The 247,050-nt window shown below is 38.2% G+C and overlaps 9 protein-coding genes and 5 long non-coding RNA genes across 44 annotated transcripts in view; 8 read left to right on the top strand and 6 right to left on the bottom strand.

The window, feature by feature from the left end:
• Positions 1–26,418, top strand: part of mdga2a (MAM domain containing glycosylphosphatidylinositol anchor 2a) — a 126,232-nt gene extending 99,814 nt beyond the window's left edge. Inside the window, exons 11-18 of one of the 2 annotated variants that reach the window (XR_008599940.1) lie at positions 4,903–5,080; positions 7,690–7,710; positions 8,154–8,309; positions 18,645–18,797; positions 18,926–19,056; positions 20,479–20,578; positions 20,989–21,197; positions 22,734–26,418. Coding sequence is in view for 1 of the 2 variants with exons in the window: in XM_055005649.1 (XP_054861624.1) it covers positions 4,903–5,080; positions 7,690–7,710; positions 8,154–8,309; positions 18,645–18,797; positions 18,926–19,056; positions 20,479–20,578; positions 20,989–21,077 (828 nt within the window). In the remaining variant the exon portion in view is untranslated. Of the gene's footprint in view, positions 1–4,902; positions 5,081–7,689; positions 7,711–8,153; positions 8,310–18,644; positions 18,798–18,925; positions 19,057–20,478; positions 20,579–20,988 lie in introns of both variants that reach the window. The other variant, XM_055005649.1, reaches the window with a different exon arrangement.
• LOC129347720 (uncharacterized) lies at positions 13,004–17,044 on the top strand. The gene is made up of 2 exons (XR_008599956.1): positions 13,004–15,176; positions 15,809–17,044. It is a non-coding gene; the product is annotated as an uncharacterized LOC129347720 (long non-coding RNA).
• A 5,930-nt stretch (positions 26,419–32,348) lies between the features above and the next one.
• Positions 32,349–36,300, bottom strand: LOC129347770 (dehydrogenase/reductase SDR family member 13-like). The gene is made up of 3 exons (XM_055005981.1): positions 36,235–36,300; positions 33,935–34,121; positions 32,349–32,719 (listed from the first exon to the last, which is right to left on the bottom strand). The coding sequence occupies exons 1-3, from the start codon at positions 36,298–36,300 to the stop codon at positions 32,457–32,459; spliced, it is 516 nt and encodes a 171-aa protein (XP_054861956.1). The 3' UTR covers positions 32,349–32,456.
• Positions 36,301–36,691: 391 nt separating this feature from the next.
• LOC111579617 (dehydrogenase/reductase SDR family member 13-like) lies at positions 36,692–47,691 on the bottom strand. Its single transcript, XM_055005660.1, has 6 exons — positions 47,558–47,691; positions 45,247–45,365; positions 42,625–42,748; positions 41,401–41,573; positions 38,278–38,431; positions 36,692–37,062 (listed from the first exon to the last, which is right to left on the bottom strand). The coding sequence occupies exons 1-6, from the start codon at positions 47,679–47,681 to the stop codon at positions 36,800–36,802; spliced, it is 957 nt and encodes a 318-aa protein (XP_054861635.1). The 5' UTR covers positions 47,682–47,691; the 3' UTR covers positions 36,692–36,799.
• Positions 47,692–49,086: 1,395 nt separating this feature from the next.
• On the bottom strand, positions 49,087–60,779 carry LOC111579615 (dehydrogenase/reductase SDR family member 13-like). Of its 4 annotated transcripts, none has more exons than XM_055005659.1 (5): positions 60,621–60,779; positions 59,136–59,254; positions 58,804–58,927; positions 58,372–58,698; positions 49,087–49,358 (listed from the first exon to the last, which is right to left on the bottom strand). In XM_055005659.1, the coding sequence occupies exons 1-5, from the start codon at positions 60,742–60,744 to the stop codon at positions 49,174–49,176; spliced, it is 879 nt and encodes a 292-aa protein (XP_054861634.1). In that variant the 5' UTR covers positions 60,745–60,779; the 3' UTR covers positions 49,087–49,173. The 4 variants fall into 4 exon arrangements, with proteins under 4 accessions (XP_054861634.1, XP_054861632.1, XP_054861633.1 ...); XM_055005657.1 differs by having other exon boundaries at positions 49,087–49,436; XM_055005658.1 differs by lacking the exons at positions 58,372–58,698; positions 58,804–58,927; positions 59,136–59,254; positions 60,621–60,779 and adding exons at positions 51,384–51,710; positions 51,816–51,939; positions 52,908–53,026; positions 54,498–54,631.
• On the top strand, positions 49,326–58,377 carry LOC129347718 (uncharacterized). Its single transcript, XR_008599954.1, has 3 exons — positions 49,326–49,462; positions 51,337–54,833; positions 55,304–58,377. It is a non-coding gene; the product is annotated as an uncharacterized LOC129347718 (long non-coding RNA).
• Positions 60,780–63,840: 3,061 nt separating the features above from the next.
• hikeshi (heat shock protein nuclear import factor hikeshi) lies at positions 63,841–65,656 on the bottom strand. The gene has a single exon (XM_023295318.3). It carries the CDS (start codon positions 64,956–64,958, stop codon positions 64,365–64,367), a length of 594 nt encoding a protein of 197 aa, XP_023151086.1. The 5' UTR covers positions 64,959–65,656; the 3' UTR covers positions 63,841–64,364.
• A 5,002-nt stretch (positions 65,657–70,658) lies between these two features.
• Positions 70,659–73,358, top strand: LOC129347714 (uncharacterized). Its single transcript, XR_008599949.1, has 3 exons — positions 70,659–71,138; positions 71,768–71,926; positions 72,859–73,358. It is a non-coding gene; the product is annotated as an uncharacterized LOC129347714 (long non-coding RNA).
• Positions 73,359–79,619: 6,261 nt separating this feature from the next.
• Positions 79,620–138,063, top strand: heatr5a (HEAT repeat containing 5a). 12 transcript variants are annotated; one of them, XM_055005629.1, is made up of 43 exons: positions 79,620–79,786; positions 85,003–85,178; positions 85,255–85,466; positions 85,911–86,019; positions 87,819–87,968; positions 88,074–88,245; positions 89,770–89,933; positions 91,322–91,571; positions 92,040–92,195; positions 92,725–92,975; positions 93,083–93,194; positions 94,225–94,377; positions 94,482–94,581; positions 95,329–95,438; positions 96,315–96,484; positions 96,565–96,728; positions 97,525–97,630; positions 98,570–98,760; positions 101,093–101,252; positions 102,170–102,359; positions 102,430–102,593; positions 106,421–106,447; positions 107,532–107,676; positions 108,904–109,077; positions 111,789–112,067; positions 112,471–112,649; positions 114,528–114,596; positions 114,673–114,852; positions 116,295–116,529; positions 118,226–118,330; positions 118,406–118,540; positions 118,622–118,749; positions 119,607–119,754; positions 119,833–120,006; positions 121,272–121,373; positions 121,465–121,548; positions 121,632–121,805; positions 123,827–123,978; positions 126,112–126,219; positions 126,681–126,783; positions 127,549–127,702; positions 129,510–129,694; positions 136,810–138,063. In XM_055005629.1, the coding sequence occupies exons 2-42, from the start codon at positions 85,053–85,055 to the stop codon at positions 129,658–129,660; spliced, it is 6,216 nt and encodes a 2,071-aa protein (XP_054861604.1). In that variant the 5' UTR covers positions 79,620–79,786; positions 85,003–85,052; the 3' UTR covers positions 129,661–129,694; positions 136,810–138,063. The 12 variants fall into 12 exon arrangements, with proteins under 12 accessions (XP_054861604.1, XP_054861603.1, XP_054861602.1 ...); XM_055005628.1 differs by lacking the exon at positions 136,810–138,063 and adding an exon at positions 132,477–134,322; XM_055005627.1 differs by lacking the exon at positions 136,810–138,063 and having other exon boundaries at positions 129,510–134,322.
• LOC129347716 (uncharacterized) lies at positions 109,084–111,423 on the top strand. Its single transcript, XR_008599952.1, has 2 exons — positions 109,084–110,835; positions 111,100–111,423. It is a non-coding gene; the product is annotated as an uncharacterized LOC129347716 (long non-coding RNA).
• A 407-nt stretch (positions 138,064–138,470) lies between the features above and the next one.
• hectd1 (HECT domain containing 1) lies at positions 138,471–198,062 on the top strand. 4 transcript variants are annotated; one of them, XM_055005623.1, is made up of 44 exons: positions 138,471–138,663; positions 146,948–147,109; positions 149,182–149,331; positions 149,410–149,644; positions 155,610–155,837; positions 156,996–157,277; positions 157,364–157,634; positions 158,576–158,652; positions 159,448–159,546; positions 159,633–159,747; positions 162,005–162,179; positions 162,285–162,423; positions 163,585–163,755; positions 164,650–164,872; positions 164,952–165,215; positions 165,306–165,517; positions 166,558–166,704; positions 166,819–166,913; positions 167,222–167,327; positions 167,405–167,557; positions 167,802–167,941; positions 168,097–168,309; positions 168,641–168,751; positions 168,829–168,995; positions 170,975–171,151; positions 174,334–175,335; positions 176,903–177,124; positions 178,115–178,248; positions 179,324–179,480; positions 180,527–180,597; positions 181,427–181,578; positions 181,671–181,725; positions 181,990–182,218; positions 182,360–182,442; positions 182,812–182,939; positions 183,021–183,222; positions 184,192–184,329; positions 189,808–190,280; positions 191,750–191,908; positions 193,129–193,207; positions 193,284–193,377; positions 194,401–194,551; positions 194,626–194,770; positions 197,302–198,062. In XM_055005623.1, the coding sequence occupies exons 3-44, from the start codon at positions 149,192–149,194 to the stop codon at positions 197,437–197,439; spliced, it is 7,752 nt and encodes a 2,583-aa protein (XP_054861598.1). In that variant the 5' UTR covers positions 138,471–138,663; positions 146,948–147,109; positions 149,182–149,191; the 3' UTR covers positions 197,440–198,062. The 4 variants fall into 4 exon arrangements, with proteins under 4 accessions (XP_054861598.1, XP_054861600.1, XP_054861599.1 ...); XM_055005625.1 differs by having other exon boundaries at positions 174,484–175,335; XM_055005624.1 differs by having other exon boundaries at positions 167,423–167,557.
• Positions 198,063–199,046: 984 nt separating this feature from the next.
• ap4s1 (adaptor related protein complex 4 subunit sigma 1) lies at positions 199,047–202,739 on the bottom strand. 4 transcript variants are annotated; one of them, XM_023274406.3, is made up of 6 exons: positions 202,473–202,738; positions 201,041–201,180; positions 200,811–200,897; positions 200,662–200,730; positions 199,708–199,719; positions 199,047–199,429 (listed from the first exon to the last, which is right to left on the bottom strand). In XM_023274406.3, exons 2-6 carry the CDS (start codon positions 201,176–201,178, stop codon positions 199,301–199,303), a joined length of 435 nt encoding a protein of 144 aa, XP_023130174.1. In that variant the 5' UTR covers positions 201,179–201,180; positions 202,473–202,738; the 3' UTR covers positions 199,047–199,300. The 4 variants fall into 4 exon arrangements, with proteins under 4 accessions (XP_023130174.1, XP_023130176.1, XP_023130175.1 ...); XM_023274408.3 differs by lacking the exon at positions 199,708–199,719 and having other exon boundaries at positions 200,665–200,730; XM_023274407.3 differs by lacking the exon at positions 199,708–199,719.
• Positions 202,740–203,542: 803 nt separating this feature from the next.
• Positions 203,543–243,572, top strand: strn3 (striatin, calmodulin binding protein 3). Of its 10 annotated transcripts, none has more exons than XR_008599948.1 (20): positions 203,543–204,075; positions 219,340–219,443; positions 221,003–221,076; positions 222,090–222,168; positions 222,829–222,990; positions 223,338–223,476; positions 223,560–223,695; positions 224,664–224,803; positions 224,888–225,066; positions 226,364–226,411; positions 227,718–227,839; positions 227,986–228,153; positions 229,272–229,412; positions 229,497–229,604; positions 229,721–229,807; positions 230,255–230,503; positions 236,653–237,074; positions 242,269–242,518; positions 242,600–242,644; positions 242,787–243,572. XR_008599948.1 is itself a non-coding variant. In XM_023274403.3 (16 exons), exons 1-16 carry the CDS (start codon positions 203,806–203,808, stop codon positions 230,422–230,424), a joined length of 2,127 nt encoding a protein of 708 aa, XP_023130171.2. In that variant the 5' UTR covers positions 203,543–203,805; the 3' UTR covers positions 230,425–235,470. The 10 variants fall into 10 exon arrangements, 1 of the variants encoding a protein (XP_023130171.2); XR_008599946.1 differs by having other exon boundaries at positions 242,418–242,518; positions 242,597–242,644; XR_008599947.1 differs by having other exon boundaries at positions 242,269–242,644.
• LOC129347717 (uncharacterized) lies at positions 208,115–209,821 on the bottom strand. Its single transcript, XR_008599953.1, has 2 exons — positions 208,703–209,821; positions 208,115–208,438 (listed from the first exon to the last, which is right to left on the bottom strand). It is a non-coding gene; the product is annotated as an uncharacterized LOC129347717 (long non-coding RNA).
• Positions 243,573–247,050: the final 3,478 nt, after the last annotated feature.

Raw genomic sequence — 247,050 nt, forward strand, 5'->3', positions numbered from 1 at the left:
CTGCGAGGATGTCACATGACACGCGTCACGTGACTCACAGCTGGCCTGACCGTGCTCAGTACTGCTGTCGCTGTGAGGACGTTTGGTTTGTTCTGCTGCTGGTCGGATTCCAGAGGTGAAGAGACCTCAGGAGTGGAGAAGAACTGTGTGTGTGTGTGTGTGTGTGTGTGTGTGTGTGTGTGTGTGTGTGTGTGTGTGTGTGTGTGTGTGTGTGTGTGTGTGTGTGTGTGTGTCTCTGAGTGTGTGTGTGTGTGTGTATGTGTGTGTATGTGTGTGTGTATATATAAATATATATATGTATTTATATATTTTTATCTATATATTTCTTTAAATTTATGCATATATATGTGTGTGTATATATATGCATTTTTTATATATGTGTGTGTGTTTTCATATATGTATATATGTGTATATATAGATCTCCGTGGTCCTGACGTTGATAGAAACTTTCAGAGGTCAGTTTTATGGTTCATGTTTGGAAAAACAGACAACAAACGTTCCTTTGGCTGCTTATTTCAGACCGTTTTATCCTTCACATGTGGCGTGACCTCACAAGAACAGAGGAACAGTCTGTGTGTGCATGTTTGTGTGTGTGTGTGTGTGTGTGTGTGTGTGTGTGTGTGTGTGTGTGTGTGTGTGTGTGTGTGTGTGTGTGTGTGTGTGTGTGTGTGTTGTCCAGATTGCAGTAGCTGGAGGTAATCCTCGCTCTCTCTGACAGATATAGGACACATCCTCGCTCGGCCTTTCTGTGCTTCATGTCGAGGTTCTCGGTTCGGTCTGAGTGAAGCTCTGCTGGAAGCCGTCAGCTGCTGAATCATCGAGCTTTTACACATTAAACTGCAGCCGTTGCAAAGTCGCACAAATGCTTTCCTTAAAAAGTCTTTAATTGAATTTCTAAAAGTATGAAAATTGTCTCTCTGCTGCAGTTTTTCAGCCGTGAAGTCAAATATTTGTCATTTTTAGGAGGAAAGGCTGCTGATATATATATTTTATTCAGCAGATACCATTCGTTGTTACTATGTCCAGCTGTCACTTAAGATAAAATCAACCAAATCTGAAAAAGTTTTACCCCCTAAACTCCTCAGAACATCTGGTTCTTCATCTCCAGTAACTTTATTAATGATCAGAGTTCTACCTTCATACTGGGAATATTTCCAGAGTTCCAGGTCCTTGAAGTCCGTAGAAGTGGGTCCAGATTTATCACTTTTGAGCCTCATAACTTCATCAGTCCAGCAGATAAACACCTCAATTTAGAGATTCAGGGAGACGAGGACAAAACCGCAAATACAGATGGAAATTCAAGGGTTCGAGTGAAGTTCAATTTGTCAAAAATGACTTGAAAATTGTCCAAAATTATGGAAAATCTGTTCAAAATGATTGAAATTTGACCAAAACAACTCAAAAATGTTTCAAAATGACTCATAGTTTGTTCAGAATTATTAATAAAATAGTCCACAACTGAAAATTGTCCAGTTACTCAAAAATGGTCCACAATGATCTAACTTTAGACCAGAATGACTGAAATTTAACCAAAATGACTCAAAATGTTGTGAAATTACTCATAGTTTGTCCAAAATGACCCGAAATTTGTTAAAAATTACTTTAAATTTCTCTGAATTTCTTGAAAACTGTCCAGTTGCTCTTTATGGGTCCAGATTTATCACTTTTTCATGGATTTTTTCCATCATTTCTGAGCCTCAGAACTTCATCAGTCCAGCAGATAGAACCATGACATTTAGAAGGAAAAACGCATCTGAGTTCTGCTAAAAACCGACCCCAGATCAGTTTAAATCCATCCAGGAGTCACAGTCTGAACACTGAACCTGGTTTCTGTTCATTTGGTTGTGTGTCCAAAATGACTCAAAACGCTAAATAATTCATCCAAAAGACACAAAAATTGTCCAAAATGCCTGGAAACGTTTCCAAAATGACTAAAACTTGACCAGAATAACAACAACATGTTCAAAATTATTCAAAACCTTCAATGAGTTAAAAAATGACACAAAATTACTAGAAATTGGTTCAAAATCACTTGAGACTTGTATAAAATATTTATAAATCATCCAATCTACTTCAAGCCCGTCTAGAATTCCTCAGAACCTTTCCAGTCAACATTCTAACCAACATTGAGCATCAATATTATGGGATGTATCCTGGTGTGAACAGTTTAGAGTCACATCAACAATCACTGGTACGGTGGATGTGCTTCTGTTTTCTGATAATTCACCAGAGGAAAGTGTAAAAAATGCATTCTGGGTAAACTTTAAGGTTAGTTTTGTGTATTTCTTATTGGTGACTTTGTGTTTTTTGTAGTATTTTTATGTGTAATTGTGACCAGTAGTACCACAGTGAAGGCATTATCCTGACAGTGAAGCACAGAGATGGGACTGTGATGATATCCAGCTGGAGAAAACTTTAAAAAAATGCATTCTGGGTAAACTTTCAAGGCTCATATCAGCTTGTGTGATAGGTGGTTGGTCAGAACGAGTCCTAGATAATAAAATGAACATTTTAACCAACATTTGATACCAGAATCATCCTCTGGTCTGTGACAGAATATTTTAATTGTGGTTTTTAATGGAGCTCAAATGTGTTTGAACAGAAACCAAACTCAGCTCCAAACTAAGAGGAGAAATAAGTTCTGCCTTTAGATGATGTCAAAAGAAACCGTTTTATTGTCTAAATGTAGCTCCAGCTGCACCTGCTGATTAACGGTGACTCCGACTGACCTCGGCTTTGCTAAATCTTCTTACTGAGTGACGGTGGAGACGTCACTGAGAACAGCAGGCAGGATATTCACTCTGCTGCTGTACCGCTGGCAGCGTTCTGCAGAGTCCTGATGTCTACCTGAGGCTCCTGCAGCATCCTGCTTCATCAGGAGGAGGACCAGGCTTGTTGCCACGGCAACCGGCCCGTCTTTTCATTCATCCACACCGGTGTGCTGCAGAGAAAAAGTGGAAGAAGAAGTGCTGATGTGATGGAAAACGATGAGAAGGAGAGAAAAAAGAGGCAGAGCAGGTGGAGGAAAGAAGTCGGGTTCATATCAGGATAAATGTTCCGAACACTCAGAGTGGTGAAAATCAGCGCTGATGTGGGATTGTTTTTAAACAGAGTCCCTGACAGTGGAAAATAACATCAATATTTGACATTTTATGGAGTTACATTTTCATCGTGTCCTGAGTGTGACTTAATAATAATAATAATAATGCATCAGAATCAGTGTTGATGTGTCATTTTTACACATATCATACAGACTGTAAAAATTTCCACTTATTGCATGAAAAATATTAGTTTTTTGTGGTTTTTTTTTTCACAAAACACAGTAATTTTATGGAAACAAACTGGCATTTGAAGGGTCAAAGTCCTGCCAGTTAATCCTCCTGTTGTCTTCATTTACGGGCACCAAAAAATATTGTTTCCTCGTCTGAAAAAAATCCAAAAATTCAGCAAAAAATTCCCCAAATTTCTGAAAATTTGCAAAACCTTCAGGAAGAAAATTCCAATAATTCCTTCAAAGTTTCCCTTAAAAGTTTTACTTTTAACCCCCCCCCCAAATTTGACAACAAAATTCTTGTAAATGTTTTCAAAAAATGAGTAAAAATCTTCCAAAAAAAATCCTAAAAATATCTAAAGTGATTACATATATATCAGTAAAACTTCTAATATTTTCTTAAGAACATTCACATAAAAATCAACCAAAATCCAGCGAAATTCACTGGATTTTGGTTGATTTTTATGTGAATGTTCTTAAGAAAAATTCTTAACATTTTTTTTTTTAACCAAAAAAATTTTCAAAAATTTCCCCAAAATGTTGAAAATGTGGACATTAGAAGTTTCACTGTGAAAATACATTTTTTCCACACTTTAAAACGGGTCAGTTTTGACCTGCAGGACGAGACGAGGGTTAATGATTACATGCCAGTTATAATCAGGACTGATAGTGGTAAAAATATTGTCATTAGAAGTAAAAAGTAATATCAGTGTACAACATTATAAGTTATTATTTTTTGTTTCTTTTTTACAAATGGGCATTTTTGTCTTTAAGGTCCTGAAAGAGATTTGTTATTGGATTTATTTTTTTGAACCAAAAATAGCAATACATTACAATTCATGCTGACATATGCTAGATAATGATAATAAAATGAAGAAATTTCCTTTTACTACTGAATAAATGGAAAATAATTTGGATTTTTTTGTTTTTGTTTTTTTAATAAGAAAAACAACAGAGACATCATGAAAACAAACCTGAAAAAAATGAATATTTGGTCATTAATAACCATTGAATGTGGAATATAGTGTTTAAAATTATATATTATTTTAACATTGTTTTTTTAACTCTGATATTTTTGTTTTACTGTCCTGAGTGTGAGCTTTTTTGGTTTGTTTTATTTAACCTAAATCTGGACAAAAAATAATAGTTCCGAATCAATGCTGGTGCTAATCACTGACATTCACCAGACTGTGATAATCACAGACAGATTGTTCCTTTAACTTCTTATTATATGGAAAATAATTAATTTTGTGTTTTTTTCAGAGAAAAATAACAGTGACACCATGTAAACAAACTGAGTTAAAATCCTGGAAATGTATATTTGGTATTTATGATCATAATTAATGGTTGTTGAAATATATTGTCATTGAAAGTGGAAAATAATATTAGTATAAAACATTTTTCTGACCTTTTTTTATATGGACATGTTTGTCTTTGAGGATCGTTGTGTAACTTTATTAGATTGACACCACAGAGTTAAAGAGGCTCTCTTCATATTTAGAATCAGTCATAAATACTGTGTGAAGCTTTACATGTATTTACTGATGGAATAAATTCAACTTGAAGTCAGTATGAGGAGTAAAAATGCTGTTTTTGTTTTGGGTTTTTTTTTTGTTTTTTTTGATCTTCAGATGAGTCAATCTCGCTGGTGGGAGCAGGAGATTCCAATGGAAGGAACCATCCAGAAGGGGGAGTTGTTGACCTACAACCTGACCGAGCTGGTCAAACCTGAGTCCTACCTGGTCCGCCTCACGCCCATCACCCGCTACGGCGAGGGCGACGCCACTGAACGCATCATCACCTACAGCGGTGCGTGAACTCACCGTGTTGGTTCAGCTAACTGTTAGCTGCTAACTGTTAGCTGCTAACGGGTTAAAGCCACACACTGAAGACAAAAACAGCTCTTATTGTACAGGTCGGTTCTGGAAAACATCCAAAATACACGTTTAGGTGTTTACTGTTTCAAACCAGGGAGCTGCCTTTGTTGATTCTTAACCCGACCTACTTCACGTTGGACCTGCGCTTTAACTCCCACTGGGATATGCAACAACAACAACAACAACAACAACAACAACAACAAAAAGCATTTCACAAAGTTGTAATGTATTGTGGCAAATAATTCCAGCTTCTGCTCTTCTTCAACCCACAATATGTTGTTGTGAATTAGGACTATAAATAAAAATGAACAAAATATTTATCAAATTAGTGCACCTTCAATGACATAAAACCTCATTTGCATATTTTAACAGTAACATTACAGAAAACATATATAAAATAAAATGATTAAAATAACCACGTTAACAACCAATAATAGATCACTGCTTGAAATTAATGAAATAATTTGATGTAGCATCTGCACCTCGGAATTCCAGATTAGGTTGTTGGAGATCCATCCAGCATGGAGAAACATCTACTACTGACGATGAACAGAGGAGAGAGGAAACGTTTATAGAAGCAGGAAACATGGGAATAGTTAAATCTCTAGAATATGTGGAGCCTCCTTCTTTTCCTTTACTTGTGAAAGTCGAATTTGGCTTCAAAATTGTTCAAAAAACTTGTCCAAAATCATTAAAAAAAAATTGTCATTTTGAAAAAGAATTTAGTCGTTTCAAACATCTTTCTACAGATGATGAGCAGAGTAGAGAGAAAAAATGTGTTCCATATGAAGTTAAATTAAAATCAAAAACTTAACTTTTCTCTGTGCAATGTTAACAAATGATAAAACACAAACAAGGTAAAAACTTAATTTAGGAGTTTTCACCACGTTTGAAGTTGTTTTGAGTTCATTTCTAGAGGTGCTGTTTAATCTGTTCCTTATATTTGAATTTTTAATTTAAAAACTGATCGCAGGTAAATATGTCAGACTTTACAGTACATTAACGGAAAATTCATATCTCTGCTCTGAGATTTAGTCTCTAAAAATAACATTTCATCCTGGTTTTGTCGTGTTGACGTGTGTTTCATGCAGCGTTGTGTTGTCTGCTTGTTTGAACACCAGCTGCTGCTCTGCTTCTCTTTATTTGTCTGAAAAGAAACAGATAAAAAGCAAAAGTGTGAAAGAAAAGCAAACTGTTGAGCTGTCAGACAGAAAACCCTGACGGAGCCTGAAAACATCTGAGAGAGAGACGATAAAAGAACACAACAGAAATCAGACAAACAAACGCTCACAGCGGGAGGCGACCTGACAGACTGTCAGCGAACGCATCGCCAGGTGAACGCCTCCACCTGACGCCGCTCAGCTGGTCACATGACCTTCTGACACGCTGTTAGCTGGTCCTCACAGAGATACAACACACACACACACACGTCTGCACTATGTGTGTGTTTGTGTGAAAATATTCAAAAATGCCATTTAAAAACATTTAAACTGTATTTTTTTTAAACAATTGAAATATAGATACAAATGTTCCTGGTGCTACAGTTATTGATAAGTGGATGACATCAGTGTAAGCAGGTGCCCAAGGCAAAGATTTGTAAGGAAAACTAATTAAGTGAATCCAGTGACTTCCAGAGTATTTATGTTGGGTGACATGTTTAAATGTTTAAAACTTTAGAGTTACACTTTTTAAAAACAATCCACTTTGAACCAAAAATAACGATACATCAGAATCAGTGGTGACATATGATAGACAATGATAATCAAGTAAAGAAAATTCACTGTACTACTTTATAAATGGAAAACTATTTATATTTTTGTTTGGTTTTTCATATGAAAAATATCAGTGACATCATGAAAACAAATTGGCATTTTAAGGGTAAAAATCCTGAAAAATAGTGTGAATATTTGTGTGAGGGTGACAAATGTAAATGTTCTGAACATTAGAATTACACTTTTTAAAGCCTTACCACCAATCCACTCTGCAGTCAAATCAACCAAAATCCAGCGAATTTTGCTGGATTTTGGTTGATTTTTATTTGAATGTTCTTAAAGAAAATATTAGAAGTTTTACTGATATATATGGAATCACTTTAGATATTTTTAGGATTTTTTTTGCAAGATTTTTACTCATTTTTTGAAAATATTTACAAGAGTTTTCTTGCCAAATTTGGGGGATTTTTTAAAAATAAAACTTTGTAGGGAAACTTTTAAGGAATTATTGGAATTTTCTTCCTGAAGGTTTTGCAAATTTTCAGAAATTTGGGGAATTTTTTTGCTAAATTTGTGGATTTTTTTCAGACAAGGAAACAGTATTTTTTTGGTGCCTGTAAATGAGGACAACAGGAGGATTAACAGTGACTACACCTGTTATATTTTAATAAATTTAATGAATTTGTTAAAACCCTTCCTGAAATGAAACTGTTCGTGTTTTTTTGTTCACGTCAGATGAGAATCTTCTTCTTCTGCTGAACGTTTGTGTGCAGATCTTCTTGTTTTCACGCTACACTTGATCTGACTCAGTTGTTTTGTTCCTCCACAGCTCCTGTTAACCCACATCTCAGTGAGTATCCGTCGACACTGTAACACACATCTCTGCTCCGTTTGACACAGCCAGGTTCAAACAACACGTTTCCACATGAGCTTTTCTGATCACAGCTGGATTTCCACACTTGTTCACACCAACAGCTGTCCGTTACGTGTTCACTGAGACTGAGGCAGCAGAAAGTGAACTAACGAACCTCTAACTGCTGACCTGGAAACAGATTCACATCAGTCGTGTTACACTCTGTTGGTCATTTCTGCTGTTTGAGCCCTGACTGTGGTCTGGAAGGCAACACGAATATCCTGATAAAACTGCACCAAGTAATTTGAAACATCACATTTATTGATATATTTGAACCACAAAGCAGCAGATTAGTCCCAGAATTTACCAGCTGAGGTTTGATAGTGAAGGTAATCTGTGTTGTGTTTTATTTAATGTGTGTTTTGTGTGTTTGTGCTCAGGGGAGTTCCAGTGTGGCTTCGAGGACGAGGCGTTGTGTTTGTTCTCTCAGGACAAAACCGACGAGTTCGACTGGACTCGTCACAGCGCCGTCACACGGGACACGAAATACACCCCGAACACCGGACCAAGCTCGGACCACACCGGCTCCAAGCAGGGTACACAATAACACACCATAGTACACAATAACACAACATAGTACACAATAACACACCATAGTACACAATAACACACCATAGTACACAATAACACACCATAGTACACAATAACACACCATAGTACACAATAACACACCATAGTACACAATAACACACCATAGTACACAATAACACACCATAGTACACAATAACACACCATAGTACACAATAACACAGCATAGTACACAATAACACAGCATAGTACACAATAACACACCATAGTACACAATAACACAACATAGTACACAATAACACACCATAGTACACAATAACACACCATAGTACACAATAACACACCATAGTACACAATAACACACCATAGTACACAATAACACACCATAGTACACAATAACACACCATAGTACACAATAACACAGCATAGTACACAATAACACAGCATAGTACACAATAACACACCATAGTACACAATAACACAACATAGTACACAATAACACACCATAGTACACAATAACACACCATAGTACACAATAACACAGCATAGTACACAATAACACAGCATAGTACACAATAACACACCATAGTACACAATAACACAACATAGTACACAATAACACACCATAGTACACAATAACACACCATAGTACACAATAACACAGCATAGTACACAATAACACACCATAGTACACAATAACACAACATAGTACACAATAACACACCATAGTACACAATAACACACCATAGTACACAATAACACAGCATAGTACACAATAACACAACATAGTACACAATAACACACCATAGTACACAATAACACACCATAGTACACAATAACACAACATAGTACACAATAACACACCATAGTACACAATAACACAGCATAGTACACAATAACACACCATAGTACACAATAACACAGCATAGTACACAATAACACAACATAGTACACAATAACACACCATAGTACACAATAACACACCATAGTACACAATAACACAACATAGTACACAATAACACACCATAGTACACAATAACACAACATAGTACACAATAACACACCATAGTACACAATAACACACCATAGTACACAATAACACAGCATAGTACACAATAACACAGCATAGTACACAATAACACAGCATAGTACACAATAACACACCATAGTACACAATAACACACCATAGTACACAATAACACACCATAATACACAATAACACAACATAGTACACAATAACACACCATAGTACACAATAACACAGCATAGTACACAATAACACACCATAGTACACAATAACACAGCATAGTACACAATAACACAACATAGTACACAATAACACAACATAGTACACAATAACACAGCATAGTACACAATAACACACCATAGTACACAATAACACAACATAGTACACAATAACACAGCATAGTACACAATAACACACCATAGTACACAATAACACAACATAGTACACAATAACACACCATAGTACACAATAACACAGCATAGTACACAATAACACAGCATAGTACACAATAACAGCATAGTACACAATAACACACCATAGTACACAATAACACAACATAGTACACAATAACACAACATAGTACACAATAACACACCATAGTACACAATAACACACCATAGTACACAATAACACAGCATAGTACACAATAACACACCATAGTACACAATAACACAGCATAGTACACAATAACACAACATAGTACACAATAACACAACATAGTACACAATAACACAGCATAGTACACAATAACACACCATAGTACACAATAACACAACATAGTACACAATAACACAGCATAGTACACAATAACACACCATAGTACACAATAACACAGCATAGTACACAATAACACACCATAGTACACAATAACACAGCATAGTACACAATAACACACCATAATACACAATAAGACACCATAATACACAATAAGACAGCATAATACACAATAACACACCATAGTACACAATAACACACCATAGTACACAATAACACAGCATAGTACACAATAACACACCATAGTACACAATAACACAACATAGTACACAATAACACAGCATAGTACACAATAACACACCATAGTACACAATAACACACCATAGTACACAATAACACAGCATAGTACACAATAACACACCATAGTACACAATAACACACCATAGTACACAATAACACACCATAATACACAATAAGACACCATAATACACAATAAGACACCATAATACACAATAAGACAGCATAGTACACAATAACACAGCATAGTACACAATAACACACCATAGTACACAATAACACAACATAGTACACAATAACACACCATAGTACACAATAACACACCATAGTACACAATAACACAACATAGTACACAATAACACAGCATAGTACACAATAACACACCATAGTACACAATAACACACCATAGTACACAATAACACAGCATAGTACACAATAACACAGCATAGTACACAATAACACAGCATAGTACACAATAACACACCATAGTACACAATAACACACCATAGTACACAATAAGACAGCATAATACACAATAAGACACCATAATACACAATAAGACACCATAATACACAATAAGACAGCATAGTACACACTAAAACCATTGGCTTATGGCTGGAAACTTACCCTGACTATAAAACCAAGTGTTGACCTGAAAACAAAGTAAAGTCCTCACATGACGACTACATGAACAGTTTTATCTCTACAACGTCAGTGATGGAAGCATCCAACCACCAATCAGGCATCACATTCTGACCGACAGACCAGCTACTGTCGCTGAAACTGCTGAAGAACTTAATGCTGGCTCTGATAGAAAGGTGTCAGAATACATAGAATACATGGAGCTGCATAGCTGCAGAGCAGTCAGGTTGTCCATGATCACCCTGTTCTCCATCATCACGTGGATGGCTGGGCCAGGTGTGTGGCTTACCTGAGGAACACATGGCACCAGGATGGGAAGAAGGCCAGCCGGCCGACGCAGCGTGATGCTTTGGGCAACGTTCTGCTGGGAAACCTTGGGTCCTGCTATCTATGTGGATGTTAGTTTCACATTTAGCACCTACCCAAGCGTTGTTGCAGATCATACACACACGTTCATGGAAAAGGTTTTCCCTGATGACTGTGGCCTCTTTCAGCAGGATAAGGAGACTTACCAGACTTAAATTTGGTTCAAATGACTCAAGCGAACTTGTGCAGACCTTTTAAAATTCCTGCAAAGCAGCTATATAACAAACTGAAGGAACGGAGGAACCATGCTAACTGCTAACTGCACACCTCTGACAGAAAAACGTCCAAAATGATTTTAAAAATTTCCCAAAATGCCAAAAAATCCAAAATGACTTGAAATGAATCCAAAGCACAAATAAAAAATGTATGTAGAATACAATAGGCATCCATAAGCATGGCAAAACATGTCTGAACTGACTCAACAAATGGTCCAAAAATGATTTACATTTTGTCAAAAATCACATAAAAACACAAAAAACTTACAAAAAGACTGAGATTTAGTTTTTCAAACCTTCTGTGTGAACTAAAAAGCAGCTACAGAACACTATGAAAAAATAACCCTGCTAGCTGTACATCTCTGACAAAAAAATGTCCAAAATGATCTTTAAAAATCCCCAAAATAACTTGAAATGAATCCAAAGGACAAAGCACAGATGCAAAACGTGTCCAAAAATATTGCATAAAATGATGCAAAAATGGTCCAAAATGTTTAACATTTGTCAAAAACTGTCGAAAATGACAAAAATGAGACTTAAATGTGATCAAAATGACTCAAAGTCAGTTGTACACACCTTTTAAATTCCCACAAAGCAGCTATAGAACAAACTGAAGGAATGGAGGAACCATGCTAACGTTGCACTGCTCACCTCTGACTAAAACCAATCCAGAAACACTTGGAAAATTATAGAAAATTAATATAAAAAAGATTTAAATGTGGTCAAAATGATTAAAGCTCAGTTTTGCAGACCTTTTCCATTCCCTAAAAGTATCTATAGAACACGCTATTGGAACGGAGGAACCAAAAAGCAGAAAAGAAAAAGGTGTTCTTCCTGCCTGTAAAGTCGGTTAAATGTTCTGTTTCTGGCTGTAAACACGCATCAGCAGTTTCTTGCCGTTTTCATGCACATTATTAATTTATGTGTACGAAGCCTGAGCCGATCATTTATTCACTGACTCTGGTTCCTTTTTTGCTTTTATCACCTCGCCCAGGAGGAAAACTCAGCTCAACTTTTTCTCTAATTTCCAAGATCTGCACTTGCAGGGGCGGATCTAGAGAAAAATTAATGGGTGGCAAAGGGGTGGCAGATACATTTTAGGGGGTGGCATATATATATATATATATATATATATATATATATATATATATATATATATATATATATATATATATATATATATATATATATATATATATATATATATATATATAGTTTGTTTTATTTGTTTTTTTATATATATATATATATATATATATATATATATATATATAGATAGATAGATAGATAGATAGATAGATAGATAGATAGATAGATATATACATATATATAGATATATATATAGATATATATACTCTGCCAAGGAGGCGAAGTCTTGGTAGAGTCATGTGATGACTGGCATTGGTTTGTCTGTCTGTCTGTTTGCAACATTACTCAAAAATGGAATGAGGGATTTGGATGAAACCAACCAGCAGGCGTTATCAAATTGATGCAAATACTGCTGAAATAAGTATGTTAAATAAGTAAATATCATTTGTAATTGTCAGCCAATCCTAAACATGAGTTGTTCTTATTAGCTGTCAATCACAATATGTGATTTGATATGTCTAGTAGAAAGAGGAAAAGATTTAAACTGAAATAAAGTCAACCTTATACACTTTGAAGAAACCAAATGCTAGATATGTTAAAAATGTTTCTTAAATTTAGCAACAAATTAGAGTAAGTCTAGACAATGTCTCTCTTATGCACTGTTTAGGGAAATCTGCATTTGTGTGATCTATGCTTATGTTCTTCCTGCCACAATGATTACATTATTAATTCATCTAGAACAGAGTCAGAGTCCAGATCATTTTATTTATTGTCTTAGATTTGTGGTTTTATATTTTGATGCTCTATATTTGAGACATTTCTTACAATAATTCTAGAATTCCAATATTTGGATATTCTTCAGAATTAAGGATCTACTTATCATCTTAAAATTAAAAGACTATCTACATCAGATAATAATTTGTCCAAAAAGGTAATTATTGTGACAGGTGTACCTCTTACTCAGATATATTATACTAAAGCAATATTCATAGTATGTGGACCAGAGATAGTCTCTGATTTACCTTTCTCTGTCTGAGCTCTGCATGCCTTCATTTCTTTCTCTCTCTGAACTCTTCCTCCTCCATCTCCTCTCTGGGATGTTCTTCCTCCTCTCTTCTTTTAGGCTGGGAAAAGCTGCTGCTGGTTCCCCTCCTCTTCATTCTTTACCGTCTCCTACAAGAATCACACTGACTGAACTATGTTTTTCCTTTGATAATTTTCATTATTAACTATGATACAATCTGATGTGTACAATTTAAACCTTTAAAGAGATACTTAACATGTAAACGTTTTTTCAGCTGTAAACTAAATGATATGACTGTACTATGATGAAACACATCAATGTTGGTGTTATTATGACCTTGACACCAAAATGATAAAAACCAGCATTAAATAAGCAGGATGTAGTTTTAAACAGTGCATGAAAACCTGGTGTGACTGGGGGTTTAGTTACACTTTAATGTCATGTAAAGTCTTAGTGAATGTGTGATTTATTTTGACTTACAGTCTGTTGTCAGAACCACAGGCTGTAATTATCCAAAAAAAAAAAATAGAAAAACTTCCACAGACGATCCCCCACCATCCTTCTGTGGCTGTTCTCTAACATTAGCTAGCTACAGAAGTAAAAATTAGCAAGGCCCAGGCTCACTGGAAACTGTGGCTTGTCTCGCAAGCAAACACTTTATGTGAATTTAGACACTATTAGCATTTAATACATTGTGAACAGTTATATTAGCATGTAGTCTAACCCAGTCTAACTAGTGTCTTACTGCCACACCGAAGTCCAGCTGTCATCCACATGAGTGAGGTCTAAGAGCAGCCCCCTCAGGGGGGCGTGTCACCTCTGTAGCAGCGTAGACTGTACAGGACGTGACGTCACATGGTGCATTCGAAAGCACTCGGACATCGGAGTTTCACTCGTTATTCGTCTTTCCTGGACTTTCACTCTTTACGGCTGGCCACAAACTTTCATATACGTATTTTTGAATTAGATCGTTCAGAACTGGGGAGGCAGCCGGGGTGGCAAGACATCTTCTAGGGGTGGCAGTTGCCACCCTATGCCACCCCAGTAGATCCGCCCCTGTGCACTTGAGATTTTCAAAGCGTGATTTGCATAAAGAGCAGCTGGAAACCGGAGGAGTTTAGTTTGTGTCCTTCAGAAGCCAAAAGGAGAAAACGTCTGAACTCTGAGCTTTATTTGTAGATGTGAGGAAACAGTTTGTGTTTTCCTGCTGTCGCCTGCAGCTCCGACGAGTGGAGGATTAAAAGTGACTGTTAATCACGTCGTTCGACAGGAATCGAAGCGTCGCTGATTGGAGGGAATAAAAGCAGCGGCAGCAGCCTGAGGAGTGCTGCTGACTGAATGAGAGCAGCGTGATGGACACTCTGCAGCTTCGGATTAAACCGTCTGCAGCGTTCAGGGAACAGAAGGGTGGTAAAAATAAATAAATGAAGGAAAGCAGGCGGAAGAAACCTGCATCCAGCCGAGCTTAGAGCAGGAAGACGTCGTCTGTTTTATGTCGCAGGTCAGAATCACAAGCGCTTCAAACAGAAACTGAAAAATACGCAGAAAAACAGATCCTCCACATCGTCATTCTTCATCCAGATAACGTCCCTTTTTGAGAAATCTACAGTTTATTATTCCAGCTCAAGATCTCCTGTTAGCTTCCTTCATCAGGAACAGCACTGATGTTTAATTATTAGAATTGTCATGTTTATATTTCATTATTAACTCCATTATGAACCATTTCAATCAATATCTAGTCCTGGCTTGTCTTAAATATATCAGCGATGGATGGAGGTCATTAACTGCCACAGAAGTCTTTATCATGCTAATGCTACATTTACCCCTAATACTACATTTACCCTCTAATTCTACATTTACCCTCTAACGCTACATTTACCCTCTAATGCTACATTTACCCTCTAATACTACATTTACCCTCTAATGCTACATTTACCCTCTAATTCTACATTTACCCTCTAACACTACATTTACCCTCTAATACTACATTTACCCTCTAACACTACATTTACCCTCTAACACTACATTTACCCTCTAATTCTACATTTACCCTCTAACACTACATTTACCCTCTAATTCTACATTTACGTTACCTTACAGCTGTAGCACTGTATTAATGTGATTATTTTTAAGGTGTGTTGACCACGGTGGGCCAACAGAGCAGAGCACAGGGTTCCTGGAGAATTTAGATCTTTTCACTGTGTTTGGGCTCCGTCGATGGAAAACAGGTAGTAATTAAAGTCCTGCAACGACTTCAATATATAATAAATCGACTTCAATATATAATAAATCTGTTAATGATGAAGGTGTTATAGGCCAAGAATCTCCAGCCATGATGGTCTGTAGGTGTTCAGGAACCTTGTTGTGAAGTTTCACTACATAATGTTTCCATTGATTTTCATAACTTTTTAATTCTGGTGATGTTGTGTTGGTGTCAGATTGGGACTTGGTATCAGCAGGTAGTAAACATCGGATGGTTCAGATCAGATCAGGTCAATAAAACTTGATCAAAACATTCCTAACTCCCACCCTCTCAGATCTGTGAGGAGTTAAACTGCTCTCCAGACAGCGCTGAAGGGAGGCTGTTGGATGTGATTGAGATGGACAGAACAAACTTCAACTACCTCCTCCAATGAGGACGTTTCATCACGACAACACGCTGCTAAACTTCCACATCTCCCAACGAGGTTTGGCATGTCTGGGTGGCTCTCCGACGGAGCAACGTTATCAGGAAACAGCAGCATGTCAGTGTCAGGACCACTTTCACAGCCCCATTACACCCCAGCTGTCGGACAGAATTATCTCTACGCTGGATGTGTTAGGGGGCGTGGACGAACCGTCAAACTGTCCACGGCGCCTTTAGTTAGATTAAGATAACTTCAGCATCCGTCCCACAGCTGAAACGGTTTATAGATAACGATGACAGTCCACAGTTCTGTTCGTTAATTTCACTTTAAGACAAGCCGACTGTCACAAGACGTTTTTACAGAAGCTTTAGTCTGACGGCTGAAAGTGTTTCAATGTTTTGGTGACGTTCAGAGACGAAACAAAGAGTCTGGAGACGGCATTCTGAAACAAGAGTCCAACTATCACCAGTCAGAGGAAAAGCAGCAAAAGGAAACTTTAATAGAAGTAGTAAGAGATTCATGGTTAATTCAAATGTGTCAGAGACACTATGACCACAAAGTGATCACAAAGAAACACAAAATGATTTGTAGAGACAGAAAGTGACCATAAAATGACTACAAAGAGACACAAACAGCCACAAAATGACCACTAAGCATATGAAACAGCCAGAAAATGACTATGAAGAGACAAAAAAAATGACATAAAAAGCCACGAAGTTACACAAAAGAGTCACAAAATGACCACTAAGAGACACAAAATGACCACAAAATGAATACAAAGAGACACAAAATAACACAAAAAAATATAAAATGACCCCAAAATGACACAAAATGACTAAAAAGAGACAAAATAACCACTAAGGGACACAAATTAGCCATAAAATGACTAGAAAGAATAAGAAAAATGACCAGTAGTCACACAAAATGACAGAAGAGTCCCAAAACACACACAAAATGACCAAGGACCTCATTCACATCTTCCAGTTTTCTCATAAAGGGTTTGTTAAAGAAAAAGCAAATTTCTTCATTTTACCTTAGAATTATAGATAAATAGATGGTGTTTAAATATCGGACTGTTTTTTTGTGTTTCTCATTTAATAGATTAAATGAGTGTTTGTTGTTCATTCAGTCACATTTATTTTTAAAGAAAGAAAAAAGCAAACAGACAAACTAAAATATGAAGTAAATATGAGATTTATATATCTGTAATATGGATGGATGGATGGATGGATGGATGGATGGATGGATGGAAGCTCCTACAAAGCAGTTGTTGAAACTGATGTTTGGAGTTCAGAAAATTTACCAAAATTACCACTTTCCCTCAAACTTTAGTGCTTTCTCGGCCCTCCATCCACCCCGACCTCCTCCTGTAGACTTTACTGCAGTTCTCACACTCAGAGCTTCAGTCATTAGTAAAGTGTATCTGGTTGGAGTTTCTTGTTGCAGTATAAATATGTGAGTACTGCAGCGGTACTGTGTTGGAGCTGGAGGTGTTGATGATGAAGCCTCGCTGTCGGCTTCACCTGTGAAACTCCGTAAACGTGTTGAAAGCTGAACATTGGCGACATTCTGCAGAGGAACAACCGCAGCACAATTCAGACTGAGTCACCGCCGCCACCAGGCAGGAAGAGGCCAAATAATGGAATGTGATTGGCTGTCAACACCTGGCCGTCAGAGCCGGCCTCCAGGTGAAGGGACAGAACGTCCAACCAGAGCCGAGCAGGGAAACCCCGCCGCCACCACTGGCTGCTGGAAACACTTTTTAATTTCCATTCCCTCTAACTGCTGCTCGCTGCTGTCACAGAGGATTACAGAGAAACCAAACAGGAAGTGAAACACCAGTTTAATGTGATGCTCAGGAAGGAAAGAAAAGAGACGGCATTTTGAAACAGACTCACCAGTCAGAGGAAAAGCAGCAAAAGGATTCTTTAATAGGAGCTTCAGAAACTAACGATGAAAATATTTAAAAAATGGATATTAACGCATAAAATTACCAATAATCTGAATATTAGTACACAAAATTGTCAATAACTTGGATATTAATGCACAAAAGTGTAAAAAAACTGGATATTAACACACAAAAATGTAAAACAAAATCAATATGAACACACTAAAGCATCAATAACTTAAATATGAACCCCCAAAGTATCAGTTACATGGATATTAATGCTCAAAAGTGTAAAAAAATTGATATTAATGTACAACATTGTTAATAGACTGAATATTAATGCACAAGTGTGTTAGAAACCTGTTTATTATTGAACAAAATGTGATGTTGTTGTTGACCCTATGGTGTTGTTGTTATTGTTGTTATTGACCCTGTGTTGTTGTCATTGTCTCAGGGTTCTACATGTACATCGAGACGTCCAGGCCTCGGCTGGACGGAGACAAAGCTCGTCTTTTGTCTCCGACCTTCAACATGAACGCTAAGAGCTCCAGCAGCGGCCCGTCCTACTGCTTCTCCTTCTACTACCACATGTACGGGAAGCACATAGGTGAGAGCAGCACCTGGAGCTGACCAATCACAGCCCACCAGTCGTCAACACACCTGTTGATCACCTGTCTGTCTGTGTCCTTCTGTCCCTCTGTCTGTCCCTCTGTCTGTCCATCCGTCTGTCTGCAGGAGCGCTCAACGTTTTCCTGCGACAGAAAGGTCAGACGGTGACGGACACCTCGGTCTGGAGTCTGATTGGTAACCAAGGAGACCGCTGGAGGCAGGCCAAGGTCAACATCCAGCCAACCGCAGCCTTTCAGGTACAGGACACGCCCATTTCACTCTGGACCAGTGGTTCCCAACCTGTTTGGCTTGGAGCCCCCCCCATAAGTACACTACAAAACATAAGAGGGAAGTTATTGAATTGTATTACTAATAGAAAATTCCCTAAAATTATGATTTTTTTTTTTAAAATATCAAACCAAGAGTTGTAGTATGATCAGCAGGAGTCAGTTGCTGGCTGCAGTAAATTAGTTGAATATTTGTGTCTCTTCACTGTTTGCAGCAGTTTTGCATTTTGCAGATGGTCCCTGTTCACTCGTCACACAGCCAGCTGCTCATAGACACCAATGTTATTTCTGCAGCTATTTTTGATTAAACTGGGCTTGTAGCACATTGTCTACCTTACAACGATGGAAAAGAGGCATCGTTTATGTTTAGACAACGTATATTTAATGAGTTATTGATGCCGGAAGTCCGAATTTATGAATGTCTTTCCGACTTTACCAAACTGTGTTTTACTTCCTGACGTCTCCATAACTCGCTGGTTTCATGCTGTCATTTGCGAGCATTTCACTACAAATAACATAATTCTGTCTCGTCCTTTAATAAAACCAAATTTAAGGTAACTCTCGAAGTATAGCCGGAGTTTTTAGATACTGATGAATCTTCACCCGTTTTGCGTTTTTCAGACACCGTTTCCGTCAGTAATTTTCTAACTGTAACACAAACTAATGAATCGGGATGAACTAGAGCCAACCTGAAGAAAGACCAAATAAATGTGTTTTAAAATGTTTTATAAGTACACTTGTGATGACACAGCGAGTCTGTTACTCTGATTTTATCCAGAATGTAAAAATCTATTTTTTATAACATCACAGCCTCAGAGCAGACAAAGCTCCGCCCCCCCTCAGATCTCTGGTGCCCCCCTGGGGGGGCGCGGACCTCAGGTTGGCAAGCACTGCATTGGACCACGGCCATTAGACCCAATTACAACAGACAACACGGATTACTACAAACTACACCCACTGTACTACAAACTATACTACACACTAAACTACCAACCACACCCATTATACTACAAACTTTACTACAAACCACACCCATTTTACTGCCAACAATAACACAAATATACTATAAACCACATTCAATGTACAATCAACTCTACTACAAACCACAGCTACTGTACTACAAACTATACTACAAACAACACACATTATACTTCACACTATACTACAAACTATACCACCAACCACATCTACCGTACTACAAATTATACAGCAAATATATAATAAACCACATTCAATGTACAATTAACTCAACTACAAACTGCACCCACTTTGACACACCCCCTGTTATCTAGGCCACACCCACTTGTCCTTTAGGCCACTCCCACTGCACCTTAACCAAAGCTTTATTCTAGTCAGTTTCCCACCAAACCTCTTCCTGTGTTCGGTCTGTAGATGGTGATGGAAGGCGTCCGAGGCGCCGGAATCGAAGGAGACATCGCCATCGATGATGTTACCATTGAGGAGGGGAAATGTAAAGACCCGCCCCCCAACAGTAAGTAGAAACACATGGTCCCGCCCACAGTGGGGACAAATGAGTAAAAACACAGAAAACGTTTGGAAGTAGTTTCTAGTTTTAAATCAAAGACTTTAGTTGAAACATTAATGTGGTTCTGTGATGTTCTCAGGAGAAGTTAAAATATTGTTTGGAATTTGTGGCAGAAATGGGCTTCCATACATTTACTTGTCAACATGCTGTCACAGAAGAAATCGGTAGCCACCATTTCAAGTCACATGGTTCAACATAAAGTGCTCTGATTGATTGGTTGGTTGGTTGGTTGACTGATTGATTGATTGACTGACTGATTGATTGGTCGGTTGATTGATTGATTGATTGATTGGTCGGTTGATTGATTGATTGATTGATCGATCATCTCCTCTCTCTCTCTCTCTCTCTCCATACAGATCTACGGTCGCTCGCCCCGCCCTCGTCGCCCCATATATGGCAGCTCTGCATCACTTTGAGTCTGGCTCTGATTGGCCGGCAGAGGTGACCCCGCCCCCCTCTAAAGGACGCCACGATCTCTGACTCTCCTCCCCCTCCCCCACCCTCTTCATCATCACCATCATCACCTTTAACCCCTCGACTACCAAAGATCCGGCTTGAGCTGAAGGTTTGTTGTTACTCTGAAGGATTCTGGGAGATCAGCGATGATGTAATGAGCAGATTGAGTGCTGATTGGCTCACAGGTCGAAGCAGGAAGTGTAAAGGTTAATTTGAGTAACATTTGAAGCTCCGGGACTCAAACCTTCAGCGTTTTCTTGAGTAAAAATAAAAATAAAAGCAGCAGCTACAAGCAACGACTCAGATTACAACCTACAGTAATCAGATTACTTTTAACAGTAGAGTATTTACTCTGATGTCAAATAACAAACTAGCAGTTTAAAGTCACTATATTTAAAATACACTGTAAAAAAATCATGTTTTAAACACATAATTACCAATAACCTAAATAAAGAGAAATTATTTAACCTGGAATGGAACAAACAGTAATTTATTTTTTTTCTGTAAAATTACACCATTTTTACTTATAATAAATTAGGAAAATGAAAAATTTTAACATATATTTCCCGTAATTTTAAAGAGAAATTTTACATTAAGGGTGGAAAAATGTTAAATAGTTTTTTAAACTGTTATTTGACATATTTTCCCTGTTGTTTTTTTTATTACAGAAGATATTTATTAAAATCACAGAAAAAAAATGGATAAATTTACACGTTGACCCCTAAAAAACTGGTTGAATGAAATCAATGTCAACAATCTGCATTATTATAAAAAACACAACAGTTGACTATAAAATTGCTCAGTTTTACTGCACTTAACTGTTTTACTGTTTTTCAGATTTAAATAAATAAAATGGTGTAATTTTACTCTCAAGCACTATGAAAGAAATAATTATTTTAAAATTAATCCAATTATCTCTATTTGACTTTTTATTTATGCACTTGAGTGCATTTTTTACACTTTCTTCTAAAACTCTGATGTCCCGCAGCTCTGGCTGTCCCTGAACGCATCACCAGGAAAAAAAATCTCTCTATTGACAATCTCAAAATTTTAACTAATTTCTTTTCATTTACTCTCAAAATTTTGTCTTAAAAATTGTGATTTTCATTTAAGGAGTCTCAGTTTCTTCCTCAGATTTTTGTGATTTCAAATTTTGGCTTAAATGTATTGTTTTTACATAAATATTTAGTCATAATTTCCACTTACTATCCCATAATGTTGACTCAATTTGTAATAATTATCAGTTTAAGGAACAAATTTGGACGTTATATTTTTTTAAAAATTTTTTTAATAATATGATTTAAATTATCATAACCTGGCTTGAGTTTATCATTATTTTGTCTTGTGTCATAATTACGACATTTTCTCATGTTTCTGGTTAATTTTTCTCATTGTTTTGATGAAAAACCGGCAGTTTCTTTCTTGTTTCTGTAGTTTTGACTGCAGCTCCGACTGTCCCTGAACGCATCATCAGGACATTAATTTAGATTTTCCATTTTCAGCTTCAGTTTCCACTAAAACTCTTTGACTTTTCAGACTCGGAGTGTTTAAATAAAACAGGAGAAAACAGTTTGAATGTCGACCTCCATCCTCCTCCATCATCTTCCATCCTTCATCCTCCTCCTCCTCCTCACTGCCTCCACAGATCAGCTGTACTGTACCGGGACGTGGACGGATTTTAAACGTACTCTTAGATCACATTCTGACGTCTGTCTGTCCGTCTGAGGAGGAGAGATCGGCCTCTGCCACGACATCAAGTGCCTTCAGACTCGGAGGGAAACAAAACTTTTGGGCCGAGGAACCGAGAAGAACCAACGGGAGCATCGAGCAGTTTGAATATGCAGAGAAACGTTTTCCTACTTTTACTTTTTTCTTTTTGTTTTGAGATGAAAACATCGTTGGACAGCGTTTAAATGAAAAAACAACGAAGAAGAAGATGAAGCCATGGACTCAGACTGAAGCTCTCAGATTCATTTAAAGACTAAGAATCTGGATGTTGGATGTGGACTGAAGCGTTTGGTCTGTCAGAACTATTTTAGTATTTAAACTCCGAGACCATCAGTTACCTTAAAACAGCTTCTGGAGCACCGATGACGAGGAGAAACGAAATGTAAAATCAAATCTTCTGTTGTTCCTATGATATTCTAAAGACCGAGGGGGGGACGTCCTTTAAACTCCATCCTTTATTCTCTTAGTTCAGTTCGAGTCGGTTTCGGTTTCAGGATTTGTGGGAAAAAAAAGAAGTCTTTTAACAGAGTTTGATAAACGTCACGCTGGGAAAATATTTCTATTAACGGATCCATTTAAAGAACAAAAAGCACAAAAACACCATTTAGTTCCTCACATGGTACGGAAACACCTGTAGGACAAATTTACTGATTCATCACCGTCACGTCATACAGGTATGGAAGCCCATTTGTGCCAAGAAGAGAAAAAAAATGTTGAAAATGTTAGGATGACAAATTATTAAAATACTCCCTTTCAGTTACAAATGAAACCTACTTCTGATGTAAAAATCTGAATATTTGTTTATAAAAATATTTGTAAAAATGTGTGATTTTTTTAAAATCTTGACTTTTGTCCTTATTCTGTCTTAAAAAATAATTCATTTTAGTTTTGTACTTTAATAATATTATTTAAAAAGTACTAACTTGTCACTTTGAATTTGCATCATAGTTGGGTTGATAATTTTCTTTTTCTTTGTTTTTGTTTTAGCTCAGTTATTAAGTTATAATTTTCACAGTCATACAGCCAAGGAATAAATATCTACTGACAATCTCAAAATGTTTACTGATTTAATTTGTCATAGATTTGAATTACTCTCAAAATTGTGTCTTAAAAATATTTTTTCTTTTAAGAAGTCACATTTTTTCATAATTTTTGACTTATTATCCATTATGCTAATTTATAATCATTATGAGTTTAAAGAACAAATTTCAATTGGATTTGAATTATTTTCTGAATCACTTCTGGCTTTTTAAAAAAAACAATTTTGGCTTAATTTTATCATTATTTTTGTCTTTTTTAATAATAAGATTTAAAAACTAATAACTTTCTGCTTTATACATAATAGCTGGCTTACATTTATCATTATGTTGTCTTAAAATGTCATAATTGACATTTTCTCATGTTGTTGGCTTATTTTTCCCATTATTTTGATCAAAAAGCTGCCAATTTATTATTTGTTTTTAGTTTTTATTTACTTTAATCACTATTTTTTGACATGAGAGTTACTTATTTTTTTTTCTACTACCATAATTTAATTTTTAAAAATATTAATTTCTAACCTGTTTTCATAAAAACTGATTTGATACTCTGATTATTCTGTCTTGAAAATAATTATAAATTAAACTGATAGTCTTGACATATTTCCTCCTACCGTTGGCTTAATTCTTTATTTTTAGGATTCACTTCAATGACTTTATTCAGAAAGTAACTTACTTCTGTAATTTTTAGACTAAATTCTCGTTATTATTATTATTGCTGCTGAGGAAGTCTAAAACTTTACCTCTCCAAACTTCAACGTCCTTGAGGTGCTTTACTTTGTAATGTCTTTTTAGGCATGAATGGGTTTCCATACATCAGCTGGCCACATGCTGTCACGGTAAAACCACGTAAACTGCCATTTTAAATCTCATGGTTTCACATCTGAAAATGAAACAGAATTATCCCGCAGCTCCTGCTACACGACGAGTTTCTGAGTGAATCGATCGACTCGCCGACGACATCTGGAGCCGCAGCGACGTGATTTTATGTGATTCACGGTTTCTTTCCCTGGAAAACTGTTTCTTCCCGGAGACGCATGTTTTCTTTCCTGATGCAGTAAAACGGCCTGACTTTCATCTCAGCCTCTGTCTCTGATGAACCCAGGGGCCATTCCTCTGATATCTGTAGTTTCTCTTTGGTGTTTTGTTGATTCCTTCTCTCCTCCTGTGGAGTTTTTCTGCTGCAGATGAAGATCCGATTGTTCTGCAGCTCCTCTGGGTGTCACTTTATCCTCGGCTGCATCGTTATCACATTAACTCCACGCGATAAGCACCGTTTGGCTTTACGGGTTTATTTATTTTTTTTGTAAATGTTTTGAAAAGTGTCCAGATTCCGGCTTGTGTGCTGATTAAAATCCTGCAGCAGAAATAAGCCTCATTTCATTACGTTCTGCTGATTCAAACGTATTCTGAATGTGTGCCGAAGCCCGGAGAAGAAAGTAAAAACAGATGAACACTTTTACTTCTTATGAGAATAAAAAAAATCTCAGGTTCAATCCAACTAAAATTTCATGAAGCCACAATTCACTGAACACTGAAAGATCTGCCAAGAACATTAAGCTTAGAAACATTTAGCAAAAATGTATAAGAATGACTTTAAAGACAAAGAATTCTTGAAAAATAGACACTAAATCCAGTTCTTACTGTATTTATGCTCTTCTTTGTTTAAAAATCAAAGGTTCAAAGTTAGGTCTTCCACTGAATCTTGGCTGCTGTGTGGAATTAAATTCTAAATAGAGAGTTTGCTAACAGGTTACCCCGATATGCAGACGATGTGGCTTTATTTCCATTAAATCTATACAAGCATTTCCCTGTCTTAATAAAAAAATATGAGCCATTTTCTGGATGTAAAGGGAACAAAATGAAATTTATCTGAAAGAATCTGAGAGATTTAAGCCTCCTGTTGACACATTATTTAGTAATTCACTTAAATATACAAATAATGTCTGAAATTAGATGATTTTGGAAGAATACAACTATTGTAAACAGCATTTATATTTCGAACATTTTAAGAGAATTTTGCAAAAAGGTATAATTCAAACAAATGAACCTACAATTGCAAATACAGTTCAGCAAATATAAGCACAGAGAATAAAATTACACTAGAATAAGACAAAAAAATATTGAATATAATGAACCAGGAACAAAACAATCATCGGACAAGTGTTATTTAAAATAGATCCGTTTAAGCACCAACTTTATGAGTACTGATGCACCTTTTAAAGCAGACTTTGGTACCATTTTGTTTTAGAAAACCACTTTTTAAATTTTTTTTCAAATAATGTGACATCTGCAGTGGAGAAACTCGTCGTGGTTTATTTCCTGAGCCCTGATCTCTGTGCATCTGTTTTAGGATTATCTTGGGGGGAATAAATAAATAAATGTAAAGTTTTAAAGAAGAAGCCACCAACACGACTCTGTGGAAGAAGATATTTTTATAACTGTGATTATTCTCTGCAATACGTTCTCAGATCAGTGGGACTGACTGACGGCTACACTGCATTCTGGTTATTATTATTAATAATGATTATTATATTAATAAATACACTTCAAATGTAACTTTTAGTCATGTTTCTGTTGTGTTTTCTTATAAAATGTACAGGTAAGTTTTGACACTTGCCATGTCGGTATTGATCAGACCAGACTAATCGCTAGTGGATGGTTTAAGAGTCATAACTGTCATTTTAAAACTATTTAGACACTAGAAAAGAACTGTTGAACTTCTAGCACACTTTAAAAAGTAATTCAAGTACCCTGTTCCCAACATTTAACTAAATTAATGGTTGCAAGATTATTAAAAAATCTTATTTACCGATTGAGAAAAACTATTTGGAATTTGCATCAACTTCATATTATGTGTTGATTTAAACTCAAATTTCTGGATTTGTTAATTTAAAACTATAGTCAAAATGAGGTAACTTTTATGTCATTAAAAGCAGAAAAAGCAGCACTTTCAATGCAAAAACCTGAATTATGCTGGTTTTCAGTATTTATTAATATTAATTACAACACTTTTCATGTCACTTTTTATGATGTACGAATTTGAAGAAGAAACACTTTCTACATCTTTCTAATGATTGAAATGCTTTTTATGCCGTCAGAAACTAAAAAAAGTGGAATTATTTTTACAGGTTTGAATATCAACATTATCGACATGGTCAAAAGTAAAAAATGTGCCACTTTTTACATCATCAAAAGCCAATTTGATGTTATTTATTATGATTGAAATCCTTTTTTAAATGGTTCTAGTTTTTAGACATTTTGGTTTGAAAGTTGTTCAAATTTATTCAAAAGTCAACTCAGTAGTCTAAGATAACTTTAAAACTGTCCCAAACTGACACAAAATGTTTTTAAAATGTCTTGAAACCTGTCCAAAATTACTAAAAAGTATCCAAAAGGACAAAAATGAATAATTATTGGTCCTTGAAGATGAGAAAAAGTGTAAAATCTCCAATCTTGGCTGGTATAGTACTTCCCTAAAGTTCCTGTAAATGTAAAATAATCCAAAATTTGTCAAAAAAATAATTCCAAATAGACTTGAGACTTGTCTAAAATGACTTAAAATGGGTCTAAATGTCGGGGCTGCACAGTGGTGTAGTGGTTAGCACTTTCACCTTGCAGCTAGAAGATCCCTGGTTCACGTCCCGGCTTTCCCAGGATCTTTCTGCATGGAGTTTGCATGTTCTCCCTGTGCATGCGTGGGTTTTCTCCGGGTACTCCGGCTTCCTCCCACAGTCCAAAAATATGCTGAGGTTAATTGATCATTCTAAATTGCCCGTAGGTGTGAATGTGAGAGTGATTGTTTGTCTCTGTATGTAGCCCTGTGACAGACTGGTGACCTGTCTAGGGTGTCCCCTGCCTTCACCTGAGTCAGCTGGGATAGACTCCAGCCCCCCCATGACCCTAGTGAGGATTAAGTGGTGTATAGATAATGGATGGATGGATGGATGGATGGATGGATGGGTCTAAATATCCATAATGGATGATTATTTTCCCCTGAAATGGAAATGGAAAAAAGTCCATAATTTTCCACCAATGATGATATTGTGTCTCCACAAAAGTGTATATAAATAGATAGATCCATATTTCCTATTAAAAAATAGGGTCACTGAGGAGTCATGAGAAAAATTTGTTGTAAAATCTGTTCAAAATGACTTGAAAATAGTCCGGAATTACTTGAAACCAATAAAAATGTGTAAAAGTTGTCCAAAATGACTTGAAATCTGTCCAAAATTAGTAATAAAAGTACTTAAAATTACTAAAATTACTATAATTAACAATTATCTTTTGTTTTTAAGATCGTTTCATGTTTTCTGTATCTTCATGACATGAGATTCTCCCTCCATCTAATCTGCAGACGACAGACATCAGAAAAATAAATCGATCTTCAAACCAAAGCTCGTTGGGATCAGAACCTGAAGATTCCTCCTCCTCAGACTGAAATATAAAACCATAAGAGTCTGTCTGCTTCCTGCTGGAGAGAAAACCGACTCTGTTGGTGTGAACAGCAGAAAATGAGAGTTTCCAGATGAGAAGCTGAAAGAGACGATTTCTCCATCTGGATAAAAACCTCTGATTCACAGCAGACCAGAGTTTTCCTGAATCAGGAGGAAAACCAGGATTAGTTTTCCCAGAATACATCCAGACATGTTGGGGTGATCTTTGTTGTTTCTCAGGTGAAGTTAACATTTTTACTCTGGTTTCCATCTTCAGGTATTTTTAAGCCTGAAACCAGCAGAAGGTCCTCAGACTCTATTTTATGAATCATCTTTCCTACGCTGGTTTTCAGTTGCAGCTTTGTGTTAATAAACCGATGACAGTCGGGCCGGTCTATTTCCTGGAGTCAGTCTGAAGTCCTGAGGAGGAATGTGTTGGTTCTGGTTCTGGTAGTTTAAAATATTTCTAACTGGTCTCCTGATAAATGATCCCAGCTGATGTTTGGTTTGTGTTCATGAAAGACTGAAGAAAAACCATAAAGAAGCACAGAACTTCCACAAAGAGACACAAAACAACCACAAAGAGACACAAAAACACCACAGAGACACAAAACAAACACAAAGATACACAAAACAACCACAAAGATACACAAAACAACCACAAAGAGACACAAAACAGCCACAAAGAAACACAAAACAATCACAAAGACAGCCAATGTTTATGTGTTGTTGGTGTGTGTTTGTGAGTCTGTGTGTGTCTGAGAACCATCAGCCTCCGTCTTTGTGTAACTTCAGTCTCCGTGGAGACGACGTGTTGTTGTGATCTGAGGAGCTTTTAGAAAAACAAACTTCACTGTGACACGAACACAAAGCTGCTCTCTGATGTCACAACAAACACACAACAACAGGCTGCAGGGGTCCGTTTCACGAAGCAGCTTCAACAAACTCTGAGTTTAACCCTGAACTCTGAGTTGATCTACTCTGAGATAGAAAACTCTGAGTTTCTGGTTCCAGAACAGCTGATCTGAGTTGGTTTAATCAACTCGGAGTAGTTTCACCCGGAGTTAAGCGCGTGCACCACAACTCTGAAAAGCCAGTATCAATGGAGCGCCGATTCCACGAGTCACCATGGCAACGGGGAAGCGGAGGACTACACCGTTTGAATTGGAAATCTTAATGCGCTTATATAGCGAGTTTGAACACGTTTTTAGAAAGAAGTGCAACACCTGCAGCTGTAAAAGAGAGGGAGACGGTGTGGGAGAACATTGCTGCCTGGGTCAATGTGTAAGTTTAAATCACAATAATATTACAGGGGAAAACTGTTTGAATAGTAGATTATTAAGTTATTTCATTTAGGTGCAATCCTGCAGGGGAGAAGCTTAAGATGAAATATAAAAACATTTTTAAAACAGGTAAGAAGTCGGCATAATCTCATGGAGCTTCCTCATTCTGATCATGTTTTACATTGTAAAGTAGCCTAAATATTAAGTGGCTGTTTGACTGTGCAGAGGTTTTATCCCACACATAGCCTAAATGTCTACATCCATATCATGTTCTGTTAAACAATTAAGCCTATTTAAACTAACACAGACTTCTACTCAGCCAACTATATATATATATATATATATATATATATATATATATATATATATATATATATATATATATATACATACATATATATATATATGTGTGTATATATATATATATATATATATATATATATATATATATATATATCATGTTGTAAATGTAAGGATGGATGAGGTTGGATGTAGATTATGGACTGTGATGTGAAACAGTACCGCTGTAAAAGATAACTGTCCAGAAATGTGAGAACATCTATGCACGGTCTGATAACAATCTCCTGACGAATATTTAATTCTCTGTGCAGTAATTCTGCTCCTTCATCCACTGGATCGTTCATAAAAGGACGTCATTTTGACACACGGCAGAACTAGACTTCGCCAAAACTCACCTGATGACTGAATGAATGAGGAAATGAAATAGTGTGTGACTGAAAGAAGGCGGAGACTGAGAGACTCGAGGTTTACTGAGAAAAACCTGGTCCTGACCAGGTTAGATTCATAGAGTCTGTTACTATGGTAACTGACTGAGAGCTTCAGTTACCTCTCTTTGTGAAACAGGCTAGAGTTACCCCTCTGTCTCTGGTTTCAGTTACCTCCCTTTGTGAAACGGAAAACTCTGAGTTTCCCTCATTTCAGGGTTAACAAACTCAGAGTTTTCACTAAACCTGCTTCGTGAAACGGACCCCAGGTGTGTGTCTGTTACACAACAACACAACGACAGGCACAACATGCAATACTCTGACACAACAAACTTCAGCTTAGGAGGCATCTGTGGTCGCACAACACAACGACAGACACACAAAACATCTACAGACACAACACAACCACAGACACACAAAACACATCTACAGACACACAATGACAGACACAAAACACAATGAAAGACACAAAATACAATGACAGACACACAACAGAATGACAGACACGCAAAACATCTATCCACACAACACTACATGCAACACAAGGACAGACTCACAACATCTGCACACACCCCCTGATTGTTGTGTGCATATTTGTGGTAGCTTTGTGTGTCTTTGTTGTCATTTTGTGTCTTTGTGAGTCTTGCTGTGGTCAGTTTGTGTGTGTTTGTGTTCTTTTTGTGTCTCTGGTTGTTCTGTGTCAGTTTATCATCATTTTGTTTCATGTTGTGGTAGTTTTGTGTGTCTTCTGGTTTTATTTACTTTCTCAAGTAAAATATTAAAAACTTGCAGCCTCTTAAAACTGAGAATTTTCCATTTTTTGTCGGTCAGATTTCATCTTTTTTCTTCTTTCACATCAGTGGGTTTAGAATGAAGCTCTGCTCCCATCTGCTGGTCAAATCTGGAACCAGCTTTAGTCAATTCACTGTAAAAAGTGTTTAACTACAAAGAATATTACAGACCAGAGAACGAATCACTTCTAGAATTGTTTCGAAATAATCTCAGTATGATGTTTTTCCATATTGTTCAGCTCTAATGTCTAAACTGAGCTCTGAAATACTTTGTGGAAGTTTGTAGAAGCTGAAGACGTAAAACACAGAACTGAAGAACAAATATTCTGGTTTGTATTTTTTATTAAGTGTTGCAGCGTAAATGGAGTCTGCACAAATATATACATACAATATAAAATAAGAATAAACAAATGAAATAGTAAACAGATATTTCATAATAATCTGCAGAAGAAGCAAAACATAAGTAGCAATTATCCAAAAATAAATTATATACAAAAAACACAAACTGCAAACTACAAAGTACATTTACTCGAATACTGCACTTTAGTTCAAATGTTTGTAAATGTTAAACCAGTTAAATTTTCTAGGTTTACATGAAGCTCAGAGATGTATTTGGAATACAGAAAAAAACATTAATTAAAAGACACAGAAAAACCACGAAGACACAGAAAGTTACTACAAAGAGATGCAAAACAACTACGAAGATACATAAAACTGCTTGAAAGAGACAAAAACTACCAGAAAGAGATGCAAAATTACTGCAAAGACACACAAAAGTACTTCAAATAGATGCAAAACAACTACAAAGATATGTAAAAGTACTTTGAAGAAATGAAAACTACCATAAAGAAACACAAAACAAAAACAAACATAAACACAAAATTACCAAAAAGTTACGTTGAATATTTCTTAATCTTCCAACTTTGTGTTATTCCCATTTTACAGAAAAGTATGACACATTTTTCACTGAGTTCCAAGAGATATTTCATCTGAAATAATAAAAAATAACACAAATTGAAGCTCAAAGTTGAGAAAATCAGTGAGTTTAAAGGACATTGATGAAGTTTGAATATTATTGTTGTTTCAGATTTCAGCCACTAGATGGCAGCAGAGCAACATTTGAAAACTCCTGATATATATATATATATATATATATACATATATATATATATATATATATATATATATATATATATATATATATATATATATATTATATATATATATATATATATATATATATATATATATATATATATATATATATATATGGGTCTGTGGGTGTCTATCATAGTGGCTATATGAGGACATCCCATACAGTCACTGTGGGTTTAGAGCACCCCACAGTGACTGTATTCCACGGTGACCTTATGAAGACAGTCCACACAGACTCTCGCTGACCTCCCACAGTTTCCGGGCCACGGCGTCGTCTTTGGCTCGGTCCGACACTTCCTGCACCTCGCAGCAGGAGAAGTATCGTCCGCTCAGAGGTTCGATTCCCTCCTGCAGGGCGCAGTGCAGCGTGGTCTGAGCTCCGGCCTCCGGGTCCAGGAACAGCAGCCGGGCCAACGGCTCGATGAAAACCTTCTGCCACAGGCTGACGTGACGGGACAACTCGGTCCGAACGATACCTGCAGGAGATACTGGTTAGCACGATATGATACCATTATATATTACACTGTATGATATCATACTATATGATACTATATTATACTCTATGATACCATATTACACTTGATGTTACCTGTCCAGGTGTGCTGTATGTTACCTGTCCAGTTGTGCTGTATGTTACCTGTCCAGATGTGTTGTATGTTACCTGTCCAGTTGTGCTGTATTACCTGTCCAGGTGTGCTGTTACCTGTCCAGGTGTGTTGTATGTTACCTGTCCAGGTGTGCTGTATGTTACCTGTCCAGTTGTGCTGTATGTTACCTGTCCAGTTGTGCTGTATTACCTGTCCAGGTGTGCTGTTACCTGTCCAGGTGTGTTGTATGTTACCTGTCCAGGTGTGTTGTATGTTACCTGTCCAGTTGTGCTGTATTACCTGTCCAGGTGTGCTGTATTACCTGTCCAGGTGTGCTGTTACCTGTCCAGATGTGTTGTATGTTACTTGTCCAGGTGTGCTGTTATCTGTCCAGATGTGTTGTATGTTACCTGTCCAGATGTGTTGTATGTTACCTGTCCAGGTGTGTTGTATGTTACCTGTGCAGGTGTGTTGTATGTTACCTGTCCAGGTGTGTTGTATGTTACCTGTCCAGGTGTGTTGTATGTTACCTGTCCAGTTGTGCTGTATTACCTGTCCAGGTGTGTTGTATGTTACCTGTCCAGGTGTGTTGTATGTTACCTGTCCAGTTGTGCTGTATTACCTGTCCAGGTGTGCTGTATTACCTGTCCAGGTGTGCTGTTACCTGTCCAGGTGTGTTGTATGTTACCTGTCCAGGTGTGTTGTATGTTACCTGTCCAGTTGTGCTGTATTACCTGTCCAGGTGTGCTGTATTACCTGTCCAGGTGTGCTGTTACCTGTCCAGATGTGTTGTATGTTACTTGTCCAGGTGTGCTGTTATCTGTCCAGATGTGTTGTATGTTACCTGTCCAGATGTGTTGTATGTTACCTGTCCAGGTGTGTTGTATGTTACCTGTCCAGGTGTGTTGTATGTTACCTTTCCAGGTGTGCTGTATGTTACCTGTCCAGGTGTGTTGTATGTTACCTGTCCAGGTGTGCTGTATGTTACCTGTCCAGATGTGTTGTATGTTACCTGTCCAGGTGTGCTGTATGTTACCTATCCAGGTGTGTTGTATGTTACCTGTCCAGGTGTGTTGTATGTTACCTGTCCAGGTGTGCTGTTACCTGGGTGGACGCTGTAGCAGGTGACGCTGCTCCCCTGCAGCCTCTTGGCTAGTTCGTGGGTGAAGAGGACGTTGCAGAGTTTGCTGTTGCAGTAGGCCTGGAAGAACTGCCAGCTGTAGCTGCCGGTGCCCAGATGTCGGCTCACCGCCAGAGTCTGAACACAAACAACAGCAGCAGCCAGGTGAGTTCACCTACACAGGTGAGTCTGCAGACGACGTGCAGCAGCAGGAATGTTTCTGAGTTTTACCTGATGTCACCTGTAACCAGAGGACTCTAACAGCATCTGAATGGGACTGAAGAGGCTTCAGGCGAATTAGAGACATGCAGAAATGTCACCTGTACAGGTGAGTCTGCAGTCAGGTGAAGGATTTATTTATGTTACTGAATCACCTGTTCACTCTAACGGGATCTGAATGTGACAGAAAGAGGCCTCAGGTGATTTTAACTGAAAAGAACAGAACACAACAAACTATTGTCTCCAGAAATAACAGCTGGACAGAATTTCTGTTGGTTCAATAAAAACATCTGGAATTTAACTAAACAAAAAAAAACAAAAAAAAAAAAAAATATATATATATATATATATATATATATATATTTTGATTATATTTTTGACCTTTTAAAATGTAGCTATATATCCTTCTGATACGGTAGTTATTGATTATGAAGACATTTTATTCTTTATCAGGGGTTTAATCAAATGTTTTGATTTTTTTTTATGATTTCTGTTTTTTTCCCTTGCATTTTTGTTAATTTTCTTGATATTTTGGGATTCTCCTGACCAGCAGCCATCCGGTGACACTGAGACGTCACCTGTACAGGTGAGTGTGCAGTCAGGTGAAGGAATGCTTGTGTAAATGAGTCACCTGTTCACAGAGGATGTGAATGTGACTGAAGGCCTCACGTGATGTTCAATGAAACTTTGATGACATCATAGAACAGGACACCTGAAACACAACAAGCTATTGTCTCCAGAAATAAGGTTAGGCTTAACCCTATTATGTGTCTTCTTATTTATTCATTTATTTTTAAAGTATTTTATTCTTTTTATTTTATCATTTTAATACTTTTGAACATTTTGATGATATTTTTGATATTTTTAATATTTTTATGTGTCTTTTTGATATGGTAGTTACTGATTGTGAAGACATGTTATTCTTTATCAGGAGTTTAATCAAATCTTTCGATTTTTTGTTTATTTTATTATGATTTCTGTTTATTTTTTGGATGTATTTTAACATTTCAATGATTTATTTTTTTTTTTTTGGCCTTTTTTCGGCTTTATTAGATAGGCGCAGTGAGAGAGAGACAGGAAACAGGGAAGAAGAGTCGGGGGAAGACATGCAGCAAAGGGCCGTGGGCAGGAATTGAACCCGGTCTGCTGCGTCGGGGACCAGCTCTGTACATGCGTCACCCCCTTAACCCCGTTGACCTCAATGATATTTTTTTAACACTTTGTCAAAACTTTTATAACATTTTGTTCATTTTCTGGGTTTTTTTCTGATATTTTGTTCATATTTTGGGATTTTCTTCTGAGATTTTATTCATTTTCTTGTGTTTTTGTTCGTTTTCTTGCTATGTTGAGATGCACCTGACCAGCAGACGTCACCTGTCACCAGGTGAGTCTAGTGGCAGGTGACGATGAAGGAATGTTTGTGAATGAGCACAGAGGATTCCTCAGAAGAACCGGTTCTGCTCAACACGTGTGAATAAAAGTCCTCAGGAACAGAACATGTGAGTCTTTCAGCTGCTTTTCTTCTGTTCAAACAGTTCAGCTTCAGCTTCAATAAATAAAGAGGAAAAGAAAAAACAAAAGCTGTCATTTTATCTTCACATGTTGTCAAAGAAGAAATTACTGTTTATGAAAATCTAGATTTTTGATGTGAACACAGTTTAGTTCAGTTTTCTGTGGTTAACATGTAAAATATAGTTTTTTCTGTTACTTTTGTAGATGTCTTCTGTAATTTACTTTTTTTTGCTATTTTTAATCTTTCATTTACTTTTTAATTGATGGTATATCTATAAAATACTGTGTTTTACATACAGGGGGATCTGATCCTGATTAAAGTTATATTTCTCCGTTTATTTACATTTTAGTTCAGTATTTAAACTTTTTATGTCTCAGCTGTATTCTCTCATGAATTTTAGTCACATATCTGTAAAATAATGCTGTTGTTTTTTTCTTTGTGACAGCCCTCCACCTGGGCCCCAGGTGTTCTCTCTTGTCTTTTCAGAGCTGCAGGAGGGTGATCAGCTGATCGAGCCACACCTGGGATCAAGTGGCTCAAACTGCCTCAAACCTCCGTCACTTCCAGCGTCTGGTTTCTGACAGGATCTGTTTCGTCCTGGAGCTCCAGCAGCATCATTCTGAGCTCCAGTGTGTGATCTGCAGTGCACTTGTTGGGTTGTTTTGCGTTACAAGAAATCATTTTTAGTCACCACACGGTCGCTGTCTCCCCGTTTTTGTTCCAGCTTTGGATATATATATATATATATATATATATATATATATATATATATATATATATATATATCAGGAGTTTTCAAATGTTGCTCTGCTGCCATCTAGTGGCTGAAATCTGAAACAACAATAATATTCAAACTTCATCAATGTCCTTTAAACTCACTGATTTTCTCAACTTTGAGCTTCAATTTGTGTTATATATATATATATATATATATATATATATATATATATATATATATATATATATATATATATATATATATATATATATATATATATATATATATATATATATATATATGGGTCTGTGGGTGTCTATCATAGTGGCTATATGAGGACATCCCATACAGTCACTGTGGGTTTAGAGCACCCCACAGTGACTGTATTCCACGGTGACCTTATGAAGACAGTCCACACAGACTCTCGCTGACCTCCCACAGTTTCCGGGCCACGGCGTCGTCTTTGGCTCGGTCCGACACTTCCTGCACCTCGCAGCAGGAGAAGTATCGTCCGCTCAGAGGTTCGATTCCCTCCTGCAGGGCGCAGTGCAGCGTGGTCTGAGCTCCGGCCTCCGGGTCCAGGAACAGCAGCCGGGCCAACGGCTCGATGAAAACCTTCTGCCACAGGCTGACGTGACGGGACAACTCGGTCCGAACGATACCTGCAGGAGATACTGGTTAGCACGATATGATACCATTATATATTACACTGTATGATATCATACTATATGATACTATATTATACTCTATGATACCATATTACACTTGATGTTACCTGTCCAGGTGTGCTGTATGTTACCTGTCCAGTTGTGCTGTATGTTACCTGTCCAGATGTGTTGTATGTTACCTGTCCAGTTGTGCTGTATTACCTGTCCAGGTGTGCTGTTACCTGTCCAGGTGTGTTGTATGTTACCTGTCCAGGTGTGCTGTATGTTACCTGTCCAGTTGTGCTGTATGTTACCTGTCCAGTTGTGCTGTATTACCTGTCCAGGTGTGCTGTTACCTGTCCAGGTGTGTTGTATGTTACCTGTCCAGGTGTGTTGTATGTTACCTGTCCAGTTGTGCTGTATTACCTGTCCAGGTGTGCTGTATTACCTGTCCAGGTGTGCTGTTACCTGTCCAGATGTGTTGTATGTTACTTGTCCAGGTGTGCTGTTATCTGTCCAGATGTGTTGTATGTTACCTGTCCAGATGTGTTGTATGTTACCTGTCCAGGTGTGTTGTATGTTACCTGTGCAGGTGTGTTGTATGTTACCTGTCCAGGTGTGTTGTATGTTACCTGTCCAGGTGTGTTGTATGTTACCTGTCCAGTTGTGCTGTATTACCTGTCCAGGTGTGTTGTATGTTACCTGTCCAGGTGTGTTGTATGTTACCTGTCCAGTTGTGCTGTATTACCTGTCCAGGTGTGCTGTATTACCTGTCCAGGTGTGCTGTTACCTGTCCAGGTGTGTTGTATGTTACCTGTCCAGGTGTGTTGTATGTTACCTGTCCAGTTGTGCTGTATTACCTGTCCAGGTGTGCTGTATTACCTGTCCAGGTGTGCTGTTACCTGTCCAGATGTGTTGTATGTTACTTGTCCAGGTGTGCTGTTATCTGTCCAGATGTGTTGTATGTTACCTGTCCAGATGTGTTGTATGTTACCTGTCCAGGTGTGTTGTATGTTACCTGTCCAGGTGTGTTGTATGTTACCTTTCCAGGTGTGCTGTATGTTACCTGTCCAGGTGTGTTGTATGTTACCTGTCCAGGTGTGCTGTATGTTACCTGTCCAGATGTGTTGTATGTTACCTGTCCAGGTGTGCTGTATGTTACCTATCCAGGTGTGTTGTATGTTACCTGTCCAGGTGTGTTGTATGTTACCTGTCCAGGTGTGCTGTTACCTGGGTGGACGCTGTAGCAGGTGACGCTGCTCCCCTGCAGCCTCTTGGCTAGTTCGTGGGTGAAGAGGACGTTGCAGAGTTTGCTGTTGCAGTAGGCCTGGAAGAACTGCCAGCTGTAGCTGCCGGTGCCCAGATGTCGGCTCACCGCCAGAGTCTGAACACAAACAACAGCAGCAGCCAGGTGAGTTCACCTACACAGGTGAGTCTGCAGACGACGTGCAGCAGCAGGAATGTTTCTGAGTTTTACCTGATGTCACCTGTAACCAGAGGACTCTAACAGCATCTGAATGGGACTGAAGAGGCTTCAGGCGAATTAGAGACATGCAGAAATGTCACCTGTACAGGTGAGTCTGCAGTCAGGTGAAGGATTTATTTATGTTACTGAATCACCTGTTCACTCTAACGGGATCTGAATGTGACAGAAAGAGGCCTCAGGTGATTTTAACTGAAAAGAACAGAACACAACAAACTATTGTCTCCAGAAATAACAGCTGGACAGAATTTCTGTTGGTTCAATAAAAACATCTGGAATTTAACTAAACAAAAAAAAAAAAACAACAAAAAAAAAAAAAAAATATATATATATATATATATATATATATATTTTGATTATATTTTTGACCTTTTAAAATGTAGCTATATATCCTTCTGATACGGTAGTTATTGATTATGAAGACATTTTATTCTTTATCAGGGGTTTAATCAAATGTTTTGATTTTTTTTATGATTTCTGTTTTTTTCCCTTGCATTTTTGTTAATTTTCTTGATATTTTGGGATTCTCCTGACCAGCAGCCATCCGGTGACACTGAGACGTCACCTGTACAGGTGAGTGTGCAGTCAGGTGAAGGAATGCTTGTGTAAATGAGTCACCTGTTCACAGAGGATGTGAATGTGACTGAAGGCCTCACGTGATGTTCAATGAAACTTTGATGACATCATAGAACAGGACACCTGAAACACAACAAGCTATTGTCTCCAGAAATAAGGTTAGGCTTAACCCTATTATGTGTCTTCTTATTTATTCATTTATTTTTAAAGTATTTTATTCTTTTTATTTTATCATTTTAATACTTTTGAACATTTTGATGATATTTTTGATATTTTTAATATTTTTATGTGTCTTTTTGATATGGTAGTTACTGATTGTGAAGACATGTTATTCTTTATCAGGAGTTTAATCAAATCTTTCGATTTTTTGTTTATTTTATTATGATTTCTGTTTATTTTTTGGATGTATTTTAACATTTCAATGATTTTTTTTTTTTTTTTGGCCTTTTTTCGGCTTTATTAGATAGGCGCAGTGAGAGAGAGACAGGAAACAGGGAAGAAGAGTCGGGGGAAGACATGCAGCAAAGGGCCGTGAGCAGGAATTGAACCCGGTCTGCTGCGTCGGGGACCAGCTCTGTACATGCGTCACCCCCTTAACCCGTTGACCTCAATGATATTTTTTTAACACTTTGTCAAAACTTTTATAACATTTTGTTCATTTTCTGGGTTTTTTCTGATATTTTGTTCATATTTTGGGATTTTCTTCTGAGATTTTATTCATTTTCTTGTGTTTTTGTTCGTTTTCTTGCTATGTTGAGATGCACCTGACCAGCAGACGTCACCTGTCACCAGGTGAGTCTAGTGGCAGGTGACGATGAAGGAATGTTTGTGAATGAGCACAGAGGATTCCTCAGAAGAACCGGTTCTGCTCAACACGTGTGAATAAAAGTCCTCAGGAACAGAACATGTGAGTCTTTCAGCTGCTTTTCTTCTGTTCAAACAGTTCAGCTTCAGCTTCAATAAATAAAGAGGAAAAGAAAAAACAAAAGCTGTCATTTTATCTTCACATGTTGTCAAAGAAGAAATTACTGTTTATGAAAATCTAGATTTTTGATGTGAACACAGTTTAGTTCAGTTTTCTGTGGTTAACATGTAAAATAATAGTTTTTCTGTTACTTTTGTAGATGTCTTCTGTAATTTACTTTTTTTGCTATTTTTAATCTTTCATTTACTTTTTAATTGATGGTATATCTATAAAATACTGTGTTTTACATACAGGGGGATCTGATCCTGATTAAAGTTATATTTCTCCGTTTATTTACATTTTAGTTCAGTATTTAAACTTTTTATGTCTCAGCTGTATTCTCTCATGAATTTTAGTCACATATCTGTAAAATAATGCTGTTGTTTTTTTCTTTGTGACAGCCCTCCACCTGGGCCCCAGGTGTTCTCTCTTGTCTTTTCAGAGCTGCAGGAGGGTGATCAGCTGATCGAGCCACACCTGGGATCAAGTGGCTCAAACTGCCTCAAACCTCCGTCACTTCCAGCGTCTGGTTCTGACAGGATCTGTTTCGTCCTGGAGCTCCAGCAGCATCATTCTGAGCTCCAGTGTGTGATCTGCAGTGCACTTGTTGGGTTGTTTTGCGTTACAAGAAATCATTTTTAGTCACCACACGGTCGCTGTCTCCCCGTTTTTGTTCCAGCTTTGGAGCCGAGTTGTAACATATTAGAAAAGGTAAAAATTTGTAATTTTGCAGCCAAATGTATTTTTAAAAATTATTGAACATCATCTAGTGTCAGATTTTTTTCTTTTTTTTTTTACAGTTTCTGTGATTTTATTAAATATTTCCTACAACTTAAAACAGTGAAAATCCGTTTTTAATTCTTAATTTATTTTCTGTCTGTCTGTCTGTATTGTATTATTTAAATACAGTAAAATCTGGAAACAATGGTACTAATTTTTAATGTGGATTTATTTAGTTTCGGACTTTCTTTTTTAGTTGTTTAATCAAGCAAAACAGTGAAAATCTGATAAAATTTGCTAAAATTTTTCACAGATTTTTAATCCTAATTATCGGCATATCTGCAGAATAATTTTTTTTTTTTTTAAATTTAAATACTGCAAAATGTAGTAGCTTTTTGGGGTCAGATGTTGTAAAAGTTTGTAAAAAATACAGATTTTTAATGTGGATGTTATTTAGTGTCAGATTTTTGTTGTTTTTTTTACAGCTAACATATTAATTGATAGTAATTCTGTGACTTTATTAGATTTGATCTGTAATTTCATTCATGTTTTCCGACATTTCCTGACGTTCCTCTGCTTCCTCTGATCCTAAATCTTTTTATTTCCTCACCTCAAAGTCGACGTGGCCCCAGCGGTGAGCCATGGAGCTGAGAGTCACCACCCGGCCTCCTCCAGCCTCCTTCATCCTGGGCAGCAGCAGCACCGTCAGCAGGAAGTGGCCCAGATGGTTCACGCCAAACTCCACCCCGAAGCCGTCCTCGGTCCGACCGTCGGCCACCAGACCTGAGGACGGAGGTCAGAGACGAGGTGAGAACTTTAAGATTATGAAATATAAATCACCCTTTAAAACAATGGTACTTTATTCAGGGAAAAGTGATCAAATACATTAAATAAATGTTGTGGCATTCTGGGAAACAGAATTTATTTCTAAAATACAAAAGTAATAAATGAAAAATAATGTTTAAAAATGAGTGTTTAAGTTTTTATTCCTCACAGAAAATCTAATTTTAACAACATTTATGACAGAAAATACAATGAAAAATGAAGATAAAATGCATGAAGTTAAATATAAATAAAGCAGCTCAGATGTCTCAGTTTATTTTTCTTCTTTTCCACAAAACATTTTAATTTTAGTAAATAATCATTGATGAAGTTCATCATGTTAGTGTTTGTGTGTGTTAGTGGTCTATCCGTTGTGTATTAGTTGTGCGTCTGTTGTGTGTTATTGTGTATTAATTGTGTTTGTTGTGTATTAGTTGTGAATCTGTTGTGTATTATTGTGTACTAGTTGTATTTTAGTTGTGTATTAGTTGTGTATTAGTTGTGTATTAGTTGTGTACTAGTTGTGTACTAGTTGTGTACCAGCGTTGTTGATCAGTTGTGTAGTAGTTGTGTACTAGTTGTGTAGTTGTTGTGTATTAATAGTGTAGTAGTTGTGTACTAGTTGTGTAGTAGTTATGTATCAGTTGTGTAGTAGTTGTGTATTAGTTGTGCACTAGTTGTGTATTATTGTGTATCAGTTGTGTAGTAGTTGTGTACTAGCTGTGTAGTAGCTGTGTATCAGTTGTGTAGTAGTTGTGTATTATTGTGTATCAGTTGTGTAGTAGCTGTGTACTAGTTGTGTATCAATTGTGTAGTAGTTGTGTAATAGTTGTGTACTAGTTGTGTATCAGTTGTGTAGTAGTTGTGTACTAGTTGTGTATCAATTGTGTAGTAGTCGTGTAATAGTTGTGTACTAGTTGTGTATCAGTTGTGTACTAGTTGTATAGTAGTTGTGTAATATTGTGTACCAGTTGTGTAGTAGTTGTGTACTAGTTGTGTAGTAGTTGTGTACCAGCGTTGTTGATCAGCAGGTCCAGTCTGGTCTCTGTTTTGAGGAAAGTTTCCGTGAAGCTTCTGACTGACTTTAAACTGGATAAATCCAGATGCATGAAGAGAACTTCAGAGTTTCCTGTTTCCTGGAACCAAAACACAAGAGTTCAGATCAATGATGGGAATCAGAGTTCTAGTTCTACATTTATTACTCCACTAAGGAACTCGGTGACAGTCGGCATTAGTCTGTCCGTCTGTCCGTCCGTCCGTCCGTCCGTCCGTCCGTCCGTCCGTCCGTCCGTCCGTCCGTCCGTCCGTCCGTCCGTCCGTCCGTCCGTCCGTCCGTCCGTCCGTCTGTCCGTCCGTCTGTCCGTCTGTCCGTCTGTCTGTCTGTCCGTCTGTCTGTCAGTCTGTCAGCAACATCACTCAAAAACAGACCAACAGATTTGGATGAAATTTCCAGGGAAGGTCAGAAATGACACAAGGACCAAGTGGTTAGATTCTGGCAGTGATGCAGCTTCTAGTCTGGATCCACGGATTGGTTAAAGATTTCTGTATCATTGCCAGATAGTGACACGGCGTCACTGTAACCATGACAACAAGTGAACGCTACATGATCACATGATTGTCATCCTACTACAAATCCACCTCTGAGGACTTATCAGGACTTATCCATCAGAAATGATCCAGGGAACAACTGATTAAATTGTGGGGGTGTTTCTGAGTCCCATCAATTCCCGCCACCCGCTACATATTTAGGTCACATGATTCGGTATCCGTACATAACGTACACATGCAGAACACACGCCTGTACTCAGCGCAAGGTCATTTTTATTAAAGGTTTCATCTATTACAGTTACAGTTAGTTCAGTATTTAAATTTTTATTTTTCTCCAGCTTTTCTGCAGACAGAAACAAGACGATGCTGAAGAGTTTAAATTTGGACTTGTCCATCCAGAAAACTTTCCTCCATCTATCGATCTATCCATCCATCCCTTCATCCATCCATTAAAAATCAGCCGTTTCCAGTTCGAATAGTCGTTTACCACATTAACAATGCCTACACTGGATTTATCATTCATTGAAAAACTGCTTTTCTTTCAAAAGGACATTTCTAAGTGACCCCAAACTTTTGAATGGTAGTGTAATAAAATAGAGTAAAAGTATATTTTAAAAATATAATAAAAATACAGCAAAAATACAAAAAAAAATTGAAAAAATATATTAAAAATACATAAAAATAGAGAAAAAAATATAGTAAAAATATAGAAAAAATAGAATAAAAATACAGTAAAAATGTATTTAAAATATAATAAAGATACAGTAAAAATACAGTAAAATAGAGAAAAAAATGGTAAAAATATAATAAAAAGACTATAATAATATTGAAAAATATAGTAAAACTACATAAAAATAGAGAAAACAGGTAAAGAGTCTGGGTGTCATCCTCGACAGCTCCCTTTCTTTTCACTCCCACATTAATAACATTACTCGGTCTGCTTATTTCCATTTACGCAACATTAATCGTCTCCTCCCCTCCCTCACCCCTCATACCACGGCCATTCTAGTTCATAGCCTCGTCACCTCCCGTATTGATTATTGTAACTCCCTCCTCTATGGTGTCCCCCACAAATCCCTCCATAAACTCCAACTGGGTCAGAATTCTGCAGCCCGCATCATCACCCGTACTCCCTCCTTTCACCACATCACCCCCGTCCTCCAGCAGCTTCACTGGCTCCCGGTCCAATTCCGCATCATATTCAAAATCCTGTTGTATACATTTAAATCCATCCACAACCTCGCTCCCCCCTATCTGTCTGATCTCCTCCACATTGCCACTCCGTCTCGTTCCCTCAGGTCTTCCTCCTCCTCCCTTCACCTCTCTTTACCTTCTGCCTTCCTCAGCACCATGAGGAGCAGAGCTTTCAGCCGCTCTGCTCCCCAACTCTGGAATTCTCTCCCACCAGACATCTGCAACATTGTTTCTTTACCCCAGTTTAAGTCGAGACTCAAAACTCATCTGTTTAAATCCGCATACTCATTGTAATTTCATTGTTTCTTTTAACTGTTGTTACCTTTGTCTGCTGTTTTGTTTTATTTATTTATTGTGTTTTATCCTCTGTAAAGTGACCTTGGGTGTTTTGAAAGGCGCTGCTAAATAAAATGTATTATTATTATTATTATTATTATTATTATTATTATTATTATTATTATTATTATTATTAAAAAAACTGTAAAAAATTAAGAAAAAATATAATAAAGATACAGTAAAAATACAATAAAATTTCTAATAAATATAGAAAAGATATAGGAAAATACAGAAAAAATACGATAAAAATGCACTGAAAATATAGAAAAATACAGTAAAAATACAATAAGATATAGTAAAAATGCAATAAAAATATAGAAAAACATAGCAAAAATTCAGTAAAAATACAGTAACTATTCTGGCTAGCCGTTTCCAGCTAGAGTAGTCTTTTACCACATTAACAATGTCTACACTGGATTTATCATTCATTTAATGTTATCTTCATTGAAAAAAAGAAGATTTTCTCTAAAAAAAAAAAGAACATTTCTAATTGAAGTTTTGACTACATTACATTATATTATATTACATTACATTACATTACATTATATATTGGTACCTGCTGTATCTGAGTGATGGCGGCTGCAGCTTTGTCTCGGTTCCTGCAGGCCAGAATCACTCGTCCTCCTTTCCTGGCCAGATGTAGCGCTGTAGCTTTACCGATGCCGGTGTTTCCTCCTGCAGACACAAAACAGATTCAGTCAGAATGAACAGAAAATAGCAGCAGCAGATGTTTCTTCTGTTGTTGCTGTTTGTAAAAATCTCTTCACTTCATGCAGCTCTGAACTTTAAACCTACCTGAATGGTTTTTTTTTTAACATTAACCTGGTTGCTATTTTTAAATCCTTAATTTACTTTTTAATTAATGGTATATGTGTCAAATAATGGGTTTTACATGCAGGAAGAGCTGACGTTAAATAAAGTTATATTTCTCTGTTTATTTACATTTTAAATCCTGAAGGAGCAGTTCCTTCAGGATTTAGTGCAAAGTTTTTATTTCGTTTAATTTAGTTTTACTATTTGAAACAAAACATGTAGTATTTTTCTTTCCTCCTGTAACCCCACAAACTTTTTGGAATTTTTTTGTCTGTTTGTTTGATTTTACCAGAATAAATGCTCTGATTCTGTATAAAAAGACCAAAAACTTTCACTGCTGGAAGTCAGGAAACTTTTTTATTTTTAGTATGAGTGAAGAAACAAAAAATAAAAATTTAAAATATGTCTTTCGAGTTGCAGCAGTGACCCCTTAATGTTAACCTGTGTTTTTTATCATTCTTACATTTAATCAATTTCTTTTTTTCTTGGCAGTCCTGGACCTCCATACAGTTACATGCAGCTGTGAAAATTTTTGGTCTGTTTATATGGAATCAGAGCTTTTATTTTGGTAAAAACAAACAAAATAGAAATCCAAAAGTTTTTGGCATCACAATGGAAGAGACAAATATTCAGTTTTTGTGTAAAATAGTAAAACTGCAGCTCTTTCAGGATTTATTGCATTCTTTAATTTTTTAATACGCATATTTTTTCTTTGTACGGAGGACCAGAGCTGCCAAGAAAATAAAGACACTGATGAAATGTAAGAATGATTTAAAAACACAGATTCACTGTAAAAACACAACCAGGTTCACGTTAAAAACAGGAATCAGAGCTTTTATTTTGGTACCAACAAGCAAGCAAAAAAAAAAAAAAAATATCCGAAAAGTTTGTGGCGTCACAGCGGGAAAGAAAAGATTTAGTTTTTGTGTAAAATAGTTAACCCTCCTCATTTACAGGCACCAAACAATATTGTTTACTAGTCTGAAAAAAAAATCTGCAAAAAAATCCCCAAATGTCTGAAAATTTACAAAACCTTCAGGAAGAAAATTCCAATAATTCCTCAAAAATTTCCCTTAAATTTTTATTTGTAAAAATCCTCTGAATTTGGCAAGAAAATTCTTGTAAATATCCTTTTTTTGTGAATGTTCTTAAGAAACATTTTTAACATTTCTTTTTTTTCCACCAAAAAATGTTCAAACATTAACCAAAATATTGAAAATGTGGACATCAGAAGTTCACTGTGAAAATATATTTTTCCACATTTTTAAATTTTACATTTTTGCAAAACCTCCAGAAAGAAAATTCCAGTAATTCCTAAAAACTTACCTTTAAAAGTTTTATTTATGGCTGAAGCACATATTGTCCGATTCTGTCCCAGGATCAGACAATATATTAAAAAAAAATCTGCTCAAAATAACATTAACCTTCCTGCTGTCCTCATTTACAGGCACCAAAAAATATTGTTCCCTTGTCTGAAAAAAATCCAAAAATTCAGCAAAAAAAATTCCCCAAATTTCTGAAAATTTGCAAAAAGAAAATTCCAATAATTCCTTCAAAATTTCCCTTAAAAGTTTTATTTTTAAAATTCCTCCAAATGTGGCAAGAAAATTCTTGTAAATATTTTCAAAAATTTTGTAAAAATCTTCCAAAAAATCCTAAAAATATCTAAAGTGATTCCATATATATCAGTAAAACTTCTAATATTTTCTTTGAGAACATTCACATAAAAATCAACCAAAATCCAACGAATTTCACTGGATTTGGTTGATTTTTTTGGTGAATGTTCTGAAGAAACTTTTTTTTCCACCAAAAAATGTTCAAAAATTTTCCAACAATGTTGAAAATGTGGACATAAGAAGTTTCACTGCGAAAATAGATTTTTTTTCCCACATTTTCAAACTTTATAACAGGTCAGTTTGGACCCGCAGGACGACACGAGGGTTGATGTTAACTTGTGCTGGTTTTAACATGAACCTGGTTGTTTTTTAAAAGTGAACCTGTTTCTAACCTGTCTTGTTTCTCCAGTGTCTCTGTGTTTGAGTTTTGTCTCTGACCTGTGATGATGACCGTCTTCCCAGCCATCCCAGCATTTCCTTTACATCTAGACCTCCTGAACAGAGTGTTGATGAGGATCAGATATCCTCCCAGCAGGAATCCGACCAGCAGCAGATGAATCATGTTTCCTCTCCGTCCGTCCGTCCGTCTAGCTGACTGACTGTGGGACTCTGTTTATACCTGGAGGATCACCTGTCCGACCGGCTCCACCTGTGAGTCACGGCTCGGTCTGGTCTGACCAGTTCTGCTCCGACTAGAAGACAAACTGTTTGACTTTAAACTCGGTGACTCGCCCTGAAGAAACTAAACCTCCAGATAGTCTTTATGACAGAAGCACTGAAGTTCATCAGTCAGGAAACAGAGAAAGTCAACTTTAATGTTCATTTTTTCTAGAAAATAGTTAAAAATATCAGACCAAAGGTGTGAATTAAGCAGAAATAAACTTAAAAAATTACTGAACAGCTCAGAAAACACTGTTTAGAAGAAGGAAAGAAAAGTGAATGTGGACACAAAGTTCAACATTTTTAACATTTTTAAGTAAAAATGACAAAAATTCAGTTTTGCAGTTTCTCAGACGACGGATTTAGTAGTTTTTCAGATTTCTCTGATGGTAAACTGAAAAAAAATCCCCACAAATGTGACTATCTTGCATGTCCATGTTCACACCTGAACTCTAGTTTATAATCTAAATGCAGGAAACATTTCTTTGTGACAGAAAACATAAAAAGATTTCACAAAAAAAGCCAAAATTTGCACTAAAAAAATCAATGTTGAACCATTTGACACATCCCAAATTATTAGAATCTAATTAGAGTAGAATTTATAATTATGGAAAATAATTATAATTTAATGTTGTTCTAATAAGAAAACAATTTTGTTTTGTGTCTGTGGTCGTTTTGTGTCTCTTTTTGGTCGTTTTGTGTCTCTTTTTGGTCATTTTGTGTCTGTTTGTGGTTGTTTTGTGTCTTTGTGGTAGTTTTATGTCTCTTTTTGGTCATTTTTGTCTTTAAGGTCCAAACAGAGAGTTTTTATTAAAAATGTGACACAAAAAGATCATTAAGCATCAAAATCAACCTAGAACCATTTTGCACGTCCCAGATTGTTAAAATCTAATGAAAGTAGCTTTTATTATCCATCCATCCAACCAGCTTTCGTCTTGTGTGATGTCATCAGGGTTTTCTGAATCGCTCTTTGTCTGGTCCCTCCCCCAGGACCAGTTTGCGTTGGGAGACCCTACCAGGGGCTGTTGCCCCGGACAACATGGCTCCCAGGATCACAGGGACACTCAAACCCCTCCACCGCGATAAGGTGGCGATTATCTGGGGGTAGCTTTTATTATGTGGAAAATAATCCAAATTTTGTGTTTTTTTATGTAGCAAAACACTGAAAATAATGAATATTTGGTCGTTATTATGTTATTGTATGAAAAACAACATCAGCATCATGTAAACAAACTGCATTTAGAAGGTTAAATCATAAAAATGTTAAATATTTTCTGGTTATAATGAAATAAAACTGGAAAACACAGTGAAAATATAAGATTTTAATTGGGGGGTTTTTTTCCCATACAATCATTGCTGTCGGTGTCTAACGTCTGGATCTGTGGCTCCAGGTTTTAGGACAGACCACAGAACGTCTGGCTGAGTTCCCACAGCTTCCTGGAGGTGGCGTCGTCCCTGGCCTTGGGGTCGATGGTGGTCAGAGGGGCACACTGGGTGAAGTAGTGCCCACTGAGGTGTTCGATGCCTGGCTCCAGGGCACAGTGGAGGCTGGTCTGAGCTCCAGAATCAGCATCAGCAGCTAAAAGCCAGACGAGGGGAGCGAAGAGCAGCTGAAACCAGAGGCTGTAGTACCGAGCGATCTCCGTCTTTATGAATCCTGACGACACAAGAAACCCTTCACAGGTTAGTGGTGGTTTTAGGTCTGTCTGTGGTTGTGTAACGACTATTTGTGTTCATTTTGTGATTGTTTTGCGTCTGTGGCATTTCAAGTCTCTTTGTAGATGTTTTTAGTCTTTTGGGGTCATTTTGCATTAATTGTTGTCTCTTTTTGGTCATTTTGTGCCTCTTTGTAGTCGTTTTGTGTCTCTTTTTGGTCAATTTGTGTCTCTGCGATCTTTTTTGTCTCTGTGGTCATTTTGTGTCTCTTTTTGGTCATTTTGTGTCTCTTTGTGGTCATTTTATGTCTCTTAGTGGTCATTTTGTGTCTCTTTTTAGGCATTTTGGTCGTTTTGTGTCTCTTTGTGGTCATTTTGTGTCTATTTGTGGTCATTTTGTGTCTCTTTGTGGTTGTTTTTTGTCTCTTTTTGGTCATTTTGCATCTTTCTGTGGTGTATTTTAAATCTGTTTGTGGAAGATTTCTGTTTGTGGTTGTTTTGCATCTGTTTGTGTTAATTTTTTGGCTCTTTGTGGTCATTTTGTCACTATTTGAAGTCTTTCTGAGTTTCTTTGTATTGGTTTGTGTCTCTGTGGTTGTTTAATGACCATTTGGGTTCATTTTGTGATTGTTTTATGTCTCTTTGTGACATTTTAAGTGTCTTTGTAGTTGTTTTTAGTCTCTTTAGGGTCATTTTGCATCTTTTTATGGTGTTTTTTGGTCTCTGGGATTTTTTGAGTGTCTTTGTGGTCATTTTATGTGTTTGTGGTAGTTTAAAGTCTTTTTGTGGTTGTTATCTGTTTGTAGTTGCTTTGTGTCTCTGTGATGGTTTCACGCGTCTTTAAGGTTGTTTTGTGTCTCTTAATGATCATTGTGTGTACCTTTGTGTTTGTTTTGTGTCTCTTTGTGGTCCTTTTGAGTGTATTTGTGGTAGTTTTTTGTTTGTTCTGCATCTATTTGAGTTAATTTTGTTGCTCTTTGTGGTCATTGTGTCACTTTTTGAAGTCTTTTGGTATTGTTTTGTGGCTCTTTGCAATAGTTTAAAATCTTTTTGTGGTTGTTTTGCATCCATTTGTGGGTGTTTTGTGTCTCCTCCTAGTTTTTTTGTGTCTTCGTGGACATTTTTGTCTCTTTGTGATCATTCTGCCTGTCTTTGTGGTTGTTTTGTTTCTCTCTTAGTCATTTTGCATCATTTTGTGTCTACAGGCATTTTGTGTCTCTCTATGGTCATTTTGTGTCTGTTTATGGGTGTTTTTTGTCTGTTTGTGTTCATTTTTGTCTCATTGTGATCATATTGCATCTTTTCATGGTGTTTTTTGGTCTCTTTGGGGTTGTTTTGCATGGTTCCACATGCCTTTATGGTGGTTTTGAGTCTCTTCGTGGTTATTTTGCATCGTTTTGTGTCTCTGTAGACATTTGACATCTCTTTATGGTCACTGAGTGTCTCTTTGTGGTTATATTCCATCTTTTTGTGGCCATTTTGAGTCTGATTGTGGTAGCTTTATGTTTGTGGTCTTATGGCAGTTTGTGGTCATTTTGAGTGTGTCTGTGGTCAGTTTGTCACTTTTTGGAGCTGTTTTGAGTTTCTTTGCATTGTGTTGTGTCTCTGTGGTAGTTTTAAGCGTTTATGTGTTTGTTTTGCAACCGTTTATGGTCATTTTAGTTTCTTTCTGATCATTTTGCATCTGTTCATGATTGTTTTGTGTCTCTTTGTGGTTGTGTTGTGCCTCTGTTGTAGTTTTAAGACTTATTTGTGGTTGTTTTGCATCTGTTTGTGATCATTTTGTGTCCCTTTGAGGATGTTTTGTGTGAAAATGTGATAAACGTAATCTATAAAGTAAGCTTTCTTTAAGATATTTGATTTTCCCTGTATTTGATTCTTCCATAACAAACACGGATGTAGATAATGAAAGCTTCATGCAAACATCAGACCATTCAGTCGTCACTAACCAGGATGGAGGCTGTAACAGGTGACGTCAGAGCCCTGCAGCCTCTTGGCGAGCTCGTAGGTGAACAGGACGTTGCACAGTTTGCTGTGGCAGTACTTCGCGAGGAGCTGCATGTTGCTGTTGCCCAAACCCAACTCTTTGTGAGTCGTCAGGTAGTTAAAATCCACTTTCCCCGACTCATAGGCCTGGGAGGCGACATTCACCACCCGGCTCGGCCCGCTGGCCTTCAGCCGGTCCAACAGCAGCATCGTTAACAGGAAGGAACCCAGGTGGTTGACACCGAAGATCATCCCGAAGCCGTCCTCCGTCTTTCCGTCACTTATTAGACCTGAAAACACCAGGAAAGATGAACTTCAACTAGAACACAAATTCAGTAACACATAGAGTCCCCCAGAGAAGATACACATATAAATGAACGAATTAATAAACTGACCGGCGTTGTTGATGAGGAGATCCAACCTGGGCTCAGACTTCAGGAAGTTATCGGCGAAGGAACGAACTGACTGCAGACTGGCCAGATCCAGTTGCATGAAGATCACCTGCTGGTTTCCTGTTTCCTGATCAGTGTTTTCAAACAAAGCACATTTCAATTACATCTGTGTCCAACTTTAAGGAGTAAAAACAACAATTTCCACGTTTGGGGTTAATATCACTTTGTGGAAACAGAAAAGACTGAAATGTAAGAGGACCCAGTTTGGAGCCCTGAGGAACACCAAGAAGTTTTTTTGTAATTATTGATGCCCCTACAACAATACAACATCTTTCAAAGAAATATTTTTAGGAATTTATGTCTTATTTTATCCTTCACATTTCCATAAAAATGCAGAGCAAAGAAGAAATGTATTTTTTTCTCTACTTTGTTCCAAGTTGCTGATTTATTAGATTCACGCTTACAAAGAAACAAAGACGTAAAAACACTTAAAGTTTCTGTTAAAATATGCAGTCATACAGCTTGTAGTGTGTAGTGTTTCAGTTAAATCCAAATTTTCCAGTGTTTAGGATTAACATCACCTCGTGGTAACATCTGTGAACAGAAAACAGAGAGGACCCAGCATGGAGCCCTGAGGAACACCAGGAAGTGGTGCTCTAGTTAACGATGCTCCAACAGCAATACTGTCTCGTTTTATTTTATTTTTAACAAAGCTGATTTTTATTCACTTCAATACCTTTCACATTTCCATAGAAGTGTATTTTTCCTCCCATTTGTTCCAAGTTGCTGATTTATTAGATTCACTCTTACAAAGACATAAAAACACTTACGGTTTCTGTTAAAACATGCAGTCATACAGCTGTTAATAGTGTTTGTACTTGGTTCTAAGTGTTTCAGTTACATCTGTGTCGAACTATAACCAGTAAAAAGATATCCAGAGTTGTCAGATTTTTAGATGTTTGTGATTACTACAACTTTATGGTAACATCTGTAGACTGAAAACAAAGAGGACCCAGTATGGAGCCCTGAGGAATACCAGGAAATCCTGTTTCTTCACTGCCGCTGGCTCAGGTCAGAAACTCTGCTAGTCTTTACCTGGATGATTTCCTGGACAGCAGCTTCAGCTCTCCGTCTGTCCCGGCAGGCCAGGATCACCTTGGCCCCCCTCCTGGCCAGGTCCATGGCCGTGGTCTTACCGATGCCGGTGTTTGCTCCTGGAAGACGCAACACAGTTTTACCTTCAGCCAGCTCTAGACTAAAACCCCTCAACAACTGCTTGATGGATTCACATGAAACCTTATAAAACATTCATGGTTCCCAGCAGATAAATCCTGCCAGTTGTGGTGGTTTCGTGTCTGTTTGTGGAGGTTTTGAGTCCCATTGCTGTCATTTTGTGTATTTTTGAGGTTGTTTTTGTCTCTTTTTTGTCGTTTTGCATCTTAGTGTTCAACTTTGTCTCTTTGTGTTGGATTTCTGTCTATTTGAGGTTGTTTCATATCTTTGGGATAACTTTTTTGTCACTTCACAATTGTTTTGTCTGTCTTTCTGTTCTTTTTTGTGTCCCTAATGATGTTTTGGGTTTTAATTTTCTGGTTTTGTATCTCTTTGTGGTCATTTTGTGTCTCTTAGATGTTGATTTGAGTCCATCTGTGATCATTTTCTGTCTGTGGTGCTCTGCTTCTAACCCCCTCATGTCATTCTGCAAGTTTCATTATCAGAAAACAAAGTCCAGCTGATAGGAATTCTGCAGGTATGCAAGAGTTGGACAGATAAAAACCTGATGGTGGAATAAATGAGGGGTTAGAAGCAGAGTGATCTAACCCACAAAACATCCAAATTGAGTTTTATATAATTCCTGTAATATTTTATGGTCTAGATTTTAGTTTCAGAGTGGTCTGACCCACAACCCAAATACAGCGTTACAGTGGAGCTTCCAATGTGAGACCGTTCTGGAAAACACTAAACTTTGAACCCATTTTCCTCCAAAACTACAGAAAATGGGTCAGACCACTCTGCTTCTAACCATTCTTGTCCAAGATGCTTAAAAATGATCCAAAATCAGTCAGAATTTCAATCACATGATTAAAAATGGTCCAGAATGACTGTAAATTTACAGAATGACACTAAATTTGTTCAAGACGCTTTAAAAATCATCCAAAATGACTCATAGTTTGTCTAAAATGAGTTGAAAAAGATCCAAAATTACAGAAAATTTGTCCAGAATTACACAAAAGTCGTCAGAAATGACAAAAATCTTCCCAAATTGATTTCAAAATGTATAAAATGGCTCAGAATTGGTCCAAAATGACTTAAGTCTGTTCATAATGAACTGAGAATTATTATAAATGACTGATTAGCATCATAGTTTGTATATTAGAGACAGATGTGTCCTCTGGGTGTGAAAGTTAAACCTTTAACCTGTATTCTATCCAACAGCCAGCAGAGGACGACTCTTCTGGTCGTAAAAGGAAGTCTGATCTTATAAAAGAGGATCTGTGAACGTTTTCCTCATGAGTTTATGGTTTCAGTTGCTAGTTTGAAGTCTCCTATAATAGAGAACAGTGTTTCTTTAGTGAATGTTCGTCCCATTTATGGTAAAAAGGACGTTTCAGTCCAAAGCACTGACTCCACTCACACATGTGGCTGCAAACTATCTAAGGCGTCGTTCTCCAGCTGTGGACTCACCGGTGACGACGGCAGTTTTCCCATGAAGCTTTGCTGCACTTTTACACCTGGGCAGCTTGAAAACAGTCAGACGCAGAAGGAAAATCCCTCCGACTGCCAGAGCTCCACACAGCAGCAGTAGCAGCATGATGGAAACAGAGGAAGAGAATCAGGACTGCGAGCTGCTCAGCTGTTCTCTGTTGTGTAACAGTTGGACGGTATCAGCTGATCCACGCCCTCCGGCTCCGAGCCAACGCTGCTCCCTGGAGAAATAAACTGCAGCGAGTTTTATTATCAGCCCTGAGCAGACAGACAGGACGCTGGTGGACGCTGGGTCAAAGGTGGACAGAGCTGCAGGTAAGTTTATGTCCCGCCCATTAAATTTCTAGTAATCCAACAGTTGATTTCTGTCTCTTTGTGGTTGTTTTGTGTCTCTTTGTGGTTGTTTTATGTCTCTTTGTGGTTGTTTTGTGTCTCTTTTTGGTTGTTTTGTGTGACTTTGTGGTTGTTTTGTGTCTCTTTGTGGTCGTTTTGTGTCTCTTTGTAGTTGTTTTGTGTGTCTTTGTGGCTGTTTTTTGTGTGTATGTTTTTATATTTATGATATTAAATTTTGTTGAACTATAACTCCAAAGTAGAAAATGTACAAAATCCTCAAACATGCAGTTGTTGTGTAAATGTTCTTGTCCTGAGACCAAATGTAAAAAAAAATAAGAGAAAAGAATAAACTATCAAAGGCTCTATTGGCTCAGCTTACACATCAATGGTAAAATATTTATTCCATGTTTTATAGTTTGCTAACCCTACTTTATCCAATTTCATTTTCCTAGCTTGCTGGTACCAAGTCCTGCTTAGTTTCCTGTCTGGTAAAAATAATCTCCTTTCCTAAGATTAAGTCTGTCCAGTTTGTGTCGTTGCTAGTGTTCTTTGTAATTCTGTCGGTTCATGTGTCGTTTATCCTCCATCCTGTAGTTGTTTCCCCTTTACCATTTACTTCCTGTTTAATTTATTGTAAGTAAATTCATTATTGTTCAGTATTCCATTCTATTTTGTCCTTTTGTCTCACTTTATGGTCGTTCTGAATTGTTGTTTGGCCATTTTGTGTCTCTTTGAGGTCGTTTTGCATCTCTTAGCTTTAGCATTCCCTAAAATCGCTCAACTACGAGCAGAGTTCATCAAATATTGTCTTCTTGCACTGCCAGCATCTGAGGAACTCAATATCCCACGGATTTTTGTTATTGGCGGCATTGTTTGTCAATAATGTCAATAAGAAAATCTTAAGTGTTGGCATGTTGTGCAACTACTTTGGCTAACGTTAGCATTGATCTGCCCACAGGTCAGAGCTCTGTCGAAACTTTAAACCAGCAAACAGGGACTGGGTGGGTTACTGTGTTGGTTATTTGTGGGATATTTGAGACTTCCAGAAATTTTCCAAAATGGACACAAAATGTGATCTTTAATGAAACCTTTCTCACAGAAGCCTTTGAAAAACCTTTTGAGTGTCCTAATGATGCACTCAGCTGCAACAAAATAACAGACGGGTGGTTGGAAGATATTTTTATTTGTAACAAAACAGTAGCCCTTCCAAACTTCTACTTTTTCCATATAGTTGTAGCTTATAAACTTGCAGTGATTCTGAGAACTGTGTTTGGTTGATACTGATGTTAGTTTGGGTTTGTGAGACTCTTGATTCACATGGAAACAACCTGTAGAAGCCAGCATTAATACTATTTTTAACTTTTTAAGGGTTAATGCATTCAAAGACGCCCAAACTTTTCTGTTCAGGCCCTGTTGGCAGAGATTAAAACCAAAGCTGTGGCTCCAGGTTTTAGGACAGACCACAGAACGTCTGGCTGAGTTCCCACAGCTTCCTGGAGGTGGCGTCATCCCTGGCTTTCGGCTCGATGCTGATCAGCGGGGCACACTGGGTGAAGTAGTGTCCGCTGAGGTGTTCGATGCCTGACTCCAGGGCACAGTGGAGGCTGGTCTGAGCTCCAGAATCGGCATCCACAAAGAAGAGGAAGACCAGGGGCTTGATGAGGAGCGTCCACCAAAAGCTAGAGTGTCTAAATATCTCCGTCGTTATGGCTCCTGGACAGAAAAGAGGAAATGTTTAACTGACAGAATGTGTAGTTTACAGGCAGGAAGGCAGCTCTTTGTGGTGGTTTTGTGTTTCTTGCTGGTCAGTTTTGCCATTTTCACCAGCCTCTATACCCCTTGTGATGCCAGTGTCTCCCACCACTACCCACCATGTCAATCTTCAGGTTCAACTTCTGCATACAAGATGCTAGTTTCACGTGCCTCCATCCCCCTACATCAGCAATCTTGTGGTCAAACTTCTGGCACCGGGATGCCAGTTTCTGTTAGCTCTTTCCCATCTCTTTATCAATATCCTGTTATTTGACAAGTAGGCAGCGGGGGCTCTAGTGGTAAGGGCTTTGGGCTGCTGATCATTTTGTTGTGCAGTTGAATGAAATTTAAATCTTTTTCTATTTTCCCCCTATTTATGGCAAAGGGGTGTCATTTTTTCTCATCTTCCTCATCTTCATACCCTACTTCAAGAGCTGTCTGCTTCTAGTTTTGGCACCAGGAAGCCAGTTCGCCTCACCTCTATCCACACAGTAACAACCTTCTCATCCTACTTCTGGTACCGAGATGCCAGTTTCCCTAACTTCTATATCATTTGTCAACAATCTTCTGCTTACATTTCTGGTACCAGGATGCTAGGTTCTCTTACCTCTACCACCATACTTCATCATTCTTATCTTATTTATGGCACAAGGATGCCCTTTACTCTCACCTTCAATCTCAACATCAATAATTGTCTGCTTCTGGTTCTGGCACCTGGATGCCAGTTTCTTTCACCTTCATACCCAACTTCAACAGCTGTCTTCTTCTAGTTCTGGCACCAGGATGCCAGTTCGTCTCACCTCTATCCCCACACTAACAGCCTTCTGATCTTACTTCTGGCACCAAGATGCCAGTTTCCTTAACTTTTATATCATTTGTCAGCAATCTTCTGTTTACATTTCTGGTACCGGGATGCTAGGTTCTATTACCTCTACCACCACACTTCATCAATTGTGTCTCTTTACTCTCACCTTGATACCCCACTTCAATAGCTATCTGGTTCTGGCACCTAGATGTCAAGTCATCTCACCTCAATCCCCCACACTGACAATCACCTACTTTTATTTCTGGTACTGGGATGCCAGGACCACTTGCCTCTATAACCACACTTCATTAATCTTCTGATATCTGGCACCAGGATAACAGTTTCTTTCACTTTCATATCCAACTTCTAGTTCAGGCACCAGGATCCCAGTTCGTCTCACCTCTACCCCTCACATAAACAATGTTCTGTTATCATTCTGGCAGCGGGATGCCATTTTTCAGTTTTTTGGGTGGTAAGGTAGTGGAACTGGAATGATGTCCCCTTCCTGTACCACAACCAAATCTGAACTTCGCTAGCTTCTTTCTATGACCTTACCAAATTTGATCCATTTTACTACCCTAATGTGTTGTTTTGCCCCTACTTCAGGTTGTTTTGTCTCTTCGACTTAGTTTTATGACTCTTTGTGATTATGTTGCATCTCTTTGAGATTGTCTGTGCCTCTGAAATGCTTTTGTTTCAATTTGTGGTTGTTTTTTGGCTCTTTTTTTGCTATTTTGCTTCTCTTAAAGGTTTTTATTTTGTCCCTTTGTGGTTATTTTTAGCCTTTTGGTCTTTGTGGTCATTTTGCATCATTTTAAGGTCAGTTGTCAAATTGTTAGACAACTAATAAGTACATGTTGTGTTTCATATCTTGGGATTTTCCCTGCATTGACTTTCAAAGCAAAGATGGATGTAGATGATGAAAGCTACATGCAAACATCAGACCATTCAGTCGTCACTAACCAGGATGGAGGCTGTAACAGGTGACGTCGGAGCCCTGCAGCCTCTTGGCGAGTTCGTAGGTGAAAAGGATGTTGCACAGTTTGCTGTTGCAGTACTTCTGGTAGAGCTGGAAGTAGCTGGAACCCAAACTCGAATCTTTGTGAGTCGTGAGGCAGTTAAAATCCACTTTCCCCTGCTTGTGAGCTCCGGAGGAGACGTTCACCACCCGGCTCGGCCCGCTGGCCTTCAGCCGGTCCAACAGCAGCACCGTCAACAGGAAGTGACCCAGGTGGTTGACGCCGAAGATCATCCCGAAGCCGTCCTCCGTCTTTCCATCACTTATTAGACCTGAAAGCACCGGGAAATGAAAACTCCAGCTAGAACACAAATTGTTTAACACATAGAGTCCCCCAGAGAAGATACACATGTAAATGAATGAATTCATAAACTGACCGGCGTTGTTGATGAGCAGATCCAACCTGGACTCGGACTTCAGGAAGTTATCGGCGAAGGAACGAACCGACTGCAGACTGGCCAGATCCAGTTGCATAAAGATCACCTGCTGGTTTCCTGTTTCCTGATCAGTGTTTTCAAATAAAACACATATCAGTTTCATCTGTGTCCAACTTTAAGGAGTAAAAACAGCAAATTCCACGTCTGGGGTTAATATCACTTTATGCTAACAGAAAAGATGGAAATGTAAGAGGACCCAGCCCTGAGGAACACCAGGAAGTCCTGTTTCTTCACTGCTGCTGTCTCAGGTCAGAAACTCTGCTAGTCTTTACCTGGATGATTTCCTGGACAGCAGCTTCAGCTCTCCGTCTGTCCCGGCAGGCCAGGATCACCTTGGCCCCCCTCCTGGCCAGGTCCATGGCCGTGGTCTTACCGATGCCGGTGTTTGCTCCTGGAAGATGCAACACAGTTTTACCTTCAGCCAGTCGGTCTCTGAGCTCTAGACTGAAACACCTCAACCTCAAAAAAATTTGTGTAAACAGTTCAGAGGATGAATCCTATCAACTGTGGTGGTTTCGTGTCTCATGGTTGGTGTGTTTAAGAGGTTGTTTATTGTCTGTGGTATCTGCTTATGGAGGTTTTATATCTATTTGAGGTCCTCTTATGTAATTTTCTGGTGGAAATGCATCTGTTTGAGTATGTTTTATGTCTCAATGTGGTTGTTTTTTGTCTCTTTGTACTTATATTGTGTCTCTTTGAGGTTGTTTTGGGTCTCTTTCTGGTCATTTTGCATCTCTTTGAGGTCCTTTGGTTTCTTTCTCCGGTGGTTATGCATCGGTTTGAGGTTGTTTTGTGTCTTTATGTGGTTGTTTTGCTTCTCTTTGCATTTGTGGAGGTTTTGTGTTTCTTTGTGGTCATTGTGTGTCTCTTTGTAGTTGTTTGTGTCTCTTGTGTTGTGTCTGTGGTTGTTTTGAGTCTCTTTGTGGCTATTTGTGTCTCTTTGTGGTTGTTTTGTGTCTCTTTGTAGTAGGGCTGGACCCGAATATTCTGTCGTTGTGGTGGTATCCGAATATTTATCCAAATATTTGGAGTACAAATTTCTTTGCAGTTGTGTTGAGTCTCTTTGTGGTTGTTTTGTATCTCTTTGTGGTTATTTTATGTCTTTTTGTGGTTGTTTTGTGTGTCTTTGTGGTTGTTTTGTGTCTCTTTGTGGTTATTTTATGTCTTTTTGTGGTTATGTTATATCTCTTTGTGGTTGTTTTGTGTCTCTGTGCTTATTTTATGTCTTTTTGTGGTTATTTTATGTCTCTTTGTGGTTGTGTTGTGTCTCTGTGGTTATTCTATGTCTTTTTGAGGTTATTTTGTGTCTCTTTGTGGTTGTTTCATGTCTCTGTGGTTGTTTTGTGTATATTTGTGGTTGTTTTATGTCTTGAAAGGTGAGGTAGAAGTACTTTTACCACTGCTCTGGAAGCTGCCATTTTAAATTTTACTTTACTTTCAGCCCAAAATCAGATTTATTGGATTATTTAGTCTGGAAAATATTCCTTTTCAAAGATTCCGAAAACTCAAAAATTTTCTTTCCTCAGCTCCAAATAAAATAAGTTTTGTTCAAGTAAATCTGTAAAGTAACTGAATAAATGATATGCTGAATCATAGTGGAATAACAGTAAAAAGCAGCAGAAAGTGGAAATACTCGAGTAACTGAGAGTAATACTTGAGTAGATGTACTTAGTTACTCTCTCTGGCTGCAGTGCCTCCACTCTGCTCTGTGGCTGTAAACAGACTGTTAAAGTGTCGTTCTCCAGCTGTGGACTCACCGGTGACGACGGCAGTTTTCCCATGAAGCTTTGCTGCACTTTGACACCTGGGCAGCTTGAGGACAGTCATGTGAAGGAGGAAGTACCCTCCGACTGCCAGAGCTCCGCACAGCAGCAGCAGCATGATGGAAACCACTGAGACCGAAGGCAGGAATTCAGCCGATCTGCTGTAGATGTTGCGTAACTGGTTCAGTTCTAAAGGTTTTCAGAGCTGCAGCGCCTCCTGCTGTATGAACTTTATTTCACCCTCTGAACTCTCATGTTTCTTCCCTGTGCTTCTTCTTTAACCCTCATGTCGTCCTGCGGATCAAAATCGACCCGTTTTAAAGTTTGAAAATGTGGAGAAAAAAAATATTTTCACAGTGAAACTTCTGATGTCCACATTTTCAACATTTTTGGGAAATTTTTGAACATTTTTTGGTGGAAAAAACATGTTAAAAATGTTTCTTAAGAACATTCACAAAAAAAATCAACCAAACTCCAGCGAATTTCACTGGATTTTGGTTGATTTTTATGTGAATGTTGTTAAAGAAAATATTAGAAGTTTTACTGATATATATGGAATCACTTTAGATATTTTTAGGATTTTTTGGAAGATTTTTACTCATTTTTTGAAAATATTTACAAGAATTTTCTCGCCAAATTTGGGGGATTTTTTTTTTTTTTTTAAATAAAACTTTTAAGAGAAACTTTTAATGAATTATTGTAATTTTCTTCCTGAAAGTTTTGCAAATTTTCAGAAATTTGGGGAATTTTTTTTGCAGAATTTTTGGATTTTTTTTCAGACAAGGAAACTATATTTTTTGGTGTCCGTAAATGAAGACAACAGGAGGGTTAAAACATCTCAAATTAGGAGGTTACATGAAAGCGAAAATCTATTTTTGAGTGAAAAACTGCTTTTTTAAAAAACATATCTGGCTTATTTTAAGACACCTAAGCTTGACAATCCTGGTAAAATAGAGCTTAAAATAAGTTTTTTCAGCTAATTTTAAGATTTCAATATTCTAAATATCATATCTTATTTCTAGAAATCTGACTAAGCCATTTTTCACTTGTTCTATTGGCAGATTTTCAGTTATTTCAAGGTAAAAGTTCCTTGAAATAAGGATTTTTTTTTGTTTTGAGAGAGACATTTTTTCAAGTGTAGACTTAGCTCTCCCTTTAGTTGGTGCACACATATGTCCATATCTCTTGGCACATGATCCATCCAATCCCCAGGTGCTGAACTCCCCGTGGCTGAAAGCGATGCGATGGAAGCGTCCCAGAAATGATAACAGGTTGACTTGTGCACTTGCTAGCTGCTGAACTTTTAATCACACTGGAAAAAATGCCCCTCTCAAATCAAGAATTTGGTTGATTTTTATGTGAATGTTCTTAAGAAAAATTTTTAACATTTCTTTTTTTCCACCAAAAATGTTCACAGATTTCCCCAAAATGTTGAAAATGTGGACATCAGAAGTTTCACTGTGGAAATATGTATTTTTTTTCCATATTTTCAAACTTTAAAACAGGTCAGTTTGACTCGCAGGACGACACGAGGGTTAAAGTTATTTTGAGTTTTCTTGTAAAATTCAACTCAAAACAAGATCATTTTCAGATTATGTGACTTAAGATATTTAAGATGCATTGTCTTAAAACAAGTCCCTCCATCTGCTGAAACGTCTCTTGTTAAGTGAATTTATTTTAAATCAAGTGGAATGAGATGTTTTGACTAAAAATGAAACAAATAGACTTGGTAAGATTTAGAGTTTTTGCAGTACAAACTAATAATCAACCACTGTGTTATCCCGAAATGTTTGTTTTAACAGAAATATGCCAGCTGCGTACGGTGTGGGGACACCCTGTAGTGGGGACCTGCTTATGGGACGCCCTTCACACGTTTTGGTGCAACAGGTGCTATGTGAAAACCTTTCCAGTCTCCTTAGCTCAGGGCATCTTCTGTACCAGAAGCCCCACCAGTGTACCAGCAGTACCTGTTTCCACCTGCCTCGAGATCAAAGGGAGGGCAGAAGTGATGTGTGATACTGCTCAGGAGACATCACCTGCGAAGGTAGATTATCCTGATGGGCTCTTCTATCCCACCTACGTGAAAATGTGGAAGAACCTTGACGGAACCATGTTCTCCACTTCTAACATGGTGGATGGAAGATTCATAGCTGTGGGGGTCACTACTGCCAAAGGTGGATTGTCCAGAAGCGACAACTGTGTCCCAGGAGACGCAGACTGAAGCTGAATGTTCCTTTCTTTGGAACTACAGCTTTTTCCTGAAGAACCTGGCAGGTGTCCCATCTAACCTGCCTGATGAGCCTCCTCAGCTGTCGTACCACAGTACAGGAGAAGTGACACCACCTGGTGGCGGAGCGCCGGAGAACGTCTCACCTGATGAAGAAGATTACGAGATGCAGAGGATGGCTGAGAAGATGGCTGAAGCACATATTGTCCGATTCTGTCCCAGGATCAGACAATATAAAGAAAAAATCTGCTCAAAATAACATTAACCCTCCTATTGTCTTCATTTACAGGCACCAAAAAATATTGCTTCCTTGTCTAAAAAAAATCCAAAAATTCCCCAAATTTCTGAAAATTTGCAAAACTTTCAGGAAGAAAATTCCAATAATTCCTTAAAAGTTTCTCTTAAAAGTTTTATTTAAAAAAAAAAAAAAAATCCCCCAAGAAAATTCTTGTAAATATTTTCAAAAAATGAGTAAAAATCTTCCAAAAAATCCTAAAAATATCTAAAGTGATTCCATGTATATCAGTAAAACTTCTATTTTCTTTAAGAACATTCACATAAAAATCAACCAAAATCCAGCGAAATGTGTCAACGGTAAAAAAAAAAAAAAAAAAAAAAAAATGCTATAAATAACTTGCAAAGTGTCCAAGAACTCCTGAAACGTCTTCAAAATGACAATTTTTAAGTCATTCTAGACACGTTTTGAGTCTCTGGAAACACTGCCTGCAATTCATCTGAAAGCTTTTTGAATAAAACATGTCGGATAAATGATGAAATATGTTGATTTGAAGCTCAGAATTGTTAAATCCCCTTCAGTGGAATCAAACGTCACATGATATGTTCATTAGAAACCTGAAATTCTGACGGTTCATAATGTTTTTACACTTTCTGGTGTCATTTTAGTGATTTTCTTTAACAAAATAAAATATTCCTCCTTGTTTTTTTCAGTTTAGAGGATTAAAAACAAAAGTCCACACAGCAGTCAGATTATTAAAGACATTTTCAAAAGATTTCATTTATTTTCTCGGTAAACTCAGTTTTTCAGGTTTGGCACAAGACAAAAAGTCTAGACTGCCACAATAAAAGCCCAAATAAAATCAGAAAACACACAAACATCACGAATCAACGCTCATCAAATAAAATAATTCACTTTTATGGTTTCAAAAACAATAAAATCAATTTGAAATAGAAACTATCTGCAGCAGGATGCGGAAATCAGAGAAATAAACCCTCAAAAAACTACAAAAATGCAGTACTAATCAAAGAACTACAAATCCCATGAATAAAACAAACACGCTGCAAAACTTCCATATTCTGATATCTGTTGTTTTAGTGTTTTTATTTCATTTATGGCATCGATTTAAACGTCATGTCAGACCTTCAGGACCAAACAGGTTCTTCTCCAGGAGTCCGTCTACCTGTTCAGGTGTTTCTCTGCTTTAAAGTCTTAAAGTCCAGCTGCAGCACTTCATGAAGGCACTGTGGGGCTGCTGTCTGCGGTCCGACCCGGTTCAGTTCTTCCAGAAGTTCGGGTTCTGCGCCATCCTCCTCTGGAAGTTTTCGTACCAGCGGAGGATGCAGCTGGACGGGATGAAGGTCTCCCCGGGGTTCGGGGTCATGTGGGCCTGGGACACGGCGAAGGACGAGGCGAAGTTGTAGAAGCTGTCCAGCATCTTCTGGGTGAACTGCAGGAACGAGTCCACGGTGGACACGGCGGCGCTGCTCACCGGGATCTGCTGGACCAGCTGCTCCAGGGCCTCCACCGACACGCCGACCTGCGCCGCGGAGGGAGACCCGGAGGAGGCGGCGCCGAACGGGTGCGCCCCGCCCTCGCCGGCCTTCAGCCCGGAGATCTTGAAGATGGCGCTCGGCTTGTCGTTGGTGATGAAGCCGAGCAGCTGCCACACCGGGCCGCCGCTGGCCGGGTCCGGGAAGGAGAAGTAGACGGCGCCGCCCATCCCGGCGGGGAACGGGACGGTGCCCAGCATGAACACCACCACGTGGTTCACGTTCTCGTAGTCCGGCAGGTTGAACACGAACTTGTCCGGGGAGACCTGCACGGCGTCGGTCTGAACCAACCGACCGGCGACCAGGCAGCCGAACATCCCGCAGACAGCCGTTAGCTTCTTAACCGGTGGAATGTAAACAGGCTATGGATGTAGCTCAGCGGGTTAGTTAGCTGTTAGTCTCTTTACCGATCTACTATAAACAGGCTATGGATGTAGCTCAGCCTGCTAGTTAGCCGTTAGTCTCTCAACCGAGCTAAAGTAAACAGGCTATGGATCTAGCTCAGCGGGCTAGTTAGCTGTTAGCCTGTTTACCGATCTACTGTAAACAGGCTATGGATGTAGCTCAGACTGCTTGTTAGCCGTTAGCTACTCAATTCGTCGAATGTAGACGGTCTTCGGATGTAGCTTAGCCGTTAGCTACCGTGTTAGCCCCAGTGTAAACAGTCTGTGGATGTAGCTTAGCCTGTTAATTAGCCGTTAGCTACTCAACCGGTTGAATGTAAACAGTCTGTGGATGTAGCTTAGCCGTTAGCCTCCGTTAGCCCCAATGTAAACAGACTCAGCCTGCTAGCTGGATACAGTCCGACCTGCAGGGTTCACTGAAGCCTCCACGGAGCGACTTTATCCGGTTAAAAAAAAAAAAAAAAAACTAAATGGAGAAACGTCCAAACCGAACACGGAGCAGCTGCTCCGGACAGCTAGAAACTTCTGGCGCCGAACGTGAAGCAGCTGCTCCGGCTACTAGAACGTTCTGGTACAGTCCGTCATGCCGACCCTGCCCACCTCGATCCTCTGCTCCGGGATCCACCGGTCCGTCTGGAGGGTTAGTGGGGGATTTGAACCCATTATCCGGACTGACAGGCGCACATCACCCCGTGTGTTTCTACCGGAGAAATCAGGGTCAGAATTTACTTCCAGAGAATTTTACTGTTGTTATTCAAATAAAAACAAACAGGAGCTGAGTTTGACCACATTTGTTTTTCGTATTGTTTTGTTTCCGCGTGTGTTTCTTTAGAAGAGAATTGAAAAGGTCTTTATTGTCAAAAAAAAAAACAGTGAAAATCAGTTTAGCACTCTCCGGCAGCATTAAAAAACAAACTATGTAAGGCAATATTAAACACAGATTAAAATATATAGAGATACAATCGAAATATATGAGCAGAACCTTTACGGAACCACTAATTCTGTCTAATTTTAGAAATATACTTACATTATTAAATGACAAGTTAACAGTTTCATGTAATTAAAATAAAGAAAATATTAGTGAAATATCAATACGTTTGCAAACCGTTTTCTAAAGCCTTCAAGAATAAAATAAATCTGTAAAAAAAAATGTGAAATTTGATGGTTATTTGCAGTTTTTAGTGGTACTTTGGATGTGTAAATTTCATGGGTGATTTTTGTATTTTTATTGATTTTCTTTTGTATTTCAACCCTACGTATTTGGTTAAAATCCCTACATCTGTGCAGCTGTGATTCCCACACCTGTCTGTATGTGAAGCAGTCAGCAGCCTTCCTGCCTGTCAGATCACACTCTGGGTATAAAACACTCCGTGGACGTTTGTTGTTGTCCTGCGGATGTTCGATGATTCTTCAATCTACCACCTGGGGTCCGTTTCACGAAGCAGGTTCAACAAACTCTGAGTTTAACCCTGAACTCTGAGTTGATCTACTCTGAGATAGAAAACTCTGAGTATTCGGTTTCACAACGGCTGATCTGAGTTGGTTTAATCAACTCGGAGTAGTTTCACCCGGAGTTAAGCGCGTGCACCACAACTATAAAAAGACAGCATCAATGGAACCCCGATTCGACGAGTCACCATGGCAACAGGGAAGCGGAGAGCTACGTTTTTTACACCACTTGAACTGGACATCTTAATTCGTTCATATTGCAACTACGAACACGTTTTTAGAAAGAAGTGCAACACCTGCAGCTGTAAAAGAGAGGGAGACGGTGTGGGAGAACATTGCTGCCCGAGTCAATGCGTAAGTTTAAATCACAATAATATTACAGGGGAAAACTGTTTGAATAGTAGACTATTAAGTTATTTCATTTAGGTGCAATCCTGCAGGGGAGAAGAGCATGTGGCAGCAGCTGAAGATGAAATATAAAAACATTTTTAAAACAGGTAAGAAGTCGGCATAATCTCATGGAGCTTCCTCATTCTGATCATGTTTTACATTGTAAAGTAGCCTAAATATTAAGTGGCTGTTTGACTGTGCAGTGGTTTTATCCCACACACAGCCTAAATGTCTGCATCCATATCATGTTCTGTTTAACAATTAAGCCTATTTAAACTAACACAGACTTCTACTCAGCCAACAGAAAGAGATGCCCGTAAAACAGGTGGTGGCCCAGCACCACCACCTGTAACGGAGGCAGAGGAGCTGGTCCTAAGCCAGAATTTGGGAAGGCCAGTGGCTGAAGGAAACCCTGGAGGGAGCTCATCCTCTGAGACCACCCCCCAAGACACAAGTGCTTTTATAAAATGTAATGTGTGTGTGTGTGTGTGTGTGTGTAGCCCATGTATATGTATATATGGAATGTTTTCAAGCATATTCATACAAATATTTATTTCTCTTTTGGGTCTTTTCTTCTTTTGGCCCAACAGATTCTGATGGTGTTATCTGCCTGGTGGAGCCCCTTCACACCACAACAGAGCTTGTAACTGTAAGTAGGCAATACTCCAAAGATTTAGCCAAATGGTAGTTTAAGTCCACTGAAACATATCAGTCATCTAGGATGAAGAGGATGAAACTGTGTCTGCTGCCTTCATAGAGGGGGATCCAGAAAGGCATACAGAGGTATGTTACTGATAGTTCTCTTCCCATTCACATTTCTGAACATTCTGGTGGAATATAGAGTGTGACATTTAGCCTACACTGAAGTATTGCACATTCTCCTCCTTTTTAACAGAGCATGGCTGGACAGCAGCAGGATGCTTCCTCAACTTCCACTGCACAGATTGACACAGTGAGATGGATGTTCAGTAAACATCAGAGGTTCAGTCCATGGAATTCATGTGCAACTGTATAATTTAATGTCCTCTATGTATTCCCAGTCATCAGTAAAACAGATTTACAAACTGCACTTGCTGAGAAAAATCCAGAAAACAGATAAAGAAATACAGTATTTGGACCGCCAGATTAGGAGGGCAGATCTGGAAACTGAAATACTGGAGCACAAGTTAGAGGTGGGTGCAGGTCACAGGTGAATTATGTTAACTACTGGAACATGAACTAAACTAGCTCTTTTATTTGTAGGAAATAAAGAAGACCAAATGAAATGTATGTCATGTGTTTATTTGACTGCTGTGGTGGTGATGATGGAGACTTAAACTCTGCAGTGATTATTGCATATGGTGTCTCTGACTGCTCTGCTGTCCTGGATAGCTGGCAGGTGGATGAGGTCATCATCTGGGTCTTCAGTTTGTAGGGCAGAGTGTTGCTCTCCTCTAATAGTGGTAATATTATGAAGAACAACACATGCCACGATAATATCACAGGCCTCTCAGGAGTCACCCTGAGGTGATGTAGACACTGGAAACAGGCTTTCAGCAGGTCTATGGTCATCTCCACCCAGGCTCTCATCCTGCAGTGAACCTGGTTGAAGTTCTGTTGGGGGCCTGGTTCAGGGTCAGGGTATGAGGTCATCAGCCTGGGTTGGCATGGTAACCCCTGTCACCCAGCAGAAGACCATCAAACTCTCCTGTAATGTATAGTGGATACATTAGAGTATATTAAAGGAGGGAGACAAGTGAATTATATTGTTAAAATCTTTAGGCTGTTTACCACGTTGCAGTCTGTTGCTCACATTAAACTCATGATAAAACCTCCAGTCATGAACAGATCCAGACCACTTGGCCTCCACATTGGAAATGATGTATGCAGCATCACATATGATCTTGACAGTGCAGAGAATGACAGATGTTGAACTATGATGCAGTCTTTAACATTTTGAAACCGTAGTCAATCTACCTCTAACCTACCTGCACATTTATACTGTGAATGGACTTCCTGTTCACATAATCAGCTTCATTATGTGAGGGAGCTGTGATGGGGATGTGTGTGCCATCTATGCAGCTAATCACACTGAGAAATCCTAAAAGAAATTAAAGTTACTAATCCCAGTCTGAGGTTGCAGCACAATGTCATTAACTGGATATGATTTAAAATTAATTTAACAGATCTCTACATCATTGATCTGCAATCCTGTGGAACTCCTCCTTGATGGCTCTGACAGGTTTATGTCCAGGGAAAACCACAAAGATGGTAAAAGTCGTTTCAGATCCAGACACACTTTTCTGACCGTCCTGCATACAGTTGTCTTACTGAAGTGCTCTGCATCTCTGACATTATATAAAAAACTCCCATTTGCAAAGAACCGCAGCACAACACACAATATCTGCTGGGATGTGAGAGCATGACTGTGGTTGGTCATGTTGTAAATGTAAGGATGGATGAGGTTGGATGTAGGTTATGGACTGTGATGTGAAACAGTACCGCTCTAAAAGATAACTGTCCAGAAATGTGAGAACATCTATGCACGGTCTGATAACAATCTCCTGACGAATATTTAATTCTCTGTGCAGTAATTCTGCTCCTTCATCCACTGGATCGTTCATAAAAGGACGTCATTTTGACACACGGCAGAACTAGACTTCACCAAAACTCACCTGATGACTGAATGAATGAGGAAATGAAATAGTGTGTGACTGAAAGAAGGCGGAGACTGAGAGACTCGAGGTTTACTGAGAAAAACCTGGTCCTGACCAGGTTAGATTCATAGAGTCTGTTACTATGGTAACTGACTGAGAGCTTCAGTTACCTCTCTTTGTGAAACAGGCTAGAGTTACCCCTCTGTCTCTGGTTTCAGTTACCTCCCTTTGTGAAACGGAAAACTCTGAGTTTCCCTCATTTCAGGGTTAACAAACTCAGAGTTTTCACTAAACCTGCTTCGTGAAACGGGCCCCTGATGCTCACTTTCTACCACGAAAACTCAAATTCAAACAGATCATTTGTTCAGACACACAGAAATAAAGAATTGAAGAAGTTTACGATGAGGAAACCTCTGAAATCAAACCAAGCAGTTTGCTTTGGTTGGACTACAAAGGGAATAATGAAGGACAACAATTAAAGACCATCTTTAATTATAACTTTATTTATAACACTTAAAAAACAAGGCTTTCCAAAATGCAGGACACACAGAAGGCGACATGACAACGAAATAAAATCAAGTTAAAGCAAAAAGACAACAGACAAAATAAATAAATAAAGAAATGTAAAGCATAAAATGTCAAAATTACATAAGATAAGATAAGAAAGCTTTATTTTCATTATGTGTACAGTTAAATTCCGGATGGTTTTCTCCCTATTAAACATGCAAGACAAATAAGTTAAGAAAATAAAATAAGAATAAAAAAAAATAGTGGAGTAAAATACTGAAATAGAAATATTTGCAATTTTTTTAAACCAAAATTAATATTAAATTAATAAGCATTGCTAGCTTTAAATTCACACCGGCGAGTTTGGTTTAACAACTAACTGCATCTCAGTATTTCTCAATTATCTGTTCATGTTGATAATTAAAAGGAGAAAGGATCTAATACCACTACTACTACTACTACTACTACTACTACTACTACTAATAATAATAATAATAATAATAATAATAATAACAATATTAATAGTAATACTAACAATATTAATAATAATAATAATAATAATAATAATAATAATAATAATAATAATAATAATAATAATAATAATAATAATAATAATCACTGTTCCCTCTGAGCTGCGCGCGTGCGCAATTGCGCACTGCTGACACGGTCTCCGCGCACAGAAAATCTGCTGCGCACAAAAAAAAAATCCAACCTAAATTGTAAATAAAATAAACAGGTAACAATTCATTCTGTGCTATTTTTCAGTGTGAATCAGTGAGTGACCGGTGACTGGCTGCTGCAGCCAATGATGCGATTCACATACGTATTTACCATAGACTGTATATAATGGTATTTACGCAGCTAATCTACGTCAGGCGTCCTTATGTGCAGCCACCGTTGTTCTCATAGATATGAATGAGTAGATAGGACACGCCCCTTTGAGCTGCGTGCTACAGCGAGGCTAAGCTAGTGGGGGCAAAGTTTCAGTGCATTCCGTTGATGTAGACGGCGTGAAAACGGAAACAACAAGTATGCCGGCTCACTGTGCTGCATACAGTTACACACTACGTCGTACGATTGAGACAAGGAAACTTGGAATGACTTTTCATAGGTAAGAATAGTTTTTGGCTCTTTTTTCATGATGAAATCTTGTTGAGAGCTTCCAGTCTATGAGAGCTAACTAGTTAGCCACTAGCAAAACGCTAAGGCGAGCTAGCAGCTTGACAACCAAATACCAGACGATTAATAGTAGCTGTAGTATAGTTGTACAAGCAGTAGTAGTAATACTAAAAGTACAAGCAGCAGTAGTAGTATAAACAGCTGTCAGAGTCGTAGAAGTAGTATCAGCATTTGTAATAGTATTACAAGTTGTAGTAGCAGTGCCAGTATCAGCAGCAGTAGTGAGTACTACCATTACTACTAGTAGTAGTCACATTGCTATTACTACCACCAATACTACCAATAGTAGTTATAAAGCCTAACTCATGTATATCCAGATTACCATCTATGTTCTTCCTCCAAACCCATTTTATGATTAGGATTACAGGCAGTTCTTTAGGACTGCTCTCAAATACTTGAAATGTTACTAAACAAGGTTATACTTATCAAATTAAATAGCTCTGGCTCTCCAGTATATTGGTGAATTCTGTTCTTTGTACTTAATTTATTAGCATGATTTCTTTTTAATATGTTGAGTACAGACTTAATTACTTCTCTGTCTACTTTTCTTACTCCATGTAGGTTTCCCAGAGACTATGGGTTGAGGAGGAATTGGAAGTTTGTCGGCTTAGACCTGGTGTCATTCCATCAGTGTTAAACTTCCCGGTTCATCTTGGAAGAGTACGTGCCAGAAAGACCACGACCAAGCAGCCTTGAGATCTTAGGCAGCGTCTCCCTGAGGTGGGTGTCAACAGTGTTCACAGTCAGGTCTGTGGTAATCCCATCAAAAAACAAAACAGAAAAAAATCTAGATTATAAATCAACATATAACCAAAGCACTCTGTGTATAACGCCATAGTATAGGATGTAGTTCAGAAAATGTCAAAGTATAGTATACTTTACTCAAGAATAACATAGTATGGCCTGTAGTTCATAGTACAGCATGTTGGCAAGAAAAAAAAACAAAACATAGATTATTATGTGGTTCAAAAAGTGCAAAATGATAGGATGTTGCCTAAAATTGTCATGTATGATATGTGGTTCAAAAAATGTCATAGTGCAATATATTGTCAAAATAGTATGTAATTCAAGAAAACATCAGAGTATAATATGTCATCTAAAAAATGCCATAGAGTAATAATTTCATTGCACAAGTAAAAGTATAGTAACTTTTAAAACTGTTCGAATTCTTATATGTTGCTAAAAAAACAAAAACTAAAAAAAAACATCACAGTAATATGTCAATTAAAAAAGCCTATAGTATAGCGTGTCGCCCAACAAACATCATAGTATAGCATGTCGCTCTAAAAACATCAAAGTATAGCCTTTAGTCCACAGCTGTCAGTAGGTGAGGAGCAACACAAAAACAGTCCAAATGCTGGTTTCCAGAGGGTTAGACGAGAATTTATTTGAAAGAGTAAGTTTACAACAACACAACATGTGAGGGGGTTAAAAACAAATGGGTGTTAGTAAAATAAAAATAAATAAACAGAACTAAAAGTGAACTTCATGTTGACATTGATGGGCATTTCAACCAGGAACAAAGTAAAAGATAATCAATACGAAAAAAAACTCTTCCTGTTCACCTCTTAAAACCCAAAAACACACCGCAGTAGCACCCTAAACTAAAACTACCAATGGGTTCCCTGTTTTCCTTTGTGAACTATTCAAAGGTCCCTCTCTATCTCCCCACACATCCACCAACCACTGGAACACATCTCCAAAGTTCTGCTGGGCCAGCTCAGCTTCCCCTCAGAAGAAGTGGCGCCACCTGCCAGATGAAGGAGCTTTTTGAGAGGCAGCTGGCATCGTGATTGGACTGTACTTTGGTCTGTTCCAATCCAGCTTCAGCTCCAGAGACGGCAGGCGGGACGAGTCAACGGAGGCCTGGTGGACGAAGGCATGCAGCTGAGTACAATCCAGAAAACAACAGAGGAGGAGTGCAGCAGCCCAGAGCCAGAACAACCAGAGTAGCATCGTATGTCCCTTAGAAAACATCATAGTAGAGCCTTTGGGATGAAAAAACACCATCATATACATCGTATATTGTACAAATAAGTCAAAGGAAAGAGACATACATTGTAGAATTGTAGTAATTGTGGGCTGACTGATTTACTGATTATCAGTATTTTATTTTTTACTGATTTATGGTAATAAATCAATTTAAAATGGTGCTACTTTGGCTCTGAACCTTTATCTACCTGTGGTCACTGTCTTCTGGAGTGATTTGATTGGTTATACGTCACGAATAAAACTCCTTTAACTTAACATCTGTAAACAAAACAAAAACGTATCAACAAAGTTTTCTGTTAGAGTTTGTGTTCTTCTAAGTTTAACTCCAAGATTTTAAATACTTTCATTTACTGCAAATGAATATCTACTTCAAATGTCTCACTAATAATCATTATCAGCCTTAAAAACCCACAAAACACCCCTCTATACTCCACCACACTTAGTACAGTCTGGTTCCCCCTTCTATAAATCTGCTTGGAATCTTCCACTTCCTGTTTGTCAAAGTGGCCTTCAACCTGGACAGGTTTTGTTGGAGCTCATGCAACAAACATTTTGGGTAAGTGCACTTTAATATGGATGGATGACACTGAATTAGAGTCTGTTTTAATGAGACTGAGTTAAGATGTGTAGCTCTGTCATTAAATAGGAAATTATTTCTCAGAATTCACAGAGAAAAGTCTGAAATGTTTGCGAGGTTAGCGTCCCACATGTTCTTTGGCTCAGCTAAAGCTAACTCTCTCCAACTTCTGGATCTCTTGAGTTGCTTGTTGTTAAAATATCTTGCTAGAGGTGCTGAAGCTCAGAAAGTCTGAGATGTTTGTTCAAAATAAGCTCATTCTCAAGTCTGATCTGAACTGTCCTCTTTTGTTTGAACTTTCCCTAAACTTAGGAGTTAATGACAGAGCAGCACATCCAGACTCAGTCTCATTTATGTAGAGATTAAACTTCAGTGTCATTCATTGATGTTAAAGTGCAGTTTTTCAAATGTTTGTTGCACATGCTCCCGACCAAACCAGTCCAGGTGGAAGACGATGTGAAGAGAAAGCTCCAGAGGATGAATATCACACATTTACGTTGGAAATAAATGTCCTTTAATTAGACATTGTAATGCAGAAGTTGGATTTCCCTTTAATGATGTTCAAATCTTTGTTGAGTGTTTTGTTGATGTTGGTTTCTAAATGTTTCCTGACACTCGGCCCCAAAGATTAAAACCTTTTACGGCTCACAAGCTGCAACAATTCACACTTTATCAACTATCTTTCTGACTAAACTAAGATAAAAAGTGAAAAACTGCCTGATTCCTGCATCATGAATGTAAATCTTTTTGGTTTTTATGACAGTAAACTGAATATATTTGGGCTTGACATTTTATAAACCAAAACAAGAAATGAATTACTGGAGAAAACAATCAACAGATTAATGGACAAAGAAAATGTGTTTTCCAACATGTATGGCTAAATTACTCCAACATTACAAGATACATACAATTTTAATTCAATTTTATTTATATAACACCAGTTACAGGTCAAATTGTGTCAAGACACTTTATTTTTATATTTTTTGTCATATTTAAAATATAATAATAAGAAATTTAAAGCTCTTGACTAATCCAATTTATTATTTGGTTTTTAAGAGACTAATCGACAACTAAAATAAGTTTCTCCACTAAAACTAATAAACATGAGGTCAAATAGAAGGAACAGTTTTAAATACTGCAGTCCCACGACGACAAGAATAAAGTTTGTCAAGAAAAACTAAATCTGCTGGTGGATTCCATGAAAGTCCTAATAAATGATAATAAAGTGTGATACTAAAGGTTTGTGGTACTAAAAATGTCAAAGTAAAGATATCAAGTTGAACATCTGGATGGAGGTTGATAAAAGTTGACCTTCTTTCATTTCTCTGGAGCGACTCCATGGATTTTATGGATGGTGGTTAAAGACCTGCTCTTCTAGTGGTCTTCCTTCTATTCGTTGTAAAAAGTCAGTCCATCCTGGCCAACTTCAACACCTCTTCATGACAACTTGTTCTGCCTCCAACCTGGTGGAAACTCCAGAAACTCGGGAAAACCTGTTGAGACTCGAGGAACTCGTGGAGACTCGAAGAACTCGTGGAGACTCGAAGAACTCATCGGGCGGGGGAAGGTGTGGTGGGTGGTGGGGGGAGGTGGGGGAGTAGAGGGGGGAGGCCGCCACCCACCTCCCCGCCTACTCTCCGCCCTGACTCCACCCAGACTCCGCCTTGGCTCCACCCATGTGGTCGCTTCAGGAACTACGATGCCAAAGGGACGACGAATTTATTTCTTTGTATCTGATCTGTAGCTCAGTGAGTTAAGGATTTGCCTATGGAGCTGCAGGTCGCTGGTTCAAGACCAGACACTTCTTAAATTTTCTCAATATCCTGACAAAGACAAAGAAAGAAAACTGCCACTGGTGGGTCTCGAACCTGCGACCCTCCACTCTGTAGTCTCTCCTCTTATCCCCCTGAGCTATCCACTCAGATACTAATTCTTCTTTTTTTTGCGCATTTATCATCTATTTTTTGTCATTTTCGAGTTTTTTTTTTACTCGAGGCCCGACTCGACCGTTTTTCTCAGGAGGTTGGGCTTCAGCCTTTGTTCTGGAGGGTGGAACCCTCAGTTCCAAGACTTTCCAAAGCCTCCAGGCCTCCCGAGTCCTCAGGACCTGAGCTTTCAGACAGTCTGAGGGCTGAAATTTTCTAAGTCCCACAGTAGTTCTCTGTTAGTTTGAACCTTCAGACAGTCTGAGGACTGAAATCTTAAAAGTTTCTCAGTACTTCTCTGTTAGTTTGAACCTTCAGACAGTCTGAGGACTGAAATCTTCAAAGTTTCTCAGTACTTCTCTGTTAGTTTGAACCTTCAGACAGTCTGAGGACTGAAGTTTTAAAAGTTTCTCAGTACTTCTCTGTTAGTTTGAACTTTCTGGTTAACAGAAGCCTTAAAACTTGTGACCATGAGTCTTGATTTCACATTTAGATCATCCATCTGAGTTCTTCTCAGACCTTCACCTGTGGGTTTTTTAGAAATCCTCAACAAACTTTGATTCTCTTCACTGAACAGTAAAGTTTGTGGAGATCAGAAGGTAACATTAGTTTAATCAATGCCTTCAACTACTAGTAGACTTTATCTGGAAAGCAGTTTTCTGAAATGAGTTCTTAGTAAATCTGTCCCCAATCAAACCAAGAACATAGAAAGAGGAAATGTTTGAAGAAACAACTTGATGTTTTCATTTCAGACTAGAAAACGCTTTAAGACTTTATCTGTTTTTGCTCCTTTTGATCGTTTTATTGTTTCTTCTGTTTAATTTGATCTTCTAAAGTCTAACTGGTGTCTTTTCAAATGTTTTGTCTTTAGTTTGATTCTTCTTAAATGTTTAGTTTTGCTCTTTTCTCACCTTTTATTCTTTTCTAATGTCTGATTTGATTTCCAAATGTTTTGTCTTTTTAATGTTTAATTGTTTTTTCAAATGTTTAATCGGCTTGTTTGAGTTTCTTTTTCTTTCCCAATATTTAATGTTTCGATTAAATCTTTAAGGTTTTTCTTTTTAAATGTTTTACCACCTTTTAATGTTTAATTTTCTTTTTAAATGCTTCATTGTATTTTCAGTTTAATTCCTATTTGAAGTTTTATTGGCTTTAAGATGTAATTTTCTAATTAAACATTTAATATATTAATTAAATGTTTTGTCTTTTTAAAGGTTTAATAATCTAATTAAATGTTTTGTATTTTTTAAAATGTTTAATATTCTTCTTGTTTAATTGTATATTTTAAATGTTTAATTATGGAAAATATTTTATCTGTAATTTTTAATATTTGTATTTTAAAAATTTTGTTTAATTTCATAATGACATCTATTGTATCTTGTTGAATTATCTAATTCAATGTTTTGTCTGTTTAATGTAGTGAAACATTAAATACAATTAAATTACATTAAACAGACAAAACATTGAATTAGATAATTCAACAAGATACATGTCATTATGAAATTAAACAAAATTTTTAAAATACAAATATTAAAAATTACAGATAAAATATACAATTAAACAAGAAGAATATTACACATTTTAAAAAATGCAAAACATTTAATTAGATTATTAAACCTTTAAAAAGACAAAACATTTAATTAAAATATTAAATGTTTAATTAGAAAATTATATCTTAAATTTCTTAAACCTTTTTAATAATAAAACTTTTTAAAAATTTTATTGTATTAATTTTTTTTCCTTTGATTTAATTGGTTTTTGTTATGTAGTTTATTTCTTTAATCTTCTTTTTCTGTCAAGATTTTAACCCCAACCTTAAAAATGAAATAAACCCTTAAATCACAATGAAAATACTTCTGATGTCACAACCATGAGTTAGTCAATTATTTAGTTTATCAGTTCAACTTTATTTGTTTAGCACCTTTCACACAGATGACAAAACTAAATAAACAAAGAGAAAAAACTGCTAAAACTATGACTAAAACTCAAAAACATTTAAAAAAAAAAAAAAGATTTAACATGGTAATAAAATATGTTGTGTCCAGGGGATGGAGAGAGTTTATTGAGGTCTTCTTGGGCTCACATGGGAAATCATTTAAAATATAAACTTGATATTCAGTCTAAGGAAACTGGAAACTGCAGAGCGACAGAAGAACCAACAATATCTCCTGTTTTTCTCCTTTAATGAGTCGACTCTTCTTGTGCTTTCAGACCAAAGAACTACAGACTCTTCACAACCTGCTCAAACTCTTGGTACAGGACCTCACCACACGGGTCAAGAAGGTTTCCGTCTCATTTCTACTCTGAAGCTCACCTTCTCCTGCTCAAACTGCTGACAAATGTTTCTGCTGCTCTAAAGTCTGGTCTCCAGAACTTCCTAAAAACTCTCAAAGTCTCTTCTGCTGCAGGTTGCTTTGTAGAACTGTTGCAGAAAACCTCACTAAACCACATGGAGGGGCCTCAAGATAGTCGTCCAAATGAAACCATACAAAAACCAAACTAGTACAACCCAAACACTAAAGTCTCCTGCAGCCTACCAGAGAACCTCTGAGAACAGAGAATCAGGACAGGAACTCTTACCTTCTGGACAACCAACGTTGGTTCACTACAAGAATACAGAATGTGTCTGACCAAAAACCTCTAAAGACTCACTACAGCCAAGATAAAGACACAACTCAGCTGCACCAAATCTACTAATCACTGCACACATTAGCACCATGTACTAACTGTGGCTAAAGAACCACATTTACCAAGACAACTATCCAGTACAAAGCCCTAAAACACACCAAGAAACACATTAAAGATGATTTTACTGCTGGAAGCTGCAAGCCAACGCCTAAAGAACAAACTGAAGCAATGGAGCCAAACCCAGTTCACTGGTGAAGAGAAGCAGAGGAAATGTTTGTCTGCAGCCACATAAAGCAGGAAGACACTGAGCTGCTCAGGTGTTCCTGATAACACCGAGCTGCTCAGGTGTTCCTGATAACACCAAGCAGCCACCTGGACAGCCAATAGGAACACAGCTTCCTGGAAGTCCAGAGGGCTGGGTTAGTGAAGGAAATTTAGTTTAAAGTTGAAGCAGAAAGTTAACAAAGAAAGTTGAAAACCACCTTCTGATACCTGAAATCTCTGAGTTTTCCCACAAAGAACACCTGAACATGTCAAACTGGTTCCATAGTAGAACCATCATTGTAAAAACGTCATAGTATGGTGTGTTGCTCAAAAAACATTAGGACCCGGCTGTCAGGGGACAAACATGTAAGAAACATGAGAACAGAGAGAATCCAACCAGTAGGTCACAGTTTATCATCCCCCAATCATCTCCTGAAGTCCATATGGTGAAAGACATCAGTATCTGGTTGTTAATTTACTATTTAAGTTTATTTGCTATTTTATTAGATTTATAATTATAATGTCGTTATGATAATGATATCAATAATAGTGACTCTTATTACCATTATTACTATTATTAGAATTATATTAAATATTATTATTCTTATTATTGTTATTATTTTTACTATATTTATAATATCGTTATTTTAATAATAATAATAATAATAATAATAATAATGAAATAGTTATTATTTGTATTTGTATTATTATTATTGCTGTTATTATTATCGCAGCATTGAATTTTTGAGCTGATTTAAATGTAGATTTTTATAAATTATGTTTTATTTTGAAGCTCAGTGACAGGAAGTGCTCCTCTCACTGATTCAGCGGCTTGGTTCGTTTTCTGCGGTTTTTCTGTGCTTATTATCATTACTATTATTGTCAATATTGTGTACAATATTAAACTTGAACACTGATTAAATTCCTAAACTAGGTCAAATGTAGATGTTGTTTTAAATTACGGTTTTAGTTAATAGACCATATTTTTGGTTTTATTGTGAAACCATTGACCGGGTGTCTCCCTGTGTGTTTCCGCTAATTTGACTGAGTATCCGCGGCTCGGTTCGGTCTCTGCTGTGTGTGTTTGCAGACATTTAGACCCCGAATACCGCCTGAAATAAACTTTTCCCCCTCTCGTGTCTGTGGACGGACACGTCGCCGCACGGACTGACGACTTTTACCGGACGCTGACAGGTAAACGGAACCGTTTTTGTGCCGGTTTGTATGTAAACTTTTGCCCGTTAGCTAGCCGGGTTAGCCTCCCGATGCTAGCCGCGGAGCCTGTTAGCTGCAGTTCGGGCTTTAAACTGGAGCCAAAAAGCTGTTTTATGCTGTTTAATTTGTTTATGTGGAGACACTGGACAGTTTTCAGCTCATTTCAGAAGCTGTCAGCTCACTTTGGCTCACGTCGATCCCTTTATTATGTTTATTTCTGGCATTAAACGTGTTTTCCAGGTGAAATAGAGCTGATCCACACATTTACTGAATAATCTGACTGTAAACCTGATTTAAAGCTGTCAGATCAGGTTTAAATCTGCAGCTTCTGTTAAAATGAGCTCAGTGACTGAAGTCTGTCAGTATGGTTTGTTGCTGCAGCTTCATTTTACTACTTTAACCCTGCTAAAAGCAATTATAGCCTCTATATTGTGACTAAAATGTTGTTATTTTGCTTTTAAAGATTAAGATCCTGTGGAATTAATGCATTAGATCAGGGCTGTCAAAGTCATTTTAGTTCAGGTTCCACATTCAGCCCAATGTCATCTCCAGTGTCCAATAAAATCACAGCTTAATAACCTATAAATAACATCAACTCCACATATTTCCTTTGTTTTAGTATAAAAATTTTCTTTTACTAAACATCATGAACAACCTGAAATTTATGAAGAAAAACAAGTTAAATCACAGCAACATTCTTTCTCAGTTTATCATTTCCACATTACAACTTCCAGATCACAGAGTGTCTACAAAGGAACACAATATTTAGTCATCTGGAGCTGAACCATAGAGGATTTTATTGTATGATCAAAACCTCAAAAACCTGACAAAAAAAAGGACATGAAACAACAACAACAAAAAAAAATATATTACACAAATGAGACACAAAATGACAAAAAAATGAGACTAGCAACATGAAACAAATAAAAAATAGACAGAAAACAACAAAAAAAATTGACAAAAATGAGACAATCTAGATTTTCCATCAAAATTTTCATGTCTTTGCATCCATTTGGGCAAATGTCAGCTAACTGGAAATTTTGAGTCGTTTTGCTCACATTTCTTGTCATTTTAGACTAGGGCTGGGCGATATGGCCTAAAAAAAATCTCCGATTTTTTCACAAAAAATCCCGATTCATTCAATTTTTTTAACCCTCTACCTAATCTCTGCAAGGCCGAGTCCAGTCTACTTTATGCAAATAAGCTGCAGCTCTCTCCAGGTAAACACACCTGATCACAGCTGGAAATGCGCCGCATGTGGCTGCTGGTCCGGTTGCGGTGCGTTTCCCTCTGCGATCCGATATGTTTACCTGGAGAGGGCTGCAGCTCATTTGTGTAAAATAGACTGACTTCTACTTAATGCAAATTCAGTGAGGCGTGCAGAGATTCCACGCATTGTGAAACTGTCCTCAAACTTCTAAACTAGGCGTCAGTGACCTAAAACGAGGACAGATTCAGCTGCTGCACAGATTATTTCTGCTTCAAATGCTTTCAGAAATACTTTTCACTGACGTGTTTTTGAAATAAAAGGGAAAGTTTGCGGCCGAGCCGCTGTGTTTATCCGACTTGTCTGCAGGACTGTCCAGCTGAAAGCTCGGTCATGTGACCACGTAGCAGCCTGCTGTTGGTCAGTGCTGTCATGTGACCATGTTGTGGTCCGCTAGTGACCGCCTGCCGTCCGTGTGATTTTCAGATGTGGTGCGTTGCCGTGCGGGAAAATAGCATCTAGTGGACACGTACCTTTAGATCTGCGCCGCTCGCCGCCATGTTGTTTGTGTATCAAGCGCGGGGGGGAGGGGGGCGCACTCTGAACTACGGTAGCCCAGCGGGAAGGCGTTGGTGGCGGATGTTGATGAGAAAATCGATTTTCATTAAAACAAATCGACATTAAGTACAAAGTCGAATTAATCGATAAAATCGATTTATCGCTCAACCCTATTTTAGACCAATTTCGAGTAATTTTTGACCAATTTTGGTTAATTTTATGACCAATTTTGGTTAATTTTTCACCAATTTTGAGCAGAGATGAAAGTTTTCCGGGTTTTCCCGGAAATCCGGGATTTCAAATTTTGTGAGTTCATTTCCGGGAATCTGGGAAAATTGATCGAAGTTTTCAGTGAAAATCATAATTTGATTGATAGTATTCTTTTTGAAAATCTTATTCTTATCGCTAATGCGTTGTTTGTTGTTTATATTCCTGTACGGAGGCAGCCATTTTGAATCTCGTTCATTGACGCGATTCCAATCTAATGCTGAATACATTGCTGCGAGAATTTGCGAGAGCGGATGCACTGAATAGCGCCAGTTTTGAGTACAAAGGAGAGATGAATCATTGAATAGCGCTCATTGAATAGACGACCTTTGCTTTTGTGTAAATGTAATGACCCGTACCTGTCAGGACAATGTTTAAACAGGTAGACAGGCACGCTGACGTGCGTGCTATAGATGCGACAGTCAAGAACGCGTTCCGGTGGTCGTGGTTAGAAGAGGAAGATACGAACGGCGAGTTCTTGTCTGAATATATCAGGAAATTAGACAAACCAGGTACGTTTTTTTAAATTTTACAAAAATAGATATCAATATATTGATAGTTTACTGTGTCTTAAGGTTCCTGTCTTAATGATATTATAATATAATCCTTATAATAGATTAGTGACACATCTAGACTAGAGTATGAAATGATTAATATATGAAATATGGGGTACTAAACTACTGAATAGTTTACATTACTGAACATGTTAACAGGAATGTTTCCGCATTTTTATTAACATTTTCACAGTTTTGTGCTATTCTTTTAATGAGGGAAGGGGGTTATGAAATTCTGGGTTTGGCCCTTAGGGGAAGTTCTGCCGAAATTTTTTTCAGGTCAGGACTTAGAATATTTTTTTCTTTTTTTTTTTTTGAATGAATATTATTTGTGCATGTTTTAGAAAAGAAAGATACGAACGACGATTTCTTGTCCGAATATATCAGGAAATTAGACAAACTAGGAACTTTTTTTTTTATTTTACAAAAATAGATAGACCTCAATTTTTTCATTTTTTTTGAGTGAATAGATATCATTTGTGCATGCTTTTGATAAGATAGACTCCATTGAAGATCTATATTGTTTGGTCATTTTTAAATTTTTATCTTCATTGAATATTGCGTGGTCATTTCAATTTTTTATATATATTCTTATTGTTAATAAAGACTATAATGCTATGTTAATTTAATTGTAACAATGACACTATTATAATTTATTATTCGGCACTCGCATAAGGCTGCCTTTGGCAGCCTCTTGGAGCACCTTCGGCGCTCACTTGGCAAAGTTGCTTAGAAAAAAAATTTTCCAGGGTTTTTTGCCAACAGACACTTTCATCTCTATTTGAGTCATTTTTGACAATTTTTGAGTCATTTTTGTTTTTTACCAATTTTGACTAATTTTAGACGAATTTTGAGTCATTTTAGACCAATTTCGAGTCATTTTTACACTAGTTTTGAGTCATTTTTGACTATTTTAAGTCATTTTTCACAAGTGTTTGACATTCTGTACAAATCTGAATAATTTTAATGATTTTTGTGTCCTTTTTCTTTAATTTTTGACTATTTCCAGGTAATTTTCAGCAATTATTAAATAATTTTGAAGAGTTTTTATTTAACTTCAGGATGCTTTATGTTACATTGAACCATTTCTGAGTAATTTTCAACATTTATCAAGTTATTTTGGGCCATTTTTGACAATTTCTGTGTTGTTTGGGACGCTGTTGTCATTTTATCACGACAACAGATTTAAAGGGAAAACCTGCCAGGAGGGGAATTTAAGTGGTGAAATTGTGAATTTTGTTGCCTTGCTTCACAGTGAAACCACTGCCTATGAGTGTGTTTTTATTGTTTTATTATTATTTTAAGCGTGAAACGATGAATTGAGGTTCAGCAGCTCTGGTTCTTTATGATGAGAATCTGATGAACAAGATGCCAAAGATTGTAGAGATTAAATCAGTTTTTAAATGTTTTCTGTGTCTGGTCAGAAAACCCTGTGAATGTGTGAATTTTCTTAGTGAACTGGGCCTTTAAACATTGGCCCGGTGTGTTGTTTTTGTCTGTGAGGATGTTGGTATTCAGTCAGGATGTTTTCTCTTCCGTTCGGGCTGGTTAAAGCAGCGTTTTGTGTCTTTCTGCGGGACGGCGGGTTATTTTTAGAGCCTTTTAACTGAGGAGTTTGCTGCTGAATCATTCATGAGCTGCTCTCTCACTGTCTCCCTTCATATATCTGGAGCTGCCAGCGTCTGTTCTGTCCTCTCCGGTTCCGGTCTGATCCGCTCTATTAGCTCTCAAAAGAAGTTCCGATCCTTTATCGGCTGCTGGAACACATCGTCTTCCAGGTCGACGTTTTCCCACAAAAATACACCACAGTGTTGATTACAGAGACACTGAAGGATTAAATAAACTAATTAGGTGAAAAAAACAACATATTTAACACAGACTGAACATGTGGAGATTTGTTGATGCATGTAGAGAACTTTAATGTTTGTTTCTATCCTGTTAACATACAACGACCTCTTATTCAAGGGAAGCCAAGACAGCAGCTGAAGAAACATTAAAACTGAAACGATTAAAGACAAACAACACCACCTCACACAACAAATAAATAAAATACATGCTGTCTAAAGTCAACCAGATTAAAAATTTACATCAAAACAACAAAAAGTGAATAAATAGCTGCTACAGAATCTTTCATTTGGTTTTTAAAAGTTTCAGTTTTGATGAGTTCCTGTAGATTCGAAGTCTGAATGTGTTGACCAGATAAGCACGGTGGTGGCAGCATCATGATGTGAAGCACGGTGGTGGCAGCATCATGATGTGAAGCATGGTGGTGGCAGCATCATGATGTGAAGCACGGTGGTGGCAGCATCATGATGTGAAGCATGGTGGTGGCAGCATCATGATGTGAAGCATGGTGGTGGCAGCATCATGATGTGAAGCATGGAGGTGGCAGCATCATGATGTGAAGCATGGTGGTGGCAACATCATGATGTGAGGCATGGTGGTGGCAGCATCATGATGTGAAGCATGGTGGTGGCAGCATCATGATGTGAAGCACGGTGGTGGCAGCATCATGATGTGAAGCACGGTGGTGGCAGCATCATGATGCTAAGCACGGTGGTGGCAGCATCATGATGTAAAACGTTTGTGTTGTGTTTGTGTTCCTCAAGGTTTAGGAGGATGTTGGAGCAGATCAGGAGGTTCCACTGAAGGTCTGCTGATGGAGCGATCTCACGGCCTTCTCCTGAACGAGGAGGCTCTCGGTCAGATCGGAGAACATCAGCGAGCCGAGTTCGTGTTCGAATGGCTGACCCACCTGAAGAAGCTGCTGCCTACCGTCGACCGGGTAAAACCTCGACTCTTTCTGGAGCTAATCACAGAATAAAACTCTGAGAATCATCGAGATGTTTCTCCTCCTGCAGGTCGACATCAGGCAGAACCAGCGGCGGCTCATCGACCAGCTGTCGGCCGTTCTGATTGGCTCCCCCGGCCCGCCGACCCGCTGGCTGCTGGCCCACTGCCTGGCCCTGCTGTACCGACTGGGAGACCCCATCCCTTCCAGTTTAATGGTGGAGAGGTGCAATGACATCATCAGGAGCAAAGACGATTCGCCGTCGGGCCTCCCGACCCGACTGTAAGTCAGGAGGCATTCAGGGCCGTGGGGAAGGGTGGGAAAACAGAGGATCTATTCATTCAGACAGGAAGAAGAGCTGTAAAGAGACACAAAACGACCACAAAGACAAAATAACCACAATAAGCCACACAATGACCGCAAAGAGACACAAAACGACCACAAAGAGACACAAAACAACCACAAAGAGACACAAAACGACCACAAAGAGACATAAAACGACCACAAAGAGACATAAAACAACCACAAAGAGACACAAAACGACTGCAAAGACTCTGTTCCCATGGATCCAGATGTTTTTTTGTCTTAGACTTCAGATCGACCATCACAGGACTGTACAGATGTGTGTAGTTAAAGTTGTACAGATGTTGTGTAATTGTATGCTGTGATGTTGTGTTGATATTGTGTGATGTGATGATGTGTTGATGTTGTGTTTGTGTGTTTCAGGGCAGCCGTCGCCTGTCTCGGTTCTCTCTACGAGCAGCTCGGTCGGATGCTGGTCGGTTCCTTCAAAGACACACTAGTGAATCTGCTGAAGGCCATGAAGAGCGCAGAGGTCTGTCTTCAGTCTGTCTTCAGCTTGTCTTCAGCTTGTCTTCAGTCTGTCTTCAGCTTGTCTTCAGCTTGTCTTCAGCTTGTCCTCAGTCTGTCTTCAGTCTGTCTTCAGTCTGTCTTCAGCTTGTCTTCAGCTTGTCTTCAGTCTGTCTTCAGCTTGTCTTCAGCTTGTCCTCAGTCTGTCTTCAGTCTGTCTTCAGTCTGTCTTCAGCTTGTCTTCAGTCTGTCTTCAGTCTGTCTTCAGCTTGTCTTCAGTCTGTCTTCTGTCTGTCTTCAATCTGTCTTCAGCTTGTCTTCAGTCTGTCTTCAGTCTGTCTTAAGCTTGTCTTCAGTCTGTCTTCAGTCTGTCTTCAGCTTGTCTTCAGTCTGTCTTCAGTCTGTCTTCAGCTTGTCTTCAGTCTGTCTTCAGCTTGTCTTCAGCTTGTCTTCAGTCTGTCTTCAGCTTGTCTTCAGTCTGTCTTCTGTCTGTCTTCAGTCTGTCTTCAGCTTGTCTTCAGTCTGTCTTCAGCTTGTCTTCAGTCTGTCTTCAGCTTGTCTTCAGCTTGTCTTCAGCTTGTCTTCAGTCTGTCTTCAGCTTGTCTTCAGTCTGTCTTCAGCTTGTCTTCAGTCTGTCTTCAGCTTGTCTTCAGCTTGTCTTCAGTCTGTCTTCAGCTTGTCTTCAGTCTGTCTTCAGTCTGTCTTCAGTCTGTCTTCAGCTTGTCTTCAGTCTGTCTTCAGCTTGTCTTCAGCTTGTCTTCAGTCTGTCTTCAGTCTGTCTTCAGCTTGTCTTCAGTCTGTCTTCAGTCTGTCTTCAGCTTGTCTTCAGTCTGTCTTCAGTCTGTCTTCAGTCTGTCTTAAGCTTGTCTTCAGTCTGTCTTCAGTCTGTCTTCAGCTTGTCTTCAGTCTGTCTTCAGCTTGTCTTCAGTCTGTCTTCAGCTTGTCTTCAGTCTGTCTTCAGCTTGTCTTCAGCTTGTCTTCAGTCTGTCTTCAGCTTGTCTTCAGTCTGTCTTCAGTCTGTCTTCAGTCTGTCTTCAGCTTGTCTTCAGTCTGTCTTCAGCTTGTCTTCAGCTTGTCTTCAGTCTGTCTTCAGTCTGTCTTCAGCTTGTCTTCAGTCTGTCTTCAGTCTGTCTTCAGCTTGTCTTCAGTCTGTCTTCAGTCTGTCTTCAGTCTGTCTTAAGCTTGTCTTCAGTCTGTCTTCAGTCTGTCTTCAGCTTGTCTTCAGTCTGTCTTCAGCTTGTCTTCAGTCTGTCTTCAGCTTGTCTTCAGCTTGTCTTCAGTCTGTCTTCAGCTTGTCTTCAGTCTGTCTTCAGTCTGTCTTCAGCTTGTCTTCAGCTTGTCTTCAGTCTGTCTTCAGCTTGTCTTCAGTCTGTCTTCAGCTTGTCTTCAGTCTGTCTTCTGTCTGTCTTCAGCTTGTCTTCAGTCTGTCTTCAGTCTGTCTTCAGCTTGTCTTCAGCTTGTCTTCAGTCTGTCTTCAAGTTGTCTTCAGTCTGTCTTCAGTCTGTCTTGTCCTGATGTGTTTTTCCTCCTACATGTCATGAGTCTATCTGCTGGACTGATGAAGTTCTGAGGATCAGAAATGATGGAGAAAGTCAGATGATTCTGAGGAGTTCAGGAGAAGAACTGATGGAGTTTTGTCTTGAAATGACACCAGAATATCTGTACATTTGTGGGTTTACCTTCTTATTCTTTTTTCTTCTTCTCCTTCTTTATCTTCTTCTTTTCCTTCTCCTTCTTCTCTTCTTCCTCTTCTCATTCTTCTTCCTTCTTCTCCTTCTTTTTCTCCTTCTTCTTCTCCTCCTCCTTCCTTCTTCTCCTCCGCAGTCTCAGGGTCGCTATGAGATCATGCTGAGCATTGAGAAGATCCTCAGAGGTTTAGGCGTCAGCGCCGTGTCGAGTCACCGTGACGTCTACAAGGTGGCGAGGGCGTGTCTGACGGACCGATCCATGGCCGTACGCTGCGCCGCTGCTAAGGTAATCAGATTACTCTCATTACTGGTTTCAGGTTTAGAAATCAGCCTGTAGATTAATGAACGGTCTCAGTGTTAGCGGCGCTCACAGGTGTGTTTGTCTCGTCAGTGTTTGTTGGAGCTCCAGAGGGAAGCCGTGTTCCTGTGGACCAGCGAGTTGGAGAACGTGGCCACGCTGTGCTTCAGAGCCTTCGAGGGTTCCAACTACAACGTCAGAGTTTCAGTCTCCAAACTGCTGGGAACTCTGCTGGCTGCAGCTGTGGAGCCGCGACAGTCCTCCGGTACGACACCAGGACCGGATTAGATACGGGAAATAAATCATGAATGTAGAGGTTTTATCTGCAGGATTATTTCCACCTTCTCTCTGCAGCTGCTCCAGGTCCTTCTAGTTAACCCTCCTGTTGTCCTCATTTATGGGCACCAAAAAATATTATTTCCTCGTCTGAAGAAAATCCAAAAATTCAGCAAAAAAATTCCCCAAATTTCTGAAAATTTGCAAAACCTTCAGGAAAAAAATTCCAATAATTACTTAAAAGTTTCCCTTAAAAGTTTTACTTTAAAAAAATCCCCCAAATTTCCACCAAAAAATGTTCAAAGATTTCCCAAAAATGTTGAAAATGTGGACATCAGAAGTTTCACAATGAAAATATATATTTTTTCCCACAATTTCAAACTTTAAAACGGATCAATTTTGACCCGCAGGACGACACGAGGGTTAAAGAAGAAAACAATCATAACGACGGGGCTCGTTACCCTGGTAACCAGTTGATTTGTTAATTCAAACTATCAGTCAAACTTCATTTTTAGAGCACTTTTCATACAGTTAAAAATGCAACGCAAAGTGCTTTACAACATTAAAAACATTACAATTCAACCATCTTTAACATTTTTAATCATCTTTGCTTGTTGAGAGCAAAAATCAAACATTCTGACAGTTTTAATCTGGAAATTTGACTATTTATTTAGTTTTAGTAGATTTTCTTGTCATTGTGAATGAATATTTTTCACTGTAGTTTTTGGATGAATTTACCATCCTAATTGGTCATTAATGATTAATTTAGGTCATCAGCATCAACGACTTTATTGTCAATAATCAATGCTGTGCATGTAGGTTTGGATTGGTTTTGTAAATACATGTATTTACTTGTTTAGTTTAAGAAGGGTTCTGCTTTTTCTGGAAGGGAAAAATGTTTTTTTTGCTACAGAATCTGGTGCCAACAGTTTTTTTTGTTGAGAATGTATAAAATAAGACTTGTGGAATGTAGTAATTTTGATAAAATTTTAGAGTTTTAAGCTCAGATTTGGTTAATTTTCCTGATTAAACAGCTCATCACATACTATATGTTCATCAGAAAGCAGAAAAACCAATGATTCTTACCTTTTTTAGAATTTTGTGCTGATAAATGCTGTAATTTTAAAAATAAACCTGCTAGGAAATTTAAAAAGGTCTTTAGAAATATATAAATGACAATATAATATATACACTTGTACTCATAACTTTACATTCTTAGCCAGACTTTGTGAAATATTGTCCATTTTTTCACGACAATAAGTTTGATCATGGAAAAACTTTTCTTTCATTTAGGGATAGCGGTCAGACAAAGTTATCCATTGTCACGTAATTGTATTTTCTCTGATTATTATTCATGTTTTCATTAAAGAACGGTTCATATTTTACTAATTCTGCCAGAATATGTAAAATTATGAGCACAACTGTCGCATGGTTCTGAATAGAATATGTTCAAACAGACATAAACCCACAGAAACAATCACACACAGTCTGATTCCAGATGTTTTTTCCCCAGCAGCCCCCAGGCAGGGCGTTAAGGGGCGGAGCTCCCTGGAGGAAGTGATGGACTTACTGTCAGCCGGTTTCCTGCGAGGCGGCGGTGGTTTCCTGCGAACCAGCGGAGACATGTTGAAGGGGACGAGTTCTGTTAGCAAAGACATCCGGATCGGAGTCACTCAGGTGAAACACGATGTTAGCGCTGTAGTGATAAAAATTCTGCATTGAAACTTCCACTAAAACAAAACTATTTAGCACAGACTTCAGCTTAGCTTTGCCAAAGACGACGTTGGTTTAACCCTCCTGTTGTCCTCATTTACAGGCACCAAAAAATATTGTTTCTTTGTCTAAAAAAATGTTGAAAATGTGGACATCAGAAGTTTCACTGTGAAAATATATTTTTTTCCACATTTTTAAACTTTAAAACGGGTCAATTTGACCTGCAGGAAGACACAAAAGTTAAAGAAACAAACGAACTAGAGCTTTTTTCTCCTTTATAGCAGGATAATAGTGAAGTGCATCAGACCATTCTGCACTACAGGATGACTGGCTAAGTGAGATTAGTAATCTTGGACAATTTTTAAGTTTTTCAGTCATTTTTGGACAAGTTTTAAGTTATTTTGAACAGGTTTCTTTTCCTGTGGGACACATTTGAATATGTTCCTGTCTGTTACGATTCTAAATAATTTGGACTTTTTTTTTTTTTACCTCAGTGTTTCCTCTACATTCATTCAGCAGCGGCGGGCCGCCATTCCTAAATCCTAGCCGCCGCTCCTTCAAATTTCTTTTCTTTCTTTTTTTTGTTATTGTCTCAAACACACCTCCACCATGTCTCCACCTTCACAGCAGAGTCCTGCACTGTGTTGGGTTCTCGCAAGTACTAAGGTAAACTAGAGATAACTACCTTTCTCAGTATCGACTCTTTGATACGTCGGATTAATACGACATTAATTAGTCGTGAGAGCGCGGCCTTGAAAGTGACGTCACATCAAGCATCCAGGCAGCACGTCAGAGAGTCAGAGGAGTTAAGTCTTGGAAAATAGGTCAGCGACTTACTGGAGAAAAGTTATTAGCTTAAGATAACTGATAATAGATTTTACAAGTTAAACAGATGTTCTCTAAATATTGATGTCCAGCTAACGCTACGTAGCATATCGGTAGCTTCAGTTAATTGGTCCCGATGCCAACTTGGTGTGACTAACGTCAGTAAACTAATCATAGCATGAAGCTAATATCTACACACCACGATGTAACTGCTGACTGCATCTTCAGATGAACTTGTTCAAATATTTTTTAATTTTTACATTCAGCCATTAAAAATCCATTTTCAACTGGCCATTCAATAAATAAGTTGTAAAAGTAAAATCTGCAGTCAAGTGTCATTTGTTTACGTTGCCACGGCTCCCGGAGAACCTGCCGCTGCTGCGGAAAAAAATCCTGGAGGAAACACTGCACCTATATAACAGATTGGTAGTGAGGTGCATCAGATCATTCTGCACTACAGAATGACTGTCTAACTGAGACTTCTGAATAACTTACCCTCTCCCTCTACATGTTAACCATCCTTTTAGGCCTGTGTGGTTTTCGTCTCCACCCTCGGAGGTTCCTGGTTGGAGGCCAACTTCCCGGCCTTCCTGTCGCTGCTGATGGAGCTGGCGTCCCACAGCAGGGCGACCCAGACGCCGGTGGACGCCGCCGTGACCCGTCGCTGCGTCTCCTTCATCCTGAGGAGCACCCTGGGGTCTCTGCTGGGGGAGAAGGCTCAGACCAATGCTGCCAAGCAGATCTGCATCGTCGTGGCGTCTCAGAAACGAACCATCGGTGAGCCGAGACACACAAACCCAATTAACTCAGTTACAGGTGATAGAATACCGTAGAATCCACAAGGTTTTTTTTTTTTTTGTTTTTTCTTTTTTCTTTTTATATAGCGCCAATTACAGTCAAATTGTCTGGAGACGCTTTCCAGAACCCATATGCCTGAACCCCCAGAGCAGCCCTAAGGAGACAGTGGCAGGAAAACACCCTTTTAACAGGGAAAAAACCTGGAGCAGAACCTGGCTCTAATGTGGGGGAACCATCTGCTGCTGGCTGGGTGGGTTGAGAGGGACAGAAGAGGTAGACTTTAGAGTCTATAACTAATAATCGCAGTAGCAGTATATGTTTCTGGTTACAAGTACAAAAAGAATGTCAGATATACACTGAAATTAAATATTAGTATTTTCCTACAGTACCAGGTAGGATTTCTGTATTCCCAGGTGAGTAATGATGTTTTTCTTGGTTTATTTTCAGATGCAGCTCTGACTGATGGTAACGTAGAAACCAGAGTGTCTTCTGCTGACATCTCGGCCAGTCAGCATGTGCTGGTCTGCTGCCTTCTGGAACTGGGAGCTCTGGTTCAGGGACTGGGATCCACAGCCGCCCCCCTCCTCACCGACACCACCACAGGTCTTTGTGTGGTTTTAAGCACTTTTTACCTGTGCTTTAATATAGGCGTGAAGTAAATTTAAAGAAAACTTCTGACCTTTCTGCAAAAGTAACATAAAAGAAAATGTGATTTATTCTTCTTTCTGTTTGCTGCTTTGGAGAGAATACTCTGCTGCGTCGTGTTGTCAGAAGGTGGCGCTGTAGACTATTCTAGCCGTAATAAGCAGAGTAGAAGATTTAAATAAATCAGCTGTTTGTCAAACGTTTTGCAGGTGTTTCCTACATTTTTACAATAATCATAATAATAATAAATTTTATTTGGAATGCACTTTTCATTTAGGCAAAATCTCAACACTTACGGTATTCCCTTTGCTGCTGTAACACTTTATTACCCAGAATTATTTATCTTAAATTAATGTTGTCAAGAAATGCTGTGAATTGTTTGACCTCTGCAGCTGTCGGTGACCTGTAAATCCTCCAGGGTTCATCACGTTGTGCTCTACATGACCATGAAGTGTAACTAACCCCTCTCTGGTCGCATCTCCTGCAGCCCTACTGGACTCGGTCGTCTCCGTCCTCCTTCATCCCGTCGCTTCGGCTCGACTCGCCGCCGCCTGGTGCCTCCGCTGTGTTGTCATGGCGATGCCATCCCAGTGTTCCCCGTTATTGGACCGCTGCGCCGAGCGACTGGTGGCCCTGAAGTCTTCCCCCGAGGCCGTGGCCGGATACGGAGCCGCCGTCGCCGCCCTGGTGGCCGCTGTGCAGCACTGCCCTCTGGGAATACCGCACACCAAGGGCAAGGTGGGGATCATACGACACCACGCGTAACACTACATGATTTTATATTGTGACTTGTGGTAGTTTTCGAGCTGATTTTCATGTTCTTCATGGTGTGTTTCTGTGATCAGGTGGTTCTGGGTCTGGCTGAGGATCTTCTCCGTTCGGCGTCTCAGAACAGTCGTATTTCTCTACAGAGGACTCAGGCCGGCTGGATGCTCGTCTCCTCCCTCGTCACTCTGGGTGAACAGAGCTTTAAATCCACCGTCAACATCTGCAAACAGCTGCAGCTTCTTTGCTTCATCAGGACAGACATTTTCAGGGGTGAAAAACACGTTTGAGCTCTGGTGAAAACTGCTTTCGCTTCGTCAGCTGATTTGTTTCTAGCCAGCGACGGAGATTTACTGCATGAAGCTCCAGAGCTTAATGAGTTTAATACAAAACACTTTCTGAAATGTCAAATTATCAACCTGTTGCAAAAAGAAAAGTAAATGTCTGGAAAATATTCATATAATAAAATATGAACAAAATTGTTAGAAAATATCAAGACACAAAAATGCTTTAATTAAAGGGACAAAATATAAACAAAATAAAATATTGAAAACAATTACAGAGTCTAAGAAAAACTAAAATATTATTAAAAATGTCCCCAAACTGCACTTACAATATACTGTCTGAAAAATATAAATAAAATGACAGAAAAATATCAGTCAATATCTGGAAAATAAAACTTTACAAAAATACTGATAAATGTCAAAAATGAGTATTAATAAAATGTCCCAAGAAATGATTCAATGCCCCCCCCAAAAAATCTAGAAAATATTGAGAAAATGTCAGACAAATATTCATAAAATATTAAAGAAATTGTTAGAAAATGTTAAGTGAAAAAATGCTTTATTAAATGGAAAAATATATTCGTAAAACAAAATAAAATTTTGAAAAAAATTACTAGAATCTAAGAAAAAATAAAATATTACTGAAATGTCCCCCAAAAAGAATAAATATGTCTGAAATATGCTCACTGTCTAAAAAATATTCAAATATTTCTAGAGAATGTCAAAAAAAATAGAATGTTTGAAAAAAAATATCTTACAATTAATACCAACAAAAACTCACAAAAAAGAAAGAATAATGTTCTGAAATGTGATTTAAAATGTCCTCAAAAATATCTGAACGATGTGATGAAAGAAGAGAGACGATTGTGTTGATGTCTTTGTTTGTGTGTTTGTTTTGTTTGTGTGTTATTTTGTTTGTGTGTTTTTTGTGCGTCCAGGTCCGGCGGTGGTAGAACACCATCTCTCCCGCCTCCTCCTCCTCTGGCGTTGTGTTTTTGCTGCTTCTCTCAGAGAGCAGGACATGGAGCTGAGGAGGGGGGACTACTTTACGTGGCAGGTTACACTGGAGGGACGGGCTGGGGCGCTCTGCGGTGAGTGGATGAACACACACACACACACACACACACACACACACACACACATAAATGAATCATGGTGAGCCTAAGTTTGTCTGAAGTGTTTTATTTTTTAACAGCGATGAAGAATCTGCTGCTGCACTGCAGAGAACTGGTTACTGATGACATCATCAGCCGTCTGCTCACGCCATTGGCCTGCGCTGTCACCTTGCTCAACAAGTCAGTCTCTTATTGGTTCTCTCAGATACACTCACACTGTTTATTGACCTGTTATCTATTATATTGTATTGTTTTATTTTTTATTATTTATTATATTATTTTATTTTAGATTGTATTTTTTATTTTATTTAGTTTTATATTGTATTATATTTTATTATATTAAATTATATTTTATTATATTAAATTCTATTTTATTATTCTATATTATATTACATATATATTATTATATAGATTATATTATTCTGTATTAAATTATATTATTTTATTTTATATTGCATCATATTATATTATATTATTCTATATTATTATTCCATTGTATTTTTTATTTTGTTTTGTTTTATTTTATATTATATTCTATTATTTTATATTATTTTAGTGAGGTGTTTCCATTGAGATCTTTCTAAAATGACAGATTTCAGCTCAGGTTTTGTTTTTGAAGGTGTGCAACTGTGCATTTTTATCACATCCCAGATTATTTTACTTTTATTTCAGCTCTTGGTTCTGAAGTTGACTTTCATAATAAAACTTTGTATTTAGGATCTTTATTTTATGTCACATATTTGGCTCCTTATTAATTTTCTAACTTCCTAACCTGCTTCTGTAACATTTAAATTTACCATCTGGATCAGTGAAGTCTGATTTTATCTTGTGTTTTTATTCCTGTGTGTTGTCTGTAATATATATGTTTACATTGTTGTGTTTCCAGTAATATATCTAAATATTTTTATTATATTTATGTGTTTCCAGGCTGCCGGCTCTGCTCAGGTCTTATGGTAGTTCGGTTCATTGTTTCTCGGTCGTCTACAGACTCAGAGTTTATGAGCTTCTCTCTCTGCTGCCTCCAAACACCTACCAAGGTTCAACTCCAACACTCTTTTTCTATCTTGTCTTTCTGTAAACTCTCCCTCTCTGTCTTCTGTCTTTTCTTCTCCCTCCTTTCTTTGTACCTGATTTATTCTCCTATGGTTGAAGTCCTTTGTTTCTTCTCCTTCATTCACATTTACTAAATCACCTCGCCTCTTTGCTGCATTATGTTTCCTTCTGATGTCCATTTAATTATCTTCCCACCTTCTGTTCCTCAACATTTCATATATTCTTTAATATTGCTGCAAAGAACAATCAGATTTATTGTTTTAGTTTCAATTATTCTCAGGTGTTTCCTTTCGTTTTGTCAACCAGAAAATGTTTATTTTATGATATGATTTAACCCTAACCCTTATATAAAAAAGAAGAAGAAAATGTTCTTATTGTAGAGGCATAAACCATCAAATATGCATCAAACAAACAGTCAAAATAAATCTGGATTATTTACTTATATTGTGTTTATATGTGAAATAAGTGCAGCTTTCACAATTATCAAGAATGCATGAGCTGCAAATTTGTGAAATAAGAAGTTTCTAAGAGCTAAATAAACATCCTTCAACCTTCCTTCTTATATTATTATAACAGAGTGCATAATGTGCTCGGAAAAAGTGATTTATAGGCATTTAAGAACTCTTTTAGCTACAAAAAAGAAGAAGATAAAACAATATTTATTGATTATATTGATTAATTGAAATGTTTTAATTAATTGAATTAGATTCTTGTTAATTTCTTCTTTCTCCAAAAACAAAAAATAACCCTTTCTGTGTTTTTAGGAAGATCAATAAGTCTAAATGAAAAACATTTCATGGTTGAATTTGAGTGTTTTCTCCATCTCCAGTGGTTGATGTGTATTTTCTGTCCTCCTGCAGAGAGTTTTGGTTTGGTGATGAACCAGCTGGTCTCTGATCTGTCCGGTCAGGACAACCTGAACCAGCCGTGTTCTGACCTCACGCTGCTGCCGCCACTCTGTCACCATGACGACCTGCCGCTGGTCGGCCCCGCCCTCCACGACACCGACCACCGGTACATCGAGGAGCAGGTGAGGCTCGGTTCTGACGATGCAGACTGAAAGGTAGAACGACTGGACAGACCGAAAGATGTTTGTTTGTTTGTGTTTAGCTCCACGGCAGCGTTGTGGGCGGGGCCTCTCTGGACAACGACCCCTTCAGTCTCTGCGATCGAGGCGATGACGCTCCAGCTCCTCTTCCTCCTCACGTCGCTCTGACCGCCGCCGCCACAGCGCTCTTCGGAGTTCTGTTCCCCCATATCATCTCCGCTCAGAGGTAACCGACCCGCTGCCAGCCGCACCACACGGGTTAACCAGGACTAGATAACCAGGACTAGATAACCAGGACTAGATAACAAGGACTAGTTAACCAGGACTAGATAACCAGGACTAGATAACCAGGACTAGTTAACCAGGACTAGATAACCAGGACTAGTTAACCAGGACTAGATAACCAGGACAGATTAGCCAGGACTAGATAACCAGGACTAGATAACCAGGACTAGATAACCAGGACTAGTTAACCAGGACTAGATAACCAGGACTAGTTAACCAGGACTAGATAACCAGGACTAGTTAACCAGGACTAGATAACCAGGACTAGTTAACCAGGACTATATAACCAGGACAGATTAGCCAGGACAGATTAGCCAGGACTAGATAAGCAGGACTAGTTAACCAGGACTAGATAACCAGGACTAGATAACCAGGACTAGATAACCAGGACTAGTTAACCAGGACTAGATAATCAGGACTAGTTAACCAGGACTAGATAACCAGGACTAGTTAACCAGGACTAGATAACCAGGACTAGTTAACCAGGACTAGATAACCAGGACAGATTAGCCAGGACAGATTAGCCAGGACTAGATAACCAATTAAGTGGTGCAGAGTAACTAGTGCAAGATAGCTAGTACAGATTAACTAGTATTCAGCAAAGGATAATCAGTACAGATGGCTGTTATGGGTCATGGGTCAGGTCGGTTTAAGTTTAGTTGGTTGTGACTGAACCAGCTGGTGACCACAGCTAGTTAAGTTTAGTTTAGTTTAACTAACCTGTTTGCGTTTATCAGAGTGAAGATTCTGGAGCAGTTTGCGGAAACCGTGAATCAACTGAAAGGTCAACGGCAGCAGACAGTCCAGACTCATGTGTGTGCTGCCCTCTGCAGTCTGTTAAAGGTAACACACCTTATGCATGTGGTTCAAACACACCTAAGTCTGGTTCAAACACACCTGTGGAGGGAGGAGTCTAGTTTATACACCTGTACAACTACACAGATATATCACAATTAACATGTCAGCGATTCCAACCAAAGTACTACTTTTTTATGTATAGTTTCAAAGATTTATTCCCTCTGAAATACTATTTTCTATTCAATTACATGCAGCTTTGAAGATTTATTCCACGTACCATACTTCTTTTCGTCCAAATACTTCTAGTTTTAAAGGTTTATTCCATCTGAAATACTACTTTCTGTTTAAGTATTCATAATTTTTAAGCTTCATTCCAGCTAAAATACTACTTTTTGTCCAAACATGTATAGCTTTAAAGGTTTATTCCACGTGAAATACAGTTTTTGGTCAAAATATGTAAAGTTGTAAACATTTACTCCCTCTGAAATACCATTTTCTGTTCAGGTATTCACAGTTTGGATGGTTTAGTCCCTCCAAAATACTGTTTTCTGTTCAATTACATACAGCTTTGAAGATTTATTCCACATAAAATACTACTTTCTGTCTAAATATGTATAATCTCAAAAGGTTTATTCCACATAAAATACAGTTTTTAGTCAAAATATGTAAAGTTTCACACATATATTCCAACTGAAATACTACTTTACTCCAAATACTTCCTTATTTCTTGTGTTTTATTTGCAAAGTTTAGTTTATTTCTGCAGCTTTTTTTCCCTCTTTCCGGTATTGGCTTTGTTGGTGATTATAAATGAAATTTTGGAGCGTTTTGGTTACAAATTCCGGAGGTTAATGTAGCTGCACCACATGGACAAACCAAAAGTGAAAATAAACCTCGACATGCACAGATAAACCACTTTAATGGGAAATATGAAGGTTAGAATAAACCGGCCAGAACAAACTAACACTTGTTTCCTTTGTCGTCAGCACCAGGGCAGTGTCCGAGGCTCCCTGGGTCCAGAGGAGCTCCGTCCTCCGGCCTTGTCCCTCCTGTCGGGGGCGCTGGAGAGCAGCAGTCCTCTGATCCGCTGCCTGGCTGCTGAAGGGTTGGCTCGGCTGGTCCAGGTGGTCGGAGACCCCGGGTTCACCGCCTCCGTCTCCCTGCTCTGCTTTGACAGGTGACATCGACTCGCTTGCATCACTTCCTGTATGTGCTGAGGAGAACTTTCACTTGCTTTATTTTTGCTACAGGAAGATTTTTCTTCCTGTTTTTTAGTCCTTAAACTGCAGATTTTCTCCTACAGATGAACCGTCAGCAGCCTCGTCTGAATCTATTTCTAGTCTCTGCTGAAACAAAGCAGGTCCTGATCCCAAAATACACAGAAAAGCTGCAGGGTAAAGCAGAAATAGCTCAAAGGAGGCTTAAAATACCCGCGAGAGACGCTTGAACCCAATATATCAGAGAATGATGACAGTTTGCTGCACTGCAGGTTCAAGATGCATATTTTTATCCAGAGATGGAGGCGATGTCACATAAACCAGAGCTGATAAAAAAAAAAAAAACAGGAGCTGCTTTAATCTGCAGATCTGTAACCTGGATGTGAAAAAATAAAGGTTCTTAACCCTCCTGTTGTCCTCATTTACGGGCACCAAAAAACATTGTTTCCTTGTCTGACAAAAAATCCCAAAATTCAGCAAAAAAATTCCTCAAATTTCTGAAAATTTGCAAATTCTCCAGGGAGAAAATTCCAATAATTCCTTAAAAGTTTCCCTTAAAAATTTTCTTTAAGAACATTCACATAAAAATCAACCAAAATCCAGCGAAATTTGTGGATTTTGGTTGATTTTTTTTGTGAATGTTCTTAATCAACATTTTTAACATTTCTTTTTTTCCACCAAAAAATGTTCAAAGATTTCCCAAAAATGTTGAAAATGTGGACATCATAAGTTTTATTGTGAAAATAATTTTTTTTTCTCCACATTTTCAAACTTTAAAACGGGTCAATTTGACCCGCAGGACGACATGAGGGTTAAGAAACATCTTGAGTTGGTGATGAGCAGCACTGAGGGTGAGGATTATTTTTTCTGAAAAAATGAAAAAAAAAAAAAAGGTAATAAATAAATTACTCTTTCTGCAGAATTTTCATTATAAAAGCCTCCTAAATTAGGTCCCTGAGCTGTTAAGAGACTTTTAATTTGAAATCAAATCAAATTAGCTGCCATCAAATAAACAGAAAAGTAGATGTAACTTGAAAGAAATCACTTTTTGTGTTTATTTCAGCTTAAATTTGTGGATTAATTGTACACTGAGACTAAAGCCAAATGTTCAGTGGTCTTGAGTTGTTTCTGAAATTGATCAGAAGCAGTGATTGATTCTGGATTAGTTTTATTTTAGCTGATTTAATATCACAGATCTCAGCAGCTCAAAGTGAAGTCAGCAGCTGTTTTAGGACGCCACCGATAAATGAAGTGAAACTATTCCTCTGTTTCTGTTAAGGTTGTCTGAGTCTGTGAGCGATTTTGAGTAATTTTGATCCATTTTTAAAGTAATTCTGGACAGGTTTCAAGTCACTTCTGAGTCAATTTGGACAGGTGTTGTCATTTTGGACAAATTTTGAGCAATTTTAAACCAATTTTTAGTCGTTTTTGACCAATTTTTTAGTCGTTTTGTGCTTTTTTTTGGCATTTTGGACAAATTTTTAGTCATTTTGGAAAATGTCTAGTAATTTTGGACAATTTTTTTGTCATTTTGGACAAATTCAGAATAATTTGGGGCAAATTTTACACCATTTGGGACAAAATTTAAGTAATTTTGAACCAATTCTTAGTCATTTTTGATCATTTTTTTGGTCATTTTGGACAAACTTGTAGTTATTCTGGAAAATTTTTGTCAGTTTGGACATTTTTTGTGTGTCATTTTGGACCCATTTTTAGTAATTTTGGACTTTTTTTGTCATTTTGGACAAATATTTTAGTAATTTTGAATCAATGTTTAGTGATTTTGGAAATGTTTTAGTCATTCTGGACATTTTTTGTCATTTTGGACAAATTTTGAGTCATTCTGGAAAAAGTTTTGTCATTTTGGACCAATTTTAAATAATTTTGAGCTACTTTTTAGTCAAATCTGTGGATCCAGACTATAAGCCGCATCACTGCCAAAATCTAATCACTTGGTCCTTGAATCATTTCTGACCTTCCTTGAAAATTTCAACCAAATCCGTTAGTCGGTTTTTCAGTAATGTTAGAGACAGACAGACAGACAGACAGACAGACGCAGATCGTCACACAACTTCACCACGTTGCTCGGTAGAGTAACAAAATGTATTTCATGCTGTTTAACACAAACAAAAATACCAAAAATAGAACCATTCAAACTAGACTTTTGATGATAGCAGACAGATGTGATGTTTCTAAATATCCTCAGATGTTTCTTTGACTTTTCACTCCTCTATAAACTGATAGATTTATGCTAAGCTAACCGCTAACAGTCTGCATGTTTTCCGGTTTCAGGCTGAAGACGGCTCGCGACGCGGCGTCTCGTAGCGGCTACGCTCTGGCTCTGGGGGCGTTGCAGAGATACACTGGAGGAATCAGCTCACCTCAACACCTGTCCACCTGCCTGAGAGTTCTGTTCACGCTGAGCCAGGACAGCACCTCACCTGAGGTCCAGGTGGTGATTCAGCACAAGGCTCCACACTGAGATGGAAGGCTTCATATTTTAAAACATTTTAGCTCACCCATAATCAGAGAATATTTGATTATATGACAGTATAATCAAAAAATCTACAGGTGAAAATTAGTGACTCAAAAATTGTCCAAAATTTCTTGAAAATTGTTCAGAATGAATAAGAAAATGCTCAAAATTAAACAGAACTTGTCCAAAATGACACAATATTCATCCAAATTACTTGAATCTTGTCCAGATCTACTTTAAAAGTGTCAAAACTGACCCAAAATTTGACCAAATTGCTCCAAAAATTTTCCAAATTGATCCAAAATTTGACCAGATTGTCCCAAAAATTGTCCAAATTGATCCACAATTTTACCAAATTGTCCCAAAAATTGTCCAAATTGACCCAAAATTTGACCAAATTGACCCTATATTTGACCAAATTGACCCAAAATTGTCCAAATGGACCCAAAGTTTGACCAAATGAACCCAAAAATTGTCCAAATTGACTCAAAATTTCACCAAATCGACCCAAAATTTGTCCTAATTGATCACAAAATTGACCAAATCGACCCAAAAATTGACCAAAACGACTCCGAAATTGTTCCAAATGTCTTAAAACTTGTCTAAAATGAGAAAAATGTGTTGACAAATGACGTAAACAGTCCAAAATTTCTTGAAATGTGTCTAAAATGATTACAGTCTGTCTAACATGACTCTAAATGTGTCTAGGATGATTTGAAACTTCTTTATAAGGATGAAAACTTTTGGAAAATGGCTGAAAAATTGTCTAAAATTTCTTGAAAGTTGTTCAGAAATGATTTAGAACGTGATGTGGCTTTGTTCTGTTGTTTCCAGACTTTCTGTGAACCTTCAGAGGATACTTTAAAGGTTAAAATGTTGTGTTCCCCCTCCAGACCTGGTCCCTCCACAGCCTGTCCCTGGTGGTGGACCTGTCCGGCTGCCTCTATCGGACCCATGCCGAGCCGTCCTTCTCCCTCGTGCTCCGCCTGCTGCTGTCCACACCGCCCGCCCACCCCGAGGTGCACCACAGCCTGGGACGCTGCCTCCACGGCCTCATCACCTGCCTGGGCCCCGACCTGCAGGGTACGACCCTCTCACCTGCGGTTACCTAGGAGATGAGAGGTGTGTGAGTGACGGTGGTGTGTGTTTCCAGGTGACGGAGCGGCCGAGCTTCGGTCCAGCTGTCTGGTGGGATGCTCGGTGATGCAGGCCGGACCGGACTGTCTGGTTCAGGCCAGAGCCATCTCCTGTCTGCAGCAGCTGCACATGTTCTCACCTCCACATGTGAACCTGGCCAGCCTCGTACCTGCCCTCTGCGTGAGTACACCTGAGATACACCTGAGTTATACCTGAGTTACATCTGAGTTACACCTGAGATACACCTGAGTTATACCTGAGTTATACCTGAGTTACACCTGAGTTATACCTGAGTTATACCTGAGTTACATCTGAGTTACACCTGAGATACACCTGAGTTACACCTGAGTTACACCTGAGTTACATCTGAGTTACACCTGAGATACACCTGAGTTATACCTGAGTTATACCTGAGTTACATCTGAGTTACACCTGAGATACACCTGAGTTACACCTGAGTTACACCTGAGTTACATCTGAGTTACACCTGAGTTACACCTGAGATACACCTGAGTTATACCTGAGTTACATCTGAGTTACACCTGAGACACACCTGAGTTACACCTGAGTTACATCTGAGTTACACCTGAGATACACCTGAGTTATACCTGAGTTACACCTGAGTTACACCTGAGTTACATCTGAGTTACACCTGAGTTACACCTGAGTTACACCTGAGTTATACCTGAGTTACATCTGAGTTACACCTGCGATACACCTGAGTTATACCTGAGTTACACCTGAGTTACACCTGAGTTACATCTGAGTTACACCTGAGATACACCTGAGTTACACCTGAGTTACATCTGAGTTACACCTGAGATACACCTGAGTTACACCTGAGTTACACCTGAGATACACCTGAGTTATACCTGAGTTACATCTGAGTTACACCTGCGATACACCTGAGTTATACCTGAGTTACACCTGAGTTACACCTGAGTTACATCTGAGTTATACCTGAGTTACATCTGAGTTACACCTGAGATACACCTGAGTTATACCTGAGTTACACCTGAGTTACATCTGAGTTACATCTGAGTTACACCTGAGTTACACCTGAGTTACACCTGCGATACACCTGAGTTACACCTGAGATACACCTGAGTTACACCTGAGTTATACCTGAGTTATACCTGAGTTACACCTGAGTTACACCTGAGTTATACCTGAGTTATACCTGAGTTACATCTGAGTTACACCTGAGTTACACCTGAGTTACATCTGAGTTACACCTGAGATACACCTGAGTTATACCTGAGTTACATCTGAGTTACACCTGAGATACACCTGAGTTATACCTGAGTTACATCTGAGTTACACCTGAGATACACCTGAGTTACACCTGAGTTACACCTGAGTTACACCTGAGTTACATCTGAGTTACACCTGAGTTACAGCTGAGTTACATCTGAGTTACACCTGAGATACACCTGAGTTATACCTGAGTTACACCTGAGTTACACCTGAGTTACATCTGAGTTACACCTGAGTTACACCTGAGTTACATCTGAGTTACACCTGAGATACACCTGAGTTATACCTGAGTTACATCTGAGTTACACCTGAGATACACCTGAGTTATACCTGAGTTACACCTGAGTTACACCTGAGTTACATCTGAGTTACACCTGAGATACACCTGAGTTACACCTGAGTTACACCTGAGTTACACCTGAGATACACCTGAGTTATACCTGAGTTACATCTGAGTTACACCTGAGATACACCTGAGTTATACCTGAGTTACACCTGAGTTACACCTGAGTTACATCTGAGTTACACCTGAGTTACAGCTGAGTTACATCTGAGTTACACCTGAGTTACACCTGAGTTACACCTGAGTTACATCTGAGTTACATCTGAGTTACACCTGAGTTACACCTGAGTTACATCTGAGTTACACCTGAGATACACCTGAGTTATACCTGAGTTACATCTGAGTTACACCTGAGATACACCTGAGTTATACCTGAGTTACACCTGAGTTACACCTGAGTTACATCTGAGTTACACCTGAGTTATACCAGAGTTACATCTGAGTTACATCTGAGTTACACCTGAGTTATACCTGAGATACACCTGAGTTATACCTGAGTTACATCTGAGTTACACCTGAGATACACTTGAGTTACACCTGAGTTACACCTGAGTTATACCTGAGTTACATCTGAGTTACACCTGAGTTATACCTGAGTTATACCTGAGTTACATCTGAGTTATACCTGAGTTACACCTGAGTTACACCTGAGTTATACCTGAGTTACACCTGAGTTACACCTGAGTTATACCTGAGTTACATCTGAGTTACAGGCATGGCAATTTTCCGCCGTTCTGTGGAAATCTGCCGTTTTAATTTTCAAATTGATCATTTCTGTGAATCGTCCAAATCCGTTGAGAAAATTTTAGGGGGGGTGAGATATGTTTTTGTTACTCTTGCTCCCGGTTTTTGAGAAGCGCTCGGCGTTTCTCCCACAGCGTAACAGACAAAGAGAACCAGTCTAGCTCCTGCTGCATTGTAAAAGGCCTTGCGATTGGTCGAAATTGGTTAGCTGCCAACGATTGGACCAATCAAATTGCTCGATGCATTATTTTGTTACAATTCATGGCGGCATGTCCGTGTTGGAATTTTGAGCTATTGGGATCGTTTTCGGTGGAATCATGAGGTTTTTATCGAAAGATCAAGAGTCATCGGTGCTAGAAATAGATAAAAGTGTCAAAAACAAGTTCCGATGGAATTGGCTTGAGAGAAAAGTGACGGTAAAGGTGAAAAATGGTTCAAAGTATGACGAGGTGACAGAAACACTCGGACAATTTCTGAAGAAGCCAGACGTGGCTGGCAAAGCTTTTTGTGTATATTGCAAAGACTTGATTAACTATGGAAACTCTGGAAATGTACAAGTCTGACACAGCTGACTCCATAGAGGAACTGTGACATTGGAAGTGACTTTGTGATCAGTGTAGAACTCCAGTGTAAATAGTGTTAAAAGACCTATAGAACTGTAAAAAATAGTAGGACTAAATGCAGTGAGACAACATTGAAGAAAAAGTATAGTGCAGTGGTTCATTTTGCTTTCCATAACCTTGAGTGAAAATGACTCATGACAGTTTGAAACCTTGAGTCAAATATTATCAGAGTGGGTCAGTTTGCTTTAAAATAATCATTTTGATTTCTCAAGCCATGAGTCAGAAGTACTCACTATAAGTAAAATATTTAAGTCATTTAACAAAACATTGGGTATTTGACTCATGACTCAGGGCAAAATGAATCCCTGATAGTGTTTAAAGAGTGTTCTGGAAATGTAAAAAAAACTGACACAGCTGACTCCATAGAGGAAACTGTGACATTAGAAGTGACTTTGTGACCAGTGTAGAACTCCAGTGTAAATAGTGTTAAAAGACCTATAGAACTGTAAAAATTGTAGGACTAAATGCAGTGAGACAACATTGAAGAAAAAGTAAGTTAACTTTTCATCAAATTAACTTATTCATTACAATCTAGTCTTTTGTAAATCTATGCATGTTTTTCATTCCAAATCACCTCTATTTTACTGAAAACCTCTCGGCTTCAGGGGGGCTGCGCCCCCCCTGGACCCCCCCTGAGAATTGTATACCGAACATTTTCAGCTGAAATCAAAATTTGCTGTTGCCATGCCTGGAGTTACACCTGAGTACACCTGAGTTATACCTTTTAAGTATTCACCTCCCTTGGAAGTTTACTGCTTTTCAACAATTAATAAGTTTAATTTGGCTTCATGTCATGATGCTGCCACCATCATTACTTTTTTAAAATCTATGTTCACTTTGACATAAAAGAGTCTTTTATTTGTAAATTCTTGTTAAAAATGCCCAATCAAATTCACCATCATTCAATGTAGAAAAGCAGTAAAACTGGAAAACATCCCAAGAGGGGTGAATACTTTTTGTACACCCTGTAGCTGATGCTATCTGAAGAAGTACTTTAGTATGTATTTGTGTGTTTTTTGACCCTGCATTGTGTCTTACAGGAGATCTTGTTGGATTATTCCATATTGGTAGGTTGTCTTTAAGGCCTGAAGCTGCTGCTGCCTTTTATTTCTGTTCACTTCCTGTTTGGTTTGAGTTTTCTGTTGCGGTGGAGTCGGGCTGGGCGATATAAACAAATAAACACTGTAGGATTTAGCAGGATTTAGACTGACAGGATTGATTAATTCTTTAATTCATCAGCTAAAAACTTGTGTCAACGTATACAAGAAAGACTACAAACTACCGGATGAAGCATTCAGAGTGCAAATATTTCCTCTCACCAGTAATTAAGCCCATCCAGGAAGGAGTAGTGATGATTTCAGAAACACTCTGCAGCTTCATCGCAATTATTTTTTACCTGGAGGGACTCTTAAGCCGAACAGAAATAAGCCTTATTATCTAAAAATAATAAATAAGAGGTCAAATAAACATCTTCAGATCGCCCAGCTCCACTGTGGACACATTTTAACACCTGCTGGTTATGAAACACATTAGCCTTTTCTGTTGCTGTGAATCCTGTTGCACTAAATTTTAACTTTTTCTGTTCCGACATTATTAACTCACCGTTTTTGCTAAACTTTTATTTACAAAATTTACTTTGTTTTGCTTTGCATCTAATTCAATAACCACCTTAACAACAGCTCTGCCTTAAGAAATCCTCCTGTCCAGGTGGCAGGCCTGTTTTAACTTTAAATGAAGTGTTTCATCCAGACAGTTTTTTGTTACTTTTATTCAGCTGCATTATGTGAATTTGATCAAATAGTCTCATAGAGCAGCAAACACAGACCAGTTTTTAGCTTGTTGCTCAAGTAGGATAAAATATATAAATATAAAATGTGTTGTCATGATCTATTAATGTGTTTTTCTGTTTAAGAGCTTGTAAATCTTTGTTCTTTTTAAAAGTACTGGACAAAAAAAGTAATTTAAAGATGTCACTGTGGATTTGTGGAACTTATAATCTTTGTAACTTTTCATTGTGACGTTTTATGGATTATTTTACACAGTAGAAGTAATAGTTCCTTTACGTAGACATTGTCTGGAGGGAACACTGGAGAAAAGCTGCATGTTTTGCCCAGTTTTTAGCTTTAACGGGTCTAAACTGTGTGTTTTCAGGCCAACCTGTGCAGCTCCTTCCTGTGTTTACGGAGAGCTGTGGTGGCGTGTCTGAGGCAGCTCGTCCAGCGGGAGGCGCTAGAGGTCTCTGAACACGCCGTCGCTCTGGTCAAAGAGCTGCCGAGACGAGACAACACCCAACTCGGTGAGGAGAAGCTTTATGCTATTAATACAAGGTGTAGCATCATTAATGAACCATCTGAGCCTCAAAACTAGTAGGCAGCTTTAGAAAGGCAGATAAAGATGCGAGATTTTGAAGGATAATCTGTTTCTGATAAGATTAAGACACAACACACACACAAGAAAAACAAAACAGAAAGAAAACCACTAAAACCTGACACAAAACCACAAAAATGAGACACACTTTAGAGTTATAGAAACAAACATTGGTTTCCTGGATGTGTTTGTTTTCTGAACTTCAAAAAGGTCATTCTGAGTAAACTTGGACTAATTCTGGACACATTTTGGTGAATTATTGTGTCATTTTGAAGAATTTTTTTCAAGAATTTTGGATGGTTTTTGAATTATTAAACAATTTTCAAGTAGTTTTGACGATTTAATGACATTTTGAACAGTATTGAATAATTTTACACATTTCAAGCCTTTTTTTTTAAAAAAAATAGTAATTTTGAACATTTTTTGTGCATTTGGACAAGTTTTATGTCGTTTGGAACAAGTTTTAAAGTCATTTTCAAAATGTTTTGATGAATTCTGTCTGAAGCTGGAGAAAACTTCAAAAAGTGAATCCTTGGTAAATTTGGACTAATTCCGACTAATTCTGGACACATTTGGGCTAACTATTGTGTCATTTTGAAGAAGTTTTAAGTCATTTTGAGTTACTAAGCAGTTTCCAAGTAATTTTTGACAATTTAATGATGTTTTTGAACAATATTGAGTAATTTTAGACATATTTCAGGCCTTTAAAAAAAAATTGGACAAATTTTATGTCATTTTGAAGAAGTTTTTAAGTAATTTTGGGCAGTTTTTTGAGTTATTAAACTATTTTCAAGTAATTTTTGATGATTTAATTACATTTTTGAACAATATTGAGTAATTTTAGACACATTTCAGGCTTTTTTTTAAAAAAATTGAGTAACTTTGGACAATTTTTATGTCATTTCGAAGAAGTTATAATAGTAATAAATTTCAGAATTTTTAGATTAATTCTATCTAAAGCTGGAGAAAACATGTTGAGAGGTGGTTGATCAGAGCTATTATAGATGATGGAAGAAGAAACAGGGATCATCTAGAGACAGGATTCATTTTAAGTCTTAACAGATTTCTAATAAAAGTAATAAATGAGTTTTTTTGTGATTTAATTGGTGAATTAATCAGGATTCTAGTGTTTGATAAAGAATGTGTGTCTCTGCAGACGTCACCATAAAGGAAGTGGGTCTGGAAGGAGCTCTGTTCACTCTGCTGGACCGAGAGTCCGATCCAGGACTGAGGAGGGACATCCAGGAGACTCTGGTCCACATGATGGCCTCCAGCAGCAAACTGGGTCACTGGCTCAAACTCTGCAAGGACGTCCTGTCGGCAACCACCGGTGGGTCGAGGGTTTCAGGTTCTGATCTCAGGACGCTGGGGTTTGACTCGGAAACAACATCTGGTGGAGAAACTGTTTTTGTTTTGTTGTTTCAACTGCAAACTGATCAGTTATCAGGTTAATTGATCAATTGCAATTGCGATAAAATGCGAGAATATTGTAAAAAATACAGATGAAAATCTCCCAGAGCAAAGTGACGTCTACAGATGAACATTAGTCACTCAAAACTTCTCCAAAATTTCTCAGAAGATGCTCAAAATTAAGCAAAACTTGTCCTCAATGACACAATATTCATGTAAATTAAGCTACTTGAATCTTGTCCAAACTTACTTAAAAATTTCTCAACTTGACCCCAAATTTCTTGAAATGTGTCTGAAATGACAAAAACGTATCTAACATAGCTCAAAACTTGACTGAAGCTTTTACAAAATGGACAAAATAACTCAGAAATGTTTCAAAATAACTCAAAATTTGTCCATAATGTCCCAATATTCATTCAAATTACTTGAATGTTGTCCAAACCTACTTACAAATTGTCCAATCTGACCCAAAATTTGACCAAAATGACTCAGAAATTGTTCCAAATAGGTTAAAACATGTCTAAAATGAGAAAAACCGACTTAAAAAATGACTTAAACAATCCAAAATGTTCTGAATATTTGTCTAAAATGTCCAACAAAACTGTCTACCATGGCTCAAAACTTGTCAAGGATAACTTGAAACTTAAAATGACCGGAACTTTCACAAAATAACTCAAAACTTGTTTGAAATGACAAAAACTTTTAGAAAATGACTCAAACATTGTCCAAAAATTTCTTGAAAATTGTACAGAATGAATAAGAAAATGCTCAAAATTAAACAAAATGTGTCCAAAATGACACAGTATTCATCCAAATTACTTGAATCTTGTCCAAATTTACTTAAAAATGTCGAGTTTGACCCAAAATTTGACCAAACTGACCCAAAACTTGTCTAAAATGAGAAAAACTGACTAAACATTGAGTTAAACAGTCCAAAATTTCTTGAAAATTTCTTAAAATGTGCCTAAAATGTCAACAACCTGTCGAACATGGATTAAAACTTGTCTAAAATAACTTGAAACACCTCCTGAGACCCGGCCTATTCACTTATGTCCTTTATAATGGACATTATGTTCACCTGTATATTTCTGAAGTATTTGGAGTTACCCTTCCAAGCCCTATTGTATTCTGTAGGGGACATCCTGGGCTTTCCAGTGATGTGTCATGTGATGGGTTTGCATGCTGGGAACTTTACTTTTTTCCTGTATCAAGATGGCTGCTATACCAGCAACCACATTTTATGGAAAGAGGAGAGGTAAGTCAAATATTCATTATCTATTGCTATTTTTACCATGATAACTATATATATTCTTGTTCATAAACATGTTAAGAACAATATTTTTACATCTGAAAACAGTTTCGTTATTTATGTTTTGAAATAACAGGCCTTTAATGAATGTCAACTGTGGTGGACACCAGGACTATTTTAATGTAATCAATGACTGCATATTGTTGTAGGAGAAAGAAGTGAAGCAGAGAGGATTCTATACCAGATAGTAGAGGGAGATTCAGATTTGGAGCTTTCAGATGAGGAAAAGGATGCAGAAGATGAGTATCAGCCTGTGACAGATGATGATGAAGAAGGAGAAGAAGAAGATGCAGGAGAATCTGATGAGACAGAGTCAGAGCCAGAGAGGGAGCAACAAAGTCGTCGTGATCTATGATCCAGGACTAGCTTGTAGGTTTTATTTAGTTTCAGGCTAATTTATTACATTTTATCATCATGTTATATTATTGTAGTATTTGTACTATGTAAATGCTGTTAAAAATATGCAAGTTACGTAAAAATTTGCTTCTAAAGCTAGTCAATAGGGAGTCATATCACATCCATGACACTGAAATTACTGCATTAATTGAAATTGATGTGAAAAAATTTCACTGTTACTCTTTTTATTAACTTGAATTTTTTTGTGTGTTTTTTCTTGATCATCCATCATAATAGATTGACACCTGTGCTACCTGTGCTTCCTGGCTATCAAGATGACCCTAAAATTCGTGAATACTGGAGTCCAATCCAGTACTTTTCACAGTACATTGATGACAAAATCTTTGAGGATCTGGCAGCTTTTACAAATCAAAGACAGCTGCAAACTTTTTGTTCAAATTGAATGTGTTCTTGGGTGAATATCATTGTAAAGATATAATATGCTCCTTTTTTTCTCATTTTCTACATTCAGTTCTATTTTCAGGCCGATATCGTCCTGCTGTCCTCTACAATGGACATGCTGTGAAATTAAAATAAAAAATATTTTTCAAAAAATGAAAATTGTAAAGTGTTTTTTTAGGCCCAAATGGATAGGACATCACACAAAAAGAGAAATTGTAGGACACTTTTTTCCCTTGGTTCTCAGGAGGTTATTAAATGACTGAAACTTTTACAAATTGTTCAAAATAACTCAGAAGTTGTTCTAAATGGCTCAAAACTAGTTTGAAATGACAAAAACTTTTACAAAATGACTCAAAAATAGTTCCAAATGGCTTAAAACTTGTCTAAAATAATTTTAAATTTAACCAGAATTCAGTTTTCTCGGCCACAACTAAGAACAACTCACTGATGAATCCAGAAAACAAAATTATAAAACAGTGATTTTAAACATTTAATGTGTTTTGTTACAACTTCTGCATTCCCAGATGAACCGTTATGGGTCTCGGATTGTTTTCGTTTTAAACTCTCAGACAGCCGGTTGCCGTTGGAGACGAGTCAGGAGGACGACGACGGTTGCCGTGACGACGACTCGTCAGCCTTCCGAGCGCACTCAGAGAGCAGCGGTCCGTTCACGGCGCTGCGCTGGGCGACCCGACGCTTCACCGTGGAATGCGTCTGTCGGATCATTGCCCAGTGCGAGTCGGCCGACCCCGCCCACTTCGACATGGTTCTGGCTCAGGAGAGGCGGCTGCTGGAGTCCACAGGTGAGACCCGTTCACCTGGTTCACCTGGTTCTGGGTGGTTCACCTGGTTCTGATTGGTTCTGACTGGTTGTGCTTGGTTCTGATTGGTTCTGATGGGTTGTTGTTGGTTGGTTTTGGTAAGTTGTGGTTGGTTCTGTCTGGTTCTTGTTGGTTCTGATTGGTTCTGATTATTTCTGGTTGGTTCATCTGGTTCTGGCTGGTTCTGGTTGGTTCATCTGTTCCGGGTTGGTTCTGATTGGTTCATCTTGTTGTGGTTGGTTCTGGTTGGTTGTGGTTGGTTCGTTTTGGTAAGGTGTGGTTGGTTGTGGTGGGTTCATCTGGTTGTGGTTGATTCTGCTTGGTTCTGATTGGTTCTTGTTGGTTCTGGTTTCACCCCTGAGCCCCCCTCTCCTGTCCCCCTCAGACTTCCTGGTCCTCCATCTTGGAGACCTGGTCCGGATGGCCTTCACGGCCGCGACGGATCACAGCGACCCGCTGAGGCTGGCCGGACTCCAGACGCTGCTGGTGATCATCAGACGGTTCTCCTCCATCCCAGAACCAGAGTTCCCGGGTCACGTGATCCTGGAGCAGTACCAGGCCAACGTAAGAACCCAGAACCGAACCGTCACCAAGACGACTCCAACAGGAGTCAGGAAATAGAAAGCTGATAATAATTACTCAAGTCCAAAACGTGCCAAATGACTCAAAAATGTTTCCGTAGAATTCAAATTGGTTGAAAATTACTTAAAAATTGTGTAAAATTATTTGCCACTTAACCAAATGGCTGAAACTTTTATAAAACTGTCCAAAATTTCTTGAAAATTGTTCAGAATGAAATGTTTTTTTAAATGCTCAAAATTACGCAAAACTTGTCCAAAATGACACAATATTCATCTAAATTACTTGAATCTTGTCCAAACTTGCTTAAAAGTTGTTCAAACTGACCCAAAACTTGTCTAAAATGGGGGAAAAAAAGTGCCTTAAACAACCTGTCTAACATGACTCAAAACTTGTCTAGTATGACTTGAAATTTTTTTAAAATGATGAAAACTTTTACAAAATGGCTCAAAAACTGTCCAGAATTTCTTGAAAATTGTCCAGAATGAATAAAAAAATGCTCAAACTTAAATAAAACTTGTCCAAAAGGATAAAATATTCGTCTATAGTACTATAATCTTGTCCAAAGTTACTTAAAAATATTCCAAACTGACCCAAAATTTGTCAAAATCACTAAGAAATTGTTCCAAATGGCTTAAAATATGTTTAAAATTAGAAAAACTGACTTAAAAATCAATTCAGCAGTCCAAAGGTTCATGGAATGTGTCTAAAATGACAACAACCAGTCTAACATGACTCAAAACTTGTCTAATATGACTTGAAACTTGTCCAATTTGACCCAAAATTTGCCCAAAGCGATTCAGAAATTGTTCCAAGTGGCTTAAAACTTGTCTAAAATAAGACAAATGTGTCGAAAAATGACCCAAACAGTCCAAAATTTCATGAAATGTGTCTGAGTTGGTAACAACCTGTCCAAAATGACTCAGAAATTGTTCCAAATGGCTTAAAACTTGTTTAAAATGACCAAAACATTTACAAAATGACTCAGAAATTGTCCAGTTTGACCCAAAATTTGACCAATTAAATAAATAAATAATTGCTGAAGTAGAAATTGTACCAAATGACTCAGAACTTGTGTTGAAAAATGTTTCAGTAGTTCAAAGTTCAAAGTGGAAATTACTTAAAAATTGTGTAAAATTATTTGCAGCTTATTTGAAATTACTCAAATCTTGTTCAAAATTAGGAAAGAATTCAAATTGAATGAAAAATTGTCCAAAATAAAATGGTTCAAAATAAGTTAAAATGGTCTGGAATTATCAGAAATCTGTCCAGAGTGATTAAAACATGTTTGATATAGGATCAATTTGTCCAAAATTATAATTTTTCTTTTTAGGTGTTGTGGACAAATGTCAAGTTATTTTGGTTACTGTTTTCAACCCTATTTTTATTGTTTTATTTTTGTGTAATATTTAGTGTTTTTGTTTTTTTAAAATATTTTTATTTGTATTATTTTGTGCTTTCTTATATTGTCTTATTTTTGTGTATTATTTAATGTTTTTGTTTTTTTAAATATTTTGTTATTTTTATTATTTAGTTTTTTATGTTGTTTTATTTTATGTATTTTATTTTGTTTTTTGTTTTTAGATTTTTTATTTGATGTGTATTGTGTTTTTGTTTTTTTTAATTTGTATCATTGTATGTTTTTGCTTGTTTTTATATTATTTTATGTGCATTAATTTATGTTTTTGTTTGTTTTTCTATTATTTTGTTTTAGGTGTATTATTTTGTGCTTTTGTTTTTATATTATTTTGTTCTTGTTTGTTTCTTATATTTCTGTCAGTGTTTTAATTTTCCCTGAGGCGTCAAGATTGTTGTTTTATGTAAAGAAGCTTCATGTTTATGGACTGATGCTGGTGCTTTCAGGTTGGAGCTGCTCTCAGACCAGCCTTCAGTCCTGATGCTCCTCCCGACGTCACCGCTAAGGCCTGCCAGGTGATCAATAATCACCAACAACAGCCCCATCGCTGCCTGATAACCTGACGTTAACTCCGCCTCCTCTCCTCTCCAGGTGTGCAGCGCCTGGATCGCGAGCAGCGTCGTCAGCGACCTCAGAGATCTCCGCCGCGTACACCAGCTGCTGGCCTCCTCATTGGCCAAAGTCCAGAGTGGGCGGGACCCCAGCAGCCAGCTGTACAACGAGGCCGCCGCTACCATGGAGACGCTGGCTGTTCTCAAAGCCTGGGCCGAGGTGAGGCAGTGATGTCAGGATTATTTACTCTGATCATTAAATTTTTCCTATATCTTTTATATTTTGCCAAATATTACTTAAAACTTGTCCAAAATTACACAAAATTTGATCCAAAATGACAAAAACATTCCCAAAACAAGTCAAAAATTGGCCAAAATGGATAACTCATTCCTCCACCAGGGAACCACGTAGGAGAAGAGTCCAGCTATGGACCGGCCCTGTTGTAGAGGTTGGATCAGCAACCTGTGGCTGGCTTGAAATTTGTCCAGAGTTACTGAAAGTTGGTCTAAAATTACCTCCAACTTCTCCAAAATTACTCAAAATTTGTCCAAAATAACTTACAAATTGTCGAACATTACTTGAAGCATGTCTAAAATAACTTAGAAGTTGTCCAAAATAACTTGAGACTTGTCCAAAATGACTTGAAACTTGTCCAAAATAACTTGACTTGTCCAAAATAACTTGAAACTTGTCCAAAATGACTTGACTTGTCCAAAATAACTTAAAACTTGTCCAAAATGACTTGAAACGTGTCCAAAATTACTTAACAGTTGTCCAAAATAACATAAAACTTGTCCAAAATGATTTGAAACGTGTCCAAAATAACTTACAACTTGTCGAAAATGACTTAAAGCATGTCCAGAATGACTTAAAACTTGTCTAAAATAACTTAAAAGTTGTCCAAAATGACTTGAAACTAGTCCAAAATAACTTAAACCTTGTCCACAATTGACCCAAAATTCCTTGAAATGTGTCTATAATGACAACAACTGGTCTAACATGACTCAAAACTTGTCTAGAATAACTTGAAACTTGTTTAAAATGACTCAAAAATTGTCAGATTTGACCCAAAATTTGTCCAAAACGACACAGAAAATGTTCCAAATGGCTTAAAAATTGTTTAAAATGACTTCAAATTTGACAAAATTTGACAAAAATTATGTTTTATCGGCCAGATTGTCCAAAATGACAACAAAAACATCTAAAAGGACTTGAAAATGTGTTCTAAATAACTTGAATAACTTTTTCTTTTATCATTGTGGATGTTGTGTTGTTCCTGCAGCAGATTATTGTTTTAGGGTGTTCATCTTTACAGACAAAATGATAATAATAATAATTTATTACACTTTGAGCTGCATGATTTTGTCAGAAACAGATGTCACCATATTTAGCTTTTCTGCTATATAGATTGTGATAAAAGAAAAAGAAAATTACTTAAGTCACTGTTTTTTATGCTGCAAAAACAACAGTGGTTGCACCAAATTTCCATAATAGAACTTACATATTAAAACCTGAAACCCTATAAAAGTGTGTAAACTGTGTGAGGTTCTATCTGGATTCTAAGCGCTGCACACATAAACGTTTTTTCACAGACAGTAAACGAAATCTAGCTGAACTGATTTCCAGCTGAAACGTCCTCCTGGTTTCCGTTTGTTTCTCAGGTTTACATCGTAGCAGTGGAGAGCAGCAGACTGAAGGAGAGTCCTGATAGGTCGGCCGACGGGTCCGTCTCCTCCTCGACCAATGACGGCTCAGGCTGCGAGTCGGGAGGGGCGGGGCTCCTGAAGCTGGTCCAATCAGATCTGTCGACGCTGAGCCGTCTGTGGTTGGCGGCACTGCAGGATTACGCTCTGCTGACCCTCCCCCAGGAGAACACTGCTCAGATACCTGCATCAGGTGGGACGAGGACGAGGTTTCTATAGCAACGGCCCTCATGTACTGCAAAGTTTCATTTAAAACAAAACTCATCTAAACTCATCTTGGGGTTAATTATGAAGATGGTTGCTTCCTTCTTCCACAAAAAGTGACAAAAAATTGGCTTAATCAAGAATTGTCAAAACTGAAAACATTTGTCCAAAACTAATCAGAATTTGTCCAAAATAAGTTAAAACTTGTCCAGAATAACTTGAAACTTGTCCAAAAAGGTTTGAAATGTGTCCAAAATGGCTTAAAACTTAAAAAAGTCTCTTAAGTGACTCCTAACTTGTGACGTTCCAAAATTGAGTTAAAATTGTGCCAGATGGTTCAAAATGTGTCAAGAAGAAAGTCCAGAGCTGTCCTAAATGACTTGAAAATTATCTAAAGAATTCCACAGATCCTACAAAAACTTGTCCAAAATATCTCAGTGACCCAAAATGTTTCTGAAATTACTCAGTATTTGTTCAGGATGGCAAAAACAAACCCAAAACTGCTCCAAAATTGTCCAAAATGACAAGAAAAGTTGTCTCAAATCACTCAAATTTTCTTCAAAACTCTCTGAAATTTTGTCCAAGTAGAGAAACTAGGTGCAAAAATAACTCAAAAACATTTATCAAAATGTCTCAAAGTTTGTTCAAAGGAATTTTACATTTTCACTGTTTCTTCCTCTTTAATGTCTTATTTTTGGGTGTTTTCACTGTTATTGTTCTGTTACTATGCAGAGACAGGAGATGTTGGGAAACAGAGCAGAGGAGTAACATTCAGTAAAGATCTCAGCGACTAGAATCACACTAGAGAATCTTAAACTAGTTCTACCTTAATGACAGTAAATAGTTTCTCTGAGGAGACCAGGTTTAGGATTCTCTGAAGAGGTTCAGCAGCAGTAACTCTACTATTCAGTGATGTTTTCAGCTTCCTGCAGACTTAATAATCTGTTTCTCCTGGTGTTTCTCTGGTGTTTCTCTGGTGTTTCTCCTGGTGTTTCTCTGGTGTTTCTCTGGTGTATCTCTGGTGTTTCTCCTGGTGTTTCTCTGGTGTTTCTCTGGTGTATCTCTGGTGTTTCTCTGGTGTTTCTCCTGGTGTTTCTCCTGGTGTTTCTCTGGTGTTTGTCCTGGTGTTTCTCCTGGTGTTTCTCCTGGTGTTTCTCTGGTGTTTGTCCTGGTGTTTCTCCTGGTGTTTCTCCTGGTGTATCTCCTGGTGTTTCTCCTGGTGTTTCTCCTGGTGTATCTCCTGGTGTTTCTCTGGTGTTTCTCTGGTGTTTCTCCTGATGTTTCTCTGGTGTTTCTCCTGGTGTTTCTCTGGTGTTTGTCCTGGTGTTTCTCCTGGTGTTTCTCTGGTGTTTCTCCTGGTGTTTCTCTGGTGTTTCTCCTGGTGTTTCTCTGGTGTTTGTCCTGGTGTTTCTCTGGTGTTTCTCCTGGTGTTTCTCTGATGTTTCTCCTGGTGTTTCTCTGGTGTTTCTCCTGATGTTTCTCCTGATGTTTCTCTGGTGTTTCTCCTGGTGTTTCTCCTGGTGTTTCTCTGGTGTTTCTCCTGGTGTTTCTCCTGATGTTTCTCTGGTGTTTCTCCTGGTGTTTCTCTGGTGTTTGTCCTGGTGTTTCTCTGGTGTTTCTCCTGGTGTTTCTCTGGTGTTTCTCCTGGTGTTTCTCTGGTGTTTCTCCTGATGTTTCTCCTTCAGGAGGAGCTTTCTACACAGCAGAGACGGTGAACCAGGCCAGAGCTCATTACTCGTCCTGCTGGGCTCCGGTTCTTCAGGCCTCGTCTCTCTGGCTGCACAGCTCAGGTCAGATCTGATCCAGGATCCTCGTCTTTAGCTGAACACCTGTACAGGTGTGTTAACATGTCGCCATCTCTGCAGGCTTCCTCATGGCAGATGACACACCTGCCACCCTATCCAGACCGGCCACGCCCACCTCCATGGGCCACACTGGCTCAGTGGGCGGAGCCAAGAGTCCCGAAGACGTCAACACCGACAGGCTGCACCTGATACTGGGTAGGAACCTGGTTTTATTACAGACGTCTGCAGGTCAGAAACTGTAGTCATTACCCCAGACCATAACTTTTCTATTTTCAGGGATCAGTGTGGAGTTTCTCTGCTCTCCACATTCTGAGGACCAGATGGAGAACATCACTTCCTGTCTCAGAGCTCTGCAGGCGCTGCTGGACGTCTCCTGGCCCCGAGCAAAGATCGGAAACGACCAGGTTAGAAACACCTGGGTCTCAATCCAGACCAGATTCAGCTGACTTAAAAAAACTTGACTTAAAATTATCTAGAATCGCTCAGACGTCCAAAATAATTTGCTTGAAACTTGTAAAAAAAAATCACTTAACATTGTTCAAAATGGCAAACATTTGTCCAAAATAACACAACTCTTTGAAAAATTACAAATAGTTTGTCCAAAATGACGCAACATTTGGCAAAAATGATTTAAAGCTTGTCCAAAATGGCACAAAAATTGTCCAAACTAACTTTAAATTGATCCAAAATGCCAAAAATTTCTCCAGAACAAGTCAAAAATTGGCCAAAATTAGTCAAATATTGCATAGCTTGACATGAATCTTGTGGCAGACTTGAAACTTGTCCAAAACCTTTGAAATTTGTTCAAATTGAAAAACATTTGTCCAAAATAACTCAACACTTGGCAAAAATGTCTGAAAATCTGTGCAAAATGACTCAAAAAAGGTTGAAAATGACTTAACCATCTGTTCAGAGTGACTAAATTGGTATAAAATGACATGAAACTTGTCCATGATGACTTGAAATTTGTCCAAAACAAGTAAAAACTTGGCCCAAATTACTCACATTTTGGACAAAATTACATGAAAGTTGTTGAAAATGACTCAGGTTTTTCAAAATGACAAAAACCCATCTAAAAGGATTTTAAGATGTGCTGTCAATAACTTTAAACCGATTAGAAATTATGTGGAAACTGTCCAAGATGCCGTGAAACTTGTTGAAAATGAGGTGAAAAAGATGAGCAGGTCCTTCTGTTACATCTATAAACCTGCTGGTGTTCAGACTCGTTGTTCTGACGCTGTAACTCCGTGATTATCTCCAGGCTCTGAGCGTGGAGCTGCTCAGCGTCCTCCACAGACTGATGGTGACCAGAGAGTCGGCGTCCGTTCAGCTCGCCGTGTTGGATTTACTGCAGCAGATCGTGACGGCGGCTCAGGAGCACGTCAGGGAGAAACGTCACTCTGCTGAAGGTAAACACAGAATTATTTTATTAATATAATGATAATAAAGTCCTCAGACTCCAGCTGAGCGTCTCTGTTTGTCCTCAGTGGACGACGGAGCTGCAGAGAAGGAAACGCTGCCAGAGTTCGGAGAAGGACGAGACACCGGAGGTTTGATTCCCGGTCGATCGCTGGTGTTCGGAGCTCTGGAGCTCTGCCTCTGCGTTCTGGTCCGGAAACTCCCACAGCTGAGTCCAAAACTGGCCGGGACCAGTCCGACCGGTAAGAAAGGAAGAGGAGTCGATCGAGAAAAATTATTGACTCAAGAATGACTCGACCATCTGTTCAGAATCACAAAATGGCATGAAACTTGTCCCTGACGACTTGAAATTTTCCCAAAACAAGTAAAAACTAATTAATGACATTTCACAATCATTTGAAACCTGTTGAAAATGACTCAGATGAAATGACAAAAATGACAAAAACCTATGTAAAAGAATTTTAAAACTTGACCAATAAGAAAATCAATCAATACCTCATCTATAACCTCCTGAGAATCACCTGGTTCTTCATCTCCAGTAACTTTATTAATGACCAGAGTTCTACCTTCATACTGGGAATATTTCCAGAGTTCCAGGTCCTTGAAGTCCGTAAAGGTGGGTTCAGATTTATCACTTTTGAGCTTCATAATTTCATCAGTACAGCAGATAAACCCCTTAGTTTAGAGATTCAGGGAGACGGGGACAAAACAGCGAATAAATGTGGAAACTAAAGGGTTCTAGAGAAGTTCAATTTGTCAGAAATGACACGAAAATTGTAAAAAAGTTAATGAAAACTTACAACTACTTTGTTTAGAATTATTAATGAAATTGTCAACAACTCAGAAATTGTCTAAAATGACTTAACTTAATGACTTACTGGCTGAAATTACTTAATATTTGTCTAAAAATGATTTAACAACTGTTCAAAGTGACTGAAAATTTGCTCTGAATGACTGAAATTTGACCAAAATGACTCAAAAATTTTCCAAAATGACTCGAAATTTGTTCAAAATCACTTTGAATTTGTCTGAAATTCCTGGAAAACTGTCCAAAGTTACTCAGAACTGGACCAGAATTATTCAAAAATAATTCAAAAATTTGTCCAAAATTACAGTTACAGATGTTCCAAAATTATTTAAAATTTGTCCACAATTACTTCAAATTTCACACATTGCAGATTTTTCACACTCATATCTTGCCAGCCACCAAAGTTTTTCTTGCAGTAAATTTTTATTCTCTGGTTTGATCAAAACTGTGTTTTTGCATGTGTACCTGTCTGTGTGTGTGTCTGTGTGTGTGTCTGTGTGTGTCTGTGTGTGTCTCTGTGTGTGTGTTTCTATGTGTGTGTCTGTGTGTGTCTCTGTGTGTGTCTCTGTGTGTGTGTCTGTGTGTGTCTGTGTGTGTCTCTGTGTGTGTGTTTCTATGTGTGTGTCTGTGTGTGTCTCTGTGTGTGTGTGTGTGTGTCTGTGTGTGTCTCTGTGTGTGTGTTTCTATGTGTGTGTTCAGGTTGTGGTTCTTCAGCCTGGACTCTGACTGACAGCGATTGTCGTCTCGTGTCCTCTGCGGTTTCTGTCCTCTCTGAGCTGCCGTCCATCTGCTCTCCTGAAGGTCAGAACTTCAACCTCCTCATGCTAGCTGCTAACGTTAGCGCTCCTCAGTATCAGCCTCTCTGATTGGGCCGTTTCTGTCCTCTGTACAGGAAGTGTCTCCATCCTCCCCACAGTCCTCTATCTGCTGCTGGGGGTCCTCAGAGAGCTGGTACACCAGCCCAGCACACACACAGGTAACACACACACACACACACACACACACACACACACACACACTGGACTGGATTTGTTCTAATTCCTGTAATAAATTTCCCAGGTGCCCCGGCGGCAGCCTCCGGAGTGGGTCTGGGTTTGGTGGTTCAGGCGACTCTTCGGGCCCTGAAGTCGGTTCTGACGTCTCCGATGAGTCGACAGGAGAAAAGTCGAGGAGCCTGGAAGCTGCTGCTGAGATCAGCTCTGAACACTCTGCTGATTCTCTGGGACTCTGGTAGTTGTTTCTATTCACATAGAAACTCTCTTTAGACTTATTAACCCTCCTGTTGTCTTCATTTACAGGCACCAAAAAATATTGTTTCCTTGTCTGAAAAAAATCCAAAAATTCAGCAAAAAAATTCCACAAATTTCTGAAAATTTGCAGAACCTTCAGGAAGAAAATTCCAATAATTCCTTAAAAGTTTCCCTTAAAAATTTTATTTTTAAAAAATCCCTCAAATTTGGCAAGAAAATTCTTGTCAATATTTTCAAAAAATTAGTCAAAGTCTTCAAAAAAATGCTAAAAATATCTAAGGTGATTCCATATATATCAGTAAAACTAATAATATTTTCTTTAAGAACATTCACATAAAAATCAACTGAAGTTCGCTGGATTTTGGTTGAGTTTTTTGTGAATGTTCTTAAGAAACATTTTTAACATTTCTTTTTTTCCACCAAAAAATGTTCACAGATTTCCCAAAAATGTTGAAAATGTGGACATCAGAAGTTTCACTGTGAAAATATTTTTTTTCCCACATTTTCAAAGTTTAAAACGAGTCAGTTTTGACCTGCAGGACGACATGAGGGTTAATGACTGTTTCAGGCACTCAGCTGTGTTTAAATCCATCAGAGTGGACCAAAAACATGTTAAATTTAACGTCCATGAAGCTGCAAAAACCCTGTAATACAGCCGTTAACGCAACGATTAGTTACAACTAGTCTGATATTTTATTTGAATACTAACTGATTGTGTTCATATGTCCCAAAAGCATTTGAAATGGAATTATTTTTTTTAAAAATTGTCCAAAATAAATCAGAATTTATCGAAGAGAAAAATGTATATAAAATGACTGGAAACTTGGCAAAAAGACTCAAATTTGTCTAAGATGACTCAATATTTGTCCAAAATGACTTTGAAATCATCCAAAATTACAGAAATTTGTCCTTTTAGACTCAAAACTAGTCCACAATGAGTCAGACATTTCCAAATTACTCAAAATGACTTGAGATTTGTCTGAAATTATTCCAAAATTGTCCAAAATAGATCTAAATTCTTCCATGACGACAAAACCTGCACAGATTGACTTGAAACATGTCAAAAAAGACTCAAAGCCTTGTCCGGAATGACAGAAAATTGTCCAGATCACTGAATCATGTGAAATGTGTTGAAAATGACAACGCAGTTCTACAAAGTGACTTGATATTTGTTCCAAAATTGTTCAGCTAGTGTCCAGAATGAAACAAAATTTATGGAGAAAAACCTGTTCAAAGTGACGTGAAACTTGGCAACAAAAAGACTAAAATTTGTTGAAGATGACTCAAGATTTGTCCAAAAGGTCTTTGAAATTATCCAGAATTACTCAAATTTGTCCAAAATAACTTTAACCTTGTACACAATTGAATCACAATTCTTCCATAATGAAAAAAACCTGCACAGACTGATTTGAAATGTGTCAAAAAATCTCAAAACTTGTCCAGATTACTAAATGTTTTTAAATTTGTCCAAGATGACTAAACTTTTGTCCAACAATTGTCTAGATAGTGTCCAGAATGAAGCAAAATTTGTGGAGAAAAACCTGTTCAAAGTGACATGAAACTTGTCAAAAAAGACTCAAACTTTTCTAATAAAACTAAAAATGACTACATTTTGTCTAAAATAACTACAATTTGTCCAAAATAGTGGAAATTAACATATGTTCCGAGCAACTTAAATTGGCACAAAATGACATCAAACTTGCCAGCGAAGATTTGAAATTTGTCCAAAACAAGTAAAAACTTGGCCCAAGTTACTCACTTTTTGCACCCAACCTAAATCATTTGAAACCTGTTGACAATGAAAGGATAAAATGATTTCAAAATGTGCTCTAAATGCCTTGAAAATTATTCATTACTCAGAAATTGTCCAAAATGACTTGAAACTTGTTTAAAATGACCTGAAGACGATCAGCAGGTTGGTGTTCAGGTTTGTCCAATGAAACTAAAAATGTGCAATAACTAAAGTGATCTTAAATCCCTAAAACTGGTCCAATCTGTCGTCAGGTTCGTCGGACTGCGTCGTGGACCAGATCAGCCTCCTCACTGCTCTCACCGTCTTCCTGCTGTCGGCCGGTCCAGATGTTTGCATCATGGAGCCTCTGCACGCGCTCAGTCTGCAGCGCTTCACCGCCAGCATGGAGTCCAAAGACCCGCTGGTCAGTACCAGAACCAAACTGGGTCCTGAAGGTTCTGTCACCAGCAGTCAGGGTTTTATCATCATTTAGTCCAACGCTGCTGTGAGATCCAACTTTAAATCACTTCAAACGGTTTCAGTTCATTAAGTTTAAACACAAAACATCTATAAAAGCTGCAGACATGTTTAATTCTGCGGTAAAACATAAAAACTCAACATGAAGAGTTTCCAGTCGACATTAAGGAGTTCCTCCATGTTGTTTCCAGATGTTAAAGGATGCTTTATTTCTTCCTGCTGGGTTTTTATTCGTGTGTCTGTTGTGTCTTTGTGGTTGGAGTGACTTTAAACTCTTCACCCTCCGTTACAGAGATTCAGAGAAACGACAACAAAACCCTGCAGCTTTACAAAAGAAAAGATTTTTACTTGAATTATTTTTAGTTTTCAGTTTGACTGAAGGGCACCCTGTGAGCCATTATAAGGACAGTCTCATGTCGTTTCAGTTTGATAGTTGGTTGTCCAAAACAATTTAGAATTTGTCTTCAGTTACTTACAAAATGTACAAAGTGAGTCCAAAAAATTGCAGAGCGACAAAAATATGTTTAAAATCAGTTAAAAATTGTTCAAACTGACTTGATAGTTGCTTAAAAGGACCCAGTAAATGTTAGCTATAACAGAAAATTATCCAAAATTACTCAAAGATTTGCGCAGAATTACTTGAAACTTTTCTAAAGTTACTCAAAAAATTGCCCAAAAGAACAAAAACATTTCCAGAATGACTTGCTAAACATTTAAAAAGGACTCAATGACCAAAATGACAGAAAAAAAAACATAAAATTACTCAAAAATTGTCAAAAATAACTCAAGTTTCTCCAAAATAACTTGTCCAGAATGACCCAGATTTAATCAAAAATGACAAAAACTTGATTTTCACAGAATAACAAAAATGTGTTCAAAATGATTTAAAAAACTGTTCTAGAATGACTCAGATGTTGTCCAAGATACCAAATGTCTCAAAACCTTAACAAATAAATCCAAACGTGCCCAAAGTGCCTCTAAATTGCTCAGAATGGCTCGGATTTGGTCCAAAATGACAAACTTGAGAATCAGAATGTCAGTGATTCCTGTAAACATCCATGTTTTGGAATGCTGCAGAAAACTTAAATGTTTTTATCATGTAATTAGTCAAACATTCCTCCAAGGTAACAAGAAACATTAAACACGTAAACCACACAGTGAATAAAACCACAAAAATGGCAAATAAAACCAATGAAACAGTGAATAAAACCAATGAAACAGTGAATAAAACCAATAAAACAGTAAATAAAACCACAGAAACTGTGAATAAAACGATTAAACAGTGAATAAAACCAATAAACAATGAACAGAACCATTAAAACAGTGAATAGAACCGATAAACAGAGTTCTTCCTCCTGAACTTGGAGGTGATTTCATAGATTCAATGTCGCCTCCAGTTTCATCTCAGTGATTTAAAATTTTCAGACTTTTAAACATAGCGCTGACCCGGTTCAGATCCCAGAATACCCAGCAGGTAGACTTCCTGTCCCAGTATGGAGGTAGACTTCCTGTCCCAGTATGGAGGTAGACTTCCTGGCCCAGTATGCAGGTAGACTTCCTGTCCCAGTATGCAGGTAGACTTCCTGTCCCAGTATGGAGGTAGACTTCCTGTCCCAGTATGGAGGTAGACTTCCTGTCCCAGTATGGAGGTAGACTTCCTGTCCCAGTATGGAGGTAGACTTCCTGTCCCAGTATGGAGGTAGACTTCCTGTCCCAGTATGGAGGTAGACTTCCTGTCCCAGTATGGAGGTAGACTTCCTGTCCCAGTATGGAGGTAGACTTCCTGTCCCAGTATGCAAGTAGACTTCCTGTCCCAGTATGCAGGTAGACTTCCTGGCCCAGTATGGAGGTAGACTTCCTGGCCCAGTATGCAGGTAGACTTCCTGTCCCAGTATGCAGGTAGACTTCCTGTCCCAGTATGGAGGTAGACTTCCTGTCCCAGTATGGAGGTAGACTTCCTGTCCCAGTATGCAGGTAGACTTCCTGTCCCAGTATGGAGGTAGACTTCCTGGCCCAGGCCATCCTCCAGCTGGTTTCCCTCCAGTAGAACCAGCACTAACTGGTCTGTGTTCTGGTCCAGGTGGTGAGTCGATGCTACCAGCTGCTAACGTCGGTGTTTCAGGCTCCTCCGGCCGTCTCCATCCCGTTTATCCAGGCCCTGGGCCCGGTTCTGGTCCGGTTCCTGCAGGTAAAGAACCGTCATTCAGCTCTTCATGGACTTTAATGAGTGTATCCTAGAAATAAAACATCTATGTCAGGATCCAGGCGTTAAATACAGTAAACTATAGAGGCGAGTACCTGGGAAATATCAGTTACAGGATCAATGATTACAACTGTGACCTCTCATTATTTCAGTCTTTAAAGACACCGATATGTTCAAGAACATTTTGTAAATTGTAAAGATGTCTGACATTCAACAACATGAACACTAAAATATTTAATTGATGTTTATGAAAGTAAAATAATGTAAGTAAATTTAAGTTAACTGATAAAATCTCAGTATTTTTATTTCTCAGCTGGTAAAAATCCAAAAAGATGTGATTTTATAAAATCCTTTATCAACAAGCTGCTGATGTTTAACCAATAAAACAGAATAAAAGCAATTCAATCGTGACTTAAATTCAGGTTCCTGGTGTTTCTGATCTTCAGCAGGTGGAACGACGTCGCCCTCAGAGTCCAGAAGAACTAAACGGAGTTCTGGAAGGAATCAGAGCCATGGAGGCTTTAATCCAGACAGCAGAGGAGACACAGCGTCAGTAGCACAGTACTGTGCAGTACTGCACAGTACTACACAGTACTACACAGTACTGCACAGTACTACACAGTACTGCACAGTACTACACAGTACTGCACAGTACTACACAGTACTGTACAATCTTCAGCTGTTTACTGTTTTATTTTGTTTTCTGGATCAATCGTTGAGTTTTTTCCAGTAATGTTGGACCATTTTAGAGTAATTTTAAATATTTTTTTTCCCCCCAAATGTCAAACTTTAAAACGAGTCAATTTGACCTGCAGGACAACATGAGGGTTAATGTATTCTTACCTTCCAGGTAATATTTGAGTCGTTTATTTTGGACTAATGTGTCGTTTTAAACAAGTTTGAGTGATTTTTATTGAATTATTTGTTCTCTACATGTCAGAAATGCAGCAACTAACAGTGAACCTAAACATGTTTGACTGACAGTTAAAGTTCTTCATATAAACCATTCACCAACATAAACGTCATCCAAACGTCCAAAATTCATCAAAAAATGACTCAGAAACTGTTAAAATGACTCAAAATGAGTCAAAAACTCTAAAATTGGTGAAGCTTCATCCACTATAACTCAAAAATTGTCCAAAATTATTTGAGCATTTTCCAGAATAAGTTGAAAAAATGACCTAAAACATGTCAGAAGCTATTTAAATGTTTAAATTACTTAATGTTGTACAAAATAAGTTTAAACTAGTTTAAAATGACCTCATCATCAGCAGCAGTTTAACAGAACGTTAACTTCCTGTTTGTGTCCTTCAGGTTCTCATCTCGTCTCCTTCCTGCTTCCTCTCCTCATCTCCTTCCTATTGGATGAAAACGCTCTTGGCTCCGCCCCCTCGGCATCCAGGTCGCTGCATGAGGCGGCGCTCAAAGACCTGATGCGACTCGGACCCCAACACCCAGCAGTGTTCAGGTAGAGTCAGTGAATTCAATTCAATTATCTTTATTGTCCCCTGAGGGAAATTTGCTTTGCAGGTGAGTAAAACAACAAACACAAAACATAGCAGCACAACTCCAAACACAATCACTATCACAAAGATTCAAGGAAAATGCTGGCAAGGACAAGTGACCACACACCACGAGGGACAACTGAAGGCAGGACCATCATTCCACATCACTACCATTCATCTTTTTCTAAGATTCAAATTTAATTGTGTGATGGCTTGGGCTACAAAAGAGTCCCTCATCCTGTTTGATTTGGCCTTTGGCACTCTAAATCTCCTGCCAGAGGCTAGGAGCTCAAACTCAGTGTGGAGAGGATGTTCAGGACACTGTGTGATGTCCTGAGCCAGTCTGAGTTCACTCTCTTCAGATATGTTGTTGACAACATATCTGTGTTCTAATGAACGCATCATTAGAACACCCAGCAGTGTTCAGGTAGGGTCAGTGAACGCATCATTAAAACACCCAGCAGTGTTCAGGTAGGGTCAGTGAACGCATCATTATAACACCCAACAGTGTTCAGGTAGGGTCAGTGAACGTGTCATTAAAACACCCAGCAGTATTCAGGTAGGGTCAGTGAACGCATCATTATAACACCCAACAGTGTTCAGGTAGGGTCAGTGAACGCATCATTAGAACACCCAGCAGTATTCAGGTAGGGTCAGTGAACGCATCATTAGAACACCCAGCAGTATTCAGGTAGGGTCAGTGAACGCATCATTAGAACACCCAGCAGTATTCAGGTAGGGTCAGTGAACGCATCATTAGAACACCCAGCAGTATTCAGGTAGGGTCAGTGAACGCATCATTAAACCTCCTGAGGTCGTTCTCTTGAATTATTTTGAGTTAGATCAATTTTTGAGTCATTTAGGAAAAACCTGTCACTTTAGGAGGTTTTCGTCATTTTGGACAGGTTTCAAGTTTTTCAGGTTCATTTTTAAATAATTTTGGACAAGTTTCAAGTAATTTTGGACAAATTTAAAGTTATTTAGGACAAATTTTCTGTTATTTCAGACATTTTTAGTCATTTGAGACAAATGTGTCATTTTAGCTGGTTTCAAGTTTTTTTTCATAGATTTTTGAGTATTTTAGAACTAATTTCAGGTCATTTTGGACAAATTATTTGCTTATTTTGAATTTTGAGGATTTTGGATATGTTACAAGTAACTCTGGACAATTTCTGAGTCCCTTTGGACAAGTTTTTACTATTTCAGATGGGATTTGTGTAATTTGGGATGTGTTTATGTAATTTTGGAAAACTTTGAGTCAATAAGGATGGATTTTCTGTCATTTTAACAAGTTTCACCTCATTTTGAACAATGTTATTAGTCTGGACACATTTTTCTCATTTCAGAGTTAAAGTTTTGAGTCATTTGGGGACATTTTTTGTGAACTTTTGGTCACTTTTTTAATTGGTTTACTTTAAACTTAAACATTTGTGACATTTCTAATAATGATCCACATTTAGTCGCTGGTTTTACCACGAAGTCAGACTCCTGGAAACAAAGCAGCAGATTAATCCGTCTGATTCGTTTATGATTCAGGTTCTTAAAGTTACATAGAGCTCTGGATTAATTAAAGTCATTTAATCTTGTTGGGATGAACAAGTTCTCCATGGGAACTCAGACGTTTAATTTGGAAGATTCATTTAAAGAAGATTCAGTAGAACTTCTGCTCTGAGCTTTTATTCTGAAGGAGAAAACAAATGTAGTAAAAATGCTTCATCATGAGTATATTCTGTGAGTTTTTAAACCTAAATGTTCATTTTTCCTCCTCAGGTCTCTGATCTCGTCATCTCCTCACCTCAAGTCTCGACTGGAAGCCGCCGTCAGAGGAAACCAGCAGAGTCTCAACGCTAAAGCTAACGGCGCTAAAGCTAGCGGCGCCAAGTCCTCGCCGAGCATCACGCTAAAAACCAACTTCCTGTGAGACGCCTGACCTCAGATCAGATCAGATCAGCACGGTGCGTTCACTGTCCGTAGGGACAAACGGTACTTTTACCTTCCGGCACCAAGCACCGTTTTTTTTTAGGCACTTTAGGGTCGAATCAGAAACTAACACGACCAATCACATCACAGAAACTAAACCGACCAATCACATCACAGAAGTTAAACCGACCAATGACATCACAGAAACTAAACCAACCAGTGACATCTCACTGCTGATTACCTGACTAGAACTGGTTTTATAAGTTTAACTTCAGCTGATCATCGATGTTTAAAGCGACTGAATCCTTCCAGATGTTTGAGTTTCACTTTAACAAATAAAAGCATCAGACTTGATCTAAACTACATCAGAAATAAAAATGTTCAAAGTTAAACCTGTAAATACATTTCAAAGCAAACAGAACTTCCTGTTGGATTCTGAAGTTTGTTTTCTTCAGCTGATTCTAAATAATTAAACTAAAACTGTCTGGAGGAAATAAATCAGTTGATGAGAAACAGGAAACAGTTTGATTCTGTTTTATCTGCATGTTTTCATCAATAATCAGTTCTTCTGTCACTAATCAATCAGATCAATCATTTAGAAAAGTTAAAGAGGCAACAGACAACTTTTCAACTTTAAATTCATTTCTGCTCAGAAAAACAGATCAAACTGAAATGAATTCTCCTCATTTTAACCAAAATAAAGAAGAAAAAGTGAGCTGAGACTCTAAAAAAAATCATTTTATTTTAAGTCCAACATCCATAAATGTTGTTGAACAATCTACAGAAAAACACTTTGTATTGAGAATAAACTACCAGGAAGATGTTCTGTCTTTAAGCAGAACCTGAGAACCTCCAGCTCTAATAAAAACCCTCCATCTGCAGTCGGCACTTCTAGAGCCACGGCTTTAAATCACATTTTTAGTCATTTAGGACACATTTTCTGTTATTTCAGGAGTCTTTCTCGTTTTTGGTTCCAATTTCTGGCTAATTTTGAACAAATTTAAAGTAAAAATCACATTTCCAGTAATTTTAAACAAGTTTCCAATTGTTTTGGACAAATTTTGAGTCTGCTTGCACAAATTCAAATGAGTTTTGAGTCATTTGCAACACATTTCAAGTCATTTTGGACAACTTTTGAGTCATTTAGGAGAAATGTTCCATTATTTCTTTTTTTTTTCATTTATTTACTTTTTTTGGCAACTATTCGGCCAAGTTTCAAGCAATTTTGAGCAAGTTTTGAGTCATTAGGTCAACATTTTATAATGCGTCATTTTGAGCAAGTAGGTTTCCAGTAATCATTCGTTTTGGGTCATTTTGAACATATTTCAGTCATTTTTTACTTATTTTGCTGAAGTTTTGTTGAATTTTGAAGGGATTTCTGAGTCATTTTGACTTTTGTTTTGTGCTTTTTTGGTCAAATTTAAAGTCATTTTGTTTATAACCCATCGACAAATACTGCTGGGATTTTTAAATGATGCTTGTAGAATTTTGATGGATCCTGATTGCTCAGATTTATGAACATGTGATAGGTTCAGGGACCATCGGAAAGTTGAAAATCTGAAGATTCTTGTATTTTTTTTTCATTTTTTGTCTGGTAAATTGTGTCATTTAGGTGATTTTTTTAAAGACAACATTCCTTTTTAAACCTGAATGTTTAGAGGATTAAACTGGTCGTAACTTTAATCCTCCAACATCAAGTTTTGTTTCCTGTTTCAGAAATGAAATCAGCCTTTATTCTCCGTGTAGATCTGAAAACAGAACAGCAGAGATGAAACTAAACTCTGTCTTTATTCTGCAGCTGTTTAATCAACATTTATTGAAGTTCAATCAGTCGTCTGTTGCTTCTTTAGTGAAACTAGAAAGGTTCACATGGAAGTTTTCTACCAGAGCAGCTGATTCTGATCAATTGATGAAAACTTTAAAGTTTGTTTCTGCTGCTTCAGTTTTAACACTAAATGTTCACATTTATATTCTGTTTGGATGAAATGAAGAGAAAGAATCAAAGAGCTTCAACTGGAATCTGATTAAAGTTAAAACTAACATGAGGACGTTTTCTTCTCCAGTTATTTATTAGAAACTGATCATTAAGTTTTCCTGGAGGAGAATCAGGCTGAAGAGAATCTGGAGAATTTTAGAAACCTAATGTCTGATTTAGTTTAGTTGTACTTTTGTGCTCAAGTTAGAAACTAAAAACAAAGAAAACTTGAATGTAACTGACATTTATTTATGTAAAAATCTTTTATTTAACTGGCTTCTCATCATATACTGAAACTTGTATCATCTATTTTCTGTGTTCTTAAACTACATCTGAAGAAAATCCAACAATTATTAAAACTTTTAAATTAAATATTATAGATAAAAACTGTGTTGGTTGAAAACAGCATCTCTGCTGCACTTTTGCTCTCAAACTGTGACATTCTTGCTGGAAATGGCACAAAATGTTCTATTAACTAGTTAAAATGCTTGTTTCATCCATAAAAAATGACAATAAAATGATCAAAAATCAATTAAAAGTAACATATTGATGGAACCACTGCAGAAAACCTTTAAAATGAGCGAAATAAAACTCAGATTTCAGCTTCTGAAGTGTCAGAAATTCAAGTTAAAGATGCTTAAAACTGGATTATTACCTGTTTCTTTTTGGATTTAATCATCCTGAAGTACATTCAGGTGTTCTGTCTTCAGAAGTGTTCTTTTGTTGCAGCGTTTTTCTGCTCTACTTGTTTAGTTTTTAGTCAGTAAATCTAAAGAGATGTTATGAAATCATCTTTAATCTCCAAACAAACTCTTCTTCCTCGCCTTCTTCTTCTCCTCCAGATGTTTGTGGATCCATGAAGTGATTTAGTTTCTTCTAAACGAGGATCAGTTTCATTCAATCTCCTCCAGAGGTTTTTAGGTTTTTCATCAGAAATAATCAACCAGTGGAAGTGTCTTCTAATGGATGAATGTCAGAAAGAGTTTATTTTTGTGTCCAGACAATTTGTTGGTTCAGTTTGTTCTGACCAATCACATGAGAGGACGACTACGGCGGCCTGAAAGGGACAAATCAGCACTTTAACAACTCAAAGCTGTAAAAAGTCAAGAATGTAAAACTGTGAATGTTCATCTTCCAGCTAGACACACACACTGTAACACACACACACTGTAACACACACACACACACACACTGTAACACACACACACACACTGTAACACACACACACTGTAACACACACACACACTGTAACACACACACACACACACTGTAACACACACACACTGTAACACACACTGTAACACACACACACACTGTAACACACACACACACTGTAACACACACACACACACACTGTAACACACACACACACTGTAACACACACACACACTATAACACACACACACACACACACTGTAACACACACACACACACACTGTAACACACACACACACTGTAACACACACACACACACACACTGTAACACACACACACACACACACTGTAACACACACACACAGTAACACACACACACTGTAACACACACACACTGTAACACACACACACTATAACACACACACACACACACTGTAACACACACACTGTAACACACACACACACACACTGTAACACACACACACACACACACACACAGTAACACACACACACACTGTAACACACACACACTGTAACACACACACACTGTAACACACACACACACTATAACACACACACACTGTAACACACACACACACTGTAACACACACACACACACACACTGTAACACACACACACAGACACACACACTGTAACACACACACACACTGTAACACACACACACTGTAACACACACACACAGACACACACACTGTAACACACACACACACACACACTGTAACACACACACACTGTAACACACACACACAGACACACACACTGTAACACACACAGACACACACACTAAAACACACACACACACAGAGGTAACACACACTGTAACACACAGACACACTGTAACACACACATTGTAACACACACACTAACACACAGACACACTGTAACACACACACACACACACACACACACACACACACACACACACTGTAACACACACACAGTAACACACACACACACAGAGGTAACACACACACTGTAACACACAGACACACTAACACACACACAGAGGTAACACACACACTGTAACACACACACACACACACTGTAACACACACATTGTAACACACACACACAGTAACACACACACACAGTAACTCACACACACTGTAACACACACACACACACACAGTAACACACACACACAGTAACACACACACACTGTAACTCACACACACAGTAACACACACACACACAGTAACACACACACACACACTGTAACACACACACACAGTAACACACACACACAGTAACACACACACACACACTGTAACACACACACACACACACTGTAACACACACACACTGTAACACACACACACACACACACACACACACTGTAACACACACACAGTAACACACACACACTGTAACACACACACACACACTGTAACACACACACACACACACCTGCTGCACCGTGTCTCACCTGTCCAGGTGTTCATTTATTAATGTTCTTTTTTCTAACAGCAGCAGAAAATCAATAAAATCAGTAAAAGGTTTAAAACTCAACAAGTGGATTCTTTGTTTGTCTTTACTGGGTTTGAATAGAATAAAATAACACTTTAGAAAAATAATACACTTTATATTGTTTGTAATGAAATAAAATAATGAAATAAATAAAATAAAATGCAGAAGTTCCTTCAATCAGATACTTGTGTGTTTCTATTTAAGGCCTCAGGTTTAAACGTACAGCAGAGGATTAGAAAGGAGTGATTTTAATATTTAAATCAGTCCAGTAAATGTTTGGAGTAAAAATGATTAAAATTTTGATTTAGATAGATTTGTGTCAAATAATATTGTACTCTCACTTAAATACATCGAAATGAGTTCAGTGTATTTACATTTTATAGAATATTTGATTTCTTAATCTCAATACTGTAGAGTCTGACCCTAAATATTATAATAATGATGTAAATTTAAATAATAATATTGTAGTGCAGAGTCATAAACTTTAATCAGCTAAACTTACATAATAAATTTCACTGCACAATCTTAACCTGAACATTCATATTATTGAGGTAAATTTACATAAATCATGATATTCTAGAGTCTTAACTGGAATATTTCTAACATTAATCTTTTTGTATTGTGCTGATAAACAACAATAACCCGACTTTCAGATAATATTTATTGTCTGTGATTGTGAGACTAAATTCCTCCACATTCTGGAACTTTCTCTGCATCCACTGTAGGAATAAATAAAAATAGAATCTGTTCATTTCCACATTATGCACATTTATTTATTCTTAATATCTCAGACTGAATGGTAGCTGGCAGTAAAAACAAACTCATCTGCTGGACTGAATTTCCCAAAATGGAAACATGGACAGAATTTAACACTCATGTATCCATGGCAACGCTAAAGTTTCTGCTTCTTACCAAAGTTCACAACACAAGTAAAGATTTTAATGTAAAACTTCAGGGATGACTGCTGACCATAAGTATTCTGATCAATACTTCATGATCAATATCAGGACAGATGTTACAACTCCAGCTGTTGCATTAGACTGCAGTTATTCACAGAGAAATTAAAACATCACATTCCTCATAAAAACTAGATGGGACTTTTATTAAATAAAGTGTTGGTGAATAAACAGTGTAAAAAGTGCAAGACTTTTTTTTGTCTGAAACATTAAATATCAGAGTGAACACATGAATGAAACATAATAGTGTGTTGTGTTTTTATCATTTTTTAATCTTATGGAAATGTTTGTCCTGGTTGAGGCTAAAGACCACTTTACTGCCTTAGATGGACAATAAGGTTTATTCTATTTTATTCTAATGTATCATTAGCATTAGCATGAGCTCCACAGTTATCTCACCATACACTGTTGTAGAGAAAAAAAACTGAAGCAAAGAACAGAGATATTAACTCAGAACTGAACTGAGAGATTAACATTCATCAGTAACAGTTCTGTGGAGGAACATTAACATAGATTTATTTATATCTGCTTATAATTAAAACAGCAGTTATCGATCCGTTATGATCGATCAGCTGTGATCTACAGGAAACTTAGCTACAGCTAACAGTTAACTAGTTTATGACACTGACTAACCTGATGTAGCATCAGCATTAGCACTAAATGAGGAAACCTCAGATTTACAGAACAATTTTAAAACATGATGTTAGAACATGTTTATATCAGAGGTTATAGTCTGATGTTAACTTACAGTAACTTCACTGCTTTATATGTGATGTTGTCCAGATGTGGAGAAGAGAACAACTAGTTACAAAAATGACTTACCTGTAGAGTTTATCTTCACTTTTGGATGCTAACGTTGTTAGCAGCAGCAGGTAAACAGCAGAAGCCGTAAATGTGGGCGGGACAGAGAGTCCCGCCCACATTTCTCAGTCTCAGTCTGACCAATCGCTGCTCTCTGGCTCTCAGTCAGTCTGACCAATCACTGCTCTCTGGCTCCGCCCTCCTGAGAATCTTGATGTCGTCACTGGCACAGCCGCAGCAGTTTGGCTCCACACTTGCTGATGACCGCTTCCGGTCTCAGAAAAGGAAAAAACTGACATTTTTCGTTTCTGTCTGTGACTGATTTTAATTTTTTTGCTATTCTAAATATAAAATGAAAATCAAAGCATTTAAAAAAAATCGTATGTCCCTTTTGAGCATGAAAAGGAAAAACACCTTGTATTTCAATTTTGATTTTTGTATTTTAAAACGAAAATCAAATAACCATTCGTCTTTTGTTTTTCAATACCCGTTTCAGAACGGAAAATCCAATTGCCAAAATATACACGGACCCAAAATATGAAATAATTTTTTTACATAATAAAATAGAATACAAAAAAAATATAGAAAATGAATTCGTAAAAGAAAACATAAAAATTGACACAAAATAATGCAAAATCTGTCAACCAAAACTAAAGAAATGTAACATTTAAATCACTATTGAATCAAGCTGTAAACAAAATAAATAGTAAATGCTAAAATAGCAGCAGACCTGAGGGCAGAAACATAAATAACATATGTTCTTTGACTTCTCCAGTGCTTTCAACACCATCCAGCCTTCTCTGCTTAGGGTAAAGCTTGAAGGAGCAGGAGTAGACTGTCACCTGGCTGCTTGGACCATCGACTACCTCACCAACAGACCACAGTACGTGAGGCTTCAGGACTGTGTGTCTGATGTGGTAGTCAGCAGCATGGAGGTCCACAGGGGACAGTCTGTCCCCCTTTCTCTTTACCCTGTACACATCGGACTTCCACTACAACTCTGGGAGCTGTCACCTCCAGAAGTTCTCCGATGATACAGCCATTGTCGGGTGTGTATCTGAAGGGGACGAGCGGGAGTACAGGATGGTCATCTCTGACTTTGTGGACTGGTGTGAGCGAAACCATCTGCAGCTCAACGCCAGTAAGACGAAGGAGATGATCGTGGACTTCCGCAGGAGGAGGACACCCCAGACTGAACCGGTGAACATCCAGGGTTTGGACATTGACATGGTGGACACATACAAATACCTGGGTGTTCACCTCAACAATAAACTGGACTGGACACACAATACAGAGGTTCTGTACAAGAAGGGCCAAAGTGGTCTCCACCTGCTGAGGAGACTGAGGTCCTTTGGAGTGTGCAGGACTCTGCTCAGGACATTCTACGACTCTGTGGTAGCGTCTGCTATTTTCTATGCAGTGGTCTGCTGGGGAGCAGGGAGCACTGAAAGGGACAGAAAGAGACTAAACAGAAGGTCAGGAGGGCTGGTTCTGTCCTGGACTGTTCCCTGGACTCCATAGAGGAGGTGGGTGAGAGGAGGATGTTGTCAAAGCTCACATCCATCATGGACAATCCCTCTCACCCACTGCATGACACTGTGGGGTCTTTAAGCAGCTCCTTCAGCAGCAGACTGAGACATCCACCCTGCAAGAAGGAACGCTATCACAGGTCCTTCATTCCATCTGCTATAAGACTGAACAACATCAGCATCACTGGCTGATGTTAACATAAACTGGACTATATCATTACCACCCCAAACCATAAAATTTGCACAGACATTCTTGCACTGCACATCTTTGCACTTTTAAACTTTATTTTTTTTAAGCCACTTTATACTACATTGTCCTACAGTGTGTCAATACTGTACCATTTCATCCTCATCTCTCACCCCTGTATATATTGTAAATATTATTACTACTGTTTTATTATTATTTTATTCATATTACTACGTCTATTGCTACATAAGCTGCTGTAACAATGTAAATTTCCCCTGGCGTGGGGAGAAATAAAGGACTTATCTTATCTTATCTTATCTTATCTTATCTTATCTTATCTTATCTTATCTTATCTTATCTTATCTTATCTTATCTTATCTTATCTTATCTTATCTTATATTTATTGACAGGAAACAGCAGAGAAATAAAACTGTAGTACATGTTGGTGACTTCATGTCAGCTCGGTTTTTTGGCTTTTATGTTGAAAATTGTTTGCTTGTAAACAGCTCTAAATTATAATGATTTTCCAAACCCTTCCAGATGTTTTAGGATATTATATTAAGGCTTCATATGAAATGTGAGACATGAATAAATGTGTTATTGTATGAAGACTTTAAAGCTTCATCACGATGTTTTACAACTACCAGCTCTTGGACGATGAACTTTTTTCCGAGCTAGAAACTGTCCATGAACGCATCAGCCTGGGTCGGCTCGGCTCTCCATTTCAGTCCGGGGTTCAGTGTTTACCGGCCCGCCGTCCACCGTGGCCTCCTTACAGCGGCTCCGAAGAAATGGGAACGCCTTGATTCAACCCCCGATATCGGCGTTCCAGACGGCTCCTCACCTCCCCCCGGACCCAGAGCACCAGAATCCAGCCGCCTGCCTAGCGTCTCTGTGCCGAAAAGAAAAGACGGTGAGTCCCGCAGCGGCGCCGGGTTCGCTCGTGGCGGGTGTCCGCTGCTGCGTCGCGGCCTCCCGGCTCTCCCGGAACTCGAGCCCCGCGGTTCGCGTTCGGAGTTCAAGGCCGCGGTTACAGTTGGCTCATAAATACGACGTTAACTGGGCATTTAAATACCGTGAAGCGTCGTAACGGTTGTTTTAACGCTCAGAGTTCGGGGTTTAATTATGTTGAAGCTGTGGTTTGTTAAAAAATGTTATTTCGGCTAAATTCGTTAGCATGGTGCTAACGGCGGCTAACCGGCTAACGTTCGCAGACCTCCGGGGTTCTCTGCCTCTAATTTAATTTTACGCCGGATAACAAACCGACGTGTATCTTTATTTGAGCTTGTGGGGTTCCTGGCTGTGTGTTTGTGATATTTCCCAGCAGTTCCAGTTTGTTTTAGCGACCTGACAACAGCGCAGTTGCTAACCAGTTAGCTCCACTTCCAGGGGACTCTCTAATGCTCAGAACTCAGCCCGACTCGACCATTAAAGCTCCGTGAACCGGCCGGACACCGAGCTGTGGGGATTAACGCCGCCAGTACCAGGCCCTGCTAGATCCTCTTATGTTGATTTGAGTCTGATGAAATAATTAGCCTCCTTACGCCCCGGTCAGATGATGAAACTCGGGGTCACACAGCCAGCTTTGGACCGGCTGATTTCGCTGCCTCCGGCCGACTTTGTGACATTGTGTGAGTTTAAAGTGACAAACAAAGGAGGTTTGTTCAAGGAGGCCTCGACAAGATGGAAAAATAAGCTCCAGAAGACTTTGATTTGCTCCCTGTGGCCCGTTTCTGTCTCTCTCTGATTATTTCATGCTGATCTAGTAGGAAAGACAGTCACAGTTCTGGAGCTTTCTGTGGTCAAACGTGAGCTTCATCCTCAGCTTGAGTCCCCAGATTACTGTCCTATAGATGTTCAGGTTATTATTTTAATGCTTGGACTTTAAATACTTCATCTGTGACTCTGAACAGACTTGTGACGAGTTCAGAGCTGCAGTGATTCATCAGCAGAAACTTGAACGTCTCTTACTAATGTTTGACTGATTGTTCAGTTTTACTGTTTTCATCCAACAAGAGGCGACGATTTAAGTCAATCATGAGAGATAACTGAGTTTATTTGGCTTCTGGAGTGTTGGTTGAACACAAGGCATTTTGAAATGTCAAAGTCAAAACAATTCGCCAATAATTTAATTAAAATCATCTGCAGATTAACAAACAATAAAAATAACTATTATTTTCAGCTCTAATCGAGTTATTAAAAGTAAAAAATAACCGACCAAAAGCATCAATCCACTTGTTATTTACTAGATAAATGTTTTTGTCTGTAAGCAATACAAGCACAATTTAGTGCAAAAACGTCCCAGTAGATGCCTTGTAGTGTTGTTCTGGTCGTCAGTTAAAGTAGTTTTTCAGTTTAAATAAGTAAATATTCCTGTATCTTCTTAAATGTGAGTATTTTCAGGTTTCTTTCCTCTTTTGTGACAGTAAATAGAGTATATCTGACTTCTTGAGTGTTGGTTGAAGAAAACAAGACATTTTGAAATGTCAAAGTCAAAACAATTCACCACTAATTTAATTAAAATTGTCTGCAGATTAACAAACAATAGAAATGACTATTATTTTCAGCTTTAATGGAGTTATTAAAAGTCGAAAATAACCGACCAAAAGCACCAAACCACTTACTATTTACTAGATTAATGTTTTTGTTTGTAAACATAATTTAGTACAGAAATGTCCCAGTAGCTATCTTGTAATATTTTTCAGCTATTAAATAATTTACCAGCTGTTCTGGTCCTTGGTTAATGTAAGTTTCCAGTTAAAAAAGTAAATTTTCTTGTCGCTTCTTAAATGTGAATAGTTTCAAGTTTCAGAAACTGAATGTAATTTTAAATCTTGTGCTTTGAGAAACATTGATTTTCACTATTTTCTGACATTTTCGAGCCCAAACAGCTGATTAAATAATTCATCTAGATGGAAATCAACAACAAAAATAACAGCAGCCAACATCATGTTCTGTTTTGTCCAATCTGTCATTTCTGATCATGTTTTTGTGTTTTTTTTTTTTATGCTTGAAAAAGAAAACTATTTCACTCTTTAGTGGAACATTTAAGAAACCAAGATAGGTAAATGTACTTCAGGATGATTAAATGTAAAAAGAAATAGGAAAAAATTTTGTTTTAAACATGTTTAACTTGAATTTCTGACACAAATCAGAGTTTTATTTCACTAAGTTTAAAGGTTTTCTGCAGTAGCTCACTCAACATGTTAGATTAAGTCATTTTTAGTCACTTTATTGTCATTTCTTCTGCCTGAAAACAATAATTTCACTTAATATAATATACTACTAATATAATACTTAATATATATCACACACTGCACAGACACTACAGTCTGCTCCGCTCAGGTCAGAGATACAGGTCACTCATTTTTAAGACCCAGAGAGCCATTTCAAGTTTCGTGCCCACATCCATCAGACCTGTGAATGACTGAGCCATTTTATTTATTTTACTACCACCTTTTTAGAATCTTTTTAATTATTATCTATGTATTCGGCACCTCGCACTTTTGTAAGGATACCATATACTTTTTTAATCTTAAATTTTTACCAGTCTTTTTATCTACTGTCTCTGATATGTTGGGTGCGTTGTGTGTTTAGTATGTTGCTTATGTTTATTATGTATGTTGTCGTGTACGTGAATTGTGTGTACAGTATACACACAGATGCTCTGGCACAAGTTCCTAAAGGAAAATAAAGTTCTTTGAATTGAATTGAAGATTCCAAATTGTACTTCAGAAGCTGAAATCTGAGTTTTATTTCACTAATTTTAAAGGTCAGCAGTCTGAAAACCCATAGATATCTAGTTTACATCCGGTTTAAATCAACATAAAATAGATTCTAGCTAAACGTTTTGACATATTTGCTTGAAAACCTTACGAATGATTCAATTCATTTCAATTTTATTTATATAGCGCCAATTACAGTCAAATTGTCTCGAGACGCTTTACAGAACCCATATGCCTGAACCCCCAGAGCAGCCAAAAGGCGACAATGATGAATTGATTAACAAAATATTCACACTAAAGTAATGATTTCTCACGTTTTCAGAGCTGAAACTTGTTAATTTGTGAAGTTTTATCGGCCAGATTTAATGTCGTCAGCCTGTAGTGTGATTTCATTATCCTCCAGTCAGCTTCCTGTTAATGACGGATTCATTTACTGAGCGTCTGTTTCATTCAGTTGCACAGTTTAGAAATAAAAAAACAAATATAGCTTGAATGTAACCAACATTTATTTATGTGCACAAATCTTTTATTTAACTATCTTCTCATCATATTTTCCAAATCGCGTTAAATTTGTATTGTCTTATTTTCTGTGTTCTCAAACTACATCTGAAGAAAATGAAACAATTATTCTTTTTTTTTTTTTTTTTTAAATAAAATATTATCAATACAAACTGTCTGTTTTAGTTGAAAACAGCATCTCTGCTGCACTTTTGCTCTCAAACTGTGACATTCTTGCTGGAAATGGCACAAAATGTTCCAATAACTTGTTAAAATGCTCGTTTCAGACATAACAAATGACTACGGTGATCAAAAATGATTTAAACTGACATTGATACAACCGCTGCAGAAAACTTTTAAAACGAGTGAAATTAAACTCTGATTTCAGCTTCTAAAGTGTCAGAAATTCAAGTTAAAGACGCTTAAAACTGAATTATTCCCTGTTTCTTGTTAGATTTCATAATCTTGAAGTACTTTCAGGTATCTTGGCATCTTAAATATTATATTAAATAGTGAAATTACTTTTTTCAGGCATAAGAAATGCTAGGAAAGTGATTAAAAATAATTTAAAACTGACATATTGATGGAACCACCACAGAAAACCTTTAAAATTAGTGAAATAAAACTTTGATTTCAGCTTCTGAAGTGTCAGAAATTCAAGTTAAAGATACTTAAAACTGAATTATTGCCTGTTTTCTTTTTACGTTTAAACATCCTGAAGTACATTTAGGTATCTTGGCTTCTTAAATATTCTATTAACTAGTTAAAATGCTCTTTTCAGGCATAAAAATGGCAATAAAGTGATGAAAAATGACTTCAAACTGACATTGATCAATCTACTGCAGAAAACCTTCAAAATTTGTCAAATAAAACTCAGATTTCAGTTTCTGAAGTGTCAGAAATTCAAGTTAAAGACACTTAAAACTGGATTATCATCTATTTCCTTTTACATTTCGTCATCCTGAAGTACATTGTGGTATCTTGATGTCTTAAATATTCTATTAATTAGTTAAAATGCTCTTTTCAGGCACAAAAAATGACAATAAAATGATCAAAAAAGACTTCAAACTAACGTATTGATCGAACCACTGCAGAAAACCTTTAAAATTAGTGAAATAAAACTCAGTTTTTAGCTTCATATCAGCACCGAGGTGTCAGAAATTCAAGTTAAATATGTTTAAAACTGAATTATCTATTTCTTTTAAGATTTAATCATCCCGAAGTACCTTTTGATTTCTTAAATGTTCTATTAACTTGGGAAATTGCTTTTTTCAGGCATAAAAAATGACTTAAAGCGACTTAAACTTTTGATGGCACCACTGCAAAAAACTTTTAAAAAAATTTTAAAATAAAACTCAGATTTCAGCTTCTAAAGTGTCAGAAATTCAAGTTAAAGATGCTTAAAACCGAATTATTGCCTGTTAGGGGTTGAAAAAAGATCCTTTTATTAACATTTTAAAAAGACAGATGAATCATTTTAGTGCACTTTAAAATAAAACTGATCCGATAGTGAATCTGCAAAAACTTCCATAATTAGGTCATTTTCAGACTTTTTCTTTTGGTTTTACAGTTTTTCTGAGACAACATCAACATTATTTCATTTTCATGTTAAAACACAACTTCTGCTGTTTTCCTTTGAAGCCTTGAAGAGTTTTGGAGTAAAAAAAAAAAAAGACTTGTGCTGTTCCAGTTTGAGTTTAAAACCCTGAGGTTGTTTTAGTCTGAACTGAAGGAAATGTTGACACACATTTTGAACTTAAAACTGGATTATTGCCTGTTTCTTTTTAGATTGAATCATCCTGAAACATTTTTTTTGCTGTCAAGGCTTCTTAAATATTTTATTAACTAGTTAAAATGCTCTTTTCAGGCACAGAAACACCCAAAAAATGATCAAATATGACATAAAACCGACACATCGATGGAACCACTACAGAAAACTTTTAAAATTAGTGAAATAAAACTGTTTCTTGTTAGGTTTCATCACTCTGAAGTACATTTTGGCATATTAAATATTATAAGTAGTGAAATTACTGTTTTCAATCATAAAAAATGACAATGATGGAAAGTGACTTACACTAACATATTGATGGAATCACTATAGAAAACCTTTAAAATTAATGAAATAAAACTCAAATTTCAGATTCTGAAGTCAGAAAGTCCAGTTAAAGATGCGTAAAACTGATTTATTTCCTGTTTCTTTTTAGATTTAATCATCCTAAAGTACATTTTGGTGTCATGGCGTCTTAAATATTCTGCTAAATAGTGAAATTACTTTTTTCTTCCATAAAAAATGTCATCTTAATGTCATATTATGTTAACTGGTTAAAATGCTCTTTTCAGGTCCAAAAAGCACCCAAAAGGTGATGAAAACTGACATATTCACTGAGCTACTGCAGAAAACCAAAAATTTATTCAGAAATTCAGGTTAAAAATGTTTGATTGGATTATTGCTTCTTTCTTTCTAGATTTAATCATCCTGAAGAACATTTTGGTATCTCAGCTACTAAAATGTTCTATTAAATAGTGAAATTCCTGAAAAAATTCCAAAGAAAACACCAAAGAAGTGATCCAGATTTACTTAAAACTAACATATTCAATCTACTGCAGAAAACCTTTAAAATTTGTCTAATAAAACTCAGATTTCAGCTTCTAAAGTGTCAGAAATTCAAGTTAAAGATGCTTAAAACTGGATTATTGATTGTTTCTTTTTAGATTTAATCATCCTGAAGCACTTTTTTGGTGTCATGGCTTCTTAAATATTCTATTAACTAGTTAAAATGCTCTTTTAGGCGTAAAAACCACCAAAAAATGATTTTAAAAAATTACTTTAAACTAACATATTGATGGAAACACTGCAGAAAACCTTTAAAATTAGTGAAATCAAACTCAGATTTCAGATTCTTGCAGAATTTTTTTGAATTTTTTTCAGACAAGAAAACAATATTTTTTGGTGCCCGTAATTGAAGACAAGAGGGTTAACATGAGGAAAAATCAGTGCAAATGTTCTTGATTTCCTTTCAGTCAGCTCAGTCCCAAGTCGCTGTGATTCCTCATCCGATAGCTGAAATAAATCCATCATCTCCGTGTTTGTGAGCTCATATCAGGTGGGAACTGGAGCTGCTGCCGCTGATTGAACTCTGATTGGTTATGAAATAATCTCTGTTGTGTTAGGGAGAAAACATTTACCGGCTTCTGTCCTCACTGAGCAGGAAAAGTGTTTTCTGTTGACCTGAATCTGGATGTAGAAAGTTGGTGATGAAAGACAAACTGACAGGGAGGAGGAAGAAGGAGGAGGAGGCGGAAGAGGAGGCGGAAGAGGTAGAGGAGGAGGAGGTGGAAGAGGAGGAGGAGTGAGAGGTAGAAGAGGAGGCCGGGACGCTGTCTGGCACATTGTGATGATTAATCTGTGATAAGAGGATCTGCATTAGTGCAGCCGGTTTATATCCAGACAGACAGAGAGACTGTCAGACGGACAGGCAGCCTTCAAATTAGGCCCTAATCAACTTAGCCTGGATCCATCCGACTCCCAGAATGCACTGCTGCAGCGGGACGCTGTGGGCTGGAAACTTGGAGCTTGTCTGCTCCCGGATTTAACGTGAACAAACCAAATCGCACGGCCGTGAACGAAGCGGTGGATTCATTTCTGTTTCCAGGATCAGCTGGTGGAATTATTCACATGACAACAACCATGACAACTAAAGCAAGCACGACGTCAACCAAACACGACAACCAAACGCGACAAGAACCAAGCACGCCGACAACAACCAGACACGACAGCAGCAACTAAATACGCCAAGAACCAAACACAAAAGCAACCAAACCAAACCTGCAACAAATAATCAACTAGCTGTCTGATCAAGATTTTCCACTGTTTTGTGATATTTTAGACCACATTCCTCCAAAATAACTAAAAAATAATCTAATATGACTTAGAAGTTTTCCAGATGATTTGGACATTGACAGATTTAATTATTCAAAGTAAGTCAAAGCTTGTCCAGTGTTGCCTGTAACCAGTCCAAGATTTACAGTTGAAGGTCGTGGACTAAACAAGATAGTTTTATTTCTATTGGGGTTTTTTCAGGGTGAAAATACAAAAACTTTCAGGTCTGAAAATGTACAAAGAAACAGGTAACCCCCTGAATTGAGCTGATTAAACTAAACAACAAACGTGACAGTGGGTTCCAAGAATTTTCCGCGAATCTCAAACATCCAGGAATCTTATCTGCTGTCTCTTTAAGATCTGCTATGTGCTGAATAGTAGTAGAATTTTTTTATTGCCCCATATAACAATTATACTGGTCAAGAAATACCCACTGCCCTTCATGCACCAGCTGTAGTATTCAGGAATTACCCGGTGCTCCGTGAAACTACCGCAGCTGTCGAGGAATTTTCTGCTGCCCCACATAAAGCCATTGTTCATCCAGGAAATAGTCACGTGCCCTGTGTAACCCAGCTGCAGTCTCACAGGAATTATACCCTGCCCTGCGTAAACCAGCTTAACTATAGACTTCAGGAATTATCCAGTTCTTTGTATGTATGAACTCAAGCGTCAAGTGTCCAGGAATTATTCTCTACCCAGTGTAGAGGACTGTAGTTGCCCAAGTATTATACACTTCCCTTCCCAGCTTAACTATAGACTTCAGGAATTATCCATGTGAGCTCAAGCTTCAGGTGTCCAGGAATTATCCTTTACCCAATATAGAGGACTTCAGTCACCCAGGAATTATTCTTTACCCAGTATAAAGGACGGCTGGAATTACCCTCTACCTAGTATAGAGGACTGCAGTCACCCAGGAATTATTCTTTACCCAGTATAAAGGACTGCAGGAATTACCCTCTACCTAGTATAGAGGACTGCAGTTGCCCAGGAATTATCCGGTGCCTGTATGAGTGACAGATGGTTATTTGTGTTTCTGTGATCAGAAATCTTCAGCAGAATGAAACTTATTTTAATGTCTCCCTCTTTCCCTGCAGGTAGAGAGACTTCATGTCCCAGAATCCCCTGTGAGAGCGACTACTGCTTCCTCCTCGGCGTTTCCTCCTTCCGTCCAGTTGGTTTGATGAGTCCCACTCAGCGACACAACTGTGAGCAGTGATTGGGCGCTGAGCCAGACCGGGCAGCCAACCGGGAGCCAGGTGAGGCTTTTATTTTGTAGGAAATGACTGTTAATCACAAATATTAACAGTAACGATCACAATTCAGACTGTGTGTTATAAAATCCAAATTCTTCAGTATTAGGAGCTGATGATAAAAGTCAGATTTTGTCTTAAACTGGTTGTCTAAATTAAAGATTCTCCATTTTTTACACACCAAGGAGAGTGTCATCTGTAGATTTAAACTGTAAGGTGATATTTATTTTTTTTAACTCGTTCAGTTCTGGATGTTTCTCAGTCAACGAAATGGTTGAATTTAAGCTCAGACTCGAATAAACTTCCAGTCAAGTCTTTTTTATCCTCTTACTGCTTTTTTATAAACAAAGACTGATGCTGAAAACATGCATGGATCTTTTGCACTGTTTTTTTTTTTATTTTTATCTAAAGTCCTAAAATGTTTTATTAAGTCATTTCAAATGTTGTTTTTAACCTTCACAGGTCTTAAATTCTGTTGTGATCACTGAAATGTGCATTAATTCCCCTTAAACATCTTGAATATTTTATTTTGACCAATTTAAATATGATTTTACATCTCCGATATATGAGGAGGAACTACAATACTGGAAAATAGTATTAAAGAGTCCTGCTTTCCCTTTGTACGCATCAAATTAATATCTGTCAGCGCAGAGTTCTGAATCAGGATTAGAGAAGTTAAAATCAGATGATGTTGTGCTTCATTTATTCAAAGTAAAAGTCAATTTGAAGTGAAATATTGTGTTTAAAACTCCCATTAGTCAGTAAATCTTTCTAAAAAGATTCAAAAGGCACTTTAAAAGAAAAACATTTTGCAAAATGAGATTTTTTTTCAATTTTTTTGTCAGTTCCACCCATTTTTTCTCATGTGAAACTTCTAAACGAGCATAGAACCACATAGCCGTTGTGACAACAATCAAACAGCTTGTCAACATTATTTTGTTTCCATTTTTGAAAGCTAAAAATAATAAGATTGAGCTTTAATAAGTAGATTTGGAGCCCAAGTTCTAATCAGTGTTCTGTCAGCAGCAGTTTAAACAGACCAAACATAAAACATACTTGTACGATTTCTGCATCACCAACCAGGTGTTTCCATGGCAACGCAGTGCATCCAGTGTGTGATTCTGTAACGGCTTCGTTCAGTGGTTTTAGTAACGTTCAGATCAGCAGGTTTACAGATAAAACATTTCCCCTCACAGAGAATCTGGATCGCTGATAAATAAACGTCAGGAAATGATTTAGTTAAAGGGAGACGCTTCTTAGAGCCGATTTAAATCTGAACTCTGAACAGAACCTGGAACAGGTTAGCTCCATGGCATCAGTTACCATGGAGATCTAGCTCCGCAGCATCAGTTACCATGGAGATCTGGCTCCGCAGCATCAGTTACCATGGAGATCTAGCTCCGCAGCATCAGTTACCATGGAGATCTAGCTTTGTAGCATCAGTTACCATGGAGGTCTTGCTCCGCAGCATCAGTTACCATGGAGATCTAGCTTTGTAGCATCAGTTACCATGGAGATCTTGCTCCGCAGCATCAGTTACCATGGAGATCTAGCTGTGTAGCATCAGTTACCATGGAGATCTTGCTCCGCAGCATCAGTTACCATGGAGATCTAGCTCCGCAGCATCAGTTACCATGGAGATCGAGTTTTGTAGCATCAGTTGCCATGGAGATCTTGCTCCGCAGCATCAGTTACCATGGAGATCTAGCTCCGCAGCATCAGTTACCATGGAGATCTTGCTCCGCAGCATCAGTTACCATGGAGATCTAGCTCCGCAGCATCAGTTACCATGGAGATCTTGCTCCGCAGCATCAGTTACCATGGAGATCCAGCTGTGCAGCATCAATTACCATGGAGATCTAGCTGTGTAGCATCAGTTGCCATGGATATCTAGCTGTGTAGCATCAGTTGCCATGGAGATCTAGCCAGGCTGAAAGAGAACCACCTTCATGATACTGAAAACTCTGACTTTAGGCTCCACATACCTGCTGACTCATTAAGCTGACTTCATAGTTGAGCCCTCAGACATACCGTTTGTATTTACAGTGTTTGAGTGTGTTCTTCTTTTGCCCCTCCAGGCAAGCCATCATGGCGGACGTGGACCCAGACACCCTGCTGGAGTGGCTGCAGATGGGTCAGGGTGACGAGCGCGACATGCAGCTCATCGCCCTGGAGCAGCTCTGCATGCTGCTGCTCATGTCTGACAACGTCGACCGCTGCTTCGAGACGTGAGTTTTTACCGTTCATGAATCAGACGTTCACCTCGCAGGTGGTAGAAGGTCAGCTGACTCTTTCTCCTCCATCAGGTGTCCTCCTCGGACGTTCCTCCCGGCGCTCTGTAAGATCTTCCTGGACGAGAGCGCTCCAGACAACGTGCTGGAGGTCACGGCCCGAGCCATCACCTACTACCTGGACGTGTCGGCCGAGTGCACCCGCAGGATCGTGGGTGTGGACGGGGCCATCAAGGCGCTGTGCAACCGGCTGGTGGTGGTGGAGCTGAACAACCGGACCAGCAGGGACCTGGCCGAGCAGTGTGTCAAGGTAGGAGGAGGTCATGTGACCCGCCGGACAGATCACATGACTGATACATCTGCAGCGGATTCTAGAGATTACTCCATAAAATCAACCAAACCTGAAAAAGCTGGTTCTGTACCTCCAGACGAGTTGATGATGTGAATGATTTGTGATCGCAGGATTGGTTTTCTGACTCCAGGCAGCTGCTAGTTATCGAACTCGAGTCACGAGTCTGTTTACGGATCGGTTTATGTCCCACTAATAAATCCTCAGAGCAGGAAGACGTGTTTACGAGGACACTTTATGACCTGACAGGACCTCATCCATCACAGATTAAAGAAGACGTCTTTGTAGGAAATAGGGCTGCAACAACGAATCGATAAAATCGATAATAATTGATTATTAAAAGCGTTGGCAACGAATTTCATTAACGATTCGTTGTGTCACGCGATTCATGCGTCACTCTCCATGTCGCGGAGCCGTTTACTTCACCTGCAGAGCTTTGTCAATGCTGGCTGACTGAAATAAAGTTTTTTTTTTTTTTAATAAATCCACCTGTAGAGCGAGTTGAACAGAGCGAGGTGGCGGCAAAGCGAAAGTAAATTCAGAGTAATTTCAACGAAACATGACCAACACGAAGAAAACGGTTAGACCGAAATCCTCAAAAGTGTGGCAGCATTTCACGCTTCACAAAACAAAAAACATGCGTAACATGCAAGCTTTACAAAAGTGATATGATGTATGGGAGCACCACGATGACGATGCAGCACCTGAAACGGAAACACGTTGGAGTCTCCGATGAGGATGAAGGAGCTCAACAGCAGGTAAGTCACTACAATATCCTACGTTTGTTCTGTTTTACAGTCAGGAAATGTAACGTTAGTCTTAGGGCTGGGCGATATGGCCTAAAAAAAAATCTCCGATTTTTTCACAAAAAATCCAGATTCACGATTTATCCGATTTTTTTTTTTTTTTATTAACCCCCTACCTAATCTCTGCACGGAGTCCAGTCTACTTTATGCAAATGAGCTGCAGCCCTCTCCAGGTAAACACACCTGATCACAGCTGGAAATGCGCTGCATGTAGCTGCTTGTCTGGTTGCAGTGCGTTTCCAGCTGTGATCAGGTGTGTTTACCTGGAGAGGGCTGCAGCTCATTTGCATAAAGTAGACTGACGTCTACTTTATGCAAATTGGATGCAGCGTGCGGAGATTCCACGCATCGTGAAACTGTCCTCAAACTTCTAAACTAGGCGTCAGTGACCTAAAACGAGGACAGATTCAGCTGCTGCACAGATTATTTCTCACCTCAAATGCTTTCAGAAATACTTTTCGCTGACGTGTTTCTTGAAATAAAAGGGAAAGTTTGCGGCCGAGCCGCTGTGTTTATCCGACTTGTCTGCAGGACTGTCCAGCTGAAAGCTCGGTCATGTGACCACGTAGCGGCCTGCTGTTGGTCAGTGCTGTCATGTGACCATGTTGTGGTCCACTAGTGACCGCCTGCCGTCCGTGTGATTTTCAGATGTGGTGCGTTGCCGTGCGGGAAAATAGCATCTAGTGGACACGTACCTTTAGATCTGCACCGCTCGCCGCCATGTTGTTTGTGTATCAAGCGCGGGGGGGAGGGGGGCGCACTCTGAACTACGGGAGCCCAGCGGGAAGGCGTTGGTGGCGGATGTTGATGAGAAAATCGATTTTCATTAAAACAAATCCACATTAAGTATAAAGTTGAATTAATCGATAAAATCGATTTATCGCCCAGCCCTAGTTAGTCTCTCTACTAGCTCTCCTGATGCTAGCGTTTGTTAGCTGATTAATGACAGTGATAGGGCATGTGTGTGTGTGGGTGTGTGTGTGTCTGCGTGTGAGCGCGCGTGCATGAACCTGTTTATTTCACTTTAATCAGCTTAAGCAGGGTTTGAATATGCTTTATAAATAAACGTAACTTGCCCACAATGGTGATAATAATTTAAAGATTAAGCCTCAAGTTTTCAATTCTCAATTTTCTGACAGTCTGAGTGAAGACACTGGTCTGTGTTGGAGTGAGGCAGGATGAACTGCATTTAGACTGGGGTTAAAGTAACTTATTTAGTATTTTTTATGGTGCGTGTCCTATCTATCTATCTGTCTATCTATCTATCTATCTATCTATCTATCTATCTATCTATGTGTGTGTGTGTGTGTGTGTGTGCGTGCGTACTTTGTGTTTTGCTCTTTGGACTACTTACATGCCTTAACCTAATACTGCAAATAAAACAAGATAATTACTGAGTTGTTGTAAATTGTGCTATAATACATACTCACACTATCTTTCTCATTTCATGAACAGCAAACAATGACAGGCTTCATGATTAGCAAGACATCATGTCCACCACAGCAAGCATCTGTCCTGACTGAGAGCATCCTCAACATGATGGTCACTGGCATGAGGCTTCTGTCGATGGTTGAAGACGAAGGCTTCACTGCAATGATCTTATTTGCTCTGTCAGTCCAAATCTTCTCTTTCTGAATAAAGCGGCTGAAATTAAAAATGTGTTGTTTTTTTTTATCCGATTCATTGATTAATTGAAAAAATAATCGGCCGATTAATCAATTATTAAAATAATCGTTAGTTGCAGCCCTAGTAGGAAAGTCAGAGTTCAGCAGAAACCTGGAAAGAAAAACACACTACCCGGTTACTACAGAATAAGAAACAAGAAGTTTAAATCAAGAATCTGCTTCTTGGTCCACAAAACACAAAAATGTTTTCTTTTATTTATCTTCTGGTGATTCTTTTGTTGGCAAAGACTGAAAACATTCTCAAGCTACTTGGTCCTAAAAACATCTTAAATTAGCAGACTTCTTTTAGAATTTGAAGCCAGAAAAAAAAAGTTCAAATTAAATACTGAACAAGTACAGTAATTTATTAGATATTTAATAAACGTTTAATTGGTATATTCTTAGAAATTTAAACAAATAGCAGGATGACGTCTGATACAGATGCTGTAAATTGTCTTCATTTTCTTCACGGCTGCAGGTTTTTGTTTAGTTTTTTAGTTGTGTTCACTGTGAAGTCTTCAGTGACTCACCTGTGGGTCACAATCACCTGACTGCTGGTCACAGGTGAGTCACTGAAGACTTCACAGCTGCACCGAGAACTCCAATATTTTTAGCTTGTTCCCAAATCTGTCTACTGGAAACCATTTATTTTTGTTCTTCTTTTTTTTTTTTTTTTTTTTTTTTTTAAAAAAAAAAAACAAAAAACAAAAAAACCTGTTTCAGTAAAATATCAGAATTTAAAGCTTTATTTTGGTCGATTTTCTAAACAAAAGACCTAAAGATGATTCTGCTTTTACAGTTTTTAGCTCATAAATGGTAACATTTTGGTGTTTTCTTAAAAACACTAAGTTGGTTTTGGGTTTCAGGAAGAATTTAACTGATTATTATCTACAGTGTTTAATGTGTTCCTCCATCATACCAGTCTAATCAGTGATAAACTAAACAGTTGGCGGTTTTTATTTCCTATTTTTCTGCACTTCCCCGGTCGACACGCTGCATTTCCTCAAAGACCGGAGCCTTTATTCACCTCAACTCTAGGTCTTTATGAGGATTTTTATGATGCTTTTATCTAAAGAGAGTAAAGTTATTTTACTACAAAGACTGGTTTTATTATGCTCCAGTAAAGTCACTCCTTTATGCTTTAACACTTCAGTAAAGACTTTAGAGGAAGCAGTTTGATTCCCAGTTTGTCTTTATGAGCAGCACCCAGTCACTAATCTAACAGGAAGTTGAACAAAACGCCAAAATAAAACCTCCAGTGAAACAAACACAGATGAACAATATTTCAGATTAAATCCACAAGCTAACCTCAGAACCTCTAACATTTGGGATGCAGATATTTCAAAATAAAAGATTTTCCCCCACAAATTAAAGCCCTTTATTTCCTGACATGGCTTTTATTGTGACTTATTAGCAGACAGATTTTATCCAGATTGTTTTTCCTCTGACTGCTGTTAGTTGGGGGTGTTTATAGACAATCACCACAGACCTGGATTTTAATTGAAGGAAATACGGTATCAATAAATTCTGATTTAATTAACGGAACCTGTAATCAGGCTGATTAAAAATAATGACAGTGGAGCTTCCAGCTGCTGCAGCAACAGAACTGAAGGTGTTTCTAAAAGACTGAACAAAAACCTGCAGCTGTGAATAAAATAAAGACCGTTTACTGCATCTGTTTTCTTCTGTTTGGACATCAGACGTCCTCCTGCTCTTCGTTTACATTTCTCAGAATAAACCAGTTAAAAGTTTATTAAATTAACCGTGTTCTGAAGTTCCAGAAATAATCTCAGACTTATAGATTCATCATAAAAATAAAGCTTTTAAATAAAGCTTTCTCTTTAAAATCACCTGTGACCAGCAGTCGGGTGACAAATATTCAGGTGAACTGCAGGTGAGAGGAGACAGGTGTGGAATAAAATTAAAGTGTAAATAGTTAAATATTTACAACTTGTGGATTTGAAATTATCATTATTGTTTTTCTTTACATTTTCACTCATAATAAATTATTGTACTTGTTCAATATTTAATTTTAAGTTATTTTTTTGTATTTACCCTTTTGCATTTTCCTTCTATTTCTAACCATTTTATAAACGTAAAATACTTCCCCAGTTAATTAAACTGGTAAAAATATATCTAAATTTTTTTTTACTTAGTATTTATCATCGTCAGTCTCTTTGGGGCACCCCTCCAGTTCCTTTTTACCCCTCAAAATCTGCCTTATTTATCAGTTTTATAGCCTTGATGTTGACCTAAAAACACTTGGAATGAAAGACTTGGGGCCTGAAACCTTTAGTCTGGTTCTGTTCAGGACTTCCAGATGGTTACTGAGCATTTCCTGGTTAGAGGAGCCTCTGTTTGTTTGGTTCCAGTGAGTTCAGGGTGTCTCCTGGTCTGCTGCTCCGTCATTACGCTGGACTGGGAGGCAGATGACTGCAGCTGATACTGATCTCCTGTTTGGACTGGTTTTGTTTTAGTTCTGGACCGGAGCCACCACCACAGGCAGGAGATCACAACCATGTGGTGCCTTATTAATAGACTCCCAGGACAGTCGGGTTCTTTATTCAGCTTCAGAGGCAGAAAGATGCTCTTTATCTGTTGGATTCTGATTCGATTTCTCTTCCTTTGACCTTTTCTGATGGATCTTCTGTTCACCTCCAGTACATCAGATAAATGTTACATAAAGACTGAAGCTTTCTCTGCATTTAACAGGAGTTTCCTTTATTATAAAGTAGGGTAAACCACTAAATATAGGCTAAATTATGAACACATTTCACATTCAGAGCCAAAATTAAGAACATGTCCTTATTAAGTCTAAAACAGTAGAGGAAGAATAAAAAAGACCTGCCCAGCTTCTACAGACGTCAACTTTATGCATAATTAAAAATCAAATGCTCTGTTTGATGTTTTAGTGAATGAAGGAGTTCTTAGTTTTTCATATGAACTAATAACTGAAGTGTCCAAATGCTAAAGAAATGCTTCAGAAATAAAGTAACTAAAGAAAAACTATGAAACAAAGTGTCCAAATGCTAAAAGATGTAGAGGAAACTATGCACCTTTGAACATTTGGACACTTTATTTTATAGTTTTTTTTAAAAACTAAGAGAAAACTCTGCATCTTTTAGCATTTGGACTGTTATTTCTTAGTTTTTGGAAAGAACTAAAGACCTGCCCTGCTTCTACAGATGTCTTCTTTTTGCATATTTAAAAATCAAATGCTCTGTTTGATGTTTTTGTGAATGAAGGAGATGTTTCAGACTCTTATCAAGTCTTGATGCTGGTTGTTTGACTGAAAAATTTAGAGTTTAAAGCCTCTGAAGTTAAACTTTACTAACAAATATGGACTAAAACCACCTGGAAAGTGGCTTTAGTGAGAACTTGTGTGATTTAGAGCAGATGTTGAGCCATTAAATCATCAAGTTTGTGATTTATTCTAACCAGAGTTTGTGTCTCCAGGTGCTGGAGCTGATCTGCACCCGGGAGTCCGGCGCCGTGTTCGAGGCCGGCGGACTCAACTGTGTGCTGAGCTTCATCAGAGACAGCGGCCACCTGGTGCACAAAGACACGCTGCACTCGGCCATGGCCGTCGTGTCCCGACTCTGCAGCAAGATGGAGCCTCAGGACACGTCTCTGGAGACCTGCGTCGAGTCTCTGTCCAGCCTCCTCAAACACGAAGACCACCAGGTAGACGTCAAGTCAGACTGAAGTCGAGAGAAGATCCAGACTTTATGTTCCATGTTTGAGTTGTTAAATAGATCAGAGGCTTCATGTTCTCCTGTGGAATGACAAAAATGTGTCCAAAATGACTTGAAACCAGTCCAATATTACATAAACATTGTCTAAAATGACACTTTTCCAAATGAACCTAAAATGTGTCCAGAATGGCTAAAAATATTACACAAAACAAAAAAATGATACAAAAAATGAGACAAGTGACACGAAACATGACAAAGGAGACAAAAAATTTGATAAAAGTTACCAAGTGGCCACAATAAAGAAAATGACAAAAAATAGAGAAAAAACACAAGTGAGACAAAAAGGTAACGCAAAATGACAAAAACGAGAAACGGAACGGCAAAAGTCAGACCAAAAATAGACAAAAAACAAGACAAAATATTACAAAAATGACACACAAAAGAGCAATGATCTCAACATTTTGTCATGGTGTAGAAATTATTTTAACCCTCGTGTCGTCCTGTGGGTCAGAATTGACCCGTTTTAAAGTTTGAAAATGTGGAGAGAAAAAAAACATTTTCACAGTGAAAACTTCCGCATTTTCAAAATTTTTGAGATATTTTTGAACATTTTTTGGTGGAAACAAAAAGAAATGTTAAAAATGTTTCTTGAAGAACATTCACAAAAAAGATTTTTATGTGAATGTTCTTGAAGAAAATATTAGAAGTTTTACTGATATATATGGAATCACTTTAGATATTTTTAGGATTTTTTTTTTTTGAAGATTTTTACTCATTTTTTGAAAATATTTACAAGAATTTTCTTGCCAGAGTTGGGGAATTTTTTTTTGCTGAATTTTTGGATTTTTTTCAGAAAAGGAAACTATATTTTTTGTTGCCCGTAAACGAGGACAACGGGAGGGTTAAATTTATAGTTTTACTAATTTACAATCTGCAGTTAATGCCTTCTCTGTAATTTTTACACTTTGAGGGCCGGATTGGACCCTCTGGAGGACCACTTTTGGCCCGCGGGCCGCATGATGGACACCCTTGGTTTAGTTGACCTCCTGCTAGCAGCAGCTCTGGTTCCTTTTCTTCCTGTGGTTCTGAGCCGCTGTGGTTCTAGTTCCTGTGTTTCTGAGCTGTTGTTCCTCCTCCCGTCCTGCAGGTGTCAGACGGTGCTCTGCGCTGCTTCGCCTCGTTGGCCGACCGCTTCACCCGCCGCGGCGTCGACCCCGCCCCTTTAGCCAAACACGGCCTGACGGAGGAGCTGCTGTCCCGCATGGCGGCCGCCGGCGGCACCGTGTCCGGCCCCGCCTCCTCCTGTAAGCCGGGCCGGCCCTCCACCGGCGCCGCCCCCTCAGCCTCCGACTCCAAACTCAGCAACCAGGTGTCCACCATCGTCAGCCTGCTGTCCACGCTGTGCAGGGGCTCGCCGGTTGTCACGCACGTACGTACACTCACCTGGAGGGGTTATTGTTTCTGTACAGACCAGGAAGTCCCACTAACGTCTGCTCTCCTTCCTCCTCGGATCAGGACCTGCTGCGCTCGGCGCTGCCCGACTCCATGGAGTCGGCTCTGGGAGGAGACGAGCGCTGCGTGCTGGACACCATGAGGCTGGTGGACCTCCTGCTGGTGCTGCTGTTCGAGGGCAGGAAGGCGCTGCCCAAGTCCACGGCCGGGTCGACGGGTCGCATCCCGGGGCTGCGACGCCTCGACAGCTCAGGAGAGAGATCCCACCGACAGCTCATCGACTGTATCCGCAGCAAAGACACCGACGCTCTGATCGACGCCATCGACACCGGAGGTGAGGAGCTAAAGGCTGAACAGCTGACATGAACGTCTCAAACTGTAGTGACTCAGCTGCAGCCACAAGCACTCTGCAGCAGTTAATTCAGAATTCAATGGTAGGAGCTTCAGTAGAAACCAGCTAGATTTCCCAGGTAGCAGAGAAGTCCAGTTGGTTTCTACTGAGGCTCCTACCATTACAATGACCTGATGACTGAGAATCTACACACATAATTTACTATTTAATTTCCAGCAAGTTGTACAAAGTCTTCCCTCCTTATTGGTGGCTATAAAATTCCTCAATGCAAAAAGAAAAACTCTGGACACTTTATTTCATAGTTTTGGATAAAAACTAAGAACTAAAGTGTCCAAATGCTACAGAAAAGCTTAAGAAATAAAGAAACTAAAGAAAAACTAATAAGGAGTCCAGTTGCTAAAAGATGCAGTTTTCTCTGCATCTTTTAGCATTTGAACGCTTTATTTCTTAGTTTTTCTTAAATACTAAATCAGACAAACCATTTACATGTTCAGTCAGCGTGCTTCTATCACAGTTTTTAATTACTGGCATGATGCAGAATTCATTTGATTTTCAGTTTAATTTGATTTCCAACAAGTTCTGCAAAGCTTTCCCTTTGTTTGAAGCTCTGACTTTCGAGGCCAAACATTCTAAACCTGAATTCTCAACTTTTTCAACAAAATTAGTAAATATAGTGACTCGTGTTGCCAGATAATCATAAACAGCTTGACTTGTGTGTAGTTTGTGTCGTATTTTGTCCACATCAGCTAGAATCTGTATTTACATTACACAATAAACAAAATAGCTTTCTAATGAACTTCACCTCCACATACAGCTTTTAAATTTATTAACGAACCAGATTTTAGTGAAACTGTGCAGAGAGCAGGTCAAATGTGGGACTGAGAATTGGATTTTTAGTGACTAATAACTGTTCTGTGTTGCAGCTTTTGAGGTGAACTTCATGGATGACGTTGGACAAACGCTGCTCAACTGGGCCTCGGCTTTTGGAACACAAGAAATGGTAAAAACACAAAACTCCTGACTCCTTGTGTCTTATTGTCACGCTATCTGTTGATGAAGTATTTTGTGCCATTTAAAAGAAAAAAAAGAAAGCATATCAGGATTTTAAAAAATTCCAATTTCTGTTGACTTTGTCTAAAATGACAAAAACGTGTCTAAAATAACTTGGAGCGTGTCAAATATTCCACAAACATTATCTAAAATGACAAATGTGTCTGAAATGAAGAGAAATGTGCCTAGAATGACTTGAAATGTGTCTAAAATGACTCGAAACATGTCTAAATTGACAAAAATGTGTCTGAAATAACTTGGAACCTGTCCAATATTACACAAACTTTGTCTAAAATGACAAAAATGTGTCCAAAAAGACTTGAAATGTGTCAAATATTACACAAGCATTGTCTAAAACAACTTGAAACGTGTCTGAAATTACTAAAATGTGTCTAAAATGACTTGAAATGTGTCTGAAATGACTTGAAGCGAGTTAAATATTACACAAATTTTATGTAAATTGACAAGAACATGTCCAAAATGACTTGAAACGTGAGATAAATGGTGTCTTTTGTGCCTTTTTAAAAAAAAAAAAAAAAGAAAAGAAAAAACAAGCTTTCAGATATTTATTCAGGTTTTGTTCTTCAGGGAGTTAAAATATTTTCATGTTCTGCTGACTTGGCCTCACTGGGATGTTTGTTTCTTTTCCCTAGTTTCACTTTGACTGCCTGTTGTGCTTTTTGGGGGGTTTTTATTGAGTTTTCCAGTGAAGTTCCTCTTATCTGAGCCTTTATTGCCCTTCCAGGTGGAGTTTCTGTGTGAGAGGGGGGCAGACGTCAACAGAGGCCAGAGGTCGTCTTCTCTACACTACGCTGCCTGCTTCGGACGCCCACAAGTCGCCAAGGTGACGCACAAACACACTGAAGACACACCGTAAATTACACAGCTAATCGCTCCTCTGACCGCCTTCATGTGTCGCTTCCTGTCCAGACTCTGCTGCGTCACGGAGCCAACCCCGACCTGAGAGACGAGGACGGGAAGACTCCTCTGGACAAGGCCAGAGAGAGAGGACACAGCGAGGTGGTGGCCATCCTGCAGTCGCCTGGTCAGTAAACCTGCTGTTAGCCGCTATAAAGTGGTTTATTTCAGTCTGCTGGGGTTCTGTGAGTCAGTCTGACTTTTGAAATGAAAAAAACAGCATCAATCATTCATACACATGTCCATAAGTTCCTGAAACTTGTAGAAAATAACAAAACTATGTCCAAGCTAACAGGAAATTTGTACAAAATGACACAACGATGTGTTTAAATTGACAAAAGCTTGTTCAAATTAACTTGAAAAATGTTCAAAATGACAAAAATCTGTCCGATATTACATAAGTATTGTCTAAAATGACTTAAATCATGTCCAATATTTACAAATAATGTGTAAAATGAAAAAAAAACTTTTTCTAAATGTCTTGAAACTTGTTAGAAATGACAAAAAAAAAACATCTCTAAAATGAGAAAAAAAATGTTTAAAATGACTTGGCATGTGTTAAATATTACACAAACACTGTCTAAAATGGCAGAAGCTTTTTCAAATTAACTTGAAACTTATTAAAAATGACAAAAATGTCTACTATATTACACAAACATTGTCTAAAATGAAAAAACTTTTTCAAAATAACTTGAAACGTGTTCAAAATGAATGTTAAAGATGACAAAAAACGTGTCTAAAATGACCAAAACGTGTTTAAAATGACTTGAAATGTGTTAAATATTACATAAATATTGTCTAAAATGACACTTGTTCAGATTGATTAAAAAATGTCTGAAATTCCTTGTAATGTGTCCAAAAACAACACAGAAATTGTCTAAATTGACTGAAACTTGTATTTTTCCGACTATAAGTCGCACCATTCAAAAAATGCATCATGAATAGGAAGAAAACATTTATAAGTGGCATTTTTTTGGGAAATTTAACAAAATCCGAGACCAAGAACAGACATTTCATCTTGAAAAGCAAGTTTTAATAATAACAATAGAATAAAGAACACTGGAAACCCACCGCAACTGGACCAGCATGTGGTGTGTTTCCAGCTGTGATCAGGTGTGTTTACCTGGAGAGGGCTGCAGCTCATTTGCATAAAGTAGACTGACTTCTACTTTATGCAAATTGCATGCGGCGTGCAGAGATTCCACGCATCGTGAAACTGTCCTCAAACTTCTAAACTAGGCGTCAGTGACCTAAAACGAGGACAGATTCAGCTGCTGCACAGATTATTTCTCGCTTCAAATGCTTTCAGAAATACTTTTCACTGAAGTGTTTTTGAAATAAAAGGGAAAGTTTGCGGCCGAGCCGCTGTGTTTATCCGACTTGTCTGCAGGACTGTCCAGCTGAAAGCTCGGTCATGTGACCACGTAGCGTCCTGCTGTTGGTCAGAGCTGTCATGTGACCATGTTGTGGTCCGCTAGTGACCACCCACCGTTCGTGTGATTTTCAGATATGGTGCGTTTAGGTGCGGGAAAATCACATCTAGTGGACACGCAGCTTCAGTTGTCTTTAAGTTAATGTTTAATTTTCAGTGGTACAGGAGCAGCAGATACTGGTCGTTGTTACAAGCCTAGCGTGCCCTCTCACAGCTGTAGGTCATGTTTACTCCGTGGTCATGTCGGTCAGTGTGAAATAACATTAAAGAACATCTGAAATTATATATTTTAATATATACAAGTCACACCGGAGTATAAGTCGCAAGACCATCCAAACTATGAAAAAAAGTGCGACTTATAATCCGGAAAACATGGTAACTTGAACATTGTCCAGAATGACAAACATTTTTAGAAACAAAACTAAAAAATATGTCCAAAATGCCTGAAAAAATAGCCCAAAAAGACTAAAAAGCATCAATATTTTTCTAGTTTTTCTAGTTTTCAGTCTGACTGGAACAGACATTTAACTGGATCTGGGAATGCTGACTGACCTAATTAGTGTTGAATTTAATTCTACATCATATTATTTTCTGATGCTTGCCTGAGTCCAAATGGTGCTAATTTAGTTTATTATATTGTTAGAAAATACAGGTAAATACTGATGTCAAGTCCTTAAAATGTGACTCAACATCTGTGGGTTTTTCTAGCTATGTTCCTTTAATTTATATACTGATGAACAAATGTGTCTTTTATGCTGAATAAAATAAACTTCAGATGACTAAATCTATTTTGTGGACATCAGAAACCTGCATCTTCCAGTGTTTGGACTCTTATTTCTTCTTATTTCAGTAAACCATGTACAGTTTAATGTGCTTCAGACGCTGTTGCTGTTTTTACTGACCAGAATGATGCAGATAAACCTTTCAACGTGGATCTGTTTGTGTGTTTCAGGAGATTGGATGTGTCCGGTGAACAAAGGTGATGACAAGAAGAAGAAAGATGTGAACAAGGAGGAAGAGGAGGGCAGCGAACCCAAAGGAGACCCAGAGATGGCTCCCATCTACCTAAAGAGACTTCTGCCTGTTTTTGCACAAACCTTTCAGCAAACCATGCTGCCTTCTATTAGGTAACGGAGCCTCAGTAGTTTGATTCAGAGCAGAATCAGGATTCATTTACAGCAGATTAAAGGTAAACTGCACCTTTGAAAGTGTGTTTTATTGTTGGTCTCCAGGAAAGCCAGTCTGGCTCTGATCAGGAAGATGGTCCACTACAGCAGTGAGGTTCTGCTGAAGGAGGTATGTGACAGCGAGACGGGTCATAACCTGCCCACGGTGCTGGTGGAGATCACCGCTACTGTCCTGGACCAGGAGGTACACACTCTGTTACACACATCTTTTGTAGTTGTGAACAACTTAGCTTGACCTGAATTTACTTACATGAACGTTTGCTGATGCCGATATCCTCCTGAGACCCGGCCCGTTCATTTATGTCCTCTGTAGTGGACATTTGTTTTTTTATCAATATCTTTTCACTCGTTTGAGCTCCCGTACTAAATCCTGATATGCTCACTAGAGGACTTCCTGGCTTTTCCAATGATATGTGACTAGGTGGGATGAAGGGAACTTTGTTTTCATGCTGAGACCAAACGCAGACCTCCTGACTAGTGAGAGTTTAATTTATGTTCACTTTGATTTAGTTTCTTAATCCTCCTGTTAGGTTTGTTTCTCAGGAACACCAATGATGTTTAATTATCCAAAAATATCAGAAACCAAAAATTCCCAGTAAGCATAGTTTATATCTCAATATTAACTCCATTATTAACCATTTAAATCAATATTCAGTGTAATGTTGTTCTTTGCCTCTCACAGATCACGGTTCAATGAGAATAATTTACTCATTTTTCAGAAAAAATACACGTTAAAACTTATTTTAATGTACATTAAAAAAAATTGTATTTTCCATTTTGATTTTTTTTTTTCATGGACTCAAAAAATTAACACAAAACCCCTCTTCTGTTCAGGGTGAATGTGTTAAATTAACCATTTTCACTTTTTACGCTGATTACACTTTATTAAGCTGAGCAGAAGAAGTTTCATATTTAAAAAAATAATTTGAACTTTTTTTTTTTTTTTTTTTTTAAGATTTGTTTTTATAGAAAATGGATTGACATTCTTATTTTCTTGTCAGCCTGTTTTGATTTCAAAGTGTCGCTGTTTTTTTTTTTTTGTTTGTTTGTTCTTGTTGTATTGTGCACTACATCGGACATGCTGGAAAATCTAAAATAAAAGTAGTTTTATATTGTGAATTGTTTTAGCTCCAAAAAGGCAGGAAATCACAAAAAGTTGAAGTGAAAGACTCTTCATTTGCTCGGTTCTCAGGAAGATAGACTCCTACTTTTCCACCGAGTTACAGAGAACTTCAGGTCTCTCCTGTGTGGAATTAACATCATTATTATCTCGGTTCTTACTGCAGTCCTTCTCTGGCTTTGATAAATACTTATCTTTATGTGGTCTCTCCTCTCTCTGTACCAGGACGATGACGACGGCCACCTGCTAGCTCTGCAGATCATCAGAGATCTGGTGGATAAAGGTGGAGATGTTTTCCTCGACCAGCTGGCCCGACTGGGAGTCATCAACAAGGTGTCCACTCTGGCCGGGCCGGCGTCCGACGACGAGAACGAGGACGAAGCAAAGCCGGAGAAGGTAGAGACACGAAGCCGACGTTTAGCCAGAAAGACTTTTATTCTGAAAGTGGTGTTGGCTCAGAGCCTCACAGGACAAAAAGATGATTTATGTTTATTCATGTAGTTCAGATATTAGTTAAATATTCAGACTCTAAGCACAGCAGATGTTCTGTTTCACAGGTTAGTTTGATGGAACATAGCACAAGTTATCTCACCTTTTTAAAAACCTCTGAAGCCCAAAAACTGCCAGCAGCATTTATCAAAACCAGAAACTGTGAAGATGTTTTCAAGTTTCCGACACACATCATTTGTGATGCATAGACCTTTCTGTAAAATTAATAAACTTTAAATCGTGATATTTGGTCAAAATCACTTCCTACGCATTTCATTTAAAGATTCTTCAACAATAATATTTAAGTCACAATGACTTAAAAATTGTAATTTTTAACTAATTTGAAGTCATTTCAGAAAGATTTCAAGTCAATTTGGACAATTTCATGTTCATTAGTTGAAGTTTCAAATAGGTTTGGACCATTTTGGGTCATTTTTGACAGATTTTTGACTTGAATCTGGATGAATTATGGACAGTTTTACCTCAATATACAGAAGAGCAAGTTGTTGGTGATCCATTCAGCATGGTGAAACATCTTTCTACTGATGGTGAGCAGAGTAGAGAGAAAAAGTCTGAGTTCTTTCTTTCTTCGTAGTTGTGTTGTTTCCATAGAGGTGCAGAAATTTGAAATGAGGCCACAGTGAGAAAAAAACCTCAGAAACTGCTGCCTGGAGTTCAGAGGGTTAACAAATTTCCAAATTCCAGACAGGCTGGGTTTAGCTGAGGTTGCATCTTCTCTGGACAAACATCTAAACCGTCTCCAGTCCATGTGGTTGAGTTCTGTGCATGTTTGTGCTGCAGGAGGAGGAGGTCCAGGAGGACGCCAGGGAGATCCAGCAGGGGAAGCCCTACCACTGGAGGGACTGGTCCATCATCAGGGGGAGGGACTGCCTCTACATCTGGTCGGATGCTGCCGCCCTGGAGCTCTCCAACGGATCCAACGGCTGGTTCAGGTTCATCCTGGATGGAAAGCTGGCCACCATGTACTCCAGTGGGAGTCCAGAGGGAGGATCGGACAGCTCCGGTAGGAATAACACGCTAAGGTCACGGTGAATGATCCGCGTTTATGTGTAGCTCTGACCAATGACCTCCTCCTCCTCCAGAGTCTCGCAGCGAGTTCCTGGAGAAGCTGCAGAGAGCCAGGAGTCAGGTGAAGCCGGTGACGGCCAGCCAGCCCATCCTGTCCAGCGTGGGTCCCACCAAGCTGACGGTGGGGAACTGGTCCCTGACCTGCCTGAAGGACGGAGAGATCGCCATCCACAACTCAGATGGCCAGCAGGCCACCATCCTGAAGGAGGACCTGCCCGGCTTCGTGTTCGAGTCCAACAGAGGAACCAAACACTCGTTCACCGCAGAGACGTCACTGGGTGAGTCTCAGAGAGTCTGGATCAGGATGGGAACGTTTACTGTGGTAGATGTTGGTTCATGTTCCTGTGTGTGTCTCTGTGTGTGTTCAGGCTCTGAGTTTGTGACCGGCTGGACGGGGAAACGCGGCAGGAAGCTGAAGTCAAAGCTGGAGAAGACGAAGCAGAAGGTGAAGAGCATGGCCAGGGAGCTGTACGACGATCACTTCAAGGCTGTGGAGAGCATGCCCAGAGGAGTGGTGGTCACCCTGAGGAACATCTCCACCCAGCTGGAGTCAGCCTGGGAGCTGCACACACACAGACAGGTAGGTACACACTATAGTACACACAGACAGGTAGATACACACACTATAATACACACAGACAGGTAGATACACACTATAGTACAGACAGGTAGATACACACACTATAGTACACACAGACAGGTAGATACACACACTATAGTACACACAGACAGGTAGGTACACACACAATAATACACACAGACAGGTAGGTACACACTATAGTACACACAGACAGGTAGGTACACACTATAGTACACACAGACAGGTAGATACACACTATAGTACACACAGACAGGTAGGTACACACTATAGTACACACAGACAGGTAGGTACACACACTATAGTACACACAGACAGGTAGGTACACACACAATAATACACACAGACAGGTAGATACACACTATAGTACACACAGACAGGTAGATACACACTATAGTACACACAGACAGGTAGGTACACACTATAGTACACACAGACAGGTAGATACACACTATAGTACACACAGACAGGTAGATACACACTATAGTACACACAGACAGGTAGATACACACTATAGTACACACAGACAGGTAGATACACAATAATGCACTTGGACAGGTACACAGACAGACTAAAGACATGTGTCCACTCGATGTGATTTTCCTGCATGTCAACGTACCACATCTGAAAATCGCACGAACGGTGGGCAGTCACCATTGGACCACAACATGGTCACATGACAGCGCTGAGCAACAGCAGGCCGCTACGTGGTCACATGACCGAGCTTTCAGCTGGACAGTCCTGCAGACAAATCAGATAAACACAGCGGCTCGGCTGCAAACTTTCCCTTTTATTTCAAAAACACTTCAGGGAAAAGTATTTCTGAAAGCATTTGAGGTGAGAAATAATCTGTGCAGCTGAATCTGTCCTGGTTTTATGTCACCGGCGGCTGCTTTAGATGTTTGAGGACATCTACGGCTTAACAGTGTTGAATCGCATTAGACTGATTACAGTAATAAACAGTGATGTTGACGTGTTCATTATGTGTGTTTTTTTGTTTGTTTTTGTGTGTGTGTTTCCAGTGTACTGAAGGTGAGAACACCTGGAGGGATCTGATGAAAACGGCTCTGGAGAACCTGATTGTGGTCCTGAAGGACGAAAACACGATTTCTCCGTACGAGATGTGCAGCAGTGGCCTGGTCCAGGCTCTGTTCACCGTCCTCAACAATGTGAGTTCCTCTAGACCTGTCCACCTCCACACACCTGTCCACCTCCACACGCCTCTCTTCTGCACACCTGTCTCCAGATGTGTGACCAGCTGTTGTGCGTCTTTCTGTGTTCAGAGTGTGGAACTGGACCTAAAACATGATTGTAAGCCTTTAATGGAGAGGATCAATGTCTTTAAGGCGGCTTTCAGCGAGAATGAAGACGATGAGAGGTAACATCTGGATCACACTGACAGATTTTACAAATGCTCTGTAAGAATTAATCATCATTAATCAGCTGTTTAACCAGATTAATTTACACACAGTCAGACAAACACAGACAGGTAGATATACACAATAATACACACACAGCGACAGATACACACAACCTGATTTTAGCTCATGAAAGTCTAACAAGTCAGCGTTTAGATAGAAATCAGTATATTTTGTTCTTAAAATCAACGTGAATCTTGTTTAAACAGTCAGATAAAAGCTGTAAATTACCTATTTGTGTGTTTTATTGTGTGTGTTTGTTGTGCAGCCGACCAGCTGTTGCCTTAATCCGTAAACTGATCGCCGTCCTGGAGTCGATAGAACGTCTACCCATGCACCTGTACGACACTCCAGGATCCTCCTATAACCTGCAGGTGAGCCGCGCTGTGTTTGCGAGGCTCCGACAACCGGGTGCATTAGTGTGCGTTTGCCCATGTGAAACCTGATGTAGTGTGTGTTTGTGCGACAGATCCTGACCCGGAGGTTGCGGTTCCGTCTGGAGCGAGCGCCGGGAGAGACGGCTCTGATCGACCGGACCGGACGCATGCTGAAGATGGAACCCCTCGCTACCGTGGAGTCTCTGGAGCAGTACCTGCTCAAGATGGTGAAGATACACAATACACACTGATAATACACAATATACACAACATAATACACAATATACACTAATAATACACAATATACACTAATAATACACAATATACACTAATAATACACAATATACATACTATAAACACACAACACGCACAGAACCAGTAGTTTGGTTGAACCTTCCTCTTCCTCATCCTCCTCCTCTCCCTCCTCCTCTTCCTCATCCTCTTCCTCATCCTCCTCCTCTTCCTCTCCAGGTGGCGAAGCAGTGGTACGACTTTGAGCGTTCGTCCTTCGTCTTCGTGAGGAAGCTGAGGGAAGGACAGACCTTCACCTTCAGACACCAACACGACTTTGATGAGAACGGCATCATCTACTGGGTCGGAACCAATGCCAAGTAAGTACAGAAACACAAAACTACTGCAAACAGACAAAACAATTACCTTCAAGAAAAGTTTTTATACAGTAAAAATCAAGTAAAGGCAGGTTAAACACCTCGTTGGTTCACGTCGACTTTAAAACGTTAAATACGAGTGTTTGTGTTTGCTGTAGGACGGCGTACGAGTGGGTGAACCCTGCAGCGTACGGCCTGGTGGTGGTGACGTCCTCAGAGGGGAGGAACCTTCCCTACGGCCGTCTGGAGGACATCCTGAGCAGAGATAGTTCCGCCCTCAACTGTCACACCAACGACGACAAGAACGCCTGGTTCGCCATCGACCTTGGCCTCTGGGTTATCCCCTCAGCGTACACCCTTAGACATGCCAGGTAGGGAAACAAACGCACCTCTGAGACATGCCAGGTAGGGAAACAAATGCACCACTGAGACGCAACAGATGGTAAAACAAACACCCCTCTCAGACAGGCCAAGTAACAAAACAAACGCACCTCTAAGACATGCCAGGTAATGGAACAAACGCACCTCTCAGACACAAAAGTTAATGAAACAAACGCACCTCTCAGACACAAAGTAATGAAACAAACGCACCTCTCAGATGCAAAGGTTATTCAAACAAACGCACCTGAATAACGGTTATCAGACTGATTGAATTCTGCCTCTTTAATGTTTCTTTCTGTGTTTCCTCCCGTCCTGCTGCAGGGGTTACGGCCGCTCGGCATTGAGGAACTGGGTGTTTCAGGTGTCGAAGGACGGTCAGAACTGGACGACTCTCTACACCCACGTAGACGATGGCAGCCTGAACGAACCGGGGTACGACTCTTTTATCCGAGCTCCTGATCCGACAGTTAAACCACCTGAACCAGCGCTAACGTTACCTCTGTCTGCAGGTCGACGGCCACCTGGCCTCTGGACCCGTCCAAAGATGAGAAGCAGGGCTGGAGACACATCAGGATCAAACAGATGGGGAAGAACGCCAGCGGACAGACACACTACCTGTCCCTGTCCGGACTGGAGCTGTATGGGACGGTGACGGCCGTCTGTGAAGACCAGCTGGGTGAGAACCGACATATAGAACTAGATATTTACAAATCTGGACCTCAAAATACAATTATGTGTCTAAAAGGCTCGATATCTCCTTTTAAAAAAAAATGGCAAAATTACGTTTTATACGAGCCATAAACTGTAGGGGAAAAAAGAATCGTCAGATTTTCTAATTTCTGATGATATCTGAACATCTCACATAGCCAAATGAGATATTTAATCATTCTACATGAAAAAGCAGCTTTTACTGTCACAATCTCTGTAAAATAGTGACACAAATGAATGTAGCTACAATGACTAAACCATTAAACTGAGTGATTTTAACCCTCCTGTTGTCCTCATTTACCGACAGCAAAAAATATTGTTCCTTCCTCTGAAAAAAAATCCCAAAATTCAGCAAAAAAATTCCCCAAATTTATAAAAATTTGGGGATTTTTCAGGAAGAAAATTCTAAAAATTCCTTATAAGTTTCCCTTAACATTTTTTTTTAAATCCCCAAATTTGGTAAGAAAGAAAAATTAAAAAAAAAAAAAAATTGTAAATGTTTTTAAAAAATGGATAAAAATCTTCCAAAAAATCTTTAAAATATCTGAAGTGATTCCATACATGTCAGTAAAACTTCTAATATTTCTTTCAGAACATTCACATAAAAATCAACCAAAATCCAGCGAATTTCGCTGAATTTTGGTTGATTTTTTTCTGAATGTTCTGAAAGAAACATTTTTTTTAAACATTTCTTTTTTTTCACCAAAAAATGTTCAAAATTTCCCAAAAATGTTGAAAATGTAGAAGTTTTCACTGTAAAAACATTTTTTTTTCTCCACATTTTCAAACTTTAAAACGGGTCAATTTGACCCGCAGGACGACATGAGGTTTAATTAAAGTGAGTAAAAAATTAATCTAGAACTATTTTGATCATCTTTTTAAAGCAATAATGTGAAATATTTGCTGCTTTCTGACAGTTTTTGCGTGTTGGTTGAATAAAATAATTTAAAACAAACTGTGGCAACATTTAATCCCCTTTTCACTATTTTATGACATTTTATTGTGAGAAATTTGCCTTGATATTTATTTGCTTGCATCTTTTTAACCCTTTAAACGCCAAAACTCACGAGTGAGTTTGAAAGGCAGGTTTTCTTTTAAAAAATCTGCAACATGACGCCATTTATTAGAGCCATAAACAAAGAATATTTAGATTTTCAAATATTCCACAGTCCTAGAATTAATGAAATAACTCAATCTAAGCTTAAATTGTGGTATTTCATTAAATGTGTTTTGTTCTACATGGATAAGAGGAAAATCAAAGCTACTGGATGAATAAATAAAGTCAGCATGGCTCAGAAACAGTGAACAGAGGAGCAGGTTGTTGGAGATCCATCCAGCATGGAGGAACATCTACTACTGATGATGATGAACAGAGCAGAGAGGAAGAGTCTGGAAATATGGAGACAGAAAAACACCTACAGGATGAGGAGACAAAACGACCATAAAGAGACACGAAAAACAAGAAAATTGGAACACAAAAAATTAAAAAGATGAGTCAAAACTGTCCCGGAACATGACACAAACTAAGAAAAATGTGACACAAAGATTGTAAAACTGTAAATGGTTCGATAGCTTTAGCAAGTGATGATACAAATGAGACACTTGTCAAAAATGACCAAGAACGTTATTGAAGGTTACTGAAAATTTGTCAAAATGACAGAAAATTGCTGAAAATGACTTAAAAATAATCAAACTGGATAGACTGGTCGAAAATTATTGAAAAGATGAATGAAAATGAGTCAAAGTTCGTCCAGAATCACTCAAAGAATGTAAAAAGAACATCATGAAAGGAAAGACAAACCTACCGGATCAATAAAATAAATTGAACTTTACCGTCAGGTTGTGATGTTAACTCCAGTAATTGAACTTTACCATCTAATATTAACTCCAGTAATTGAACTTTACTGTCAGGTTCTGATGTCAACTCCCATCTTGGTCTCTCCTCAGGTAAAGCCGTGAAGGAGGCTGAGGCCAACCTCCGACGTCAGCGCCGCCTGTTCCGTTCCCAGGTGATGAAGTACATCGTCCCCGGAGCTCGGGTGGTCCGAGGCATCGACTGGAAGTGGAGAGATCAGGACGGGAACCCGGCTGGAGAGGGAACGGTGACTGGAGAGGCTCACAACGGTAAGAAGAGTGGAGAATTTAACGGAGATAATGTTTGATCCTGCAGCTGGACGACAGCAGACTGCTGCTTTAACCGCTGTTGGATGTCAGGATTTTTTCATGCTTTTCTCTTTTATCAGCAGAGTTCAGCTCCTCGGTTCTGCTCTGATTTGAGCTGATGTTTGTGTCTGTAAATATTTAAACCTGTTTTTAGTCAGTTTCAGAAACTCTGGAGGTTCCTGAACGCCTCTCCATTAACTGTTTTCTTCCTCTACTTCCTGTGATCTGTGATGCTTCACTGTTGACGTGTTTTCTAAGACCTCTAAGTTCAGCATCTTCACTGGATTTCCACAGATTTTAGCTCAACTGTTCAGAGTTTTTAACCAGATTTGCTTTAATGCTTTTGTTTTCAGTCTTTTGTAAAGGTTTAGCCACTAAAAGTAAAATAAAACCTGAACATCTTTATCTGTAAACTCCATGAATTGGTTTAATAGAGGAAAAACTCCAAACATTTACTTGAACGTTTACTGGCAGTCGGCTTAAAACTAACTGATATAAAAGAAGTCATCGATTTTTCTGCATTTTGTTCAAAAAGTTGAGTTTAAACTTTACCAACAGCAGTTTGTGTATCACTCCTCAACACCAACATGGCAGATTAAGGCTAACCTGTCTGTGTTGTATTTTTTAATAGACAGTTGTGGAGTCATTGTAGACATTTTTTCATTGATTTGGATCAGTTTATTGTTTTTAATGTGTCCTAAACAAGGTTTTACTCGTTTTGGACGATGTTTTATAATTTTAGGCCTTTTTATTGTCATTTTTTGAGTAATTTTATTGTCATTGTCGATGTTTTTTTTTGTTACTTTTGAGTTACTTTGGTAATTTTTTTGAGTCAATTTGGACGATTATGTTTGTCTGAAATGAAAAACAGTAGTTTTGTTTTGACCTGGAACCTCGTCTTGATGTTAGAGCCTCAAAAGTTGGTGAAATGTGGACCAAAGACTGGATTTTTAGTAGGAATATGGATCCATCCATAGAAATACACTTAGAGGAACTTTATGGAGACACTATACCAGCATTTTGGACAATTATTTTGTACTTTTGAACAGTATTTATCTTATTTTGGACAAGTTGCAAGATATTTTGGAGACATTAGACCAGCCTGGATGGAAGATTTTTTTCCATTTTTATTACCAATAATTAATTGTTAGTCTTTATCTGATTTTTGGACAAATTTAATCATTTTTGAACACATTTTGAGTAACTTTAAACACATTTCAAGTCATTTTTGACACATATTGAGTCATTTAGGGCAATTTTGAGTTGTTGTGACAGGTTTCAAGTCAGTTTTTATCTCATTTTGGAAACATTTTTAATAATTTTGGACAAGTTTCGCAGAATTTTGAAGATGCAAGGAAATTTTGGATCATTTTGAGGCATTTTAAACAGTTTTCAAGTCAAAACATCTAAAAACTGGAACCTTGTCTGGTCAAACTTTAACACTATACCACCAAATGTCCGTTTTCAAAGACCAATAATTATTCATTTGTGTCATTTTTGATCACTTTGAATCATTTTGAACCAACTTCATCTCATTGTGGACAGATATAGTTATTTTAGACACATTTCAAGACATTTTGGTAAAATTTGAATCATTTTTAATAGATTTCAAGTCATTGGACAATTTGAAGTCATTTTGATCATGTTACAATTTTAAAAGATTTTTATCTTGTTTTGAACAAATTTTGAGTAATTTTGGAAAAATTTCAAGTCTAAGCATCTAAAACTGGAACCTTGTCTGGTCCAGTACAGAAACTTTATGGAGCTACTTTGTGCCCTTTTCCCCCTTTTTAAAGGACAAATAATTAAAAATTTTGATTTGAAAACTCATGAAATTCTCTAAATTTGGTCAAAATATTTTTGATGAACTGAAACTCCACGATGACGTTTTGTTTGCAGGATTTTTCTAAAACTTTGCAGCAGATTTCAGTGGTTTGTTGGTGTTTTTCCTCCATTAAAGCTGGAAGCAGGGATTTAAATCAGAGCGTTCATCAAACACCTCCCTCCTCCTCCTCCTCTTCTTCCTCTCCTCGCCTCTCGCTCCTCCTGTTGTTTCTGTGTTTTTACTCAGATCTGATTCGACGCCTCCAGCGGCTCCCGTCGATTATCGTTTATTTACAATCATCACAGCCAGGACGACGTCGACTGTTCACTTTAATTTCTCCCTTTTGTGGCTTTGACGCTTTGCATTTGCCAGAAATATTTTCTACTTTTGCTTTGATTGTCATTTTCTGTGACCATGTTCATATTTTTTTCTCTCGTCGCTCCACCCGCACCACAAACCTCCACCAGCGGCGATAAAACCACAAAGATCACGTCGTTCTTTACAGTCACAGTGAAGCAGCGTTAAATTTATTATTATACTTACAACACCTTAAATCTAAAATCCCTGAAAATTCACAGTTACTTCAGGAGCTTCTTTGATTGAAATTTCTTGAAAATGTTCGGGTGAAATAGAAAAATCCTCAACTCCTTTTAATTGTACCAAATAGTTGTAGGATAGAATTTAAGTGTGAAGATTTTTTTTTTATGATAATTTTAAAGTTTTTATTTATTTTAGAATTGAATGAGACATGCAGAATGTAGAGATTTTATGACAATTTTAAACTTAGATTTGGTTCATTTTAACTGCATGTCACACACGATGCGTTCAAAGACTGCCAGGAAGATGGAATAAAAACAGTTTTTACAGTCTTTTTTACATGCTTTTTTAAACTAGCTTTTCAGAATCATCAGTAGATTTTGGGGGTTAAAGGGTTTAAAAAAGAGAGACAAACAGAATAAATACCAGGTACATTTTCTCACTGTTTCATTCAACCACAGTGAGAAAATATTTCAAACAGTTGCCATAAAATGAACAGAGTAGTTGCAGATTAGTTTTCTATGGACGGATGATTACAGTTTTAATCCTGTTTTATTATCTCTGAGCATGGCGCTGCTTCTCACTGTGACTCTGAAGGACGTCAGACCAAACCTCGGTTCGGTGGTTGAGTGTTTTGGTGGTTCGGTGGTTCAGTGTGGAGCCGCTCTGACTCTAAGCTGCTTCTCTGCTGTCTGTCTCTCTCTCTACCACCCTGTCTCTCTCTCTGCCGGGTCTCTGACATCCATCCGTCCGTCTCCCTCCTATCTCTCTGTCCATCCAGGCTGGATTGATGTAACCTGGGATGCTGGCGGCTCTAACTCTTACCGTATGGGCGCTGAAGGGAAGTTTGACCTCAAGCTTGCTCCAGGGTACGACCCTGAGTCGGCTGCCACAGCGCCGTCACCCAAACCTGTCTCATCCACTGTTTCAGGCCCCGCCTCCTCTGCGGTGGGACCCTCCGCGACGCCGGCGGCCAGCGGCGGCGCCACCACCACCACGTCGTCCTCGTCCTCCTCCACCTCGTCGTCGTCGCAGCAGCAGTCGTGGAGCAGCCTGGTGAAAAATAACTGTCCGGACAAGGGCGGGGCCTCGTCGCTGGGCGGGGCCAGCTCCTCCAGCAGGAAGGGCAGCAGCAGCTCCGTCTGCAGCGTCGCCTCCTCCTCCGACATCAGCCTGAGCTCCTCTGCCGGGCTGCCGGGCGCCGGCGGCCTGCGGCTGGAGAGGAGGGCCGAGGGTCTGCTACTGGACCAGGGCGCCGGGGTGGGCGGAGTCTCAGGAGGCGGGGTCGGCCCCGACGGACACCAGCAGGAGCCTGTTGTCGTGCTGTCCTCAGCGGCAGAGGGCGGGTCCGGCTCGGCGTCCAGCTCCGGCACGCTCACCGCCGACACGGCCGTCGGAGACGAAGCCAGAAACAAGGACTCCTCCTCTACGGCGACGGCCGCCGACCCGGCGACCGCCATCTCCATGGGGCTAGTGAGCGTCAGCTCCCCCGACGTCAGCTCCGTCTCCGAGTCCTCCAGCAAGGACGCCCCCTCCCAGAGGCCGCTCTGCTCCGCCACCAACGCCCGGCTGTCGGTCAGCTCGCTGCTGGCCGCCGGCGCCCCCATGAGCTCCAGCGCTAGCGTCCCCAACCTGTCCTCCAGAGAGGCCAGCCTCATGGAGTCCTTCGTCCGCAGAGCGCCCAACATGTCACGCACCAACGCAACCAACAACATGAACTTGAGCCGCAGCAGCAGCGACAACAACACCAACACGCTGGGCAGGAACGTCATGAGTACTGCCAGTAAGTACCTCTGATACTGCTGTATCACTACAGTACTACCATCAACAGACCAGTACTACACCAACATACCATAAAAATGTAATTGTGAATTTTCTAACAAATATGTTTTTGCAATTTATTTTTTAAAACTTCATTTTTTGTTGTGCATCGGATTTAAAGCATGTCATGGATTTAATGTCTCAGAAGACAACATCAAAACATGAACTCTATATTTTATTCCAAAGGTGAGAGCTTATAGTTGCTTCCAGCTGGTATTTATTACAGTTTTTAATAAAACAGGAGATGGAACTGTCACCTCAAAGACTGTTTAGTTCAATAGATCATAAATAATAATTAAATAACTGAACCTTTCTGTGAACTGACATTAAAACAGATCACTTATGGTTCAGGAGCAGCAAAGTTTGACACAAAATAAAGTAATAATAATAATAACTAACCTCTGGCTAAACGCTGCATAAATATCTGCTGAATCGCAGCTTTTGTGTTTTACTAATTCTATTGTTATAAATTTAAAATCAATTAATTGTTCAGCCCTTCATCACACTAATACTGCATTATTATAACAATACTACCTTTAACCCTCCTGTTGTATTCATTTACGGGCACCAAAAAATATTGTTTCCTTGTCTGAACGAAATCCATAAATTCAGTAAAAAAAAATTCCCCAAATTTTGAAAATTTGCAAAACCTTCAGGAAGAAAATTCCAATAATTCATTAGAAGTTTTCTTTTTTTAAAAATCCCCCAAATTAGGCAAGAAAATTCTTGTAAATTTGTTCAAGAACATTCACACAAAAAAAGTAATTTTTGTGTGTGAATGTTTTTAAAGAAAAATTTTTAAAAATATTTTGTTTTTTATTTTATTTAGCCTTTATTTATACAGGTGATCTCACTGAGACACTGGGTCTCATCCTGAAGATTTCTTTTTTTCCACCAAAACAGGTTTAAAAAAAAAATCCCAAAAATGTTAAAAATGTGAATATAATTTTTTTCCACATTTTCAAACTTTAAAACGGGTCAGTTTGACCCGCAGGAGGACACGAGGGTTAACTGAGCAGTACTACAGCAACGTACTTCTGAGTACTTGACTGCAACATTACAGTACTACCACAAAGTACTACCACAAAACAGGATTTTAGTGTTTTCCTTTACATAAAGACATTTCTATTATAAACTGATGCAGAAAAAAAACTAAATAGTGCAGAAAAAATTGTTTGATGCTGAGAATTTCCAGAAACCCGTAATATTCAGACTAAATCTACAGATGTGGTCGAATCGTTGATGCTGAGAGTGAGATTCACTTGCAGTAAAACAGTAAAAATGTTCAGAATGTTGAGTCAGCAGCTGAAACCTGACTCAGTGTATTTTAGAGTGGCTCAGCAGAACTGATGAAGATCCTCCAGTGAGTCCAAACTTCTGTCAGATCTGAGGCAGGTCCAGCATGAGCAGCCTCCGGCCAATCAGCAGCCGTTTCAGAGGCAGCTGACCGCATCATAACAAGCTTCACTCGCCGCTTCGTCTCCTTGGTTTCTGACCAACTAACCGCCATCTTGTTTGTTTGTTTGCAGCTTCTCCTCTCATGGGCGCTCAGAGCTTTCCTAACCTCACCACCACTGGCACCACCTCCACCGTTACCATGTCAACCTCCATAGTAACCAGCAGCAATAACGTAGCCACGGCCACCACCGGTCTGTCGGTGGGACAGTTGCTAAGCAACACCCTGACGACCAGCCTGACGTCCACGTCCAGCGAGAGCGACACGGGTCAGGAGGCCGAGTTCTCGCTCTATGGTTGGTGAAAACACACACACACACACACACACACACACACACACACACACACACACACACACACACACTCAGCCTGCTGCTGCTAACACGCTGCTAACGCTAAAGTATCGTCTCATAACAGTTTATCTCTTGAAAAACAGAATTTTCTCTCCTTTAAATATTTTTTTTTCAAGTCAGTGTATCAGAACAACCTCAGAGGATTAAGTGGCGTGATGATAATCAGAATTGTCAAAGTTACATCAGAGTTCATTTTTTGAACAATATATTTAACGATTTTGTGTGCATGTACACACGAGTTCTAGTACACAATGCAGGAATTACTCAGTTATGCAGTTATTTTTCATCGTAATGTGGCACATCCATGTTAAACTAAATATGTGTAAAGAAAAGAAATAATAGAAAACAAACAAAAAAGAAACAGTAGGTAGTCTGGTGATTCCTCTCACAGAATAGTCAAAGTTAGTCTTTGTCAACACATGACTGTAACTGATCAGTCGGTGTACGGTAACAGTAGTAAATCGGTGTTATTTGACAGAAAGTTCTGCATTGTCTTCTTATTTGTCATCATTTGATAAACAAAAATGTCTGTTATGCTGAGTAACTGAAACCCCAGTTAATAGAACTAGCTAAAAAACATGACATTAAATAATAAATGTAACGTTCTTGTCACTTGTTGGTTAAGAACTCTTTGGACGGCCCCAAAAATCCCCCAGATTTTAGTCCACAAGTCAAATTACGGTTAATTATCCAACACATTTCACACAACAGACACTGAAACAAAGTGTTTGCAACAGAAAAATAATCAAATTAAAATATTAGTTATTCACATATTTTATTTATAGATGCTTCTGGTTTTATTTTTATTGTGCTCTCCTCAGCTGTTACCGTGTTTTTAGTACTTAGTTGTTGTTTCTAATTACTGTACAGTCGCGTACAAACTTGGCCAATAAAGTTGATTCTGATTTAACCGTCATTCTGTTTCCTCTGCAGACTTCCTGGACAGTTGCCGTGCCAACACTCTGCTGGCCGAACTGGACGACGAGGAAGATCTCCCAGAGCCCGACGACGACGACGACGAGAACGAAGACGACAATCAGGAGGACCAGGAGTACGAGGAGGTTCTGGTACGTAGACTCACCTCTGTTCTGGACACCGTTTGGGTTTTCTAGATATGAGGGGGACAGAGTGGTCCAAACTGAGTTTTATATAGTTTCTGTAGTATTTTATGGTCTAGATTTGTTCAGAATGACATGGAAATAGTCTAAAATGACTAGAAAATGATCCAAAATCAGTCAGAATCAGACAAATGATTAAAAATAATCCAGAATGACCTAAAATTTGCAGAATGACACTAAATTTGTTGAAGATGCTCAAAAAATCTTCCAAAATAACTCAAAATTTGTCTAAAATGACTGAATTACACAATAGTTGTCAGAAATGACAAAAATCTTCCCAAAATGACTCAAAAATTAACCAAAATGACTTAAATCTGTTCAGAATGAAGTGAAAATTATTAAAAATGACTGAAAACTTGCAGAATGGCATGAAGGGGTTAGTATCAGAGTGGTCTAACCCACAACCCAAACTCAGCGTTGCAGTGGAGCTTCCAATGTTAGACTGTTATGGAAAACAGTAAACTTTGAACACATTTTACTCCAAAACTACAGAAAGTGAGTCAGACCACTCTGCTTCTAACCCTTATTGTCCAAGATGCTTCAAAAATGATCCAGAATTACAGAATATTTTCCAGACATGATCGAAAACGACAAAAATGTGTTCAGAATGACAAGAAAATAGTCTAAAATGACTGGAAAATGATCCAAAATCAGTCAGAATTTCTCTCAGATGATTAAAAATGATCCAGAATGACTGACAATTTGCAGAATGACACTAAGTTTGTTAAAGATGCTTTAAAAATCATCCAAAATTATTCAAAATTTGTCTAAAATCACTTGAAAGTGATCCAAAATTGCAGAAAATGTGTCCAGATTACACAAAATTTGTCAGAAATGACAAAAATCTTCAAAAAACAAGTTTCAAAATGTATAAAATGGATCCAAAAATGTCCAAAATTAGGACAGACTTCATCCTGTATGGACCTGGACCACTAATCAATAAATTATTCGGGGATATTTTAAATTTGACGCTTCAAACCCGACCCTCCCGGCCGCTACAGATGTGATGTTTGTGGTCCTGCAGGAGGAGGAGGAGTACGAGACCAAAGGGGGACGGAGGAGGACCTGGGACGACGACTTCGTCCTGAAGAGGCAGTTCTCTGCTCTGGTTCCAGCCTTCGACCCCCGACCAGGAAGAACCAACGTCCAGCAGACCACCGACCTGGAGATCCCCCCTCCAGGTAACAAACACACCTGTTTTTATTACCTGGTGGCTGTGTGGTGGTGTCGTCAGTAGGTGGTGCTGTAGGCTGACTAACTCACTCACTCACTCACTCAAGTATAAATATTTTATTGTGAAATTGTGGTATTCCTGCATATATTTATATAAATTTTCTTCTGAGGATTTTCTCTAAATTGGTGAAATCATTGCTGAAATCAGCAAAAAAGCAGCTGCAGATTGTTTTCATGTTTATTTCAGAATAAAAATTAGATATTACAGTATTTAAAATAAGATAGATATTAAGGTATTTAAAATGAATATTAAATATCACAGTATTTTAATAAAAATTAAATGTCACATTTTATAAAAATTAAATATCCCAGTTTTTAAAATAAATATTTCAATATTTTAATTAATATGAAACATCATAGTATTTAAAATTAAATATCAGAGTATTTAAAATAAAAAATTTAATTTCACAGTGTTTAAAATGAATACTACATATCACAGTATTTTAATAAAATTAAATATCACAATATTTAAAATTAATATTAAATATCCCAGTATTTGAATGAATATTAAATATCACAGTATTTGAATTAAATTAAATATCCCAGTATTTTAAAAAAATATCACAATATTTTAATAAAATTAAGGATCACAATATTTAAGATTAGTATTTATTACCAAAGTATTTAAAATGAGTATTAAATATCACATTATTTAGAATTAAAATTAAATATCACAATATTTAAAATTAAATATCACAATATTTAAAACTGAATATCACAGTATTTAAAATTAAATATCACAATATTTAAAATTAAATATCACAGTATTTAAAGTTTTAAAAAAAAAATGACAGTAATAAAATTAAAAGTTAAATATCACAGTGTTTAAAATGAATATCCCTTTCACTTGGGAACGTAAAGTAAAATGATTAATGCTACCAAAAAAAGTAAATATTAAAACAGTTGAATATTTCCAGTTGTGTTCGTTAACTTTAGATGACTTCAGCTAAAATAATTAATGAATTAACGTCATTTTTCCTCCTGTTTGGTTCAGGAACTCCTCGATCGGAGGTCCAGGAGGAGGTGGAATGTGCTCCGTCTCCTCACCTTGCTCTCACCCTGAAGGTAAGAAAAACTACTGAGTCAATTACAGTTAAAATGTCCTCCTGAGGTTCATTATTAAATTAAAATCACACAAAAATAACTGCCACCAATTTATACATTAGTGATTTGTCTGATTTACTTGAAATAAACTCAGTCTGTACAAAAAGAGAAACATAAATATAGAATACATTATACATGAATACAGTGCAGATAAGTCCAGATGTGCAGCAGGAGGGGAAGCTGCAGCAGCAGATTGACAGAAAAATAAAAACTCAGTAACCGACAAGTTTACAGATGTAGACCTTTAGACAAAAATATGTTTTAATTTCAGCCAATAAATTGTTGTCATTACAGGAGAGCTTTACTAAAACGTGGAACACTCTCCTGTCCATTAAAACATAGAACTAACGTTTGTTCTGATTGGCTGTCTGTGTCCTGATTGATTGGCTGTCTGTGTCCTGATTGGCTGTCTGTGTCCTGATTGATTGGCTGTCTGTGTTCTGATTGGCTGTCTGTGTTCTGATTGGCTGTCTGTGTTCTGATTGGTTGTCTGTGTTCTGATTGGCTGTCTGTGTCCTGATTGATTGGCTGTCTATGTTCTGATTGGCTGTCTGTGTCCTGATTGATTGGCTGTCTGTGTTCTGATTGGCTGTCTGTGTCCTGATTGATTGGCTGTCTGTGTTCTGATTGGCTGTCTGTGTTCTGATTGGCTGTCTGTGTTCTGATTGATTGGCTGTCTGTGTTCTGATTGGCTGTCTGTGTCCTGATTGATTGGCTGTCTGTGTTCTGATTGGCTGTCTGTGTCCTGATTGATTGGCTGTCTGTGTTCTGATTGGCTGTCTGTGTCCAGGTGGCTGGACTCGGTACGACTAGAGAGGTGGAGCTTCCTCTGTCCAACTACAAGTCCACCATCTTCTACTACGTCCAGCGGCTGCTGCAGCTCTCCTGCAACGGAGCCGTGAAGACGGACAAACTGCGACGCATCTGGGAGCCGACGTACACGTAAGAAAATAAAATTCAATAAATAAATAAGTAAAGGGGGCGGAGCCTGAAAGTTCACCTGCCAGGTGTTTGACCGTCTGCTTCTCCTGCAGGATAATGTACAGAGAGCTGAAGGACGCCGATAAGGAGAAGGAGAGCGGCAAGATGGTGAGTTTAGAAGATGTCAGAGCAGGAAGTAGAGCTGCTGATCACCAATAGTTTCCTAATAATCGATCAATACTTCCCTTAATAAGAGCAGGAAGTAGAGCTGCTGATCATCAATAGTTTCCTAATAACCGAGCAGTACTTCCCTTAATGAGAGCAGGAAGTAGAGCTGCTGATCGATAGTTTACCAATAATGGATCAATACTTCCTTAATGACAGCTGATCCTATCAGTCAGTGATCTAAACCTGGACTCTGATCCTCCTCAGGACTTCTGTGAACACGGCGTCAGTGTCGGCGGTCGGTCTGGAGGTCTGAGTCCCAGCTCGGTCTCAGCCAATCAGAGCTCAGAGATTCTGGGCGGAGCCAGAGAGGTGGCGCAGGCGAAGGCGGGCTGCAGCCAGAACGCCTGCGGAGTGGAAGACGTGCTGCAGCTGCTGAGGATCCTCTACATCATCGGAGGAGACTCCGCCTCCAACGCACGCACGCTGCAGGAGGGTACGGACACACACAGATACACACGAGTACATACTATAATACACACTATAGTACACACTAATACACACTGATGTACACTCTAATACACACTATAATACACAAGGTCTCTCCAGATGTTTTCAGTGTTTGTTGTGTTTCCAGATGTGGACGAGCTCCATTTTAACGCGTCTCCAGAAGAATTCACCAGCAAGAAGATCACAACCAAGATCCTGCAGCAGATAGAGGTCAGTCTGATCTGTTATTACTGAATCTAAACCATTATTTACAGATCTAGATGTTATGGATCTGTGTTCTATGTTAGTATATAAACTAAATCTGACCCTGGATCTGTTTTGCACAAAATCTCAGCCTGGATTTGTTGATATAATAATTAAATCTGACCCTGGATCTGTTGATATATTGAACTGAATCTGACCCTGGATCTGTTTTAAACTGAATCTGACCCTGGATCTGTTTTAAACTGAATCTGACCCTGGATCTGTTTATATTTAAACTAAATCTGACCCTGGATCTGTTGATGTATTGAACTGAATCTGACCCTGGATCTGCTGTTTTAAATAAATCTGACCCTGCATCTGCTGTTATCCCTCCAGGAGCCTCTAGCTCTAGCCAGTGGAGCTCTACCTGACTGGTGTGAACAGCTCACCTCCAAGTGTCCTTTCCTGATCCCCTTCGAGACCCGACAGCTCTACTTCACCTGCACCGCCTTCGGAGCCTCCAGGTGAGTCCTACGGAGCCTCCTGATTGGTTCAGACCCTCGGAGAGCGCTCCAGATGCTTGACAGATGTGTGTCCGTCCTCAGGGCCATCGTCTGGCTCCAGAACCGGCGGGAGGCAACCATGGAGCGATCCCGACCGTCCACCACAGTGAGGAGAGACGATCCCGGGGAGTTCAGGGTCGGCCGGCTCAAACACGAACGAGTCAAAGTCCCCCGAGGAGACGCCATGATGGAGTGGGCGGAGTCAGTGATGCAGATCCACGCCGACAAGAAGTCCGTGCTGGAGGTGGGTTTTGTCTGGTGATGTCACTGTTTCATCATGAGGGATGGATCTCTAACTACTGTGTTCACTGTTTCTGAGCCATGCTGCTTTTATTTATTCTGGTATTTTTGCACTTTTTGACATCTTTTCACTTCTTTGTGTCTTGTTTTTGTCATTTTGTGTTTCATTTTTGTCATTTTGTGTCCCATTTTGTATCTCGATTTTACATTTTGTATCTCGATTTGACATTTTGTGTCTTGTTTTTGTCATTTTGCATCTTGTTTTTGTCATTTTGCATCTTGTTTTTGTCATTTTGTTTCTCAGTTTGACATTTTGCGTCTTGTTTTTGTCATTTTGCGTCTTGTTTTTGTGATTTCGGGTCTTGTTTTTGTCATTTTGGGTGGGTCTTGTTTTTGTCATTTTGTCTAATTTTTTGTCATTTTGTCTCATTTTTATCATTTTGTGTCTTGTTTTTGACATTTTGTCAAATTTTTTGGTCATTTTGTCTCATTTTTATCATTTTGTGTCTTGTTTTTGTCATTTTGTGTCTTGTTTTACTCATTTTATGTCTTGTTTTGGTCGTTTTGCGTCTCGTTTTCATTTTATGTCTCGTTTTTGTCCTTTTCTGTGTTTTGTGTCTTTTTAAAACTATGTCCACATTTACAGCCTCTAAAAACTTCTTCACTCTGCTCCTCTGTTTACCATTTTTTGAGCAACATTTATTTTATTGTGTTATTTTTGCATTTTTTGTCTCTTTGTGGTGCTTTTGTCTCCTCATCCTGTAGATGTTTTTCTGTCTCCATGATTCCAGACTTTCCTCTCTCCTCTGTTCATCGTCAGTAGTAGATGTTTCTCCATGCTGGATGGATCTCCAACAACCTGCTCCTCTGTTCACTGTTTCTGAGCCATGCTGACTTTATTTATTCATCCAGTAGCTTTACAGAGACCTTCATTGATCATTAGTTAACATGTTACGCTGCGTTCTAACTCCAGGTGGAGTTCCAGGGTGAGGAGGGAACCGGTCTCGGTCCGACTCTGGAGTTTTACGCTCTGGTGGCCGCAGAGTTCCAGAGAACCTCGTTGGGAATCTGGTTGTGTGACGACGACTTCCCCGACGATGAATCCAGACAGGTGAGTTAAAACACAGGAGTCTGGTTTAGATCCTCACTGTGGTGTTTTTATATCGCCACAGAGGAGATTAAATCTGTCAGACATTACATATGGTGTAGACGAATATGAAGGAAATAATCTGTTCTACGGCCGGTTTATCGTCTCAGAACTGTAAGTTAAATCTGTTGATCCAAACTGTCACAGTGCGTGATTTTAGATGGTTGATTTATAAATCCTGGAATTGCAGAAGAGTGTCAGATGTGGAAATAAACTCTAAAGTTCAATAAACTGTGGAATGTTTAGAATAAACTTTGAAAATCTGAAAATTCACAAACTGAAAGTGGATTATTCTAATCAGGTTAAACATTAATCATTCAATCTCAAACTGTCATAATTTTATTTATATGGTTGAGGTGTTATTCCCACATTTTGTAACTAATCATATATTTTAGACATAAAAAAAAACAATCAACTATTTTCCATTTTAATAATGTCAAATAACATAGTAATGTAATATTATAGTAAATGCACATTTGGCCAGTTTATTATTTTAGACATTTTTGATTTATTTTGGACATTTTAACCCTTTAGGCGCCACAGTTTTTTCAATAAAATATTCAGTTTTGATATCACTTTTTCAAAAGGTTGTAACTTGAAAATGATTAGAGATAAAGGCATACTGTAAATGAGTAAAATCATCAGTATGATCCAAAGTTTGTGATGGGAGTAAGTTCACTCATCTAATTTGCATATCATGACGTCACCAGGCGGCGGACATATGGATTACATAACTTTTACAGATGTTTATTGATCAAGATGGCATTGCCTGGCTCAGAATTTGTCAGATTCCTTTCTCCACGATACCCAGCAGGCTCATCAAAATGTCTGATCCACTTGTGATACTGTTCCTCATCTCTCAAGCAAACCCAGCCATCATGATCATCATTTACGGCGGGGCCGTGAACGCCACTGCGGCCTCTGCCGCTATTATCAGTGCATTTTCTCCCGCGTCTGCCGCTATTTCCGCGGTTTTTTCCATCCCCGCTACCCACCTCACTATTAGCGGTGTTTTGACCACCCCTGCTACACCCACCACGCCCCCTCCTGCTACACCCACCACGTCCCCTCCTGCTACACCCACCACGTCCCCCCCTGCTACACCCACCACGTCCCCCCCTGCTACACCCACCACGTCCCCCCCTGCTACACCCACCACGTCCCCCCCTGCTACACCCACCACGTCCCCCCTGCTACACCCACCACGTCCCCCCCTGCGACACCCACCACGTCCCCTCCTGCTACACCCACCACGTCCCCTCCTGCTACACCCACCACGTCCCCTCCTGCTACACCCACCACGTCCCCCCCTGCTACACCCACCACGTCCCCCCCGCTACACCCACCACGTCCCCTCCTGCGACACCCACCACGTCCCCCCCCTGCTACACCCACCACGTCCCCCCCTGCTACACCCACCACGTCCCCTCCTGCTACACCCACCACGTCCCCCCCTGCTACACCCACCACGTCCCCCCCTGCGACACCCACCACGTCCCCCCGCGACACCCACCACGTCCCCTCCTGCTACACCCACCACGTCCCCTCCTGCTACACCCACCACGTCCCCTCCTGCTACACCCACCACGTCCCCCCCTGCGACACCCACCACGTCCCCCCCTGCGACACCCACCACGTCCCCTCCTGCGACACCCACCACGTCCCCCCCTGCTACACCCACCACGTCCCCTCCTGCGACACCCACCACGTCCCCCCCCTGCTACACCCACCACGTCCCCTCCTGCTACACCCACCACGTCCCCTCCTGCTACACCCATCACGTCCCCCCGCTACACCCACCACGTCCCCCCCTGCTACATCCACCACGTCCCCTCCTGCTACACCCACCACGTCCCCTCCTGCGACACCCACCACGTCCCCCCCTGCTACACCCACCACGTCCCCTCCTGCTACACCCATCACGTCCCCTCCTGCTACACCCACCACGTCCCCTCCTGCTACACCCACCACGCCCCCCCTGCTACACCCATCACGTCCCCCCCGCTACACCCACCACGTCCCCCCCTGCTACACCCACCACGTCCCCTCCTGCTACACCCACCACGTCCCCTCCTGCTACACCCACCACGTCCCCCCCTGCTACACCCACCACGTCCCCCCCTGCTACACCCACCACATCCCCCCGCTACACCCACCACGTCCCCTCCTGCTACACCCACCACGTCCCCTCCTGCTACACCCACCACGTCCCCTCCTGCTACACCCACCACGTCCCCTCCTGCTACACCCACCACGTCCCCCCCTGCGACACCCACCACGTCCCCCCCTGCGACACCCACCACGTCCCCTCCTGCGACACCCACCACGTCCCCTCCTGCGACACCCACCACGTCCCCCTCCTGCTACACCCACCACGTCCCCTCCTGCGACACCCACCACGTCCCCCCCTGCTACACCCACCACGTCCCCTCCTGCTACACCCACCACGTCCCCTCCTGCTACACCCACCACGTCCCCCTCCTGCTACACCCACCACGCCCCCCCTGCTACACCCATCACGTCCCCCCCGCTACACCCACCACGTCCCCCCCTGCTACACCCACCACGTCCCCTCCTGCTACACCCACCACGTCCCCTCCTGCTACACCCACCACGTCCCCCCCTGCTACACCCACCACGTCCCCCCCTGCTACACCCACCACGTCCCCCCGCTACACCCACCACGTCCCCTCCTGCTACACCCACCACGTCCCCTCCTGCTACACCCACCACGTCCCCTCCTGCTACACCCATCACGTCCCCCCCGCTACACCCACCACGTCCCCCCCGCTACACCCACCACGTCCCCTCCTGCTACACCCATCACGTCCCCCCCTGCTACACCCACCACGTCCCCTCCTGCTACACCCACCACGTCCCCTCCTGCTACACCCACCACGTCCCCTCCTGCTACACCCACCACGCCCCCCCTGCTACACCCACCACGTCCCCTCCTGCTACACCCACCACGTCCCCTCCTGCTACACCCACCACGCCCCCCCTGCTACACCCACCACGTCCCCTCCTGCTACACCCACCACGTCCCCCCCTGCTACACCCACCACGTCCCCCCCTGCTACACCCACCACGTCCCCCCCTGCTACACCCACCACGTCCCCTCCTGCTACACCCACCACGTCCCCTCCTGCGACACCCACCACGTCCCCTCCTGCTACACCCACCACGTCCCCTCCTGCGACACCCACCACGTCCCCTCCTGCGACACCCACCACGTCCCCTCCTGCTACACCCACCACGTCCCCTCCTGCTACACCCACCACGTCCCCTCCTGCTACACCCACCACGTCCCCTCCTGCGACACCCACCACGTCCCCTCCTGCTACACCCACCACGTCCCCTCCTGCTACACCCACCACGTCCCCTCCTGCTACACCCACCACGTCCCCTCCTGCTACACCCACCACGTCCCCTCCTGCGACACCCACCACGTCCCCTCCTGCTACACCCACCACGTCCCCTCCTGCTACACCCACCACGTCCCCTCCTGCTACACCCACCACGTCCCCTCCTGCTACACCCACCACGCCACCCTGGACACGTTGAAGCAAAGCATGGGCTCCAGTATGTGCTGCTTGTGGACTGTCATGGTGCACAGACACGCTGCTGTTATGCACAGACGCAGCGTCACTTTCTGTCTCACTGGACGACTGAACATCTTCATCAGAGGATGAATATTCTTCTTCAGAATCTGAGTCAGCCACTACTTGACAAAGTACTTTGTCAACAGTGAACAGACCTCTCAGAATGGTGAGTTTTCTCGCGCTGTCTTGTGCTCTCCTGCGCTCCGACTGCAACCCTCATCTCCTCGACCGGGAGGCGGTTTTCAAACTCTATAAACTCCAAAACTTTGAATGAAAACACGCCCACAAATGATGTTCAGATTGAAGTTCCAGATGTCCGCCATCTCCTGGTGTGAAGTAGTAACTACATGAGGCACCATATTTGCAGCTATAGCTTGTTATGTTCAGCAATGTTGCTTGTCACAATATTGCGACTTTGGCGCTTAGAGGGTTAATACCTGACAGTTTTTTTAATAATATCATTATTGTATATTAAATAGTTTTTAGCTATAACATTATTCAGACATCATTCATTTTATTAATATTTTTGACATTTTATTTCTGTTTTGGACAATTTAAAAGTATTTTTCAGACAATTAATTTGTTTTAAAAATATTTTTTCTTGTTGCAAAAACCTTATTAAAAAAATTGTGTATATATGTATTTTTTTTTAATGAAAAAAAATCTATTTTTTTTCCCATTTTTCCCCTTTTGATTATTTTTAAAAAAAATAATTCTAATATAGTTCAGATGCTATTCTGATTCTGTGGTTTTATTAATATTTATACATTTTATACATTTTGTGTTTTTCAATCTGTTTTAATACTGTCAACAAAATCAGGGCATTTTCATATTTTTGGCGATTTATTACTGTTTTTCAGACTTTCTTTTATTGTAAAGACCTTTTTTTTGGTCAGTTATATTAATATTACAGTAATGAAATATTTGGACAATGTTTATTCAGGCACCTGATCAATATGTTGTTGACATTTAAATAGTTTTTTGTGCATTATTAGTACAGTTCAATCATTATTTTAAAGTTTAAATATGTTTTGAACATTAAAAAATATTTTTCAGAGATTTCATTTGTTCAAAATATTTTTTATTCTTGTAAAACCTTATTGTATTTTTAAAAAATATTTATTTTTTCCCATTTTGATTATTTTTTAAACACATACATTTCATGAATGTTTTTCAATCGGGGCATTATATTTTATTTTTTTAGACTTTGTTTTATTGTAAGGACCTTTTTTTGTAAATTTATATTAATATTACAATAGCAAAAAAATAATAAGACGATATTTATTCAGGCGCCTTATCAATTTATTGACGACATTTAAAGATATTTTCAGATCAAAATTTTTGTAGATTATTAATACAGTTCAAACATTATTTTAAAATATAAATATGTTTTGGGCGCTTTAAAAATATTTTTCCAACAGTTCATTTGTTTAAAAAGTAATTTTTATTGCTCTGTCATTTTATTAATATTTATAAAAATAATTCTATATATTTTATGCATTTTACAGATTTGATAAATGTTTTTCAGTCATTTTTAATACTGCAAAGAATATCAGCAATTTTTGACTATTTTTCAGACTTTCTTTTATTGTTATGACCTTTTCTTGGACAGTATTTTATTAAGACACCTGATTAATATTTTGTCGACATTTAGAGTTTTTGTGCATTATTAATAGCATTCAGTCTTTATTTTAGTTCATTTTGTTTCTGTGTTTTTATGTATTTCACATAACTGTCACTGCTGTTTCCACCTGAAAAGACAACAGAAACAATCCTAATAACCTCCTGACCTGGTGAATCTTCTGTTGGTTCTTTAACTATCTTTAACCCTGTCCTCCAGGTGGATCTGGGCGGCGGTCTGAAGCCTCCCGGTTTCTACGTCCAGCGTTCCTGCGGTCTTTTCCCGGCGCCATTCCCTCAGGACAGCGAGGAGCTGGAGCGCATCACGAAGCTCTTCCACTTCCTGGGCGTCTTCCTGGCCAAGTGCATCCAGGACAACCGTCTGGTGGACCTGCCGGTGTCGCAGCCCTTCTTCAAGCTGCTCTGCATGGGAGACATCAAGTCCAACATGAGCAAGCTGCTGTACCAGAGCAGGAGCTCCCCGCAGGACGCTGACCGCACTCAGCCCTTCCTGCTGCTGTCCGAGGTCCAGTCGGAGGCGTCCACCGAGGAGAGCCAGGAGACCTACTCCGTGGGCAGCTTCGACGAGGACTCCAAGTCCGAGTTCATCATGGACCCCCCGAAACCAAAACCCCCCGCCTGGTACCACGGCATCCTGACCTGGGACGACTTCCAGCTCGTCAACCCGCACAGGTGAGTCAGTAAACCGGCTTTGTTTAGCTTTCTGAGACGTTCTGATCCAGTAAAAGATCAGGATTGGAGATAAAACCTCTGATTCTGATCTTGGACCAATTGCACCAACATTCCAAGATCAGGTTTTTGGAGTTGTGTTTGTCATTTTGGACAAGTTTTAACCTGAACATTTAGAATTTTCCAGCTTCTCCAGACCCCAAATTTGTTTAGAATTATAATATTTGAGTCATTCTGGACAATTTGAAGGATTTCGGACAATTTTAGGTCCAATTTTGAGCCAATCATCAGTAGAAAGATGTTTCTCCATGCTGGATGGATCTCCAACAACCTGCTCCTCTGGTCACTGTTTCTGAGCCATGCTGCTTTTATTTTATTGATTTTCCTCTCGGTCTAACTTTGTCCAAATCAGTTTGAAACGTCACCAAAATAGCAAAAATAAATGTCCAAAATTGCTTGAAATTAGTTCAAAGGGGCTTAAAGTTTGTTCTAAATGATTGAAATTAATTGAAACTTTACCAAAGTTGTGAAAAATGTCCAAAATTACTCTAAAACTTTTCTAAAAAAATTCTAAATTTGTCCAGAAGTGTCCAAACCTACTCATAAATTGCCCAAAACAACTAAAAACTGTTAAAATTCCTTGAAATTTGTTCATAATGGACATTTTTTTAGTCCTGTTTGGTGTCTCTGTTCATCATCAGTAGAAAGATGTTCCACTATGCTGGATGGATCTCCAACAACTTGCTCCTCTGTTCACTGTTTCTGAGCCATGCTCCATTTATTTATCCATCCAGTAGCTGTGATTTTCCTGTCAGTCTAAAATAGATAACTTGAAACCTGCCCAAAGTAACATAAAATTACCCCAGTTGAATAAAAATTGGTCCAAAATAACAATAATTGCCCAAATTAACTGGAAAACTGGTCAAAATTAAATGAAACTTATTTAAAATGATGCAAAATTTGTTTGGAATTATAATATTTTTCATTTTTTAATCAATTTAAACGGTTTTGGACAATTTTGCCTTGTAGAAAGATGTTTCACCATGCTGAATGTATCTCCAACAACTTGCTCCTCTGGTCACGGTTTCTGAGCCATGCTGCATTTATTTTATTGATATTCTCTTAGTCTAAAATGGTCCAAAATGGTTTGAAACTTTACCAAAATACCAAAAAAATGTTCAAAATGACTCAAAAACTGTCCAAAATTGTTTGAAATGAGTTCAAAGGGGCTTAAAGTTTGTTCTAAATAATTGAAATTAATTGAAAAATGTCCAAAATTACTGACAAAATTAAACAAATAGGAGTTTATTTTAGCTTGTGGTGTTAATGAGCATAAAATTACTCTGATAATCTAGCAGGAAGCTGATAATAAAACCAGTTAAAGGAGTCAGAAAACAGAACTCCAGCCACACTGGATCAAAGAAGCTCTTATTGTGAAATCTGACCGCATCCACTTCCTGTTCCTGCTGCAGGGCGAGCTTCCTGAAGGAGGTCAAGGAGCTGGCGGTGAAGCGGCGCCAGATTCTGTCCAGTAAGAGTCTCTGTGAGGATGAGAAGAACACCAGACTGCAGGACCTGATGCTGAGGAACCCGCTGGGCTCCGGACCCCCGCTCAGCATCGAGGACCTCGGGTGAGGCTGTGATTGGACGCCGGCTGGTTACCACGGCAACGGCCACAGCATCAGTCACTGGAGGCACACTGTAGAGAATAATATGATTAAAAAACAGTGGAGATCATCTAAAATAATCTGTAAAAACAGCAGAAAAACGATGATTTTATGAGTTATTATTGTTATAATTTAACCAAACAGGGAGAATCTGTAAAATATTAAATATGGATTTAAAATACAGATTCTGGATTTGGACTTTATAATTTTTTTTAATTGTCAATGTGTAAATTAACAGATTTTTCAAATTATTGTCTGTAGTTTAACAAAAGCATGAATCGCAATGTTTTTTTAATTATCATTTTTCATCAACATACTTTTTTCCAAAGTATTTGTTAAAAAATGTGTTTTTGGTCAGTTTCTTAGTCTAATTTATAATAAATGTAATATTTTTATTAAATAGGGGAATTTTACAGTTAAATATTGTATTGCAATATTATTATTTATTTTATGATTTATGTTATGATTTTTAAATTATTTGCTGTTTTTTTCTTTTTTTGTTTGTTTTTATGTTTACTGTATGAATTAACACATTTTTCCATGATTTTACCTTTTTTTTTTTTTAATTGTCATTTTTCATCCTTAGTATCCTTAAAAATAGCTAGTTGTATTTTTCCAAAATATTTTCAAATGAACAATTTGATTGTGTAATTTATAACAATCAATTATATTAAACAATGAATAGGGTAATTTTTCAGTTAAAAATTAGAATTTTTGTGATTTTTATTATGACTTTAAAATTATTTGCAGTTTTAGTCTTGTTTTCAATTTTTTGTCAACATCTAAATTTTTCTAGTTATATTAACTGTGAAAATCTGTAAAATGACAGTAAAACGTTCACATAATGAGTCCAAATATTTTTGATTTTTTATTATTTTCATCCTTGATATAAATTTCTTTTCCAAAATATTAGTAAAATGATGTCTTTGGTCAATTTCATATTTTATTTTAATTAACAGGGTTTTGTTTTTTGTTTTTTTTAAATAAATATGGTAATTTTACAGTTAAACATTGTATTAAAATTATGTTTACTATGATTTATGTTCCATTATTTAACAATTATGATTAATTTATTATATCTGTCAGAAAATCTGTAAAATCCCAGAAACCCTTTGTGAACTTTTCAGACAGAATTATAGATTTTATTCATTATTAATAATAATATTTTATTCTGTCGTCTGCAGGTTGAACTTCCAGTTCTGTCCGTCCTCCAAAGTTCACGGTTTCTCTGCTGTGGATCTGAAGACCAACGGAGACGACGAGGTAAGATCGGATCAGCTGATTGGTCCAGAGGTGGAGCCTCACAAAGTTCTAGTTCTGATCCAGATGTTTGTTCCAGATGGTTACCATGGAGAATGCCGAGGAGTACGTGGAGCTGATGTTTGACTTCTGTATGCACACGGGGATCCAGAAGCAGATGGAGGCCTTCAGAGGTACACAATAATACTACACACTACTACACAATAACTACTACACAATACTACACACTACTACACAACCTAACAGGCAATAACTGTATGCACACGGGTATCCAGAAGCAGATGGAGGCCTTCAGAGGTACACAACTACTACACAATAACAACTACACACTGCTACACAATCTAACAGACAACTACACACTAAACAAAATAATTATTTTTACCTAAAAATGAGTTTGACTGAAGTTTTTTTTCTGTTTTTTTTTTCAAAATAAACTATTCAAAATGAGAAAATTTTTTTCCCTCAGAAACTGAGAATTTTGAAACTTAGTTTTTTTTCTTGATTTTAAGATTTTTCTCCTTTTTTATGATAAACTTTAGTTTTTCTCTGAGAAGTCTGAGATTTTCTTCCTGAATAATTTTCAGCCTTAATGAAAATTAATGGAAAAATATATTCTTTTTATGATAAACAAATTTATATAAATAAATTTTATTTAGTTTTTATAAACTCTAAAATATGTTTAATTCTGTTCTTCTAGGACATTTTTTAATCACTTTTTATCTCCTGTTCCATCATATTTTACCTTATTTCAGATTAAAAGTCTTTATTTTTCTCTCGTTTTGTCTCATTAATGATATTTTATTTAGTATTTCAGATTAAAAATGCTTATTTTTCTCTCCTTTTCTGTCATATTTTCTATTTCAAATGAAGTGTTTATTTTTCTTTCGTTTTGTCTCATTAATAATTTTTTATTAATTATTTCAGATTAAGTGTTTACTTTCTCCTATTTTGTCTCATGAATGATATTTTATTCATTATTTCAGATTAAAAGTATTTATTTTTCTCCTGTTTTGTCTCATGAATGATATTTTATTCATTATTTCAGATTAAAAGTGTTTTTTTTTCTCCTGTTTTGTCTCATTAATGATATTTTATTCATTATTTCAAATTAAAAATGTTTCTTTCTCTCCTGTTTTGTCTCATGACTCACATTTTCTTAATTATTTCAGATTAAAAGTGTTTCTTTCTCTCCTCAGAGGGTTTTAATCGCGTCTTTCCGATGGAGAAGTTGAGCTCCTTCAGCCACAAAGAGGTCCAGATGATCCTCTGCGGCAACCAATCACCTTCCTGGACTGCTGATGACATCATCAACTACACCGAACCAAAGCTGGGCTACACCAGAGACAGGTATGACATCACACCGGTCTTTCAAAATAAAAGCGTGCTGATATTTAATTCTGACGGTCACTTCCTGTCCTCAGCCCCGGCTTCCTGCGGTTTGTCCGTGTCCTCTGTGGGATGTCGTCTGATGAGAGGAAGGCCTTCCTGCAGTTCACCACCGGCTGCTCCACGCTGCCCCCTGGAGGCCTGGCCAACCTGCACCCCCGCCTCACCATCGTCCGCAAGGTAACCTCAACTCTGATTGGCTGGAGCGCTCTGCTGAGTGTCTGTGCTCTGATTGGCTCTCTGTGTGTCGTATCTGTGCTCTGATTGGCTGCCTTTCCTCAGGTAAGACTCTGATTAGATGCCGGTCGGTTCCCACAGCAACAGCCTCAGCATCAGTTACAGGATGCACTGTAGAGCATAAATGGTTAAAAAAAACTGTGGAAATAATCTAAAATAATGTAATAAATAGTAGAAAATAATCAAGAATAATATAAAGTGATAGAAAATAATGTGATAAATAGTAGAAAATAATCTAAAAAACTTAAATAATCTGAAAAATGGTAGAAAATAATCTAAAATATAAAATAATGTAAAATATCAAATAACGTGATAAATAATATAAAATTTTATAAAATAATGTGTATAAAATAATCCAAAATAATATAAAATGATAAAAATAATGTAATTAATAGGAGAAAATAATGTAAAATAGTATAAAATAATGTGATAAATTGTAGAAAAGAATCCAAAATAATATAAAATAAGATGAGATGAAGTAATGTGATAAATACTAGAAAATAATTACAATAATCTGATAAACAGTAAAGAAAAAAAAATGGCAATCAGATTTCATGAGTTATCATTGTTATAATTAAACAAAACGGAAAATCTGTAAAATATACAATATGGATTTAAAATACAGATTCTGGATTTGGACATTTAGAATTTTTTTACAGTTAACATAAAAATTAACAAAAAATTTCTTGTTATATTAAGCATGAAAATCTATAAAATACCAGTGAAATGTTTACAAAATGAATCAAAATGTATGTATTTTTTAAATTATTTTCATCTTTAATGTAAGTTTTTCTTCAGAATCTTAGTAAAATAACGACGTGTTTGGTCAGTTTAATAGTATCATTAATAATAAATGGTTTATTTGTAATAAATAGGGTCATTTTACATTTAAATATTGTATTAAAATTATGATTATTATTTAAATTACAATTAATATTCATTTATTTTACCGTTATTTTAGTTTTTAAAAAGTACTTTTTTCAAAATATTTGTAAAATAACCAGCATTTCACAGCGTAATTTATAACAATGTATTTTACAGTTAAAAATTCTGATTATTATGATTTGTTTTATGATTTAAAAATTATTTGCCGTTTTAGTCTGTTTTGTTTTCAGTTTTTTAGTCAACATGTAAATGTACTAAATTTTCAGTGATTTTTTTTTCTTGTTATATAAACCATGAAGATGTATAAAGTAACAGTAAAATGTTCACAAAATGAATCATTATTTTTATTTAATTTTTTTTTTCAAAATACTTTTTTTTTGCTAAATTTTATATTTTTAATAAACTGTTTCATAATAAATGATTTATTTGTAATAAATAGGGTCATTTTACTGTTAAACATTGTATTAAAATTCTGATTATTATGATTTCTAGGATTTATATGATATGATTTATAATATGATTTAAAAGTCAATTTTACTTTTTCTGTAATTTGACAATGGACAAAATCTGTAAAATGTCAGTAACCCGTCCTAAAAATTACAAATAAAAGACTTATTTTTAATAATTTTCATCCTTTCACAAAATGAGTCCAAATATTTTTTTTTCAATTTTTAAAGTTTTCTTTTTCAAAAATGTTAGTAAAATAATGACGTCTTTGGTCAATTTAATATTTTATTTGTCATAAACAGTGTATTTTTAATATATCATGTATTTCTAAGAACTTTTTTGCAATAAATAGGGTCATTTCATAGTTAAAAATTATGATGATTCTGATTTATTTCATGATTTTTAAATTATTTGCAGTTTTATTTTCAGTTTTTTAGTCATGTAAATTTTCAGTGATTTTTTTTTTCTAGGTATTTTAACTCTCCTGTCGTCCTGAGGGTCAAATTGAGCCGTTTTAAAATTTAAAAATGTGCAAAAAAATATATTTTCCCAGTGAAACTTCTGATTTCCACATTTTCAACATTTTTGGGAAATCTTTGAACATTTTTTGGTGGAAAAAAGAGAAATGTTAAAAATGTTTCTTCAGAACATTCACATGAAAATCAACCAAAATCCAGCGTATTTCACTGGATTTTGGTTGATTTTTATGTGAATGTTCTTAAAGAAAATATTAGAAGTTTTACTGATAAATATGGAATCACTTGAGATATTTTTAGGATTTTTTGTTTTGAAAGATTTTTATACATTTTTTGAAAATATTTACAAAAATTTTTGTACTAAATGTTTTTTTGTTTTTTTTTTGTTTTTTAAATAAAACTTTTAAGGAATTACTTTAATTTTCTTCCTGAAGGTTTTACAAATTGTCAGAAATTTGGACAATTTTTTTGCTGAATTTCTGGATTTTTTTTCAGACAAGGAAACAGTTGACCCTATCTGTGCTCTGATTGGCTCTCTGTATCTAATCTGTGCTCTGATTGGCTTTCTGTGTCTTATCTGTGCTCTGATTGCCTCTCTGCTGACTATCTGTGCTCTGATTGGCTCTCTGTATCTTATCTGTGCTCTGATTGGCTGCCCCTCCCCAGGTGGATGCCACAGACTCCAGCTACCCGTCGGTGAACACCTGCGTCCACTACCTGAAGCTGCCTGAGTATTCCTCTGAGGACATCATGAGGGAGCGTCTGCTGGCCGCCACCATGGAGAAAGGCTTCCACCTCAACTGACCCCGCCCACCACCCACTGAGCATGCTCCAAAAACACCTGTCCATCTGCCGCGTGACGGACGGCTCAGCCAGCCAATCAAACCAGCCGACGGACGGACGGACGGACGGACGGACTGGAGGAGGAGGAGCCTCATCTTCATCAGCAGCAGCTTCATCCTCCTCATCCTCCTGCTGAGTGTGTGTGTGTGTGTGTGTGTGTGCGTGTGTGTGCGTGTGTGTGTGTCCTCTTCCTCCTCCTCTTCGTCTGTTTAGTGCCTGGTTTGACTCAGCTTCTGTTTCCTCCTCGTGCTTCTTCTTTTATTTCCTCTTTTATCGCTTTTCCTTTCGTTTCGTGCGACGAGTTTCCCGGTTTGTTTTCCGGCCGCCGTCGAGGTCGAAGGTCGGCGAGTTTGTTTGTTTGTTTTACGACGAAGCTCTGGAGACAAAAACAAAAACACTGGTGGTGCGTGAGGCACACGTGAAGAGAAAAACGAGATAAAAGTCCGAAGCTCTGCTCTCCTGTATTTTCTTTGTATATTATAAACATTTATTTAACTCAAGTTGCAGTTTGAGGTAAACAGATATTTTCAAATGTGTATGCTTCAAAAAATAATCATTAAAATGTTTGCAAAGTATGAAGTAAACGTGAGTCCTGTACTCTGTTTCTAACAGGAAGTGGGCTTTATTTTGAAAGTACAAGTGAGGATGCAGTTAATTGAAGAAGTACGGCAGCTCAGAGAGGCCAAGACTCACCGTCAGGAGCTTCTGTTCACATTTAAAATAGTTTATTATTTTTCCATATTTAAACAATATTTTTCAGATTATTTTATTTTATTTCAGGTAATTGTATTTGTGGTTGAGGTGTCTCAGATTTTATTCTGTTTTTTTTAAAAACATTTTTAATAAAAAACGTCTGTTTTCCATGTTAATGATGTCATATCATAATAATGTAATATTATATCTACATTTGGCCAGTTTATTGTTTTAGACATTTATTGATTTATTTTAGACATTTTAATACTTAACTTTTTTTATATTGTCATTTTTATATATTAAATATATTTTGGCTATTAGCATTGTTCAAACATCATTTGGAGATTAATATTTTTCTAATTTTATTTCTGTTGAACATTTTTAATTATTGTTTAGATGCTTTTCTGTGGTTTTATTATTTATAATTTTTTATTATTTTTTATGCATTATGTTTTTCAATCACAAAAATACTACGGATATTTTATTCAGGCACCTTCTAAATATATTTTTGACATTTATTTTTTTTTTCCTGTGCATTATTATGGCTGGACCATAATAATCCACAATTTACAAAGACAAGTATTTTAGACCTTTTATATTTTGTCCAGAATTTTATTTTGGAATTTTAGTTGTTTAGTTTTGCTGTTCTGAGAATTTTTAAATAATTTTTCTTTATTAAATTTCAGATATTTTTAAAAACACTCTTCAGATTTCTGTTTCTCAGTATTTTTTTGGTATTTTCCAGACATTTTTCTGAATATTTTTAATATTGTAAAGACAGTTTTGGGTTTTATTAATACCTGGTTCTGAGTCTCCAGAACTTTTTCTCTTAAAGTTGGATTCAGTGATGAACTGATGAGACTTTGAGCCATAAAAACATTTCCAGGTTTTCATTTAGTTCATTTTTATTTTCATATTTTATTAACAGTTTTTGGGAACTTTACTGATTGTTTTATTTCTTTAAAGGCAACATTATTAAGAATATTATTTACAAAAACAAACCAGAGGAAGAAACATCCACCAATAAATCTCCTGATGGATCCAGTCGACCTTCAGTGAGTCTTTAATCAGATCTGAACTCTGAGTTGTCACGTCATCGACACTTTACAGTCTGTGACATCACTTCCTGTCAGCTGTCGGCCATCTTGTCGATGGCGGAGAGCGGCGCCAGGATTCGGCTCTTGTTGGTTTCCACGATGTGTCCGTTCTGGATCATCTCGTCCAGGATGACGTGGACTCGGTCCAGGTTGAACATGATCTGATGACGTCATCGCGTCACGGAAACAAACAACAACGCAGTAGAAATTTAACTTTAAAGAGCAGATTTAACAAGTTCAGTCGTTTTGTGTCTCTTTGTGGTCGTTTTGTGTGTCTGTGGTTGTTTTGTGTCTTTGCGGTCGTTTTGTGTGTCTGTGGTTGTTTTGTGTCTTTGTGGTCGTTTTGTGTGTCTATGGTTGTTTTGTGTCTTTGTGGTTGTTCCATCTTTACATTTAGCATTAGCATGTTGCTAACGTGTTGTGTTGGGTTAAAGGATACGTCCAGTTCACTCTGTTGAGACACAGACACACAACGATTAAACAGATTCTTCACAACTTAACAAACATCAACTTTTTAAATATTCAGCTTCTCAAATGTGATTTTTGTATTCTATCAGATTTAATAATATAAACTGAAAATCCTCAGTTTGACTTTTGATCAAAAAAATCAGATGTTTGCAGAAGTCAGATTGATTTTTGGTGTTTTTGATTGACATCTAACCCAAACAAATTAAGTATTGATTAATCAAAGCTGAGAATAATCTTAGACCAAGAATTCATCCAGATGAAATTAATAAATGAATAATCAGTAGCTCAACTTGAATTTAAAACAGAATAAACTCACTGCAGATTCAGAAACGTTTTCTGACGAAAGTGGTTGCAGTTTCTGATCTCAATGTCGATTAAAAACAGTTTTAACCCTCCTGTTGTCTTCATTTATGGGCACCAAAAATATTGTTTCATTGTCTGAAAAAAATTCCAAAAATTCTGCAAAAAAATTCGCCAAATTTCTGAAAATTTGCAAAACCTTCAGGAAGAAAAATAATTCCTTCAAAGTTTCCCTTAAAAGTTTATTTTTAAAAAAATCCCCCAAATTTGGCAAGAAATTTTTTGTAAATATTTTCAAAAAATCCCAAACCCCAAAAGAATCCTAAAAATATTTAGTGATTACATATATATATATATATATATATATATATATATATATATATATATATATATATATATATATATATATATATATATATATATATATATATATATATATATATATGTGTGTGTGTATATAAAAAATTCAAAAATTTCCCAAAAATGCTGTAAATGTGGACATCAGAAGTTTCACTGTGGAGATATATATTTTTCTTCCACATTTTCAAACTTTAAAACGGGTTAATTTTGACCTGCAGGACGACACGAGAGTTAAACGTGATTTGCCTGCTGTCCCTGAACTCACCACACGGCTGAAGTATTTATCTAGAACCTCCACGAAGTTGTGAACCAGCTCATAGATGGAGAGTTCGTTCTGTGGAGGAGAGACGGAGACTCTGAGCTGCTGTTTGATCGATTGATAGGTCAGTTTCTAATCGATCGGCTGCTACTCACCTCGCTGTCAGTTACTCCCACCACGATGTAGAGAGCAGCGTACTGCCGGTAGACCAGCTTGAAGTCTTTGTACTCGACGAAGGAACACTGGAAGCACAGACATCAGTTAAATGAGCTGCTGTTATAATAGAAACCTGGCGGTGCGTTCACTGACCTGTGGACTTTAAATGAGCTGGTGGTGCGTTCACTGACCTGTGGACTTTAAATGAGCTGGTGGTGCGTTCACTGACCTGGTCCTTCTTGCGGCTCAGACAGCAGCGGACCACATCGGCCTCCAGTGCCGCCCTCCTGTTCAGCGCCACCGACTGGTAGTATCGAGACAGACGAGTCTGACCCTGACGGTTCACCATCAGGACGAACTGGATCATCGCTGCAGAAACAAGGAGGACACGTTAAAACCGGAATCATTTCTGCTGCTTCATTACACGTTAGTGTTAATATCAACATCCTGAACATACAACACGTTCACATGCAGTAACTTTACAGCACTTTACCTGGAAAACTAATTTAGACGAACCTTGTCATTTTAAAAGAGTTGTGAGTCATTTTTGACAAGTTTCATGTCATTTGTTTTGTTTTTTAATTTTAAGCAAATTTTGGACAAATCTGCCAATACACCACCCGATTTGCCATTTTAAACTGGTTTTGAGTCATTTTAGACAAGTTTCAGTCATTTAAGACAATTTTTTATTCATAAAAGCAAAGAGAAATTTCACAAAAATCACTTTAGATGGTATTTTGTCATTTCAAGCAATTTTTGAGTCATTTTGTACAAATTTCTGTCATTTTAAACAACTTCCACTTCATTAAGACACATTTTTAAGACTTTAGACAGAGTTTAAACTGATTTTGGACAAATTTTGGAGAAAGTTGTGAGACATTTTGTACAATATTTTGACTTTTAAGCAAAGTTTGAGTCATTTTAAACAGATTTTCCATCATGAGTCCTACTGCCAGTACACATCTCTGAGTTCTCTCTCCTCCTTCATGAGGTTCTGGTTCCACAGAGCTGCAGATTTAGATTAAATATGAGACACAAATTAAAAACGCTGCTCTGGATTTTGTCTAATTTTATTTTGTGTCTGTTTCTGGTCATTTTGTGTCTCGTTTTTTGTAATTTCTGTTCTTTCATCCATCTTTGGAACCATTTTGTGGTACTTTTGTGTTGTTTTGTGTCTGTTTTTACATTTAAAACTAAACTTTTAAACAAATAAGTAACCAAAACAAGCAAACAAATGTCACTGTAAACTGATTTTGAGTTGTTTCAGACAGATTTCATGTGTTTCATTTTTGATGTTCTAAGTAAGCTTTTGAGTCAATTTAGACAAAGTTGAAGTCATTTCAGATCAGATTTTCTCATTTTAACCTAATTTTCAGTTGATTTGGGTAAATTCTGAAACATCTCTGAGTCCTCCCTCCTTCTTCACGATGTTCTGGTTCCTCAGAGCTGTAGATTTAAATTAAAAACGAATCACAGTGAAGGAAAACGAGTCAATTGATAAAAACATCCAGAAACAGTTTGCTGGTTTGACAGTAGAAAGTCCGAACAGCACCTGAAGGGATCACATCCTCACAGTCACATTATTCACTTTAACGGTTTCTATCCGGTAAAAACGCCGTTTTAACGGCGTTTTAATCCGTTAAAGTGTCCGTTAAACTCACCGGCGGCTATTAGCTTAGCTTAGTTTGTGTCTGCGGCTAAATGAGCTCCATCAAACCGGCTACAAACACCGACGCAGTCCGCAGCTACCGGTTTTTAATCCGGTTCTCGTGGCGTTTTAACTCGGTGTTGTCGGTTCACGGCCTGAAAGTTACATTAAAGCTGAATTAAAGTGAAATGATCAACAAATAAATAAACGGGAAGCTTCTGGTAATGATGATAAACAGCTAGCTGAGCTGTTAGCATCTCTGACGCATGCGCAGTGAGGCGCACAGTGATGCGTTCGGGTAACAGTTTTACTCGTTGACAAGTGTCTTAAATGATCAAACTAAACTTCAATTTTAGAAAAATAAGATAGATTACATTCTATTGATATTTTATTTTATTCTGAAATTTATTTTTAACTTTTCTTTCATATTTATCCTTTAAAATTAGTCATTTTTTTCTTATTCCTCTAAAACAAATGACAGTTTTGAACATTATCAGTTAAAAGTCAAACCTTGAAGTAAATGTTTTACTTACTTCATCTTATATTTTCACTTCACAACTCGTTAATTCGATGCTTTTATCCAACTGTTACTTTCATTCAATAATATTGACTTTAAAAGTCAAAATTTGTGTCCATTCTCCAACTACTCTGCATTTGATCTAATATTTTTACTTCTTGACTCAATTTTGACTTAATTATGTAAGTTTTGCTTTTTTCCGAAAATACTGTCTCTGCAAGCCAACATTTAGACATTTAATCTCATATTTCTCACATGTATTTCCCATTTTTGAATTCTTATCTCATGTTTGAATTGACAAGTGTAAATTTTGACATTTTATTTCTTTGACATTTACTTTCCATGATTTTTCAAGTGAGAGTTGTGATATTTAATCTCATAGTTTTGATTCTGCTTGGTTTTTTTGAAGACAGAAGGAACTTCCATTCTTTAACTGGTGGAAGTGGTTTTCCAGAGTAAATCGGATGTGATGGAGTCGCAGGTGTAATTTCCTACGTGTTTCCTGCACAGTGAACGCTCCGTAATGTATGCGGACGGCTGTTTCCCGGCATGCAGCGTGGCTCCGTCAGACAGACGGGAGAGAGAGAGAGCAGTAATGGCGGCCGGTTAGCTCCACACAAAAATACCGTCCGCATCCAGCCGCATTCAGCCGCACTCAGCGCAGCGCTCCGGGGGCAGCCGGCCTCACGCACCGCGGCGGAGCCAGTGACACGGCCACGGAGCGGAGACACGGGCTTCGGGGCCGGGAATCGTCCGGCGGACCGTTGGATCCGGAGACTTTCCTTCTACTTTTCTAAAAAAAAAAAAAAAAAAAAGAAAAAAAAAAAACATGGACGAGCTCCCCGGCGGAGGAGGAGGAGCAGCGGGCTCGCCGAGACAGCAGCAGCCTCCGCCGCAGCAGCAGCACCAGCCGGGGAGCAGTACGCCGATCGGAGCCGGCGGAGGAGGAGGAGGAGTCATGGTGCCGCACCAGCCCGACGAGCTGCCCCGGCCGCAGCAGCAGTACACCATCCCCGGCATCCTACACTACATCCAGCACGAGTGGGCCCGCTTCGAGATGGAGAGGGCGCACTGGGAGGTGGAGAGGGCCGAGCTCCAGGTTAGCAGCTTAGCTTAGCACCGATCCGGCTAGCCCGGGCTAACGGTGTGTAGCCGTAGCCCGGGCTAACGGTATGTAGCCGAGTGGGACCTGAAAATGGGGCGGTAGTAACATTTAATTTAACATTTTAGTTGAAAATTAACTTTAATCTAGAAGCAACTCAACTAGTTGTTTGTAATCAGAGCGGCTAATCGGCTGAGCTAACGGGTCGCGAATAGCGGAATGCGCTGGTTACCGTTAGCCGGAGCTAGCCGTTAGCCGGAGCTAGCCGTTAGCCGGAGCTAGCCGTTAGCTTCCCACCGCTGTCAGGAGATAACCTAGCAGCTAGCTTTAGCCGCGTAGCTCTGTTGTTGCTAAGGTATTCGCTCCGCTGTGTGATCCAGCTGGAACTTTTTATTGCGGACCCTGAGGTCAGATGTCAGCCGGTAAAGGAGAAGTGAACGCAGCTGACTGTCGGCTAACTAATCCCCGTACGGCTATTTTGGCTCGTCACGCTAAGCTAAATTAGCGGCGTTGCTAACTGATGCTGTTAAACCAACAGCTGAGCTCAGTGAGAGGTTGTTTGGGAAAGTGTTTTAAACTCTTACAGGTAGAAAAGTGAGTCTGCTACCTGTTAGCATCACACGTAGTTGGTTTGAAATAAGGTCTTTAACAGCAACACAACTTTGCTGTTTTAAAATTCAGGACTTTGTGTCTTAATATCCAGATTTATTTGATGTGTGTCTTTATAGTCACGTTTTGGACGTTTTGTTGCGCCAATATTCAAGTTTTAGACGTTTGGTACCTTAGTATAGATGTTTTGGTGTCTTAATATCCAGATTTTTTTTCCGTTTTTGTGTCTTTATAGCCTAGCTTTGGACAGTTTGCTAAATTAATATCCATGTTTTAGACGTTTGGTGCCTTAATATAGATATTTTCGTGTCTTAATATCCAGATTTTTCAATGTTTCTGTCTTTATACCATGTTTTGGATGTTTTGTTACGTTTATATTCAGGTTTTTCAATGTTACCTGCGTAAATATTAAGATTTGTGACACATTACTGTCCAAATTTTTGACATTTTTTACATTAATACTCAGGTTTGGGCACCTCGTTAACCAGATTTTTGAAGTTTTGCTGAGTTAGTATCCAGGTTTTCAACACTTGGTTCCTTAATATAGATATTTTGGTGCCTTAAGATCCAGATTTTTTTCAATTTTTCTGTCTTTATACCATGTTTTGGACATTTTGTTGTGGTAATATTCAGGTTTTCCACCGCTAGCTGCGTAAATCTCAAGATTTGTGACCCCATCATGCATTGGTATCCAAATTTTTGGCATTACTGTGCATTAATACTCAGGTTTTGGACACTTTGGTACCATTTTATCCGGGTTTTTCATGTTTTGCTGAGTTAATATCCAGGTTTTCAACATTTGGTGCCTTAATATAGATGTTTTGGTGTATTATTATGCAGATTTTTTTTTTGTATTTTTGTGTCTTTATTGCCATGCTTTTGATGTTTTGTTGTGTTAATAGTCAGGTTTTCCACTGTTGGCTGCGTAAATATCAAGATTTATGACACATTAGTATCCTGGTTTGTGACATTTTTTACATCATTACTCAGGTTTTGGTACCTTGTTTCCCAGGTTTTTGACATTTTGATGAGTTAATGTCCAAATTTTATATGTTTTGTGCCTTAATATAGATGTTTTGGTGTATTAATATTCAGGTATTTGATGTTTTCTGAGTTAATATCTAGGTTTTAGATGTTTGGTGCCTTAATATAGATATTTTGGAGTATTATTATCCAGATATTTGATTGCTAAATCAATATCCAGGTGATTTATTTTATCACAGATGTGTAGTTTCAGAGTAAAAGACAGTCTTCTGTTTATTGTGGCCGGTACCAATATAATAATCAATGATATTGATCCTGAAATTCTAACATTATAAAGAATATGCTATATACCTTTAGACTGACGTGGATTTTTCTAATACAACACTGAAGTTCAGAGAACCTTAACCATCCGTACAACACAGAAAACATGAATTTATTCTTCCAGTAACCTTAGTGTACCATCTGAGCTACGAGTTCTGCACTTCTGATGTGATTGAAAAGTCTAAAATCAGGTGGAAATAGATGTAAAACAGTGCAGCCAGTTTCATTATCAGCTAATATTGTGTTATTTACCAACTGTTTGTGGTTGACAAATGGTGTCATTTTGGGGATTGTTTGCATCACTGGAAGGTTTTGTGATTGAGAGGTTTGATCAGTTTATTAGTTTGTCTTTAAAGCGTCGTCTTTTAACGTCCAGAACTCCTGAGTTTACTGTGAAAACATTTACAACCTGCTGAGCTGTTTATGAGACTTTTACATGATGGGAAAACTGTTGGAGCGATAAGATTCTGCTGATTGTGGCTTCTGTTGTGGGAAAACTCACTGAAGCACATTTGAGCGTCTCTTGTCGGTCAGAGCTTCACCAGGCTGTCAGTTTGTTCTGGAAGTGGGTGTTGAAATGTGGGACCGTCCCGGTGCTAATGACAGCCTCCTCACTGGCTCGGCTCGGCTCGGCTCCGCTCCGACTTGTCGGATGCCTTCAGCATGAGTCGGTGGAGCTGCTGATAAGAGCAGAATGAATGAAGGTGTGAATGTTTGCTGCAGGAGGAGTCGGAGCACCGTGACGTCTTCATAGTCAGCTTCAGATCGGTGTTCCTCTGCAGCAGCACTTTTACTGTTCTGGTTCACAGGCAGCGAACGCATCGGGTTGTGTTCAGACACAGTGTTCTCAAAGTCAGATCTGGAATTTCATTTTCAGCTGCTTTAGTTATAAAATAATTCGAATTTTTTTGTGCCATCTTCCTCCATCCATGAATTTGCAGCTGATTCCAGACATGAAGAGATGATGAGACACTAATAATAAGGACTGAAACTCTTCTATATGCAACCTCCAAACTGAGAGAAACATAAAATAATTACATTTTATGGTTGTTTTTTGGCCATTTTTAGTTGCTTTGTGGCTCTTTGTGGTCATTTTTGTGTCGCTTTTTGGTCGTTTTGTGTCTTTTTATGGTCATTTGAGTCTCTTTGTGGTGATTTTCCACATCTTTTTGGTTGTTTTACACATTTTTGTGTACATTTTGTATCTCTTTATGGTTATTTTGAGCCTCTTTGTGGTCATTTTGTGTGTCTGTGGTCATTTTGTGTCTCTGTGTGGTTGTTTTATGTCTCTTTGTGTACATTTTGCATCTCTTTGTGGTCGTTTTCGGTCTTTGTGGTAATTTTGTGTCTCTGGTTGTTTTGTGTCTCCTTGTAGTTGTTTTATGTCTCTGTGTACATTTTGTGTCTCTTTGTGGTTGTTTTGTGTCTCTTTGTGGTTGGTTTGTGTCTCTTTGTGGTCGGTTTGTGTTTCTGTGTACACTTTGCATCTCTTCGTGGTCTTTTTGCATCTCTTTTTGGTTGTTTTACACGTCTTTGTATCCATTTTGTTTCTCCTTGTGGTTATTTTGTCTCTTTTTATGGTCATTTTGCGTCTGTTTTTGTTGTTTGACCCATCTATTGTGTACATTTTGTGTTTCTTTGGTCATTTTGCATCTCTTTGTGATTGTTTTATGCATCTTTCTGTTCACTTTATGTCTCTTTTTTGTCGTATTGTTGATCTTAGTATCTAGTCCTTTTCTTTCTCTTTCTAGTCTTATAACTGAGCTCTGTGACTTTTAAACCAGACATCCGGTCACTTCCTAGTAAAAGACTGACTTATTAGAATCATGACTGCAGCCATCCGTTCAGTGGAAGAGGAAACTCATTAAAGGATTGATCTGCAGTGATTCTGATGTATTGATCGTCCATCAGTTCAGACAGATGTTGGCATTCAGCTGTTTTTATGTTAACTTTGTCAGACTGTTTAAAATAATGTAGACTAATGTCAGACTGATTGTAAAAAAAACAAAACCTCAGATTTTTTCTTTCTTTAACCTCCTGAGAACCAAGGGAAAAAAGTGTCCTACAATTTCTCTTTTTGTGTGATGTCCTATCCATTTGGGCCTAAAAAAACACTTTACAATTTTCATTTTTTGAAAAATATTTTTTATTTTAATTTCACAGCATGTCCATTGTAGAGGACAGCAGGACGATATCGGCCTGAAAATAGAACTGAATGTAGAAAATGAGAAAAAAAGGAGCATATTATATCTTTACAATGATATTCACCCAAGAACACATTCAATTTGAACAAAAAGTTTGCAGCTGTCTTTGATTTGTAAAAGCTGCCAGATCCTCAAAGATTTTGTCATCAATGTACTGTGAAAAGTACTGGATTGGACTCCAGTATTCACGAATTTTAGGGTCATCTTGATAGCCAGGAAGCACAGGTAGCACAGGTGTCAATCTATTATGATGGATGATCAAGAAAAAACACACAAAAAAATTCAAGTTAATAAAAAGAGTAACAGTGAAATTTTTTCACATCAATTTCAATTAATGCAGTAATTTCAGTGTCATGGATGTGATATGACTCCCTATTGACTAGCTTTAGAAGCAAATTTTTACGTAACTTGCATATTTTTAACAGCATTTACATAGTACAAATACTACAATAATATAACATGATGATAAAATGTAATAAATTAGCCTGAAACTAAATAAAACCTACAAGCTAGTCCTGGATCATAGATCACGACGACTTTGTTGCTCCCTCTCTGGCTCTGACTCTGTCTCATCAGATTCTCCTGCATCTTCTTCTTCTCCTTCTTCATCATCATCTGTCACAGGCTGATACTCATCTTCTGCATCCTTTTCCTCATCTGAAAGCTCCAAATCTGAATCTCCCTCTACTATCTGGTATAGAATCCTCTCTGCTTCACTTCTTTCTCCTACAACAATATGCAGTCATTGATTACATTAAAATAGTCCTGGTGTCCACCACAGTTGACATTCATTAAAGGCCTGTTATTTCAAAACATAAATAACGAAACTGTTTTCAGATGTAAAAATATTGTTCTTAACATGTTTATGAACAAGAATATATATAGTTATCATGGTAAAAATAGCAATAGATAATGAATATTTGACTTACCTCTCCTCTTTCCATAAAATGTGGTTGCTGGTATAGCAGCCATCTTGATACAGGAAAAAAGTAAAGTTCCCAGCATGCAAACCCATCACATGACACATCACTGGAAAGCCCAGGATGTTCCCTACAGAATACAATAGGGCTTGGAAGGGTAACTCCAAATACTTCAGAAATATACAGGTGAACATAATGTCCATTATAAAGGACATAAGTGAATAGGCCGGGTCTCATTAATGTCTTCATAGTTTACAGGCGTCTTTTATTTCCCTCTGTGAATGTCAGGATTCAGGTTTTGGGCTTTTCTCCTGTTATTTTCCACTCAAACCTCCCAGTCAGATCAGAGGAACACCGACGTGACTGTGTTGTTCAGAAATCCCATCTCCAGCAGCTTTTTAATCTGTTGTTGGTCTCATTTGAATAATCTTCCTGCTGCTTGAGACGAGGTGGAAACAACCCTGAAGACTTCCACTGTGGTCTCTGCTCTGTTTCTGGGTCTGTTGATGTAGAAAAATGAAACTAACCTCGATTTATGTGCGGTCCGATGTAAAGACAGGAGGTTTGTGTGGATGTTTAAAGCTCCTGTTTCTGAACTCGGAGGTTTCTAGAGGTTTAGAGGTTGTGATCGGTGCTCAGGAAGCTGCAGCGGAGGAATTTTCTCGTTCAGGCTGGTTAAAAGGATCTGAGCTGTGAAATATTGATGCCAACTCTGAATCTGCTGCCATTAGAGCGAGAACCAATCAGAGAGGAGATGCTGACCAGCTGTGACCTCTGACCTCCAATCAGCATTTCTATTTCAGTCCAGTCAGGTTTTAAATGGAGATCTGAAGATTTGGATCAGGAAAAGTCCTAAAAAGATCCTTTAGTGGAGATTAGAAATGAAAGAAGACTTCTAGGTCCAACTATCAATCAGTAGATGTTAGTTTGAACTATGGATATTTTATGGATATTAAGTTTTCGATATGTTTAGTTTTATATTGTTGTCATTTTGTGTCTCTTTGTGGTTGTTTTAAGTCTCTTTGTGGTCATTTTGTGTCTCTATGTGGTCATTCTGTGTTTCTGTGGTAGTTTTGTGTCTCTTTGTGCTTCTATTGTGTCTCTTTGTGGTAGTTTTGAGTCTCTTTGTGGTCATGTTGTATCCTGTTGTGGTTATTTCATGTCCCTTTGTGATCATCAGCAACTGAACAGGTTATTTCTCACCTCAGATGCTTTCAGAAATACTTTTTGCTGAACTGTTGTGTAATAAAAGAGAAAGTTTGTGACCGAGCCACGCACCAAGTGGGTGATTTTCAGATGCAATGCGTTTGGATGCGAGTAAACCGGATCCTGTGGACACCAACCATTAGACCAGAGATTTAATCTGACTTTAGAAGGATGTGGTGCTACAGTTAGCATTAGCTGGTGGCTAAGAGTCACAGCTAACCTCTTAGTATTAGCATAATGGATGACCAGTAAATTTCTGCTAGTAAGATGTTAAATCCAACCAACTTTCCTTAGCTGCTGTTGTTGGCTTGTTTGTTGTTGACATGGCTTCTAATTGGTAAACAAACAGAATTAATTTTCTCTTGGAGCTGCCGTTTCTTTTCTACTGTTGTTTCCACGAGTTCCTGGAGCTCTGTTGGAGGTGATGCTAAATCCAGGAGTGACATGAATTGGGCCGGAGGTCGTCCTGGTTACCTGCCGACGGTACCGGTAGTCGGGCCGCTGCCACGGCGACGGCATGTCTCGGTACAGAGGCAGCAGGACGGAGGGCTGTAATTAGGCAGGATGGCCTACTGGGCCCTGCTGTGACAGCCTCGTCCCAGCTGGACACTAAAAGTAGACGGGCCCGAAATAACCGGCACACACACACACACACACACACACACACACACACACACACACACTCACACACTCACACACTCACACACTCTCTCTCTCTCTGGTTGTGGTTCAACTGTCACTAAATGAAGACGAGGTTAAACAACATTGCAGCTTTTTTTTGTTCCTTTACACTGCATTTACTTAGTAAACAACAATTTCTCTGAGTGTTTTGCATCTCTTTTTTGGTTCTTTTACACGTCTTGTGTACATTTTGCATCTCTTTGCAGTTGTTTTGAGTCTTTTTGTGTGTTTTTTGGCTCTTTTTGGTCATTTTGCATCTCTTTTTGATCATTTTGCGTCTCTTTGTGGTCATTTTGCGTGTCTTTGTGGTCATTTTGCGTCTCTTTGTGTACATTTTGCATCTCTTTGCAGTTGTTTTGAGTCTTTTTGTGTGTTTTTTTGTCTCTCTTTTTGGTCATTTTGCGTCTCTGTGATCATTTTGCGTCTGTTTTTGGTCATTTTGCGTGTCTTTGCGGTCATTTTGAGTCTTTTTATGTTTTTTTGTGTAGCTCTGCAGTCATTTTGCGTCTCTTTGATCATTTTGCATCTCTGATCATTTTGCATCTTTGTGGTCATTTTGCGTCTCTTTGTGGTCATTTTGCATCTCTTTCATCATTTTGCATCTCTTTGTGGTCATTTTGCATCTCTTTGCAGTTGTTTTGAGTCTTTTTGTGTGTTTTTTGTCTCTCTATTTGGTCATTTTGCGTCTCTGTGATCATTTTGCGTCTGTTTTTGGTCATTTTGCGTGTCTTTGCGGTCATTTTGAGTCTTATGTTTTTTTTGTGTAGCTCTGCAGTCATTTTGCGTCTCTTTTTGATCATTTTGCATCTCTTTGTGATCATTTTGCCTCTCTTTGTGGTCATGTTGCGTCTCTTTGTGGTCATTTTGAGTCTCTGTGGTCATTTTGAGTCTCTGTGGTCATTTTGCGTGTCTTTTCGATCATTTTGCGTCTCTTTGTGGTCATTTTGCGTCTCTTTGTGGTTGTTTTGTGGTGATTTTGTGTCTCTTTGTGGTCATTTTGAGTCTCTTTGTGGTCATTTTGCGTGTCTTTGTGGTCATTTTGCGTCTCTTTGTGATCATTTTACGTCTCTTTGTGGTCATTTTGAGTCTCTTTGTGGTCATTTTGCGTGTCTTTGTGATCATTTTACGTCTCTTTGTGGTCATTTTGAGTCTCTTTGTGGTCATTTTGCGTGTCTTTTCGATCATTTTGCGTCTTTGTGGTCATTTTGCGTCTCTTTGTGGTCGTTTTGAGTGTTTTAAACAGCAGCAGCTTCACGAAACTATTGTTCAATCAAAAATATAGTCAGCGTTATAAATGAACCTAACAAGTCCAAACGTTTGGTTTAAAACTCCCCATAATGTCTTTTTATGCTGTGATTTAATCTGAGTAAACAGATGAAAGTCTTTATTTAAATCCGGAAGTGTCACTGAGGATGTTACTTTATTTTTAATGATGCTGAGACCAATCAAAACAGAATAAACGGGCTGATTAATGAGAAAACACACAGCAGAACATGGTTAGAAAGAGTAATAGTCCTGGTTTTAAATGTTCCTAAATGTTCTTCTGTGCTGCACAAAAATAAAAGCAAATTTCTCTAATTCAGAGTTTGTATACAGAACTTGAGGGCCTAAAGTTCTGCATAAAAACACTGAATTGGTGAAATCTGCTAAAGTTTAGAGCTCAACCAGTCACTTGATTGAGATAAAACATGATTTTTGCAATCAAATTGGTGGCCTGTTGCTGCTGTAAATATAAAACCCTCCTGTAATAACCCATAATACAGTTATTTACTACAGAGTTTAACCTGACTTATTTAAATATTAAGGTTTAAACCCTACAGGATTAATAATTAACCTGATTTCAATGAAACCCAGCAGATCCAGGGATTCCCTCAGAGCAGGCTTAGTTTTATTTTTCTGTTGTGTTTATTGTGTGTTTGTAGCTACAGCGAGTTCGCTGTACTCGGTTTCAGGGTTCAGAGGAGACGATGAGAGTTTAACCGATGCAGTTGTTCGGAGGAATGAGTCCGATCTGTCATCCCGGTAAATCTGGGCCGCTGAGCTCACCCGGCCTTCGTCATCATCATCACCCCTCTGCTCTGACCTCAACCCGCTCCCCAAGGAGCGCTTGATTCATGCTCACCAGGTGCACCGGGCGGGAGGGGTGAGAACACACCAGAAGCTCTGCATGAACAGCTGCTTCCACAGAGTAATGTGACGGAGCAGAAAACTGTTTGCACATTTTACGGTGAAAAACTTGTCAGACCATGACGGTAAAAATCTGTAAACTCTCAAACAGTTTGATGCCGTTTATGTAACGACTGAATCACCGTAAATAAGTTAATCAGGAAAAAAAATGGGTTTTTAATGTTTTTTTCTCTTGAAAAAAATACATTTCCTGACTCCTGCACAGGTATTTAATGGCAAAATGTCGTAATATGTATAACAATACTGTAATTTTTGCATTTATTTCTCGAAAAGAATGCAGTTTTTCACAGTTAACTGTAAATGGTATGATTGTACTGGTAATGGAAACATGCTGTAATATTTATAACAAGGAACATGGCAATTTCTGCATTTATTACACGTAAAAAATACAATTTGTGCCGATCAAATTGATGTACTTTTGTTATTGTAACGGACATATGCTTTAATATTTATGACAGCTATAACCTCCAATTTTGCTAAAAAAAACAAAACAAAAAAAAAACACATTAAATGTTAAATAAACTAACTGTTGTACTGATAATGGGAAAAAGCTGTAATATTTATAAGTTACACAACCTTTATTTTATGTGGTATTTTCAGTAAATTTTTAAAAGTTAAAGCTTTTTTTTCCCATAACATCTGGAATAAAGGTATTTTTTAACCGTAAAATCAACAATATCAATACAATTCTTTACCGTAAATGCAGAAAATGTTTTACCGTGATTTTGCCCTGGCATTCTGGCGAACACAGCTGCCAGAATTTTACTGTAAGAATAACTTTTCTTTTTTTACAGTGCTGATTAGGTCAGATGTAGAAGTCCAGCCAGAGTAAAGTAAACCTGAAGCTCCAGCTGGACCAGGGAGAAGACAGAAGCAATAGAAGTTAGAGACAAGATAAACTAGTTTTCAAAATCACAAAACCAGCAGACCAGTTAGTTGTCTCTCTGACTACTTTTTTTTTTTTTTTTTTACCATCAGCAGCAGAACTTTTTCCAATATTGTTAACCTTGCTATTTCTGAAAACAGTGACTAAAGATGTGATTAGATCATCCTTTAATAATAGCACAGTAGGGAAATTCACAGCGTTACAGCAGCAATAATAATAATAACTTTATTTATATAGCATCCTTAAGAACAGCATTCAGAAAGTGCTATGAGTCAAAACATGCAACACAGAGACGATCAAACAAGATATAGGACACAAGTCAGAGCAGTCAATTAAAATGATATAAGTTAAATGAATAATTAGCTGGATTAGCACTCATATCAAACGAGGGAACTAGGCAGTTTGAAAATTATAAATTCAAATTCCAAAAAGTTAGAGAATTAAAGAATCTGAGAGACGACATCACACCAACGAACCGGGCAGCTATAAGTAAAATCAAACGAGAGAACATCTAAAAGGGCATAGAGCAAAAGTAAAGGGACACCAGTGGAATAATATACGTTAAATGTATGTAATACTACATAAGTAACTGTATAACTATATATGTGCTGTTGATGTTGCAGAGTCCTCTAAATGTGGAAAAAAAACTATATTTTGCAGATTTATGCTGTATGTACAGAAACACTGATATTGCTCTGATTCCTCTATGTATAGAAAAAAGATATTCTACAGAGTTTTCTCAAAGTAAAATATCTGGGTAATACTCAGGTTTTAATGTGTTTCTGTTGCAGCATAGGAAAATATTAAATGTATTATAAGGTTTTGTTTTTTATATAAGCTCTACTGAAGTATGTGTCCTCTGTTTTGCTCTGAAGTAAAATGATAATATAGCAAACTTTTTAGTAAAACATTTTTAGAAGAATCTGTTTACAAGTTTATCAGTCTTTCTATTGACATTTGAGCCATTACTTTCCCGTTAATAATCTTCTCATTTAATCCCATGAAATCTCAATATGAGCTCTGTAGATTATGTTAACACTATTATTACAATATATAGTCTATAATTATTACAATAACATTATGGATTAAGGTCATTATTGGTGAAGAAATGTGTTCAAATTTGCAACAATATGACAAGCAAGATACAGAATGATAGAAAAAGCTATACAAAACGACACAAAAACAAAACAACAAAAAAGGGACTCAAAATGACAAAAATGAAACTTGAAAAGACTAAAAATGGACACAAAACGACACAAAACAAGCCAAAATGACAAAACAAGACCCAAAACAATAAAGACAAGATACCAGACAACAGAAACAAGGTTGTCTTAAACACATTAACTCTGATCGGAACTCATTAACGACCACATTAGTCTTTGTCATGGTGCCCGTTGCAGCTAAACTCCCACAATGCTCTCTGCTTTAACATGAACTGTAGTCTGAGTGACGTCTCTACAGGATTAAACAGGAAGAGGCATCTTCGTCTTCTGCCTTATCAGTTAATATATTTATAATAAATTAAATTATTAACGGTAATTACACAGATAATCATTAATGTAGCTAGTTTCATGTATGATAAACCAAGAAAAGGACATTTCTTCTTTTTTTATGGCTTTTTTCACACAGAAATTGCAGAAATTTGAATTTGTTAAATATTTATTTCATTAAGGAGTAGATTACTGGAGAAATAATTGAACATTAGTGACCATTACAATTAGTTTTTTGTGTTTTCTGGAGATGTTGGTGGTGTTAGACTTCATCCTTGACTGCAGTGATTCTTTGTGTTTTTTCTGTCCAACCAGATGTTTTATTTTGCAGATTTTTTCCAGGGTTGGTGTTAAATTTAAGGAGGATTCCTCTGAGCTGCAGTGAACTCAGTATATCGGCATGTTGTTGGCTTTGGCTCAAAGTGAAGCTACTCGACAAACATTAACTGAACAGCAGACTGACTGACGCTGAGGAGAATGGATAACACAAGTACACAATATATAAATGCTGCAAGTTTATCGACAGTAGTATCTGACACGGGACTGATAAATATTTAGAGGAGGGGGTTTATTATTGAATCATTGCTGATAAACTGAATAAAAATGTCTTAAATGTTGTGTTTTATCTGTTCAACAATCCAAACCTAAAGATATTGTATTTATTTTATTAAAGGACAAAGAAAAACTGCAGATATTTTACAGTCGGGAAGCTAAAAAAGTCTGATATTTTTATCATTTTGTGTTTAAAGTCACTGAAATATCTCATAAATGTGTGACTAATCAGTTAAGAGTAGAATCAGCAGATATAAAATACGTCTTCTGATGATAATAACATGTGTCACAGTCCGTTTCCTATAAGTGTTACTGACTCCGTTAAATCACTGATCTGTTGACACACAGGGTCAGGGTTTAGAGCAGGGGAGTCAAAATCAGACAAAAAACTGCAAAAAAACAGATTACAAAAACGAGACACAAAACGACAAACAAGAAACAAAATGACAAAAAACGAGACTAACGACATCAAACTAGACAAAAAACAGACAAAAAATTAGACAAAAAAGTTAGAAAGCGACAAAAAATGGACAAACGAAAAAAACAAGACAACAAATTACACAAATGACACAAACGAGACTAAAAAAATGACCAGTGAGAAACAAAACAAAAAGAGAAAGAATAAAGCAAAACACAAAATGACAAAAATAAGACAAACACAAGTGAGATAAAAAGGAAACGCAAAATGTCAAAAACAAAAAAACTACGGAAGAATGAGACAAATGACAAAAGTCAGACAAAAAAGACAAAAAACAAAAACAAGTCAAAAATGAGACAAAACGACAAATGAACAATCTAGTATTTTACTTTATGATCAAAACAACTTGTCATGGTCTAGAAATTTTTTTAAAATGTATAGTTTTACTAATTTACAATCTGCAGTTAATGTCTTCTCTGGAATTTTTACACTTTGAGGACGGCATTGGACCCTCTAGAGGATCGCTTTTGGCCCACAGGCCTCATGTTGGACACCCCTGGTTTAGACAGTTTTTGTGTTATAAATATATAAATATTGTAATTTCCGATCACCTCTTAAACTCTACCTGCTCAGGTGAAGCTAAAACATCACAACAACATGTGATTCAGTATCAGGTTTGGGTTTTATTTGTCATGTAATGCAGTTTTTTTATATATTTGTTTGTAACATTTGACTTTAGATCCTCATTGTGATCAGAAAATAGATGAATATTCTCCCCGGGTGTTCGGTGTCAGATCCGGTGTTTACCAATTCATTGGTGTGTGCTTGTTTACGGCTCACACACTCCTGGGATGCCGTGGAGCTGTGGCTGTCAATCACAGAGCCGGCCAATCAGAGCAGGGCAGGGTGTGATGTAATCCTCCTCCCAGACCGTGACCTCCCTCTGCCCCCCATCCCTCCTCCTTTAGCCGGGGGAGGACCTCTGGTTTCCCTGTCGTCATGGCAATATTTGCTAGAGGAAGTCGCGACCCCCCCCCCCCGTTGCTGTGGTGACACTGGCAGAGCACGTTCATTGTGCGTCTGAATTTAAATAGATGCTGGTCTACATTGGTGTCTGGTTTCAGGGACAGCTGATGGACAGACAGGTGGACTGATGATGGACAGACAGACAGGTGGATTGATGACGGACAGACAGGTGAACTGATGACAGAAAGACAGGTGGACTGATGGACGGACAGGTGGACTGATGGACGGACAGGTGGACTGATGGACAGAAAGACAGACAGGTGGACTGATGGACAGACAGGTGGACTGATGATGGACAGACAGACAGGTGGATTGATGACGGACAGACAGGTGAACTGATGACAGAAAGACAGGTGGACTGATGGATGGACAGGTGGACTGATGGACAGACAGGTGGACTGGTGGACAGACAGACAGGTGGACAGACAGACAGACAGAAAGACAGGTGGACTGATGGACAGACAGGTGGAATGATGGACAGACAGATGGACAGACAGGTGGATATTTATATAGATAATTGTGAATTTTTAACTTCATGTTCATCAGGTTTTTTTCTCACATTAAAATCCGAGTCTGTTTGAACAACAGCATCTGAGGAACTATTAAAGATAAAAACCTGAAATTATTTAGTGTCCAGTGATATTTTCTGAACCGTTAGATAGCTGAAGATCCCAATAAAACCAAACTCAACATGTAGAAAACTTTATGATATGAAATATTTGGTTATTTACTTTGATCCTTCATATCTGATCAAGCAGGTTTGACAGGTTTATGTCCTTCTAACCATTTTATTTCATTGTCACTTTATATTGTTTTGATCAAAATTAGACCACAGTGAGAGAAAATGCCAATTAATCCTCCAGAAACTGCTCAGAGATCAGATGTTTAACTGTCTGTGTTCAGGCAGCAGCAGAACTGGAAACACAAGTGGAAACTATCAGAACAAAGAACCCAACAACTGAATTACAGCTGCAGTTAATTGACCCACAGTTAATCAGCAGTTATTTTTAGAATCACATCGTCATTTTAGTTCCAAAATGTGCCGGATTACTAGCTCCACTGAAACACCAACATCCTTCTCTGGTTATTAAAGTAATTAGTTCTCAGGTTAAAGTGTTGGACCGTGGATAAATATTTAGACAAAACACTTTATCTGTGTGTTAATTTTGTGTTTCTCTGCGTTTTAACGGTATATTTCTCTGTATTAACGGTATATTTCTCTGCATTTTAACGGTATATTTCTCTGCATATTAACGTTATATTTCTCTGCATTTTAACGGTATATTTCTCTGCATATTAACAGTATATTTCTCTGCGCATTAACGGTATATTACTCTGCATTTTAACGGTATATTTCTCTGCATTTTAACCGTATATTTCTCTGCATTTTAACGGTATATTTCTCTGCGTTTTAATGGTATATTTCTCTGCGTTTTAACGGTATATTTCTCTGCATTTTAACGGTATATTTCTCTGCGTTTTAACGGTATATTTCTCTGCATATTAACAGTATATTTCTCTGCATTTTAACCGTATATTTCTCTGCATTTTAACGTTATATTTCTCTGTATTAACGGTATATTTCTCTGCGTTTTAATGGTATATTTCTCTGCGTTTTAACGGTATATTTCTCTGCATTTTAACGGTATATTTCTCTGCGTTTTAACGTTATATTTCTCTGTATTAACGGTATATTTCTCTGCATTCTAACGGTGTATTTCTCTGCATATTAACGGTATATTTCGCTGCATTAACAGTATTTTTCTCTGTGTTTCAGGCGAGGATAGCGTTCCTGCAGGGCGAGAGGAAAGGTCAGGAGAACCTGAAGAACGACCTGGTTAGAAGAATAAAAATGTTAGAATACGCACTAAAGCAGGAAAGGTAAGAAACGTGGACTGTATGTCACTGATCAGATTTATAATCAGGGTTTGGATTCATTTCTTCCCTGGAAATCTGCCCATTAAGACTGAAATTAATGATTAATTAAATTTCTGATTAATCTGTGGTTTATTTTTTGTAATAGTCAATTAGTCCTTTGGTCTCTAAAATGTCAGAAAATGGTAAAAAATGTAGGTCAGGGTTTGTTTTTGTCCAGAAATATTCAGTTTATTTTCAGAGGAAAGAAATCAGAAAATATTCACATTGAAGCTGAAATCAATTCATTTATTTTTTGCAGAATATCCCTCAAACTGACTAATCTAGAATCGATGGGGAATAATTTAATGTTTGTCAACAGTCAAAGTCAGGATAAAATACTGTTGGTTACTTTGACCACCTATTAATTGGTTTATTTTTAGGTATTAATATCATAATGATATGAGAAACACAAGTTATTTACTACACAAGTTATTTAAATTACCATTTGCTTAAATTTCCTGCTGATTAATGAGCAGATTATTCTAAAAACAATCATGTTTGTGAGCAAAACTGACCCTTAAAATTAAACCGTTACTTTTTTTGACTAAAACAAAACATCTCTAAATCATAAAAATATTTTATATGTTCATGATTTAGAGGTTTAGAGACATAAATCTGACAAATAATCACAAGTAATCTGCCAAATAATCTATTAAATAATCAGAAAACTAATCTATTAAATAATCTGACAAATAATCATTTATAATCCTACAAATAATTCTAAAAATCATCTCAAATGATCTGACGAATAATCACAATCTGCCAGATAATCACAAATAATCTGAGTAATAATCTGACAAATAATCAGACAAATAATCATTTATAATCCCAAATATTCTGACAAATAATCACAAATAATTGACAAATTATCATAAGTAATCTGAGAAATAATCTGAGGAATAATCAAAAATGATCACAAATAATCTTAAAGAAATAAAACGTCTGTAATTCCTAAATATATTTCTATGTTAGTTATGGTTCATATTAATTCTCTGAAGGCTACAGCTGATTTTATGATTTTAATGTCATCCGTCTGTATACGTTTTGGTTTCTACCCAACAGTCGGTAATCAGACGTCAGTAAATGAATCCATCAGCAGGTTGAGAAACACTGAGCTGCTGACGAGGTGAAAGCATCCCAGACATGTGATTTAAACGTCAAGAATCCGGGAAAATAAAACGTCAGCAGGAAGTAACGAGACATTTAACTTCCACAATAATCCTCCTGCAGAAGGATGTGAGAAAATAGAGTTCTAGACTGTTGGTTTCTGAAGAACATGAACCTTTATGACTCATTAATTATCAACAATAAATTACTGATTAAGTATACATTACATGACTGTTCAGAACAATAACTTTATTCTGTTTAAATATCCTGCTGCTCACGGCTACTGACAGACTGAAAAAAATAAAGTCATTGACTTCGTAATGACTGGAAAAGCTGCTGTTGGTGACCAGACTTTCTCTGTAATTAATCGTCTGTAAATTGTGGTTAAAATGTTTTTTGTTTTTTTTCCTCCTCAGAGCAAAATATCACAAATTAAAATATGGAACAGAGTTAAACCAAGGAGAGATGAAGATGCCAAGCTTTGAATCAGGTAGGAGATCTTCTAGAATTATAAATATTTTCATCTTCCTCTTCTTCTTCACCTTCTTCTTCTACTTCTTCTCCTTTCTCTTCTTCTTCTGCTCTACTTATTTGCATCAAGTAGTTTTGAAAAAATATCTGATTTAGTTTGTTCTACCTGTTTGTTTTGTCAGTTATCAACAAAAGATATTTAATTTTAAAAAAAAATAATATTTCAACTGTTGTTTTATTAATGTTAATGATTTATTACTGTTTTTTTGTTGCAGGGGAGATGTTAGTAACATTTTGCAGCTTCTGGATTTTTTATAGCTTTTTTGATTTGAAAATATTTTTTAATATTTTAATATATTTTTAAGTGAGAAAAATTTAAGCATAATATTTTAAAAAGCTCCATAAATGCCTGACATTTTGGGGGCTTTTTTATATTATACTAATATTTTTACTGATTGTAGTTAATTTTTTATTTATTTTTGAGAACACTGAACTTTTTTCAGCAAATTTTATTACCATTTTTCTGATATTTTACTAATGTTTTCCTGACTTTATTTGGGACAGGGTGTTATTATATTTTTCTGCTATTTTCTTAACGTTCTCTGCATTTTTAAAAAAATTTTTTTTAGATGTTCATTCATGTTTTCTTTCCTTTTAATTTTTTTTTTACATTTTTTGTATGGTCTGAACATTTGTTTTAACTGAAATTGTTTAGATTTTGTCAAATTTTTTGTACATTTTGTTAACATTTTTTTATCGTCTGCTGCTCAACTTATTTCCAGGTTGCCACTGCAGGTCATCGACATTACTTCATCTTTATTAACATTTTTATTCAGTTGCTAAAAGCTTTTCTTTCTTTCACCATCAGCAGCAGATCTCAGATCTAAAATGACTCTTTACACTTGCAGTTGCTTCCAACCTGAATGATTTAGATAACTGCTTATCTATGTCTGAATAAACTGAAGGTGTTTTATTTGTCTCTGTAACCAGCAGGTGGCGCTGAACCAGTCTTATTTTCTGTTTTTGTTTCAGACACCAAAGACTCAGAGGTCTCTGCTGTTCCTGCCAACAGTCAGCTCACCTGGAAACAAGGACGGCAGCTACTCAGACAGTGAGAACTTTTTAACTGTTTATCACATGGAGATAACAGCAGCTGGAAAACCTGGAAATCAGCAGAATTTAGTTTAAAGTACAACTACTAAGACTAAATTTCATCATATAAGAAAAGAAAACAACTCAGGTTCTCTGTTTCTGTCAAACATTTAGAAATTGAATTCCATTTTTGCACCTTTTTAATGAGTCCATGTTCGAGCTGCAACAGTTTGTTGTAATAATTCTCTCATTTTCAATGTTACTTTTTAAGCAGATAATCTGATGTTTGATTGTTTCAGCTTCTTAAACGTGAGAGTTTGCAAACAGTCGATCAAACGTTATTTTTGCTTCACTTTTCGGACGTTGCAGATGTTATTTAAACGTTTTACTGATGACTGACAAGCTGATAAGACAGTCCTAAAGTGACATAATTAAAAACTGACACACAGGAAATACATGAGGGAAAATGATAACACTGATCATGATCAGTATAATTTACACAGTTATGACAAATCAAAATAAAAATCTGTTCTACCAAATACAATATACTTTTAACAAAACAATGTATTTGGTATCACAGTTGCAGTCTGTCAGTTTGTCATTAATTAGCAGAAACACCAAATAAAAAATACACTTTCCTGTGACATTAAACTATGTGTGTGTGTTGTGTTGCGTTCAGGTACCTGCAGGAGGTGGGATACACCGACACCATCCTAGACGTTCGTACTCAGAGGGTCCGTTCGCTGCTCGGCCTGTCGGGTTCTGAGCAGAACGGATCCGTGGAGAACAAGAACCTGCAGCACCTGATCAACGGGACGGAGCGCCACAAGGACAGCAAGAGGTGCACTAAAACACACACATAGTGAACCACACCAACACACACACACGTATGGGGATATACACACTACCTTACTACCACAGTATCATCGCAAATACTACTTGTTTTATATTCAGTAATCTATAATATTTTATATATATTATATATTTTTTCTGATATTATTTAAATTTTGTTTCCTGATCAACATCTGTCAGTAGATTCTCCTTTAGGATTGATAAAGTTTTATCTTAAAATAAAAGTATGTGTCTGTGTTTCCATTGATGTACATTAGATTTATCCTGGAAAGAACACATCAGAGTCCCCACAACAGCAGTAAACCAGGAGCAATCAGGTGTGTTTGTTTTTTCCAGGAGTCCAGGTGACGTTCTGGAGACGTTCAACTTCCTGGAGAACGCAGAGGACAGCGACGAAGACGAGGATGAGGAGGGAGACCTGATGGACGACATCAGCACCGACAAACACCACAGAGCGAAGAAACACAAGACCAAGGTGAGTTCAGAGCTGGCAGACCAGAGGTAAAAAACCATCACCTCCTCCTTCATCACCTGGCTGAGCTCCTCCTCTTCCTCCAGGTGGGAAACGAAGGTCTGGCCTCGGAGGACGACGCCGACACCGAGGAGGCTCTGAAGGAGTTCGACTTCCTGGTGACGGCCGAAGACGGAGAAGGAGCCGGAGAGGCCCGGAGCTCCGGAGACGGGACGGAGTGGGGTGAGGACCGATCACTAATAATCACTAATAATCTGACAAAAACATCACTAATAATCTGAGAAATAATCACTAATAATCTGAGAAATAATCACTAATAATCTGAGAGATAATCACTAATTTGACAAATAATCACAAATAATCTGACAAATAATCACAAACTGTGACAAATAATGCAGGGAAATAGCAATAAAATTCCCCCCAAAATTAATAAATTAGTAAAGTAAATATCCAAAACATGTACAAATTGTAAAAATAAATAAATAAAATTATACATGCACTATTATAAATGATAAAAAAAAAAGATTAAAATGTTACAGGGAAAAAAAATGAAGAAAATGACCAAAAATAATAAATAATATTAATATAATATTTATATTACTTAATGCTATTAATATAGTAAATACTATTAATTTTATAATATATAATAATATTCTGAAATATATTAATAGAAATTTTGAGAAATATTAGTAAAGGGTCAGAAAATGTTAAGTTTGTTGAAAACTATTTTGTCTTGGTCTAAATGAGGCATTAAAATTAAAATGATTTAAGCTAAATTTCAGATTACTTTTATGTCCCAGATGAGGAGTTCAAAGACTGTAGGAAAGTTGAAATTCTTCTGGCTGATAGATTGTCATTTTGATAATTTTATTAAACAAAACATGCCTTTGACATTGAAGTTGAAAACACAAAGATTAATGTGCCAATCAGATATTCTATTATTGTGTAGGAGGACCAATCAGATCCTGTTTGGACAGAAAAGAGTGATGCAAGATTTGTCCTAAATTAATCTAAAAAATTGTTTTTGTTTTAGTTTTGGTTAAAAAGCTGAATCAAAATGTTTTTTTTTTTTTCTCAATGAAAAATATTGTATTTTACTATAATAAAGGCTCCAATTTCTGTTTTCCCTCATTATCAATGACTGGTTGAGTGTTTCTGACTGTTAAATGTATAAAATTGTGTCTCTGCAGCGGAGCCTCTACCGTTTCCCACCGGCGGGGGTAAATCCTTCCTGCTGGGGGGTTCAGATGACGTGTTGGAGAGCGTCCTGGGTCTGGGCGACCTCGCCGACCTCACCGTCACCAACGACGAGGCCGACTACGGCTACGATGTGAGGAAACGACAAACACAGCAGCAGCTTGAGACGCAGATTAATTAATACAACCACTAAACCGTCGTCTTTTCTCGCCCTCAGCTGCCGTCCAATAAGGAGTCTTCGTTCAGGAAGACCTGGAACCCCAAGTACACGCTGCGCAGCCACTTCGACGGCGTCCGAGCGCTGGCCTTCCACCCGGTGGAGCCCTGCCTGGTCACCGTGTCCGAGGACCACACGCTCAAACTGTGGAACCTCACCAAGACCGTCCCTGCCAAAAAGTACGCAAACTACACCGCTACACACCTTTTAATGAACACCAGGACACAAACTACACCACTACACACCTTTAAATGAACACCAGGACACAAACTACACCGCTACACACCTTTAAATGAACACCAGGACACAAACTACACCGCTACACACCTTTAAATGAACACCAGGACACAAACTACACCGCTACACACCTTTAAATGAACACCAGGACACAAACTACACCGCTACACACCTTTAAATGAACACCAGGACACAAACTACACCGCTACACACCTTTAAATGAACACCAGGACACAAACTACACCGCTACACACCTTTAAATGAACACCAGGACACAAACTACACCGCTACACACCTTTAAATGAACACCAGGACACAAACTACACCGCTACACACCTTTAAATGAACACCAGGACACAAACTACACCACTACACACCTTTAAATGAACACCAGAGTTCTGAACTACGAAGTGAGATTAGCAGATTAGTAGGTATGTTGAACCTAAAGTCAGAATTTTCAGTATCACAAAAGTGTAATCTGCTAGATCTCCATGGTAACCGATGCTGTGGAGCTCGATCTCCATGGTAACCGATGCTGTGGCGCTAGATCTTCATGGTAACCGATGCTGTGGAGCTAGATCTCCATGGTAACCGATGCTGTGGAGCTAGATCTCCATGGTAACCGATGCTGTGGAGCTAGATCTCCATGGTAACCGATGCTGTGGAGCTAGATCTCCATGGTAACCGATGCTGTGGAGCTAGATCTCCATGGTAACCGATGCTGTGGAGCTAGATCTCCATGGTAACCGATGCTGTGGAGCTAGATCTCCATGGTAACTTTACATTTATGCACTTAAAGAAAGTCTGACTATGTTGAACTGGCTTCGTAGTTCAGAACTCTGGACACACGAACACCGCTACACACCTATAGCTTTAACTCTTCCTGTTAGCACGTTAGCTGCTGCTGCTAACTCTATATTTAGTAGTTTATGCCTCAGATTTAAACAGAAACTTTCCCTCAGTGTTTCCTCGTCATCCTGAGGCTCCTGGATTCTCGTCTCCTCGGAGGAAAATTCAGTCGCCATCCTTCAGTATTTGCATCTCATTTTGTGAGAAGCCGAACTTCAAACAGACGTTTCAGTGTCGCACATTTAATCCCTGCAAAGAATTCCCTCCAGGATTTACTGTCGAATCAGAGCTCAGCCTCTCTGCAGCTCTTTAAACATCAGCAGAGACGAAGAGGCGGTGTGAGGACGACGATGATGATGTTAAATAACAGTTTTATTTCCTGTTTTCCAGAAGTGCCTCTTTTGATGTGGAGCCCGTCTACACTTTCAGAGCCCACGTGTGAGTAAATGAACACAATGTTAAACTCTCTGCAGTTTTTATCTTCAAATCCTTCATCAGGTTCAGCTTTTATGAGTAACTAAAGTACAAAATAAACCTAAACCACAGATTTAGTTCAGCTCTGATCCGCTGCTGAGACTAATTAAAAGTTGACAACCTGCAGTCGAGCAGAAAAAATTGAAGAAAAATGTCAGTAAAATACCAGAAACACGTGTTTTTATAAATATTTTTAAATGCTAGGAACATTTTTTGTCATAAATGTTAATATAGTCCATAAATGTATAAATAAAACATAAATATGAGTAAAACTTTTTAACTTTGTGCACCTGTACAATATTTTTGCAGTATTTGCAATATACTTTGATTTTTAAACTACGCTTATTTTACCTGTTGTCATTTTACTATTCTTTTCTAGATGTGTAAATATCTCTATTTTTTTTGTCTACAGTTATTTTATTATTCTCTTTTCCTTATTCCTAGAGTGAAAGCAACAGCCAAATCAAAATTCCTTGTATGTTGTGTACGTACTTCTGCATATGTAATTGTGATAAAAACAGCAGAAAATGTCTTCAAAATATCTTAAAAAGATGCAAAACAAATGAAATGAAATGCTAGAAATGCGTCAGAAGCATATAATGTCGAAAGATTGTATAGAAATATAAAATAACTGGAAAAAAATCAGTAAAAAGTTTACAAACATTCAAAAATATGATATGAGAATGTCTCGAAATTAATAATAAAACATTAAAACATGTATGAAGAATGTCAGAAAATATTTATGAAAGTAAGAAAATGTCAAATAAATAGTAATGAAATATAAATAAATATAATATAAAATGTCAAAAATATCAGGAAAATGTCTAAAAAAAAATTTAAAAATTCAGAGACATTTAAATAAAACATCAGAAAATTTATTGTAAACTGGCGGAAAAGAATTTGGTAAATTATCTGAAGAAAGCTTTTATAAAATATGCCAAAAAAATCTGAAAAATGGTAATACAATATCAGAAAGAATGAACCAATGAATAAATGTCTGAGAAATATTTATAAGACATCAGTGAGATGTTGAGAAAATATCTGAAAAATGTAGAAAAATATTTCTAAATGCTAGAAAACAATAATATCTCAGAAAAATGTTAATAAATCACTTGAGTAAAAATCCTAAAAATCTTTCTAAAGTGTTAGAAAACATTGATTATTCATCAGGAAACGGTTGCGGGTAAAATAATAATAAACATGACAGCTGATTTGTCCCAAACAGACCAGTTTAAACTCGGTGTAATCACGACTTCCTGTCTGTCTCCAGTGGTCCGGTGTTGTCGTTGGCGATGACCTCCAGCGGTGAGCAGTGCTTCAGCGGCGGCATCGACTCGACCATCCAGTGGTGGAACATCCCGAGCTCCAACGTCGACCCCTATGACACCTATGGTACGGACACAAAAGCTAACGTCTTCTCCTTTAATTCATGTCTCAGCATTACAAAAATGTCTTTGAAAGTGTTTAGACTCCAGAATATTTCTCATAAAGATAATAAACACGAGGCTCCTCCCATCTTTGTCCTCTCGTCCAATCAGATCCCAGCGTGTTGGCGGGCTCATGGACGGGTCATACGGACGGCGTGTGGGGATTGGCTTACAGCGGCATCAAGAACCGCCTCCTGTCCTGCTCAGCCGACGGAACGGTGAAACTCTGGAACCCCACAGAGAAGAACCCCTGCATCAGCACTTTCAACGCCAACAGAGGTGAGACACCAAACACAGCGCCACCTGCAGGACAGTGTCCACCTGGAGGACGATGTCCACAAGGACGACGTTCACCTGCAGGAAGATGTTCACCTGCAGGACGTTCACCTGCAGGACGTTCACCTGCAGGAAGACGTTCACCTGCAGGAAGACGTTCACCTGCAGGAAGACGTTCACCTGCAGGAAGACGTTCACCTGCAGGACGTTCACCTGCAGGACGTTCACCTGCAGGAGGACGTTCACCTGCAGGAAGACGTTCACCTGCAGGAGGACGTTCACCTGCAGGAGGACGTTCACCTGCAGGAAGACGTTCACCTGCAGGAGGACGTTCACCTGCAGGAGGACGTTCACCTGCAGGACGTTCACCTGCAGGACGTTCACCTGCAGGACGTTCACCTGCAGGACGTTCACCTGCAGGAAGACGTTCACCTGCAGGAGGACGTTCACCTGCAGGACGTTCACCTGCAGGACGTTCACCTGCAGGACGTTCACCTGCAGGAAGACGTTCACCTGCAGGAAGACGTTCACCTGCAGGAGGACGTTCACCTGCAGGACGTTCACCTGCAGGACGTTCACCTGCAGGACGTTCACCTGCAGGAGGACGTTCACCTGCAGGACGTTCACCTGCAGGACGTTCACCTGCAGGACGTTCACCTGCAGGAAGACGTTCACCTGCAGGAAGACGTTCACCTGCAGGAGGACGTTCACCTGCAGGAGGACGTTCACCTGCAGGACGTTCACCTGCAGGACGTTCACCTGCAGGACGTTCACCTGCAGGAGGACGTTCACCTGCAGGACGTTCACCTGCAGGAGGACGTTCCACCTTTTTTCTCGGGAATGTTTCCTGATGATTAATCAATATTTTCTAACACTTTATAAAGATTTTTAGGATATTTACTCAAGTTATTTATTAACATTTTTTAAATTTTAAGTGTTTTTATTTTTTCTTTTCGATATTTTATTAACTTTTTTCTGCTGTTTCACTCATATTTAAGTTTTAGTGGTATCTAACATTTCTGTCAAATGTTTTTTCAAGCCTTTTAGTAGTATTTTCTGCGCATCACCTGCAGGACGCTGGTCACCATGGTAACACCTGTCTATCTGTCTGTCTGTCTCAGAGCACGGCGTCCCCACGTCGGTGGACTTTAACGGCTGCGACCCCGCCCACATGGTGGCGTCCTTCAGCAGCGGAGACGTGGTGATTTATGACCTGGAGACTTCCCAGAATGCACTGGTGCTGAAGGGGCAGGGAGACGGCAGTAAGGAAGCACACGGACACGCTGACGGAGTCACGTATGATTTAAACACGTGTTCACATGATTATTATTCTTCTTATCCTCCAGCGCTGCCGGGGTCCAATCATATCAACAAGGTGGTGAGTCATCCCACGCTGCCCGTCACCATCAGCGCCCACGAAGACCGACACATCAAGTTCTACGACAACAAGTCAGGTCGGTCCACAGAGGTCATCTGTTCACACGTCAACATTCAAACATGTGCACGTAAACATGCTCTGATAGGCTTTATTTCCACAAGAAAAATGTGTGTCTGACTGTGTGTCGTGCAGGTAAAGTGATTCATGCCATGGTGGCTCACCTGGACGCAGTGACCAGTCTGGCTGTGGATCCCAACGGCATCTACCTGATGTCTGGCAGTAAGTCTGTTCAAATAAACCTCTCTTTGTCCTCGTTTTGTGTCTCTTTGTCCTCGTTTTGTGTCTTTTGGTCATTTTGTGTGTTTGTGGTTGTTTTGTGTCTCTTTGTGGTTGTTTTTTGTCCCTTTCTAGTCATTTTTTGTGTTTTTCGTGACATTTAATGTGTTTTTGTGGTTGTTTTGTATTTGTGGTTGCTGTATGAACAATTACCTGAAATATTACAGGAAATAGTTTTTATTTGCTTTGAAGTTCTGAAGAAACGTAGAGCTGTGAATCGATTCATAATTTTTATAATTTCAGTTTTTATCGTCTGTTTGATTCTTTTGCTGTCAGGTTGTTTTCTTAAATACATTTTTAGTTCTAGAAACTGCAGAAAGCTTCGTCACCCGGCTGATAATCAGTTTTTTTTCCCAGAAACGCTGATGCATTTTGACATTTGTTCTCCAGGTCACGACTGCTCGCTGCGTCTGTGGAACCTGGACAGTAAAACCTGCGTCCAGGAGATCACGGCTCACCGCAAGAAGAGCGAGGAGGCCATCTACGACGTGGCCTTCCACCCCTCCAAGGCCTACATCGCCTCGGCCGGCGCCGACGCCCTCGCCAGGGTCTACGTCTAATCCAGGAGCAGAAGAAGAAGGAGGAGGACCGCCGGGCGAGAGACTCAGACACACAGAGAGAGAGAGGTCGTCTGTTCAGGTGTGTTCAGGTGTCTGGACACGGATCACAGAGTAATAGCAGAGACTGGAGGTGACGGATCTCCATGGCGACTGAACACACACACACACACACACACACACACACACACACACACACACACACACACACACACACACACGGTTTAAGTTAAGAGCTGCGGCCGACTGAAGACACCCGCAGGTGAACAGCTCACCTGTACCGACACTACAGGCCCCGCCCCTACAGGCCCCGCCCCTACAGGCCCCGCCCCCACAGGCCCCGTTAACACTAGTGTGACCCAACAGCAGAGACGAGAGAATTAAAGGAAAAATCCGCCAAAAAACCCTGCGGCTTTGAGTCCTTCTGCTTAAATATCTCTGATTTTATCCAAACTTTTATCTTAAACTCTGACGATTTAAAACAGGAAGTTTTAGCTTCACCTCAAATTCTTTCTGAGACGTTTTTTTCTTTTAAAAATCCACATTTGGGGGATTTTTGTGACCAAGTATTTCACATTAAAATATTCTACATGTTTAGTTTTGTTTTATTGTGACTTAAACTAAACATAATTCTGTATTATTAATTAATATTTAGTTATTATGAGCTCAAACCTGGAATTTTTCATTATTTTTCTTTATATTGTCACTCAGCCGTAATCAGATGATTTTATTTTCTATATTCCAGATTCAGAATCAGTGACATGATGAGAAATAAGAGAAAAATTCAGGTTTTTATCGTGTTCAAACAAAACCTAAATAAAAAACATTGTTATCTCAGAAAGTATTTGATATTTCAAGATTAAAATTTCATAAATACTATTTTAAATATACAGAGTTCATGATAAAATAAAAGTTTCATGTAAATCAGAGACAGTTTGAGCAGAACTTGATGTGAACTTTTGATGGTTTGAGCCTCCTGAAGGGTTTTTAATTCATTTGTAGAATTTCTGAGCACAAATTGTGGATAAATTTACACCTTTCTGACCATAAAAATACTGCAGACAGACTGTTTATTGCAGCCATGTAGCCCACAGCGCCACCTTCTGACCAGAACACACAGCCCAGTTTATTCCATAACGAGACTACTTTTATTTTGAAATTTACTTCAAATTCGATCTCCGGTTTCATGAAAACAACATATTCAAGGTTTGATTTAATAGATAATAGATAAAGTTCTTTATTTCTCCCCACTCCAGGGGAAATTTACATTGTTACAGCAGCTTTATTTACAATATATACAAGGGTGAAAAAATTTTTTAACAGAAAAAATAAAAATAAAGTTTAAAAGTGACTTTGAGACTTTTGACTCAATAAAAACAGAAAAACAAACACCAGATGCAGTAAAAATTAAATGTCATCAGTAATCAGATACTAGCATTGAGTTCAATGAGAAAACAGACATAAACACAACTAAGGAAGGTTTAAATTTGTGTTTAATGTGTTTCTGAAGACGTTTTCATTTGCAGCAGAAGTCAGAACACTGAAATATTCAGTTAATCGGTTTGTAGTTTGGCTCTAAAATGTTAAAAATGGTGAAAAGTGTCTTAAATGTCTTGTTTTGTCCAAAGATCTTCAGTTTACTGACGTAGAGGAGGAAAGAAACTGAAAATAATCACATTTTGAGAAACTGAAATCACAAATTTAGACTATTTTTAATAAAAAAAAAATTGCTCAAAATGATTAATTTATTATCAAAATAGTCAATAATTGTCGGTTAATTGATTAATTCTTGCTGCTCTGAGTTTCTAACTGGTAGATAAATTAAAGACGACATTATATTTGGTTTTAACCCACTGATGGACATTTTAACCATCATGGGACATTTTGGAGACAAAACAATAAAATAAATCCAAAAAATAATCAGCTCATTAATCAACAATGAAAATTACTGTCAGTTTTTGCCCTAAAGAGGCTAAAAATACAGAATAAATTGTAGTTTCTCTTGGATTCATGCTAAAATCACCACAAATATAACCACAGAGAGAGTCTCACTGGACGAATCGATCAACTGTTTGGTTCTAAAATGTCTGTTTTAGTCCAAAGATCCTCAGTTTCCTGTCATCAACCAGAAAATATTAACATTTAAGAAGCTGAAGTCACTGAATTCAGATCGTTTGTCCTTTAAGAATGAAGCTCTAGTTGGTTACCATGGACATTTTAGAGACGAAACACCAAAATAAATTAAAGAAATTATCAGCTGATTATCAGTTTTTGCCCTAAAGAGGCTAAAATACAGATTAAATTCATGCTAAAATCAACACAATTATAACCACAGAGAGAGGCGCACTGGACGAATCGAATGGCTTATTTTTTTTCCTAAAATGATGGAAAATGTCGTGTTTACTGTCATAAACCAGAAAATATTCACATTTATGAAGCTAAAATCACTGAATCTGTTATTTTCTTTCAAATTGAACTGTTTTGATGATCCAGTTCGAGGTTAGTTCACCAGACTTCCACTGCCAGTTCACTCATAAAGTCTGAGTTTCTCCAGTTTCTTGCTGGAAAATGTTCCTGAAATCACAATAAGCTGGTTTTAAATTCAGTAAAACGTCGAAGCTGAGAGGAAGTTCAGCTAAAAGGAAAACAAACTGAGCAGAACATGAGCGGGATTTTTCCTTTAAGCCTCAGAAACAGAACATCTGACGTTTGAACTGTTTTTCTGTTTTTAATAATTAAAATCTTGGTCAGATTTTAACTTTTGTACCATTTTTATGGTTAAATCCGGACGAGCAGGAACGCTAAATGCTGCTGGTTTTCTTTCCCAATGCGACGGTTTGAAACTCAGATTTCCTGTTTGTGTCTCTCTGAGAGCAGCTGATTGGCTCGTGCTCCCTGACCTCAGCCCCTGGTGGGCCAATCAGAGCCCAGCGACGGAGGGTCAGACGTTACTGTAGTATTTTCTGTTTGTGTAAAATAAATCTAGTTTTTATAATCCTTTTTTATAAATGTTCGGCACCGAGGACGACTCTGGCTCCTCCCACCGTCCAGTCCGTCACCCCCGTGGCCCCGCCCATCTACTTCCTGTTTCCCATCGCATGGTGACTCACAGAAACTGCCTCCGTCTGATAGGTCGACAGTGTTTGAGGAGGAAGAGGAGGAAGATGAGCTGTGATTTAAATAAATATCAAACTAAATCTAATAATTCATCAACTTTCAAACAGGAAGACCATGTAGCAGCAGGAGGAAAGAAAACGCTTTTATAGAAATATTTTCTCCATCCAGAAATCTGTTTTACCCTTTATAAACTTGTGTTAGCTGTGGCTAGCTGCTAAAAGCTAAAATAGCACATATTATAGCATGAAGCAGCAGCTAGTAGCTTAGCTAACGTGAAACCAACGGAGAATCTAAAAACAGCAAGAAGTCTGTTGGTTTAAATAAAAAAAACACTAGCATTAGTTCAAAAACATTTTCATAATAAAGCTAATGTTGGTTTAACGCAGTGCTAGCATAAACCAAAAGCTATCAGACATAAAAACATTCATGCTTGTCATGAAAAACTCTTATTTTTCTAACATTAATTCTTACCATTTGCAGAAACAAAACTCAACTTTGATGTGAAAAAAAAAATGTGTGGAAAAACCCTAATGTTAGCATAAAACAATATCTTACGTTAGCAAATTACCTTAAAAATGCTAATATTCCCATAAAACACATTGAAAGTTTATCGTTTTGCCGTAAATACAAACATAAAATTCACAAAAATTTTGCTTTTACCAAACTTTAATGTGAAAATAAGTGTGTAAAAAGCCCTAATGTTAGCAAATCAGCTAAAAGATGCTAATTTTGCCATAAAACAAAGAGAAAGTTTATCATTTTAGTGTAAATACGAACATAAATTTTTTTAAAAATTAGCTTAAACCAATGTCCAAATAACTCTTTAACATAAAACATCTAACAGTGGAATGAAAAACTGTTTTATCATAAAAACAATCAGGTTAGCGTCAAGAAAATATAGCCGACTGTATGCTTTTTTAGAAAACAATGGCACTATTGAAGTTCATTAAATTAATACAGACTTTGTTTTAAATGAACCATAAGTTTGAAGGCATCAGTGCAGCTCTAAGGAGTTTGGCAAGTCTTTTCTAAATATTGTAACGTAAAATCCCCCAAAGCTGCCAAAATCTAAAAATAAAGATAAAATACGACAGAATTGAAAATGTAAGAGTGATGCCTCTTTCCTCACAAGCAATCTTTGACATTTCTCTTCAAAAATAGTTTTTTTTCCCATTAAAGAAATCTGCATATTTGGTCAAATAACAAGAATAATTTAATATTTAGTAATAAATAATGAGAAAATGTTATAAAAACATTAAGAATCTGAGTAAATATTATTGTTTAAAATCATTGGACGGATGAACGAAAACCATAAAACAGATAAAATAAAGTAAAAACAATAAAATAAATGAAACAACAGCAGAAACACGATAAACCAGTTGAGTTTTACGGCATTTCCCAGTAATAAACCAGTGAGTTTCCAGTTTTCCAGCTGGTTATTGGTCCCTGAACGCAGCAGAGACTCCTCTTCCTCCTCTTCATCTTCATCGATGTTCGTCTTCGTCGCAGCAGATTTAACTTATTTATCAGGAAGTGAAACGGTCCAATCAGAGGCCTCCTGGAGGAGTCGGTCTGAAAGCTGCCGTCTGATTGGCTGCTCCCTTGTCATGGCAGCAGTTCGTTCTGATCACGTTTTCTTTCACAAACAAACGGTTTATTTGTTTTCTCTCCACCGACGCTGCGACTTCCTGTGTAACTTCCTGTTTGTGTACTGCATGATTAATACAATAAAAGTATTTTTTCTAGTCTTCCAGAAAAATGGGAAAAAAAAGTTCTGATCAGTTTGCGAGTTTTGATGAGTTTTGTAAGTTTTTTTTTTTTTTGATTTCCAAACTATGAACAGCAGATTTTAAAGACTGTACCACATAGCAGAATACAGCTGTTGAAATGTATATAAAATGTCTATAATAACTATTAAATGGTGTAACTGTACAGACGCTGACGCTCTGTCTTCATTCTGCAGCTCGTCTCAAGGTATTTATTCACCACTCAGGTGGTTTAAATGTGGAAAAACCTTCACGTCTGTCTGCTGGGATCCTCACACGGTGATTTATTTAAAGGAAAAAGGAAAATTCTGCTTCTTTTCCATTCATGTCTTTATTTTTTCCACATCTGCTGTTGAAAATCAGCAAAATTAGCAGCAGAAAAATAACAGATTTTCACATTAATGATCTTAAATGTTTGTGTAAAATCATAAAAAATCTGACAGAATTGTTCTGACAAACATATAGAAACACATTGAGACACGAAACAAAACACATTATTTACATTAAAAAAATGTTTTTTTTTAATACTGTCTACACTAAAAACATATGGGAATTCACAGAATCTGTCATGATTTTGCTGATTTCTTTCCGCTTTCAAAATACCAAAGAATATTAATATGTGAAATAAGAAACTGGTTTATTTTTCCCTTATTTTTGAAAAATATCAGTGCGAAATTACAATAACAAACTAACTGTAAATAACCATCAGATTACTTTCTTTTTAAAGAAAATTTACTTTTTTTGACATTAAAGATCCAACTTTTTTGTAATTTTGCAATATTTCCTTTTTATTTAATGAAACTATTAAATTCAGGTGTAATGCTGTAAATATATTTCTAAAATTAGGTACAATTAGTGACATTTAAAAGAAAAAAGACTTTATTCTATAATTTTCCACATATTTGTTTGTTAAATTGCAAATTTCTTATGTAATTCCAAAAAAAGTGCTGAAATGTTTTCATCAATGTATATTTATTAACATTTGTAAACTGTCAGTTTAATAATAATTTCTTGTGAAATATATCATCTATCTAGTAAGCTATCTAATTATACATATATTTACTGTAAAATATAGATGATTTTATTGTTTCTACATGTAAATGAACTTTATCAAACATTAGAAAGCCAAAAAGCACAATCTCGTGTACAATTTTAGGCTAGAAAATGTATTTTAAATATGGAAAATTTATCTATTTTGTGAAGAAAAGTGTTGATTCTATAATTTTACACATTTGTTAAATGGCAGATTTCATGTCTAATTACAAAAAGTATATATATATGTATTGTGGAGGCAACAAGCGACATTTATCTGAGAGGCTGAGGGTCGAGTCTTTCTTGCCACCTCCAGACCAGATGCTGGGCAGCTGAGAGGAGCTGGAAGCTGCTGGTGGACCTGGACCTGGACCTGGACCTAAAGCTCTACCGTATCCTCCAACCTGCGACCAGACCTGGTGCTACGCTCAGCTTCACTTATCCACGTCTACATCATGGAGCCCACAGTGTGCTGGTGGAGATCAGTAGAGGAGGTCTATGAGCGCAAGAAGCTGAGATATACGGAGCTTTCTGCCGATGCAGACAGCGAGGCTGGAAGGTGAAGGTCCGACCAGTGGAAGTAGGCTGCAGAGGACTCGCAGCCACCTGGACATCCAGGCTTCTCCAGGAGATAGAAGGGAGGGTCCACCAGCAGGAGATCAAGGACCTCTCCAGAGCCGCTGAAAAGGGAAGTCAGTGGCTGTGGATGAAGAGAAAGGATTCCAGCTGGACCTTCAGGTGAGTAGATGGCATCTAGGGGGTGAACCTGGGATTCTGCACTGGAAAAAATGATCCTCTCAAAACAAGAAAACTTATTTCAAGGAACTTTTACCTTGAAATAAGTGAAAAAATCTGCCAGTAGAACAAGTGAAAAATGTCTTGGTAAGATTTCTAGAAATAAGATGATATTTAGAATATTGAGATCTTAAAATTAGCTGGGAAAACTTATTTGAAGCTACATTAGGATTGTCAAGCTTAGGTGTCTTAAAATAAGCCAGACATGCTAAAAAAAATAGCAGTTTTTCACTCAAAAATAGATTTTTGCTTTCATGTAACCTCCTAATCTGAGATGTACAGTGGCATGAAAAAGTATCTGAACCCTTTGGAATTTCTCACATTTCTGCATAAAATCATCATCAAATGTGATCTGATCTTTGTCAAAATCACACAAATGAAAAAAACAGTGTCTGCTTTAACTAAAACCACCCAAACATTTATAGGTTTTCATATTTTTAATGAGGATAACATGCAAACAATGACAGAAGGGGGAGGAATAAGTAACTGAACCTTCACATTTAATATCTGGCTGCCCCCCTTTGGCAGCAATAACTTCAACCAGACGTTTCCTGTAGTTGCAGAGCAGTCTGGCACATCGATCACGATCAATCTTGGACCATTCCTCTTTACAAAACTGCTGCAGTTCAGTCAGATTCCTGGGATGTCTGGCATGAATCGCTCTGTTGAGGTCATGCCACAGCATCTCAATGGGGTTCAAGTCAGGACTTTGACTTGGCCACTCCAGAACATGTATTTTGTTCTTCTGAAACCATTCTGAAGTTGATTTACTTCTGTGTTTTGGGTCATTGTCCTGTTGCAGCATCCATCCTCTTTTTAGCTTCAACTGTCTGACAGATAGCCTCAGCTTTTCCTGCAAAACATCCTGATAAACTTTTGAATTCATTTTTCTATTAATGATTGCAAGTTGTCCAGGCCCTGAGGCAGTAAAACAGCCCCAAACCATGATGCTCCCTCCACCATGCTTCACGGCGGGGATGAGGTGTTGATGTTGGTGAGCTGTTCCATTTTTCCTCCATACATGACGTTGTCTGTTCCTCCCAAACAATTCAACTTTCCTTTCATCAGTCCACAAAATATTTTGCCAGAAGTTCTGTGGAGTGTCCAAGTGCCTTTTTGTGAACATTAAACATGCAGCAATGTTTTTTTTAGACAGCAGTGGCTTCCTCCATGGAGTCCTCCCATGAACACCATTCTTGGCCAGTGTTTTACATATTGTTGATGTATGCACAGAGATACTGGACTGTGCCAGTGATTTCTGTAAGTCTTTAGCAGACACTCTAGGGTTCTTTTTTACCTCTCTGAGCATTCTGTGCTGAACTCTTGTTGTCATTTTTGGTGGACGGCCACTCTTTGGGAGAGAAGCAATAGTGTCAAACTCTCTCCATTTGTAGACAATTTCTCTAACTGTGGATTGATGAACATCCAGACTTTTAGAGATGGTTTTGTAACCTTTCCCAGCTTTATACAAATCAACAATTCTTGATCGCAGGTCTTCAGAGAGCTCTTTTGAGCGAGCCATGGTGCACATCAGACAATGCTTCTCATCAAGACACAATTCTTACCAGGTGTGTGTTTTATAGTGGGCAAGGCAGCTTTAAGCCACTCCTCAGTGATTGGACACACCCCTGACTTAAATTATTTGGTAAAAATTGGTATTAATTGCTCTCAAAGTCTCCTTAGGCAGAAGGTTCAGTTACTTATTCCTCCCCCTTCTGTCATTGTTTGCATGTTATCCTCATTAAAAATATGAAAACTTATAAATGTTTGGGTGGTTTTAGTTAAAGCAGACACTGTTTTTTCATTTGTGTGATTTTAACAAAGATCAGATCACATTTGATGGTGATTTTATGCAGAAATGTGAGAAATTCCAAAGGGTTCAGATACTTTTTCATGCCACTGTATTAACCCTCCTACTGTCCTCATTCATGGTCATCAAAAAATGTAGTTTCCTTGTCTGAAAAAAAATCCAAAAATTCAGAAAAAAATTCCCCAAATTTCTGCAAATTTGCAAAACCTTCAGGAAGAAAATTTCAATAATTCCTTAAAACTTTCCCTTAAACGTTTTATTTTTTTTTATAATCCCCCAAATTTGGCAAGAAAATTCTTGTAAATATTTTCAAAAAATTAGTAAAAATCTTCCAAAAAAATCCTAAAAATATCTAAAGTGATTCCATATATATCAGTAAAACTTCTAATCAGAGTCAGAGCTCTGTTGAACCTTGTATTCCTTTAGCTTTGAGCAGTAACAACTTCATGAGCTTCTTTACAAATAAAATTATTACGATTAGAGAAAAAATTAATCTGGCCCTTCCTGCAAATGTCACAGATGTATCATCGAGTACAGATACTTTAGAATTGGCTGTAAGACCAGATGGATATTTAGAATTTTTCACCCCCATACATCTCTCTGAACTCATTTCAATAGTTTCTACATCCAAATCATCAACATGTCTTTTAGATCCTATCCCAACTAGACTGTTCAAGGAGGCTTTATCTTTAATTAATTCCTCAATGTTAGATCTGATTAATCTCTCTCTAGTAACAGGTTATGTACCACAGGCTTTTAAGGTTGCTGTAATCAAACCTTTATTTAAAAAGCCCACTCTAGATCCAGATGTTTTAGCCAACTATAGACCAATTTCCAACCTCCCATTTCTCTCCAAAATTCTAGAAAGAACAGTTGCAAATCAATTATATGAACATTTACAAAGGAATAGCCTGTTTGAAGAGTTTCAGTCAGGCTTCAGAGTGCATCATAGCACAGAAACAGCTCTGGTGAAAGTTACTAATGACCTTCTCATAGCGTCAGATAATGGACTGGTCTCTATACTTATTTTGTTGGACCTTAGTGCAGCATTCGATACAATCGACCACAAACTTTTATTACAGCGACTAGAACATTGTATTGGCATTAAAGGGACAGCACTGGACTGGTTTAAATCCTACTTATCAGACAGGTTCCAGTTTGTGCATGTCAACAATGACTCTTCTGAGCATACTAGGGTTAATCATGGAGTTCCTCAGGGTTCTGTCTTAGGACCAATACTGTTCACATTATACATGCTTCCCTTAGGCAACATTATTAGGAAGCACTGTATTAATTTCCATTGTTATGCTGACGACACTCAATTGCATTTATCTATGAAGCCAAATGAAACTAATCAGCTAGCTAGACTGCAAGATTGACTTAAGGACATAAAGACCTGGATGACCTATAATTTCTTACTACTAAATTCAGACAAGACTGAAGTCATTGTATTTGGCCCCAAACATCTTAGAGAATTGCTTTCAAAGCATATAGTTACTCTGGATGGCATTACATTGGCCTCCAGTACTACTGTGACAAACCTCGGTGTTATCTTTGACCAGGACGTGTCCTTTAACTCGCACATAAAACAAATCTGTAGGACTTCCTTTTTCCACCTGAGAAATATTGTGAAAATCAGGAACATCCTGTCTCAGAGTGATGCAGAAAAACTAGTCCATGCATTTGTTACTTCTAGGCTTGACTACTGTAATTCCTTATTATCAGGTTGTCCCAATAGCTCTCTGAAACATCTACAGCTGATCCAAAACGCTGCAGCCAGAGTACTGACGGGAGTTAGCAAGAGAGATCATATTTCTCCTATATTGGTTTCTCTTCATTGGCTCCCTGTTAAATCTAGAATAGAATTCAAAATCCTTCTTCTGACATATAAAGCTCTTAACAACCAATCTCCATCATATCTTAAAGACCTGATAGTACCATATTACCCTAGCAGAACTCTTCGCTCTCAGACTGCAGGCTTACTTGTTGTTCCTAGAATCTCTAAAAGTAGAATGGGAGGCAGAGCCTTCAGTTATCAGGCACCTCTCCTGTGGAACCAGCTCCCAGTTTGGGTTCTGGAGGTGGACACCCTCTCTAATTTTAAGACCAGGCTTAAAACCTTCCTTTTTGACAAATCTTATAGTTAGGACTGACTGGGGGACCCTGACGGGGTGAGCTGGTGTTTTCATTTGCAAAACTGACTTCCCCTCTTGACGTCCCTTTAGTTTGCCCCTAGTTATGCTGCTATAGGCCTAGGCTGCTGGGGAACCTCTCTGGATGCACTGAGCCCTTCTCTAACTACCTATGTATTTACTATATATACCATTATTGCATTACATTCACTCTGTTTCTTTCTGTGTCCTTTCTCCGAGTGTCCCTGGTCCCAGAGCTGGATGCTGGATGCTTCAGATGTGTGGCTGTGTTTTATGGTCCTTGTGTCCCACCCCCCACCTCTCTATCTCTACCCCTCTATCTGTATCCCTCTACCTCTATCTCTACCCCTCTATCTCCACCTCTCTATCTCTACCTCTCTACCTCTTCTGTCCCTCTCAACCCTCCTTCCAGCAGCAGATGGTTCCCCCACATTAGAGCCGGGTTCTGCTCCAGGTTTTTTTCCCTGTTAAAAGGGTGTTTTCCTGCCACTGTCTCCTTAGGGCTGCTCTGGGGGTTCAGGCATATGGGTTCTGGAAAGCGTCTCCAGACAATTTGACTGTAATTGGCGCTATATAAATAAAATTGAATTGAATTGAATTGAATTAATATTTTCTTAAGAACATTCACATAAAAATCAACCAAAATCCAGCAAAATTCACTGGATTTTGGTTGATTTTTTTGTGAATGTTTTTAAGAAACATTTTTAATATTTTATTTCTTTTTTCCACCAAAAAATGTTCAAAGATTTCCCAAAAATGTTGAAAATGTGGACATCAGAAGTTTCACTATGAAAATATTTTAATTTTTCTACATTTTCAAATGTTTCTTGTAAAATTCAACTCAAAACAAGATAATTTCAAGATTGTTTGACTTAACAAGATATTTCAGATGCATTGTCTTAAAACAAGTCCCTCCATCTGCTGAAATGTCTCTTGTTAAGTGACTTTATCTTAAATCAAGTGACTGACTGACTAAAAATAAGACAAATAGACTTGGTAGGATTTAGAGTTTTTGCAGTGTGCTGAACCCTCCGGAGGTGTCGTATCAGCAGAGGACAGAAGGTGTCCTCACTCCTTGAACCATCCAGTCTTACTCAGAGTCTCATGTATGGAAGAAGGGATACAGACTTCTAGTCCCACACAATGGATCTCTAACGTCTGTGTCTCTTTCCAGTTTTCAGCTACTGCAGCACCTCCTGAACAGTCTTCAGATTCAGGTTTACGTCCAGAAACGCCAAATTTAAACCTGAACCTGCAGGTGAGAGCTGCTGATCCAGTAGAAACAGGTGTGAAAGTTAATTCTGTGTGTCTGTTGGACAGCAGGTGGCGCCGCTGTAACATGAACATCAGGGCAAACTGGTAAAAACAACTAATCTTTATTGGAAACAAGAAATAAATACAGAAGAAAAGGACAGAATCATCAGGTAACAACCGAATCCCATCGCATGTTTCATTCACACAGAAAATAAGTCTGATTTTTCATGTTTTTTTAATTGTTCCAGCAGCTGGAAACATCTGGACAAGACCATGGAAACACCTGGATTCCACAGGTAACATTAACCCTTTAAACTCATCCTGTGATGCAGGTTTCAGATTATTTCAGTGAAAGTCAGTTTAACTTCAAAATAAACCTTTTAAAGATTATAATTAACATGTTTCAAATATTCTTCTGGCTGATGTGAATCCTGACAGGTGACACGAAGGAAAAAATCACACAGGTAAATTTAATTAAAGTATGAAAAGCAGAAAGTTCTCTGCTGATTATTGGATCAGATCAATAACTGTATTGATCACAAGTGTATGAAAATAGAATCACTGTTAAAGTGACATTTTCTAATATTTTGTTTAATCTGACCAACAAAACATTTAAAAATTTGGTGTGAGATAAAATACATAAAGCTGAAACCATCAGATGAAAAGTTTATGCAACATTTTAACATTAAATCTCACTAAGAACTCGTTACAGTGTTTAAAAAAGCATAAAAATTCGTTTTTCAACATAAATATCTGAAATAAGGAGAAGCTGAAAACCAGAAAACCAACCAAGTAAAATTAAAACCATGAGGAGTATTTAATTAAATGATGACTCATTTTCTGATTATTTCCTTTATTTTAGAAGTAAAATTTTAATTTATAAAGAAACATTTATAGAAAAAAACAGCAACTGACTTTTTAACATCTAATTTAACTGTAAGTCATTTAAAAATAGGGAAATAAAATAAATCTGTAGTTCCCGTTAGCCTAAGCTAAAGCTAAATTAGCCCCTTTTTCCTTGTTTAGTCATTTAAAAGAGCTAGATTTCACTCCAATACCCTAAAAATGTAATTTGTTATTCGACATGAATATTCAAAATGAGTACAAGCTGCAAATATTCACCTTTGAAAAGTTTCAACCATGAAATGTAATATTTATGTGAATGACGATAGATTTTTTGATTGTTTGCTAATCAGCCATTTACCGTAAAAAACAAACTCTTTTTTGAAAGAAAAAACTTCAGCACAGTAACAGTATTTTTAATGATCTCATTAAAACAGGTTTTATCATATAATTTATGATATTTTAAGGTGATAACATAAAAAGCAGTGACTGCATTCAAGCTAGCTAAAATACCTTAGCCTTCTTGCTAATTTTTAAAAGCTAAGTTTTGCTGCTTTGTGTGACCAAAGTAAATGACTTTAAAACATCATACCTCTCCATAAAACATGTTATAGCATATAATTTGGAATATTTGGTGAAAAAACATCCTGGAAATAGGTCAAAAGTGCACAAGCTAATCAATGCTAACAGCTAACTTCAAGCCTTGTATGAAGTTTCTCCTTTTCTGATCATTTTCTAAACAATCATTTAATTCAAAGTGTTTTATCTCCCCATAAAATCATGTTATAATGTAATATTTGTAATGGCTAAAGAAAATAGCCTGAAAAGATGTAAAAAAAAACAAAACAAAACAAAAAAAAAACTGCAGTTAGTGCACTCAAGCTATTTCAGCTAAACATTAGCTTTTAGCCTTAGCAGAAGCTAATTCAGCTGCTTTTTTCTGTTTTTAGATGTTTGAAAACTTAGTTTTGATGCTTCAACAGATTAAAATTAGATTTGTTACATAAATTAGGTTTTATAATCATAATGCAGATAAAGTAGTCCTGCTAAAAGCTAACTAGCATAGCAGTAACTGGTGTCTATGCAGACTCTAATAAAATTCACATGAATTTTTATGATTCACACCTTTTTTGGTATTTTTACTTATAAAAATATGAAAGTAACAAACACTTCAGACTTCATCTAGTTTGAAAAATATTAAAATACCAATAAAATCACTGAACATGTTTTATCAATGCACTAATTTTCTTCTGTGAGCATAACTTTTTTCCACCGTGACGCCTGCAGTAGAAATCCACAGCATTAAACAAACATATTTCCTCTTGATTCTGATTCACATTCACTCATTCTAACATAAAATATGATATTTAACCGTAAATGAGAGTTTATTAAAGTTGAAACATGAAAGAAAAAGTTGTTTCCAGACGGTCAAATAGAAAAACTTTGGTCCTTATTATTCAGATTCCCTCAGAATCTGCTCGTAAAATAACCAAAGATGAGTTTAAATTAACATTTTTAAAGTTAAAGTAAATATTTGAGTCACTGAAAGATGACAGATGAAAGAATAAAAACAGAATCTGCAGGTTTTAAAATGTACATCAGGAGAGTTATTGAGCTGCAGCATGATTTATAGATGAAAATATGTCGGATAAAACCAGAAACGATTTCATTTAACCATCAGAAAAATAACATGCAGTTTAAGGTTTTCTTCATTTTTCTGCAGGAGATTCAGGAAACTTAAAACAGATTTTTTGTCTCAATTGCACCAAAAGTGAGTTAAATTTCCTGAAATCACACCTAAAAGAAGTTTAATGGATTTAAAATCACTCGTTCACCGTCCACTGGAAAAAAATAACTAAAATTCATTTGGATTTAAGAAATAGAACAAATGAAATGTAATTAATGTAGTTTATGTAAAAAAGAATTCTACCGACAAAACTATATTTTGCAAAAATGAAATCTTTTAATTAAAAGCATCTTTATTTTGAAATAGTTTCTTGGAAGTCGTGGGTTAATTTTCCTCTAATTATAAATCTGCTAATAACTAGAAAAATAATTCACAATTTGACATTTTTCACATAATTTTTTTTGTGTAATTACAAGATCCAGACCTGTTAAATGTTTTTTTTTCTTATACCAGATGAATCCTGAAAAGTAAACTTTGTTCCATTTTAGCACTGAATTTATTTGATGTACATGACAATAATTATAAGATTTAATTATCAGCTTGCTTCCTTGTAATTCTTGTATTAACTGCAATTAACAAACTAAGAATTTCTCATTTATTATAAGAAGACTTTGAAGTTTAGAATAGATTTCTGGTTTTGCAGCTCAGAATTATGAGATACAGGTTTTATTTATTTTATATTTAATTATGACATGTTTCTCATGATAATGAGAATTTTTTAAAAATTGTGATGTTTTTTTTTTCTTCAATGTTTGGGCTCATTTTCTTGTTATCATAATTTACAAATTAAACCAGAAAAGTAAAATTTCTTCTAATAACATTTAACTGATTTGTTGAGGTACAACTCGAATAAAAAATAGGTTTTTCTCCCTTAGTAATCAATTCTGTGCTTCAGGCTTGTTTTTAAACTCTGAGGGCTAAATGAGAAAATTGGTTTAATAAATGCTCATTTTATTATTATTATCAGCTGTAATGACGTTCAGCGAATCAGTGACGACTGATTGATTCTGGATTTACTGTTGATAATATTGATCCATTGTTAATAATTTCCCAACAGCTCAAAGAAAACTTGAATAGAAAAAGAAGTTTTTGGTGATTACGAGTCTTTTATGTACACGAGTTTGTAGTATTATTGAGTACTTTATATACAGAGTGTGTGAGTGTTCTATGTTTGTGAAGACATTTTGTTTGATTTCCTGTTTCAAGTCAACTCAGATTATCCAGTTTTGAAATCTAGAAAACTGAAACTTGAATCCAATATTTCAAAGAATCTGTAGATAGTTCACTTCTTTGAGAGTAAAACTTAATCATGTTGTGCTATTTTGCCTCCTAAAAGGATTTGAAAAGGTTCAGGTGGAAGATGAAGAGTGAGTGTGTTGTATGTCTTCAGTTGTTCTCGGTGAAGTCTCTGCAGATTCCTCGGACCAGCGCCGGGACGAACTCCATCAGGCCGCTGAACTCTCTGGTGAAGAAGGTGTGACTGTCTTTGGGCTCTGATGACATCACTCTGAGGTCATCCAGCGGTGCCCACGCCGTGCCCACGGAGTAGATGGTGATGCCTGGTGATTGGACGAAACACAAACAGGTGACACGTGACGTCACATTTCGGACGACATACTAAACTATGACGTTTTAGTCCATTTCCGGACGACAACATCCACATGTGAAAAGCTGAGACAAGTTCATTTCTGCTTAAAGTAATGATTTGCAAATATTTTTTTGTCAATCAGCTGATCGGTTTATTAAGTAATCATGCCAACAGTGATATGCAGCTTGGTTTTAGAGAGAATATTTACATAGCTTGGAATGCAATGGAATACATTTTGATTTTGAGGCACTCTGGGAGGTTAATCAGAAAATTCATGATGATTTTTTTTCAAAGAAAACCTTTCTGGAGTGTTTTCCACGGCCTCCGTTACATTATTTCATCATATGGCACATTTTTACATGTTTGAAAAATGGCATTTTTTTCCGACATAGTATAGTAAGGCGTTTTTTTTGCGCCAAAATTCATGATGATTTTTTTTCAAGAGAAAACCTTTCTGGAGTGTTTTTCACGGCCTCCTTTACATTATTTCATCATATGGCACGTTTTTACAACATGTTTGAAAAATGGCATTTTTTTTCGACATAGTATAGTAAGGCGTTTTTTTTGCGCCAAAATTCATGATG

This window comes from Amphiprion ocellaris, chromosome 20 (assembly GCF_022539595.1).
Source record: "Amphiprion ocellaris isolate individual 3 ecotype Okinawa chromosome 20, ASM2253959v1, whole genome shotgun sequence".
Lineage (NCBI taxonomy): Eukaryota > Metazoa > Chordata > Actinopteri > Pomacentridae > Amphiprion > Amphiprion ocellaris.

Coding starts and splice junctions, on each gene's coding strand:
- LOC129347770 (XM_055005981.1), bottom strand. CDS start 36,300: ATGATGCTGCTGGAGCTCCAGGACGAAACAGATCCTGTCAGAAACCAG. Junction 34,122..36,234: donor AGACGCTGGAAGTGACGGAG/GTTTGAGGCAGT, acceptor CTGTGTAGGTGA/ACTCACCTGGCTGCTGCTGT. Junction 32,720..33,934: donor CTGCTACAGCGTCCACCCAG/GTAACAGCACAC, acceptor TATCTCCTGCAG/GTATCGTTCGGACCGAGTTG.
- LOC111579617 (XM_055005660.1), bottom strand. CDS start 47,681: ATGATTCATCTGCTGCTGGTCGGATTCCTGCTGGGAGGATATCTGATC. Junction 42,749..45,246: donor CCATCACTCAGATACAGCAG/GTACCAATATAT, acceptor TTTTGGTTCCAG/GAAACAGGAAACTCTGAAGT. Junction 38,432..41,400: donor GGGGCCACGTCGACTTTGAG/GTGAGGAAATAA, acceptor GTTTGTGTTCAG/ACTCTGGCGGTGAGCCGACA.
- hectd1 (XM_055005623.1), top strand. CDS start 149,192: ATGGCGGACGTGGACCCAGACACCCTGCTGGAGTGGCTGCAGATGGGT. Junction 179,481..180,526: donor CCTGGAGATCCCCCCTCCAG/GTAACAAACACA, acceptor TGTTTGGTTCAG/GAACTCCTCGATCGGAGGTC. Junction 184,330..189,807: donor CCGACGATGAATCCAGACAG/GTGAGTTAAAAC, acceptor CCTGTCCTCCAG/GTGGATCTGGGCGGCGGTCT.
- strn3 (XM_023274403.3), top strand. CDS start 203,806: ATGGACGAGCTCCCCGGCGGAGGAGGAGGAGCAGCGGGCTCGCCGAGA. Junction 223,696..224,663: donor CGGAGACGGGACGGAGTGGG/GTGAGGACCGAT, acceptor GTGTCTCTGCAG/CGGAGCCTCTACCGTTTCCC. Junction 228,154..229,271: donor CACTTTCAACGCCAACAGAG/GTGAGACACCAA, acceptor TGTCTGTCTCAG/AGCACGGCGTCCCCACGTCG.
- hikeshi (XM_023295318.3), bottom strand. CDS start 64,958: ATGTTCGGCTGCCTGGTCGCCGGTCGGTTGGTTCAGACCGACGCCGTG.
- ap4s1 (XM_035950053.2), bottom strand. CDS start 201,178: ATGATCCAGTTCGTCCTGATGGTGAACCGTCAGGGTCAGACTCGTCTG. Junction 200,898..201,040: donor TGAGCCGCAAGAAGGACCAG/GTCAGTGAACGC, acceptor CTGTGCTTCCAG/TGTTCCTTCGTCGAGTACAA. Junction 199,720..200,661: donor ATAAATACTTCAGCCGTGTG/GTGAGTTCAGGG, acceptor GTGTCTCAACAG/AGTGAACTGGACGTATCCTT.
- LOC111579615 (XM_023286961.3), bottom strand. CDS start 54,624: ATGCTGCTACTGCTGCTGTGTGGAGCTCTGGCAGTCGGAGGGATTTTC. Junction 53,027..54,497: donor GAAAACTGCCGTCGTCACCG/GTGAGTCCACAG, acceptor TGCGTCTTCCAG/GAGCAAACACCGGCATCGGT. Junction 49,437..51,383: donor CTGTTACAGCCTCCATCCTG/GTTAGTGACGAC, acceptor TTGTGTCGTCAG/GATTCATAAAGACGGAGATC.
- heatr5a (XM_055005629.1), top strand. CDS start 85,053: ATGGAGCGATCTCACGGCCTTCTCCTGAACGAGGAGGCTCTCGGTCAG. Junction 92,196..92,724: donor CCTCACCGACACCACCACAG/GTCTTTGTGTGG, acceptor CATCTCCTGCAG/CCCTACTGGACTCGGTCGTC. Junction 112,068..112,470: donor GCGGCTGCTGGAGTCCACAG/GTGAGACCCGTT, acceptor TGTCCCCCTCAG/ACTTCCTGGTCCTCCATCTT.